The sequence below is a fragment of the Pongo abelii genome, chromosome 3, assembly GCF_028885655.2.
Source record: "Pongo abelii isolate AG06213 chromosome 3, NHGRI_mPonAbe1-v2.0_pri, whole genome shotgun sequence".
Lineage (NCBI taxonomy): Eukaryota > Metazoa > Chordata > Mammalia > Primates > Hominidae > Pongo > Pongo abelii.
Window position 1 is genome coordinate 98,069,122 of NC_071988.2, and position 288,358 is coordinate 98,357,479.

General features: G+C 40.9%; 5 protein-coding genes, 4 long non-coding RNA genes, 1 other non-coding gene and 3 pseudogenes across 32 annotated transcripts in view; 5 read left to right on the forward strand and 8 right to left on the reverse strand.

The window, feature by feature from the left end:
- Window positions 1-8,015: 8,015 nt before the first annotated feature.
- On the reverse strand, window positions 8,016-10,732 carry LOC129059012 (uncharacterized). Its single transcript, XR_008524571.2, has 2 exons — window positions 10,537-10,732; window positions 8,016-9,699 (listed from the first exon to the last, which is right to left on the reverse strand). It is a non-coding gene; the product is annotated as an uncharacterized LOC129059012 (long non-coding RNA).
- LOC129059011 (uncharacterized) lies at window positions 10,726-11,442 on the forward strand. The gene is made up of 2 exons (XR_008524570.1): window positions 10,726-11,079; window positions 11,178-11,442. It is a non-coding gene; the product is annotated as an uncharacterized LOC129059011 (long non-coding RNA).
- A 937-nt stretch (window positions 11,443-12,379) lies between these two features.
- Window positions 12,380-15,331, forward strand: LOC100431987 (large ribosomal subunit protein uL24-like; annotated as a pseudogene).
- A 2,712-nt stretch (window positions 15,332-18,043) lies between these two features.
- SOWAHB (sosondowah ankyrin repeat domain family member B) lies at window positions 18,044-22,673 on the reverse strand. The gene has a single exon (XM_024246300.3). The coding sequence runs from the start codon at window positions 21,739-21,741 to the stop codon at window positions 19,360-19,362; it is 2,382 nt and encodes a 793-aa protein (XP_024102068.2). The 5' UTR covers window positions 21,742-22,673; the 3' UTR covers window positions 18,044-19,359.
- Window positions 22,674-56,749: 34,076 nt separating this feature from the next.
- LOC134761287 (uncharacterized) lies at window positions 56,750-62,745 on the forward strand. The gene is made up of 2 exons (XR_010139732.1): window positions 56,750-57,776; window positions 60,590-62,745. It is a non-coding gene; the product is annotated as an uncharacterized LOC134761287 (long non-coding RNA).
- Window positions 62,746-69,947: 7,202 nt separating this feature from the next.
- Window positions 69,948-167,856, forward strand: SEPTIN11 (septin 11). Of its 19 annotated transcripts, none has more exons than XM_009240113.4 (11): window positions 70,810-70,988; window positions 116,902-117,059; window positions 117,547-117,661; window positions 126,726-126,921; window positions 132,877-133,063; window positions 136,003-136,164; window positions 140,114-140,210; window positions 141,448-141,616; window positions 149,612-149,744; window positions 151,789-151,976; window positions 167,559-167,856. In XM_009240113.4, the coding sequence occupies exons 2-11, from the start codon at window positions 117,003-117,005 to the stop codon at window positions 167,590-167,592; spliced, it is 1,338 nt and encodes a 445-aa protein (XP_009238388.1). In that variant the 5' UTR covers window positions 70,810-70,988; window positions 116,902-117,002; the 3' UTR covers window positions 167,593-167,856.
- Window positions 79,890-80,232, reverse strand: LOC100458037 (thioredoxin-like). The gene has a single exon (XM_054554100.2). It carries the CDS (start codon window positions 80,230-80,232, stop codon window positions 79,918-79,920), a length of 315 nt encoding a protein of 104 aa, XP_054410075.1. The 3' UTR covers window positions 79,890-79,917.
- Window positions 105,045-124,483, reverse strand: LOC129059013 (uncharacterized). Of its 2 annotated transcripts, XR_008524573.2 has the most exons (5): window positions 124,224-124,483; window positions 121,805-121,962; window positions 119,772-120,322; window positions 108,830-109,035; window positions 105,045-106,929 (listed from the first exon to the last, which is right to left on the reverse strand). It is a non-coding gene; the product is annotated as an uncharacterized LOC129059013 (long non-coding RNA). The 2 variants fall into 2 exon arrangements; XR_008524572.2 differs by lacking the exon at window positions 119,772-120,322 and having other exon boundaries at window positions 105,049-106,929.
- A 266-nt stretch (window positions 167,857-168,122) lies between the features above and the next one.
- Window positions 168,123-199,875, reverse strand: CCNI (cyclin I). Of its 3 annotated transcripts, none has more exons than XM_024245797.3 (7): window positions 196,445-199,875; window positions 187,249-187,405; window positions 179,534-179,662; window positions 177,275-177,349; window positions 176,989-177,129; window positions 176,166-176,396; window positions 168,123-169,635 (listed from the first exon to the last, which is right to left on the reverse strand). In XM_024245797.3, exons 2-7 carry the CDS (start codon window positions 187,360-187,362, stop codon window positions 169,192-169,194), a joined length of 1,134 nt encoding a protein of 377 aa, XP_024101565.2. In that variant the 5' UTR covers window positions 187,363-187,405; window positions 196,445-199,875; the 3' UTR covers window positions 168,123-169,191. The 3 variants fall into 3 exon arrangements, with proteins under 3 accessions (XP_024101565.2, XP_054410074.1, XP_024101566.2); XM_054554099.2 differs by lacking the exon at window positions 196,445-199,875 and adding an exon at window positions 193,341-193,433; XM_024245798.3 differs by lacking the exon at window positions 187,249-187,405.
- A 2,698-nt stretch (window positions 199,876-202,573) lies between these two features.
- Window positions 202,574-204,321, reverse strand: LOC100433129 (ribosomal protein uL30-like; annotated as a pseudogene).
- Window positions 204,322-239,178: 34,857 nt separating this feature from the next.
- On the reverse strand, window positions 239,179-240,389 carry LOC100433510 (ubiquitin domain-containing protein UBFD1-like; annotated as a pseudogene).
- Window positions 240,390-280,340: 39,951 nt separating this feature from the next.
- LOC112133211 (U6 spliceosomal RNA) lies at window positions 280,341-280,448 on the reverse strand. Its single transcript, XR_002914896.1, has one exon. It is a non-coding gene; the product is annotated as a U6 spliceosomal RNA (small nuclear RNA).
- A 6,738-nt stretch (window positions 280,449-287,186) lies between these two features.
- Window positions 287,187-288,358, forward strand: part of CCNG2 (cyclin G2) — a 10,128-nt gene continuing 8,956 nt past the window's right edge. Inside the window, exon 1 of one of the 2 annotated variants that reach the window (XM_002814903.6) lies at window positions 287,187-287,509. The gene's annotated coding sequence lies outside the window, so the exon portion shown is untranslated. Of the gene's footprint in view, window positions 287,510-287,681 lie in introns of those variants that run through there. The other variant, XM_024246295.3, reaches the window with a different exon arrangement.

Genomic DNA, 288,358 nt, shown 5'->3' on the forward strand with positions numbered 1-288,358 from the left:
ACCATTCTCATCATTATCATATCAAGGGTACATACTATCAAGATGACTTTTCATTCCTATGGAAAAAAAATTAATAAATAAATAAAAGATGACTTTTCACTGCTGATATGGACCTTAATCATTTGGCTGAGGTAGCGTCTGTCAAGTTTCTCTACTGTAAAGTTACTCTTTACCTCCTTTTCCATACTGTACTCTTTGAATGGAAGTTACTGTGTATAGCCCACACTTAAGGAGCAAAGAATTATGTTCCATCTTAAGGGTGGAGCATCTACATAATTAATTTGAATTATTCTGCAGAGAAGATTGGTCTCTTCTCTTCATTTATTAATTTATTTAATTAGTTATTTATAGTGACATGGGCTCCTGGATATTTATTTTATGCTTTGAGTTATAATCCAACGTTATTTTATTTTGTTGCTCAGATTCTTCCAGTTTTGCCCATTGATTTAACATAATTTTTAATCCATTAAAAAATTAATATTAGGCTGGGTGCATGGCTCACACCTGTAATCCTAGTGCTTCCGGAGGCTGAGGCAGGAGAATCACTTGAGCCCAAGAGTTCGAAGTTATAGTGAGCTCTAATCATGCCATTGCACTCCAGCCTGGGCAACAGAGTGAGACCCTATCTTAAAAAAAATTATAATCTGAGATATGAAAACTATTTTTTTTTGAGACAGAGTCCTGCTCTGTTGCCCAGGTTGGAGTGCAGTGGCACAATCTCGGCTCACTGCAACCTCCAACTCCTGGGTTCAAGCAATTCTCCTGGCTCAGCCTCCCAAGTAGCTGGGATTACAGGCGCATGCCACCGTACCCAGCTAATTTTTTGTACTTTTTAGTAGAGACGGAGTTTCAATGTGTTAGCTAGGATGGTGTTGATCTCCTGACCTTGTGATCTGCCCACCTCGGCCTCCCAAAGTGCTGGGATTACAGGCATAAGCCACCGCCCCCGGCTGAAAACTATTAATAGAAACATTTCTCCTTCTGTATACAAGTTTAAAATATCTATCTGTGATTATGTGAAATTTATTTTATATCAAATTGTTAAAAATAGGTAGAAGATTCCCACGGTCCAAAGTTGAAAAGAAGCAGAGGGGTGTATGGTGAAAAGTAGCCTCCCCATCCTGATCACATTCAACTTGTTACTCTCCCTGGGAAATATCAATGTTAGCAGTTTACTGTATTTACTTTTAAGAGATTTTTTTCATATACAAGAAAATACATATACTTTCCCTTTTTTCTTCCCCTTGCTTTTATATAAATAGTATACATATCATGACAAACCTGGCTTGTTTGTCCATGTCGTGAGAGATTGTTCCATATCAATATTTGAAACTTCCTCATTCTTCTTTATGGCCAGAAGGTATTTTATTGTATTGGTCTCTTATTGATTCTCAGTAACACTTATGTCTTTTCCAATTTTTTTTAATATTACAAGCAATGCTGGAATGAAAAGGCTTCTACTTAGCAATTTTGTACCCATGCGTATCTCTGTAGGATAAATTCCCAGAAGAGGAATTTCTTGGTGAAAAGGTTTTATGATAACCTGACTTCCAAGTAAATCAAGTATACATAATGATAAGTTTGAGGTGCTTGAAATTAGGCTTTCTCTACTTAGGCCAGGAGGAACTCCTAAGAACCCTTCAAGGACGATGCAGGTTGGAACTCCAGGCATAGCATTTTGGAACATAATATAAGCCCAGCAAGGAGTCGGGTAGATAGCGCAGGGTAGTAGAGTTCAGTGAATGGTCCCTAACATTTCTAACACTAGAAAATGATGAATTAATGGGTATCTGTTATGTTCCCTACTGGCTTTTATTATTATTATTATTATTATCATTATCATTATTTTATTTTATTTTTCCATAAGTTATTGGGGTACAGGTGGTATTTGGTTACATGAGTAAGTTCTTTAGTGGTGATTTGTGAGATCCTCATGCACACATCATTCAAGCAGTATACACTGCACCATATTTGTAGTCTTCTATTCCTCACCCCCCTCCCACTCTTCCCCCCAAGTCCCCAAAGTCCACTGTATCATTCTTATGCCTTTGTGTCCTCACAGCTTAGCTCCCACATATCAGTGAGAACATACAATGTTTTGTTTTCCATTCCTGAGTTACTTCACTTAGAATAATAGTCTCCAATCTCATCCAGGTCATTACAAATGCTGTTAATTCATTCCTTTTTATGGCTGCATAGTATTCCATTGTATATATATACCACAGGTTTTTTATCTACTCATTGATTGATGGGAATTTGAGTTGGTTCCACAATTTTGCAATTATGAATTGTGCTGCTATAAACATGCATGTGCAAGTATCTTTTTTGAATAATACCTTCTTTTCCTCTGGGTAGATACTCAGTAGTGGGATTGCTGGACCAAATGGTAGTTCTACTTTTAATTCTTTAAGGAATCTCCACACTGTTTTCCATAGCAGCTGTACTAGTTTACATTCCCACCAGCAGAGTAGAAGTGTTCCCTGATTGCCGCATCCACGCCAACATCTAGCATTTTTTAAGTTTTTGATTATGGACATTCTTGCAGGTGGTATTGCAATGTGGTTTTGGTTTGCATTTCCCTGATCATTAGTGATGTTGAGAATTTTTTCATATGTTTGTCGGCCATTTGCATATCTTCTTTTGATAACTGTCTATTCATGTCCTTAGCCCGCTTTTTGATGGGACTGTTTTTTTTTCTTACTGATTTGTTTGAGTTAGTTGTAGATTCTAGAAGATTAGTCCTTTGTCAGATGTATAGATTGTGAAGATTTTCTCTCACTATGTGGGTTGTTTGTTCACTCTGCTGACTGTTCCTTTTGCTGTGCAAAAGCTCTTTAGTTTAATTAGGTCCCAGCTATCTATCTTTGTTTTTATTGTATTTGCTTTTGGGTTTTTGGTCATGAAATCCTCGCCTACTGGCTTATTTCAATATCAACAGATGCACATTTAGCCTAGTCAATAAAGAATTTGTAAGATATTATTACCAAGTAAAATGTTTTTCAGGATCCTTATAAAGTGAATAATTGGTATGCATATAACTGGCATCCAATAAGCAATGCTTTCTAATCTTTAAATAGGCCAAAAAAATTTTTTAATACTCATCAATATTTAATAATAACATCAGTGTGATGGTTAATGCTGAGTGTCAACTTGATTGGACTGAAGGATGCAAAGTATTGTTCCTAGGTCTGTGAGAGTGTCTGTGAGGGTGTTGCCAAAGGAGATTAACATTTGAATCAGTGGACTGGGAGAGGCAGACACATCCTCAGTCTGGGTGGGCACCATCTAATCGGCTGCCATTGTGCCTAGAATAAAGCAGGCAGAAGAAAGTGGAATGAGCAGACTCGCTGAGTCTTCCAACTTTTGTCTTTCTCCCATGCTGGATGCTTCCTGCCCTCAAACATCAGATTCCAAGTTCTTCAGCTTTGGGAGTCTTGGACTTACACCAGTGATTTGCCAGGGTCTCTTGGGCCTTTGGCCACAGACAGAAGGCTGCACTGTTGGCTTCCCTGCTTTTGAGGTTTTGGGACTTGGACTGGCTTCCTTGCTCCTTAGCTTGCAGACAGCCTGTTTTGGGACTTCACCTTGTGATTGTGTGAGTCAGTACTCCTTAATAAACTCCCCTTCATATATACATCTATCCTATTAGTTCTCTCCCTTTAGGAAACCCTAATAGACTCAGTATATTACCTTGAATTACATGACATGAGGCAGTCTTGTCTCTTGTAACTGGTTTCTATTTGTAACCTAAAGCCAACAGAGACTGTTTTTATATATAGAAATCCATGAAGAAAGTGGCATTGGAGATGTGCTTTTGGATAAGTCTGAGTGATTAAAGTGGATTTGTTGCTATGCCCTTGACATTTTACTCCCAAAGATTCTACCATTATACCTGGTTTCTGTACCAGCATTTCTGAAGTTTTATCCTTGGCACCTCCATTCTATTCCTGATCTCCTTTTCTTCCTGAACTCCTACTTTGCCTATGCTGCCTGTATCCTACTCCCTTAGTCACCTACCTCCAAGTATCCAATCACAACCCGTCATCTTGTTTTTCACTCTGCCAAATGAAAGGAAATCTTGTTTTCAGGCAGATGAAGGATTATTTGAAGGGATATGCCTAACAATTTATCATACGTTCCTTTCTTTTTAATAATATGACTCCATACATCATTAATGATAGACCAAGAAGACAAACCCAAATGAGACTGTCAGGAAAGTGGCTCTTCTACAAGTGCTCCCACACTTCATTAGTTAGTAACAAAACATCAGCCAGACCAGAAACAAAGGTCAAGAGAAGCTGATTTTTCCACTGTTGTTTATATGAATTAGTACATGAGATGGTTTTGCAATGTGTTCACAAGTCTTTGATACTCCTTTCAAGAGCTGGAGCTTCTTCTCTTCCACTTGAGTGTGGGTTGGATTAATGAGTCACAGAAGTGATTGCGTGTGACTTCCATGACTATATTATAGAAGATGCCATGGCTTCTTCCTTGCTCTTTTGCTTGGATTATTTCTGAGGGAAGCCAGCTGCCATGACACTAAATTGTGAGGACATTCAGTCAGCCCTCTAGAGGGGGACTGAGGCCTTTACCAAGAGCCATTTGGGTGAGCCATCCGAGAACCACCCTTCAGACCCAGGCAAGCCTTCAGATGACTGCAGCCATGACTGACATCTTGACTACAACCTCACGAGAGTCCCTGAGCCAAAACTGCTCAGCTAAGCTGTTTCTGACTTACACAAACTATGAGATGATAAGTGTTTCACTTTTGTTTTTTTTTCCTGAGACGGAGTCTTATTCTGTCCCCCAGCCTGGAGTGCAGTGGTGCAATCTCAGCTCACTGCAACCTGCACCTCCCTGATTCAAGCAATTCTCCTGCCTCAGCCTCCTGAGTAGCTGAGATTACAGGCGGGTGCCACCACGCCCAGCTGATTTTTGTATTTTTAGTAGAGACGGGGTTTCACAATGTTGGCCAGGCTGGTCTCGAACTCCTGACCTCATGATCCACCCACCTTGGCCTCCCAAAGTGCTGGGATTACAGGCGTGAGCCACTGTGCCCAGCCCTGTTTCACTTTTTTATTAAACTGCTAAGCTTTGAGGTAATTTGTTACACGGCAATAAATAACTAGAAATTACAATATTATATTTATGGTGTGTGGCAGTAAGGACTTTAAAAAAATGTAAGACAGTTTCACTAGCAACAAACAAATATGCAACTCAATGTAAAAGCTGCTCTGCATACCCATTAAAATGAGCAAATAACATAAAACCCACTCTTAGTATGGCTTTCAGGAGACATGCCTGCTGGTGGCACTTTAACATGATTCAATTTTTCTGAAGTACAAGTTGGTAAATGTAACAGAAGCTATAAAACTGCAGCTGGGAAAATAGCCAAGAAATAAAAGAACCTCGTAATTATTTTTACAAGATATCTATATCTTCTTGCTGCTATTGTAATTTGAGAAAAAAAGATATCAGTACTACAGTATTTGTAATAGTGAGAAATGACTCAACGTCAAAGAATAAAGAAATAGCTAAACAAACTACAATATATTAATCACAGTAGACCTTCTGGCTATAAAAAATGTGAAAAAGGAAAATTATTTTAATATATGGGATATGCTGTTAAATAAAATAGTAGAAGCTAAAATAAAATATGCATGCTGATTAGACTTATGCAATCAAAAGTTAAAAGGGAATATATGGGATTGGAAATGGTTAACATCTATTACTCATTAGGTTATATCTTCTGAGAATATGTTTGAATTGCTAAAAAAAAAAATTTATTGAAAAGTAAAACTAGCACCAATTTTCATCTTCAGACAATACTTTAACTAAAAGATCTGTATGACCAGGAAAAAAATGTATATTTTAGATTTCTCTGTTTCCTTCCCTAGCCTTATGTTAAATAAAGTAGTTCTAATATAGTCTCCCCTTAGCGTTAAGAAGAGTAAAAGTACTGGTAGATCTAGCCCCTTTTATAGTGCAGTCAAGCATAGTAAACATTCCTAAATCATAACTGGCCCACACCTGTCTCAGTGTCTCCTTTGCCCCATAAACAAACAGAAAAGCTACAGGTGAGAGATGGTTGGTCACAGCTGGGAGTTCCCTCTTGTCTTCCTGCTATGGGTGGGAACAGGCAACCAGTTTCCTGGAGGAGGAGCCACCTGCCTGAAAAGTCATGCACCCAGAACACTGGGCAAAGAAACTGGTTAAAAACAAAAGAAAATTTATGGCTTCAAGTCAAATGAATGCTAATAATAATTTTTAAAATAATTTAAAACTTAACTCATTTAGGACCTTGCCCATAGACTGCAGAGAAGGGAAATGGCATTGAAGCAAAAGCCTGGTCTACAAATAATTTCTCAACTGCTCCACTTTTAGTCATCTAAAGACCTAAACTTTATCCGGAACTCAGTATGGAATTCCAGTTCAAAAGGAAAAAAATAGTGATATATCAAACAATAAAATAGGTTGGCAATTATGTACAATATGGTTTTGGTTTTGTTATAAGTTTCGAAAGTGTATATATACAACAAAATATTATTAGTGATTGCTCAAGGTAGCGAAATTAGTGACAGATTTTTTCTTCTTTCTCTTTATCTGTGTTACTGATTTTTCTTTACAATGAACATGTATTATTTGTATAAATATAAAATTCTTCAAGATGCAAAAATAGATGTAAAATTTATAAAAACACAATCTTTATCAGCTGACTTTAGTTTTGTGCATCTAAAATGCAATAAGCACAAAGCACTTAAGAATCTTTCATTGTTTTTTGAGACACATAAATTACTTATGTTTAGTGCTGAATATATTTCATTGTAGTTTTTAAATTTTCTTAACAACTGTTCATCATGTAGAACATGTGAGAAATTCCTTTCAACTAGAATAATTTGTTCATCAAAATAATCCATTTCCTAAACCTACCAGATAATGGCAGTATTTATGTGGTATCTTCTCACAACACAAAATATTTATTTACTTCTCCCCATATTAGCTTTCTATTTCCTTTTAGGAACACCAACAGTCCATAACTTCCATCATAAGCCAGTATCTAAATGCTGTGGCTTTCAATTTATAAGGAATAAGGATTATCTCTTACTCAATTCAAGTGAATAAAGACATAAGGAGTTTTGAACCGGAGGAAGTACCTCACAAAAGCCTCCAAAACTGAATTTGAGTCAGAAATGTACCACAATAACAGGGAAAACAATGAGGGCAGCCTGAAGAGCCCTGCCTGTGTCCAGAATGCTGAGATCACCAGGTGATACTACTCCACCTGCTCTGCCATTCTGCTTCTCCAGGTGGCCTTGAGGAAGCTTTTAGTAGGAAAACACCTAGACCCAAGAGACCACAAGAAGGTGTGACACATGCAAGGATATAAGGTTATGGTCAGGCGACACCTAATACAACTTCTGCATGCAGGTGTTTTTGTCTTTGCCCCGTGTCCGGGGGATTAATCCTTTTCCCTTCTCAAAGAATCCCAGGCTGTTCGCAGGATTAGGAATTTTAGTGGTCTCAGAGTTAGCGACCACATGCAGATGCTTTCCTTTACTAAAAATTTGAGAGACATCTTAAATAAACACATCTTATGGTATAAGAATATAGCTACAATTCAATCCTTTATTATCTGTGCTACAGTATATGTGTGTGTTTGGAGGCAGGGGGTGCGTGGGTGGGTAGAATGGAGTGATATAAAATAACAATAACACTTTATATGGTTTGGCTCTGTGTCCCCACACAAATTTCATCTCGAATTGTAATCCCCATGTGTCGGAGGAGGGGGCTTGATGGGAGGTGACTGAATCATAAGGGTGGACTTCCCGGTTGCTGTTTTCATGATAGTGAGTTCTCACCATGATGGTTTAAAAGTGTGTGGCACTTCCTCTCTCTCCCTCTCTCCTGCTCTGCCATGGTTAAGATGTGCTTGCTTCCCCTTTGCCTTCCACCATGATTTTAAGTTTCCTGAGGCCTCCCAGCCATGCTTCCTATACAGCCTGAAGAACTGTGAATCAGTTAAATATCTTTTATTCATAAATTACCCGGTCTCAGGTAGTTCTTTATAGCAGTATGAGAACGGACTAATACAACACTGACGATTAAAACCTCAAATAATTCAAAGATTCTAACAAGTAGCAAGTAAACTTGAGTTTCAACCTCTTTGTCAGTTCCTGATTGAATTTTACAATTAGCTAATAAGAACAAAGATCAGAAGAGAAAATGCTTGTGTAAGATCATCCATATTAGATACACTGCTCCTGAAAGATATGTGTAAACCTAAAATTTGAAAAGTAGTTCTAGGACTCAGCTTTCCCAAGAATTTATGACGGATATGAGGAATCTTGCCCAAGAAATCCAGGGAAATATGGTGGCATGTCACTTGGTTCACAATATTTGTGTCCCTGAAGTGTTTCCCTAGTTGACACCAAAGGACAAGAATTCACTAGAAGCTAATTGTATTTTGGGACATAAATAGCAAAAACTTTCAAATCCTGTAAGATTAATAATTGTAGTTTTCGAAAAAGCAATGGTACAGAAATACCTGTTAGTAGTTGCTAGATTTGGGAGTGTTCACTGTTCTAAAAAGAAGAGGAGACAAGGAAAGGAAAAAAGGAAGGAAAGAAAGAAAAAGAGAGTACATGGAAGAACTAGACTGTTTCAAAACAGTCCTGGCTTTGGCCCCAATAGGCATTTGAAAAATATTTCTCCTTACTTGTCTTGGTATTTTCTTTTTAAATTGAGAACTAATTTACATACAGTAAGGCCTTTACAAAACACACAAGTCTTAAAAGTAGAAAAGAGAGGGCATCATCAGGCTGCACAGACCAGATGCTGAAGTGCTGAGCAGGAAATGGCAGTAGTGGCCACAGCAACCAGGGCAGCATGAGCAGCACTGGGCTCCTGCAGCCTACCCCAAGGGAGGTGCATTCCTGCCAGCCTCCAGTGGCCTTCACCATGGGCTGGCACCCGCTGTGCACCAGTCCACCCATCCAAGCTGTCACCAAGGAGCTCTTCCTGGGCAAAATTGAGAAGGAAGCACAACAAAGGTTCTTGCCCACAGCTCTCCCTCTCCCTCTGCCTACTGACCCCCACCGGTGCTTCCTTGTGTGGCCCTGCACGTTGTGTGCCTGTCCTCTTGGGAACTGTGGGCAACAAATTATCTTTTCAGTAGTACAATACTTGTTTCCTGACCTGTTGGCCTTATTATACCTCAAATTTTATGTCAACCCACAATATTTAGACCAGCATGAACGACAAGACACTTTGGACACTTAAGAGTGAACAAATGAAGAATATACGAACGTGCACCTTTTCCCAATGTTCTTAACAAGTTTTGTATGTTAAAGTATAAGAGTTTCTTTCAAGTGATGGGGAAGGCTAGTGGCTGTTGAGTGGGATCCACTGAAGGCAAAGACTTCACTGTGATGATGGAGACCTGCATCGGGTTTCCTGTAGGTCAGGATTCAGTACCAGGCCATGGTATCATCAAATTTTTGTTCTAACAAGGACTGGATGTGGTCTGCCTCATATCCCACAGACACCATGAGTTCTGTCTTTCAGGAGTCCTGGTGATCAGAGAGTAGCTCCCAGTATGGCCTTCGTGTCTCCTCCTGACCAGTGTTGATCCATAGGTGTTCCATGATGTAGTCTAGTATAGGTCTCTCCCTGTGGTCAGAAATAGGTTTATGAAGCTCTCTGGAAATGAAGAGCGAAGAGTGGGATCTTATACAATTGTTCACACAGTATCAGCTTCCTCAGCGCCACAAAGTCTGCCCGATAAATGGCAGGCCCTGGTTACTGTGGTGTAAAGAATGACTTTCCAGCTCCACATGTCCACTGGGGCCCATCATATGTTTGGCCATGGAAGAGTTCAGGACCGCATAAGAGGGACTCCCACCGAAGGTGCCCAGCTTCTGGCCTACAGTGAACCCGGTATCAAATCCAAAGTCTGTTATTTTTATGTTGTGATGGACCACAAGGAAATTCTTGGGCTTCAGGTCCCTATGGATATCCCCCTTCTGTTGGTGGTACTAGAGGGCTGATATTATCTGCTGGAATTTGCTTCAGGCCTCTTCCGCCTTCATGCAACCCAACTCTAGGATGTAGTCGACCAGCTCTGCTCTGCTGGCATACTCCATGGCTAAGAACAAAGTGTCTGTGGTGTCGAAAGAGCTTGATGACCTTGGGGTGACCCCATGGAATAGACTCTAGAGGGAGGAGGAGTTCTGCTGCCCAGTGAGAAGGTACTTGGTGAACTTCATTCACCCTGGTGAAGCTGTCCTGGCTGATGATCTCGAGGAGCCTATAATGATCAGTCAGGGTCTCCTCATCAGCAGAGATGGTCGTAAGTCCCTGCCACATGGTAACCTTCTAGCTACAAATCCTAACTAGTAATGCTAACCAAGAATGCTACCTATAAAAACTGTGCTAACTGTGAAAACGAAAGAGCATAGCTGGAGTTGCTCTGCAGACTTTTGTGTGTGACCTATGGGTCACTCCAGTGCCAGTGACTATGTGCCCAGCCAACTTCACCTGGTCTGTAGCTGGGTGCTGGATAATGGCACCAGGAACCACCTCTGCTGACCTCTTGGCTCTGTTTACTTCCCTCTGTGTTGGTGTCATTCTTAGGTGGGCTTTCCCTTCAAGGTGACAAGATGGCACCAACCACTCCAGCAACCTAACAGAAATAGAGCTTCTCTTCCTCCAGGATTCCAACCCAGAGGTCTGACCTTTGGCACCCTATTGGTTACTTGCCCAGACCTCAGCCAATCACTATGGCTGAAGAGAATGGGCTCTGCTGATTGGCCAGGTCGAGGTCATGTGGCCTCTATCTCCAAGGGAACTTGGGAGCTGCTCACCTGCTTCCAGTGGGAGAGGGTGTGACACCTAAGAGAGCAGGTTCAGGGACGAACCTCAGTCCTGTTCATTTCCTGGATATGCCTGCTCATGTCCTCCCACTCCACTGTCTTCTGTGTACACGAGAACCCATGGCAGCACTTTTTCCCCTCTCCTGCCACCTCCTTCACAGGCCCCATTTCAGGCATAACACAAAGGAACAGGGCTTCCTGCTTGAAGGTAGGATTTGGGGTTCACTCCCAGCTTCAAGGCCTGCTGCTGTGTCCTGTTGTAATCAGCCAGTCAGTGATCACCTACCATGTGCCAAACCCTTCTAGGTGCTGATCCAGGAATCAACAGGACTGATGACATTGCTGTCCTCAAGGAGCTGACACTGCAGCGTGAGTGGACAAATTCAGAGGACAAATTCCGATCAGCGTTCCCTCTTCCAGCACACATTCACTGAAGTCCTACTGCATGCTCCAGACATGGAAGCACGGCAGGGAGTGAGGCAGACAGGGGTCTCCATTCTTATGGGATGATAGTCTAGCAGGGGAGACAGAGAAAACAAAAGTAAAACATAAACAAAGCTAATTAACCTGAGCCCAGGTCGTCAATCTGTTGAATTCAGCAAATTGTATTCCAGTGATTCAATATGGAAACAGAGGCCCTAGCTAAGTGGTGGCTCATTCTTGGAGACGCAGCTCAGATGTCACCTTCTTTATGAGGCCCTGCTGGATCCTTACCACTCCCCCAGGCCGTTTTGCCTTACTTGGGACCCCTCAGTGCTGTGATCACACTTTGAAATCCTCTCTAGCCTGTGAGTTGTGTGAGGACGCTGAGGTAGATGCAGAAAGGGGCTCAGAATGTGATGATGAGTAAAGTCTGAATAAATGAAAGTATCAATCCCCACCCCACCCCACCCCCCAAAAAAAAGTAGAAAATAGGAGTCAAGCTTGGTAGCTAGAGATCAGGAAGTGTTATTTTCACATCATGAAGGAAGAATAGTCAGATCAATACTTTTTAATCCAACTCAGTGACTTCATCGTGACCAAATTTAGCAGAAATTTGATAAAGTTTGCTACATGGTTCCATTTAGATTTTTCCAATTCATGAGTGATAGTAGCATTACACACACACACACACACACACACACACACACACACCTCACCTCCCCATAAGCCTGATTCCTTCAGAGCTCTGTCTGAGTTTCAGTTCCGGGCAACATCAGAGCTTCTAATTTGACTGGTATTAGTTTATGTGACTTCAACTGGACATAATTCTGTGTAATGACTTAATAGCTAATGATTGTTACACACAAGAGATAGTTAAATAGTCTTTTTCATTTGAAATGAGAAACCCAGATATCTTTCTTGTGTAGAAGCATAATGAAAATTATTTAGCTTTATCAATAAGTTTTTATCAGCACCTTTTTAATCAACTAGATTTCTTGCTTTCTGCATAGATGGAAATTTAAGTGAACTGTATACTTTTAATGGTGTTAAAAATAATAATACCAAATGTTTACTGAGGATCTACTATGTGCCAGGCATTTTCTGTGAACTTTGGACAGGTATAAATTCATTTTATCCTCTCAGAAAATCCATTTTCTATTGCTATTATTTCCATCTTACAAATGACAAAACTAAGAAGTTTAAGGTCTTGTCCAAATCAGGACAGGAGCCAGGCAACCTAGCTTCATTGCCATGAGCTTAAGTACTTACATTATCCAACCTTTCATTAAACATTTTAAATTTGTTTTGATGTTGACAAACCCAAGTGCACACAGCAGCACTGCTATGCAAAACAGCTTGTGCAGAGATTGAATTTACACTCTGGATTCACTGCCACCATGAACTAGATGGTCATGACAGGAATGAAGTAATTTAGTTACAAAACCAGGCCAGACATGATGGCTCACCCCTGTAATCCAACACTTTAGGAGGTCGAGGCAGGCGGATCTCTTGAGGCCAGCAGTTCGAAACCAGTCTGGTGAACATGGCAAAACCCCATCTCTACTAAAAATACAAAAATTAGGCTGGGCACTATGGCTCATGCCTGTAATCCCAGCACTTTGAGAGGCCGAGGTGGGCGGATCACCTGAGGTCAGGAGTTTGAGATCAGCCTGGCCAACATGGTGAAACCCCGTATCTGCTAAAAATACTAAAATTAGGGCTGGGTGTGGTGGCTCACGCCTGTAATCCTAGCACTTTGGGAGGTTGAGGTGGGTGGATCACCAGAGGTCAGGAGTTGGAGACCAGCCTGGCCAACATGGTGAAACCCTGTCTCTACTAAAAATACAAAAAAATTAGCTGGGCCTGTAATCCCAGCTATTCGGAAGGCTGAGGCAGGAGAATCATTTGAACCTGGGAGGCGGAGGTTGCAGTGAGCCTGGGCAACAAAAGCAAAACTCCATCTCAAAAAACAAAAAACAAAAACAAACAAACAAACCTAAAATTAGTTGGATGTGGTGGCACACGCCTGTAATCCCAGCTAATCCAGAGACTGAGACAGGGGAATAGCTTGAACCTGGGTGGTGGAGGTTGCAGTGAGCCAAGATTGCACTCCAGCCTGGGCGACAGAGCAAGACTCTGTCTCCAAAAAAAAAAAAACATAGCCAGGTGTGGTGGCTCACGCCTGTAATCCCAGTTATTAAGGGGGCTGAGGCACAAGAATTGCTTGAACCCGGAAGGTGGAGGTTGCAGTGAGTTGAGATCATGCCACTGCACTCCAGCCTGGGCAACAGAGCGAGACTTTGCCAAAAAAAAAAAAAAAAAAATTGACAAAACCAGGGTATTTTGAGGATGAGAGGAAATGGAGAAACCCTTTTACATCTTACCTAATACTTAATTCTTATCAACTAAATCAGCCCCACCAACAAAGTTTTTTTTCCTCACTGTATACATCCAATCCAATGGATAACACCTTATCCAGTTTATTGAGTCAACATTCCTGATATTCCCAATATGAAACTAAGCTATTACAATAGTTTCACTGATCTCTGCTTCTAGTTTATCTCCTTTATTGCAGCAAGAAGAATCTTTATTTCACCCCAGCTTATATGTCACTCTCCTGCATTAAACCTTCAATGGCTTCCTATTGCCTGGATCAGTGGCTCTCAGATTTATACAGGAACTTAATGTGGTGATAGTTGCATAAGTGTGATTATACTAAAAATCATTGAACTGTACGTTTAAAATTGTAAAGTTATTTTTTAAAATGTATAGGGGGAGCTGGGCATGAAGGCTCATATCTGTAATTCCAGCACTTTGGGAGGCTGAGGCTGGAGGATTGCTTAAGCTCGGGAGTTCATGACCAGCCTGGGCAACACAGTGAGACCTCATCTCTACAAAAAAATAAAACAAATTAGCTGGGTGTGGTGGTGTGCGCCTATAGTTCCAGCTACTCCAGAAGCTGAGGTGGGAGGATGGCTTGAGTCCGGGAGGTCAAGACTGCAGTGAGCTGAGATTGCATCACTGCACTCCAGCCTGGGTGACAGCGGGAGACCCTGTCTCAACAACAACAAAAAAGATGTACGGGGTGCCAGGTGTGGTGGCTCACACATGTAATCGCAGTGCTTTGGGAGGCTGAGACCAGGAGTTTGAGACCCAGCCTGGGCAACATAGCCTGAGTAACAGAGAGACCTTGTCCCCCACCCAAAAAAAAAAAAAAAAAAGCTGAGTTTGATGGTGTATACCTATAGTCCCAGCTACTAAAGAGGCTAAGGTGGGAGGATCTCTTGAGCCCAGGAGTTTGAAGTTACAGTGAGCTATGATGGCAACACTGCAGTCTAGCCTGGGTGACCAAGTGAGACCTTGCCTCAAAAAAAACCCAAAAATATATAGAGGAATCAAGGCATCTGGAATTCATAGCATGCTATGTGTAACAGACTGAAATGTTGAACTATAAGCAATTTTACTATCATAAAATAAGACTACAGTATATATACTTAATATTTGCAGTATATTTATTACATTAGAATTCACTACTTTATGACTACAACAAAAAGTGTCGAGCATTTTTTGCATCCATCACTGAAGCGAGAGTGGCCAAAGTGAAATTCAATGCTTTTGTGACTTCCGACCGAAGCAAGAACTGCAGAAGGCATTCCAATGCACTTTCACACATTTTCAAGAAGATTATGTCTTCCCCTCTTTCCAAAGAGCTAAGACAGGAGTATGATGTTTGATCCATGACAATCCGGAAGGATGATGAAGTTCAGACTGTGCAAGGACATTATAAAGGTCAGCAAATTGGCAACGTACTCAAAGTTTACAGGAAGAAAGATGTCATCTACATTGAATGGGTGCAACAGCAAAAGGCTAATGGTACATTTGTCCATGTAGGCATTCACCCCAGCGAAGTGGTTATCACTAGGCTAAAAGTGGACAAAGACCATAAAAAGATCCATGAACAGAAAGCCAAATCTTGCGAAGTAGGAAAGAAAAAGGGCAAATACAAGAAAGAAACAATTGAGAAGATACAGGAATAAATGAATATATATACAAACTTTCATACAACTGCTAAAATGAAAAAAGAGTGTTGAGCTAAGTTTATCAACAATTTCTAATGTTTGGTTTTAAAATGAAATTGCTGTTTGTTAAATTACTTTGTTGCTTACCATTATGTGCTCGCAAATAAGCATTAACAACACTGAAGACCTAAGAAAAATATGAAAGAGGAACTTTAAGCACATTTAATCTAATACTTTGATATATTTTTTGTCTTCAAATTAAGACTTCAGGAAAACAGTTGGATTTGGAATAACGCTAAGTTTTTCTGGGAGGAGTTTTCACAATCCTTGGCTTCCTAGAAAATGCCTGTATTTCCTGAGGCCCAAAAGACCCTTCTTTCAACCTAGTCCTAAATGACCTTTCCAGCTTCATCTCTTTCTGCACTGCCTCACTTCTGCCACACTATGTGGCTCAGTATCCCCAAACCACTCTGTGGTTTTGGTCAAGTCCCTTCCCTCTCCTGGGATATTCTTCCAGAACTCTTTTCTGCACTTCACCCTTCAAAGCTCATCTAACTTCCTTTTTCCCTCCTGACTTCCCCAATCCAGAAAATTATAATCAGAGCAGGAAATAGGTATATTCTACTAAATGTATTTCCAGCATAACCAAAGAGACTGGCACATGAAAAATGCTTCACAAACGTCACCTTCTCTGAATTCTCAGAGTCTTGACACACACACATATCTGTGCACTTACCTCACTGTGCTAGAAGCAATTTTCAGTGACCCAACCCTCACATCTCCTTCCCCAGTAGACTATGAGCTCTTGAAGGCAGGAATTATGTCTTTACCACATAGCAGATACTCCATAAATATCTGGAAATCTAGAGGAATTGAAAACATATTCACTAATCTCCAGATGCTCAAAATCTTCAGGAATATTGAGACATACAATTTACTTGAATACTATGTGGCAAAAATTGTAAATGAGGTATGTATACAGTATTATAAGAATTCTGATGAAGGAGCTATACAGCTTCCAGCTTGGAGGTGTTTGTCCCGGAGTCTTCATATAGGCTGTGACATTTGAGCTATCCTTTGAGGAATAAGATTACCAGGAAAATAGCAAAAAGGGTTTTCTAAGTAAAAGAAATTCAGCACAAGACAGAAACTGAGAGGTTAGGGCCACCAGCATCCCAATGGGTCTGATGTAGCTGAAGTTTGGGGTTCATGGCAGGGAGTGGCTGGCAGAAAGCTGGGAAAGTATGCTAGTCCTGGCAGCCCTCCTGGCCTGGACTTTACAACATGAGTAAGAGGGTGTCAGGATCAGATCTTTGTTTTAATCAGCTCTCTACACCCTCTTCTCCCCTGACTCCTCCCCAACATAGCATATTGACCATGTAAAAGAGTTGATCAGATGCAGGTATGAGGGACATGATGAATCATCATAAGAATCAACTTGAGACAGGATTGTGCTCTAACCAGTGAACAATCAGCCAACACTAGTGCTATGTAAATCACACACTGAAGCAGAAGTCAAGAATGTGGTAGAACTAACACAGCTGGTTTCTTGGGAAAGTTAGTATCATTCAATTAAAAGATTCCTGGCCTCTATGAAGCCCTCCCTGATATTCCCAGGCCGAAAGGATCTCTCTCTGTTTCTCTTTCTCTCTCTCTCTCTCTGTGTCTTTCTCTTTTTCTCCCTTTCCCTCTCCCTCTCTTTCTCTCTCCTGAAACAAGTGCTCTCTCCAGAGCGTGTATTTTGTACTTAGGACAATTTTGAAAATTTTTTCTTGCATTGCTGTTGTTTGTCCTCATTTCTGGTACCATCTTTCTTTTCTCTTTGCCTCATTTTACAAGCTTATTTTCTGATATAATGCAGCTTTAAAAGACATCATGGGAGCAAGATAAGGTACAGGTCAGACACAGTGGCTCACGCCTGTAATCCCAGCACTTTGGGAATACTGAAACATACAACTTATCACTTTAGGTCAGGAGTTCGAGACCAGCCTGGCCAACATGGTGAAACCCCGTCTCTACTAAAAATACAAAAATTAGCCAGGAGTGGTGGTGGTTGCCTATAATCCCAGCTACATGGGAGGCTGAGGCAGAAGAATTGCTTGAACCTGGGAGGCGAAGGTTGCAGTGAGCCAGGATCACACCACTGCATTCCAGTCTGGGCAACTTCCAGCCTCAACTTTTTTTGAGACTCTGTCTCAAAAAAAAAAGGGGTATAAAGCAATCAATAATAAATATTGTCAGATTTTAAATTTCAAGACAGGAGGGGTCATCTCCTACTCACCTTTATAAATCCCACAGCACTACATAAAACACATCTGTTGAATAAATTGATATAGTAATAACAATATGATAAAGTAAAAACATTCATTGGATTTTTTAGAAAGTTGACATTTTTTCCATGAAATATCACTAGCTTACTAGTAGTTTACACTTTTTACTAGTTTACTAGAGTATTTGCATAGATGTCTATTGTATTCTTTTAATTTTTTATCTCTTCAAACTATGTCCCATCTGTGGCTGCCATTTTTCTTGCTTTGATTTGACAAAGTTTCATCTCTTATATAGGTATTTTGGGAAAAAAGCTCTTAGATTTATTTATTATGCTTATTTTTATAGTAGAAGAGATATATTTATTTCAGCAAAATTATAAAGTAAAAAATCAAAGAAACAATAATATTTGGCACTCGCTGAGACACAATTTTGTAAAGAAGAAAACAGTAATCAGCATAAGTATAATAAATTATAAGGATCTATTGATCTTTTAATGGGGGCAAATAACCAGAAGAAACACAAAAAGACTTAAAATACAGCATCATTGTCACATCTCATGAAAACACTCCCATAAAAAATTAACAATTTCCACTTGAACATGTATTTCAGCCCTCTTTGAACTTATTCTGAAATCTTGATGCTCTACTGACATTTATAGACTAGCCTTTCTCTCACTCCATGAACTCACAAGTTATCGGTCCCTTGAAAAGCAATTAAAAAGGAGCACTTCATGTTAGATATAGAGTACTTAAAGGCTAATATTTAATCTTAATTGGCAACAAGTTTAGTGCAAATAAAATTATATTTAGCAGCTTAGATAGTCCTGGTAAGGATGCATTCTCTTAACCCTTACTGTTTCCCCAGAGTGAAATCATTTCTCTCTTTTTATGAGTACAAACGTTGGCCATTCAAACCTACTGAAAACTAGTAATGATAATTCTGTTTGTTACACAGGGAATTTCCATGAAAGATGGTTTCAGTCACTATGCAAATGAGCCACATGGTTTTTACATTTGGAAAGTTCCCTTCGGGTTGATACAAAAAAGCAGGGCCTGAATGACAGTCATTCCTCTTGGGAATGGAGTCCAAGTCATAACTGGATCTTACCCAACTGCTTCTCTGATCAGTGAGAAGACTCAAAGGAGGCATTAATCATTTTACCCATTAACCACCATGCATGGAATTCAAAAGAAGACTTGAGAACAGGGCAGAGGAATCTCTCAAATCGAACTCTGCTCTCCAGTAATAATTTTATTTCACTGATTTAAATGCCAAAAAAAGAAAAATAAAGCCATCTGACTTCAAACCTGGTGCTTCCCACTGTCAGCCAAGATTTATTCTTCAAATGAACAGAAGCCAGAGAGCTACTAGCCAGAGAGGATTTTGCATGTGCTTCATCAATTCCTCGAATTGCTTCTCTTTTTGTTAGACATCTGTTCCCTCTCTAGCCAAGGCCTGGGATTCCTGCTTCAGGAAACAATATGGCTTACTGTGCCCAGCTCCATGGTGGCAAGGGAAGAGGAAGAATGCCTCCTAGATATCAAGCACCTGGCCCTGCCTCTTGTCTAGGTTTCTCCAGTCAAGGACTTCAGCTTTCAAAAAGCTTGGATGACCCTCTTGAGGTCCAGGATGTAGTGACATAAGATCCAGGGAGGTCAACACCATCTCACTCGACCATCCTCTTTACCAACTCTCAGCAGCTTTTCTATTCCCTCTGAATTCTCTCACTGAGCAGGGTGAGGGAGTGCTGCCTGTGTGTTGGACAGAGAACCACCTCAGTCACTATACTCTTCTCTTTCCCTTGGACTGTGGAATTTCTCATACTGGTTGGCCAATTTCCACTTGTTGTGCTGACTTTTGAGTAGTGCAGCGAAGGAAGTTTTTCGGGTGACACTTCTAGATATTTCCTTGCTCTTGGCCTTTCTGGTGGGGGAAGAACTTCCAACTAAGGGATAGACAGGGAAAATGGGCTTGCCCCGAGGGGCTCCCAACAGCTGCCATATTTCCCCAGAGGTATTACTGGTTAGATACTGCCATGGCTTCTTCCCACTGCTGTCCCTGACATTTACCCGAGAAGCCAACCTTTGGACTAGCAATTTGATGACCCCCTGGTGGCCGTGAATGGCTGCAAGGTGCAGCGGGGTATATCCACAACTGGACCTCACGTTTACATCAAGGACAATCCCTGCCTTCTTCGCTCCAGACACCAAGTCCTGAAGGGCCCTGAGGTCACCATGTTTGGCTATCCAGTGCAAGGCAGTGTACCCAGTCAAAAAGTCTTTGTGCAAGGCCAGTTGAGGGTCCTCCCAGAACAAAGTCCACACCTGAATCCAGGAGCCACTGGCAAGCTTCACAATCCACTCATGCTCCCTGGCATCTAGTGGAACCAGGGATGATTTGTGCTCAGAAGTTCTGTGGGGGGCCAAGGCTGCAGGCCCCTCCCCACTGGGGACCCACAAGCTGTGTCGCCAACCCCGCTCGGCCACAACAGCCTTAACCTCTGCAAGTTTTAGTGATAAACCTGCATCAACCCTTGGGCTGGGTGCTGTTCCTGCCTTGGAGGGCTTCCTGGATCGAGGTGGGCGCCGACTTCTTTTCAGCAAGCCCTCATCAAGGTACTCCTCATCAGAGGAGGACAATTTGGCTCTCCCTGCCAGAGAGCTCCTCCTGAGGGACCTCCTTAACTTAGGAACTGGCCAAGGCAAAGGCTTCAGGGGGTGGCCTGCAAGGCCATTAGCCCCTGCAGGGACCTGCTGCGAGATGTGACCATCCCCTCTGTTTCTGAGGCCCTGAGGGCTCCGGCTGGGGCTGCCCTCCTTCCGAGATACAGAAAGGCACCCAGCTAGATTCCTGAGCTTCCCCCTATCTGGGGTTCCCAAGACAACTTGCAGCCCCTCTTCAGAAGCCCCCGGGGAGTCTTTGGGCCCACTGCTGCTCTCCTCACTGCCATCACTCTCCTGATCCACAAAGTCATCCAGATCTTGGAGGGACAACTGACAACGAATGCTGCGAAAGACAGTCAATGAAGGGTTCCCCGCCCAGGATTCCCAGGACTCATCCGGAACAACAGGAAAGAGAGAGTGCGAGCAAAGACGGGGGTCTGGCGGCTCTGAATTAGGCTCCGTGGAGCCGGGTTCCAACGGCAGCTGGAGGAAGTTGTCTGGCAGCACCGACCAGGCGCGGATAGGGCCCTGATGACGGGCCTCGGGCACCTGCCGGTGCCTGGCCACCCACTCTCGAGTGCGCTGCTGCTGCTGCTGCAGGGTCGAATAATGCAGGGAGCTGGGGGTCAGCAGCTCCGGCCGGTCTCCGCGGGGAGCCGGGCCGGGCAGGAGAGCAGGCGGGGAAGCCCTGCTCGTCGCAGCCTCGACGGTGGTGGGAGGCGAGTGAGCCATTGCAGGCACAGGCGCCGGCTCAGCCAGGGCGCCTTCTTCCCGCTCCCTGGAAGCCCCGCGGTCATCCTGGGCAGGCAGAACCCGTGCCGGCTTCTCCTCGGCAGTGGCGGAGTGCGGGCGTGCGCCGAGCTCTCCTGGCAGCACAGCCAGGTTGTTCTGGAGGCATTCCCAGCAGCAGCGGCCCTGCGTCTTCGCTGCCGCGCACCTCGCTCTAGCCTGGGCCCCTGCAGCTGCAGCTGCGGGCACCGGCGCCCTCTGTCCGGGACTGCCCTTCGATCCGCCGCCCTTCCCGGGCGCCCCACGGGAGCCGCTGGCCGGGAGTCCATTGCAAGCTGCGTCGGCGGCTCTGGCTGCTGCACCTGCTGGCTCCTCCTCCGGCTCCTTCTCGCGCCGCCGCCGCCTGGGCTGCTGCTGGGGTGGCTCCCCCCGGCGCGCGCCTCGCGGGGAGCAGGGCGCAGCTCCCTCTGCACTGGGGGCAGCCGCGGGCGGCTCGCGGGGTCGCTGCAGCCCCTCCTCCCCCAAAAGGTCCCTGTACCTCCTCTTGAGCACTACGTACTTGGTGCCGTCGGGGTCCTGGCGCACTGCGGCGACGGAGTTGACGAAGCCCTTGAAGAGCTCGCGGCGGTGCTGGTGCTGGCTGGGGGACGCGTCGGGGTCTCGGAGAAAGCTCTTGAAGTGGCTCAGCAAGGCAGCGTTGGTCACGCGGCCCCCAGCCTGGCACAGAAAGTCCAGTAGTGCCTCCTGGCTCAGCTCTCGGGCCATCGCTGCCCTGTCCTCCGCCCCCGAGGTGTCTGCGTCTCGCCCTCCCGGGGCTCTCCCCTGCCAGAGGAAACCCTGGCCGGGCGAGTGTCACCTGCGCCCGGGGCGGCACTAGCCGCCCCCATCAGCCGCGGAGGCCAGCGCTGCCCGCAGCCCGTGAGCGCGCCAGGAGGGCCGTGGGTCCCCTGCGGGTGGCCCCAAGGCTGAGTCCCCGCGGCAGTCTGGGTGAGAGAGGGTGGCTCCGAGGCCGCCTCTGCGCGACTCTAGCCTCTCGCAACGAGTCCTCACAGCGAAAGTTCCCGGGATAGGGCCGAGTCGGTTTCACCTGCGCCCTGGCGGCACCTCCTCCCTGGCTCTGGGGGAAGGGCCAGGCCCGCCTCCTCGTGTCCCTCCGCCCCCTGAGGTCTCCCCCACCCCCCGCCACCCATCCCAGAAGAGTCAGGCCGGAGAGCCAACCGGTAGGTGAGGTTGGCGGCGAACCGAGCCGGCAGCGAACTGCTCTGCGGCCGGGGAAGTGGAAGGCAGGTAGGCGACCGGCCGTTCCTCTAAGTCTCCGCCACGCAGGAAACAAAAGCAATAGAAGGTCCGTTCCTGTCCTCCGGTGCTTTGATGAGTTCAGGCTGAAGCCGATGGGGGAGGAGGAGAAGCAGCAAGTTAACAGGCAATCTGAGTTATCTTTCTTTATTAACGCTGTAAGGGAGTACTTCAGATTTCTCCAGGCTGTATTGAGGTCCGCAAAACTCACTTTGCATCCAAACTAAATTTTTCTTAATATAGAAATACTTTCTGGGCCGCTTCTCCGGCGCCCCCTCCAAGGGGTCCAAATACATCCAAGTCTATACCGAAAAGAGAAATCACTCTGAAAATTACTACTGGGCAATATTGGTTTGGGCCTTTTTCCTTCATACTTGTCTCACATTAAGATGCTGGAAAAAAAAAAAATCACTTTGATAGCTTCTTGCCCCCGGTGGCTAAAATGAACTAGGAATTACGTCTCGCCAGTTAAGGTATTGGATGTGTAGCATTAGTTTGCTTTTATTTACTCTAAAATTTATGAACAGCAGAGATTTGTACAGTGTTTTGTATTGGCTTGGTGAAGTCCTTCCTTTCAGAATGTAAGGTTCAAAATGCAGACTAGAGCTGTCTTCAACAGCACCTTTTCCCCCTAACAGCTGGGATCCCTCTTCCTTTTTCTCTCTCCACATGTTGACCCTTTTGTCTTTGATGTGAGATCCTGGACCCTCACTATTCCTTATCAGTCCTGTTGATATGCCTAAAATAGTTTTCACTGTCGTCATCTCTTTACCTGTTTCAGTTCCAAGCCTTCTCTCATTCTTTTCTTTAACTTGGCCTTCCCATTTCTTTCTGTTACAGGACATACTTGTTTACCTTCAGCCTCTTCTGACAGGAAATATGTCTGTTCTCAGATCCTCTCATGTCCACTGTATTTCCCATTCAAAAACCTCGATTTTCTCCTTCCCTGTAATTTGCCTCTCTTTTTTCATGGACTCTTCTCATCTTTTCACTTTTCCTTTTGCTCTTCTATTTCTGATTATTCATAGTTCCTATACTTCTAGCCAAGAGAGAGTATTGAAAGTATGTGTGTTGGCCCTACAATTGTTGACAAAGACATGTTTTAGCATGGACCAATCTTAGTGACTGCCCTATAGACCACATTAACTGAGCTTGATTTTAAATCCCCAAAAATACCCTAGTACTTTTCCAGGAATGAATCTTTGGTTTTACATTATCTAGGTCAGAAAAAAAGAACTGGAAACATTTTTGTCTATTTTTGGCATTTTCTGGGATCCAAACCCAATACTGGGTTGAGAGAGGGATAGTGGTTTTCACTGATGTCTCTACATAACATCAAGCCTTTAGGATAGTTTTTAAAATTAAGATTTTGTATTAAATTTCAGCTTTCTTTTGAATTTATTCGCTGGTATAGAGTCTTGTTGGGACTGAGTAAGGTGAGTCCATACCTAAGGCAGGAGGAAGACCAAATGAAAGACTCAAGTGGGCATTTTAGAATGGCAAGTGGAAAGAATCCCTCTTTGCTACTTTTTAAAACATCTGGTTACAAAATAAGGGGCTAACTGCAAAAGAGAGCCATAATATGGACGGAGGTTTTGACTCAAAGGAAATAAAAAGACTAGAGTGAAAGAAAGTGGAGGGCCAGGTGAGGGGAGATTATAAAGCATCTGGTTGTTGAAATCAGATTACTTTTAGTTGAGGGTAGAATTAATAGGATTGGAGCCAACAAGAAGAAAAAAATATCTGATTGCTTTAGATTTCTGGATTCCCAGGTACTTTGGTGTCCAGACCTTCTCCTCTCTCTCTCTCTTGTCCCAGGATAAACAGATGGTTAATTAGAAAGCTCTTTACATTATCTCAAGGAGCATTTTCCTGCCTCCCACATATAGAGTTCATTATTTCCAAAAATATTTATGAAGCTCCTACATTACCCCGACACTGTTGGAAATGGGTATAAAGAAGAAAGTGTACTTGAGAACTCACTATTTCTCTCAATTTAGTAAGGAGCAACAAGAGAAATGGCATGAACCTGAGTGCTAAGTGATTTAACAGAGACATGCACCACACACTGGTGAACTTGAGGGGAGGTACATAAAGGAAGAACTCAGGCTCAGCTTGGGGGATCAGGACAATTTTCCAGTAAGCTAACTTTGGGGCTGGGCGCAGTGGCTCACAGCTGTAATCCCAGCACTTTGGGAGGCTGAGGCGGGCAGATCACGAGGTCAGGAGATCGAGAACATTCTGGCTAACATGGTGAAACCCCATCTCTACTAAAAATACAAAAAAATTAGCCAGGCGTGGTGGCGGGCGCCTGTAGTCCCAGCTACTCGGGAGGCTGAGGCAGGAGAATGGTGTGAACCCAGGAGGCGGAGCTTGCAGTGAGCCGAGATCACGCCACTGCACTCCAGCCTGGGTGACAGAGCGAGACTCTGTCTCAAAAAAAAAAAAGCAAAGAAAAGAGCTAACTCTGAGTAAAAAGGTGAGAATAGGCTTTAAGGCAGAAAAAACATTGGTGCAAAGGCAAAGATCTGGCTTAGCATCGCTATTTGGGGAATGAACTGCCAATAGATCTGCTTGGCCTGTTTGGCTTTAAGGAAGACGATGTGTGTGGATGTGCTGGAAAGGGAAAAAGTAGATGGGAATCAGAAGATGAAGGGCTTTGGGGGCAGGGGCGGCTCGGGAGAATTTTCCCAAGGGTAGCAACCTGACCAGATTTGTACTTTAGAAAGATCTCCTGGAAGTAAGTGTTGGTTTGGAATCATGACCAATATTAATAAATAAAAAGAGTACATTGTAGAACAATGTTGTATGTAACCAAACCTAAGAACCATTGATTGTATGACACATTGTGATTTTAGAGATGTTAAAATATGAAAAAGGGTTCCTCCTAAAATAGAATACCGCACAGAGAAATGTGGCATGTGTAATAAGATCCTATTTTTAGAAAAAAACTATGTGTATATGTATTTGGAGGTAAAATTTAACGACTGGATATGGGGTGACTTTAATTTTTTTAAATAGCCTTATAAATTATTTTACAATGAGAATATATTACTTTTTAGTTTGAAAAAGACACTATAGAAAAAAATCCCATAAATAAATATCAACAAAGAAAGAGACAATATCAAGTGTTCAGGCTGGAGGAGGAAGGTGAGGCTGCCCACAGGAAGAATAGTCCAGAAGTTACTGAGATGATCTAAGAAAGTGATGAAAAAGGTCTGAGCTCATCAGTGGCCAAGAAAGGGAGACAAACAGATGTATTGGAGAAGTGTTCAGTAGATACATGCAATAGGATTTGGAGCCAGAGTAGTCTGGGGATGAGAGACCAGGTTGGCTTACTCCCATGTGTCTAGCTTGAGTGCCTGGATATAGTGCCACCTGACCAACCACTGTGTGTTTTTCTCCATTAGGGAACAGCATACCCTGGGGGGTTAGAAACAGGGAAGGCAGGCACTGAACTGTTCCAGGTTGAGGGTTGGCAGGTCGGGGCATACAAATTAAGCTTGTGGAAGAGTGTAGTGGTATGAATGGATAGTGAAGGAAGTCAGCTCAGGGGGTTAGTGGGTGACTTACCCATGGACAATTGTTACCATCCGCCTCAGTAGAAAATATAAAAGCAGTCATTGTTGGAAATGGGAAAGATGATCAATTCAGTTTGGACATATTAAGTTTGAGGTGCCTATGGGCCATAAAGATAGAAATATCTAGGAGGCAGTTGGTAATATAGGTTCGAGGCTCAAGGATGTGTGGCATTAGCATCTATAAATAATGGTCATTTAAACCACAGGCAATAACAAAATTGTTTAGAAAGAGATATATAGGCAGTGGGAAGAAATGAGGGTAGAGGGTGAATCCACATTTACCAAAGAGAGAGGAAAAGAAACCTGTCAGGGAGACTTAGAAGGAGCAGCTGGAGGGGAAGAGGAGCACCAAGGAAGGAGGAGGAACAGCTTTCTATGCCAAGATGCCAAGTTAGATAAGATGTGAAATATGACCATAGCCTGTTAGGTCACTGGGGCCCAATCTGGAGCAGTTTCACAACAGTGGTAGGGACAGGAACCAGGTCATAGAGTGAGTGGGGTAGAGAGTGGGATGAAAAAAGCCTTGAGCATGAAAGGAAGGAGAAAAGAGACTTCTAGACAAGGAGAATATCAGATCATGTAATGTAAGATTTGTTTTGTATAGTTGTTAGAAGAGATATGAGCATGTCTGTATGCTGAGGGAAAAGAGCCAGGAGAGGATAAGTTGAGACCTAGAGGAGAGAGTAAATAATTGATGAAACAGGGCTTGGGGTGGGGTTGGAGTCCAGAGTTCAGGTAGAGGGATTCCCTGGGATAGGAGAGAGGAGAGCCATTTTTCCCATTAAGGATTGAGAGAGGAAAAATGGCTATTGTATTCATTAGCATAGGCTAACCTGCTATAAAAATAAACCTTAACTCGTAATGACTCAAAAATAAAGTTTATTTCTCACTTACATCATTTTTAGGGCAGTTTTTAAAGACAGGCAGGCAGCTACTTCCCATGCGGTTATTTAAGGAACAAAGCTGATGGCAGCTCTGCTTTGGTTTTAACACATGGTTTTCATATCATCAAACAGCTTGCCAGAAGGGGAAAGATCACGGTGATGTGCACGTGAAACAGTTTTACAGACCAGGCATGGAAGTGGTAGACAATACTAATGCTCAAATTCCAGTGGCAAAAAATTTCATCACATGATACACCTAACTGCAAAGGAGGTTGAGAAATGTAGCAGAGCTGTGTGTCCAGGAGGAAGGGAGGAATAGATTCTGGTTAACAGCAGTTCATCTTGGCCATAGCTGTAGATATACATTCACTTTATTTGCACATGGGAAACAGAAAGCTGAAAGGTTTTATGCATGAAGATCTCCATTTTCCTCATGGTATAGAAAAGGATGCCATTCACTGAGTATGAATATGTACGAGAGAGAAAGAAGCATGAATAAAGTTCATGTATCAGTTAGGGCAATTGGGAGAAGCATATAGGATTGCCATTTGGCCAAAGGAACCAACTTATTTTGAAAGTTTATGGTGTCACCAGATCAAACCACTGTGTTATTTTCTCCATGAGGGCACGTACCCTGGGTGTTTAGAAACAGGAAAGGCAGGTGCTAGACTGTTCCAGGGTTGAGGGTTGGCAGGTGGGGGCATGAAAATTAAGATTTTGGAAGAAGGAAGTGGTATGGATGAATAGTGAATGAAGTCAGCTCAGAAGGGGCCTAAGAGATAGGGAGAAAAGGTTTGAAGAAGTCTTGGTGGGGTTGAAAAGCAGGCACAAGGGGAGTAAGTGAATATGAGAGCTAGAGGGTTAGGACATTGTGAGCAGAACATCAATTATTCCCAGGTCTTGAGGCTTGAGGTTTCCAAAGTGGAATAGTTTGGGAGTGATGACAAGGTTCAGAGTGTGACCACATGAATGAAGCATAGTGGAGGGGAGAGGCATATTGAAGATGACAATACCATAGAATGGTGAGACCAGGTGTTGAATGAGTCTTATACAGGGATACAGAGTTATCTAGGATGGAGAGGACAACAAAAATTGTCTAAGTCCTTAGTACTGTGGCATGAGGAACATTGATGGCATTCTGCCAGGAGTATTTGCTCTGCTTCTCATCCACACATAGTGATGAGGAGCAAATAGTGTAATAATGTAGTGATTTACACATGTGGGTCATGTTCCAGACCACACTTCTTTATCAGATTATCAGAACAAGTATGGGAAGTGTGTAGAACAGAGATCATTACTGTTACGGATGAAATGTTTGTGATCCTCTAAATTCACATGTTGTACATCCTAACCCCCAATGTGATGGTATCAGGGGATGGGGCCTTTGGGAAGTAATTAGCTTATGAAGGTGGAGCCCTTATGAATAGGATTTGTACCCTTATAAAAAGAACCCACAGAGTTCCCCGACCCCTTTCTGCCATGTGAAGGCACAGTGACAAGACAGCTGTCTATGAGCCAAGAAGTGGGCCTTCCCTAGACATCAAATCTGCCAACATCTCGATCTTGTTCTTCTCAGCCTCCAGAACTATGAGGGATAAATGTTTGTTGTTTAAGCCACCAAATCTATGGTATTATGTTAAAGCAGCCTGAACAAACTAACTCAATTATCTTGCAGAAAGCAGCTCTCCTTGCTATTAATAAGTCTGTATTTCTTGTGGGATGTTCTGATGAGCTTATTCTTTGCCTTCCATCCAAACCTCTACTGTGGATGTGGAATGATATCACCACTCAGGAAGGTGGAACTGCCCAATATTAATCATCCAGGTCAGTGGGTAGATCCCCAGGTGATATAGTTTGGATGTTTGTCCCCTTGAAGTCTAATGTTGAAATTTGATCCCCAATGTTGGAGGTGGGGCCTCTGGGAGGTGTGTGTGTCATAGGGGTAGATTCCTAATGAATGGCTTGGTGCCTTTCTCATGGTAATGAGAAAGTTCTTGCTCTGTTGGTTCACACCAGAAATGATTGTTAAAAAGAGCCTGGCATCACCTTCCCTCTCTCTTGCTTCCTTTCTCACCATGTGACACACTGGCTCCCTTTGCCTTCTGCCATGAGTAAAGGCTCCTGAGGCCTCACCAGAAGCTGAGCAGATGCTGGCACCATGTGTCTTGTACAGCCTGCAGAACCATGAACCTAATAAACCTTTTTTCTTTATAAATTATCCAGTCTCAGGTATTCCTTTATAACAACGCAAAATGGACTAACACACCAGGTGAAACCGTAGCAAAGGTAGGATGTAGAAATGCAGGAGAGAAAACCAGGTGGCTTGCCAACCCTCTGTCCTCACTGTCCTTTGTTCAGGTTTGGATTTCCACAAGTCTAGACATTCTGACATAGCAAGGGAAATGCATTTTCATGCTGAACTACAAGCTGAAGTTGGGGATTCTAATTTATGTGCCAGACAATCTAATTATATGGTGCTTCCTGCATTTACTTCCCTTCTCTTATTTGAACCTTAATTTATTTATTCATCAAATATTAATTGAGGGCCCACCAGGTATATGCACTTTTCTGAGGCTGGGAACACAGTGGTAAACCAAACAGATAAAATCACTGCTCTCAGAAAGTTTACATTCTAGTAAGAAAGAAACAGACAATAGACAGAAAATAAACAAGAAAATATCAGTAGCAATAAGTGCTCAGATGCAAAAGCCAGCTGATATGATAGAGGCTGACTAGAGAGCTATTCTAGCAAGGATGGGCAGGGAAGGCCTTTATTAGAACATAACAATAAGCAGAGACCACAACGATGAGAAGAATGCAGCCAAGTGAAGACAGGGAGGAGGGAGCAGGATGGAATGAGCCTTCCAGACAGAGGGAACTGCTGAGGTTACATCAGAAATGGGCATGGTTTCACCTCTGATTCTTGTGATAAAGATAGATAAAGATAGATAGATAGATAGATAGATAGATAGATAGATAGGTAGATAGATAGATAGATAGATAGATAGATAGATAGATAGATAGATAGATAGATAGAAAAAGAAAGGATCTTGGTGTGTTTGAGGAACAGAAAGCAATCCAGCCTCAAATCTGGAGCATGATGAGCAAGGGGAGTGTGGGGTGAGGTCAGACAGTAAGCAGGATCTGGGTCTTGCAGGGCCTAACGGGGTTAGAGTTTCAATCTAAGTGTGATGGGAAGCCATTAGAAGTTTATAACCAAGAGAGTGACACATAATTTATGTAGTAAACAGACCATCTGGCTGCTGTGTGGAGAGTAGATTGTAGGGGATATTAAAGTAGGAACAGAAAATCCAGCTGAGAAACTACCACAGAAGGGGAGGTAAGAGATGGCAGTGGCTTGGAATATTAAGGCATCAGATGTGGAGAAAGATTGAGATTCGCAAAATGTTCCAGAGGTAGAACTAAGAGAGTTTGCTGATGGATTGATTTCTTATGCTGTTCTTACATTGCTATAAAGAAATACCTGAAACTGGATAATTTATAAGAAAAAGAAGTTTAATTGGCTCACAGTTCTGTAGGCTTTACAGGAAGCATGGTGCTGGCATCTGCTTGGCTTCTAGGGAGGCCCCAGGAAGCTTCCTATCATGGTGGAAGGCTAAAGGGGAGCAGGCACCTCACGTGGTGAAAGCAGGAACAAGACAGAGGGAGGGTGAGGGGGGTCCACACAACCTTTAAATGACCAGATCTCGTGAGAACTTACTCACTATCATGAAGACAGCACCAAGCCATGAGAGATCCATCCCATGATCCAATCACCTCCCACCGGCCCCCACCTCCAGCACTGGGGATTGCAATTCAACCTGAGATTTGGGCGGGGACAGATATCCAAATTATATCAATTGGATATAAGTTTACCAAGATTGAGAATATTGCAGGAATAACTGGTTTGGGAGCAGGAAGTCAAGCATCCCATTTTGGAAATGTTATATTTGAATGACCATTAGATATCTAAGTAATAATCTAGAGCAAGCAATTGGACATATAAGTCTGGAGCTCAGGAGTAGGTCAGAGCTAGAGGTATAAATTTGAATCTTTGGCCTTGAGGTGGTATTTTAAAGCTATGGGATTAGATGAATGTATCTATGGAGGAAATCTAGAAAGAGAAGAAAAAATTCCTATGTCCAGCTCCAACATGAGGGGTCCATCTTTAGTAGTATCTTGCATAAATATTATAAGCTGTCTCAACCATACTATGGCAATGAGAGAAACTGTAAAATCCATGCTTTGTCCCCTTAAAGCCAGTTTGCTGATTGTGGCTCCAGCAGACATTAGTGTGAGTAACCTTATAACCCAAGAATAAGGTTAATTTTAAGGTCTGGAGTAAAAGACTTTCCTCCCTCTTGTGGAAAGTCTTCCTCTGTTGCCAACTTTAGAACATATGGGTTTAAATTTTTTAAAGGCATCAGCAGGTTTTCTATATGTATCCTGATTTTACATGTGGGAAAACCAAGTTTCAAAGTTTAATGGTGTCTTAGCCCATTCAGGCTGCTATAACAAAATACCATAAACTGGGTGGCTTTTAAACAATATGAATTCCTTTCTCACATTTCTGGAGACTGGGAAGTCCAAGATCAAGGTTGCAGCAGATTTGGTGTCTGCTGATGACCTACCCTCTGGCTCATAAATAGTACCTTCTGTGAGTCTTCAGTTGGTAGAAGGGAAAACTCTGGTCTCTTCAGCCCCTTATAAGGGCCCTAATCCCACTCATGAGGACTCCACTCTCATGACCCAATTACCTCAAAAAGGCACAAATTCCTAATACCATTACATTGGGATATTCGAATCAAGTTGACTTCAAATCTATTTCCATTCTTCTTTCAGCATTCTGTACTAATTCTTGTGTTCTTCCTGAGTAACTCTATTTGCTCAGATTCAATCGCTGCTTACATTCTTATGATTCCCAAATATATATGTATACTTCACCTAGAAAAAGCACAGACTTTCAAGCAATTTGTCTCATCTCGGCTCTGTTCCTATCTCCTTAAATTTGGCCAATTTCAAACCTCTCTGGGCCTCAGTCTGTTCATTTGTACAATGGGGGAATTAGATTAGTTGATTCTGAAGTCCTTTCCAGTGCTCACATTCTGATTTTAAATTTGCTGCCTCTTCTAATAATGTTAATAGTAATAATGACATTTATTGCATATGCAGTGCCAGACATTGAGCCAAGTGCTTTACAGGTGTTAATATACTTAGTACTCCTAATAGCATCCTATGAGATAGGAGCTATTATTATTTTTATTTTATAGTTGAGGAGACCAAGATCCAGATAATGTAATTTCCCGCTATTTTGTAATGAATAAGTAAGTGGCAGAGGCAGGATTCAAACCCAGAGGGTTTTAGTCTGGAGTCAGCATCACTTAGTTCCAGCTCTGTACTTGTTTCACTTCAAAGACCCGGAACCCTCTTCTGCCTTCTCACCTTAGCCTGACTTGACTTCTGCCCCTCATGCGCAGGTCCTGACTTCTTGTGTTACCTCTTTCCTGTCTATCTTTATCCTCTTTCTCCCCTATCTCTCCTGGCTATTCTTTCCTTCCTACACAAAAGAAAAGAAAAGCAAAACCAAAAAAGAGTGCCTCCCTCAGTCACTGCCTTAGCCCAGCCTCATTCTGTGCAGATGTCCAGATGTCACCTCCTCCCAGGGATCTTTGCTGAACTCCTTGGCTAGGTCAGCTTTCCATCTCCACGTACCTCCAGGCATTTCCACTGGGAGAAAGTTAGGTTTGAGATGCCCATTAGGCATTAAATAGAGATGACCAGTGGCTGAACTGTGTTGCCCTCTCATCCAGAACAGGGGCTCATGATGGTGGGACTGCGTTTGGTTCACCACTAGCAAAGACTGTTGTGAAGAGGACTTGGAATAACAAAATGTATTTGTTTCCTGGAGCTGCTGTAATGCAGTATCACAAACTGTGTTCCTTAAAATAATGGGAATTTATTTTCTCACAGTTCTAGAGTCCAGACATTGGAAATGGAAGTGTTGGCAGGGCTGTTCTCCCTCTGGAGGCCCCAGGAGAGATCCTTTTCCTCTTCCAGCTTCTGATAGCTGTCTTCATTCCTCAGCTTCCTTGGCTGGTGGCCACATCACTCCAATCTCTTGCTCCATCTTCATGTGGCCTTCTTCTCTTCTCCTAGATTAAAGATAAACTAAAAATAAGATCCTTAATTTAATTATATCTGCAAACCTTTACCTTTTCACAAATAAGATAGCATTCACAGTTCTAGTGATTTAGACATGGACACATCTTTTGGGGTCCATCATTTCAACTCACTATACAAGAAAACTGAAAGAAGTTCAGGGATGTCCTTCTCCAACCCCTCCCCTTCTCCCTTGAGTCTGGCTAAATTAAATTTCCTTCAAGATTCAGCTCAGCTGTCACGAAATCAAGGGAGTCATCCTTGACCCATACCCCCAGTCTCAGCACATGTTCCTCCTATAATAATAATAGCTGTTGCATATTCAACACTGTTTTAAGGGCTTTATGTGTATGAACTCATTAATTCTTGCTACAAACCTATGGGTAACCTCATTACTATCCTTATTTTACTGAATCCTAATAATCTGTTGTGTTGTCTCTGTCCCCTACTAGACCTCCTCCAGGGCAGAAACCAACCATTTATTTATCTCTGTGCCCCTAGCACTCACCGCGGTACATCCAGGCTCTCTAGAAAGGTGGATGGGTTGAATAAATGACTGAATAAGAGATAGTTTGGTAATAGACTGGGGACAGTTTTGAGTATCAAATTAAGACATTTAGATTTCATCTCTGAGATCACAGGAGGCCAACAGAGTTTTAAAGCCAAGAAGTGATAGAAGGGACCCCTCTTTCAAATATATCCTCTCCTTGGGCGAAATCACATCAAATATTGTTTTAATTACATATAGTTCTACCTGGGCCTTTCTCCCATGCTTTAGCCTCATATTTCTTGCTTCTTACTGGGTCTTTCTTGGCCCTAAATCAGCATGTCCAGACTAGCCCTCATTATCTTTCCATTCTACCAAAGTCATTCTTCCTATATTACAGAGCTCACAGGTGTTCAACTAGACCATGTGAATTTATCCCAAGCACTCACCTCACCTGCCCTGCCAACTCTATCTTCTGAACTTTATCTCAGATCCATTCCCTTGGCCACTGCCGCATTTTGGGCTCTTGCGTCTTTCACCTGGACTATTGCCGTAGCCTCCTTATCAAACTTGCTGCTTTAGTCTTCTCCAACTCCAGTCCATCCTCTATCGTACTGCTCATCTTATAACCCTAAAAGCCAGATCAGATAATATTACTCTCTTGTTAAAACAACAAGCAAACAAACCTCAAAACAACTTTGCAATGGTTATTCATTGCTTACAGGACGAAGATCTTCAAGATGTAGCTATGTCTTAATTCATCTGGGCTGCTATAACAAAATATGATAAACTGGGCAGCTTCAAAGCAATGGAAATTTAATTCTCACAGCTCTGGAGACTGGGAAGTCCAAGATTAAAATGCCAGCAGATTCAGTGACTGGTGAGGGCCCATTTTCTGGTTCATAGATTGTGTCTTCTAGCTATGTCTTTACATGATAGAGGGGGCAAGGCAGTTCTCTGGGTTCTCTGAGTGCATAAATTCCATTCATGAGGGCTCTGCCCCATGACCTCCTAATTCTATCCCATTGGTGATTAGGTTACAGAATGTGAATTTTGGGGGAATACAAACATTCAAACCATAGCAAGCTACAACCTAGTTTTTCTCCCTATTCATGAATCATTTGCCTCCTTGGTGAAGATTAATTTGGTTAAAAGTAGATAATATAATCTGTAAATCCACTTAACAAGCATACAAATAGCAATAAAATTACAATATATACTGAAATCATTTCTTACAAAGAAACCATAGATTAAAGATAATGCTGAACTCCAAGCCCAAGCAAACAATACTGCAAGCCCAAGGGATTAGCACATACACCTAGTATGTGCCTTCAGCAACGTTAAACTTAAAACAATAACTGCCTAGCCATATCTGAAAATAATTGATCTGCAAACTTTAAATTATGGAAAATGACATTTATAATAGAAATTTACATGATCCCTCTTTAATGATAAGCTCCTCCTTAAGCATATACAGTCATGTGTTCCTTAACAGGGTTATGTTCTCAGAAATGTGTCAGGAGATTTTGTTTTTTTGCAAACATCATAGAGTATATTTACACAAACCTAGATGGTATAGCTTACTACACACCTAGGATATGTGGTATAGCTTATTGCTCCTAGGCTGCAAGCCTTTATATCATGTTACTACACTGAATAGTAAGACATAAAATAGTAACACAACAGTAAGTATATGTGTGATAGAAATTTTTCTGCTCCATTATAAGTTTATGGGACCACCATCATATATGCAGTCTGTTGCTGACTGTATCATCGTTATGCAGCAATGACTGCTGATATACATATAGACAAATTTCATTTATGTTTCCTATACACATAGCCCAAAAATAATTTTATATAATATTTTAATAATTTTGTGCATGCAACAGATTTGACTGTGACTTGCCCAAGTTTAATATATATTAACACATATATACATATATGTTAATATATTTTAAATGTATGCATACATTTAATTATATATTAAATTAAATGTATGTACTATATTAAATTAAATGCATGTACTATATATTCATATTTTATATATTTACAGCCATATGATATTCATGTTCAATATTATATTCAATATAATGAACATATATATAAAAAAAGTGAAACAGCCCATCAATCTCTCTCTCTCTCTCTCTATATATATATATATCTTACTTAATTTTAAGTAAGAAGATGAGACTTTTTTAAGACTAAATAATGCCAGGTTGGGATATTTTAAATATATACATACATTTAATTATATATTAAATTAAATGTATATATTAAATTAAATGTATGTACTAAATTAAATTAAATGTATGTACTATATACTCATATTTTGTATATTTATAGCCACATAATATTCATGTTCAATATTATATTTAATATAATGAATATATATATTAAAAAAGTGAAACAGCCCATCAATCTCTCTTTCTCTCTCTCTTTCTATATATATCTTATTTAATTTTAAGTAAGGAGATGAGACTTTTTTAAGACTAAATAATGCCAGGTTGGGAGAGACGTAGCTACAGGTTACTGGGAGAGAACCAGACCTTCCACCCATTAGAAGTTGAGCATTCCTTATCCAAAAATCTGAAATCTAAAATCCTCCAAAATCCAAAGCTTTTAAGCACAGACCTCATACCACAAGTGGAAAATTCCATATCTGACCTCATGTGACAAGTTGCAGTCAAAACTTTGTTGCATGCACAAAATTAGTTAAAATATTATATAAAATTACCTTCAGGCTATGTGTTTCAGAAACATAAATGAAATTTATGTTTAGACTTGGGTCCCATCCTCAAGATATTGCATTATGTATATGCATATATTTCAATATTCAAAAAAAATTTCAAAATCCGAAACACTTCTGATCCAAGTGTTTTATATAGGGATACTCAACTTACAGCAGTCATTCACCATTCCTCCCTACCCCCTGCCACCAGTAATCTACTTTCCTTTATTATGGATTTTCCTATTCTGCACATTATGTATAAATAGGAATCATAAACTATATGGTCATTTGTGATCGGCTTCCTTCATGTTTTCTTTAAGTTTCAACTATGTTGTAGGATGGATCAGTAGTTCATTTCTTTTTATTGTCAAATAATATTCCATTGTGTAGATATACCATATTTTGTTTATCCATTCATTTATCAATAGACTGATGGGGTGTTTCACTTTTTGGCTACAATGAATAATGCTACTAGGAGCATTCACGTAGAAGTTTTTGTGTGAACATATGTTTTCATTTCTCTTGGTTATACACCTAGAAGTAGAGTTGCTGTGTCATTTGTTATCTCTATATTTAACCTTTTGCAGAGTTGCTGTACTGTTTTCCATATTAGTAGCACCATTTTACATTCCCACCAGTAGTGGATTCAAGAGCACCATATCTTATATTTTCACTCATGAAGAAACCAAAACTCTCCTCTAGGCTCAATTTTATAAAACCTGGGAAAGGATTTTACTTCGCCTGGCCTAGGTCCAATGCAGACCTGTTTTCTCATCTCTGTAGCTAGAGAAGGGTCGCCTAAGAAGATGGCCATCTAACACATGGGTGTGGGAAGGAGTTTCCCTGGAAAAGTGATATACTGGGCAGACAAGAATAGATGTCTGCCGCAGAAGCCTAAAAGTTAAGGATAGCACCACCCCTTAAGGATAACTGTAAATGTGTAGGAGCAATTGTAAATGTGATACAATGACTGGGAGGGTGCTACTGGCATTTAGATAGTGTCTTGGACCTGGAGGTATAAATGTCCTGAAATATGCAAGACAGTTCCCATTCAATAAAGATTCGTCCTGGCCAAAGGCCAATAGTGCTCCAGTTGATAAACTCAGTCCTATAATGATAAACTCCCCATTTTCCAGTTGGCAACATGTCTATCCAAAATAAAGATTTTATTTCCTAGTCTCCCTTTGCAGCCAGATGTGGCAGTGTGATTAAGTTCTGGCCAATGGAATGTAAGCAGAAGTGTTGTGTGCAGCTTTTCACAAGGATCCCTGGAGAGAGAGGTTATACCCTTCTTTTCACCTTTCTTCCCCCAACCCCCCAACCACTAGCTGGAATGCAGATATGATGGCTGGTGCTGGAATAGTCATCTAGATTATGAATAAAAACTCTACTTTGAGAAATAGTGGAACAACAAGATGGGAGGAATCCGGATATATGATGATTGCAGTCATCCCAACTTTGGGCTGTCCATGGTTAGGTGTGAAACAAACTTCTATTTTAATAAGGCACAATTTGTCTTCTGTCACTCTTAGCTGAACCAAATCCTAACAAATCTAACCATATACTATGTGCCAGGCACCTTCTCAACTGTCTTACTTGTATTCTCATTTACTATTCATACTTTCCCTGTACCCCCTCTATAAACCACAATGCATACAGGTCTGCCTGCTTGCAAGCTACAGTACTCTTGACGCAAATACGTATTGCAACAAATAACATTTATTGAGCCCTTACTATATGCCAAGTACTGTCCCATGAAAGCACTTTACATGCATTAACTCAATGATTTCCCATCAAACCAATAAGATAAGTACCCTTACCCCTGCCTCATTTTGAGATGAAAACATTGAGGCTCAGAAAAGTTAAATAACTAGCCTGAGTTCACCTAGATTATACATGGGAGACACTCTGCCTTCAGAGCCCCTTTCTGTAACTATGCTGCCCAGTTAGTAACAAATTAACAAAACCCAGAACAAACTGATAATGGTAAAACTAAAGTGACTGTAATTTACAATGAATAAGCAAGAAGAACTGAAATCAGAACCTAAACTACCTCAGTATAACAGTGACGATGATGATGATGATGATGATACATGATAAGAAAGTGGCCTTTTTGAAATTTGGAGAAAAACCAACTATCTGCATATGTGCATTGGCCAAGCATTTTTCTGGCTGCCGGACTTTTTTAGTAGAGTGCAAAATCAGAATTCTAATCCTTAAATATGTGCCAATGGTAGTATATAGAGATCAAACTTCAATAACTTACTAATAAATACCCGTTAGCTACATGTAAAAAGGAAGGTCTGTGGAATCACACATCGTTCACATATATGAATAAAGATGTGCATTTGTTGAAATTAATGTACAGTCTGTCAGGAGGGCCTATGGACCTTACTTTGAGAATCATATTTATAAAATGCTGTATGTGAAATGAAGAATCTTGTGTTAAAGCCATATCCCTCTGTTTCTATTTATATATGAGATATATATCATAAACATATTAGGGTTCTCTAGAAGGACAGAACTAATAGGACACACACACACACACACACACACACACACACACACACATATATATATAAAGGGGATTTTATTAAGTATAAACTTACACAATCCCAAGGTCCCACAGTAGGTCGTCTGCAAGCTTAAGGAGAAGGGAGAGCCAGTCTGAGTCTCAAAACTGAAGAACTTGAGAGTTGGATGTTCAAGGGCAGGAAGCATCCAGCATGGGAGAAAGATGTAGGCTGGGAGGCAAGGCCCATCTCGGCTTTTCACATTTTTCTGCCTGCTTTATATTCGCTGGAAGCTGATTAGATGGTGCCCACCAGACTAAGGATGGATCTGCCTTCCCCAGTCCACTGACTCAAATGTGAATCTCCTTTGGCAACACCCTCACAGACATACCCAGGATTAATACTTTGTATCTTTCAATCCAATCAAGTTGACATTCAGTATTAACCATCACAATACCAGTCTGAAGGTTAGGGCATTAAATGTTCTGAGATGATTAAATTCAATGAACATTGATTGTATACCCACTACTTGTGACTGCGTGGCATCAGGGATAAAATGATGATTAAAAGTGATCCTTGCCCTCCAGAAACTTGTAATCTACTAGAGGAGACATGAACAAGACAAGTATAACCCAAGGGCAGATGTGCCATAATAGAGATATGTTCTAAGGGAAGAGTGAGGAGAGTGGTTATTGGTGTCTCTGGATATTGGGGAAGGCTTGAACTATCATTAGGATTCTGCCAAATGGAGAAGAGAAACCAGACTGAGAGACAAACAGCAACAAAACACAAATCTGCCCGGGTGTGGTGGCTCACCCCTGTAATCCCAGCACTTCGGGAGGCTGAGGCGGACGGATCACCTGAGGTCAGGAGTTCAAGACCAGCCTGGCCAACACGGCAAAACCCCATCTCTACTGAAAATACAAAAATTAGCTGGGCATGGTGGCGATGCCTGTAATCCTAGCTACTTGGGAGGCTGAGGCAGGGAGAATTGCTTGAACCCGGGAGGTGGAGGTTGCAGTGAGCCAAGATCATGCCATTGCACTCCAGCCTAGGTGACACAGTGAGCCTCTGTCTCAAAAAACAAACAAACCAGAAAAAGGGACAAAGTTACGGAAAAAGTGTAACAGGCTTAAGGAGTGCCAAGTAGTTGAGGGCAATTTATTTACAGGCATATCTCAGAGATATTGCACATTCAGTTCCAGGACACTGCACTAAAGCAAGTCACACAAATTTTTTGGTTTTCCAGTGCTTATAAATGTTATGTTTACAGTATACTCTAGTCTATTAAGTGTGTGATAGCATTATGTCTAAAAAAAAAATTTACATACCTTGACTAAAAAATGCTTGCTACAAAGATACTAATGATCATATGAGCTTTCAGAGAGTCAAGATCTTTTTGCTGGTGGAGGTTCTTTCCTCAGTGTTGAAGGCTTCTGACTGATCAAGGTGGTGGTTGCTGAAGGCTGAGTTGGCTGTGGCAATTTCTTAAAATAAGACAACAATGAGATTTGCCACATTGATTGCCTCTTCCTTTCACAGAAGATTTCTCTATAGCATGTGATGCTGTTTGATAGCATTTTACCCAGAGTAGAATGTCTTTCAAAATTGGAGTTGATCCTCTCAAAGTCTACCACTGCTTTATCAACTAAGTTCATGTAATATTCTAGATCCTTTGTTGTCATTTCACCAATGTTCACAGCATCTTCATCAGGAGTAGATTCCATGTCAAGAAACCACTTTCTTTACTTATCTATAAGAAAAAACTCCTTATCTGGTCAAGTTTTATCATGAGATTGCAAAAATTCAGTCACATCTTCAGGCTCTACTTCTGGTTCTCTTGTATTTCATCACATATGCAGTTACTTCCTTCACTAAAGTCTTCAACTTCTCAAAGTTATCCATGAGGGTTGGAATCAACTTCTTCCAAACTTCTGGTCATGCTGATATTTTGATTTCCTCCTATGAATCACAAATGTTCTTAATGGCATCTAGAATGATGAATTCTTTCCAAAGGTTTTCAGTTTACTCTGCCCAGATCCATCAGAGGAATTACTATCTATGGCAGCTATAGCCTTCCTGCTTCCTTCCTTCCTTCCTTCCTTCCCTCCTTCCCTCCTTTCTTCCTTTCTTTCTTCCGGGTCTGGCTCTATTGCCTAGGCTGGAGTACCGTGGCTCACTGCTTAGCTCACTGCAACTTCTGACTCCTGCGCTCAAGACATCATTCCACCTCAGCCTCCTGAGTAGCTGGGACTACAGGTGCATGTCACCACGCCTGGCTAATTGTTGTATTTTTTGTAGAGATGAGGTTTTGCCTTGTTGCCCAGGTTGGTCTTGAACTACTAAGCTCGAGTGATCTGCCCACCATGTCCTCCCAAAGTGCTGGAATGTGAACCACTGCTCCGGCCATTAAATATATTTCTTAAATAATAAACCCTTAAAGTCAAAATTACTCTTTGATCCATGGGCTTTGGAATGGATGTTGTGTTAATAGGCATGAAAACAACATTAAGCTCCTTGTGCATCTCCATTAGAGCTCTTGGTTGACCAGGTGCACTGCCAATTAACAATAATATTTTGAAAGGGATCTTTTTTTCTAAGTGCTAAGTCTCAACAGGGTACTCAAAATATTCAGTAAAGCATGCTGTAAATAGATGTGCTGTCACCTAGGCTTTGTTGTTCTATTTATAGAGGACAGGCAGAGTAGATTTAGCATACTTCTTAAGGGCCCTAGGATTTTTGGAATGGTAAATGAACATTGGCTTCAACTTCAAATCACCAGCTACATTAGCTCCTAACAAGAGTCAGCTTGTTCTTTGAAGCTTTGAAGCCAGGCATTGACTCCTCTCTAGCTATGAAAGTCCTAGATGGCATCTTCTTCCAACAGAAGGCTGTTTCATCTACATTGAAAAATTAGTTTTCTAGTGTAGCCACTTTCAATTATCTGAAGTAGATCTTCTGGATAACCTGCTACAGCTTCTATATCAGCACTTGCTGCTTCACCTTACATTTTCATGTTATGAAGACAACTTCTTTCCTTCAGCCTCATGAACCAACCTGTGTTAGCTTCAAACTTTTCTTCTGCAGCTTCCTCACCTATCACAGCCTTCATAGAATTGAAGAGAGTTAGGGCTGTGTTCTGGATTAGGTTTTGACTTAAGGAAATGTTACGGTTGCTTTTATCTTCTATCCAGACCAATAGAACCTTCTCCATACCAGCAGTAAGATTGTTTTTATTTCTACCATTTGTGTGTTCACTGGAGTAGCACTTTGAATTTTCTTCAATAACTTTTCATTTGCATTCACAACTTGGATGTTTGACACAAGAGGCCCAGCTGTCAGCTTGGCTTGCTTGCTCTTTCTCTCTCTTTCTCCTTTCTGCCTTTTATTTCTTGCTTTATACAGACAGAATTTCACTCTGTCACTCAGGCTGGAGTGCACTATCATAGATAGCTCACTACAGCCTCAAACTCCTGGGCTCAAGGGATCCTCCCACCTTAGCCTCCTGAATAGCTGGGACTATAGGCGTGTGCCACCACCTCCAGATGATGTTTTATTTTTTTTTTTACAGAGACAAGGTCTCACTTTGTGGCTCAGGCTGGTTTTGAACTCCTGGCTTCAAGCAATCCTGCCACCTCAACCTCCCAAAGTGCTGAGGTTACAGGCATGATCCACTGTACCTTAGCTTTCTACATGCCTTTCCCACTAAGCTTAGTCATTTCTGGCTTTTGATTTAAAGTGAGACATGAGACTCTTCCTTTCTCTTGAACACTTAGAGGCCATTGTAGGGTTATTACTTGGCCTGATTTTAATACTGTTGTATCTCAGGGAATAGGGAGGTCTGAGAAGAGAAAGGGAGATGGAGAAACAGCTGGTTGGTGGAACAGTCAGAACACACACAACATTTATCAATTTCACCATCGTATATGGTTGTGGTTTGTGGTACCCTAAGACAATTACAATAGTAACATCAAAGATCACTGGGCTGGGCACGGTGGCTCACGCCTGTAATCCCAGCACTTTGCAAGGCCAAGGTGGGTGGATCACCTGAGGTCAGGAGTTTGAGACCAGCCTGGTCAACATGGTGAAACCCCATCTCTACTAAAAATACAAAAATTAGCCAGGCGTGGTGGCGAGCACCTGTAATCCCAGCTCCTCACGAGGCTGAGGCACAAGAATCGCTTGAACCCAGGAGGCAGAAGTTGCAGTGGGCTGAGATCATGTCATTGTACTCCAGCCTGGGCAACAGAGTAAGACTCTGTCTCAAAAACAAACAAAACAAAACAAAACAAAACCCAAAGATCACTGATAACGGATCACCATTACAGATATAATAATAATGAAAAAGTTTGAGAAATTGTGAGAATTACCAAAATATGACACAGAGACACAAACGAGCACAAGCTATTGGAAAAATAGCACCAATAGACTTGTTTGGTGCATGATTGCCTGCCACAAACCTTCAATTTGTGGAATATGCAATATCTGTGAAGTGTGATAAAGCAAAGCCCAATAAAATGAGGTATGGGCCAGGCGTGACATCTCATGCCTCTAATTCCAGCACTCTGGGAGGCTGAGGCAGGAAGATTGCTTAAGCCCAGGAGTTTGAGACCAGCCTGGGCAACATAGGAAGACCTCATCTCTATAAAAAATTAACATTTAAAAATTAGCCATATGTGTTGTCTCACACCTGTGGGCCCAGCTACTCGAGGCGGAGATAGGAGGATCACTTGAGCCTGGGAGTTTGAGGCTGTAGTGAGCTGTGATCATACCGTGGCACTCCAGCCAGGGTGACAGAGTGAGACCCTGTCTCAGAAAAAAAAAAAAAAAAAGCATGGCTGAACTTTAAATTACATGCATGTACTTCTATTATAATGTTATGTACATTATTAAAGCAAACATATAGAAATTATACAAGGAAATAAGGGAAAAAAACAATTGTAAAGATATTGCTAATCATAATGGATTCTCCCACTATACCCAGCTAATATAACAAGCCTTAGTGGGGTGTCTTTGTTTGTTTGTTTGTTTTTAGACTGTCACCCAGGCTAGAGTGCAGTGGCGTGATCTCGGTTCTCTGCAATCTCCACCTTCCGGGTTCAAGCAATTCTCCTGCCTCATCCTCCCAAGTAGCTGGGATTACAGGCATGCGCCACCATGCCCAGCTAATTTTTGTATTTTTAGTAGAGACAGGGTTTCACCATGTTGGCCAGGCTGGTCTCGAACTCCTGACCTCAAGTGATCCACCCCCCTTGGCCTCCAAAAGTACTGGGATTACAGGCGTGAGCCATTGTGCCCAGCCCCTTAGTGGGATTTTGCTATGGCCTAGTGATATTGTAGCTGTTGTAATGTTGTAGCACAACTGGTTACTCATGTGTTTGTGGTGATACTGGTGGAAAAAAAAAAAAAAAAAAACCTGTGCTGCCAGTTGTATAAAAGTCTAGCACATACAATTATGTATAGCACATATGCCTGTTATTGATAATAATACTTGATCATGTTACTGTTCTGTGTATTTATTATACTATTTAGCATTATTTTAGAGTGTATTTCTTCTACTTATATGTAAAAAATGTTTACTGTAAACAGCCTCTGGCAGGTCCTTCAAGAGATATTCCAGAAGAAGGCATGGTTATTATAGGAGGTAATAGCTCCATGCATGTTATTGCCACCAAAGACCTTCCAGTGGGATGAGATGTGGAGGTGGAAGACAGAGATACTGATCATCCTGACACCATGTGTAGGCGTAGGCTAATGTGTGTTTGTGTCTTAGTTTTTAACAGAAACATTTAAAAAGTTAAAAAAATTTAATAGAAAAAACATATAGAATAAGGATATAAAGAAAATGATTTTTGTACAGATGTATAATTTGTATTTTAATCTAAGTATTATTACAAGTCAAAAAGTTTTTAAAAATGTAAAAGTTTATAAAGTCAAAAAGTTACAGTAAGTAAGGTTAATATATTATTGAAGAAATAAAAAATTTAAAAATAAATTTAGTGTAGCCTAAGTGTATAGCATTTATAAAGTCTACCATAGTATACAGTATACAGTAATATCCTGACCATAGTATACAGTATACAGTAATATCCTGGGCCTTCACGTTCACTCATCACTCACTCACTGACTCACTCAGAGCAACTTCCAGTCCTGCAAGCTCCATTTATGGCAAGTGCCCTATACAGATGTGCCATTCATCTTTGATACAGTGTTTTATTGTACCTTTTCTATGCCTAGATATGTTTAGATACACAAATATTTGCCATTGTGTTACAGTCACTTACAGCATTCAGTACAGTCACATGCAGTACAGGTTTGTAGCCTAGGAGCAACAGGCTATACCATATGACTTAAGTGTTTAGTAGGCCACACATACCATCTAGGTTTGCATAGGTACACTATACTCTGTGATGTTCACACAATGACAAAAATCTCCTAACAATGCATTTCTCAGAATTACCCCTGTTGTTAAGCAATGTGTGACTATAATACTACTATACTGCCAGTGTATCACCTTGAGAACAAGTGACATATGACTGTATACTTGATCTTTGTCTCTGGTTCCTCCTAAAACCTTTGGAATTTCCGGAGTGATAGGAGTTTGTTATCATAATAAGCTCCTTTTAACCATACCTGAATTTACACTAAGGAGGTGACTCAAGATAGACTTTTATATAGTTTCAAGGGAGGGGCTGGTTATGTCAGGAAGACTTGGCACATAATTAGAAGGTTGGAGCTTTCAGTCCGGTCCCTCCATATCTGGGAAGGGGAGAGGGACTGGAGACTGAGACCAATCACAATGGATTAATCAATCAATGGTTTAAACACTGGTCAGTGGTTTACTCAATCGTGCCTACATAATGAAATCTTGAAGAAAACTCTAAGGAGATTCAAAGAACTTCCTGGTTGGTAAACAGACAATATAAGCAGGGGTTGGGGACATGGCACGCCCCCACTCCATGGGACGAAAGCTGCTGCCTCCTCTCCCACAGACCTTGCCCTGTGCATCTCTTCCATTTGATTGTTTCTAAGCTGTATCTTTTATAATAAAATGGTAGTTGTAGGTATAGCACTTTCCTGAGTTCTATGAATCCTTCTAACAAATTATCAAACCTGGAGGGAAGTTGTGAGAATCCCTGAATCTGTAGCCAAGCCAGTTGGGAAGATGTGTGGGTAACTGCTGGGACTGCATCTGGCATCTGAAGTGGGGATAATCTTGTGAGATTGAGTCCTTTACCCTCTGGGGTCTGCACTACCTCTGGGTAGTTAGTTTTAGAATTGAATGGAACTGCTGGACATCCAGTTGGTGTTGGAGAATTGCGGGAGTGTATAGGGGAAGTACTTAGCATTTGCAAAGTGGGCCATTATCTAAAACATTTGAGACACTGCAGGAAAGTACTCAGTACAGAAACACTAGACCTTGAATATAGATAGAGGGTAGCAATTGTGCTACTTTGAGGCATTTCTTCAAGTGAGAGATAAAAATATTGACATTTCTAGACTGGAGTCATACATACAAATGTTTTCTTGGCGTACTTTTCAAAAGACGCTTTCTCTTCTTAGTAACCTTATCAAAGATAATGAGGCCTGTTTACCCAAAATTATTTGGCGGCAAATCTGTCTGAAGGCTCTCTTTTAGCCATATGGCATATATATCTCCATCAGGAGAAAGTTTGCAAGGATCTTGAAACAAACAGCTGCTGCTATCTAAGTAAGTGTGAATGCTGGTATGAATGTGACACGTTATATTTCCTTCAATAGATATTTTTATTACATTGATTCTTTTGAAAGAGTTCATTATTTCCATACTTTCTCTGCACCTTCCTTTCTCTTTGGCCTCCTCCTTTTTTACCCTCCATCCCCAGATAGGAAAAGGACATGCTTAGAAATTCACATACACAATGGCAGAAATACTCAAGACTTTAAAGGAATGAGAAATAGTCCATTATGAAAAAAAAACTACATCATTTCAAGAAGATGGGAATAAAAGATACTATTACCTGATGTTTAGGGTAATGAGTAGGGAAAAGAGAGACTATACTTTTAGATTTGGACAAGGACAAAACTCAAGGTAATTCATGTGGCATATATAACCTAGATATTTGTAAAATGAGTATAAATAAAGAGTGTTTTTAAACAACTGCAAAAATAATGAAGAAATGAGCTAGTCAATGTGTGTGGATACAGGGTCTTCCTTGTGAGGAATAATATTGTTTAGGATATTGTGACTTTTATCTTACTAAGTCAGAATCCCCACATATAACATTAATTTACAAGTTAAATTTTTAATAAAAGACTTCTTTCACTCGTAGATGCAAGCAGTGAAAGCGGTATTTTTAGTATTTCAAATGAGAATATTTACTGTACTTCATTGAATTAGTTCATTAAATCATGGTAAAAACTGTATAATGATTTTTTCTTCATTTTAAGAGACTGCAATTATAGTCTTATGATAGGTATTTATAGATTGCCTCTTGTGCTGTAGAAAACATCTTATGTCACCTACTTAATATTTTAAAATGACATGAATCTCTCTGTTCATAACACCTTCAGGAAGTTGTGAACATGAATAACAGTGTGCAGATAATTTTTAGTTTGCTAATTGAATAACACTTTAATTCATCCAAAGTGGTTCCTAGAGACTATAACAATAAGTAGTTCATTTATTTTTAATTGCTAATTTAATTTCAGCTGTAACACTTTCATTTAGGGGATGACTTCATAGTAGAAAGTATTTGGCAGCAAGAAGAGAAATAATCAAATATGTAACAATCTTCGAGATTCCGTGAGGCACAGGGCTTATGACACTATTTATAAGAAATGAGGCCATTCTGTAACTAACTTTCAAATGTAACATATATTACATTCATAATAAAATAAATATGTATCTTTTATTTTCCTAACGGGTTAAATGTATTTACCTAAAGGGCTGTGCATTGTAGTTGAAGGGGCATGGTATGGAAGTTTAGGGGTTTGATTCTATGCCCTGGTGTGAAAGCATCTAGCTCTGTGATCTCAGCCTTACAAGTTAGTGTAGCATTTCTGGATTTCAGTTTCCTATCCTAGGGAACAAACTCGAGAATCCCTAATGCACTCCCCAGCTCCAAATTTCTGTGATTCATTCCATAATCTTCAGAGATACCTACAATGTTAACATGTTTTAATGGTTGTAATGAGCAAGGGATTGTAGTCACACCAGACGGATCTCCAGTTCTGCCATTTATTCATTGTAACCTTTGGCAGATAATTTTTCTGAATTCCTGTTTATTCAACTTTAAAACAGTGTTAATGATAGGAGAGCAGACACCGTTGATGTCCTGCTGCATAGCCGCTCGCTCCGCTGCAGCTGCAGGGGACAGCTCCATACCCTGTCAATGGTTCACCACTGGGCCTGCTGGAGTCTCCTTCACTGCCCCTGGGCTGTACAAGAACTTGTACAGCTCAGAAGTACCAAAGATGTAATGCCCTCAGGTGAAACCCTCCAGCAGTGAGAGACAGAAACTTTCTGACCCTCAATGGGACAATTCAGAGGCACAGTTCACACAGTTCTTCAGTGGGTCCTCAGTGGGATTGAGGCACATAGCAGTAATCTGCTCATTAATTCACCCTGTGTTTGTGAATTAATCTCTCACTCCACTGTCTCATTTTTCCCACTACATCACTGTGCTTCCTGGGATCACCTCCCAAATAAACTACTTGTATACAATTTCTTTCTCAGGTTTTGTTTTTGGGAAACCCCATTTGACAACTGCTGTGATGATTAATTGAGAACATAAAGCACCTACTAGGTCCTATAATAAGGCCTCAACAAATATGATTATTATATCTGACAAATGAAACAGAATTTCATGGTTCTAGGTAATATTTAGGTTGTATTTCTATAGTTAAGTGATGCTTACATCCTGCTAAAGCATATTTCATAATGTTCTGAGGTATATCAGATGCAAAGAAAATTTTGTAAGTGGGGAAACTTTAGGTATGATTAAAATTTTGGTATAAAAAAAATTTGCTAAGATGTTTCTTTTTTTTAAGTTCCTCCTTTCTCCTTTTTATTGTTTCATACTGAAGTCATAATTCTATTCCTATATGAAACATTAATTGAGTACTATTTATTGAAGAAATAAGTAGAAGAGTATTAGTAATATGAGACAACCTGTGCCGGGCACAGTGGCTCACGCCTGTAATCCCAGCAGTTTGGGAGGCCGAGGCAGGTGGATCACTTGTGGCCAGGAGCTCAAGAACAGCCTGGCCAACATGGTGAAAACCCATTTCTACTAAGAATTATGAAAAAAATTAGCCAGTCATGGTGGCGCATGCCTGTAATCCCAGCTACTCGGGAGGCTGAGGCATGAGAATCGCTTGAACCTGGGAGGTGAAGGTTGCAGTGAGCCAAGATCAAGCCACTGCACTCTAGCTCTGTGACAGAGTGAGATTCTGTCTCAAAAAACAAACAAACAAACAAACAAACAAACTAAGACTACTGCTCAATGATTCTACAATTGTTCAATCATGAATGGGTCATTTATTTGACATTATCTAATATGATAATTCTAAAAGAAGAATATTATATACTTTGTATTTCTTTCAGTGCTGGGATTGAATTCTTTTAATCATTTCTTAATCTATACCTTTCCTAGATAAATGCATTTTAAAAGTATGTTGTTGTTTGTTAATATGTCACTACTCAGTTTAAAATGCATTCTTGGCTTGTAAGAAATTCCATATATAAGCACACAGCTTATTTGAAAGATCTATGAAAATGATTAAATGGAGCAGAATGAATCTTACAGCAAGCAGCAGTTGGTATCTCAATACTATCTCTTCTTAACTGCACATCCTAACAGAAAAGACCACTCTAGCATTTTATTTATGGACGTAGCCTTAACCCCTCAGCTTGCTCCCAAACCAGAAAAGCATCTCTTGGTGGTGCGAGGTACGTGCAAAAGGAATCATTTTTCTTGATGAAAGTGTGATGGCCTTGGGATCCAATGTATTGGTGGTGGAAAGAAATATTGTTGGTTCTTTCTGGAAAATAACTCTATGTGTCAAGAGTGTTAAAATATGTATACCTTTCATTCAGTAATATCACTTTCAGGAACATTTCTTTAAAAAATAATTAGAATGGCCAGGCACAGTGGGTCATGCCTATAATCTCAGCACTTTTAGAGGCCAAGGCGGGCAGATCACTTGAGGTTAGGAGTTTGAGACCAGCCTGGCCAACATAGTGAAACTCGTCTCTAATAAAAATACACAAAAATTAGCCAGGCCTGGTGGCACGCACCTATAGTCCCAGTTACTCAGGAGGCTGAGGCAGGAGATCTCGCTTGAACCCAGTAGATGGAGTCTGCAATTAGCCGAGATCGCGCCACTGCACTCCAGTGTGGGCAACAGAGTGAGACTCTGTCTCAAAAATAAATAAATAAATAAAAATAAAAATTTAGATATATACGTGTAAAAATGTTTATTATGTTATTTATAATAGCAGGAGGGAAGAATGAAATGGAAGAAAGAAGAAAGAAAAGAGGAAAGGAAGGGAGAGAAGGAGGAAGGAGAGAGAAAAAAGAAGAAAAATAAAAAATAAAATTAGAATCAATCTAATATTCAGTAAGCAGGGAATAATTCATTAAGTTTTGATGCCCTCATATGATGGACAATTTTGCAGCCATAAAGATGATTTTATTTATCTATAGTTATGGTTGACATTTTTCATGCATAAAACCTTCTATTGCTCAAGAAAAAAGTTAAGTACTCCCTATGGAAACCATAGACAAATGATATCAACAAGAAATTTACAAAGAAAGAAAAAAAATGGTCAGTAAACATTTAAAAAACTTAATCACTAATTGTCAAATTTAAATTTTTTAACCTATAAACTATCATTTTTTACTGTGAAATGGCAAAGATTTTTTAAAAGTATATCCAATGCTGCCAAGAGGGCAGAGTCCTTCCTGTAAAACAGCAATATGTATCAAAAGCTTTAAAATGTACATATGTTCCTACCTAGTGTATTGCTTTGAAAAAAATTCACAGGCTAATTAAAATTTCTTGGCTGGGCACAGTGGCTCATGCCTGTAATTCCAACACTTTGCCTAACCAAGCTGCACTTGGGGAGGCCGAGGTGGAAGGACTGCTTCAGGCCAGGAGTTTGGGGCCAGACTGGGCAACATAGTGGGACCTCATCTCTGCAAAAAATAAAAATAAAAATTAGCACATCCTGTGTTCCTAGCTACTCAGGAGGCTGAGGCAGGAGGATCTCTTGAGTCCAGGAGTTTGAGGTTGGAGTGAGCTGTGATCATGCCAGTGGGTACTCCAGCCTGGGCAATAGAACAAGGCCCTATCTCTTAGAAAAAATTCTGAAAATTTTCTATGAAGCAATGTTTCTATCCTAAGTTAGATATTGAAGGATAAAAAGTACGTGTGGTGCATATTGCTATGTGAAGGAAGCCAGTTTTAAAGGTTTCATAACGTATAATTTCATTTCTATCACATCCTGGAGAGTGCAAAACTACAGAATCTGTAAGGAGATCAATGATTGCAAGCGGTTTAGAGAGGATTGAATAGTAATATGGGGGAATTTTGGGGTTATAAAACTGCTCTGTATATATCATAATTGATCATATAAGTAATGGATCATGGCATGATGCATTTGTCAAAACCCATAGAACTTTACAGCACAAAGTGTGAACTTTAATGTATGCAAATTAAAAAATAAAGTAGGGAGTTGGGGATCACAGGATGGAATACAGACTATGATAAAAGCATCTACTATATTGCAAATGTATGAAATAACCTCACTGAAGAGGATGGGAGGAAAGGGTGCTGACTTAAGTACCTTTGGAAATGAATGGAGTCTATACATTAAAGGCAAAAAAACCTGATAAAGTTGTTTCTCATTGAGTATATGCTAACAATTCTGAAATTACTACAAATACATACTAAAATGGAAGAATTAAGAAAATGTATGGTGGATGGCAAGAGCCAGGTTTCTCACTATTGGACTCAGAGGTTACAGACAAGAAGAAGGCTAGAATGATCTATGTAGTAATGGATTTGAGTTGGGGACATCAGTATGAACTCATAGATACAAATGGTGGTAGAGCCATCCCTTGATATCCAGAGGGGATTGGTTCCTGAACCCCTGCCCCACCCCAAGGATATGAAAATTCACAGAATGCTCAAGTCCCTGATATAAAATGCCATAGTATTTGCATATAACTCATGCACATTCTTCTGTATACTTTAAATCATCCCGAGATTACTTATCATACCTAATACAATGTAAATGCTATGTAAACAGTTGTCATGCTGTATTGTTTAGAGAATAATGACAAGAAAAATGTCTGTACATGTTCAGCACAGACACATCATTCTTTTATTTTTCTCCTTTCTGAACATTTTCTTTTTCTTTTTTTTTTTTGTTTTGTTTTCTGTTTTTTGTTTTGTTTTGAGATAGGGTCTCATTCTGTTGCCCAGACTGGAATGCAGTGGTGTGATTATGGCTCACTGCAGCCTCAACTGCCTGGGCTCAAGCAATTCCCTCACCTCAACCTCCCAAGTAGCTGGAACAATAGACATGTGCCACCGTGCCCAACTAATTAAAACAAAAAAAAAGTATTTGTAGAGATGAGGTCATGCTGTGTTGCCCAGGCTGGTCTTGAGCTCCTGGGCTCAAGGGATCCTCCTGCCTCTGCCTCCCAAAGCGATAGGATTACAGGCATGAGTCACTGCACCCAACTTCTTTCTGAATATTTTTGATCTGTGGTTGGTTGAATCAACACATGTGGAACTCACAGATATGAAAGATTGATGTGCATAGAAATATTTATAGATAAATGCATATACACAGGTTAGTATACACATATATTTTCTTCTCTGACAGCTGAGAAGGTCTAGAAGCAACCACATCCCCGTAGCAATGAGCACACTTAGTGCCTAGATCTTGTTTCTAATACCAATCTCCAGTAAAAGTAACCAGAGACCCTTAGAGAAATGGCAGACTCTAGGACTGGGACAGGGGATGTACAGAATAAACCTGGAGCGTTTTGCAGTGCTAGAAAGTAAGGAAGTGCTCAAAACAAGTAAACAAGCAAACTGCCAGTGATGGGGGTATGTCAAAGGGACAACAGAGCCAACTGAAAGAGCTCTAGGGGCCAAAGGTGGAAGAATTTGAGCAACAAAATAAATAAAGTGGTATTGGATCATAGCCCAAAGCAGGAAATAAATATCCATGAGTCTATACTGATATAAGTAAATGATTGAACAATTGTTAATAAATAAGTGGGAAGAATGGACAAATCTCCCATGATGCAGGAGAATACCAAATAATTTTTATACATGCTCCACTCTTAAAAAGGTGGAGCATAATTCCCATTCATTTAGTGTGGGCTGCTCATTGTGACTTCCTTCCAGAGAGCACTGTATGGAAATGAGGAAACTTTACAGTGGAGAAACCTGACACACATTAGTTGAGCCAGGTCATCAAAGTTAATATCCACAGTGATGAGTCGTGTTGATAGTATATACCCTTGATATGATGTGATGACAATGGCACATTGCCTCTGTGATCTTCCTACCGCACACCCATAAACTTAGTCTAATCATGAGGAAACATCAGACAAATCCAAACTGAGAGACATTCTACAAAATATCTGGCCAGTACTCTTCAAGGAGCCCAAGGAGACGTCACAACTAATCATTACGGGCTCCCCTGTATATGGCATCCTGGAACAGGAAAAGGACATTAGGCTAAAAATGAAGGAAATCTGAATAGTTATTGGTTAATAATAATATATCAATACTGGTTCACTAATTGTAATAAGTGTACCATACTAATTTTAGATGTTAATAATAGGGGAAATTGAGGTGGGTTACATGGGAACTGTATATGCCATCTTCAAAACTTTTCTGTAAATCTAACATTTTTAAGTACAAAAAAGGTTATTAAAAATGATAGTCAATTTTAGGCCGAGCGCAGGGGCTCACAACTGTAATCCCAGCACTTTGGGAGGCTGAGGAGGGTAGATCATTTGAGGTCAGGAGTTCGAGACCAGCCTGGCCAACATGGTGAAACCCCATTTCTACTAAAAATACAAAAATTAGCCGGGTATGGTGGCACACATTTGTAATCCCAACTGCTTGGGAGGCTGAGGCAGGAGAATCACTTGAACCCGGGAGACGGAGGTTGCAGTGAGCTGAGATCGTGCCACTGGACTCCAGCCTGGGAGACAGAGTGAGACTCCATCTCAAAAAAAAAAAAAAAAAGATAGTCAAGTTTAAAAAAGATTTGAAACAGGAAAAATAGAAAAAGGACCTGTGGCTTATGGACAACCGAAATCTGCAGTATAAATCCCCTTCGAAGTAGAATTTACTACTCGGCTGCTGGGAGTGCAGTGAGCACAGTCTCAGTTGTCAGCTTTTACAGGGTCTGCCTCAACTGTAGAGAGACGCTCCTCACCAAGTCACAGCTTTCAGAAGTAGCCCACATCCAATGACTGAGCCAGGGTGCAATGGTGTGGCCATTTCTGCCAGAAGGGGACAACTGATGGGCATTATTTGCTCCAGAGCTCCCCACTGGGTTGGCTCAAGCTTTATTGGGTCCGCATCATGGTTCATGTTTTCTGTCTGCCCAGTCCTGCTTCATCCCCCTTCCTTTCACGGGTTTGATGCCTAATACAGGTTTTTTACCCCAACCTCAATTTTTGCATCTGCTTCTAGAGAACCCGACCTGCAACATGGCTTGTTAGAGAGCTCTCTCCTGCTACCCACCGGACCCTAACACATGAAAGATAGTGGGAGAAAAGGAAGAGAAAACTGGCTCTTGCACGGCAATGAAAGAAGGAGTTCTAAGGATGGCAGATAGAGGTAGTTATAGATGAATGGATGGTGGGGAGGATATCCTTTGTGGAACATCAAAGTGGAGAGTTCTCTGAACTGCCATCCTGGACTGGCTTGCTCAGGGTTTTGGTCCACTGTAGCCTTAACATAGAACCTTGGCAGCTGGAAATTTGAACTGTTTAATTTCAGCTGCTGGCCTTTTACCAAGGTTGGGGTCCTGTCCTCTACATCTGCTCCATGGAACCATATAGCAGGTAGCTGATTCTGGGCCCCCGTTTTAACAGAAGAGTTTTACTTAGTTTTGAAGATAATTTCCCTCTGAGCCTTACTTGAGCCCAATTTATGCTTAAATATTGAAACATTTACCAAATATCTTCTCTGTCATCATTTAAATAAGCCTACAGGCAACAATTTATAACCTTATTTCATAAACATATTCTATTAGGTTAGTGCAAAAGTAATGGCAAAACCACAATTACTTTTGCACCAACCTAACAATACAAATAGCATCCTGGTAGTACTCACAGTGGCTTTTGCCTATTGCAATGGACTGAATGCTTGTGACCCATCTCCCAAATTCATATATTTACATGCTAATTTCAATGTGATGGTATTTGGAGGTGGGGCCTTTGGAGCATGATTAGATCATGAGGATGGAGCCCTTATAAGAGGCCAGAGAGCTGGCTATCTTTCTTTCAGCCATGGGAACATACATGGAGAAGTTGGCAGTCTGCTGCCTAGAAGAGGACCCTTACCAGAGCCCAACCATAGTGGTACCTTGATCTCAAACTTCCAGCCTCTGGAACTGTGAGAAGTAAATTTCCATTGTCTATAAGCCACCAGTTTATGGTATTTTGTTACAGAAGCCTAAGGTAAGACTCTTACCCCTTTTGGAAATTAACTACGTTTGTGCCTTGGGATTTTGGTGGGATCAGTCAAGGTGCATGTGTACATACACATGTACATACACACACTCACGAGCCAAAAGGTGGGCACACAATCCAAGCCAGGCCAACCAGACTTTGCCACAGAGTGTCAGAAAGCTGGGAAGTAAAGCTGACTCCTGCTGAAGGGGTGGTTCTTCTCTCTGTGGCCTGATTGTTCAACCCTTCCTGTGTAAGCTCCCCAGACCCTTGTAATGAATATCTGTTTTACTGGCTTTACTGGCTTTATCTGGTTTTACTGGCTTTAGCCAGTGTCTATGTCTGCCACTTGACTTCAAAACAAAACAATAAAATGACCCAAATCGGTATATTTCTACTTTATAATCTTCACACCTAGCAGTCCACACAAATAAAAAGAATTTCTACAACACTCCCGAAATGTAGAGGGAATTATTTATTACAAAGTAAATGTAGAGGGAATTCTTACAAAGTAAATGTAGAGGGAATTATTACAAAGTAAATGTAGAGGGAATTATTACAAAGTACTGAGGGAACTTAGGGGGAAGGAGCCAAAAAATGAAGATTTGTCTCAAATTCCTGTGACATCCACCAGTCCCATTTCCAGGAATTTCTTCTAAGGAAATAAACAAGCAGTGAAAGATGTATGTGCTAGGTCATTGGCCACAGAGTTATTTATAAAAATAAAATATAGAAATAATCTAGATATTATGGGTAGTAGCAGTCATTAAAAATGTAATGAAGGCTTGTTGCATTAATACGAAAAGATGTTCTGATATACTTTTAAGTAAAAAGGTGATTATAAAACAACCTAACACTTTTGTTTTTACAAATACATTTCTATATATGTAAGTATGCATACAAAAAATCTAGAAGTGAATATATAAAAATATTGGTAGTTGCTATCTGAATGGTGAGTTTATGAGTGATTTTTATTTTTCTCATTATATTTCTCAGAAATTTCCAAATTCTTTGCAAAGAGGTCTTAGTAATATGTAATCAGAAATAATCAATGAATCAAGTAATGTTCTTGAAGGATTTTTAATAATGTGAAATGTAAAAATGTTATATTGTAAAAAAGGATAAAGTGCTATTTTTAGCATCATCTTTTAATTATATAAAAATATACAGTGTTTTAGAAGAAAATACACCAGTTTATTAATGTGTTTTTCTCTGAGAGGTTGGCTTATTAAAGATTCTAAGATTTTTATAAATAAACAGTGTACCTACATATATATGTATATATATATATATAAAAAATTTACCTAAACATCAACAAATTGAAAGAAATAATATTTAAATCCAGATACCAATATGAACCCTGTTATTGCATAGGACCAAAGAATGAATTGATAATACATTAAAATTCAACCTCTTTCTATTAGGAAACTTCATCTGATTGAGGAAGATGATGATAAGAAGAATCAGAGAGAATGGTGATCAGATCCAGTTTGGGATCCAATGTGGGGTTAACCCTAAAAAGAACTGATGAACTTGGCCTCTTTTTTTCTCCCCAACCCTTCTGCTAGGGCCAGTATGATTCATGTCCAGTTATCCTTCTAGCTCCCTTAATTATTATTATCATTAATTTGCTCCTACTGAAACTAGAATATCATCGGACAACAGTAGCCATGTCAAACCTTTATAAGGGTGCCAACCCTTCCGTTTTTCTCAGTTGACTTATTGGGTAGAAATAACAGTTTACTGAATGTCTACCATCTGCACAGCTTTGTAAGAAAAATGAAAAATTATAAAATATGGTTAGGCAAAAAAATTAAACAATAGTTTAACAGTGACATAACAATTCAAAGTCATTCCAGGATAGTACACCACCACACCAGAGGCAGGATGACAGTAGCAAGTGTATGGGTTTAAGAGGCAGATCAGCCTCTACCACTGTTTTGTTGTTGTGTGACTTTGACATATGTTATAGACCCAATGAGTATCGGTTTTCTCATCTGTAAACTGGAGATAATAATAACTACCTGCAGTGTTCGGCCTCCATGATAGTTTCTAGTGATCTTGCCTTCTGGTATTCACACTTCCCGTAGTCATCTCCTGCACTGAATAGAGCTAATATGACAACCAATAGGATATTGTAGGAATGATAGAGTATAATTTTCTAGGGTGAGGTCATGAGAGACCTTGTGGTTTCCACCTTGCTCTTTGCTCTGTCTTGGATCACTGGTTTTGGGAATGTCAGCTGCCATATCATAAGGACACTCACTTAGCCTTATGGTGAAAACTACATGGTGAAGAACTGGGTCCTCTCACCAACATCCAGTGCCAACTTGCCATGCATGTGAGTGAGCCATCTTGGAAGCAGATCTTTAGCCCCTTCCACACCTTCAGATGACTGCAGCCCTAGCCAGCATCATGACTGCCATGCCGCAAACCCTGAGCCAGAACCACCTAGGTAAGCCACTTCTGATTTCCTGACCCACAGAAACTGAGATAATCACTGGTGATTGTTTTAAGGCACTACACTTTGGGGGGTAATTTGTTATGCAGCAATAGCTAGCTAATGCTCTAGATTATGATGTATTAGTGTTTTTTATTTGCTTTATCTGCTGCTCCAACATCAGACAATTGAGAGTGCAGGGTCTGGGACAGCATCTTTGGGAAAGAGAAGGGATGCTGAGAGTTATAGACAGAGGTGCAATTTGTATATGAGGGGGCATAAGGATAGCCCTGGTGGGAAGATTTGGTTTTCTCTGGAAGCAGGAAGCATAATATAGCTGCTAGAGGAAATGACAAGTAATAGAGAAAACAAAAACAGGGTTAGACAGCATGAATGTATAGTGATCTGAGCTGCAGGGTTCTTGTCTTTCTCCATCAATTCTCTGTGATCTAGGGGTAAAAGGATTAAAATAAACAGCAACTGGGGAAAGACCGAGTGAAAAGTTCAATGGCCAAGAGCATTGGCAGGGAGGACTGATGCCCATGGTTGTAACATGTGAATTTCTTCTACCTGAACACTGATTTATACTGTGAAATTACCAATATTTGGTACAAAAAAATGTCAATTTCATATAGTTCAACCCATATTCATTCTAAAGAGTGAATCTACATCTTCCTGGAGGAGTTTGGGTGGTTGAGATCACTGATGAGGAAGAAGCAGTTTTCTTAAGAAAGCCCATCTTGAGAAAAACCCCTACCGATTAAAGAGGATTTTCCCAATGCCTGGAACAAGTAAACTTTTTTTTTTTTTTTTGAGATAGAGTCTTGCTCCATAGCCAGGTGGGAGTGCAGTGGCATGATCTCAGCTCAGTGCAACCTCCGCCTCCGGGGTTCAAGCGATTCCCCTGCCTCAACCTCCCGAGTAGCTGGGACTACAGGCGTGCACCACCATGCCCAGCTAATTTTTTGTATTTTAGTAGAGACGGGGTTTCACCATGTTGGCCAGGATGGTCTCGATCTCCTGACCTCAGGTGATCCACCTGCCTCAGCCTCCCAAAGTGCTGGGATTACAGGCATGAGCCACCGTGCCTGGCCCACATAAACTCTTAAAAATTCTAAAAATAGATATACATGCACGTAATTTAAAAAGGAAGATACAGAAACATAAAACAAGATAAGTCTCCATCGCACTAATTGTTTTCAGCCGCAAGCAATAGAAACCTCACACCTGACTGGTAGGGAAATGTATTCATTCTCTTACCAGAGATGGGAGATGGGGTTCAGAGTTAGTTGATTTAGCAGCTTCACCGTATTATCAAGGACACAGATTCTTTCTGTTTTTCTACTCTGCTATCTACTGCCTGGGCTTCAGCCTAAGGCTAATTTATTTCACAGTTGTCAAATGGAAACAGTTGGGCTTCATCCTTCCTTATTTGTGTCTAATAGGAGAGAGGACTTTCTGTGAATTTCTCCTTAGAGTGAGAAAGCAAATTCTAGAAGCTTCCAGCAAACCTCTCCTCTGCTCTCCTCTCATTCACTGGACAGAATTGGGTCACATATCTCTTCTTTAACAAATCACTGTCAGGGGAAAGGAATCATACCTGTAACAATCAGAGCCATCCCTGGCTAAAAAGTCCATTTTCCAAATGCATTTGTGTAGAATGGATGTGGTTGACTCACTTACAATGTTCATCACCTTGACCCACACCTGCCCCACGTGCTCTTTCACAAAAGCAAACACTATTCTCAACCTCTAGTGCATCCTTCTGAAGATGCATGTTCATTTAGATGCATTCTCTTCCCTTTTTACAGAAATGGTAGTGCAGCATACACGTTGTCTTACACATTGTTTTTTTTTTTTTCATAGTATGCACTATTGGTAAATGTTTAATGAATAAATGCTAAGTTCAGAAACATATATTTTGTAAGCCAGATGACTTTTATCCTAATTATGCATTTTCTTGTTTGCCTTTTGTACTCCACTAGCATTAAGGTTTTTTAAGTTCCAGCAATTTCAGTTTTGCTAAGGGGAAAATAGGGAAGAGTCTTTGTATGGACTGGGGCCAGGGTATTAAAGGGGATCAGCAGATCCTGGGTGCCAATGTAGTAGTGGCAGCAGACAGAAGAGAATCCCAAGGGGTATGTAAAATAATATAATAACAACAATAATACTGCCTCCTAAGTACCAGATTGTGCTAAACATATATTCAGTAAGAACCAAGTTGGGGCCGGGCGCAGTGGCTCACACCTGTAAACCCAGCACTTTGCGAGGCCGAGGTGGGCGGATCATGAGGTCAGGAGATCAAGACCATCCTGCCTAACACAGTGAAACCCTGTCTCTACTAAAAATACAAAAAATTAGCTGGGCATGGTGGCGGGCGCCTAGTCCCAGCTACTCGGGAGGCTGAGGCAGGAGAATGGCATGAACCCGGGAGGTGGAGCTGGCAGTGAGCTGAGATCACGCCACTGCACTCCAGCCTGGGCAACAGAGTGAGACTCTGTCTCAAAAAAAAAAAAAAAAAAAAAGAACCAAGTTAGGTATCCTTGGTCGGCTGTCTCTTCACAACTAATGATTCTCCTTCAAATGCTAGACCTTATGATTTGTAGTGTTTTAACAATGGAGGTGATTCTCTTAGCCTTTGTGAGTGAAATTCCAAGAGCTATATTAAGAAAGATATGAGTGCTAAGGAGGCAACATAGCTTGTTGATGAGAGATGTGGGTGGTGTAGGGTAACAAACTTGGGCTTGAATCCTAGCTGTACCACTTATTAATTTCACAGTGTAATTAGACATTGGATAATGTGGATGATTTTGTTTTGTTTTTTGTAGAGATGGGTCCTTGCTATGTTGCCCAGGCTGGTCTCAAACACCTGGCCTCAAGCCATCCTCCTGCCTTGACCTCCCAAAGTGGATAATATTCTTATTGTCTCTGTGCTTCAGTATCCTCATCATAAAATGGAGAAATGCCAGAGGATTGCTGTGATGATTAAATGAGAGATGCATACAAAATACTTTGCATGGTGCCTGACACAAAAAAGCATTCAACAAATCTAAGCAAAGGTTTGATGGCATGTGATAACTTCTAGAGAAACAGGTCCACTCTTACAGGTTTTGATATCACAAAAACAATATTGGTACAGCAATTTAAGATTTTTTTATTGATGTTTAACTTGTATACAACAATACATACCCATTTTAAGTGTACAGACAAATGAATTTTGACAAATTCATTCACTCATCTAATCATCACTATAACCATGATACAGAACATTTTTATTACTCCAAAAGCCCATCCTGTGCTCTTTTCAAGTCCATCCTCCTTATCTGATACCCCAAGCCACCACTGTTTTGCTTTCTGTAACTACAGTTTTGTGTTTTTAGAATTTCATGTATGTTGAATCATACCATTTGTAATTTTGGGGTCTGACTTCTTTCACTCAGGATAATGTATTTGAGATTTATCTACATTTTGCATGTATCCATGGTTTATTTTATACCAAAGTCGTGTTCTATTATGTAAATATAGGTACCACAATTTGTTTATCAGTTAACCTGTTGTTGAACTCTTGGGCTGTTTCATTTTTTGGCTACTATGCATAAAGCTGCTATGAATACTTTTTTGTGGACTCATTATTTCTGTTGTGTAACTATTTTTTAGTGTAAATGTAGAGTCATATGGTAAATATATGTTTAACTATATAAGAAACTGCCAATCTGTTTTCCAAAGTGCTTGTACATTTTGCATTTTCACCAACTGCAATGGTTTGGATGTGGTCTGTCCCTACTGGAATGCATGTTGAAATTTCATCCCCAATGTGGTGCTGTTGGGAGGTAGGTTAGTGGAAGGTGTTTGGGTGAGGGAGATGGATCTCTCAAGAATAGATTAATGCCCTCCTACAGAGGTGAGGTAGTTCTTGCTCTAAGAGAATGGATTAGTTCCCATGATAGCAAGTTATTAAAAATGAGTTTGGCTTCCTTGGCTTCTCTCTCTTGCATCCTCTCTCACAATGTGATCTTTGCACACACTCTCTCTGCTTTCTGTCATGAGTTGAAGCAACATGAGGCCTTCACCAGATGCAGCTGCCCAATCTTGACTCTTCTAGCCACCACAATCATAAGCCCAATAAACCTTTTTTAAAGTAAAATACCCAGCCTCAGGTATTCTACTATAGCAACACTAAACAAAGACAGCAACAAGGCATCAGAGTTCCAGTACTCCACATCTTCCCGAACAACTGGAATCATCAGTCTAATTTTCACCATTCTACTAGGAGGCATACAATTGTACTTTAATTTGCATTTCTCTGATGACTAATGATGTTGACCACCATTTCACATGCATTTGGCCAAACATGTATCTTCTTTTATTATGTGTATGTTCACATATTTTGTCATTATTATTTTTTTGCAAATAGTGCAGGTATTTTTCCCCAGTCTGTGGCTTACCTTTTTAGTTTCTTAATGGTGTATTTTGAGGAGCAAAAATTTGAATTTTGATAATATCCAGTTGGTTAGTGCTTTGTGTGTCTCCTCTACAAAACTGTTGCCTAACCCACAGTCATGAAGAGTTTTTCTTTGTTTTCTTCTAAACTAAGCTTTACTGTTTACATTTAGGTTTATGATCCATTGGATTCAATCTTGTGTATAGGTGAAATAAGGTTTGAAGTTCTTTTCTTCTATATGGATATCCAATGGTCCCAGCATGATTAGTTGAAAAGACTATCCTTTCCCATAGAATTATCTTGGCACTTGTGCCAACAATCAATTGACCATATGTGTCTATATGTAGACTTTCCATATGCTCTTCCATTGGACTATATGATTGTACATTGGCCGATTCCATGTCTTGATTATTGTAGCTTTTTAGTTAAGTATTGAAATTGTACAGTGTAAGCTATCCAACTTTATTCTTTTTCAAAATTGTTTTGGCTAGCTAGCATAGGTCTTTTGTGTTTTCACATACATTTTACAATCAGATTGTTAATTTCTATTTTTAAAAAAGCTTGCTTGGATTTCAATTGGGATTATATTGAATCTGTAGATCAATTTGGGGAGAATTACATGTTAACAATATTGAGTCTTTCAATCCATGATCATGGTATATTTCTCCATTACTTTAGGCTTTCTTTAATTTCTCTCAACAGAGTTTTATAGGTTTTTAGAGTACAGATCTTACATGTATTTTGATAAACTTATCCCTATTTTGTTTTTGATATTGTTGTATAATAATTGTTTATATGGTTATTTCATTATCATAATGATCCTGAGGTAAATATGAGCTTAATTTATTAGTTAAAAAATGCAGCTCAAAGAGATCAAAAGGTTGGCTTAATATCATATGATTGGCTAATCCCATTTCTGGAAATGTATCTTGCAGATATACTTTCACATGTTCAAAATGACTAGTACAAGGTTATTATTGCGCATGGTTTATCATGATAAAAGATTGAAAAAACCTTGAGTTTATCCATGAGACTTTATCAGTGATACAGCCTTAGAAACAGTAGGCAGCTGTATAAATGAAGAAGATAACTATGTATCTATATAAAAGGAACTGCAAAATATATTAAGTAAAAAAAAGATACAGAATGTTATACATAGTATATTTTTTCTTTCATGTACAATATGGGGTAAGGTAGGAAATAAGGATACATATTTATATCTGTTGCAAGTTGCTTAGAAAAACTCTGGAAAGATACATGAGACAATAATAAATTATTTACCTCTTGTTAGGAGGCATGAGGACTGGATAGATGGTGAACAGAGTGGAAACTTCATTCTGCATCATTTTATGTTTTTTAAAAAACTGTGTAAGTATATTACCTCTGAGACTGCTGATTTCCTCTCAGTGTCCATTTTTCATTTCTTCCTTTTACAAGTAGGATGTCCCCCCTGAGTTTTTGGAGGGCATATTCTAGCCTCCCCTGCAGCTAAGTACGTTCCTGTGACTGAGTTTTTGCCAGTGGAATGTGAACACAGGTGACTTATGTTATTTCCATGTCACTTCCTTAAATGGAAACTAGTATTTTCTACTTTCTTTTCTTCACCCTTTCCATGGGGTAGAATGTGGATATGGTGCTGGTGAGACTGTTTTGATCAGAGTAGATAAGGTAACAATTGGAAATAAACATATAGGCTGGGTGCAGTGGCTCACGTCTGTAATCCCAGCACTTTGGGAGGCCGAGGCAGGCAGATCACCTGAGGTCAGGAGTTCGAGACCAGTCTGGCCAACATGGTGAAATCTCATCTCTACTAAAAATACACAAAAATTAGCTGTGCACGGTGGCTTGCACCTGTAGTCCCAGCTATTTGGGAGCCCGGGGCAGGAGAATCACTTGAACCCAGGAGGTCGCGTTTACAATGAGCTGAGATCGCGCCACTGCACTCCAGCCTGGGTGACAGGGCAAGACTGTCTCAAAAACAAACAAACAAAAAAACCATCTATTTTTCTTTAACCAATGACCCTTGGGATATTCCCATTACAGCAGCTTCGCCTATACCCATATACATCAACTTAAAAATTTTGCATAGCTCATGATGTTTGGCAGTGTAGGAACATGAAGGCAAGTGTCCTAACTCCGAAGCCCATGTTTTCTCTACTGATGAGTAGGAAGGCAGCCTTGCAATGGCTAGTTCGTTATCTTCCTAAATCGTGGAATGATGACTCATGAAGCATAATCTGCCAAAATTCATGATACCAGCCAACCTACAGCCACTTCTGCTGATTCAGATGGGACTAAATAAAACAGACAGAAGTAAGGTGAAATACAATGCTGATGACTTTTGAAATCTCAGCCTGGAAAGAGAGAATTAGTGGCAAAGCAAATTGAACTTGGGAAAATTAACAAAATGAACATAATCCAATAGGTATTGGTACATGAGGTAGCAAGGAAATTATGACTGAAATATTATAAGTCAAGGAAATTTTACCTCATTCAAAAGGAACAAGTCTACAGTAAGGGAGATGAGGGTGCAGAGTAACCCCTGCATCAGAGAGTTATTCAGCTGGTAGAAATGGACAGTGGTAGAATGGTAGATAGCAAATAGGATGAGACAAAAGGTGAGAAGGTGTAAGTGACATGGCTGTCAGAATATACAAGTGCATATGATTCTCTTCTAATTCAGTGGCAGTATATAGTATTCAGAGGGACATCCACCACATACATTTTCTAGGCTCATGAAAAAGAATAATAGCTGTCACCACAATGACTGGCCACAGGGAGAAAGGAATGATCTGAGAAGGAACGATGCCAGAGGCAGGGGAAACTGACCCAGCTCCAGGGCTGGCTGCCAAACAGAGTGGCCAGCAAGCCAAGTCATCTTACTCTAAGGAGCATGTCACTTCACAGGACGTACTTATTGCAATCAGATTTTTTAAAGAGCGTGCTTTAAAGAGTACCGCAGCCTATAGGAATGGAAATGTCCCTGCAGGCTTAGATAATTTTTGCCTTTAAAAAGAATACCAAGACTTTTTTTAAATTTATTTTTTGTTTTTCAAATAATACTTGCCACAAGACGGTGAATAAGAAAGGATGGAAGCTACTGCTTGGTGCTGATGACATAATGCTATCAGATGACAAAGAAAAGGTAAAACTCAAGTTTTAACTTATTTGTTTACTCTCCCAAAGAGACTAATGTTTTAATGAAAAAAGGTAGAATAAACATGATTTAAAGGCTACTAAAATCCAGCATGGTAAGCAAGCAATCAATTGCTTTAAATGAGTTTCTAGGCCTAAATGAATTACCCATGCAAGAGATTTCATAAGTGATCGTAAAGGTAAGTACTCACTTTCCAGAAGCCAGAGAAAAATAAGAAATGTCAAAAGACTGAAGAAGGGCAAATATTGTCTTGATTTTCAAAGAGAATAAAAAGTGGTAGGGGCAAAGAAAAGTCAGAGAGTTATCGGTAAATTTAACATTGCCTAACGATTTTCTAGAATGATTTTTAAATGCATTTTTTTAACAAAGAAAAGAAGAGATAATCACTGGAGCCTATGTGAGTTTATAAATGACGGTTTCAATGTTTTTGCCTGTCCATGTTTATCAGAATCTCAGTGGATCCTGTATCTTGTAAACTTGCTGAGTTCATTTATTACTTCTAGTGATTTTTTAGTGGATTCCTTAGGATTTTCTGTATATTTGTGTTATCTGTGAATAGAGAGTTTTACATTTTCCTCTCAAATGTAGATGTGTTTTACAATGTTTTAATGAACATTTTTACATATTGTGTTGCAGAAGGAGTTCAGGATCAGTCAGTTCAGGACAGTCAGTTAAACCGTCCAAAATTAAAGTGGCAATAGCTAACTTATCCCCTGTTTTGTGTGTGTGCTTTTGTTTGTTGTTGTTGTTGTTTTGAGACTCAGTCTTGCTCTATTGCCCAGGCTGGAGTGCAGCAGTGCGATCTCGGCTCACTGTAACCTCTGCCTCCCCGGTTCAAGTGATTCTCGTGCTTCAGCCTCCCAAGTAGCTGGGATTACAGGCACCTGCCACCACGCCCGGCTAACTTTTGTATTTTTAGTAGAGATGGGGTTTCACCATGTTGGCCAGGCTGGTCTTGAACTTCTGACCTCAAGTGATCCGCCCACCTTGGCCTCCCAAAGTGCTGGGATTACAGCCGTGAGACACTGTGCCCAGCCTCCTGTTTTTCTCGTATCCCTTTATAATTAATCATTTTTATGGTAGTCAAGAGTGATCTGGTCTTTGGGTTCTTTCATTGTAAACCACAGAAACAAATCCTAGATAACTTAAGCCAGAAAATAAAAAAATAAATTATAGACCCCATAAACTGTAACAATTTGCCAAAAAGTAAAAAATAATTTATGGCCTGCATAAACTGTAACAATTTGTATTGTCTTTGTGTCACTTGATTCAAGATTCAAATGTAACAGCATCTAATTGGCCAGGCTTAGATCACATACTTTCTTAAGAGTGTATGTACTGTGCTGATGAAAGGAAGGGTGTTATGGAAAGTCTCTTCAGGAGCCTCTTATTGAAAATAAATTAAATTAATTTTTTTGGACATGAGATCTTGCTATGTTGCCCAGGTTGGAATACAGTGACTGTTCACAGGCTCGAACATAACGCACTACAGCCTTAAACTCCTGGCTTTAAGTGATCTTCCTGCCTCAGCCTCTTGAGTAACTGGGACTATACCATGCTACCACAGCCGGCGAGGAACCTCTTTTTTTTGTTTTGTTTTGAGATGGAGTCTGGCTGTGTCAACCAGGCTGAAGTGTACTGGTGTGATCTCGGCTCACTGCAACCTCCACCTTGTGAGTTCAAGCTATTCTCCTGCCTCAGCCTCCCAAGTAGTTGGGATTACAGGCATGCACCAGCACATCCCACTAATTTTTGTATTTTTAGTAGAGATGGGGTTTCGCCATGTTGGCCAGGCTGGTCTCCAACTCTTGACCTCAGGTGATCTGCCCGCCTTGGCCTCCCAAAGTGCTGAGATTAACAAGGCATGAACCAGTACACCTGGCCCAGAACCTCTTTTTTAAGAGGCATTTACTTTTCACCAAGTTGAAACATTCATTGGAAAAGCTCTCCAAATAAATTGGGGTTCAATTAAAAAGGGAATAGACCCTACATTACTAACAATGTCAAATATTCACTATAGCTGTTTTCTAAAATGCAAATTTTCTTTGCTTAAAGACCTCCTTGACTCTTCATTATGTTAGTATGGCAATAAAAATTATTCATTTCCTAGTCTTTACCCTCATCTCCAACTCAAAATTTATTGAATATACCAGACCATGTGACAGAAGCTAATAGACAAAAAAGCACTCTTACCTTGAGACATTCATAGTCTAGTGACAGAAGCGTGATAGTACGACCACTTCCTGATTGCTTAATATGTCTAAAGCAGAGTTTACTGGCAATAATAGCTGGGGTGGCCATAAGTCCTTGTTTTTCCTATTGTCGTGGCATCGTTACTATCAGCACAAACCCCCTTTTTCCAGTCTCAAAAGTTTCTCAGTTTGGACAGAAATTGTAGGTCATTCTAATAATAATAATACAGTATTTTCTCAGTTAACTCTCAAAACAATTCTGTGAAGGAATGAGATGTTACATTCCTACTGGATAATGTGAGTATAGTTTTATAAAAAGACTATTTGCAAAGGTATGTGCAAAATGAAGGGAAACCATAGGGGTTTACTCTGGGTCACCCTAGGGAGGGATACTGGCTGCTTCCCTTGGTTGAGGGATGCAGCCAGCCTGCAATGGTACCATAGCAAAGGAGCCGGGGGGAATAAATAACCATACTCCTTCCTCTTTGTTCCATCGCTGTTGCTTCCCAGTGCCTTCACTCAACTGGAAGCTAGAGGGAAAGAAAGTCTCTTGAGTTAAGGCTCCAAAGGACAGACAGCAGGTTGGAGAGTGGATCTGGCTAACACAACATGTCCTCCACCAGGACTCACTGTTACTACCCTATTTTACAGTAGAAAAAAAAATGAGATGAAGAAAGTTTAACTTATTTGATATAACAAAGCTAATAAGTGATCATCTGTAGCTGAAGTGCCAGGTTCTCCCCACTTTGCCACTCTCTCACTAAGGCTCCAACATTCTAGCAATGCCAGAATACCTACCCTTCCCATAGCATCCTCACATCCCAAATGAGATGTTGGAATATGTAACGTTAAGTTTTGCTGATTAGAATAAACTAACCTACCCACCAAGGTAAGGCATTCACATTCTTACAATCTAAGCAGATGAGTTTACAGCATATACATTCACAAAATAAATAAGTAAAAAATAAAAATTTGATAAACAAATTCTAGTCTGTTCTGGTCAAGATAACACACAGTTCCTTTGCAACTGCCCTTACATCTGGTTGGCGGTGTGTGGAGCCCTCTCTTCCCAGGCCTTACATGAGGCCTCTGGTCCATGGGCAGTGCTGCTTCTGTCTGATCCTCCTTATGGAGAAAGAACAAAATGTCCATGTACCAGAGCTGCAGAAGAACGTATTTGTCTTCCCCCTCCCTTTGCACAGCACCCATCTGTGTGTAATCTTATTATTATGTATTTTTTGAGACAGGGTCTCACTCCGTCACCCAGACTGGAGTGCAGTGGCGCGATCTCGGCTCACTGCAACCTCCGCCTCCAAAGTTCAAGCGACTCTCCCACCTCAGCCTCTATAGTAGCTGGGACTACAGGCAAGCGCCACCATGCCTGGCTAATTTTTGCATTTTTTTAGAGCCAAGGTTTCACCATGTTGGCCCACCTCAGACTCCCAAAGTGCTGGGATTACAGGCGTGAGCCACCGCGCCCGGCCCATTTATGTGTAATCTTAATTCAACACTTACTGAGCGCCTACTGTATGTTTGGCATAAAATGGTGGTCCCTAATTTCAAAAGATTTGGAGTCTAGACGGCAGAAATTGAAGAGGTTGGTGCTCTGCACGTCTGAGTCCGCCCACAGACTGAACAAATAAGCTCTGCGTCGGCGCCCCTCACCTTTCTTTCACGGCCGGACTTTTCTCTGGCGGTTCCACAGCTGTCCTGACAGTGGAATTCAGACGGGGTGACCAAGCCCCTCGCCCACCTACCGGCGCAACCCAGCATCAGTTCCACGGCAGCCGGACCCGCGCCCGGGGACGACTGACCCTTAGCCCAAGGCTGCGGGGGCGTCGGAGTCTTGAGGAGCAAGTGAGGCAGGGCCAGCGGGACAGGAAGACTCAAGGCCCCAGGGGATCTGGTCGTTTGAAGACTCAGGTCAGACTCTGAGGCGCCCCAGTCTAAAGAGACGGTTTGTCTTTTCCCTAATTCAGGAGGCCAGGCTGTCCCTGGGGGCGTCGTACCGAGGGCAGATCACAGCCCTACCCTCCTCACCACACTTTCCCTGTGCTTCCACCCAGCTGGTTCCCCGCCCTGTCCATCGCTGTCCTCAATCGCTTGTTGTCGTGGGCCCCCCTCTCCGGCCCACGAGGGGCCGCAGGGATCCACAGCTCATCTGACACACCTCGCTGCCCCGCACGCACCGGGACGCCGCCATTCCGCCGGCCCCTCAGACACGCAGTAGCACCCCAACATCTGCTGGGAAAAAAATCTTCCCCACGGCGGAGGAGTTCCCAGTCCCACGCGCCCAGAGTCGCACCCACTCGAGCCACCCGCCTGTTGCCGTCGCCGCGCCCTCCAGCCGCAGCCCCAGCGCGCATTCCTACGGGTCGCCGGGTCTGTCGCCAGCGATCGAATGAAGTCGGCTGATCCCCCACGTGTGGCCGCTCCAGTGACACCCAGGGGAGGCCTCGGTCCTTACGCTCTAGAGCAACCAATGGCTGCCTTAATTCTTCAGCGGGGGCGTTCTTTTTCTTCCTCCCAAGCAGGCGGCGGTCGGGTCGGCCGAAGGCAGCAGCGACTACTACGGCTCTTCCTCTCCAATGGGATCCCCTGTCCGCCCGCGCGCCACAGTGACAGCTTCCAGATGCCTGTCTTTAGTCTCCCTTCTCAAGGGGAGCGGTGGGCGACCGAGGTGCGGCCTGGAGGGCCCCCACGTGGGAAGGGAAGACTTGCGGAAGGGCAATTCTTCCAGTGCGGAGACGTGGAGGCCAGCCCAGCCGCACTTCGGTCGCCCACCGCTCCGCCTGGTGGTCCGCAGCCCCTTCCAGGCCGGCTTCTCCGGGTGGGGCGTGCTAGTCCGGGGCTAACTTTCCTCTACGTGCTGTCCCTGCGACCCGTCTTCCCCCGGCCGCCCTTCCTTCTCCCGGCGGCCGCTGGAGCTGCCCGCTTCGTGGAGCCCGTGGCGAGCCCCGGGGCTGGGAGATCGCGCCCAGGCTTTTACTCAGATTCCAGCACCTGATGGAGCGGGGGGTGGCGGCCAGCACACAGGCTGTCGGCATCTCATGGCAGCGGAGAGGGTCGTTTGGGGGCGGAGGGGAGAGCTCTGCGGCCGGGGCCAGTGGAGCCCGGCTCGGAGCCCGCCCACCATCCTCCCGCCCACCACCGCGGCCGGGCGCGCAGGCTGACACCCCTTCCTGGGGAAGCGAATGGTCCCTTCCAGGCGGGTGGCCATGTTGCTCTAATAAAGCGGGAGGGGCGGCGGCGTGGGGGGAGCAGATGCCGCTGGCTGCTAGCGGGACGCCGGCGAGCAGAGCGCAGCCGCGAGGGAGGCGCGAGGGAGGCGAGCCAGAGCCCGAGCACTAGCAGCAGCCGGAGTCGGCGGAGAGCACCTGGACGCAGCCGGAGCCGGTGCCGCAGCTGCGATGGCCGTGGCCGTGGGGAGACCGTCTGTGAGTGCTGGGGCCTCGCCTGCTGCTCCTCGGGCGCCGGGTGGTCTCTGCTCTGGGGCGGGTGCGGTGGGGACCACAGGGGAGCCGGGCGGGTGCTCGGCCCCGCGGCGGCGGCGACGGCTGTGGGTGTGTGCACGAATTTGGGCGCGCGTCTGGGGTCGGGGTTAGGAGCCCAGGGGCTCAGTTACGTGATGCAACAGTGGATCGCCTCGTCGCGCCCCTCTTCTGGGGATGCGAAAGAAAAAGGATCCCTCTCCTGTTCCCTTTAAAATGATTCTTTGAGGCGCGGCGTATCTCAGCCGCTTCCCTCTGCCCGCGCACCTCTTCCCTGGTGACAGCCAGAAGGGCGCCGGGTTCGGGGCTTTCCTCCCGTCTCCCCCGCGCCGAGGGGGCGCTCAGGGCATGGGAATTGCGAGCTGAAGCGCTGCGTGTGGCACAGCTGTAGAAGCAGGTCAGAGGGGTGGGATTTCCGTGGTGGCCTCCCCAGCGCATTGTGAGATCCCGGACACCCTCGGGCATCCACCCGGGTGAGCGGGCCCTGCCCAGGATGTGGACAAAGCCCCAGATAACACACACAAAGTTTTCTGGAGGCTCCCTTGTGGTGTGGGTGGAAGGACTGAAATGTTCTGCGGCTGAAAGGCCGGGGGCGGCGGGCCGAGGAGGCTGGGACGCGAGGAAGAGGAAGGGCGGGCGGGTGCGTGAAGAATCGAGTGCCCCACGGCGGGAGGGAGGAGAGTAGGAGGGAGGAGATACCTTTGCCCCGAGTGTGTGGGCCAAGGCGCCGCGCCTACTGGGGTGCAAGACTCGGTCGGCGCGACTCCGAGGGTGCGGTTCAGTGGCCGCTCCGCATCCCCAAGTGAAAGGCGGAGGAAGGGGCGGCGGCGGCCTTTCCTTTTTTTTTTGAAAGGAGCCGAGCTGGGTGGGAAAGGCGGAGTCCTCCTGTTTTCCCTTTCCCCTTTTCTTCGTCGATGTTCACAGTCCACTCGCCTTACTGGCTTTGGGGGCACCTCGGGCGAGGTCTTTCCCTGTCTATCACCTTCTCTTCCCTTTTTCTTCTTCCCTTTCCCACAACTGTGCAGCTGCAGGTGGTGGCTCGGGAGATTTTGTAGTTACAGACGAAAGACTTACTGGGATACTGGAAGCTCGGAAATCCCAGAAATGCAAGGCTGTGCTCTCAGGCTCCCGGCTCTTCCCCCTCTCCCCGCCTAACTCCTCCCCCGATACGCGCGCCTTTTGCACCCTACCCCCTCGGGAGAAGTTCATGGGTCCCTTTGCGGATTCTAATTCGGTTTGGTGGTTCGGCTGCCCGCGGTGCTTTCAAAGACGTTTTCTGCAGTCAGAAAACACAGCGGTCATATCGAATCATAACTGTCTTCTAGGCCTTTTCAACTCTACGATTTAATGACATGGCTCTTTTAAGAATTCTGGTCTTCTTTTGCACATAAATTGTACTCTTGATAATTAGTGGTCACATGTAGGTTATTGTTACTGAGGGAATTTGCATAGTCTCTGGGCTAGTCGTTTTATTTTTGGTGAGAAAATTGAGGTCTATAGAGGTCAAATTTATCTGGTTAAATTACTCCTCCCCCTGCCCCCCATTATACTTATTAGCAGGCATAGATTCAGAGAACTAAAATAACAATATGTGCTTTAGTTAAATTGGCAAACGTTTAGGATTGCAAATATTCAGTGGGGGTGTTTGGCTTTTTCAGTAACACCTATTATTGCTGGTGCATTCTTGAGGGATGGAGGAGGTGGAAGAAATAATTAGCTGCACATTTTCTATAAATTAGTTCATATATGTCAGTTAAATAGGAACAGTATGTGGATTTAAGGTTTAGTTGTGTGGCCATAATCACATCCAACACTAAGTCGGCCAACCATATGTGAGCTTAATCCCACAGAATTCTCATGTTAGACCTCCCTCTTCAGATAATAGAGGAGATTTTTTTTAAGTATACATGCACAGAGGAGGTGACTTCTTTCTGCGCACTCTCTGTTGTTACTGGAATTAAAATTAAATTACAATCTAAAGACAGAAGACTTATCTTTTGGAAACCTAATGTATGAGTGATTAGGAATTGACTATAAAGTTAGAAAGTCTACAGAAAGTGTGTGATCACATTTCACAGATAATTGTTGAATCCTTTCACTTTGTTCATTGGGTTATTGTCTTAAGTGTGGTCTCTGCAGTTATGGCTTTAAAACAAAGTCAATGAATGGGGAAGATTCTTCAGACACAGCTCCATGAAATCTACACTGTATCTTTAAAGTTAAGAGTTCTCTGGCCCTCCCATTTCTTACCTAGTCTGTGATTTCACCAAAAGAAAGGAAGGGTGCGCTGAGGGAAAAGAACCACTCCAAAGTTAATTTATGTGTGAATGGAGTTTCTCTAGGTATTTAGTTAGATTTTTTAAAAAGTTATTTATGACATATATCTCCTTTCGCGATAACTACCTCTCCCTGCCAGACTGAAGAAAAATGCAACCTGAATAACTTACCCTAAATTTTCGATATTCTTGAATGGGAACATCTGAGTGTGATATCCCAGGTAAATATGACATTTTAGTGGGCAAAAATGCTTACATGTCAAATGCACTATTTTCTATCCTATGAAATGGTTATATTCTGTTACAAACCATTCAAACCTCAAGGCTAAATTCAGATAAGTTTCTTAAGTGGATTTGTTGTTGACTGCAAAACAAAGCTTCAATTTAGTGTGATACTGTTTATTTCAGTTTTAATTTTGATCCCTAGCTTCTCCATTTCCCCACTGATGGTTTTTGGGCTTAGCCCTAAGAAGACCCTGAAGCACATCTGCTGTTTGCCTAGTATAACTGATGATTAGCAAGAACATTTTACTCCCAAGGGATGTGTCTGCATTTTGGACGAATTAGCATTTTTGCGTCCAAATCCCGGGGCAGCTATTATCTTTATTTTAAACAGAACATGGCAATTTACTCTACTTGGGAATCAGGCTTTATGTAGCTGATGGACTCTCTTAAGCTGTGGTGTTCATCAGTTTAAAAACTCTAGGAGTTGAAAGGAACGTTAGAGGTCATTTGGGTTAGCCTGCTCCCCAGTGCAGAAATATTTCCTATTTTATCCCTAACAAAAAATATGTGTTTAAACTTCACTGGTGGTGGAGATTTCCCTATGATATCCTTCAAGAAATGCACTTAATTGCTGTTTTATCTGTTGAGCTGAAGGAAATGGAAAACCAAGTTTCCATTTGCTCATTTAACACCATTTATTAAGCACCTGCTATGTGTCAGGTACTTGTTCTAGGTATTGGGGATATAGCAGTGGACAAGTTTTCTTCTTACCAGGAGCTTTATTGTTTGAGAGATTTGGTGTATTAAAGTGACAGACTTCAGTGTAAATGTGTAGATCATTTAGAGAGAAAAGGAATTATTATGCCTATTGCTGACTCAGCAAATATGATTCAGGTGAAGGATCATATCTGTCTGGGGATAATTATAGGCAATTCCTAAAGACGAGGGCAGGGAGCGTGGGAAGTGGAGGAGTACTGCCGATAAAATGTTATTTTCCCTTGTTATAAAATTGCCATTTTTGTGACTTGAAAATGTGGTCCCAGATGGATGGCTGTGGTCGGTGTGCCTGGAGAAACATGAATAGAGCCAAGAAAGGTCCAGGGGAGGGCCACCTAAACAGTAAAGGGACTGTCATCTCAGGTCAGTTTTCAAAAATTAGAACTTTTTAGTCAGTGATATAAATTATACATACTGAGGCTCTATAAGCAGTTATTAAGGAATGCAAGAAGTTTCTGAGGTACAATAATCTCTCCTTTTAAAATCTTTTGAAAATTATAGATTAATTTTATCTTTTAAATTATCGTCTTTAAAAATGATGTGTCTACATTACAGTGAAAAGGAGACCCAAGGAATTGATTAAAAGAATAAAACTGCCCATAACCCACTATCCCGATATAATAATAGTTCTTAGGTGGTTAGTCTGTTTCATCACTTTTTTGAGCAGACATAACCCATCTTGTATAAACTGCCACCTAGAAACCAAACTGTGTGCCTGAATGAGTCATGTGTGACCATTTGAATACTCTTAGAATGAAGGAAGTGGATGCTTAGTGTTTGGGCATGGGCCATCCTATGTCTGCGAAAGGAACAAATGATTGTGGGACTCTGCTGTTTCCTTGATTTGGATGGCCTACTTGATTGATTGCCAAAAGACCAAGTGTTTATACTCTACCCAATGATGACGTCACACTGAGCATGATCATCAGATTTAGACTGTGGTGCAAGCCACGGAGTTTTCTGTGCCTGTGTTTCTCTTTATAGGACTCTCAACTTGGTTGGGGATAGATGCCGCTCTTGGATTTTATCATTTTATTGGGATCCATCTTTCATAGTCTTAGCTAGACGTGTCTCAAATGGGGTCAGCAAAGCTGAACCATTATTTAAATGAAACCCAACACATCTAAAGCTTCTATACTTTTTCCCAAGGAGATCTACTTTACAATATAATTGATACCCTCCCCCGCCCCCTTTTTAAAAATCTGGATTGACAGAAAACTCCCAACTAAACAATACTTCCCCTGACCCACTCCTGCCTGCTGGCAGCCCATCAGTGCAGCAGCTGTTGAACATAAAAACAATACTTGGGCTAAGGTAATAGAGACAGACTTCTAAAAGGAATTTGCTGGGTGATCTAAAATGAAATTCACATTGTTCCAGGCTTGACCTGAGATAGAAATCAGGAGTCTGTTCCCTGATATGACAAAGCCAAGGCACCAGAGCCACCTCTTTTTAGGATCAATGCCAATGAGTGTGAGCACATCGCTCAAGCCAAATGGCACAGGAAGTCCAGTTGTGTGGACACATTCTGCCCACCTGCTGAACTGTGACTGGGTAGGATGGAGTGTGAAACATTGAGAGAGAGTCAGGCTGAGGTGGTGAGGTGGGAAAGAGACTATATTCTAAAAGGACCATTTTTCTGACAAGTGGGAGCTTTGTTTGTTCTTGTCTGTGTGTGATTTCTTTTTTTTTTTTTTTGCATTTTTATTGTACAAAAAGGAAATGAAAATGTATATAGCATAACATTAAAATTTACCTACTTGTTTTTGATAAGTAACATTCCTTTGGGAAGAATTGATTTTTTTTTTCTCTTATAGAAGTTGAGGCACAATAATGTAGATAGGTTAGAGATTGAAAAACAAAATAATCCTCAACACCCTAACACATCAGTACTCATTCTTGCCTTTCCAACCCACCTGTTTTATCAGACATTTCTTGTGTATCTTCTATATGCAGGTGCTGAAATTATGTTGGTGAGTACTTGACTGCAGTCCTTGCTGCTCTCATGAAATCTCTCTAGGCTGAGTAAGCAATAGGATTTAGCAAGGAAAGGGGGATGGGGAGGTGGTTGTGGAAGTGTTCCAAGCCCAGGAAACAGCATGTGCCAAGCTCTGGAAGTGAGGGAGAGACTCTTAAAGAAATCCAATGTAGCCGGAACGTCAGCATTAGGGTTGGGTAGGGAGAGTGGACAGACAAGAGGCTGAGGAGGTGGGAAGAGACTCAGTTGTGCGGTGCATTCTTTATAGGCATGTATTTACTGTGTAGCTCTTTAAATGCTTTATATTCCATCCACCCTTTGCCCACAACTTAAGATATCTCAGATCCTTGAAATTGGTTGAAGGAAGACAAAGAAAATCTGCAGACTACTAATTCTTCAGGATTCAGTAGGAGAGATGAGAAAAGATCAGGGGAGTTGATTCCTTTCATGCCCAAATTGAACCTTTAAAGAATAGAGGAAATGAAGACTGACAGAGGACACAGAGAAGGAGAGTCCAGTGACAACATATATGACAACGACAATGCTAGATCTTCCTCTGCCCAGTTTTGTGCATTGAGCCTTTCCTCAGGATTCAGAACTAGAAGTTATTATTTTCTTAGACCTAAGCAACTGAGTCCTGAAGAGTGTGGTGGGGCTGGGGGGAAGATGGTAGGACTCTTTCCACATTGGACTTCAAGTGGCAGTCAGTGTTCTCCAAAAAGGAAATTAAAAACTCATTGGATTTTAGGAAAACAGGAGAAAAGTCTGTTAAAAGCCAGGGTTTCCTTAAGACTTCATGCTGTTTTCATTCATCTCATCTCTTTGAGTACTGTCTTCATACCAGTATAAATTTTGTGAATCTCATTAAGGTACTCATTAAATTTACTCTGACCTGCTGTTGGGGGGCAAAAGGCTTGACCAAAAACTTCTGTGCACAGGAAGCTTGTTCAGCATCTTGATTTTCAAATTTATTCAATTCAGATTACTGTCAAGAAAATTATCTCACTTTATACTCACAAAATACCTGAGGAGTAATATAGAGAAGGAAAATGAGGCAGGAAGAAGTTGTCAGTTAATCTGCTACAGCAAATTTGTGAGAGAGCTAGGCTTTGGAACCAAAGGCTTTTAGACCAACACGCATACAGACCTCCCATCTGATTCAGTCAGTTAAGCTAAATTATGTTGCAGTAACAAATTGGCCCCATGTTTTGGTAGCTTACATAGCAAGGGTTTATTTCTCATGCAACTTTCTTGTCTGTTCCACCCTCGGAGGTCTGCTGCATACTGCGTTGCCTCCAGGACCCAGGCTGAGGGAGTATCCTCTATCTGGGCATTGCCAGCCTGGTGGCAGAGAACAAAGAGACATGCTGAACCCTGGCTTCTCAAGAGCTGGCTTCTCAAGCTCTTAGATGGGTCACTTCCATGCAGATTGTATTGGCCAAAGTAAATGGTCATTCCTAAATTCAAAAGGATGAGGATAGAGAATCCTCCTGTAAAGAGTGGCTCTGAAAGACACTGGGTCAGGCTTCAGTGCCATGGGCTGGGAAAGTAAATCCCCCTCTAGGGAGGGCAGTGAATATTTTGAATAATTACAGTTGGCTGGATTCCTAGTCAAGGAATCTACTATGAAGCCGAGTCTTTATTTTTAAAATTGTATCCCTGTCTGTAAGGATTTTTCTCCCTCTATTTGGCCTGCTTTGATTCTAGCTGGGCATAGTAGAATGATGTGTGTGTGTGTTGTGTGTGTGTGTGTGTGTGTGTGAGAGAGAGAGAGACAGAGACAGAGACAGAGAGAGATAAGAGTTAGGCAGCCACAATGAATTGAAGTCAGAGTGTGAATTCTCCTACTCACTGGTGATGAGCTTCCAGGGACGTCACTATCAAGTAAGTGATGGGTGGTAACCTTCTGAAAGGCCTTCTGTGCTGCTCTCTGGTGGCCTCAGCTGTGGAAGTGTACTCTCTGGGAAATGGTTCTGAGGCCATTAGGACTTCCAGCTGCTTGACAGAATGATTTCCCTTGGGACCTCGGCCCTTGGACCTTTCCCAGCCATCTGTCCCTAAATGCAGATGAATCAGATGGCACCCTTCTTTCCCTTGCTCTGTTTTTCTCTCTACTGAGAGGCCATGGTGTATAGCGTTTGGGTGAAAAATGTGGGCTCTGGAGCCAGGTTGCTCCGGTTCTAGAGTATCAGTTTTACCATTTAACAAGCTTTGTGTCCTTAGGCAAGTTACTTCCCTCATCTGTAAAACAGTAACAGTACTTCCCTCAAAGAGTTACAGATTAAGCCAGTTAGTACACACATAGTGCTTACACTGCTGCCTGGAACATTCATCCTCAATAAAAGTTGGTTATCTCAGGAAAATGGTGCTGAAATAGTAATGGCTTTATACTGAAGACTGGGCTCAAACCAGGACTGCCACCCCACCCCACCCCAGTGGGAACTGAGCAATTGCCCCTTCTCTTGCACACCTGAACCACACAGGCTTCCCATTTTCTAATCATAGCACACCTTAGAGGCACGGCTCAAACACACCCTCCATGAAGCCTCCACCCACGAATCACCAAAATTTTGGCGATTTTTATTTATTTGAATTGCTGGCAACACTTATGTGTCATCCACATAGTGCTCTGGAGTCCCCACCCCACCTTTCCTTAAGTTACCTTTTTAAAAAAAAGTGACTGTAAAATATAATTGTGAACATAAAAACACAAAACAAAAAAACCTTATTACCTACCATAAGCAGTATGTTCCACTAGCCCTTGACCACATTCTTGCATTCTTAGTCTAGATAGCCAGACTTAAGGGAAAGAACTATATGTCCTGTACCCCCCACCAATAAACATTTGACTCAATAAGTGAAAATTCACCCTTCAGATAAATTGGATAAGACGTATTGTCTAAGACGTGTGCCTACCTGGCTGTTGCTGTGTCAACCTCCGGTAGGTGTAGACCTCGCAACTCCACTTTCTGCCCCAGGCTTCTCTGCCATCGCCACTTGGGTTCTGCTTAGCTATTCTGACCTGTGTGCACTTCTGGACATCCAAAGGAGTTGCCATCCCAGGGGGCAACCCCCTTGAGATGGTGGATCTACATGGTTCCTCAATTGAACTGGCTCCTTAGAAGTTCCCCTCTGGGCCCCAGCCTCAGCCCTCAGGGATGATTACTCTACAATCCCCTTAGGGTGGCCGTCCCTCTTCCCCTGTTTCACTTTTCCCTGTCCCCCATGCTCTTCCCCTGGGTCACTTCCCAGGACTCACATGCATGCAAGTCCCTGTCTCAAGTCCTTGCATTTTGGGGAAACCTAGATGAAAACACCTTGTTTACTAGTGTGGGGCTCGTCTTTTCCTTATACAAATAAGGGAGTATGAATGTTAATTTTGTAATATACTAAGCTACTTTGGATGTTTTAAAAAATACTCAGAACAAACTGACTTTTTACCAGGTTTTCACTACTATTTGTAAGACGAGGTTTTTTGTTGTTGTTGTTGTTAGAATTAATGTTTTATTGTCACCCAGATAGCAATTAGGTTTATAATCTTCATACTTTATATTTTTTGTAAATTAAAAAAATTAAGTTTTAAATAGTCAGTGGCTGGTTATATTTTCAGAAAACATGGTTAGACTAATTCATTAATGGTGGCTTCAAGCTTTTTCTTATTGGCCCCAGAAAATTCACCCACCTTTTGTCCCTTGTTAAAAAACTGGAATGTTGGCATGCATTTGACTTCCCACTCTAAAGCAACATCCTGACAGTCATCCACATCTACTTCAAGGAATACCACGTTGGAATACTTTTCAGAGAGGGAATGAAAGAAAGACTTGATCATTTTGCAAGGCCCACACCATGTGGCTGAGAAGTCAACTACAAGTTTATTGCCTGCGGTGTCCAAGGCTTCCTGAAAAGCAACCTTGCTCTTGATCTGTTTTACCATTCTTGGCTGTTGGGGTCTGATGAGCAGCTGTAAGGACCGATGGAAATGGATCCAAAGCACTGGACTGAGCTTGGACAAGACAAGGTTTTTTTTTTTTTTAAATAATAATAATTATTATTTTTAATGGATATGGGGTCTTGCTATGTTGCTCAGGTTTGTCTCAAACCCCTGGCCTCAAGTGATCCTCCTGTCTAGGCCTCCCAAAATGCTGAGGTTACAGTTGTGAGCCACGGGCACCTGGCCAGATTAAAAAAGTAGACTCAAAAAAAAAATTTGTATCACATCACCTAGACTTTTCTATAATTTTCATTTCTGATTCTTTGGGATGGAACTCATAATCTCTCAGGGTGGCACTACTTGCTTTTGAATCTATAGTGCCTATTTTGTTTTGTAATGGGTTTAATTTACCCATTTCAAGTCAATTGCATTTTTATATTCTAGGATCCAGATCCAGAGTGAATGGGGGAAATTATGGTTTTGATACATGAACTATGAACTTAGGACAAAGCTTAAAACTCTTTTGAAAAAAAAAAATCAGAAAGTTTTGGGCTTATATTGTCTGCATAAATTGGAAAAATGGGGTAGTAAGAAACAACTTTAATTAGCTAACATTGAACAGTTTTAAGGATGGGGATTAACGTGGTATTTCCCTAAGATTGTTTATTTTATTTTATTTTAAATTTTTTATTTTTGTGGGTACATAGTAGGTGTATGTATTTATGGGTGACATTAGGTATTTTGATGCAGGTGTGCAATGTGTAATAATCACATCAGGGTAAATGGGGTGTGCATCACCTTAAGCATTTATCCTTTGTGTTTCCAACAATATAATTGTACTCTTTTAGTTATTTTTAAATGTACCCCAAGAGTTTTTAAGAGAATTGTTCAAATGATCACTGCACTTCGTGTAAGCCATTCTCAGAGGCAGTTTCTGAGAATGTCATGGAAACTGCGTAAACCAAGCTGATTCATTTTTAGATTCTCCTCACGTTCGTCACCCTTGCTCTCATTCTTTGAGGTGTTTGGTTTGACTTACGTGGGTAGGCAGTCTAAGACTAATATTTTGGCCTGATAAAATAATTTGATTGTTTGTTACATGCCTCTTTGTTTTCAAAGCCTTTTCCAATCCTTAGTCAACCTCTTAACCACTAGGAATGTTGGATTGTCTAAAGTTGAAGCACAGTTTTCTCTCTGAGCCCTCTAAAGAAATCTTTTAGTTGTTGATAATCAAATTTGCTCCTTCAGAAACTAGAATTCCGAGGTATTCTATGAACTTAAGGTAGATAAGATGAGGTCTCAGGTATCAAAATCACTAATAATTAATTTGCTGCCACTAGCTGCTGCTCCAAAGCTGACATTTAAGCTATGTGAAGAGGACCAAGTCTAAATTGGATTTTATAACCCAGTCAAAGCTGGGGGTGATGAAGACTCTCATTGACTTTATGTAATGGAGATTTATATAGGGATATTGGAGAGTTGGGGATACTGCTGAATATTTTTAAATCTCCTCTTTCTTGAAAAACTTATGCTTTTATTCCTCAGTGGCTTTTCCTATTTCCTGTTCTATAAGTCAACAAATATTGAGCCCCAGCCAACACCATGCATGAGTGACGATGTCAAAACCATATCCTTCTACTCTCCCACCAAACCAAATAAGAACCAAAATTTGTCTTTGGAAAATGGATCTCTTTGTCACTAAGGTTCAAAATTTTGGAATAAGGTTTGAATTCAGGGGCGAGTTATCAGGATGTGTTTTGTCATTCCAACCTCCTGTCTCAAGTCATTCATGACTGTGCAGCATCAACCAGTCAGATATTTGAGGACCTTCTGTGTTTCTTGTCCTGTGCTCCATGTTGTTGGAAAGCCTACAAAGTAGCTGGGGTGAAAAGGCTAAGACTCAGATAATGCTCAACCTCCATGACTGGGAGGATCTTGTCAGGCTCTTTTAACTAGTATTCAGCCCAACACTTTTTCTTAGTAAACATGAGGAACTTGGCTTAGCATTGAGAAATAATAAGGCCCATTTTATTTCCCTTCTCTTTCCCTTTTATAATGTAATTCGAGGACCCTTGAAAGGTAACCTCCAGCTTTGTTTCTTCCCAGGCTATCTTTCGAAATTTATTTTTTTAGTTTAAGGCAAGGATAAAAAGGGCACACCAAAGGGAATTGGGAAGTTTTATTAGAATCGGGATAGAGTGTCTTCAGGCTCACTGACAGATTAATTTGTGCCCTCTATTTCTGCTACAAAACATTCTGACTGCCCGCACCATTCCACATGCTTTTGACTGGTAGACTAGTACAGATGCTCCTCAGTTTACAGTGGGGTTATGTCCTGATAACCACATTATATTGAAAATATCTAAGTTTAAAATGCATTTAATACACCTCGTCTACTGAACATCAGAACTTGGCCTAGCCTACCTTAAATATGCTTAGAACACTTACATTAGCCTGCGGTTGTGCAAAATCATCTAACACAAGCCTGTTTTATAATAAAGTGTTGACTATCTCAGGTAATTTACCAAATACTGTATGGAAAGTGAAAAATAGAATGGTTGTATAGGCATTTGAAGTATGGTTTTTACTGAATGCGTATCACTTTTGTACCATTGGAAGTCAAAATCGTAAGTTGAACCATTGTAAGTGGGAACTGTCCGTGTTCTGTTTGAGAGCTGCACATGCATTTCTGCACCTGCCAACAGAGTTTTATGCTTACTGGGTCAGTAGTTTGTTTTCAAACCTACTTACACTAGTTGTAATCATCATCATCGCCTAATTTAATGTTTTGTGAATCTATGAAATATAAGTGCAAAAATTGAATTGCTTCTAAATGAGATGCTTTGGAAAGTTTTAGTAAAGGTAAAAAATTTTGCTGAAATAAAACTGCCGTGAATTAAATATACATAAGATAATTACAAAAAGTTGGAGACAAAAATTGTAAGAATCTAAAAAGAGCCTGTATTCAGATTGCGTTGAAAACACTTTTAAGTTCTGTCTCCACATTAAATAAACAAACTGGAAATTATAGATGATGCCTGTGGGTTTGTGCTGGAAAGACACCCTTATTGAAATTCCTCTGACTTATTATGATGAAAAAGCCTTGGCCTTTTGTCAAAAAATTGTGAATGAATGTATGTTTAGATGTTTTAAGGTGAATTTAAATGTTGTGGCTACAACTAGCATTTTAAAAATCTCAATCTTTAAATGCCTTTTAAGATAAAATGTCCAATTCCTGCTTCTAATAGTCCTAGCTTAAGGGACTTGTACTTAACAAAACATTTCCGTATTCTAACACATATACCCCCGGTTTAGGATCATTGTGTGTATGGAATTATCCCCACATGGGGAAACAGGAGAAAAGGCTGAGAATTACTGGTTTGTCCTGTGTTGAGGTACACATGTCTCACTTGGCATTACCTATATTTAATTCCTTTCACACCCTGACGTAACTGGTTATCAGTTTTTTGTGTGTTTGTTTTTTTCCTGATACCAGCTTTAGAGATAAAAGGACATTGGAAATATTGCCTGTTTAATCAGTTTCTCTTATGTTAGTCCAGAATAAGGGTAAATATGATTTTGGAAGCAAAATAATCTCATTTGGAAAGGCAAAGTTATTTTAGTGATCTTTTAATGTATTTCTTTAAGGTATACACACAGTCACACACACACACACACACACACACACACACACACAAACACACACTCACATACCCCACATGAGATAATGGATAACTTAAAGATGTACTTGATCTGTCCGGGAAGGAGAAATTCTCTCATTATGTGTAGATAAAAGCTGGGACCACTTAGTTCCTGGATTTTTGCATTCATTCAAGTGACTTGGCTTTTTGGCCCAAGTGGTGCATTCCAGCTATCCTTTGCTAATCTTACATTAGCAATTTGATTTAATTTTTAATCCCAACCATGAAAAAATTATGTGTTAAAAAAGCAAGTAGAAAGTTGTTTTTCTATTCCAATAAAGGGAGTGGGAGGAGAAAACTTAACAAATTTGAAGTTGAAATGTGTGATTTCTTAAACTAGAGTCATTTCAGGGTTTTTTTGGTCTTTAAATATACTTTTGGAATGTTTTCACTTGCACATTGGCTTTGCCACTAAACCCATTGCACACACTGCAGTGGTTTCCTAATTGAAATTGTGCAATTCCACATATTTTTCCTGTGATTACGTTTCAGTGGGTAAAAGCTGATCTTCACAACAACTTTGTGAGGTGGGTTGGTTGGATATTATTTCTGACACAACACCTTCACCTCCTTTTTGATTGATCAGGACTCAGACTTGCCCAAGGTAAACAGTGATGATCTTAAGGCCAAGTCTTCTGACTGTTGTTTACACCTTCTTCTACCATGTGGAGATACCACACTAGGCTTCAGAACACTGCTGTCAGTTTGGAACTTCCATGATGATGGAAAATGTTCCACTATTGCATAGTTGCCATCACAGTAGTCAAATGTGGCTTTTAAACACTTGAAATGTGGCTGGGATAGCTGTACAACTAAAATTTTTATTTTGTTTAATTTTAATTAATTTACACTTAAACAGCCACATGTGGCAAGTGGCTACCATACTGTATAGTGCAGCTTAGGAATGTAGTCTAGAAGTATTTATAGTCTGATCTTTCTCTTTTTTCCAAGAAAAACTTTATTTATTTATTTTTTATTATACTTTAAGTTCTAGGGTACATGTGCACAACATGCAGGTTTGTTACATACGTATACATGTGCCATGTTGGTGTGCTGCACCTATTAACTTGTCATTTACATTAGGTATATCTCCTAATGCTATCCCTCTCCCCTCCCCCCACCCCACAACAGGCCCCGGTGTGTGATGTTCCCCTTCCTGTGTCCAAGTGTTCTCATTGTTCAATTCCCACCTGTGAGTGAGAACATGCAGTGTTTGGTTTTTTGTCCTTGTGATAGTTTGCTGAGAATGATGGTTTCCAGCTTCATCCATGTCCCTACAAAGGACATGAACTCATCCTTTTTTGTGGCTGCATAGTATTCCATGGTGTATATGTGCCACATTAAGAAAAACTTTTTTTAATTAACAAAAATTCCAGACATACACAAGAGTAGTATAATGAACCCTTCCATCCCATCGCCTAGCCCAGTCATCAATTCTTGGCCAATCATTTTTTTTTTTTTTTTTTTTTTTTGCATCTCTCCCTCCCATTTAAATTCATGGCCAATCTTGTATCGTCTATTTACCATTCTCTTTAGCCTCCTCGCTCCCTTCTCTAACCTCTTCCCTCACCTCTCCCCAAATTATTTTGAAGCAAATAACAGGCACTGTCTGATCTCATTTTGTTTTAAGAGCCAAGCTGTGACCTGGGGAAGGAGGGGCAGTGAAAGCCATCAAGGAGAGATACTCGAGGATCTTCAAACATATCTGTGATTTAAAAAGAAACGATGAAGTATATGGATGGTAAAAGTTACGGTTTAACAAAGATAGGTCATGAGTATTCAGATACGTGATACTCTGTATGCATGAGCTATTTCATCACCATCATCATCATCAAAAAGCCAAGTTGGAACTCAGATGGAAGTTACTGTGCCAGGCCTCGCTTACCTGTGCTTATCTTGAACTTTGGGTTTATGCATAATTTAAAACACTTAAACATTATTTCTGTGCAATATTTATCATTGAGCTTTATTGAATGCCAGCAGCGCTGTAGAGTCATGGGACGTTTAAAAGGTCAAAAGAAAGCTGAGGATCATTTTAGTCTAGTCTCCTCAGAAAGCTTAGCTCCTGAGAGAAGTAGCTTGATTTGAGCTCAGATCAAGTGGCCCAGTGCTTCCCGTCATTTACCACACTTGCCAGAATGACTGATTCACTGGGTTAAAACTTGGCATTGCTAAGTCATTCTTACCTAGCTTTTAGAATGACAGATTCTTGTGACCTCTTTGAGAGCAGAGATATGCCTAAGTCTGCTTGCTTGGCATTGTAGATACTCTTGTTAGAGAGAAATGTTTTCATCATTAATAGTATAAAAGAGTCATTTATCAGGCCACACACGGTGGCTCACGCCTGTAATCCCAGCACTTTGGGAGGCCAAGGCAGGCGGATCACCTGAGGTCGGGAGTTCAAGACCAGCCTGGTCAACATGGTGAAACCCCATCTCTACTAAAAATATAAAAATTAGCCAGGCGTGGTGGCATGCACCTGTAGTCCGGGCTACTCGGGAGGCTAAGGATGGAGAATCGCTTGAACCTGGGAGGCAGAGGCTGCAGTGAGCTGAGATTGTGCCACTGCACTCCAGCCTGGGCAACAGAGCCAGACTCCATCTCAAAAAAAAAAAAAAAAAAAGGAGTCATTTATCAAATTTTGTCTTTTGGGCTTAGAATTTATGCCTATTACTGGTGGTATAATATTATATATTATTGCCTATATAATACATATTATATATAATTTATTATAGGAAATACTTGTTTTCATATTTCTATTTCTAAAATAAACTTGTGTAGCAAGCACATTTTAGTCATATGAACAGACACATTGAAGGAAATAATGCTTGCACCAATGATATTTAAAAGTGCAGTTTTCCTCACAACATAAAGCAAGGGTTGTTGCTATGCTTTTATAGTTTAATTTAGGAGCCAATAGTGATTTTCTCTCATGACAGAGTGCAGAATATGTATATTCTAAATTTGGAACCCTATACACGGGATCTTAGGATTTAAAGGGAATGGTTTTGTGATGGTAAAAGGATCTTGTATCATCGGAAATGTTCTCAGGGCTTGGCTCAGCTGTCTATTGATGGAAAAAGATAATGTGCTTTAGAAAAAGAGCTATATTGAAATTTTCACCAACTTTCTGATGAACAACTGCAAGCTTTCAGCTATAAGAGGCTGCCATTTCTTTTACATGGTTTTGTCTCCAGCAGAGTCTGCCCTTTGTGTTCCCTTAGGCTTTGTTAACTATGTTCCTGGGAGAGAAGGAAAGTCTGTGTTTCATCTCATCATCTGTGTTGCAGTTTAGTCCAGTTTGCTTTATTCCATGGTGAGTGGAGAGAGTAAGTAGTTGGATGGCGCCCTACATTTTAATGTTACCACAACTAAAGATTTATGCTAGTTTTGCAAAGAATTCTCTCATGAAATGAGTTTTATCTCCACTTGACAAGAGACAGTTGAATCCACAGTAGGGCTAAGAAGATTTAGGAAGAGATTTGGTCAAATTAGTTAGCCTGTGCTTTTTATGCAGGATAGAGACAGGAAACTGTTAAGGCTTGTAAAATGACTATGACCTGATTAGGCAAATATAGCAACTATTTTCAGCAAAGAGGCCACAAGATGAGTATAGCTGACTTTTTTTTTTTTAATGTATAAAGTTTGGAGATTTTCCAGTGATTTTCTAATAGACCAAATTGAAATCTAACAATAATACATCTTGAAAAAAATTAAAAAGTCATGTAATCAGCCAGGCATGGTGGCTCACACCTGTAATTCCCAGCACTTTGGGAGGCCAAGGAAGATAGATCGCTTGAGCCCAGGAGTTTGAGACCAGCCCCGGCAACATAGTGAAACCCCATTTCAACAGAAAAAATAAAACAATTAGCTGGGAGGTGGTGGCGCTCACCTGTTGTCCCAGCTACTCCAGTGGCTGAGGTGGGAGGATCGTTTGAGTCTGGGAGTTTCAGGCTGCAGTGAGCCGAGATTGTGCCACTGTACTCCAGCCTGGGAGACAGAGGGAGCCCCGTCTCAAAAAAAAATTAGGTAGTCTGGATCTCAGTTAATGGTTACGCTTTATTGTAGTTAGAAGAGTGCTTAACTTGGCCTGTAATCCCAGCACTTTGGGAGGCCGAGGTGGGCAGATCACTTGAGGTCAGGATTTTGAGACCAGCCTGGCCAACATGGCAAAACTGTGTCTCTACTAAAAATACAAAAATTAGCCAGGCGTGGTGGCTCACACCTGGAATCCCAGCTACTTGGGAGGCTGAGGCACGAGAATTGCTTGAGTCCAGGAGGCAGAGGTTTCAGTGGGCCAAGATCATGCCACTTTACTGCAGCCTGGGTGACAGAGTGAGACTCCATCACAAAAAAGAAAAGAAAAAAAAATGCTTAACCTGATGTAGCTATAACATTAATAAGAAATAGAAATTTATCTAACTTTCTCTTTAGTTAATGGCCAATGGTTTATTATACACAGTTTTGGTAAGCTTCAATTAGGTTCTGTGTTGAATTATTGATGGCATGGTAAGATGATAGTAAGGGAGGCAAATGTGTAAGCCATCTATGAATGAGCTTCATTATTTAGCTCATTTCTTTGAGGGAGAAAAAGTACCAAAAAGGCAACCCACATTCTTCAGTTAAACTGCTGGAAAAACACATGCCACCTCTTGGCACTGACTAGGAAATGGGGGCCTGCTGGTGCCATAGTCTTCAGTTTTTCAAAGGAAGATGGACATTTGGAATTTGATGTGAAATTTCCACATCTGACAATGTTGGCAACTAAGTGTTTTAAAAATACTGTGTGGGTCACATAAACACATTTGCCGGTTGAGTCTGCCAATTTGCAATCTGATTTCCATTGGAAATAAATTTATTTGTTTTTCTTGTATTTGAATAAAGGAACCATTAATAGTTTTTTTTTTTTTTTTTTTGGTATGCCTTTTAGAATGATTTAACATTTGAACAATTTAAGCTTTTTGTGTGTGCAGAAAATGTGCCTGCTTTTAAAATACAAGTGAAGCAAGTGCTTGAACTCTGATATTAAAACGTATAGATTGGTTGAGGACAACATCAAAATTTTTGAATTGTTTCTGTAACAGGATCTCTCCAATACAGGCCCAGCCATAAGAGAGCAAATTTGGAGAACCAAAAGTTGATGTATGGTGTGAGCAGGCCCACAGCTGAGGGAGTGGGAGGAATTCTAGAGTGTGTGGTAGCTAAGCAAATGTGGCTCTGCAAAAACATGTGCTATATATAGTGAATGGGGTTGGATTTTCTATTTTTGGTTGAGTTCCAATGACAGTTAATGGCTGTTCCTATAGGTCATGAAATTATTTATGAATTTGGCAGTGGGACGATATAAAATGCAAGTTGATATAGGTAGAATAAAATCTGTTACCAAATTTCAATAAATTATTAGTGCTAGAGCCAGAAGGGCTTCAAAGTTCACCTAATTAAGGACCTTCGTTTAAGATGAGGAAACTGAGGCCTGGGGAATTGAGGCTTAAATTTCCCATTAATCCTTATTGAGGCCTAAGGACTTAAGTTGAGGCTTAAATTTCCTGTTAATCCTTCCCTCTACAGCTGAAACCCAGCATCCTCCCTTCTTTTTGGTCTTCCTGCCTATATAAAAATGCATCTTCTAGGAACTATTAGTGACAATTAAAGTCTTAGAAAAACAAAAAAGGTAGATGTTTTGTAAGCAGACTATTTAGAAAACATCTTTCTAAAAGGTTGATTTAGGCTGTCTTTCTAATTATTGGAACATTTTTATTGATAAAAGTTCTGTTGTTTTTGTTATGAGTTTTGAGACTCTTCTTTTCAGAAGCCTACTCTTTCATAACCTTTTTAAGAAGCAAAAAGCCAGTGAGATCATTAACAGTAAAGGAAAAAGATGTGGCAAAATTGCTCTTGATTTTACAGAATGTCCTAGTAGTGGGTTGAACCACACGAAAGTTGATATCCAGCCATTTCTCAACTACAAAAATAGTAGCTTCATGTGATTCAAGATGGTAGCTTGAGCAAAATGGTAATAAGGAGTATTGATGTATCTTCCTATTCTTAAAGAAATCCATGGCATTTTACATGGTCATTGAACACTCCACCCCTCTCAATTTATTCTACTCAAACACTGTTATGCTGGAGCATTTTTATTGAGAAATGTGGAGTTGGAAGTTAAAGGTTCCATGTGTACATTTGGAATAGTCTTCTTCCCACATGTTATGTTTGGCTTGAAACATAGTCTTCTTGCCTTGAAGAAAAGACTCCCTAGCTAAAGTCAGATGCTGGATTTGTCTCTAGTTTTTCAGGCCAATAGAAGCAAGTTGGCAGCGGGAGCTCTTTTCATGCTCAGTCTTGGTCATGAGCACAATAGTTTCATATGTAGCTCTTAATATTACAACTTGCATTGAGGATCTGGGACTCTCGAAAACATTGTCTTGTTGTAATCGTATCCTAATTCTGATTTGGGAGACAGGGTGAATGAGCCTCCAGAGACCAGTATTGAACTTTAGACCTCTTCTTCTGCTGGTTTTCTGAATCGAATCCACTGAATATTTGTTTGGCCAAACCGATTTTTAAAAGAAGTGGCATTTTAGCATTTTGGAGATTACAAAAAAAGTACAAAATATGAGACATTTGAACTTCACTTTGAAAGTTACGGAGAAATTTGAGAAAATGTTGGGAACTCTGAATCATATTTCAGGCCCCTAACCAAATAAAGTAAATCTTTAACTTTGGGCATCAAGGGAATTAATAAATGTATCCATGCGAATTTTTCTTAAGAAATTAGAAAAGAGACGTCCATACACAATCCAGTCGATAGGAGTAGGGTAAACTCTACCGACTTCATGGTTCATAAAGATTAGAGTGTATCACAGCTGAATAAACACAACCAAGGAGCCATCACAAACAGCAACATAGTAATGGGATTTTTCTCTACTACTTTAAACCAGAGGGTTAGTTAAAAATTCACTTCTGACATTTCTAGCCCTTTTCTGACTATTAGTTAAAAATTCAGATGCTTTACTCCAGTTCTTAAAAAGCATTTCATAATACTTTTGTATGAACTGTAGAACTAAAGGGCCCTTTTCTTGGGGTTTCCAAAAGAAAAAAGGTATTGGAGAGACTAAATCTATTTTTTCTCTCTTATTTCTGCAAAAATGCCCTTCCATACTTCTGTTCCCTTTAGAATAAATAGCGGCTCAACTCCCAGCATGACATGCATGCCCTTCTGAGACTTCATGCCTCTCTTCCTACAATCTCCATTAGGCTACCTGCTGGGCCCTGTGTGTGTCCCCTTCGCTTACCTCTCTGCTTTTGCATTTCACCTAAATGCCTTTCTCTTTGGCCTGTTTCCAGTCTCTCTACCTAGTCATCCTTCAGGACTCTCAACCAGGTGGAGTTAGGAGGACTAGTTTTCTGAATTCCCATTTTTCTTAGGCTTCTGTAATCAGCAGATACCGTGTTGTACCATAATAGTTTTCACGCCTTATTAATTTTTGTATTAAACACAGCATAGAGTAGTGGCTAGCACAAAGGAGTTATTCGGTAAATGCTTCAAAAGCAATTGTGCAGTTACAGGCTCAGGTCTCTTGCTATGTAGAGCGACTTAGTCAGAAAACATTACTGTGGCAAAACATCCTAAAAGGAGATCGCAGAACAAAGAATTTAACAATCTCCTAAATTTTCTCCAGGAATTCTTACAGTTATCAGTGTTTAGTGGTTGAGCATCTGACAACAGGAAGCTTTGAAGGGCTGAGAAATAAAGACATGCAATGAATTGGCTTAAGATTTTAATTTTCATTTCACCTGTTTTCTAGTCTCAGTCCAATTTTTCTCAGCCCTGGATTGCTCAGACCATACTAGTTGGATTGGACAGAGTGTAATATAATTTACTCCTATCAATCAGAAAATACTACAGTGACTGGTGAGGCAGCCTTAGCAAATGATATAGGTATTTCTCTTTGGTGCTGTATTCAGGGCCTTCCCCTGGGCTTTTCTTAGTAATTGAAATTATGTGTACAGGATTGACTCCTGAAGCTGTTTTTTATGGAAATTAGTGGGCGTCTTTCAGTATTTTCATTTTCATTGCTTATTAGCTTCCAGAAAACTACCAACATGCTTGATAAAAGTTCTAGAAATAATGTGAGAGGTGATTATTCATTAGATATCTTTGTCCCTTGGAAGTGGGGAAACAGGATTCATTGGAACAATAAGTATTTACGTTTTAAAAGTTTATATATGATATCTGTATGTATATCTTATATAAACATAAATATCTAGCAGAATTGATGTTGAATTAATAGAGAATAGCATTTTAAATATTTTCTACTATGGAATTGTTTAATGTGGGAAAGACTATACAAGGTGCTTCATGGTTTCAGTATAGTTCCAATCAGTTGAAACCATTAAAAACCTATGATATATTAATATATCAAACCTATGAGATGTTAATATTATATGCATTTTACAAGTAAAGATAGAGGCTCAGAAGTAACTTGCCCCAAAGTCATTCCCCTAAAACGTGGCAGAGCTGGAGTCTTTACTTCTGACTCCCAGCCAATGTTTATCACAGTATTCTATGCTGCTTTATTTTTTATATTAATTATGGAGAGGTTTTTTTTTTTTAGCCTTTCACCTAAAATATTGAGCTTTGAGTACTAAATTTAAGAATAGCACATGGACTTCATGCAGACATCAATGTATACTGGTGAAAGGAAACACTAATTTTTAACATTTAAATCTTTCTGCGTATTGTGATCAGAATATTGAGGAGGTTGTTTTAGCTAAGTACTTTTTAATTGTGACCTTTGAATCTTGTCTTAAGCACAACACTTACGAAGATGCCAAGACTTTATGAGCTTCTTAGAAGGGTAGTATTCACTTGAGAAAGCAGGAAAAAGGAAACCACTTTAAAATAAAAACAACTTTGGAGCTATTCATTTGATACACTGTTCATCTTTAAAGAACGTGGTGAAGGTCTAGGTATAAAATGCCAAATGGTTGTCACAGCTGCCCCATACAGCTCTGCATTGTCTTCTTAAAAACAGACCTTTTAAAATATGAGGATGTAAGCTATTTTTTTTTTAAGTAATTGTTAACTAAAGATGGCCGGTGGGTCCACAAGATACCACAAGCTCCAGGTTGTTACGATCCCCAACTACCATGACTTAGTGAAGTTGGACATCTTTTTATATGGTTATTGACCATTTATGTTTATTTCTCTGCAAATAACCTATTGACATCCCTACCTTCCTCCACAAACCCCCCCCACCCCCCATCACCGCGCCAATTGGGCTATTTTATCTTGTTGAGGTTCGTCCTTTATTGTATGTGCAAATATCTTCTCCTAGCCAGTCATGTATCTGTACTTTTGTTTTTGCTGTCTTGTTATACAGAAGTTCTAACTGTGCCATCTTTTCTCTTCGGTTTGTACTTTTGGTGTGTTGTTTTAGAAATCTAGATCACTCTTCACTGAAATTCACTTAATTATATTTAACTACTGTTTTGTCTTTTGCTTGGTGGTTTAAAAGGGGCAAGAACATAGCAACTGCTAAGAAACACAGTTCATTCACCCAGTGGGAGAAGTCCTGAACTAATAAATTAGAAGCAACTCAAAGAAAGCAAACAGCTTGGAACCCAAGGCATGAAAAGGAAGAGCGCTCAGGAATCCAGCCTTTTTAGTTGGGGCAGGCAATTAATGCTCTGTGATTTGAAGAAATGTTTATGAGATAATTAACACCTAACTTGTAATTAGCAGTCGAGTACAAACTGAGCTAGATGAAAAACAAGCAAGGGAGCCCTTAAGTTAGTGATAGGGTCGTTAACTAAGGTTGTTAATGTTTGCTGTTTTGGGGGAGATATCCCATTTTAGTACTCCTTTCACTTAGGTTATTTTCTGATTTATAGATTAAAATTCTCATCAAAACAATAATAAGTAATAATACTGGGCACTCATTCTGCTAGGCAGTGTGTCTAAGGACTTCATATACATGATCTCATTCTGTCAACAGACTTATGAGTAGATGCCATAATTATGCCATTTTACAGATGAGAAAACAGGCTCAGAAAGGCTAATTAACTCTCCCAAAGTCCACAACTGGCAAGTAAATGGTGCCAGGATTGAAGTCAATTCTTTCTTCTCTCACAGGTGCCCAAATGTGATGTTACACATTTTTAAAAATAAAAAGTAGATGAGAAAAAACTGAGTGGTGAGTAGTTGAAGTCAGTGATGGGGCCTGTTATGCTTTAAATCATTATCTGTTGGCATGCCCTGGGAGAGTTAGTTGCTCTTAAAGTTTCTGCAGGACTTTATCACTCAAAGCCTGTGGCGGGGAAAACAAAAAAGTCAAAGCTTCATCTCTCCTGGGGTCCCTGCTTTTCTACATTCGCTTTGCTGCTGCCTGCCAGGGTGACAGAGGGATCTGCCTCTCTTTTCCAGCCCCAGCCTTGTTCCACAGCATCCCTTCAGTCAGTCAGGTCCAGAGAAACCCACCTGTCACTCTGCTGCAAGGGAACTGGCTGTAGCTTGCGGTGCATGTGTGCATGATACAGCATACGTGTGTGTGGAGCAGCCACACAGCGCAGCATGAGGGAGGCAGCTCAACTGCTGATGCCCAGAGGAGGGCCCTCTCCCAGGGCTCCTCATCAGCCATTCAGCTCTCCACACAGCTCAGCATGGATTTCCTCAGGCCATCCCAAACATAACCTTCCATTTTGGTGAAAATTTGTCTACTACTTTTTGTATGACACAAATCGAGCAAACAGCACAGAAACCAAAATCTATTTATTTGGAAATATTCTGAAGCGATTCACTGGTATAATTTCATCATGTTAAAGCGGGTTAGAACCCAGGCCCTGTTACTTACTTGCTCTGAGAACTTGGGTGAATTTCTTTGTGTCTCTGTGACTTTGTTTCCACATCTGTGAGGATGTACACTTTAATGCATTTTTTATGCACCTTAGACCAATGCCTGGCATATAAATAACACCTTCTGAATGTTAGCTAGTTTTAGAGATGTAAAGCACTAAGCCACTATTTCCAGAGTGGTGGTCCTGATACTATTTCAATACACTTCACCAACATTTTATATTCGTATCACTAATAGTTTTGGTGATTTCACATCACTTTTACCTCTCCTCATAAATCAAGGCATTTTGTGGTCTCTAGAGAAGTAGGGTTCATTTGAGCCCCAGAATACAGCTTCTGGCTTTGGATCTATGCTTTTCCAGCAATCTTTCGATCACTCATGTGTTGTCCCCTCATTTGAGCCTAAAGAATTGGTTTCTCTCCCCTCTCGTATTGGTGGTGTTCATAAGTTCTACCCACTAGCAGTTGAAATCGGGATAAAAACATCCCAGATGTCCTGTGTTGACGCTTCCTAATTCCTTTTCCTGTTGTCGTCTTTCTTTCTTAAAATTATCCCCCTTTGCCATGGTACTGGTCCGCTATTTAAAGGTCAGTGACTCATGTTGTGCCTCAACACTCTGCCAATCCCTGTACCGGATGCTGGGGAGGCAAAGTGAATACCACTTCAGGTTTTTGTTGCTGGAGATTTCATAGAGTGTTAGAGCAGGAAGGGCTTACAAAGAAACAACCTCATCTAGCCCTTTTATTTTACAGAGAAAGAAGCCAAGACCCAGGAGAGTAAGTGACCTACTTAAGACCCCTAGGCTCAGAACTAGAGCCAAATCCCCTGACACTTGCCCACACTACAAACCCAAGGACAGTAGAACTCAGGCGTTCTAGATAGGTCATTTGTAGACAAATTCTTCAGTCGTTTCCCACTGCCAAGTGGAGAAAACCCGAACTCCCCTTCTAGTCACCGATCTTGTGTTTAGGGCCCTGGACATTGGTTTATTTATGGTGAAAAGAATCTCACTGTTGGAGCTGGGCTGCAGATGGAATGAATCAAGTTTAACTTAGGTCCTCAATGCAGTTGGATATTTTATGGTGAGCCACCCTTTGTAAGAAATATGAGCGCTTGGGTGGGTGTGGTGGCTCACGCCTGTAATCCCAACACTTTGGGAGGCCGAGGCAGGCAGATCACTTGAGGCCAGGAGTTCAAGACCAGGTTGGCCAACATGATAAGACCCCATCTCTACTAAAAATACAAAAATTAGTCAGGCGTGGTGACACATGCCTGTAATCCCAGCCACTCAGAAGGCTGAGGCATGAGAATTGCTTGAACCTAGAGGTTGCAGTGAGCAGAGATTGCGCCACTGCACTCCAGCCTGGGTGACAGAGCAAGACTCTGTCTCAAAAAAAAAAAAAAAAAGAAGAAAAAAGGAAAAAAAAAAAAAAAAGAAATTAAGCCCTTTTAAAAGGCTTATGGAACACAGCTTGGGTTACTCTTGGTGCCTCTTGTGCGTGTATCTCTAGGACTAAAGAATAACTGATGCCTTGCGGACAACATAGAACATGGTTGGAAGACCCTCTCTCTACCATCCCAAAGTGTTTACTATGACTATGTCAGCTTGGGGCATTTTTGGTTAGTTGGTATACTTTTTACAAACATGAAGTACTTCCCGTAGCCATTCCCATAGGTTTTTGTTGCAACTTCAATCCACTTCTATTATTATTACTTCAAGTTTTAAATATATTTACTTATTCACTTAAAATAACAATAATAAACTTATTACATGTTAACATAAATAACATTGTTTTATGAAAAATAACTACATTTTTCAAGTCAAAAAATTAGGTGAGATGCATTGTTTCACATTTTGCAAATCTCTTTAATGTCTGACTTTAATGGACAGCTGGGTCGTCAGATCTGTATTTCATTTACTCTGATACAATGTATTCTTTTGGTTGAAGTACCTGAAGATCCAACCTCACATAGGTATGTGGTTGGAAAAGGAGGAACTTGTATACCCCTAAAAGGTTCTTGGGGAGGACCCAAGGATTCTCTTACCAAATTTTGAGAACCACTTTCTTTAAAGTAACTCTTCTACTCTCTGTATCTTCTACCTTCAGTCTTCTCTAAAGAGGAGTTCTGAATTTCCTACAGATAACTTGGAGAAGGAAGTAAGCACTTTTGTTATTTTGAAGTTAGGACTCTTAGTGACTGTGTCCTGATAGTAATGTGTAAGGTAACACTATAAAGAAAAACAGGAAAAGAGTTTAAGGCAAATTCAGGATAGTGTTTACCTCCAGTACAGAGGGAGAGTGATGCCATCTCACAGGATACTGTGGGGCTTCAAAGCTTTTGTTAATTTGTTGTTTTTTGGTCTGGGTGTTGGGTATGTGACTGTTTGTTCTATTTTCTTTACATGGTAAGGACATGTTGTAAAAGATTATGAGGTATCTACTTATATACTTAAAGAAACCTCTGGTTTTTAGTACTTGAGGAAACAGTAAATACTATATTTTGTATTCAACATTCTCTGCTTTTTTGGGGCTGGTATCTCTTGCATCTTTTTAGGTCCAGTTTTTTAAAATACCCCTTTTGATACCTGGCTCACCCATGGAATTATTTTTCACTTCCTATACTTGTGTTAACATAAGATCTAAGGCTTGTGATTCCCTAATTGCTGCATGAATACACAGAACTGGAGACTCACAAGCTCAACTTTGGGACTAGAGTGATGAGATTTCTTGGTGTCTGAATGTTTGACTGTCAGACGACAATGGCTTTCAACCGTTCTAAGCCTTCGATGTCACATTGATCCTGGCCCTCAAAGACTCGTTGGTTGTTTGCTTTCCACTAGATAATAGGCTGATTTTGCGGTATCTGAACAATCATAAAGTTGCACTTCTTGGAAAGGGTAACCCGCTATTTGACTTACATTGGGAGCCATCCCACTCTGTTGTATCTTCTTGCTTGGTGTCAGCATTTTAGACTTTTGTTTTGATGACCCAATATCTCTAGTGAGCTTTTATTTGAAGTCTGATACCCACTCTGACGTAGGCTCTGGCAGCCTTTAATCTTTCACCCCATTGCAAATGTTAGAATCCCATAATTTAACAACTAGAGTTTATGTACCTTTCCTCAATGACCCTTCTCCACCCATCTATGTTACAGATGATGACACTGAAAACCAGAGAAGTGGTGGTCCCTGTCACTTATAGCCAACCTAGCTGAAATAGGATTGGAAGCCCTGATGGATGTTTAGCTATGGAATTTAATGGTTAAAGTAGTTTTTTATGTTTTTTTCCTTATTTGCCTTAAGGTAGATAAGCCCAGCTACACAATATAACATGGAATGAGGTAGAGAAAGAAGAGTATAGTGTTCTAAAGAAAGCATTTTTGGTGGGAGTAAAAATCTCAAGAGAGAGAGAATATGGCAGTAAATAATATGTGACTTTGAATTTTTTAAAGTTTGATTTTAGAATGCTCTCCCCTTTGTTACACTTACAAAAATATTACTGCTTAAGTAGATGACATCTGAATATGGTTTCCAAGGCCTGAGTAAACTGTTTGTAATTACCTCATGGATTGTTAGGAAATCAACAAAACAGGTATTTTATGTTGCTGCCATGGTGGCTAGTAGTTGAGCATTTGTTCCAAATTGCAAGTTGCAAGAAGTGCATGTAAAGGAATGTGAGTGTAATTAAAATGCCTTCAGAAATGGGGGTCTAAGTAAATATTGTATTTATTAAGTGAAACAGCACAAGTGAAATTACCAACTAATGCCTAGCTCAGGGTAGGCTTTAGAATAATGAATATTAGTTTTCCTGAGGGTAAAAATATTGCTAGTTTTTAAACTTATTTTTAAATATAAGCTCAGAAGTGGATAATGGAGTTTCATCAGTAAATCAATATTTTTTTCATTAGTCTAATTTTAATATCCAGGTAATGAGCATTTTTAGCCTTTCTAAAAAGGGTGAGGGAGTGAATCTGGGGATGTCCTCTTATCCCAAAAGGTTCTTCTTCTTCTTTTTTTTTTTTTTAAGGATGATTAAGTTGATAAAATGGCTTACCAGTTCCTTGCCCATACTAGGTAGAGATACAGAAAATATTTCTTCTCTAGCCCATACTACCGAAAGGTTATTTGTTTGTTTTCGGTAATACAGGCATATGTGTGTTTGCTCCTCAGTGGTCTATAAGAAGCTAAGGAGGAAGTGGTGGGAATATCTGATATATTAGTCATGTGGTTTTAATCAGTCAGGACTGCTAACTGCATCCTTTCTTGTTTTTCTTTGCAACTTCTACTAAGCTTTGGTTGATTTTTCTCTGCAACTAATTCTTACAGCTTTGCCAGAGAAAAGTAAGAAAGGAGATTTGATAATCCTTGCCCTTAGAAGAGTGTGAGAGAGAGTAAGAGTGATTGCTGTAGGCTGCCTAACCTTAATCTGCACTCTCTGGGTTAGACTTACTCTGCTTCTTTTCTGTGAGAAATATAAGAAATCCACTCCAGCAGTTGGTGGTGGAGGTCTCTTCTTGGATTCTTCCTTCTCTTGTTTCCTTCTGTTCCCACTTTCCGTAGCTCCCACGTTGCTTTCCTTGTGTGCTCTTACTTGGTGGAATAGGGCCTGTGCACCGTGACAACCTACCTCTCCAGCGATTTCTCACCTTGGAAGTTGGTGACTTCTGTAGTGTGATGTGCTTGGGTGGGCCACGCATGTCCCTTGATGGCCAACACACACATCACTCTCTGGTTTATAGAAGGTTGACCAGAGGTAACTTTTCTAGACTCCCAGGCTCTACTAATGTAGTGGCCTGGGCTTTGGAGGCAGCCTGCTTGGCTTTGACTCCTGGCCCTACCACTTACTTACTTGCTGCACGACCCTGAGCAGCTTAATCTCTTAGAGCTTCACTGACCTCCACTGTAAAATGGGAATAATAATGGTGCACACCTCAGAGGCAATTGTGAGAAGTAAATGAGACCTATGTAAAATACTCAGCATAGTGCCTGCCATATATGTATAAAATAAGAGCTTTATACTTGTGAACTTTAGCAGAATAGTTTATTTCCTGAGAGAAAACACCCCTACAATGTTTGACCTCTTCACTACCATGTTTCTCCCTCCCCACAGTTGATTGTGACTAAGTGTTGGGAAGGGTTCATACTGAAGCATGTGGCTGGAGTATTGACATCCCTTTTCTCCGTTTTCCATGGGCCCTCTTAAACTTCACTTCCTCCGTCAAACATACCATGGGCATTTCAGCCCATAGTGAATGCTCCCTCCTGTGAATTCTCTATCACTGCACTGCTGCTCCATGGCTATTGTTTTTGGTTGGGGAAGTCAGGTTGTATAGACTTTGTGAGAAATAAGTTGCTGCATTCATTCATCCTAAACGTATGGCCCTGGCTACTTGTGATGTTGTGGTACATAAAGTTCAAAGTAAGATGAATAAGACAGGGTTCCTGTCCTCAAAATATGTACATTCTTTTGGGGGCCTGACCAAGTGAAAAACTAAGTGTACTGCTAGATGCAAGATGTGACCAAGGACCCAAATACAGTGGACCTTTATAAAATAAGAAGCAATGGTGTCTAATTCAAGGAACCAGGGAAGGCTTAGTGAAGAAATTGGCATTTTGCCTGGAATTTTGAGGATGAGTAGGATTTGACAAGTGGAGTTGAAGGTGGAGGCATGCTCTGTGCAGAGGCTGGTATGCTTTGAAAAGAGTCAGTTGTCCAGTTTAGTGTATGGGCGGTGGTGGACTTGGAATCTGGCAAAACTGGGTTGAATGCTGGTTCTGCCATGAATTGAACTTTAGTTTCCTTCTCTGTAAAATGGAGCCAATAGTATCTACTTCACAAGTTATAAGGATTAAATGGGAAGGTTTTTAAAAGGGCAAACAAAGGGCCGGGCATGGTGGCTCACATCTGTAATCCCAGCACTTTGGGAGGTCAAAGCAGGTGGATCACCTGAAGTCAGGAGTTCAAGAACAGCCTGGCCAACATGGTGAAACCCTGTCTCTACTAAAAAAATACAAAAATTAGCCAAGTGTGCTGGTGGGCGCCTGTAATCCCAGCTACTTGGGAGGCTGAGGCTGGAGAATTGCTTAAACCTGGGAGAAAGAGGTTGCAGTGAGCCAAGATTGTGCCACTGTACTCCAGCCTGGGAGAGAGAGAAACTCCATCTCAAAAAAAAAAAAAAAAAAAAGTAAGGGCAAACAAGCACCCAATAAACATCATTTTCCTGATGGCTGGAGTGGGAGGAGGGACATATTGAGAAGCTTGAAGGGTAGACCAAGCATCAAGCATGGTGACCTTTGAGTGCCTTGTTTGTTTTTGCTAAACCATACTTAGTATTGTGGTCTTTTCATAAATGTTTGATAAAATTGTTTTTTGATTGATTGATCTAGGGAAATGGCAGACCCCTCTTTTTTTGTTCTGTGGATAAAAAAGTGGTAGAGCCTGTTGCCTTTTTTCCTTCTCTGGGTATTTTAACCTTCATCATATAGGTACTCCCAGCAACTTTAAACTGATACTTTGAAAAGATAGTGATCTACTTTTCCACCTTGATCCTGGAACATGAGGTGAAGTATGAGGTACCTTTATTGGTGCTCTGTTCTCCATGGGGACCAAAGCTTCACAAGTTTGTCTGTCCAAATACATCAGGTTTTACAGTGATTGTTTCTTGGGTGTTCATGCATGTGACTTGTGGCTGTCACACTGTCTTCTGAATTATTAATATCTGGGCTAAAGGGTGGATAGGAAGTGGAACTGAGGAGGAATCGTGGGGAATTGCTGCCAAGCCTTGTTTCCTTATATCGGTGGCTGCAGCTGCCACATTGCGCTAAACCCACTACCGGTAATAAGCAACCTAAGTGTGTACATTTGGTGCAGTTGTGGCAAAAAAGGCTTAACTCTGTGTAGCCATGATTACAGTGAGATACGTGGTCTGACCCTCTCTATGTGGGAAGGGATTTGAGGCTTGGATTTTTCTCAAATTGAAATGGGAAAGTAGTTCTTGTTTTTGCCAGTGTAATCATCACTTATTTCCCTTAGCTTGCCATTCATTTTATCTATGTGAATAATAATTACTCAAATGGACCATTAGGCTTTGGGAGTGTTTAATGGCAGCCACCTGGATCAGTGCCTAAGATTTTTGCTAATTCTGGTTTGTCTTTCACCCTGAGTCCCATTTAACTTCAGTTTTTCCTTCCTACAGATCATATGGATTACAGCAAGGATCTCTTGCCAAGCTATAATCTTTCAAGTTCTGATTTTAGCTTAATGCTTCCCTGTAATCTTGCTATCAAGACTGTCAGAAACATATTCCCATTCACATATCCCATACTCTTAATCTATCAATCTAGGAGCATTGATGTGGAATTGGACCCCATCTTGGTGAGAAGTCTGGGCTGCTGACCCAAACCTTTTGTGCTTTGTGGTAACATGAGTAAAAATGTAACCTGTGCTCTTGCACACATTTTATCATCTCTTTTTGAGAGCTGATGGGATTTATAACAGATTGTAGTGTGCAGTCGTGTTTTCCCTGTGTTCTACTTGGGCCCTACTTGATTATTCAGACATATCAACATGATGATAATGATAATGAAAATGCCTCTTTAAGAGACATTTTCAGTGGACAATGGAGGGGGTGGAGAGGACTGTGGGAACATTCTTGGGAGCCGCAGCATGTGAAAAGGTTTTGCATTAACTGATCAAGACAAGAAAGCCAGCATATAAAATCTTCTATCAATAGGAGAACTTTGAGAAAAGAGGAAAATTGTAATACGGCCTCTTGGGTCTGCTTTCCTAAGCACAACAGTATGTGTGAGAAAAACTCTAAACCAACTTTTTCTTACACCTAGATGGATGCTTCCACAATGTGCAGTTAACTTTCTGTAAGGCAGAAAGTTGTCTCTGCTAGTGGGAGTATTTATTGATTTATTAGGGGTTATTTGGTCCTATTTTTTGAGAAGGAGAACAGAGTAAGGAAGGAGTAAGAAAGCTTTAGCTTGATTAGAATGGCTGAAATTGTAGCCGTAACAAATAGAGTCTGTTTATTAGCTTCTCTGCAAGATATGCATTTTTTTTTTTTAATGCTCTGCAGAAGTTTGCATCAAATAGCTTACCATTTGGATGGTTGCCCCAGCTGGTAATCTGGGTTAAAACCTTGGCTGAGGCAATTCTATACTCATGATCCCTTGGTCTGCTGGTCTGGTGGGAAGATATGTTTGTAAGTACACTAGGGAGTGGGAAACAGAAAAGTCTTTCATGACGTGGCTGCTCAGTGATTGTTTCTAGATCTCTCCCCCAAGTGACACTCAAATACTTAGTAGCACATCCTGGGCATAATGCTGCCCGTTTAAGGACTATTTCCAGTAAACTGAAAAAGAATCAGTTTTAAAGTCTTACATCCTCTACTCTTAGTTTTCCTAGTTCATTGATTTCCATGCCCTTTGGGCCTCTTTCCTTTTCTTGCTGCCTTCCTTGATAGATTCTACTTCTTTCTTTCCATCCATCTCCATTCCTTTTCTGCAACTATTCAAATCTTTTTTTTTTTTTTTTTTTTTTTTAATTGAGATGGAGTCTTGCTGTTGCCCAGGCTGGAGTGCAGTGGTGCGATCTCGGCTCACTGTAACCTCCGCCTCCTGGGTTGAAGCAATTCTCCCACCTCAGCCTCCTTAGTAGCTGGGATTACAGGTGGGTGCCACCATGCCTGGCTAATTTTTGTATTTTTAGTAGATATGGGGTTTTGCCATGTTGGCCAGGCTGGTCTCAAACTCCTGGCCTCTAGTGATTGCCTGCCTCAGCCTTCCAAAGTGTTGGGATTACAGGCGTAAGCCACCACACGCTTGGCCCAGATCTTATTTCATCTTACCATGACCTAGGACAAAACTGACCTGCTTTAAGAAAGTTTTACATTTTTGCTCTGGTCCACATTCATCTCCATTGTCTAACCCTGTAATCTTTGTAGTATATTTCATCATGAAACATTTCAAAATCATCTTCCATTTTACCTCAATAACTTATCTCCCTAATAAGACTCAAATTCCTTAAGAATCTTTTGCATTTCCTAGAATTCTTGTTACAAACGCAACACCTAAATATTTGCAGTTTACTTTCGTTATTGGAAGGCTTCCTCCAAAGGCAAAGGGACTCTAGCTAGTCTGTGGTTAGCTGCCCTTATCAGATTCAGTGTAAAAGGTTTGCCTTGGTAGCCTGAGAGTGATCTAGTTTACTATGCTTTTACTATTATCTATCTTTTTTCTCCTGGAGACAGTTGTGTGGTTTTTTGTTTGTTTGTTTTTTGTTTTTGTTTTTTTTTTAGCTGGGGAAATGCCAATATTCATTATTATATCTTATCCTAAAGTTACACAGGAGAAATAGGGATGTTGAAATAATGTATACTTTGGTAGGCAGAATCCGAAAATGGCCCCAAGATCCCAGCCCCCTGGTGTACACGCTCTGCATAATCCCCAGAACTTGTGAATATCACTTCCACAGGTAGGTTATGGCACAGCTGTCGTTTAGAAATGGAGATTGACCTGGGTGGACCTTACTTCATTAAGCAATCCCTTAAAAGGGACCAGACTGTTCCTGAAGAAGGATATTTGACATGTGAGAGGGACACAGGGAGATTTTTCATTGCTGACTCTGAAGACAGAGGTGACCTCGTGGCTTGGAACCGTCAATGACTTTTTGGAGCTGAGTGCAGCCTCTGACAGCGAGTAAGGAGAGAAGGCCCTCAGTCCTACGGCTGCAAGGAATTGAGTCTGCCCACATCTGGAATGAGCTTGGAAGAGGGTATTTCCCCAGAGCCTTGAGAGGACAACCTCCTTAGCTTGGCCCACACTTTGATTTCAGCCTTGTGATAACCCAGGCAGAAAGTCCAGCTACACCATGCCCAAACTTGTGACCTACGAAACTGACTGCTAATAAATGGATGTTGTTTGAAGCCACTAAATTTGTGATAATTTGTTACATGGCAGTAGAAAACTAGCACATGCCCCACATTTATGTAAACAACCTCTATTCCATCCTGATAGTGTTTTATCCAGGGTTGAGATTAAGACACAGTAGAACTCTTAGAGGCCAGGCATGGTGGCTCATGCCCATAATCCCAGCACTTTGGGAGGCCGAGGCAGGCAGATCACAAGGTCAGGAGTTCAAAACCAGCCTGGCCAACGTGGTGAAACCCCGTCTCTACTAAAAATACAAAAATTAGCTGGGCGTGGTGGCAGGTGCCTGTAATCCCAGCTACTCGGAGGCTGAGGCAGGAGAATTGCTTGAACCCAGGAGGTGGAGGTTGCATTGAGCCGAGATCACGCTATTGCACTCCAGCATGGGTGACAGAAGAAGACTCCATTTCAGGGGGAAAAAAAAGAAGAAAAGGACTCTTAGGAAGACTTGAGGATTTTGGCCATAATTGTTTAGTAATATTTGTAGAGAAAGACCAGATGTTGATTGGTATGTTTATTTCCTCAATATGTATCATGGTTTTGGTCATTTCTGGTATAATTCCTCAATTTTCGGGTGCTGGAAATGTGTCACTGGACTCAGATGTTCTAGGTCAGCCTGGATTAGGAACTGAACATGCTTTGGGAGGAGAAAGCAGCCAGGTTGTGACTGGGGGAAACAGCCCTGGTGCTTTTGTTCATGACTTGCTTGGAACTGGATTGGATTTTTTTTTTTTTCTTCTCTCACAGAGACTGCCATCACATGGCCATTACTGTAACTGAAAATCCCCTGCCTTTTCAGAAAGGCACAGAAATATATGGTATCTTTCAGAAAGGAAGTGGCTAATTTATATCCGGTGATAGAAATGGTGGCATCGGGAAGGAAGCGTCCCATCCATATTTCATTATTTGCTGATGAATGCATTCAGTGAATAGAAATAGATGAACTGAGCCACAATATTTCTCAAACAGGAAATACTGAGGAATAGATGTGTGAATATGAGTAGCACAGGACATAAAAAGTTGAGAAAAAAACTTCCAACTGCTTTGAGCCTCTTAATTCTCTTTGACCTCCTATTCATCACTGTTTTGAAGATATTCCATAGGATAAAGACAGGGCAGGAGGGACAAAAATGACCCAAATAAACAACAGTGAGACAAGTGGGTGGTTTTATGCTCTGCAAGAGACATGATATGTCTTAAATGGAACTGGGTTGTTTGGGACCCATTGGACAGCGAGAGGGTTTTGAAATGGTTTGTGACCTCTTCCCCACTTCCCCACTTGCTTTGCTCATTAGTGTTCCTAGGTGGCTGCTGGGTGAAGGGCTTCTCATCATCTCTGATGTGGGCCAGTGCGAGAGAGCAGCTGCAACATCTGTTTCTAATCGGGTCGTGCCTTTATAAATACTTCTTGCCTGTTTGTCACATTGCTTCCCACCCACCCTGTCTTCCTTGGACTACTGCAGAATCTGTAAGCGTCCCTGGAATGCACACGTGGACCTTGTCATTCCCAAACAGACTTTCTGCTGGTCAGCATTTTGTAATGTTCGGCTGTTACAGGCATTAGTCACTTGGGCTCAGAGAGAGACTGTGGTCTTTGGAAACTTAAGAAAATGTCTTTTTTGTTGTTGTTAATTCTTGGCATCCAGTTAGATTTAACTTCTCAAGAGTTTATACAGACTTTTAGAAAAACATTCTGTCTCTCAGAAAAAAGTGCTCTCGCTTTGTACAATTTTTGGATTTTCACACTTGGTGGTTGTTTGCTGAAATGCCGTTTTGCTAGTGATTCTCCTCCTCCCCCTATCTGGGGTTGTAAGCAGCCTCTGGTGCTCTGTTCACTTCAGATACCTGTTTCTGGGGACTGCTTTTCAACAGAGTTTTTCCTAAGGGCATATGAGAAATTTAATTTCTGATGGAATGAAGGTGAAACTCTAGTCCCAGGTAAACCCGGGTAGGCTGTAGAGACAGAAAAGGGGCTGCAGGTCTAGATGGAAGAATGAGAACGAATGCAGCATGGTATTTCCAGGCCTTTTAGATTCGGCTTCATCCACAACCAATGTGAGCTCTTATCTGCAGAGCGGGCCTAAGTGTAATGGAGGGAAGGTGGGCCAGGCACCAAGGTCCTGGGTTCTCCCGCGCCTCACTCCGTCTCCACCTGGCCCATGCGTAAAGAACACTAGTCAAGTAGCCATTGTACCTGTTTCCTTATCTGAAAATGAGAAGGTTGGAGAGTATGACTTCTGTTGAAACAATAACGCACTTACAAATTTTGGTGAAGTTGAATGAGGGCAGCATTAAGAGAAATATCAAAGTTAGTCATTGGATTTCAGGGCTTAGGGATGGAAACCAGCTGCTAGTAGACTGGTTGTAGTTATGTCCAAAGGGCAGAGTGAGAAAAATTTGGCCAAAAAGAGTGTGGTGGGTGACCAGTAAATGTTAGAGGTATACATCAGGGCACAGAGGAGAAAAGCTAACATGATACTGATGACTTCAAGTCTTCACTGTCCAATTCAGAGGATAGGGGAGGGTTTAAGCTGATTAAACAGTGGGCTTTTTTTCTCCTGCAAGAGGGTGGAGATCTATAACTGTGCAGATTTTATCAGATGCATGCTAATACATGTTATTCTGGGGGACTCTCTTAAACCTTGAAGTACACGTTGCTGCTATTTGGTGTGAAAAAAATAGGAGGACTTATTTGAATTGAGAATGGGGATAGGCTGAGTTCCACCGAGATGTTGGCTTAGAGATGCCTGGGCCATGCTGTACAGTAGGAAGCCCAGCAGAGGAGAGTGGGCTGTGGGTCATGACAAGGGAGTTGTTAGCTTATGGTTGGCTATTAAAGTCATGGGCAAGTCATGGGCATTTTACACGAAAAGTGTGTAAAATGAGCTGACAAAAGATAAATATGTTAATTAATTCTTTACAACAGCCCTGTGAGAGAATGTGTCTTCAGACTGACAAAACTGAGGCAAAGTTAAATACCTCACACAGCTAAACTATGACAGAGGTGCTCTCGTCTTGACTTCACATGTCGGGCACCTTCCACTACACTTTTCCACTTTTCTGATTCCTCCTGTCACTTTCAACATGACTTGGTTCTACTATTAGAAAAATTAAGTTCTCCTATTTTACTCTGTTAACCTACCTATTAGCTACAATAAATACTGTGGGCTTACCTCTTCAAAAAAGATCTTTATTAATTTAGTATTATTGTTATTGATGTTCCTGGATTTTAAAAATCTTACATATTTTCTATTATAAAAGTACAGCTTTTTTTCTTTTGTAATAATTCAAATGTTACAGAAACAAAACAATTAAAAGGTAACGTTTCCCTAAAATCTTACCAGCCCCAAAGAAAACCCCCAGATGGCATTAATTTTGTAAGGATCTGGAAAAGCAAAATGTGTTCCTCTACTGGGAGTCTTTTGGAGAAAGTTACTTGAAAATAGCACTTGGAATTGGGACAATTATTCAGTATTAATCAAGTGCTTTTTTGGTTATATGATGTATTTTCCAGAGTGGCTCCCTGGGTTTGGCATTCTGAGCTTATCTACCTGGCTTTGTGACCTAGGGGCTGGCCCCTGGATGCTCCTCTTTAGTCTCAGCTTCCAGCTGGGCTGCACTGAGAAGTTGTTCTTTCCTTATATTACCATATGGTTTTTCTCTTAACAGTTCCTCACTGCCGCCTGGCGCTCTCTGTTCTGCTGCTTGTGTGAGACAATTTCCTTGGGGGTTTTCTTGGCTCTAGGCATGGGATTTCATAGTATAGATGACAAGCAGAGTAGCAAATGTTGTTCAAATCATCTTTAAAGAATGCAATTCTCATTGGTAATGAGATGGTCCAGACATTTTATATTATGAAAGTTACCCCAGCAATGCTTAGCTTTGAAAGCATCCCGATGCTGGCTTCATAGCTGTGGTTTGGGTCAAAACTTTGCATTCCAGTGTTTTCCCTTTTGCATGAGAACTAAGGGCGTTTCCCATCTTCCCATTAACCTTCTTTTTTTAAAAAGAGAATATGAAACCAATTCAATACTTTCTAGAATGCAGTCAGATAAGAGTGTGTATCTAACAGAAATGATTAATCAGGGTACTTGAATAAAACTTACTTTGCGGACAGTTCGTGAGGCCAGAATTTCTCCAGATACTGGGAAGTGGCTGGTGGTCAATCAAAGATTTTGTGTGCGAGACAGCATGTTCTTTTCTTTACCTCTCTTCAGCTCAGAGGCATCTGTACTACTGAAATAGGACCTCAGAAAAAGACATGACCTAAGATGAAGGGGTATGTACTTCTTCTCTTTTCCAAGTGGGTATTCTGTAAGGAGAAAAGACAGAGCTCAAAGGAGTGTACCGTACATGTCTCCTCTGCCCTCTGCTGCCCCATGGTTTCATCTCAGCTCTCTTTAAAATTGGACATCTGTTCCCTTGAAACCTGAGTCCTAATATTTCTACCTTCTCCCATCAGGTACTGCTGCTCAGAAAGACTATTTGTTTTCATCTGAATACATGAAACCTGCACATCAGCTGTACATAGGGGCCGCCGATTAAATTAATATTCAACAGTGCTTTGGACTAATACATATTTTTACATACTATAGGCTGGTGAATTCACTCAAAGAATGAGTAGTTAATCACATGAGTTATAAGGCTACACAGCATCCTGTCCTTTGGATAGCTTTATGGTTATGTATTTGTGACTATTTGATTGACATCTGTGTCTCCCATTACCCTGTACGCTCCATGAGTTGGGGAGGCTTTGTTTTTTCATCATGGTATCCTTAGCATTTAACACAGTGTTCTACCCACATTGGTACTCAATGAATATTTGCTGAATGAATGAAAGCATGAATAAAGATTTACTTTTCTTTTTGAGAACAGATAACTAACTTATACAGAGAAGTTATTTCCTAGGTTTTTTGTTTGTTTTTTATTTTTGAGATAAAGTATATCACTCCGTCACCCAGGCTGGAGTACAGTGGCACAATCCTGGCTCATTGCAGCCTCTAACTCCTGAGCTCAAGCGATCCTCCTGCCTCAGCCTCCCAAGTAGCTGGGATTATGGGCGTGAGCCATTGCGCCCAGCCCTAGGTTTTGTTTTGAGGATATAAATCCACTTTTCAAAAATCTCGTGGATGACTGGAGATGTAGCCAAACAAAAAGAAATTGCTTTTAAGCAGGGCATTTGTAAATAGTGGGTACATAACTTTCTTAGCTAATTCATATGTATTGTAGTTAAGCAGAAATTAAAAGTTGAGGTGGAAAACACAGGGGTTATGCACACAGATTTCCATTTGGTTTGGAGTTTCCCAGCATAACTGATAGAAACTCCCTTTCATGGGTCAATTAAAACTTGAGCCGTCTTGATCTGGCCAGAGCAAATATGCTACCAGGAATTTTTCACCCTGTGTTGGCTTTCCTTAAGCAAAATGACAGAATTGAATTTATGCATCTCTAACATCCAGATTCAAGAAACCTTAGAATTAGAAAAAACAAAGAACCAGAGACTTTGTTTGGAGGTAATTTGGTTAAATCTCCTCACTTTACAGAGGAGGAAACATAAGCCCGAGGATTAAGTGACTTGGATCAGTATACTTTATTTATCCATAATCTGAGGCGTTGAGAAAAATGTAATCACCATGTCTTGTTAATAAAAATTTCCAGCTCTCCACCTGAATACATAAATGTTATCTCTTAAATTAAAAAAAAATAAATTTTAAAGAGAAAAATCTTTCTAAACTTAAATTGTAATACCTGATTTTAAAGGTAAAAATTAAATATTGCTTTCAAATGGAAACATAATTTTAATTTGTTTGGATTAAACAATTCAAATATCACCTTGGTAACATGCTCTCTTGCTTCCGCCTGCTGATAAGAATCAGAGGCTATGGCCTGCCTAACCACATCTACTGAAACACTTCATTTTTAAAAGTAAAGAAAAGGGATATCACTTCAGTTTAAGTATGGTGAATAAAATCCATCTGGGCACACCGAGCTTGTTAATTTCAGTAGACCCAGGGCTGGATTAAAATAGTCATGTACTGCTTTACAAACTCTCAGTCAACAATGGACCGCATATACAACCGTGGTTCTGTAAGATTATAAAACTGCACTTTTACTGTACCATTTCTATGTTTAGATATACAAATATTTACCATTGTGTTATAGTTGCCTACAGTATTCAGTACAGTAATATTCTGTACAGGTTTATAGCCAAGGAGCAATAGGCTATCCCATATATCCTAAGTGTCTAGTAGGCTATACCATCTAGGTTTGTGTAAGTGTATCTGGAGTTTGTTCCTGCCAGTGGGTTTGTGGTCTTGCTGGCTTCAAGAATGAAGCCGCAGACCTTCATGGTGAGTGTTACAGCTCTTAAAGGTGGCATGGACCCAAAGAGTGAGCAGCGGCAAGATCTATTGTGAAGAGCAAAAGAACAAAGCTTCCACAGCATGGAAGGGAACCTGAGTGGGTTGCCGCTGCTGGCTTGGGTGGCCAGCTTTTATTCCCTTCTTTGTCTCCGCCATGTTCTGTTTCTGTTGTATCAGAGTGCCCTTTTTTCAATCCTCCCCGCGATTGGCTACTTTTAGACTCCTCCTGATTGGTGCATTTTACAGAGCACTGATTGGTGCATTTTACAATCCTTTTGCTACAGAGCGCTGATTGGTGCATTTTACAATTTCCTTGGTAGCTACAGAGTGCTGATTGGTGTGTTTTACAATCCTCTTGTAAGACAGAAAAGTTCTCCAAGTCTCCACTCGACCCAGGAAGTCCAGCTGGCTTCACCTCTCACAAGTACACTCTAGGATGGAGTCCCCAATCCCCAGGCTGCCGACTGAGACCCAGTCTGTGGCCTGTCTGGAACTGGGCTGCCCAGCAGGAGGCGAGTGATGGGCTAGTCAGCATTACCGCCCGAGTTCTGCCTCCTTCAGATCAGCTTCAGGCATTAGATTATTATAGGAGCCTGAGCCCTGTTGTGAACTGCGCATGGGAGAGATCTAGGTTGTGCGTTCCTTATGAGAATCTAATGCCTAAAGATCTGAGGTAGAGCGGTTTCATCCCCAAACCAACCCTGTCCATGGAAAAATGGTCTTCCACAAACTGGTCCCTGGTGCCACAAAGGTTGGGGACCGCTGCTCTAGAATGTTCACACAAGAACAAAATCACCTACTGGCATGTTTCTCAGAATGTTTCCTCATCGCAGTGGTGCATGACTGCAGAAGCAAAAGTGATGGGGAATCCGGAATGCGTCCCAGCTGGGGAGGATGTGGATTCTGCTAACTGCTGATTCTGCAAACAGGAATGTGATTCTGTGGCTTTTCCTCCAGCTTTGTAAATGAGTTTTCTCTTTAGGAATGGATTTTCTTCATGCTAGAATCATCATTCTCGTTTTTTATTTCTTTCTGTTCACTTTATTTTTATTGTGATTTTACCTTCTTCATATGTCTGAGAGCCCTGCTGGTCAGCAGCTTCTCCTGGAATGCCTAGCAGCAGTAATAGAACTTCTGATTAATTTCAGATTTTTAAATGATAGTTGCCTCTTCCTCCCAACTACTGTAGGTAAAGGAAGTCTAAGTTTCAGAAGACCTGTTAAGTGCTAGGCACTCTCATCCATACCTCTTTATCTCCTCCCAACAACCCTGCCAAGGAGATATGTATGAGAGAGCCTAGCACCTCTTCCTGTTTTTACTGAGGGCAGAATAGAGACTAAAGCAAGTAGAAAGCAAAGCTGGGATTCAAACCCATGTCTGTCTGACTCTAAGCCTTTTGCTGCCCTTCTCTGGTGAAGCAAGATTTGGAATTGTGGGACATATTTTACAGCAGTGCTCAGAATGTAGGTGGTGGCACACATTCTTACATAATTTGTTTTATAATTATCTCAATAATGAATTCAGCTGGGAATTTTCTGAAAAACTACCAGTTATACACTTCAGGTATACATTCATAAGAAAGTGACCTTTTGGGCATAGATAACATTTATCCAGAAGGGTTCTGCAAGCTGGGCTTTTGTTTCACTGATAGATTTGGGGAACTTTAGCTTTCCTAAAAGGTACCCCCTGAATTTCCCTAGACAAAAACTACTTCTCCTCCATGCCTTCCCATAGTTGATGCCATGGTATTGATGACTTTTATGCTTCATAGTCCTACATTTACATCTGTCCTAGCTCTACTACTACATTGTAAAACCTCTTAAGGGTCGGAACTGCAGTGTTCTTCAATGAATTATAAAAATAACTTATTTTAGCTTTCTTAGTGCTTTGAGCAGTGAATATTTTTGAATGAACAAATAAATAATTGTATCTAAGAGGATATGTTCTAAAAAGAGAAAAGTGAAATTGTCCAGTGAAAAACAAGTTTATTTTATACCATAAAGGTTAGTCATAATCCATTTCAAGATGGAGTGGGCTGTAGAAATTACCTAATTACAAATTCTCACTAGGTAGATTAGCAAATGCAGGGCTAAATCAATTAAGGTCTTATAGTTACTTACTTAGTGGTTCTGCGTTGGCACTTTCTTTTCAAAAATGGTTAAAACTAAGCATTATATTATGGGTTTCATGTGCCATCACTACAAAAATCATATTTGGTCTTAGCATTGCCAGGATCAGTGAAAGTATACTTGGAGCTACTTTGCCAGTTCTAATTCTCAATTTCCACCTCTTATGGTTGCCAAAGAATCATGGTTTCAGAGTATTTTTTTCCTTCTATTTTAATGTATTAGATTTTTATAACAGCTGAAATAATTGTACTGTCTGGGGCTACCTGGGAACTTAATATTCAGTTCATGAGATAAATTTCAGTTTCATGAGATAGCAATGACTATGTTTGACAACTCTGGAACCTGACTTCCTGGGTTCCAATTTCAGCACCTTGACTTTACTAGTTGGGAAACCTTGGGCAAGTTACTAAACGGTGCCTCTGTTTTCTCATCTGTAAATTGAGTTTGGGTAATAATGTAACTAATTTGTAGAATTGTTAGGAGAGAGAAATTAGGGCTTTTCTGGAGCATTGGAAGGGATAAATGTTAGCTGTTATTATCATGATGGAATTCCAAATAGCTTGAGTTGCTTTTCAATCAGTATTTTCCTTTTATTGGTCAGAAGAATGTTTGGTGAAATTTTCCCCAAGATTTCATAATAAAGACAATGATGGAGGTATAATTTTATTGGGATCTGGAAGATTTGGATATGTAAACACTGGCTGTAAGGCCCTTTCACATAGAGGAAATAATGTGAGTAAATTCTGATGGGAAGAAACCTGGGTTTGTCCCAAGAACAGTGGTCATTTAATTTAACTGCAGTGTAAGGTGCTCCCTGAGGAGAAGTGGGAGATTCAGTAGGAATGGAGATTTGGGGTTAGCCCATGGGGCCCTGAAATGACAGGCCAAGGAGTTTGGATGGGGGACCTTGAGTACCGAGATCCCCTTGCTGGCAGGGTGGAGGGAGGAAGTATTAGAGAGGGTGAGATCAAGTCAGGGAGGCCAGTTGGGAGGCTGTTGAATTAGTAGGAATAGAAATGTGGAGGATGTAGTATTGATAAGACTTCAGAGTTGATGGTGGGAGGGGAGCTGGTCTCAAGCATGGCTAAGTACTGTTAACAGAAATAGGGAACTCTGGAGAAGGGACGAGTTTGGGATAGAGGAATATGATTTTAGTTTCATGAACATCAAGTTTGAAGTACAGATGGGACAACCCAAGAGAAGTGTTCCTCTGATAGAAATTCAGAACTGGACGCCAAGCCAGAGTTCAATATTAGAGATAAATTCAGAGAGTCGTTTCCAGATGTGTTAGTGTTAACGACATGGAATATATGCAGTTCCCTGAAACTGGGCCTGGAGCCTCAAAAAAGACCCCTCAATCCTTGGCTTGTGGTAGCTAAGGGAAGAGCTATAAAATGCTGGACTGGAGGGATGCGGTTCAGCTGCTGTGCTGGAGGCACTGGGTAAGGTGCTCAGAGCTGCCCCTGTGCATGTCCTCCAGTGCTGTTCTCTCCAGTTTTTAAGCCTGTTCATAAACCAGAGGAGGAACTTCTTTTTCCCTTTCCCCCATCACATACTGATGGGCAGTGACTCTCAGGTTTCCTTTAATACTGAGCAGAGAATTAGGCTCAAATTATGAAATGTAAAAACTGTATTATAAAATTTACATATTCTATATTACAGTGTTAGAGGACAGACTCTAGAGATACAACTTTAAATTTCAAAAATGTCAAGACCAAACTGTTTTATAACCCTTCATTTTGTATGTGGTTTTCAATGGGTATAAAAATACTTAGTGGGTGTGTGGGTGGCTTCTCATGTTTTGGAAACGGTGAGAATATGAGATGCTGAGCTTTGGGTTCTGGGATGAGAGCTATAATTACTAACTCTGATTCTTTCCCAGGATTGGTTCATAGGTGGATATCTGGTATCTAAAAACCCAGTGATACAGAATCCAGAGCAATAAACCATTCTCCCCTCCCCCTGAAATTAAAATAATTATGTGGCGGTGGAGAGAGGGAATGTGGGATGATGGTTCTGCCCTGCGTTGTCTCTTTCATACCGTTCACGAACGGTTGAAGTCAGTGATGCAGCAGAAATGAAGGCTGGTGCCATGGCTTCTTCTAGCCTGATACACAACAGCTACCGCACAGCTCGGTGGAAAGAGTTCTAAAAATAACCCAGGACTCATTTCAAACCCTCCTCCCCCAAGTCTTGGCGGATGTGGTAAACACTTTAAAAACACCTGCTGTCTGAACCTTTGAGGTATCTAAAGAGGAAGGGGCAGGTACAAGGATTGGGGCTGGAAGAAGTACAGTATTGTTGGAAGGCTTGCCCAGCTACAAGGACTGCTGCCCACTGGGGCCTGCCCTTGAAGCTGTTTGGTGAGCTGCCTACCATGCCATCCTGTTCAAGGATAAGTGCCTACTCTTGAGTCTCATATTCACTGTTGGCAGGTTTCAAGGAAACTATTCATAGACTAGACATCTGTTGTCTGTCCCATTGACCTCAAATCTGCAGCTGCCACCATGGTATTCAGGCAGTGTGGTGGCTTTTAGTCTTAATTCACAGAATCAGAATTTTAGAGCTGATACGGACTTTAGACATTTTATTATTAATAAAACCATTGAAGTCCTTTAAAATCACTGCATTTCTGGAGTCACATTTCTGTGCCTATATAGTGACCACAAACATTTGGAATGGGGTCTTAGTCCTTGCTTATTAAAAGAAATCACCCTCTTGATTATGTAACATAAAAATAGGATGATGAAAACCAGTCTTTTGAAAACATTGACTAAGTGATCCTGTACAAAGCTTTTTTTTTTTTTTTTTTTTTTTAAATAAAATGGAACTTCGAAGCTGGGAGTGGTGGTGCATGCCTGTAGTCACAGCTACTTGGGAGGCTGAAGCTGGAGGATCACTTGAGCCCAGGAGTTTGAAGCTGCAGTGAGCTATGATCACACCACTGCACTCCAGCCTGAGTGACAGTGCAACCCTGTCTCTTAAAAAAAAAAAAAAAAAAAAAAATGGCAGGGTGTGGTGGCTCATGCCTGTAATCCCAGCACTTTGGGAGGCCGAGGCGGGTGGATCACGAGGTCAGGAGTTCGAGACCAGCCTGGCTAACATAGTGAAACCCTGTCTCTACTAAACATACAAAAATTAGCTGGGCGTGGTGGCGCGTGCCTATAATCCCAGCTACTCGGGAGGCTGAGGCACTAGAATCGCTTGAACCTAGGAGGCAGAGGTTGCAGTGAGCTGAGATCGTGCCACTACACTCCAACCTGGTGACAGAGTGAGACTCATCTCAAAAAATAAATAATAAAAATGAAAATAAATAAATAATAAAAATAAAAATGGAGCTTCGAGGATCATTTTCTCACCTGGACTCCAGTATTTTGAATATAAAGTTCATTGACAACACAGCCAGAACACTAGGAGTCCTGTCTCCAAGGAGAAGACTTTCAGTGTCTAATTTCTGAAATTGCAAACCATAACCATGATATTATAACTGAGGGACTGTAGCTGATCGCTGCATCTTGAGAAAAAAAGGTTTCACAGATTATATCCAACACCCACGGGATGCATTTCAAAGTTGTGGGGGCAGCCAGTACCATTTTATATAACAGCATAAATCACTCAATGATTTTACTTTAGCTTCCAGCCATATCCTGTGTGATTTTAAAATGTATGATAACTACCTTACCCCAGTCTACATCGATAAACTCTGCAAAAGTCCAGCAGTTACAGAGCCTGTGCTAGGAGCTACAGAGTGGAGAGGGGGAAGAAGACTCAAGAAACCTGTAAAACTAATGGAGGAGAGGAAACCAGCTGATGTGCTGAGAAGTTTTAAATATGTTGCATTTATGGTAGGTAGAGCATTGTCATCATTGTAAGGAGTATGAATCCGCCACTGTGAGCTTTTCAAAGTTCTTTTATGTATCTGGAAGAGTGTTAAATATTTTTTCACTATGAGTTGACAGTAAATTGAAAGTTTTTCTTGAGTAATGAAAGTGATCAAAATGACTGGAGGTTTTTGTGTTTTTTTGGTCACTTAATGCATATCTGAAATAGTCACCTCTAGAAGCTCAAATTTCCCTGGACCAGTACACTTGTAACAAGGAATGAGATGCTCAGGGAGATGATCTGCTTTGGGAGACTATGATTTTTGTGGGAAGAGCTTGGCTTTGGAGTTGTTAGTGCCCTCAGCTGTGTAGAAGCCAAGGCGGCTGTCGGGGGGTCTCCTTTTTCCATGTATGTCAAGGGAAGAAGAAGAAAGAATGTAATGTTTGTGATATGTGATTTCCAGGTGGCATGGTTCATGGACACTCAAATCTTTCTCCCCTGAAATTGCAGAATGAAGAGCTGCGAAACTTGTCTTTGTCTGGCCATGTGGGATTTGACAGCCTCCCTGACCAGCTGGTCAACAAGTCTACTTCACAAGGATTCTGTTTCAACATCCTTTGTGTTGGTAAGTTATTCATCACCCACACAGCAAGAAATTTGATCCTTAGATATTGACAGGTAACTGTTGGAGTGACATGCTTCAGTGAAATAAGAATGACATGTTTATTCTCTTTTTTTCATCAGTAAAACAAGGCAAAATATCTGCCTTATACATGTCACAAGTTATAAAGATTGAGAGCTGTATTTAGGTAAATGCGTTGTATGTTATGTTACTCAAATTACTATTAGTATTTCTGTCACACAGTCAAGCAACTGATCATTGCAATATTGTTAAGATCCCTTAAACATTTTACTTTGGACTAGGCCTCTGTCTTGGTATTTTTCTTCACCCCTCTAGCCATATCTTTTTTTTTTTTTTTTTTTTTTTGAGGAGTCTTGCCCTGTTGCCCAGGCTGGAGTGCAGTGGGGCGATCTCGGCTCACTGCAACCTCTGCCTCCCGGGTTCAAGCAATTCTCCTGCCTCAGCCTCCTGAGTAGCTGGGATTACAGGTGCCCGCCACCATGCCCAGCTAATTTTTTGTATGCCATATCCTTTTTGGACTAAGAAGAGGAAGGTAGAAAGGAAGGGGGATAAAGAAAATCAAAATATAAATTTCCTGTTAGTTTGAAGGAGAAGTGTGCATGGAACAGATGGCTGTTCCTCTCTCTCCCCATCACTCCTGATGAATGGCAGGTGAAACAGCAGTGAAGTGGTTTGGGCTGTGTTGATCTGTTGGCATTGTCCTCTGGGCATTTCCCTCTGAGACATCACTTTGAGACAGATCAAAGAATTCTGTATGTAGCCAAGTGGACTGTCTTTTCCCTAAGCTTGGCAGAATGTGTCAGACTTACTTTTCTTGTCCAAGTAAAGCAAAGAGAATTTAGAAAAGGTGTGTGTTCAGTGTGAGAACCACCATTTGCCTATTTGTCAGTTATGGAAGTTGGGGGGAGTGCAGATATTTTTCTTTTTTAAAAACTTCTTGAACTCCTTGATGACTCTACTGCATGTAGCCTCTGCGCTGGGCATTCATTAGTAGAAAGCCACAATTGGCAGGCACGCTACACCAACTTGCTCCCTGGCATTATATCTTAAGCACTGGATAAGAGAAAGACTGGAGAGAACACAGCCAACTCTCATCTCATGCTTTCCCCTTTTCCCTACATGAAGCCTTTTAAAATTCAGCAGGAGACCTCCCGAATGGCAGCTAGTTCTACAGAGTGGCATGAATGGGTTGTCCTTTCTCTCATGATAAATGTTCATTGCAGAGCAGGGCAGTTCTTCATTAGCATAGCAATTTGTTGGCGATTTGTTGGTTTTCTATTGAAAAGTATGCTAAATTGTAATCCCAGGCCAATTACTATTCTGGCTTCTCTTCAGTGCCTCCCCAGCCCTGTCTCCAAAATCAGCTCTAAGAACATGTCTGAGAGTTCTGTCCTGGCTCCTGCAGGGGACGGTAGGGGAAAGCCTTCCGGTGGGATCGTGGTTTAACTGGGTATATGGTGTGCAGTGGGGTGTGCTGGCTCAGGGGCTGACTCCTTGTGTTAAATAAGACAGTTCAGATGCTGAATTCCTCAGATACCAAATCGATGCTGCCCTGTTAGACGTGTAAAGCAGCCCTATTTGGAGTCTCCTAGGTGGGTTACAATACCTGTGATTCTTAGATATTTGTCAGGTTCTATTCTTAAACATGTTTAAAATTAGTTTTTCAAACTAATGAACATAATATATATTTGTTGTTTAAAATGTTATAAAACACTTCCCTTTCATCTCCCACCCCCATTTCCATTTCACAGAGATAACACTGTGGGATCCTTCTAGAAACTTTTGACATCTTTCTGTATTAGGAAATTGCTTTTGGTGGCTTACAGTTCTGTAGGTAGGAGTCCAGTATGGGTCCACAGGGCTGCATTCCTTCCAGGAACCTTTAGGGACAGTGCGTGCCTTTTCCAGCTTCTGGAAGCTACCTGCATTCCTTGGCTCTTGGCTCCTTCCATCCATTCTCAAAGCCAGTCACGTTACATCGCTCTTTTAGTATTCTCGTGTCAGGAAATTTTCCACAGAGAATTGCAGAAATCCAGCTTAAACCCAGTTAAGACTCTCCCCCACCCTCCAACACACACTGAAAAGGTAATACCATGAATTGGGTAATTAAGAGCAGCTGGCTCCAGGGGTTCAGTGAGCTCCGTCAGGCCTCTGTCTCTGGTTCTTGATCCTGCTTCTGCTTGCTTCACATTCAGGCATTTTCCTCACGACAGCAGTCTGGCTCCATCAGCATCACCAGCTGAGTAACCTCAGGGGAAGGAACAAGGCATTCCTGACACGTCTCACCAAACAGTCAGGATTTCACTGATTGGCCAGGACTCAGTCACACGCTCAGCCTGCGGGGAAGATGGAGTCAGTTCACTCCAAAACATACGAGGTTCCCCATAGGCAAGAAGACAGGATCAGAAAGGAGATAGGGCTTGGGAGAGAGACACACTGGACAGATAAAAACAGCTTTCTCACAGTTATATAGGTGCTTTCTTGTTTTGCTTTTACACAAATGAGATCATGTTGTTCATCCTGTGCATTTTCCTTTTTTCACTCCACAAGAAATCCTGGATATCCTTCGTTGTCAGCATATCTAACTCTCCAGGTCGTTTTCCATAACCCTTTGGAGCCCCTTGTTTGGGGCTAGCGTGAGCTCTTTGGGAGATAGGAGTGTCAGCATTAAATATCATCCTCAGAGAGCTGAATATCAAATCCCTTTGCCATAGATATTTTATAGCATAATATCTTTATAAGAAAAAACTTACTATCAATCAATCGTCCATCTATTTTTAAAATAAGAGTCTATAAAAAGTAGATCAAAATATTTGGACAGCCACGTAGAGGAGGAGGTGTTATATTTAACTTAACAGCATCCATGGTAATTTTTCCTCCTTACTCCCTTCCTTTTACTGCCCATTTGTATTTTTTTGTACAGTATGCACATGTGTGATATTTATAGCGTGAATTTAGATTTTTGTGATAAATATGGGAGGGAATTAAGGATAAAAAAATAAAATTATGATCCCAGTAAGGAAAATTTTTACCAAAAATGTCTCAGAATTGTAATTTTATTTTGTGGCATGAGCCTGTAGGTTGAAAGAAAGCAGAGGAAATAAAACAGGGCAGAAAATTGTCCTGGCATGAACTAAGTCTAGTTTCAGAGATAATGAATTAAATGTATGCTGCTAGAACCCATCTCTATTGGTCCTGGGAAGGCATGTAATCGAGGAAGAATAGTTTTCATTTCACTGGGAAGAGAATTCTGATGTTAAATGAGATAACAGAACACCCAGGAGTTCATCATTCCCCTACTCTCTGTTTTGCTACAACACACCTAAATCACTCCTGAAGCTACATTTTAGTTTAAATAAAGCCTTTCATGTTTTACCCATGTTGTAATTCTCCAGAGAATCTAAATTAGATCTAAATTAGCATTTAGCCTTTTTTCATAATTTTAAATTTGTATGTCTTTCTCATCCATTTTCCAAAATGATACTAACTCTAAGAAAAAACCTCATCCACATTGATCCAGCTGTCTGTCCCTTCCTTGTGAACATACAAAGGTGAATAAGATACTGTAACATCTCTGCTTTTGAAGAAGAACCAGTTTGATAGTAGAGTCAAAGTAAATTCGTAATATATTTTGAAATAGAAAATTTGTCCACAATTCAACCTTAATTGTTTTGAGGGGATGAGAGAACAGGAATTGAAAACAGGTAAGTGTAAGGCCATCTTAGCCAAGGCTGTAGTGTCAACATAAATTGTGGAAATTTACAATCAAATCTTAAACATTTTTATCCTGTCTTGTTTTTCCAGGAAAGGATGTAAATGCTTATAGGGTCAAATGAATGAAGATAAAATTAACCCCAGAAAATAAAGGTGAAGCCAGAGATAGAGTCAGAACTCAAAGTGTGCCATCAGGCCTGCCTATAGCAATTAATTGATGAAGTATTACATTTTTCTCTCAGCTTAGTGGTCAGAGCATGGAGAAAATTTATTAATTCACTCATTCATTAGCAGATATTTAGTGAGCATGTGTTATATGCTAAACACAAGCAAAAAGTTTAACATATGACAGATTTATAGTATCTATAAAGTAAAAACAAAATGATTGCTCCAGATGAAACACAGCTTTACCTGGAAAAATTTCTCCATGGATTTTCAGAAAAGAGATTTGGTGTATGTAGTGGTCTGGGTTCCTGGGCATCCTCTAAGTCAGTGCAATTGTTTAATGAAATGCCAGGTGCCACATGCTGGCTCATCTTATGCCAGAGTATGTTTCATCAAAGGTGATTCTATGAGGAACAAGAACAATGCAACGTAGGTATGTAGCTTTCTGACTCTCTGATTCCATCCAAGAGTAAAATCTAGAATAATTAGGGAAGGCAGGCAGATCCCCATGCACAGTTACTTACTCAAGTAGCCAGTCTTGGCAATTAGAGTAAAAGATGCTGAATCACAGATCAACAATTTGTTCAATCTACAGTTACCTTCTAATTAATAATATAATCCCTCTGTTTTTCCCCCACCTTGTTCACCTTAGAGCTCGTAGGTTAAATAAGCCTGAGAATAGAATGGAAAAGGTAGGACTGCTTTCCCCTGTGATGTGGGCATCATGTTTACTAGCGTTGGCAGGAATAGGAAAAACAGAAGTCCCAGATAGGACTTTAATAGGGTCTCTAATTACTGTAACAATAGAGTGTTTAGGCAGATGAATTTATGATAAAATAAACAACAAACTCTGAAAAAATCTATCACAGTGGCATGTCTCTGTATAAATCATCACCATGATCATTTTGTTTTCAATTAACCGTTTTTGTTTTTTTTTTAAGATGGAGTCTCTCACTCTGTCGCCCAGGCTGGAGTGCAGTGGTGAAATCTCCACTGACTGCAGTCTCCGCCTCCCAGGTTCAAGGGATTCTTCTGCCTCAGCCTTCCAAGTAGCTGGGATTACAGGTGCCTGCCACCACACCTGGCTAATTTTTGTTTTTTTAGTAGAGACGGGGTTTCACCATGTTGGCCAGGATGGTCTCGAACTCCTGACCTCAGGTGATCTGCCTGCCTCAGCCTCCCAAAGTGTTGAGATTACAGGCGTGAGCCACCACGCCTGGCCCGCAATTAACTTTTAATAAATGTCTCCTTTGTGCCAGGCACTCCTAGGGAGTTTTTAAATACTTTAAAGTTAGTCATTGATTTTGCTGAAAATATTGTTTTGGTTGTTTGGTTTGAATTGGAACCTATGCCTAGTAGGCTTTTAGTTATTCAGTTAGAAAGAAATTTTTGTCTTATGGGTCCTGAAAAATATAGATGAGATTCCGCTTACAAAGATTAGAGAGAAGCCTCAAAAACTAATCCCAGTGCTTCAGGAGGCCAAGGCAGGAGAATTGCTTGAGCCCAGGAGTCTGAGACTAGCATGGGGAACACAGTGACACCCTGTCTGTTAAAGAAAAAAAGCTAATGCATTGAAAAACTTCCCTAGTTCTTCTAGAGTTCCTTTTATTCCAAAAGCTGTCATTTCCTCCTGAACTGCTTTTGGTGAATCACACTGCTGCTGGAGTTGCCGTGTCTAATTACAGCTCTTAAAAGCACAGACCATAGAAATGGAAAGCAAAGCACACCAAAGTTTAGAGGAACAGTGGTTTATTTCAACCCATTGATTAACCCTGTGCTGTAAGTAGGGCCTGGTATGCTAATTGTTTGTAATTTCCACCTTAATGTAAATGATAATTAAAATTACCATGCCTTTAAAAAGTATGCTGTTCCTGATTCACATGGGTGCTTAAGCAATTTTCAACCTAGTAAAATAAGATGATAATTTCAGTCTTGTCCAGGTAACCTAGAATCCTTGCCATGTAATTGAAGTCTTTATTGCTATTCTTAGGGAAGAAGATGAAAGTTAAGTAGGTCACTTTCTACTGACAGAGCCTTTCCCATAAAGGAGAAACTTTTATAGGGCAATCTGCTTTTGTGTCTTCTGTGTTCTAAAAATAGGTAAATCCTGAAAAGAAGTTGGCTCTGCTTGAGAATGTTACACTTGTAGCATGTACTTAAAATGACTCAAGTACCTTCAGTATTGACTACCAGTGAGAACCCTGTTTTATTTCTGTATCCGCTACACAGTAACTTTGTTTTGCTCAAAGTTAATTTGTGAAGCCGTGAATGGTGAGTGTGAACTTGTTAAACTCTTTCAGGTTAGGGAGCAGAGACTGGTTTTATATTGCTTTTATGGAGGGTTTTTTTTTGGTAAGACTATTCAGGAAAGTAAGGAAGACAGGAAACAGTCTCAACTGCTGCACAGCCAGACCCCATAGAGATCTGGAATGACATTCGGATGTTACAGAAGTGCAAACAGTGTCAGTGTCTGTTTTTATTCATTACTTCATCCCCACACCTATGCTTGTCACACAGTGAGCGCCCAAGCATTAATTTCATGATGGATTTCCAATACTCTACCCCATCTATCTGCTCTTTCCTGTATTCCCAGCCTGCATTCTGTCTGCAGCATGGCTTCTGTTTACTTACAGCCTTTGCTGACTCCTGGCTTCTGCTTACTTACCTCTCTTTGTATACTGTTTCTTTTTCATGCCATCACACTGTGTGGGGATTGCATCTATCTCATTCAAACGCCCAAAGAGAAAAACTGTGATTAGATAGGCCACTCTCCAATGTGGAGCCCCAGCTCATAGTGAAATGACTGAGCTTCTGTTGTTGCCTTGAGGTCAGGGACCTAGCCATGGTCTGGTTGTCTGTGGCCAACTAGCAGGGCCATGGATGTAAAGGATGGTCTTGCTTATAAGAGGAAAGCGGTTATGACAAACACTTAGAATGTTGTTCCCATAGTAATAAATTAGAGTCTGACTGGTATTATTCAGTCATGTTCTATACCAGATTCTAAGATGTGGGAGAACACCCTATCAGGCTAGTTTCTTGAATTCTCAGAACTTGGCACAGAACTTGTACATAGTAGGCACTGGAAAAATACTGGCTGAATGAAGGCTGACTAAAGAGGAAATTCTATGATCTTAGATGTTCAGGGACACACAGGAAAGGTTAAAGAGTAAGATGAATATACTTGACCAACTTTTATCCTATAAGTGAATCATCATAGTTAGAGACAAGCCATATAAGGCTTTTCTAATCAGAGAAAGCTCAAATCCAGAAAGACTTCATCTTCCTTCACTTTTGTATTATGTTGGAAAGCAATGAGTATACAATACAGAATTTATAACTAGTAAGTAGATTTTGTCATTATAGTGGGAGGGTTGCCCAGAGCTTTTCTTTTTTCCATAGAACACTACCATCCTTAAAGTCATTATAGCAATCCTTAGAAGAGGGAATGCTCCTAGGAACATATTGGGATTAGAAGTTGTTGAAAGGGCTGTTCTATATTGGCAAGTTTAAATTGAGCTGGAAATCTAATTGAGAAATTTTCCAGGTTAAGAAAGAAAAAAGGTATCCCTAGGGCTAATGTTTCTGGATTTCTACCCCCTTCTCTCCATCATCATATGCTCAGCCACCACCACCACGAACATAAGGCTGTTTTTTTCTCATTGTCAACTGTCTTTGACTCAACATAAGAATTAGAATTAAGAGAGAATTTGCTTGGTGTTATTTTTGAGGGTTGGGCTGCAGTTCTTCATAGCTTCACATTTGGGTGTCACCACGTGATTGGTACAGTGGTTCCAGATACCTGCCACTCTGCTTTGCACATGGGAGGCCTCAGTAAACACTTATTGAGTTGAATTATCAGTGTAAATAAGGTCATTTGACATCATTTACTTTCATTGTCACAAACTTCACACTGAAGCTGGGAAAACTATCTAAGAAGCCACAAATGTTTGGCTTCTTGACTCGAGCTGGATAAAGAAAAATAAAAACAATATGAAGGGATTAATATAACCATAACTGGAAAATGTTAGGCAGTCAGTTTTCTGTGTAATAGTAAAATCAGGCTGCTGTCTTGGTTGAGTGCAGGTGTTGGAACCATACAGACTTGAGTTAGAACCCTGGTTCCACCACTTAGCAATGACTTTAGGCAAGTTACTCATAAATCTTATCTAAGCCTAGTGTTGCATCTTGAACATAGAGGAAATAGTAGTACCTATTTCATGGGAGTAGTACTAGGGTTTAAATGAGATAATGTAGCCAGGCGTGGTGGCTCATGTCTGTAATCCCAGCACTTTAAGAGGCCGAGGCAGGTGGACCATTTGAGGTCAGGAGTTCAAGATCAGCTCAGCCAACATGGTGAAACCCCGTCTCTACTAAAAATACAAAAATTAGCCAGGCGTGGTGACATGGGCCTGTAATCCTAGCTTCTCAGGAGTCTGATCCGGAAGGATCACTTGAATCCAGGAGATGAAGGTTGCAGTGAGCCGAGATCGCGCCACTGCACTCCAGCCTGGGGGACAGAGCGAGACTCTGTCTCAAAAATAAATAAATAAATACATATATACATGCATACATAAAGGAGATAATGCACTAGAAGCTCCTGCCACCGGGGTTGGCACAAAGTGAGCACTCAGTGATGTTAGTTATTATTGTCATCACGAGTGTTATTTTGAATAATGTAATTCTTTTCTACGACGTGGTATCATATTGATGTTGAATTAACTGATCTTTTAGGTAATTCAGTGTAAATGGAATCACTTGTTTCAAGTAACAGAAATTCAACAGTATAGTCTTTCATCCCTTAAGTAATATAGTTTTATACTCTAACATTTAGGAGAGAAAGAGATAAAGTTCGTGTTCTTGTAATATACAAACTGAGCACAGGCAATCTTACAAGTACAATTTTTCTATTCAGAGGTAAAGAAGAATCTCTTGATCTGTAAATTTGAAATCTCTCTGCTAAATAGTTTCTGAAATTCATTGAGGCATTTTTAGGAAGGTATTCCATAGATTACACATAGAAAGAATGATCTCTTCACAGTGACATTTCTGGTGACAGTTTTTCTTTTTTAAACTTTATAATCATGACTAATAAAAAAATACTGATGAATTGAACTGATGTCTGAGAGACATTGACACATTCTCTGATTTTTCTTTTGTGGTTATGTAGGTGAGACAGGCATTGGCAAATCCACGTTAATGGACACTTTGTTCAACACCAAATTTGAAAGTGACCCAGCTACTCACAATGAACCAGGTGTTCGGTTAAAAGCCAGAAGTTATGAGCTTCAGGAAAGCAATGTACGGCTGAAGTTAACCATTGTTGACACCGTGGGATTTGGAGACCAGATAAATAAAGATGACAGGTACATCTTGGGATTTTGGGGGGACATAAATGGATGAGGAGATAGCAGGATCTATCCCAGGTAAATTTAAAGGCCAAATGTTTTGGGGGTTTTTTGGTTGTGGGGCTTGGTCCTCTATTGCCTAAAAGGTGTGATATTCTTGTCCTCTGAGAATTTTTCTGAGAATATTCTTCCTTGAGGTCAGAATCAGACATCAAAATTGATCCCAGCTAGTAGGATCAGAAAGGAGCTTTATTAGAGGGACTAAATTAGCTTACAACATCTTTCCACAAAGGCCATGAAACCAGGTTTGGGGCTTTCCTACCAGGAAAAGCAATCTAGAGAAACACCCAGCCAACCTACAGAACAGTTTTAGCAGAAACCCCAGCCATCCATCACTTCATACTGCTTGGGAAGCCAGGACACTAGAGGGGAGGTCTCTAGAAGCTCCACCAAATCTGCCCCAGGTAATCAAATGCCTTCACCATTGCTTGCTATATAATGATAAAATAGTACACTGAGTTTTTATAATGTACCCCATTTGTAAAGCCATGTAAGTTTGGGTCTTTACCATGAGTTGCCATTTGCCCTTATTTGAGGGAAGTTTTCAATTCTTAAAATTTCGTGGCATACAACCCATGTTAGTCTTAGTCTCAGGATTTTGTTCACATTCCTTCTCAAGAGCACCAATTCTTTTCATCAGTCTCAACCTCAGATGTCTTATGACTATTTTACATAGTACATTCATTCTCAAAAGAAGTTTGAAAAAGTAAAAATAAAACTGCCCCAGGCCCAAAGGTGATTGTAGAATGGGGCTTGCAGAAACATCTTTGAGCAGTTACAACATTATGGGCATAAGTGTCTACCTGCTTAGTGTGACCAACATGTAGACATGGACAACAAATCAGGAAGTTAGGGTGTGTTTGCTTACAGCTCAGACACTTCGCTTGTATCAGGATTTTTTTTCCATGTTCCTCAAAACTGTATATTATACACATGTGTTTTGTAAAGAGGAACTCGACTATTTTTATCTGGAAATGCGTATTGCCTAGATATATTTTAACTATGCCTGATATAAGTATGAGCACCACATTAATCACAGAGAAATGTTTAATTCATTCTTTAGCTGAGCACCAAGCTCTTTATTTTATCTATAAAGCACTTTGAATGCTCTTCAGTAGACATTGTCCCGTGATAACAGGAACAATTGTTAGATAGAGTGAGAAAGATTTTATTTTGCATCTGGCCAAAATGGACTATCTGTACATTGTGCTGGGGCAGGGAACAAGTTCGGCTCTGACACTGCAGCTGAGCAGTTGCTCTTAATATATGACCCTCAATGACAGGGAATGATGGAAAGGCCCCTGCCTGAAGGCTGTTTGTAATGCCAAGAGCAGTAAATGAAGAGAAAGGCCTGGTCATAAGGAAAGGGGCACAAGTGCATTGTGGGAGCTGGGAAGAGAGCCGGGGGTTCTAATCATTGCATACTCACAGAACATACCCAGAGCAAGGCCTGTTCTCCACCTCTCAGACTGGTGTAGATTTTCTCCCTGGCGTTAGGAAAAATCTTGCTCGTCCATTCCTTGATTGGAAGACAGTAACTGTACTTTTTCAGGATACCTCCCCCCAGGAATGAGAACCATCCTCCACATAGCTTCTTGCTGAGATTCCCTGTGCTCTTCCAGCTCACTGGGGTTGCCACAGTGCTGCCACTCAATTTTTGCCTCTCCCCTAAACTGGAACTTTCCCTTGGGCTGCTGGTGGCTTTTCACTCCCCAATCAGCACTCAGCAGCAAACAGCTAGGACAATGCATATCCTCATATTTGCAGCTGGAGCCCTCCTTAAGAAATTATCTGACTCATTTGGGTCAAATAATAGTTTCCAAGGAGATTTAGAAGAAAGGAAGTGTGATATTAACCTAACCTAGATACCAAATATTTTTTTTCTTCCTCTGAAATTTCTTGACAGCTATTGCATAACCTCTTTAAATGGCACTTAAAACTCTCTGTTACCCTGTGCCTCAGAAGGTATTGTTGACACTGTTGACTGTAAAGCCAAATGACTTGTTCACAAATCGTTATTTGGACAGGCTCTGCCTCCCTCAAGAAACTGGAAGTGGGATATTCATTTCTGCATCAATATGTAACCATATGGGAAGGGATGTGGTATTTCTCTATGCCCATGTTGATTTTTACCTACTTTGGGGATTAGGCAAGCTTTTCTGCCATAGATGCAAGACTTCAAGAATGTCCCAGTTTGTTTATGTAGGCTTTGGACATGTCAACGTTCCTGTATTATTATTATCTGCCTCAGACCAGGCTAGCTAGAAGGAGGCAGGAAGAGAGATCTGGTAAGCTTTCCTGTTATGTTTAAAAGCACATTTCACTCTTTGTTATTTAAGGGCTTCCTTGTTTTGGCTGTTTGTACTCTTCAGTGGAGAAAGAAAGGGGTCTGGGGAAGAAGGGAAAGCAAGTTTTGTTGTTCAATTGGAAATAGAATAATTAGTTTGCCCCACACTGGGGAGATGGGAGGTGAGCTGTCCATGGCATATCACTAGCTGTAATGATAGTTAGCCCTCAAAGGCAGAGATAATTGAAATCCCCTGAGACGGAATTTCAACCTCACCAAATCTTTGTCAGAGTTATAAAACAGTAGTGAGATGGACTGTTTGGCCTTTAAATTTTAAGTTTTTAGTCACACTTTTTGGTGGAGGCAGTCAAGGGATAAGGAAAATTGGCTAACAGACAGCAAGATAAGGGAAAAACATGGTACGTATTTGGTCATATATGAAGTGGAAAGTCAGTCCCTGAATGATGGCATTGGCCATTTTGCAAGAATGATCAGTGGGTAGGTTGGATGGGTGGTAAACATTGTCTAAGTATCTTTTTCCATCGGTTTTAGGGTTAGCCTCTGTCATTTTAGTGTGTGTGTATGTTTTATGGCTGGAGGTATATGGAAAAAAAAAATGAGTGCTGTGTAACAAGGAATATCTCCATGCCTTAAAAGAAAATTATGTGAAAACATAAGGGCTAGATTGGATTTGTCTTTCTGTCTTTCCTCTGATTGATACGGCCACAATCCAGGGAAGTTTTAATTGGCCAAAAAGAATATAAATAAGTGTTAGTAGGAATGGAGCTAGCAAAAGGCTAAGTTGGGATTAAGCTTCCTATCTTTCTCACTTTAGATGGAGAAGCGGAAAGGATTTGGAGGAAGAGGCAGATAATTCGTCTCATCTACAGGATGATGATGAGGAGTACAAAACCACTTGGCTGGCTTGAGTCTCATCAAGAAGAAATTATTTCATCAGCATAATTAAATCTTTGACATAGGGAATAGTGGTTTTGGTAAATTGTTGTCCAGGAATACATTTCTTTTTATTGGTTAATAATGGTATGGAAGGTAAAGTAGATGGGATTTCATATTTATTATGTGTATGACGTAAGAGAAGGAGGCTCCAGGTTGAATCCCAGGTTTCTGACTTGGCCAGTGGTGTGGGTGGTGGCCCACCATGCTAAGGAATACAGGGAAGTGAGGGTTTGAAGGCAGGGTGAATAATTCAGTTTTGGACATATTTAGTTGGAGAAGCAGTTGAAAATATAGGATAAGCAATTGTGGATGGGTCTGAAGCTCAGAGGAAAGATCTGGGTTGGAGGTAGAGATTTATGACTTGTCATCAGATAGATGGTGAGTGGAACACAGGAATGAGTGTGATTTTCTAGAGGGAATACATAGAGTGAAAAGAAGGGAGACTGAATCATTGGCCAGGACTCTCTAATAAGAACAGGTAGAAGGAAGCCTGAGATATTAGAGAACAAAAGATGTCTTGAATCCAGTGCGGAAAGCATTCCTCACTGCAAAATGAGTGTTGTTATGCTTCTCATTATCTTTGGAGGATCAGAATCAAAACCAGAGGCAAGAAGGGAAATTAATAGAAAGCAGAACCATATTTGGACTACTATTGAGAGGAGGAGGTGCTAAGAGCTAAAAATCAGACACTGGGGAGGCAGGGGAGCAATTGCTGTGAGCTGCTTCTCTTACCCTTTGAGATAAGAGGCTGCTGGGGAAGAGCCCTAATCCCCAAATCTGCCTCAGTGTCAGGAGACAGAAGGATCAGCCCCAGACTCAAAGGGCAAAGGGCATGGGTGGACCTCACTGGAGTGGCCTGCTCCACTTCCCTACTGGACGTGAGCTCCATAGCAGAACAGATACCAGCAGAGAACTGGGTGAATGTAAAGTTCCTTTTTTTTTCCTTAGGTTTTTGTAAAAAGTCAGGCTTGATTCTATAGTGGTGGTTGTTTATTATATAATTATGAAATAGTTATATCTGACTTTTATGTGCCAGCCCTTTACATGTATTGCGTGTATTGGCTCATTTATTTGTCACAATAGCTCTCTGATAGAACTACTATTTTGTCTCTGATTTACCTATGAGGAAATTGAGACACAGAGAGGTTTAGTGACTTGCTTAAGGCTGTACAGCTAGTAAGTTGTGCGGCTGTATTATGGTTTCAGGCTTGAATCCATGTTTCTAACCACCATCCTCTATAACTCTCTCATTAAATATTATTATTATTATGCAATATATGTCTATATTTCAAGATTAGAAAATATAGAAGAATCTTATTGCTCATTCATTCTTTTTATTGGAATTTTGCCTGTCATGATTTGGAACTTTATTATTGCTGAGGTACATCCTACCTTTTTTTTTTTTTAAAGCCTCTAGAGATTTTGTCTACTCTAATTGAACCAATATATTGTGATAAAATCACCAAAAAAAAATATCAAAAAGCTTTTTATGACTGCTTTCAGTGTTGCTCATAAGTTTGTTTGTTGTTATTGTTTATTTTGGGGATGTTTGTTTTTCTTAGGATGTCTGCTGTCATTTTTATTATAAAAGATTTGTGGTTCCCTTTCAAGGGTTTCAGTTTAACTTATGGGTATGGGATTTGGGTGTTGAAAGGTTTTTATTTTTCTTAAAACTTATATCTTCGGAAAGGCAATAAAGTTTGGGGAGAATTAACTCTTCGTATTCCTAATAGAACAGTCTGTTTGTTGCTAAAACGAACTTCTTCTGAGTAGTCCCTTTGGAGACCAGAAAGAATTAGTGGGTTTCCCACAATGACCTAATATACCACTTACTTCCTGGACATGTGGTTTATGGAGTGTGTATCCCCAATATGCTATTAGTCATTGTGTTTATGGTCACTTAATAGGATTACACATAATTATCCAAAACAGATTTGAATGATTTGGTGAGAAGAGAGGGTTACGACATTTACCTTTAAATCATGAAGATTTTGAGTTGAAAGGAATCTTGAAGATCATAATAGTCTAAGCGCCTCAGTTCCTAGATGAGTTATGGATTATGCACAGGGCTATGGGAGCACAGACAGCCCCTATCTCTGGAGGAATAGGGCAGATGACCAGGGAATAGCTCGCAGTAGGTGGTGATGTCATATCCTGAAACCACACACCAGTTTCATTTTGTGCACCAGTGGCAATCAGTAGGGAGAGGCTGTCACAGTCACTTTTCTCAGATGGATTTTTGAGGCCCAGTTTTGGCCCAGCAGGAAAGAATGCCACAGTCTCTTAGCAATATCTTCCACGGATACCCCTTGGGGGAGTGGCAGTCAGCTCCACATATGTACAGTCTCTGTTTTAGAGGATGAATGTTAGCCAGGAGAAGAGTATGAAAAAGACAGGTTCTCGCAGAGGGGCCAGCGTGAGCAAAGACACAGAGGAAATAAGGGCTTGACACGGGTGGGGGGCGGGCTGCTACAAATGGTTGGGCGTGGCTGGGACAGGAGAGGTAAGCCTGGAGCGCTGTTCAGGGATCAGGTGATGGAAGGCCTTGGATACCTAGGTAAGGACTTGGGCTTTAGCCCTTAGGAAAGAAGAAGCCATTGTGATGTTGAATGGAGGATTGTCCTGTGAAAGAGGTTTGAGACTAGAAACGTGCTGTTTCTGCATTCTAGCTATAAGCCGATAGTAGAATATATTGATGCCCAGTTCGAGGCCTACCTGCAAGAGGAATTGAAGATTAAACGTTCTCTCTTCAACTACCATGACACGAGGATCCATGCTTGCCTCTACTTTATTGCCCCTACTGGACATTCACTAAAGTCCCTGGATCTGGTCACCATGAAAAAGCTGGACAGTAAGGTACTTGCTGCCATTCCGATTATCATCCACTCTCCTTTTAGATCTTCTTTATCCTAATGCCCTAATTCGTTCTCTGCTTTCAATGTGATTTTTTTTTTCCTGGATTACAGGAACAGTGTTTGACAGCATGAGAAAAACGCTTCAAAACCTCTTGCCTGTTAGACAAAAATAAAATAAAACAAAACAAAACTAGCAAAAAAAAAAAAAAATCAAGTTGCTTTCCAGGAAGTATTTTTAATTCTTAAATGGGAGGTTGAAATATAACTTACAGGTTTGTTTACTTTCTTAAAAAAAAAAAAACTTTCTCTAAAAGGTGTTTAGAGGTTTGGTTTTAATTCAAAGTTTACAATGGAATGAAAGGTTAAATTTTTGTCTCTGTGATGATAATGATCCAGCTTCTTCGATTTTAAAACTGAACTGCACATGTGTGTTCAGGTAAAGCAAAGCCTTAATTTCAGTGTGATCCCTGAGCTTGCCACATTTATACCTTCTCTTTTTCACAACACGTGAAGGAAGAGACTGGTAAGTTTGATAAAATTTTGCACCTTACTATATATTAATTAGACTTTCCATTTTGAAATAAATAGAAGACAATACATTCTGAAATAAGGATGAAACAAATGGCAACAAGAACAACCACAAAACTAAGCCATGGATGGTATTTACTCTTAGATTCAAAACCCCTTTTGCATTCACAGAAAAGTCTTATCAGATGATAAAGCTCTTTAGAGGACTCTGCTGGGTGTTGTTACTATGATTTTATCTAAACAACACTGATAAAGATGTCGTCTCTCCAGAGGGACAAAACAGTGAGAGAATGCTCAGAAGATCAGCCTGTCCCCAAGGCCTCTGTCCGAACTGGCCTTTAGCGGGCTGGAGAGGCTGAAGCCAAGCCAGGCTCCTTTGGCTTCCAGCAGGCACAAACACAGTAGTTTACAGAAAAATCTTCTAATGTCCTGGAAGGATCACTGCAGCTCGAGTACTCTTTGCAGAATAAATGGAAACCCTCCTTCATCCCGTCTGATTCCTCAGCTCCCTGGGAGCTGCACCATTAGCCATGACAGTGGAGAGATTGTGGGCAGTGAGGGCCACGTCCGGGTCTGTCGTGTGCTTGGAAGCAGGGGCAGACATCCCTGTTCTCAAGAGTGCCCCGTTCTCCGCAGACATTCTGAAGGCAGTAAAGTGAGGAGGCTTCCTAACCGAGGGCTGCGTATGCAGACCCAGCCGGATAATATCCAACACTATTATTATGTTTAATAGAGTTCACTGAAAACGAAAAAGAAAAAGGCAAAATAGGCGCAACTAATAAAAGCAAACAGTCAACCATAAAGCAGGTTAAACTTTCAAAGAAGTGATATTGTTGGAGAGTTGGAGAGCTAGCTAGCATCTGAAAATGATAATATCAAAGTTTTATTTATACAAGTAAAGGGAAGGGTTAAGCAAACGTATGGTCATTTCAGAAAAGACTTCCAAGCTCCTGCTAGTGAGGAAAAAGAGGTTTTAAAACTAAATTGCTTGATTTCTCTATCTCCTCTGATCAATTTGGCCAAGAAAGAGTGAATCTCTGCCATTTTGTCTATGTTGACATTAATTAAATACTAAATGTGTATAAAAGATAGCCAATAAGAACAATAGGAAGTTTCTTGTTCCTCTGGTCCTGATCCAAACATTTCCCCCACCATCAATGATGTTTTTCTTAGTCTGCAACTTGCTGCAGGAAGCCCAAGCATGGTGAGCTTAGGAGCAGGTTGAGGAATAGGTTGAAGAATAGGTCTTTCTGTCAGCGTGTCATCTCATTCGGGTTTATCAGGATTTCTAATTTGGCCTTTGGATAAAAGGAGAAGCAAAGGCATGCAGATGTGACCTGAACACCTCCCGAAAGACTCTCTTTTCCCTGGCTAGGACAGCTTCCTTACCGAGTCTGTTTTCTCTCACCTGAGCTGGGTGAAGGTCATAGTGCTATATGTCGGATGTCAGTAACGTCTTATTGAAACCTGTATTTCTACAGGGATTAGGGGAAAGTTAATCTTGAAATTGAATTTAAGAAATGTGTCCTGTGCACAGGGCTGGGGGCAGCCGGGGAAAGAATGTCCACACGGGGTTTGGAAGTTGTGCTCTGGGGTATCCTTGGCTCCCTTTCTGGGCTTCCTGCCACTAATGTCAAATTCTGAGTTCTCCCCTGTTCTTTGTAACCGATGCTGTGAAAGTGAGCCTTGCCTTTGGCGCTCGATTTTATTCTGGCATGAAGGAGTAATTTGATGGAATTACTGATTTTCAAAAGAATTAGTTGGTGTGATTTTGAAAAATTTTACAGTGGGCAACACCATTTTTGTTTTGGTTAATACACAAGTTCTCCTCTCAGCAATTTTCAGGTCATCAGAAGAAAGAAAGGATGTTGGGCTGCATAGAACTGAATACTCCACTGCTCTTACAAAAACTTTGTTATTATACTGTTAGGGTGTGCAAACTCAAGAGCCTGAAGTAGATGTGAGGGGTCTAAAAGGAGTGGTTGGTCATTCAAAGAATAAGCTCCTTTGTTATCACTATTTGTCATAGAGGCCTAACACTTCCTTTACTCTGTAAAGAAAAATGAGGTAGCACAGGAGAGGAAATTACAAGTATACTTTCAGTGCAGGATGGGAGGAACTAAAAGTACTTGAATATGGAACTAAAAGTTTATCTCAGGTCTTCTTAATTTTTCACCTAGGTAGAAAGTCTGATTTTCATTATCATCTGTACCCCAAAAAAAAAAAAATTGTAGGTACATAGGAGGCATATATATTTATGGGGTACATGAGATGTTTTGTTATAAGCAGGAAACATCTTTATTTTTTACAGTAAGGTTTTGCAATTTTTATTCATTTGTTTGCTATGTTTTATTCACTTGTCTATTTTTCTTATGTTGGAATTGTGTAAAAATGGATGTGTCTGTTTTACAGGTGAACATCATTCCAATAATTGCAAAAGCTGACACCATTGCCAAGAATGAACTGCACAAATTCAAGAGTAAGATCATGAGTGAACTGGTCAGCAATGGGGTCCAGATATATCAGTTTCCCACTGATGAAGAAACGGTGGCAGAGATTAACGCGACAATGAGTGTAAGTCCTCAAGTCAAATGGGAACAAGTGATTTTTATGAACGCCTGTCTTAGTAGCAGCATTGTAGAGTGGCTGGAGCACTGGACTGACTAGGAACCTGATGACTTCAGGTGTAGTCCAGCTTTGCCGCCACTTCAAGTCATTTAACCAGTCTGCTCCTCAGTTTCTCCATCTGTCAAATGGGAGGTTTAGACAAGATGATCTCAAATTTCCTTCCCACTCTAACAGTTACGATTTCTACAGCAAATCTTGTGAGAAGGAAATGCCAGCCCAGTACCATTTCACAAAAAGCAGCTCAAAGGAAATAGATCTGTGCTTGTTTCCACCAATCTTGGCAGAAATACATTGGCTTATCCCAATTTTGCTTTGGTGACTGGATCCTGCCCTTCCCTCCTTTCTATTTTCCCTACACTTTTCCAATCATTAGGTAAACTGGCAGTTGAGGATACAATTTCCAAATCACAGAGAGGAACTAGTCAGGAGATAAATGATTAAAGCTACAGTGGTTCCCTGTGTGATTGTGATGTAATCCCTCCTGGTGAGTTTCCATCCTGCCAGTTGATGCTCAAGTCTGTTTCACTGCTCTTTTGTGTGTCTCACAGCCCATAGCTCAGCTGTGAGCTGCAATGACTCTGCGCATCTTTTTTTCCCTTTGGGAATGCATAACATCCATAAAAGCCACATGCTTTGCATATAGTGGAGGCCCAATGATGGTTGTTGGAATTCAAAGTAGTAAAGGCTCTAGAATTGTTGAAAGAATCTGGAAAGCAGATTCTTCCCAGGAAATAGGCATGATGGGGTGTGAAAGGAAGGTTGCCACAAGGGAAAATGGCTAGACTTGTGCAAAAGAATGAATGGACAAAAGATCACCAAGGGGTTTTGGTCCCATTACGAAGTGAGTGTTTAACTAGTAGAGCCACAGAGATGGAAGATACACCTTACTTCTTGGGAAGTAGTGAGTTCCCATCGCCAGTGGTTACTAGATAACAGACCCTGTTTCAGTCCACTTGGAAGAGATACTGTAGCAGGAATTATTAAGCAGGATTGAGCTGTATAATAAGCAAGATCTCTTCCACCTCTAAAATTCTCTGGTTGTGGGTATTGAGAGCTGCATAATAATAATAGCACCTGACATTTTTCACATTTCTGGAGCATTTACTATGCACCAGGAACTGTTCAAGACTTTCCATTTAATCCTCACAACAGTTGCATAGGTAGGTGCTGTTATTATTCCTACCACATATATGAGGAGACTGCAGCACAGCACCTAAGATTGCACGGCTGTGGGTAGTGGAGGTAGGATTGGAACCCAGGCTTTGGCTGTCAGGCTACACTCTCACCCTGTGTACTACCACCCGAACAGAGCAGTGTACCGTCAGCCTCGGCATCCACGGATTTCACCAACCATGGACCAAAGATATTTGGGAAAAAAAATGCAACAATAAAAACAATAATACAAAATATATATATGGCCAGGCACAGTGGCTCATACCTGTAATCCCAGCACTTTGGGAGGCCGAGGAGGGAGGATTACTTGAGGCCAGGGGCTCAAGACCAGCCTGGTCAACATAGCAAGAAAATAAAAAATAAATTCTACAAAAAAAATTTTTTTAAATAGAGTATAATAACTATTTATATAGTGTTTACATTGTCTTAGGTATTATAAGTAATTTAGAGATGATTTAAAGTATACAGGAGGATGTGCATAGGTTATTTGCAAATACTATACCATTTTATATCAGAGATTTGAGCACCTGCAGATTTCAGTGTCCATGGACAGTCCTAGAACCAGTACCCTGTGGATACTGCAGGAGGTCTGTACTTTCTTATAGCAAGGTCAAAATCTCAAACTGAGATGGCACTCCTTTATTCTGCTGTAGAACTGTAATTTGGGATGTCAGTGTGGGATTCAGGAAGTATCATGAATGACTGCTATGTAATTTTTCTTTATATTCCTATCCTTCTAGATACTTTTTCATTATTTTCTAGTCATGGAACTATATCTGTGTTAAACTTATTGGAAAGAAAATACCCAAGAATTTTTGCTCTCTTTCTCTCTTTATCAGATTAATAGAACTGAATCTCTGACATTCCAAATTAATCCTGCTCTTTAAAGAAATTTTCTTTTAGGCTCTTCATTACAAACAATTCTTGCTGATCAAATTCCACGTAATGTCTGAGGAAAACAGATTCCACTGGCAGTTGCTTTTGTTACATTTGAGTGGAGAAATTTCCTTGGTCATTACACCAAAATATTGACTGGAAAGGTCCTGTTGCTCCTCAACTTCAGGGGAAACAGTAGGGTTCAGGTCTGAAACTCAGACTTGTTTAAGAAAGAGAATGTGCTTTCTTTCCTTCTTAGGGTGTGAGATGAACTAGAACATTTCAATATCTTGAGCGTCTGACAAAATGCTACTTGGGCAACCTGAGCCAATGATTATGCCAAGTTCTCTGTAGGAGAGGAATTGACTTGAAAACTTTATCTTCTTTCTCAATGTATCTATAGTGGAAGAACACTGGATCAAGGAACTCTAAATAATAATTCTTGGAGCAGCTATTTCAAATCTTATTCTTACATGCTGATAGAAAAAAGATAGGATTATTATTTCCTCCCCCACTCAGAATGCAGTGATAACTACCAAATAAACTGATGTGAAAGAGTCAGTTGTCTTGGACACCATCTCTACTTCAGATAAATCTGGGTGCATAGCTTAAGCCAGTAATTTGGGCTAAAGTGTGTTTCTGACTTAGAATTTGTGCAGTAGTCAACTGTCTAAAGCAGTGTTGTTCAAATAGAACTATAATGTGAGACACACAAGTATTTTAAAATTTTCTAGTAGCTACCTTAAAAAAAGTAAAAAGAAATGTGAAATTAATTTTAAGGACTTAACCCAATATGTTACAAAATATAATTTCAACATGTAATCAATATAAAAATTATTAGATATTTTAGGCTGGGCACCGTGGCTCATGCCAGCACTTTTGGAGTAATCCCAGCACTTTTGGAGGCCAAAGCGGGTGGATCACAAGGTCAGGAGATCGAGACCATCCTGGCTAACACGATGAAACCCCGTCTCTACTAAAAATACAAAAATTAGCTGAGCATGGTGGCCAGCGCTTGTAGTCCCAGCTATCCGGGATGCTGAGGCGGGAGAATGGCGTGAACCCGGGAGGCAGAGCTTGCGGTGAGCCAAGATTGCGCCACTGCACTCCAGCCTGGGCAACAGAGTGAGACTCCATCTCAAAAAAAAAAAAAAAAAGATATTTTAATGGTAGGTCTTTGAGATCCAGTGTATATTTTACAATGACAGCATATCTCATCGTGGACTGAATTTTCACCAAAAATATTTTATCTGTATTTACATTTTATAAAATTCACAGCTAAAAAGTTAAATTTACATACCCAGGTTTCTCCTAACATACCTTAAAGATTTTCAGTATGAAATAAGTGCCAAAAAGATACTTTAATCTTTGTGTCTACCGTGGTCTTCTTTTTCAGAAGATTTGAGTTCGAAGCAAAGTGAAATGCAGTTTTACCAAAACAATAAAGTTGCATTTAATTGAAAAATATTTTACGTTGCTTCCATTTTAAATTTAGATGTAAACTAATTAAAAGTTAGATATTCAATTTCTTGTTCCTATAAGCTGTATTTCAAGTGCTCAACAGTCACATATAGTTAGTGGCTACTGCATCGGCTAGCAGAAGTCTTAAGCTTACTTTATAGTTGCAAAGACTCATACACTTTTCCCTTGAATCTAGCTCATGTCTCATACTCAGTGTTTGGTTATAAGGGGGGTGGGATATGTGACATCCACCTACCAAACTGCAGCCTGCTTTTCCCTTGCCACCAAGTAGAGGCCTGCAGAAGGAGGAAGAAGATAGAGACTGGTGGAAACCAGTCTGTCAGAGCAGGGGAAAGTAACTATTCTCTGTCCTTTTGCTTGGCAGGTCCATCTCCCATTTGCAGTGGTTGGCAGCACCGAAGAGGTGAAGATTGGCAACAAGATGGCAAAGGCCAGGCAGTACCCCTGGGGTGTGGTGCAGGGTATGTGCACAGCATGGGAGATGGAGTCTTCATATTTAGCCCCTATGTGAATGGCCGTGTTTGTTCATTTCCTGTCTTGTTTAGGGAGGCCCTCAACAGTGGGCTGGCAGCGGGAGGGAGTGATGGGGCCCCACACGTGACAATCGTGGAGGTGAGGAAGAAAGAAAAAGTATAATCAGCTAGGTAGACAATGGAGAGACATGGCTGCCAAGCCCTAGAGGTAGCCCCTCAAGGATGCTGGGTTGTGTAGGGAATTAATATAAAGTCCTGATTGAAAAATAGTTCTTCCCTAGGAGTTGGAGCTCGTTTCATCAGCCAAGTATTAAAAAGCAGCAGAAAGTTTCTTGCAAACAAGAGGGTACTTTTTTCTCCATCAACTATGCAAAAATGTCTTCTAATAAAATGTTATCTTAGTAAATCTGAGACTTAGGAGAATATTTGATCTATATTTGGCACTGTGGGACATGGCCAGAGTCTAACCTGAAAGCTTGTCAGGTGTGTCACTTTGAAGGACAAGGACTCTATGACCTACTCTTGTGTTCTAAAGGAGGTCGTCCAGTGCTATGGATTAAGCAGGATGGCTACAGAAAGTTCTTCATTGGTTTAAGATGTATCAGACCTCCTTTTCCTCTGTTTCGAATAAAGGCAATAGAACCGTGAGAAGAAACAGTACCTTTGAGATCCCTGGGAAAAATACAATTTTTCTTACTCTTACTAATTTCTCTACAATAAGAAAACTCCTTTCTTCCTAGTGTTGTTGATAAAATTAAATGAAGTGGTATGTAAAAGTGGCCCTGCACAGTTATAGACAGCATGGAGTGGTACAAATACATCTGGCTTTGGGCCAGATGTTCTGGCATTTGAATCTAGACTCTGCTACCTTTCTTTGGGAGGTCAGCTTGCTCACCAAGCTCCTGCGTCTGCAAAGAGTCATGACATCTAGTTGGCAGAGTTATTATGAAGGGTAAAGACAATATTTGTTTTCAAGCTCCTCCCTCTGTGCTCTGTGCTGAGTAGGCACTCAGCAGTCAGCGTTGTCATCAGTATTATGGTCAATGTTGTCAGAAATCTTGTCTTTGTCAGGAATGTAAGGTGAATCCAGTAAAGGATCTTCAGATGGTCTTGAGACCCCAGAGATTTCAGGAGTGATGGTAATAACATCTTGGAAGCATCACTGCAGATATTTCAGTGACATCATTGCTAATCCCACTTCCTCCATTTCCCCCATCTCTTGTAGTTGAGAATGAAAATCATTGCGATTTTGTGAAACTTCGAGAGATGCTGATCCGGGTGAACATGGAGGACTTGCGAGAGCAGACTCACACCCGCCACTATGAATTGTACCGACGCTGTAAGCTTGAAGAGATGGGGTTCAAGGACACTGACCCTGACAGCAAACCCTTCAGGTATGAAGGCATCTAGCAATCAGGTGTCTCCCAGACAGTGGCGAGAGTGGCATGTTGGTACATCACAGAAATGCTTGCTGGATTGAGATGGTGATGATGGAAGGATCTGGTGGGTGAAGATTAATACATATGTTGTCAGGCATTGCGATAATTGCTTTATTTGCATTATCTCAACTAACTTACCTAGTTGATGTCATTATTATCCACATTCTACAGATGAGGAAACAAAGGCACTGAAAGTGTAAACAAACTGCCCAAGGTCATCCAAGTAGTAAACAATGGTGTGATGTTGAGCTCTTGCCATCTGGGTCCTGAGTCCAGGTTTCTGCCACTTCTCTTGCAGAGGTACAGAGCCTGGTCCATATATTTACAAAGGTGCGGCTGCTGATTACAGTTTGCCCCATTCATTTTTGCCAAACACCTTTAACTTCCGAAGGCTCTTCCTTTGTCAAGCACTTTTGCTATTAGCTTTCAGTGGTTCGGTAAAATTCTTAACAACAAAGAATCAGGAGGAAAGGAGAATAGCTTTTAGGAGATCTGTGTATTTTCTCACATCACTGACGGATGGAGACGCAAAATGTGAAGGGGAGAAATGGATGTAGAATTAATACCCTAGCCGAAGCCCAGACCCCGTCAGAATCCAGTGGTAGGGTTAGGGTTGGCAAGGCTGGGGTGCTGTTGCCCACACCGTAGTGAGTCATGGGATGGTTCTGGGTAAAGGTGTGGGGTGAGGCTGCCAGGCCAGGTTCACCACCTCCTGGTCGAGGAGAGGATTGTCCAGATGGTGCCCAAGCAGTTTTCTTTTCTTTTCTTTTTCTTTTTTTTTGAGACGGAGCCTTGCTCTGTCACCAGGCTGGAGTGCCTCGGCCTCCCAAAGTGCTGTGATTACAGGCGTGAGCCACCGCGCCTGGCCCCCAAGCTGTTTCTTAATGGGGATTTGAATTCAGGTGGTGTGAAGTGTGTCTGGGCTCTGTGCCTTTACAAACTGAGGGCCATAGTTCCTTGAGGAAAAAAAACCCGTCTTTCTCCTCTTTGGCCTACAACACACTCTGATGTCTACAAGCTGGCTGACAATAGAACCAGAGGCAGCCTGTGCACAGCAGATTCTGTCCCCGTGGGTCTGTAGGAGGGAATTTATTTTCTTGCAATTGCTTTAGAGATAGTTTAGGAATGCCTGGGTTTGTCACCTGGCACTGGGCTACTGAGGAGTTCCATGAGCATGTGTGTATGCAGTGAGAACAAATGCAGAACCCGGACAAGGGGCTTACCAAGAAGTTAACTTCTAGCCAAGATTGCATCATTCACTTCTGCCCTGACAGCTTGCAAAACTGACCATCTCCAACCATGTGAAAGTCATGTTCTGAGGCGAGGTGTAGGACACTTTTTTGTGTACACAGGTTTAGCTAATTGAACCTTGAAATGCATTTACCAGAGAACAGTCCTTACAAAATCAAGTCCTCTTTATGGTTACTAAACCTGATGAAATTGTTTCTGTGTGGGAAAGGCCATCTTCAGTATTACATAAAATATTTGTTTTCATGCCAAGAGATATGGAACAAAAGGAACTGCCATAAAATTGAATTCATTTTCCCCTCACCTTCATTCAAATCCAGACAGTGTTGAAGAGCACTGGGCTAGGAGTCAGGAGTTTGGGTTCAGTTCTTGGTCCTGCTACGCTACAAGTTCTTAACCCATCTGGGCCTGAGTTTCTTCATCTGTGAAATGAGGAGCTGATCCAGATCAGGGAATAATTAGATCCAGTAAAAAAAAATTTTTTTCCATACTGGGTTAGATAGTAAATATTTTAGGTTCTGCAGACCAAACTGTCTCTGTCACAACTATTCAGTTCTGCCCTTGTCATCCGAAAGCAGCCATAGGCCATACTGTAAATGAATGGGCATGGCTGTGTTCCAGTAAAACTTCATTTACAAAAACAGATGGGGGGCCAGATTTGGTCCTCAGGCTGTAGTTTCCCAACCCCTAGACGAGATCGTAACTTGGAGCCTGTGAACTGCATGCAAAAGTTAGAATGCATGTGACTGCTTCTTGAGTTTGTTAGAGGTTATTTACCTCCCAAAGTGTTTTACTTCTCAAAATGTTCAGAGCCATTTGGCATAGTTGTGTTTCTTTCAACTCAGGAATCTGTGGAATTTGAAGAGTCTGTGATGCTACCCTTAGCTATCTACACCACCAGGAAGGGCCCAGTGGCCTAAGTTTGCCTACTGGGACAGGCAAGACCAAGTCCTTCCACCATCTTGACTGGGTTCCTTAGGATCCCTGGGAGCCTAAGGATTGTGAGGATTTCCTGCTGCTGCAGACGCACAGCCTGCTAAGTTGTCTGTGTGTCCGGCATTTTAATTAAGGCATTTCCTGCAAGCCCAGAGTAACTGCCCACCAGGAGGAGGTGGAGCTGGGTAGGCCCAGCAGGGCTTCTGCAAGGGACAGCTGCTGGGCAAGCCCACTGCTTTGTTCTCTCTGTTTCAGGGGCTTCAGGATTGGTGAGGGACATCACGGAGGCTGCGTGATACTTAGAGAGCATGCTTTATCCATATCTCCCCTCCCCACTTGGATCCATTTCCCCTGGCCTGAGTTTTACTTTTTGATGATGAAAAGGGAAAATGTATATACACACACACACACACACACACACACTGTATATATATAATAATATATATTAATTATATATAATGTATTACTAATATATGATATAATTATATAATAATATATAATATATACACATATAATATATATACACACACATATATATTACCAAGGCCTTTACTTTTTTCCATATATAAGAAAATTAGAAAAAAGTGGACCTTCTAAAAATAAATACCTTCCAACATCTCGATAACTGGGACCAGGTTTTCCATTTCAACTGGAAACAATTTCTCCTCTTAGACCACTCATTCAAACTCTGATGTCCCTCCTGGTTTAGGGAAGATTACTTGGTACCAAAAGTTGGCTTTGAATCACATGTCTTGGTAAATAGTGATACGAAATGAATTTGATTTTCCTTTTCTTGGAAACCACTACTTTTAAAAGGGCTCGGCCTTTCCCTTTGAAGAATTTCGGGCACCCTCAGCACTTCCTGTGCACCTGAGAGGGAGGAATGGAGTGAGGTGACTCTGTTTGGAGGATGACAGAGTTAAGGAAAAGCAGAAGCCACAGTTGATTGAAGTGATTTTCCAGAATTTCATCTGTAAAGTCACCATTTCTGGATGTGCTTGGAAGATGGATCTTCCATGTGAATTTAGGCTGAGCTTGGAGGAGTATAAATCAAGGGCTTAAGGTTTTATTATATTCTCAAAGCACAGGATTTCTGCATGGGTGTGCAGTGAAGTTCATCCTTCCCAGTGAGCACCCTCATTCACCATTTGTCCTCTGGGCCCCACTTGTGTTTACAGTACATGTTTGTAAAACAGAGAATGACCTCTAACGCCAAGTCTAGTAAGAGGCAGTGCCACTGTGTATGTTACACAGTGTGAGGCAAAAGGAGGAGCAGTGCGTGCACACAGACGCTGTATTCAAGCCTTGGCAGCACACCACGGCAGTAAAGCTAGCGGAGCCCGTCCCTGGGTTGCCTTTAAACCTGCCTGCATTCACACTTGCGTCTTCATTGTCTTGTGGCAGAATATGTATATAACCAGGCATTCATCTGCTCTTTCCCAAGCTCATCTTTATCCGCCCCCTGTACATGCCCGGCTGCTGCCCTGAAGCCTTGAAACTCATGCTTCTACCACCCAGAGCACCCATGCTTCCCTGGACCCAGGCCTCTCCTTCCTCCAGACCCCAGCCCCTTTCTGGCTGGCATTATAGGGTAGAAGAGGAGACGTCACGTGTTTCCCATGAGCCACTCCCTGCTTCCTTTCTCCTGAAAGGCCACAGCGCTTTTCCTAACAGTACCTGCCCAAGCTGCTCCCATCTCACCTCGGAACACCACCGTCTCCTTGCTTCACCCCCGTTCAGCTCACACCAAGCACTCAGTTACCACCATTTTCTCAGAGGCCAATGAGGTCCAGGCCCCAGAGACTCACTTGTTTTTAGGAGTGCCTGGGCCTCTGTACACCAGCCATGCAGTGCAGGAGATGGAGTTCTTATCTGAGCAAGGCAGCCTGGGCTCAGTCCTGGTTCTGTTACTTCTTTGTGGTGTGACCTGGTCAAATTACCTGTGTGTCCAAGTTTCTCCATCTATAAAGTGGGAGGTGATAGTAATGGCTACCTTATTGGGTTGTTGTAAGGATTAAATGAATTCACATGTGTATTGCTCCACTTCACAAAAGCTGGTGGAGATGATCATACTCTGGCCTGCCCTCCACTAGGTGCTTTTTGATAAGAACAGAGAGAGAATCGTGCTGTGTGAATCACCAGAATGAAGGATGAACTGAAGTGTCTGTGTTCGTTCTCTCTTCCTTTGACTTCCACAAGCAAAACCTGCTTCTCCCAAGGGCTGTTAAGAGGAAATTACAAGATAAAATCCTCAATTTCAAATCAATCTAAAATCTTGTGAAAAAGGTACACATTTCTCACTTAGAAAAGGGTATTAATAACTGTAATTAAAAATTAGGTTTGAAGAACTAAAAGTTGCAAAAGATACCACTAAAGGGATGGGTGCAGTGGCTCACACCTGAAATCCCAGCACTCCGGGAGGCTGAGGTAGGAGGATCACCTGAGCTCAGGAATTTAAGACCAGCCTGGGCAACATAGGGAGACTTCATCTCAACAAAAAATTTTTAAAAAAATTAGCTGGGCATGGTGGCACATGCTTGTGTTCGGACCCAACTACTCAAAAAGCTGAAGTGGGAAGATCGCTTGAGCCCAGGAGTTCGAGCGTATAGTGAGCTATGATCCTGCTCCTGCACTCCAGCCTGGTGAGACAGTAGGAGCCTGTCTCAAAAAAAAAAAAAAGACATAAAATCACTTTGGATATCTTTACTGAATATGAGCCAGTTCCTTCTGAACTGGTCTTCAATGACTGGAAATATTAGTGAGGGCTTGTGGTATCTCTAGTGGACAACTCAACTGGCAGAGGGTCTGGAAATCTGATTCCGTGGATGCTATGGTTCTAAGTTATTTGTAAGTAACTAATTACAGTTATGATTCCTTGGGGTAAGGTTTTATGGCTTCTGTCTTATGTTCCTGATCATTGTTTCCAATGTCAGAGTTCAAAAGCTGGCTCACATTCTAAGACACGATGATATAAGAAGTAGCATTTGTTGAGCCCATTTGCCTGCTCTGGCCCAGGGTGTCAAAACTGCTTCCAGACTCATGTCTGAAGCTAATCTTGCCAATGGCAAAGTTGCTCCTTAGGCTTTCTCTGGGACTAGGCTTTCCAATTTTGGACTGCAAGCTTCACTTAAAAAGCATTTTCCATCACGATCCAGCATACACATTTTGTGTAGTAATGCCTACTCTTAAACTTTTTAACATACTGGTTAAGACCCACAATTGAGTTGTGATTCATAGTTTCATAAGATGGCTTGTGGTTGGGACTGGATAAGGCAGAGTCATTTAGTGAGTTCTCAGCATTTAGGGTAGCATTACCCAGAGCACATTCTATCAGTGAACTGCCTAAATTTTCCATGATCCGACAAATTTGGAGGATTCTAAGACAATCAAGTTAAACAGATTGTTTTACTGAAGGGCTTCTCGGAGCATTTAAGACAAGCGGTAGTTAGCAAACTAGTTACATCAAATCACATGGGAAGCATTTAAAACTAGCAAACTAGTTGCATCAAATGACCTGGGAAGCATTTAAAACTAGACCATTTTGCCTTACTAGACATCCTGAATCAGCCTCTCCAGGACTGAACTTAGGACTCTGTATTTAGGAAAGTGTATGCAGCAAAATGTGCCCAGTGCCCCTGCTGTGTGGCCAGGGTTGGAGATCCACCATGCACTGTGAATCTGCTAAAAGGATAGCAGGGGCACCATTCTCCCTTCCGTCTTTTGACGTTGGAGCCCCTCTTTCGGAGATCCTTTCTTGAAATTGGTGGTCTCTGGAATACACTTTGGGTAGTGTTTCTATCAAAGTTTCCATTGTTTGTTAGAAAGAAGAGGGAGATATATTCATTATTCTAAAATCAACAGAATACAGAAAACAGAAACTGAGTTTTCTGTAAAATTTCATAGGAGGGACGAGTCATCCTCTACCTTTGGCAATTCTGACCTAAATAATCGTGATGAAGAGTTTATTATAAGCTAATATGCAAAATTTCATGAATTATTTTATAGTTTTGTTATCAGTATACTTCTCTTTATCTCCATTGCTATAGATCTTAAACTTGAAGTCCAACTATTGCTATTAATATTAGCTAACACTAACATTGACCAAACATGTTTTTATCTCGTAAGATAATGTGAAAGCGAAATGCACCTCTGGAAACTCAAAACACTTGATTATTCATAAACAGGTGCTATTGATAGTGGCAAGGGCAAGAGAACTTACTTTTAATAAACTAATAACCGTGTTAATTATTGAAGTATAAACCAGCATAATTAATGCGTTTTCTTTTTTTGAGATGGAGTCTTGCTCTGTTGCCCAGGCTGGAGTGCAATGGCATGGTCTCAGCTCACTGCAACCTCCAATTCCTGGGTTCAAGTGATCCTCCTGCCCCAGCCTCCCAAGTAGCTGGGATTACAGGTGCTCATCACCACACCCAGCTAATTTTTGTATTTTTAGTAGAGATGGAGTTTCACCATATTGGCCAGGCTGGTCTCGAACTCTTGACCTCAGGTGATCCTCCTGCCTCGGCCTCCCAAAGTGCTGGGATTACAGGTGTGAACCACCATGCTTGGCCTAATACATTTTCTAATACTAAACTAGTTGTGTGGTTCATTATAGATGTGTGTATCTACATGCATGTATGCTCCTATCACCTGAATTTCCTTTTTCTTCATGTAAATGGACAGATGTAAATGATATGTGGTGGTCTGCATGGTGCCAGGGGTCATCCAGAGTGGCTATCCAGTTTGTAGTCTACACTTTGGATGAATTTGGTCCATGGGAAAGGCAGATATACTGCAGATGGTTAATATACAACAATTGTTGTAGGGAAACTACAAGACAAAGAGAGAAATAGCTCCTTATAAAATATCAGCAAATGTTTCTGTGTGTATGTGGGGGTTGCAGTGGGGGTGTATTTTCTTAGGCTGTGTTACCAAAGTGATTTCTCTGTAAATATATTTGTTTTGACTTAGAGATAAAGCTGAGCTGTAACATTCAATGTAGAATATTGGGCTCTAACTTCCAAGACAGTCAGGAGGAGGATAGAATTGAAAATAAAAATTAAACTTCTCCCTGCTCTATTTACAACTGGGTAATATAACTTGAAAAGTAGCAATTTTCTACAGTACCTTTAAAGGTAATGTTGTCTCTTTAGTTTACTTGCTGGGTCTATTTTCCACATTGGGGGCTGGAGGGAGATGAGAGGGGAGGGTACCATTTACTGGGCACTGACTATATGTTCGATGTTTTATTCCCTTCCCCTCATTTCATTCTCAGGGTCATATCCCTAGAAGGTAAGTGTCACTGTATCCACATCTTAGACCTTGGAGGCTGAGGGAGGCTGTGCTTTTCTAAGAACAGCCGGTTACTTAGTATGACCCAAATTCAAACCCGGATCTGTGGGACTCCGGTGCCTCTTCATTTCTCCCCCTATAGCAGGCCTTCTCCATCTTCTCAAATTCTATACCACCTCCACCTCCTCAGCCCAGGTTTTCCTTGTATGAATATATGTAAGATAAAACTTGGCTAGTCAGAGACACACCTTTAGTGCTGTGTCGTGCTTACTGGCTGATTTCTAGTTCTTGATGCACTTGTCTTTCCAACCACAGCATAACTAAAAGCAAAACAGTGTCATTCTACTTATGCTTTGATCTGGCAAGCAGCAGCTTTATCTATGTTTTGAAAGTAGATAGATAGAAATTATGTGAACTGAAATTTCTTAGTATACAATTTCATGATGCTGTCCTTCGTTTGTGGATTTTCAATAGTCTTCAGGAGACATATGAAGCAAAAAGGAATGAATTCCTGGGAGAACTGCAGAAGAAAGAAGAAGAAATGAGACAAATGTTTGTTATGAGAGTGAAGGAGAAAGAAGCTGAACTTAAGGAGGCAGAGAAAGAGGTAAGCCATCTGTCCTGCTTCAAGGGAAAGATTTGTAAGAGAGAGATTTTCTAAATACATCACACTTTAGAGGACTTCATGATGGTCCAAGTACTTTCTACATGCATTTTGTCACGAGTGACCTGCCAACCTGGCCAGGAAAATGGGTCAGATATTCTCATCCCTGTCTTACAGATGACAAACAGGTTATAAAAGTTAAAACTATTTTTGCAGTCACATACCTAGTTAGCAGCAAAACCGAGACTAAAACTAGATCTTAGGTCTCCAGATCTGATCACATGGCCTGTGTAGCTCTGTGTTTCTTCAATTTACAAGTCTTAAAACATGAGATTTGGGATTCTGGGACTATTATTATCATCTTAGTCTATCGGCCAACTCAGCTAGACTTTGGCAGTGTCTGGGAGACAACGATCTGACACAAAGCCTGCACTCCACATCTGCGCCCGTGCTTCTGCCCTCACGGGGCTCGCACTCCCTGCTTCAGCCTTACCTTAGTCCCCTCCCCTGGCCAGATTAACTGCTTCCTAGAAGTTAACATAGATTTATACTATAACACTCATCCCATTGTATTTGAGTGTGTGTGTGTGTGTGTATGTGCGCTTGTGTGCATAATGTCTATTTCTGCTGGTCAATAATGGGTATCTGAAGTGTTTGACCAATGTCTGTATATGTTTCTAAGTGAAATCATTTAAATAAATTTCCTCATTTTCTTGTTTTAATTTATTTTGTCTAAACACTACTGAAATTTAGAGGCTATTTAAATAGCTAAGCACTCAAGATGGTTTTGCTGCAGAGAAAGTTGAGCCTTATTTGCTGTTGGCTTCAAGAACCAAGGGGATGCTGGGTAAAAAATCTAAAATTGTCTAGAATTCCTTCCTTTCCTTTTCTTTTTCATTTTCTTTCTTCTTCCTTTGCTTTTCTTCTTCCCCTTCCTTCCCTCAAGGGCCAGAAATTTCCCAACACATTATTTAAGTAGCTAATACATAATGCATATATATATATATATACACACACACATATATATACGCACACACATATATACACATATATACATACACATATATGTGTATATATATACAAACACATACATATATGTATATATATACAAACACATACATATATGTAGTCATTGTATATATTTCTAAGTAAATGTTTTTTATACATTTTAAAAAAGGACCAGAGGTAAAGAACCACTTTTACCACTAGGGTGAGTTTTTTGTTAGGATCATAATTAATTTTGGCCAGGTGCAGTGGTTCACGCCTGTAATTCCAGACCTTGGGATACCAAGGTGGGAGGATCACGAGGTCAGGAGTTCGAGACCAGCCTGGGCAATATGGTGAAACCCCGTCTCTACTAAAGATACAAAAATTAGCTGGGCGTGGTGGCGCATGCCTGTAATCCCAGCTACTCGAGAGGCTGAAGCAGGAGAATTGCTTGAACCCAGCAGACAGAAGTTGCAGCGAGCTGAGATTGCGTCACTGCTCTCCAGCCTGGGCAACAGAGCGAAGGAATTTTTAGTCCGAAGGAGTTCAAGTGTCACAGGAGTCTGGGACTTTGAGGGATGCTCTTCAGCATCCCAGCTCAGCTCCTCCAGGAAGTCAGCAAAATGGTACTTTACACCTGTATTAAAGCCAGTGCAGCCACATGACACATGTTTGTTTGTTTGTTTTCTTTTTTTTTGAGACGGAGTCTCTGTCACCCAGGCTGGAGTGCAGTGGTACGATCTCAGCTCACTGCAACCTCCGCCTCCCAGGTTCAAGCAATTCTCTGCCTCAGCCTCCCGAGTAGCAGGGATTACAGGCACCTGCCACCACGCCTGGCTAATTTTTGTATTTTTAGTAGAGATGGGGTTTCACCATCTTGGCCAGGCTGGTCTTGAACTCCTGACCTCGTGATCCACCCGCCTTGGCCTCCCAAAGTGCTGAGATTACAGGCGTGAGCCACTGTGCCTGGCCATGTTTTGTTTTTTGAACAGATCCAAAGAACTTTACGTCAAAAGGATTTTCATTCCGTTCAACAAGCCTGTTTTCTTTTTCTCTCCAGCTTCACGAGAAGTTTGACCTTCTAAAGCGGACACACCAAGAAGAAAAGAAGAAAGTGGAAGACAAGAAGAAGGAGCTTGAGGAGGAGGTGAACAACTTCCAGAAGAAGAAAGCAGCGGCTCAGTTACTACAGTCCCAGGCCCAGCAATCTGGGGCCCAGCAAACCAAGAAAGACAAGGATAAGAAAAAGTAAGCAGGTGTCACCCCCCTGTATTGGGGACCTCTAACAATTTATTCCTCTTGCATGTCTCTACTTTTCCCATTTACGGACTGGAAACTGGTCCTTTACCAGAAAGATAAAAGCAAGTATTTTCTCTACAGTGCAGGGAAGATGATGAAGGTTTTTAAAATTTTTTAAAAGGTACACAAAGATTAATTTATAAAACTTGACCACATTGACCAAGCAGTCAGGCCTGGAGGAACCTGTTGTCTCCAGTAGCATCTTCCACACCAACACTAGGAGTCTCAAAGAAGACAGGTTGATGTCTCTTCAGCACCCTCTGAAGACAATTCTCATGACTCTTGATAGAGAGCATCCTAAAATCACAATTGTTAAAATTATTTTCCTATTCTGTGTTGTAAGACTTCGTAAGCCAGTCACTGAAAGTCTCATTCCCAAAATGAAACATTTGGAAGAGCTGCTAGTGGCCACTAGTTTCCTCTAAATTCAATATGATGAATTGTTTTATTGTGAAATGGGATCCAAATGCCTATCCAGTTGACACCTCTGCCAACCTCAAGCCAAACCTAAACCCACTCATAAAAGGTTTTTTTAAATAGGGTCTTAATGTCATGTGCCAAAGGGTCAGATTCTGCTCTTGAGTTGGTCACTTCCTATGATACTCCAGTAGCAGCTGCCTGAAACCAGTGGGAGATTTAGGCCTGCCTTGACATTCTCCTGTGATTTGAAGCTCTCCTTTGAATCATTGTAAAGCCTAGTTTTATGTCAATAGCTATCAGTTTTGACAGGAAGCACGATGGTAAGAATACCACTAAGGAAAACCTTTGTGGTGTCTCAATGACAAATATGCAGATGCTGCCCTCCTTTGTCTAATGTACGGTGCTTTAGGGCAGCTATTTAATATAAAGCAACTCAGAACTTGTTTCAGGAAGTCTTGCTCTTTTGCCTTACATGCCAAGGTTCTAGGGAAAAAGCTGACCATAAGTAAACAAAAACATTGATGCTCAAGCACATAAAGAATTACATTCTTTAAACATGGAGTACATAGGATCAAGTCTCTGCACAATAATTGAGATGTGTTATAGGGAAAAGTGAGCACAGTGCTATTGTCCACTTAGTCTTCGTGAATGTGCAGTAGGCTCACCCCTAAGGAATCTCATGTTGCCTGCAGTAAAAATAAAAATGGACTGCTACAATGACATACTGAGAGAGTTTTAAATCCTGCTTTACAAACTTTGACATTCTGAGCTCTGAGACAGCAGAAAATGTATCACCAGAGCAAGGGAGGAGGCAAATGTTCTGAACAATAATAGAAGTGGTTGTGATTTTATTTGGAGTTGGCACAGATCCAAGTGACCAAAGGAGTTCAAGGCCCAGAATTTAGTTATGCTGGATTAATTCTGAGAGTAACAACCACATAGATTATAATCTAAGAAAACCCTTTGTAGCTATGCGTGTCGGGAGAGCATCTAACACTAATGGTGATGTTCCCCATGCAGAGACTCAGAGATTACAGTGACTCTTCCAGTGAAGACAGATGAAAGCCATTTGGCATTGTACCTTTGTTAATCCAAACTAAACTAACCAAGGATATGGGGTGTGTGTGTGTGTGTGTGTGTGTGTGTGTGTGTGTGTGTGTACACATACATCTATAGGTATGAATGAGACAAAAACTGCTGACTTATAGCTTAGGAAACACAAAGTCAAGTTTTTCTTTTCACCCTGAAGCACTCAGTGCATAAAGGTTCAAGTTTTAAAGCTAAGAATGTTTCTAAAAGACCAGCAGTGTTAAAAGAGTATTTCGTGTATGCTAGACGTGCCTTTAAGCAATAAAAATTCCAAGAGTTGATCATTATTGTGCCTCCATTTTAGAAAAGTTTATTTAGTAACAAACTTCCCAGTGTAGGGAGGTTTTTCCTTGCCCTTTTGAACATGTTAGGTTATTTCCTTCGTATCCTGGGGCCTTACCAATGTGTAATGCTTTCAAAGTTTCTATGAAGCCTGTGTGGATTCTATTTTAGCTTATTTATATATTCTCATTTATTTTGAAGGATATTATACTTAATTTGGTTCAGAGTAGTCACCAGGTTTTGCACCTGACAATGGCACATATTTTTTGTATAACTTTTTCTAGGTCCTTACCCTTTTCCACACTTTACATTTGTACAGTGAAAGCAACTGCCATTGGAGGCCTGAAGTGTCCAAGTAAGAAAAAAGAAAAAAATCACACCTGTTACTGCCAGTGGCAGTGGAGTGTTTTGGTTAGAGGGACTGCAGAAAGACAGTGGCCAGGCTAGACAGAGCAGCACTTTGAAAAAAGCTGGGAAGATGCCTCCTAGCATAGCTGGAGCAGATGTGGGAGTTGCCATTCAGGAACTGACTTTGTTATAGGTAGAAAATGAAAAGGCAGATGCTTACTTATTTACCTGCTATGCTTCCACCTCCAAGCCTAACTTAGTTTTTCTAATAGTTTTAAATTCTCTTTTTTCTATTCTAATGACACGCTCCTTTTTTAATGTAGGTAAGGCTTTATACTTCTCCTTGACCTGTAGTGGCATGAGAGTGTATAACATTTCCTAAGATGACAGGCAAAGTAGAACTAACCCTGGCACTGCCATTAGCTGGACCCCACCTTCTGCCATCTCTGGCCACCAAGTCACTTTCCTTGTTTGCGGCTATACCACAGTGGTGGGACTGCCCAGGGGTAAGTTGGTCAGTGGACAGTGTTCCTCTTTTCTGAAAACTGTCTGCACAATTGCCAGCAGGCATTTGCTGGTTAAGATGCATCTATCCCAAAAGACAGTTTTAAAATTCATCATTTTAAAACCATACTTGACATCTAATAACTACAGTTTACCCAACCATCCACTCATCTTTTAAAAAAAAATTGTTTTGATTCTTGCTAAGGAATAAGGTTGCATGTTTTGCACTTGCCTAAAATTAGACATGTGGACCGTGGGTTTGGCATTGCTTTGTACCTAAAAGAAGGGGGGAAAGCTCCTGGCATTGCTGTAGCTGTAACCATTACAGTGATCATCCTTTTTTTCCCCTACCCAACTAGATTAATAGCATGTCCTCCATTCACTATGTAATTTCAATCCCTAAACTGCTTTAGACCTTTTCTTCAAGTCAATTGTACAAAGGCATTTATTGTATATTTATTCTCTGACTCCTTCAGCAGCTCAGAAGTGGAAAATGAAGCTCCTATTCAGTACTAATGGGACACCCAAACCTAATAGATAATGGTTTTGTGTTATCTGAGAAAACAAAAGTCAAACAGTAAATCCTCCCACTAGACATGCAGTGGTTTCAAGAAGTCACTTGTGAATTCTAAATTACATACAAATGGAAACTAACCGTATGTCTTTAATTCAGTATTAAATTTTGCTTTTGCTTGTCATGTAGAGTAGCCTTCTCAAATTTTTGGTTTTAATTTCTGTCAATTCCATAATCATTGCATGAGCATTCACCATCACTGAATGCTGGTGCTGTCGCTCCTAATTTTCCTTTCTTTTTAATTTATTATTATTTCTAACTTTTTTGTTTTGTTTTTTAACTTGCAGTGCAAGCTTCACATAAAGCCTGGCAAGCCAAGGATGTTCCCGCATTCACCTGCTTTTGCAGTAATATCGTATCTCTGCCATGTGTGTTCTTTAGTTTTATTTTATTTTATTTTTTTACCCTTCCTCAAACACCAGTAACTATTATTAACTCGTTTTGCTGAATGTTGTTGGGTGGTAGAAAATGATAGAACAAGCAAATAACCGCAAATGCTCTGTGCAGCTGGACTCTGTTTCTGGAAAGTAAATGATTTGCTTTTTATGCCTGTTCTGAATGGCAGCACGAAGCAGGCCTGTTACTTGTATGTCGCTTTGGACAGAGGAAAGGGGGGTAAAATGCTACCTGTACGTCTGACATGAAAACTTCTCACCGCCTCAGCAGCTGAACTAAAAACCTGAATAGCCATGACAAGAGTTTGCATTTTCTTGATGATTCATCTCCATGAGTGCACAATCCCTGAACTCACTGTCTTTTCTCCACACTTGTCCCAAGCCAAGGTAGATTTGTACGTAGACAGACTGCTGAGCAAGCATTATATTTTATTTTTATACTTGCATGACATTTTCATTTTAATCAATAACATTATTTGGCCTGAGCTTGTGGGTCTGTTCAGACTGTCTCCTCTCATGGTTTGAAACTGTATCTGAATGCCTGCCTTCAATCCTGGCCAAGTTGGAGTAGACTGGTATGAGAAAACTATGATTATGTTCACATTTACTGGTGCATCCTTGATCTTCTCACAGATAGAGGTCTTAAAGGTTGGATCATATAACATTGCTTAGCAGAAGAATCTTCTACTAAGGATGATGGGCTTTCTACAGCCTGCTTACCACTAACAGTAAGGAATCTTTCACAAACACACCTCAGTTTGTTCCCAGTGGGCTTAAAGGGAGCACCTAATGACTGATTCCAGGATACTTGTACTTCTAATAAAATTTTTCACGAATCATGAGAAAATTTCCACAGATACTTCCCTTAGAAAATTTGCTATAAACTCTGTATCATTGGTAGCACAAATTTGAGGGAGGCCTTGTCAATTTTAAGATGGAAATAGGAAGGACCACAACATGACCCGTAAGTCAAGAAGGTAGACATTTCATATCCAGCTTCCTTGCTTAGTCTCCTTTCAGTATTTGGCAATAAAAGAAAGAAGAAATAGAACAGCTGAAGTCTCAAATCATTGTCTGGAATTTTCCTCACCTTGGCTAGCTCCACCGGCTCTTTGTCTAAGGCCCTTGCCTCATCAGGGATTAGAACTGGCCCATATTGCCAGAACCTGTACTAAATGCCTAATTTGTATGGAAGAGTGCATATTTAATCTCTTTTCTATACTGCTCCTTTCTGATGCTTATCCTTTCATCTGTGTGGTTGTTTTTTTCCCTCTACTAACAGGATCCTCCCAGCTTTCTCTATGCATGTAGAAAGGACAACATTTCTCATGAACCCACTGCCCCTCTGCATTTTCCTCACGGTTAGAGATTAAGTAAATAGGATAGAATATGCTTCATCTCCCCTGACACACACTTTCTTTTTTGAATGAACAAGTCTCTATTTTGATTTCAGCAAAGATTTTTTCTCCTTCTCTTTGTCCTCAACCATACTTAGAGGAAAGAAGGAATGGTCTTCCATGAACTGATATGCTTAACTAAGCAAAGTAAGGAAATTAGTTTCGTGGAAGCCTAAACAAAGCTGGAATAGAAACTACACACTAGACACAGCAGCAGTCATAGTCTTCACAGGTTTAGGAGCTACTGGACCAACATTCTTGTTTTTGCTTTTGTTTTTTTAAATAATTCTAGTCTGGAGCTAACTGGAGCAGCCAAATAGTAGCTGGCATGTTGATTCAAACCATGGGCTGAATTTGCTCATAGGCTGTGCATCAGACAAAAGCTTGAATATTTGTGTTGTATGCTTGTTCCAACCACCGCTTGTGTGAGCATTTTTGTGGCTTGTACAGAAAGTACACTTTTAAATTGTCTCTTGCATCACTAAAATTTTTTTAAAATGAGCATAACAACGAAAGGCATCCAGCTGACTTTTTGATTCCAAGATTATTGATTGGATTGACTTTTTTGCATTAAATTTTTCCCAGCAAAATAAATCATATGGCGAGTCAGGGAATAAAAAGTCGAAAGAAACAAATAGAAGCTTTTTTTTTTTTTAATGTATTGCTTCTGAACTTTTTTCTGCCACTGCTCCCCAGCCCTGTTTAGTTTGTTATTGCTGCTCTTCTTTTTTCTTTCTGTATCTATGCCTTTTTTCACAGTAGTCCTTGGCTCTGCACGGAATAAATGATACCCTCAAATCTAATTGGATGTGCTTTCGCCTTTGCATGTAAGTACGGTAGTAAGAAACCTTTGAGATCTTTCTGACTTTTCAAAATTAGAGAAAGCAAATGGGATGGATGGATTTTTTTTTTTTTCTTTTCAAGGGGGGCAGGAACGTAATGGTTTGAGTAGCCTTTGTTTAACAAAAAAACAACTAAATATATTTAAAAGGCCACATTTATATTTTTTTCACAAGAACCACATAATAAATTCCACTTCTTGACCTGAATTTGGAAATCCGAAATTACTAATCCAGGCCAGGTGTGGTGGCTCATACCTGTAATCCCAGCACTTTGAGAGGCTGAGGTGGGCAGATCACTTGAGGCCTGGAGTTCAAGACCAGCTTGGCAAACACGGTGAAACCCCGTCTCTACAAAAAATACAAAAATTAGCCAGGCGTGGTGGCACATGCCTGTAGTCCCAGCTATTTGGGAGGCTAAGGCAGTAGAATTGCTTGAACTTGGGAGATGGAAGTTGCAGTGAGCCAAGATTGCGCCACTGCACTCCAACCTGGGTGATGGAGTGAGACTCTCCAAAAAAAAAAAAAAAAAGAAATTATTAATCCCTGCCTGTGCTCTACCTAGCCTCATGGGCATCATTGGATAGCTCAGAGGGCCCTTGATTCTGGCAAGGCAAATAAAGCCAGAATGAGAAATTACCATCTTCTACTAGAGAAAACCAAGAGAAAAATTTTTATGCTAGGATGCCTTTATGACCACTTAATTTTTTAATCTTAGTTTAATGGTCTCTCCCTGGTGCTAACTGCTGACAGTGGCCACCTCTTTTTTGGGGGTTGAGGGACCTACATAACTAGCTGGCCTTCCCCCATATCTTTTGTTCAAACATAATGACCATCTTTTTGCTTCTTCTTTAGATCTCCATAACACATGTACTGTAGAATGTGATGGAAAAGCATTGATGAGAATTTATTGGCAGTTCAGACTGTGTTTTCCCAACTTAAGCTCTTTATTAATTGGTTAAGGCTTTCTCCAAAAAGGGCATTTCAACAATGGGAATTATTTAATGTAACAGTGGGCACAGATTACTTATCTTCCTTCTCTGCTTTGTGACTCACCAGCAGTAACACACACAATCCACATCTTGTGCACCTCAAATGAACAGACTTGGTTTCCTTGCTTTCTTGACATTTCCATGACCGTTTCACATACAAACTGTTGGGTGAGGTTTTTCAGCTATTACCGACCCACGTCCTGCTGTCTCTGTGTGGTCCTACAAAAACTGTCCATTCCCACCCCTTTGCTTTGCCATTTGCAAGTGTCTGGAATTGTCAGGTCTCAGCTTTGAAAAGTCCTGGTTCCACTGACAGGACACATTCTTTAGTGGGAATTAAGACCTACAAAGTCTAGTTTGTATGTAGGTATGAAGGGAATTTTTTAAATAAATTGAAAAGCTGTGAACAGCATTAGAACTTTGTCTATTTCTTAATTTTAAAATATGCTGATATGCCTTAAACTGTAGTTGTAGATCCTTGTCATTCTGCTGTTTGAAAATAACCAATGTGTTTTCTAAAACTGTCGTGTAATCTACTTTCATTGTTAATGCAGAATTGTCATATATGTAAGCTGCATGTTAGACATTTGTCTTTTTTAAAGTAATTGTATTGATGTGAAGCATATCATTTTTTCAAATATGAAAGTAATCACTTAGCAACATGCTTGGTAATTTGGCATCTGTTAAGGTAGGAGAGTGGTGAACAGGTAATCTATGCATATATCACTAGTGCCAAGACATAAAGTGGGGGAAAATATATTTTTACCCAAACATTATTTGTGTGCCCTTTTTTGTGAGTTCTTTTTAGTCACTGCTTGGTTTGCATATGTACACGTGCTTACTGGATAAAAGAAATAGGGATAAGAGTCTCATGCTTTCCTGCCTCGTGTGGTAGACTTCAAATGGCTGCCGTCTGGGTTACACCAGTTTCTCAAAGATACGTGCCATGTGGTGTCCTGTACTTCACATATCATGTTATCACCCTTTTTCCCCCATGCCTGTCCCTGTCCACCCTGCCAATTCATGTGCCTTGGTGCCCAGCTGAGGCATCGTCTTCTTCACTGGCCTCCTATTCCCTGCTGCTGCTCACCCTCCCGTCGAGCTTGAGGAAGTCACCCCGTTAACTGACACACTGCTGTTCTTTCACAGCTTGTTGTAGAGAAGCTCCTTTTTTTTCTTAAGCCATTAATCAAATTTGAATCTGAACCTTTCTTTTTTCTCTTCTGTAGCTTCTTCTTTATGTAACCATCCTGTTGACAAGCCCTACTCTCTCCTAATGGACATAGAGCATTAGAAGAGCAGGAGCTGTCTGTTCACACGTGTTGGGGAAGAGTTACCTCATTTCCACCATCGCCTCCTGTTCTTTTAAAGTCTGGGTCAAATATTGCACTGCTGTTTGTATTTGTCAATGTCTGCCCATAGTGGATACTGAAGTGACTTACCACTACCAAAAAATAGTCATATTCAATAATATTAATTAAAAAGGAAAAAGGAAATTGAGTGAAACAGAAAATGTGAGCCAAGACCCAAGGTCTTGTGCTGGGATCCCCTTGCTTAGAACTGTCATGTTCTTGAAGCTGCTGATCCAAGAACTGATGGACTGAAGACAGCGTGTACCCTAACCTGAGGGGGCCACCACACCCAGGGCCAACAAACTTGATCTCATGGTAACTCCTCTCCTTTCTGTCCCATGAGCCACAATCTGAACAGCCTGATCAGGATCCTCAACCGTCAGGTCATAAGATCCGAGCAACATTTTCCTTCCTTTTGTTAGTCTTATGGGTTGTTTTGGTGTTTGGGGTTTTTTAAAAAAAAAAAAAAAAAAAAAAAAAAAAAAAAAATTTGATATTGCATGAACAGAGATGGCTGCAATTTTTTTTCTTTGGAGTGTTCTATTGATACAATGTTTTTATTTTTCAGCTGACCATCTGCCTCTTGAGAGAGAGAGAAGTGGGCATCCTTCCTTTAAATTCAGGAACCACTGTTGTTTTATTTGACTTTTTCTGTTACTTGCATCCCTTATATAAGTTGTTTTGGATTTGGGATTATGTTTTGGGGGAGAAAAATTCCAGTTAGTTCTGTTTTTTGTATTGGTTATTCAGCTTACTTTTGGTATCAAAATTATGCCAGTTTTAAGCTCACTTGAGTGAAGTTTAAGTCACAAGATTCTGTTTAATATGCTTTCCTCGTTTTGGAAATAACCAAAAACTTCCCTTTTTTGTTACGGGATTTTGACCTACAAATCCTAATCATGTTTAAAATGTGCCGGTGTTGGGTAGATGACTTTTCTGCCTCTGGGGTTCAGTTTATATTTAAAGATACCTTAAAATAACTTACTGGCCCATCCCTGCCTTTTTATTTGTTGTGAAGCTCTGTACCTTGTGTCCACAGTTTTTTACCAGGACCCATATGTTTTGGACCATGGGAAATGAACCCTAAACAAGTACATATCTCTTCTCCCAGATAACAGCATCATTAACAATGGTTCTGATTCACACTGTCTTCTCAGAGTTACCTAGGTGGATTTCTCTACAATATCTGCAAAACAACCTGCTGAGAATCAAAGCATTCAGACTTGATCACTTAAAATAACATCCATATCCAAACACATACTTCTGCCAGTTGAGTGAGCCTGTGATTTCTAATGCTGACCTGTTTGTGATGAGTCAGATTCAGGGCTAGATTACTTTAGTTAGCAGTCACTTCTTGGGGGCAGTTTTCATAGTGAAGGGACAATTTTCAAATCATATGTATTATAAAGCATGGACATATATTTCGTTATCTTTCAATTTCATTACTTGTTTGTAGATAGGCTTATTTCCATCTTTACTTTTCAGCTCCATAGTAGGTAGATCATAAAAATACTGTTGGTGGCATGAGTTGCATTTAATTAAGATCCTCAGGAGTGTTCCCCTCTGAATAAGAATGGTAACATATGGTTCCTTTAGACAGTGAAATGAAGCAGCAGCAGTCCCTGCCTCTTGAATCACTTGATTCCTGGAAAGACATTATTTAGAGCAATTGGATGAACAAATTGGCAAGCAGCTTTCCTTTACTTAGAAAGAAACTAAGTAAATGTAAGTAAAGTCAGATACGTGTGAGCCATTAAATGATCAAAATGTCAGCATCAAAAGCCATCCCCTTCATTCTACACTATAATCTGTAAGGACAGAAATCTGCTAGTAATGTGACCAGTGGAGTGGGAAAGGAATAGCGGCTCCTTACCAGCTGATGCCAGAGCATGACATCAGTTTTGCAAGTTAAACATGTAGTTCCTGTTGTGTGAGACTACTGTCATCACTACATATAAGTGACTTTATTCTTAAACTCCCTATTTTGATATTTTAACTTTATTCTATCATTTTAAAAACAAATTCTGCATCAGATTGTAAATATTTTTTGAGCAGTATTTAAAAATCAAATTAGGCGTATTTAAGTAAGAAATGTGTGTCTGTTGTTGCTATTTCCTTTTTTGTTTTTCTGTTTTAGCTCCCAGAGTAGAGGAAGTTAATATTAACCATCTTAATGGGAGGAGTTAGGGAACAGAGGGTATTATCAGTAGGTTAGCCTCAGTCCAGTTACCTAGGGGAACCTGATCATGTACACCTCTGGCCAACCAAGTGCCTTGCCATCTCAATTCCCCTAAGATAGATTGCCATTGATTTGGCATTTTACAATAGGCAGTTCTTTTTCTCTAGTGTTGATAAAACTGGTAGATTTTCTCCTGGCTGACCAAGTAGGGGATGTGAAACCATCTTGGGTATAATTACTAGCAATAAAAATTACTGGCTTGTCTCAAACAAGATTGTGGAAAAGCAAAGCAGGGAGAAGTGAGCCATCTAAACCTATTTCCATTGGTAATAGGCTTTTTGTTCTTCATCAATCTTAAACAAATATTAGTTCTTTTCAGATACAGACTCTGCCTTAATACAAGCATAGTCTAGATGGTCTCCTTGAGATTAGCCCAGCACACGTGTAAAGGAGAGATCCAGCTTTCTCAATTGTTATGCACTGAGCTGGACAGATAGAAACAGGTCCTCACCCCCAATAATTGACCGAACTTCTTTTCCCGTCAACAGTGCTTATCAAGTTCCTTCTTATTTGGTTATTTATTTGTTTATTTATTTATTTTTGGCCTGCTATTGGCCCAGATTATGGGTAAACAGGTCTGGTATCAAACAAATACGTGGCTGAGTGCGATGGCTCACACCTGTAATCCCAGCATTTGGGAGGCTGAGGCTGGTGGATTGTTTGATGTCAGGAGTTTGAAAACAGCCTGACCAACATGGTAAAACCCTGTGTCTACTAAAAATACAAAAATTAGCTAGGCATGGTGGCGTGTGCCTGTAATTCCAGCTACTCAGGAGACAGGCAGGAGAATCGCGTGAACACAGGATGCGGAGGTTGCAGTAAGGCAAGACCGCCCCAGTGCACTCCAGCCTGGGCGACAAAGCACAACTCCGTCTCAAAAAAAATAATAAAAAACACAAAAGACTATTAAAGTTTTTTTAAGCCACCTTTAAAACCTTTTGTTTCACAACTGACTTATCTTCCCACCTGGAGACTGACAGTGATGGCAGTGTGGCTCACTTCAGAGTTCCTAGTGCTTGAATTTTTAAGACCATGGTATCTAGTTTTTGCGAAGGATGCCATCTGTCTTTCAGGTCAATCTCCAGCAAGCAACTGGCATACCCAGGGCTGGTGAAGGGATTGCTTGTATTAATTTTGTTTTTCTTTGGTGGAATCTCACTCTGTTGTTTAGGCTGAAGTACAGTGGCATAATCACAGCTCACTGCAGCCTTGACTTCCTTGGTTCAAGCAATCCTCCCACCTCAGCCTCCTGAGTAAGTAGGACTATAGACATCAGCAACTATGCCTGGCTAATTTTTTTATTTTTTGTAGGGATGGGGTCTCATGTTGCCCAAGCTGGTCTCAAACTCCCGGCCGCAAGCATTCCTCCTACCTCAGCTGCCCGCAATACTGAGATTATAGGCATGAGCTACTGTGCCCAGGTTGCATGTGCTAATTTGAGAAGACTAATTGGGAGCCTAGGTGTCTACTCATCTCCCTTTCCTACCTTGCTATTCCTGATTAACAGCTATATATAAATGAGACCTATTGGTTGTCAGTGGAACATCACGTGAGGTACAAAAGATTTCACATCTGCCTCAAATCAGTTACTTGTAGGGATGTGAGATGAACAGCCTTTCAGTCCATTGTGGAAAGTTTCTTCCAAAGTTATGGCACCTAGACCAGGGGAGGCAAAGGCTATTATAACAAGATATTTTTGGTCCCTGTCTCACAAAAGAACAAATAAATGTGTGTGTTTGAGGGTGGGGAACGGGGAGCAGAATAACATTCTATAAAGAGCTGGGCTTGGACAGGTGCATTGGCTCAACATCTGTAATCCCAGCACTTTGGAAGGCAGAAGTGGAAGGATCACTTGAGGCCTGGAGTTTGAAACCAGCCTAGGAAACATAGTGAGACCCTATCTTTAAAAAAATTTTTAAAGTTAGCCAGGCATGGTGGTGTGTGCCTGTAATCCTAGCTACTCAGGAGGCTGAGGTGAGAGGATTGCTTGAGCCCAGGAGTTCAAGGCTGCAGTGAGCTAGGATCGTGCCACTACACTCTACCCTGAGCAACAGACCTAGACCCTGTCTCTTATATAAACAAAAGAGCTGGGCTTAACTGTGAACAATGTGTTTAGAACTCTGGAGAGTTGCAGTTCTAGCTTTCCTTGTCTTTTTTTCTTATTCACTCATCCATCTTCCCCCAACCCCTCCTTCCCTCTTTCCAAATACTTTATTTTGTATACTGCACCAGGCCTACATTAGGTACTGGGGATTTAGCCATGCACTATGAATTGAACTTGTATAACTCATATAAGCACAGCAACGTTAAGAGTGAAAGAAAAGGCAAGCCTTTTCTATGCTAAATCGTTTGCTGAAGATAGATCATATCCTGAAAAGCAAAAAGGATTCTGCTACCCACCAGTCACTTTGTAGTGGCTGCTTGCCTAAAGTTGGCCTTCATTCTGGAGTGTCCTATTGCCTAACAAAATAAGCTATTTCCAAGAAATGAGAGACCAGTTCACTAGGCCTAGGGCTATTCAAACTGCTTTTCTACTACCTTACTGTTGTGTAACACAATAAGGTCAACAGTTTTGGCATTTGATCTGCTATGAAGGCTATACTTCTAGAGTTAAGAGAAAGGCAGAGGTTCTCATTTCATCCTTAACTCGAGGCTCTTAGGAACTAAAAAAGTGAGCTCTTCTCAAATTTCTCCATCTGATAAGACATTCTTGGTTATCTTATTACGCCTTTTAAAGTAAAACTGGCACAAGGGAGAGTTATGTCTGACATTGGTCTTACATACGAGTACATCATAAAAGCCACTAAATATGGTGAGGGAAAACTTGCTATTTCTTGATGCAAGCTGTGCTAAGTAAGTGTGCTCTTCATCTTTTCTCTCCTAATGATTGGCCAAATCCAATTCATACTGAAAGCAGCAAGGTTTTGGGACTTGGCTATATTCAAGCCTTCCCAATTGTATTTCTAGGCTACTTTGCAGAACCACACAACTCACTAATTGGGATTTGTAAGACTGGTTCTGGTTTTTCTTGGTCTGAAACGTGGTATCCAGTCAGCATCTGCCCCTTAACCCTGGCTGATCTTGCCAAAGTTCTCTCAGTCTCTCACACACACAGGTCTCCTGTACCTTGAGTAATATGAACTTCTAACTAAGCCAACACAGTTGGCTCAGCAACCAGATGAGTGTTCAACTGCTCACTAACATACAGTAAACTCAATTTCTCCCAGAAATTTAAAAAGATGCTGTATTTTTCTAAAAGCACCATCTAGTGGCCAAAGCTTATAGCATTATTTGGTAACGGGTATAGGAGACATTCTCAACATAAAGACTGAAAGAATTTTCGAGGCTTTAGAAGTAACATTTACATGTTAGACAAAACTTCATGATGTCAAATAGAAAGGGTAAACGTTTGAGATGAGTTAGAAGTTGAACCCTGTTAAACTGGGGATGCATTCTGCCAGGTTGTTTGTGAGAACCTGTGACATAGTATCTTCGCTTTCCAGCTGAAAATGTGCAAACTACTTTAGATAAAGATAAGCTCCTCATCATGTTGGCTGTGCATCAGTAGCTTAACCACATTTTCTCAAGTGAAAAGCCACCATGCTGCTTTGGGCACTAATGCTCAAGCATAACTTGCTTCAGGAAATCTAGGAGTAAATTTAATAGCTTGAAAATTCAGGTTTGTAAAGAGTACAGAGGACACACACACAAGTGGCTGGGTCTAACAACACAGGAGAAAATACATAGTATTTCTTGGGGGGCACAAACACCAGTGTCTTAATTCTCTCAACAAGAACATAGGTTCAGATTCTCATCAACTTGGCTGAGTGAAGAGCTGCATTCTACCTTCCTTCACAGCCAAAGGCGACGTCAGGAACATTTATGACAAACTGGTCATATTTGACCTTTTACTGACATTTGGGAGCACTCTGCATTCCCAGCTTTCCCTTCTCCCTCCAAACTAATACATCGTCTGTCTGTAGAGAAAACTTCTAGTTTGCTATATAACTAACTTTATATTCATCTCGTAGAGAATGAAGTAAAATATTTAGCTTCTAGTCTGATCTTCAAGGGCTAGAACATGTTCTTTAGGTTTGTTTTTTTGTTTTTTTTTGGTTGAATGGAGGATTAGAGAATAACTACCATCCCCATCAGGTATATTCCCTTGCCTTTCCAGAGGCTTCACGGAGTGACAGGTTTTTTAACCACCAGGAGGCACAAAACAATTATGTGCAGAATGCTTAAGTTTCTGGATCTTGAGTTTGTGATGTGATGCCAAAGTTTAACACAAGTAACTTGGGATAGGCTGAAAATAGTTTCAGGTAAAAAGGGAACTAATTGAACAACAGGAACTTTCTTATTTTTTGATAGTCTTCCTCTGTTGCCCAGGCTGGAGTGCAATGGCACAATCTCGGCTCACCGCCTCCTGGGTTCAAGCGATTCTTCTGCCTCAACCTCCCGAGTAGCTGGGATTACACACCTGGTTAATTTTTGTATTTTTTAGTAGAGATGGGGTTTCAGCATGTTGGTCAGGCTGGTCTTGAACTCCTGACCTCGTGATCCGCCTGCCTCAACCTTCCAAAGTGCTGGGATTACATACGTGAGCCACCGCACCCGACCGGAACATTAATGAAAAGTTCTACACTGTTCAAGAATACTAGGCTCTTTCTGTCACAAGCCACAGTTCTCTAAGGGCCCACAGTAAGTCGTGAGGAAGTGGGCTCAGGCCTCTGAAACGGTGGCCAAGGTTAAACTGCTTTTGAGGGCCAGGTGTCCAAAGTACTATCACTGAACTGAACGATGGGTTAAATAAGCTCTGACGCATGAAGGCTAGCAACCCACTATCCCACTCGATTCAGCGTCCCGTGAGAATGCTGTGTTCCAAACTAACTTACCAGCAATTTGTAAATGTTGAAAACCTTAAGACCAAAAAGTGAAAATCCTATTGTCCTCTTAACATTCTGCTCAATTTGCAGCTACTGGACTACAAATGAAATACTGACTCTAAACTCAGTTTTATCCCTAGCTTTCTACATAACACAACTATGTCCTCATCTGTTAAATAGGAGGAAGTTTCATAGTATCTGTGTCATTTTGCAGATACTGTGAACATATGCAGTTGTCAACTTCTTAGAGCTCCCACAATTCAGATGAAGTAAACAGACGAAGATCAGGATAGGACATTTTTGAAATGTCTGTGAAGCCAGTCCTTTGCTGTCTTCCCTCCCACTCCCTGTACTGACATGTGAGTAAATGCTTCCCATTTAACTGGATTTTAAGGTCATAAAACAGGTAGTCAACCCTACCACAAGAATTTTTTACAAATCAGATGATGACCTGAAAATACTCGTTCTGCTAAATCTGAACATTAAAAAATGGCTAAAAATGACATTTTAAAGATATGGGTCTGAGCCTACTCTCACAAGCAGTCACATTAAGATGTAAATTTACTATTTGGAGGATTCACAGTGCACCAGTGAAAAAATACCACGAAAGAAAAATTCTTATGTCTAAAACCTATATCCCTCAATCACATTCAGATCCTCTTATTTTCAGTAAGTGTATTCTTGGTCTTTCTATTGTTTTCTCTAGTTGAAATAACAGTGCCTAGCCAATCAGGAACCTGTACCTCTTCACAACCAGAAAAAAGTCACAAAACAAAAGTTAAGGACAACTTTTTATTGCTACCAGAGGCTTTTATCATCAGTACACAGTTCTGACTGCAATACCTTTTTCAGACTGCAAAGGGAGCTCAGGATCCAGAAGTCATTAAAAGAAACATAGGCTGGGGAGGCAGGGGGAGTAAGTTCTATTAGAAAATCCTAATAGCTTAACAAAACTAGGGTACTAAATTCAGTTATAACATGTTACAGACTCAAATCATAGAGCTGCCCCAACATCTAGACAGTCTCTCCTACTGATTATAAATGAGTGAAAACTATCAGTTAGAAAAATCTAATTTGTTACATACATGTTTCTTTGGTGAGCACCTGGATATATTTATCACAAATTCTTTTATACAAATGTCAAAAATGCTTTCAATAAATCTAAGTGTCCTAATTACATGCCACTTTTAAGCATCACTTTAAGGTAAACAAAAATGAAAACCATAATTTTAAATTAAAATTTGAAATGAGACACAAAAATCAACCTGGTAATATGAGAACTTTTTCTATTGCTGTCTCTGATTAATATGGGACAATTCCAAAGTACCCTTTTCAGACTAATTGGAACTTGAGTCATGGCTGTCACATTGAAATAATTTGTTCATTCAACTGCAGTTAAAATCAATATAGATCAACATGCATAAAGTTCAGTAACTATTAAATGGAGAAGCAAGCAAAAGCAACAGGAAAATTAAATCAGGATGCTGAGGGGGAAGAGGATTGCTGGCCATGAATTTTAACTGAATTTTTGACGGGGCAAGCTACGTTACATTATGGCAGAAAAAAAGTGCAACTGACATACTACAAACAGATTTTTTAAGTTTAAACAAAGTTTGGATCTTTTGGATTTTTTTTTTTTTTTTTTTTTTTTTTTGGTCTTTATGTGCTTAAATAACGCTGCATTATAATTAGCCACACAAATAATGAGAGTTTTATTTTTTTTTTCTGGCTCACTCCAAATCAGCCTGTTAAGGTATATTTCCTTCTACAGCCTTTCCTGATTTTGCATGTTCTCATTCCCAAAGTAGTCTACCTTAGTTTACACTCAAAGGTAGCACTTGTTAAAACTACATGACAGAAACAGGCTGCAAAGGTGGACAAGGGGAAGTATGTCCCTCTTGTCTTGATAAATCAGTGCCACACACAGAACCCACATTTTCTGAGACATTATCTTCATTATAGAGCCGTTTGATTCCATCATAGAAGTCATCCACTTCCATTTCCTCTACTTTGCGTTTAGTAGAGGTCTGCTTGCACCCACTGGCAGCTGGGAGATGATGGTAAAAGGCTGCTGTACCTCTGACTGGCACTTCTGGCTTGCTGTTGTCCTTGGAGAAGTCTGGGCCTGGGACAGAGGAGGGATGTAATCTGAACACTCCTTTGTCACAGGTCACCAGGGTGTGCTTGAGGGGACGGTAGACATAAACGGAATTTAGAGGCAGGGAAGACTGCAGAGTAGAAAGGTGATGTGCCACAAGCTCCCGACAATGGATCAACTGGGAGCTATCCATCTGGGCCAGGAAAAAAAAACAAACACACAGTTGATCATTAACATAGGCTGCTCTGTTATCTCTGGTGGCCATTTTTCCTCCCTGTGCTTTCCATCCCCGCTGAGTCTTTTCTCTCCCCACATCTTCTACCTCCAACTCATCTATTTATCCAGCTACCCATCCATCATCATCATCTTAGAAATTAGGTCCAAATCTGTATTTCTAATATAATTATCTTTGGAACTTGAGTTTTGTATTTGCAGTGTATGCTGAACGTTTATATGAGAACAGAAACTACTTCTTTGTATCCAACGTCTGCTTTTTTTTTTTTTTTTTTCTCAGTCTATTCCCCCTGTCTAGAAGGCCCTTCATCCTACTCTCTTGGCCTCTTGTAATTTTTTTCAGTGGAGTCCAAAGTACTCATAAACACATTCATTAAGAATGTAAGAAGCCAAAGGATAAAAAAAAATCTTTTTTTAATCAGGGATGAGAACGGAAGCTAAGAATTTTAAAATAGTAAATGAAAAATTTAGAAATATGTATTTTGTAGAAAATAGTAGACTTAGCACTAAGATGAAATGTTTTTGGTAAAGTTTTTAATTTGGGAGTTTTGCTGATTCCTTCTTACCCTTCAGGACAATTCACAGATTATCAATCCTTTCTGGAGTTACCCCTGACTCCCTCAACACCCCAAACACCCTAAATGCCACGGTCATCTGTTTCTATATCAACCTTTTAACATATTTATGGCCAGGCGTGGTGGCTCATGCCTGTAATCCTAGCACTTTGGGAGGCCAAGGCAGGTGGATCGCTTGAAGCCAGAAGTTCAGACCAGCCTGGCCAACATGGCGAAACTCCTTCTCTACTAAAAATACAAAACATTAGCTGGACATGGTGGTAGATGCCTGTAATCCCAGCTACTCAGGAGGCTGAGGCATGAGAATAGCTTGAGCCCAGGAAGTGGAGGTTGCAGTGAGGTGAGATCAAGCCACTGCATTCCAGCCAGGCCAACAGACAGAGCAAGACTCTGTCTCAAAAAAAAAAAAAGACACTAAAATCTTTTAACGTATTTACCACATTTCATTGTAATAATCTATTTAACCATTTAGCCTTTCCATTATAGACTACAAGACCGAAGGTGTGACATTGTATTATATTCATCTTTTTATCCCTAAGTTTCTGGCACAATGACTGTACATGGAAGGCCTTTAAATTATTACCTGTAGTAAAGTGTCTCTTCCTCACTTTCAATTACAGCATTGTCAAAATAACCTTAGTTAGCATCATATATTCCTTCCCTGCTCTCTCCAGCCGCACCCCAATGCCTACCAGAAATAAGCTAAACTCCTTAGTTTAGTATTAATAAGAATCTCCATAATCGGATCCCACCTTCTTTTCTAGCCTTATTTCCTAGCATACCCTCAACTTGTGGTCTACACTCTTGCTCAACAGTCCTGCTCTTATATGATGATGCACTAATCTTCCCCTTTCTTACTTTACCCTTAATCATCTTATTTCTACCTGTTGAAATTGTACTGCCCATTCCTTCCAGGACTGGCTAAACACCATCACCTTCAGGAAGCCTATCTTGACCATTTAACTATCAGGGATCACTTTTTTCCAGTTTTGGGTATTCCGGACATTTCTGGACCAAGTCTTACTTATCCTCATATAACATGCAGCACTCACCATGACTGTTTGCAATACCACAGAGAAAATAGGGGAAAATAACGCACTCTACAAGAACACATTTGGTCACAAAATTATTTTTATCTCTAAATACATTCATTATTTGTTACTGAAAAATACCAGATGAAAGAATGGTAAAAGGTTGATGTTAGTCATTGTATAATACAAATGCAAAATAACTGAAACTGTTCGAAATACACAAGAAAATGGCAGATTTTAGCATCTACCATATTGTTCACTGATTTTTTTCCCCTAGTTTGAAAGGCATTAGATAACACACTATGGGTAAGACACTATTAACTAGTATTAGAATTTGTTCTCCCTCCCTTAAAAGAAAAAAAGTTACGTAACACTTAAGATAGTCCCTGAACTATCAAGCTTACATTTAGGCTAGGTCTTATTATATATCCCAGGGATGTAGAACAAGCTGAAACATGCTAAAAACATTGGAAGAAAGCACAGAGAAAGGATGGCGCTTCTGCCAATATTTTAGGAAGCCTAAAAAAAAAAAAATGAAAGAAACTGGGAGCGAAAAAGGGGCTACAGTGTAGAAATTATTTCTAAAAAATAAGTACAGTCATCCCACAGTATCCATGGGGGATTAGTTCCAGGATCCCCCAAAAGATAACAAAACCCAACATGCTCAAGTCTCTTATATAAAATAATGTAGTATTTGCATATAACCCACTCACAACCTGTATACTTTAATCATCCCTAGATTACTTATAATACCTAACAGAATGCCTACACATCACTTCATCTGTGTAGATTCAATGTAGTACTCAGCGTGCCACAAATTCAAGGTTTTTTTGGAACTCTGTGAAATTTCTTCCCGAATATTTTCAGTTCACGGTTGGCTGAATCCAGATGCCAAACCCATGGATATGGAGAGCTAACTGTACCTCGTTTAATGAAATGTTCTTTAGCAAATGAATGATATTTATTGGCCTAGAAAGGTAAAGGTACCACAAATATTCTAATGCCTTGGTCACTGGGCATAATAAATGCCATGGCAGAATCAATACTATGGCAGAATCCTAAAAAGACATGTATTTAAGTAAGAGGAAGACTATGTCCCTATAATCTTTCTGTGTGAAAAAACGAAGTAAATAGTTATATTTTAGAGGTGGGAGACTGACAAGAAATGATAGAGCTAGAATAGACCTTAGAAATTATTCAAAACAAAACCATCCATATGAATGCCACTTCCACCCAAGTCCCAAGTAAGTCTTTTCTCCAAAATAACATCAAAATAAATTCCTTCTAATCTAGTACAATCTGAATTTGTTCTATAAGACACCAAAATAATTTGTTCTTTCTTGAGATCCAGTGGAAGAAACAAAACAAGCACATATACTGGAACTACCAAAACTCTCGACACCAGACAAGTACTCTAATGGAGTTGATAAAAAGGACTTAAATGAACTCTAATTATAAGGTGTCAAGAGAATATGTATTTTTTTTATAACAATAAATGACATAAATGGTAGGTCCAGATGGATCCAGGTTTGGTGAACAGCATGAAGCACTGAGGAACCTGCTGGAATAGTCTGACCACAGCCACCTTCAAAAAGAACCAGGAGACTGGTGGGGAGGGGTCTGCTTCTTCTTTTTTTTTTTTAATTTGCTTCTTTTTACTTTTAGGGGGTGCATGTACAGGTTTATTACCTAGATATATATTGCATGATGCCGAGGTTTGGAGTACAAGTGATCCTGTCAACCAGGTAGTGAGCACAGTACCCAACAGTTTTTCAACCCTTGCTCCTCCCTCCCTCCCTCCCCCTTCTAGTAGTCCCCAGTTTCTACTGTTGCCATCTTTATGTCCGCGTGTACCCAATGTTTAGCTCCCACTTTTAAGTGAGAACATGTGGTTTTGGTTTACTGTTCCTGCGTTAATTCACTTAGGATAATGGCCTCCAGCTGCATCCATGTTGCTGCAAAGGACATGATTTTGTTCTGTTTTATGGCTGCACCTACTCTAGTTTTAAACTAGAACATGTACTTTGACTACTGCTCAGCTAGGAACTACAAAGACCACCACACTAATCTAGGTAGAGTTAACAGCCTGAGTTTATCAGGGTGGACCACATCAGTCAGAAAGAGGAGGACGTGAGCACAACCACACAACACAGCAAGGGTAGACAGAAGAAGGCTAAGGAGAGAAAGAGGTTTAGCGATCCCAGAATGGTGACCAACAGGTGGCGCAAGAGCTTAAGGGGGTGTAGTTGTGGGAGGTTAACAGGGACAAAAGGAAGATTGCCTTTCAAACCTGGGAACACTCACCATACTTTGTCTAAGTGGGGGCTCAGGCAGAACTAGTGAGAGTGGCCTCCTCACAGCATGGTATGTCTGTGATGGACTCTCCTCAAACCAAGACACTGGGAATCATGTCACAAATAATTTTGGCATGATCTCATCAATCTGATGCAAGAATTTCCTATGCTAAAAACAGAAAACTAGGAAGAAGTCTGATATTGTGGCCTTGTCACACATCTAAACACAAAGATATTAGACCTGGTGTTCCCCACCTGAACACAGCAAACTTAGCAAAAACAGAAATGAGTCCTAAAGAACTAGGAGCCATCCATGTTTGGACCACATGGGTTGGTGTTAGAGGAGAACTGCTAGAACAAGTCCCAAAAGTCTCTACCAAGATTTATGACCTTCCTTTTCTTCACTAACTTCCCCACTGCAATTATATACTACATGGGGCAAATCTCTTAAAAAGAAAAAAAATTCACTGTATTTCGTTTTCAAACTACATCCAAACACTACCTACATAATATAATCGAAACCTACGCTACATAGGTAGATTTCTAGCTATGGAAGGGAAAACGCTATGTTGAGTGGGGACCTGCCCTTAAACACAAGTATAGCTCCATTTTTCTATTCTATATTCTGGGATTGTGTGTGTACAAGATTTTCTTTGGGGAAGAGGGACTGGGAAAGGGTTCCACTTCTAAAACAAATTATGAAAACCACTGAACTAGAATTTTTAAGGTTTGTGTGGTATGAAAAAAAGCACTGGTTCTTTTAAATCACTACTAAGTAGCTCTACGCAGCTCTAAGAAAGTCTCCAGTTCCCTACACCAGAACTATAAAATAAAGGAGTTGAATGAAATAATTTCTCCAAAGATTCTCAAATCCCAGGTTTGTAATACTCCTTCAGCTAAGAAAAAAAAAGTTTCAGTGAATACTTTCTTCCTCTAGCACCAGAAAACTTACAAAAGATTTTCCGTGTTTTTCACTAGGAAAACATGATCTCAAAGCTACAGAATACACATGCTATTTACAACATTATTATTTATGCTTCAAAATCTGTCCTCTGACACTAACACTTTAGAGCAATCTTTTTCTGTACTATCTTGAATAAGCACAGAGAACAAGTCAGAAGGCGTTTAGAGAGATGTCATTTGTTCCAATAAAAATACTGTAATGTAGGAGGTTTTCTATTAAGCCTATTCCTCTACTTCACAGTCTAATGTGAGTGATTAATATTCAACTTTTCTTTCTAACACTCCAGGGTGAGCAAAGTAAATTTTCTGTGTCATATTATTCATTTAAATGGTGGTTTATCATAATTTCTAAAAATTCTAAGTAGCAACTACCTCCTAGGATTTATTCTCATTACAGCATTTAATTATTTCAATCTAAGACAATTAAGATATCCCTTCAAAACAAGAAACAGCCCATGTCACACTACATAGGTAGATCTCTAGCTAACATACTGCTCTGATCATCAACCTTTTTATGAAAAGACTGAGCTCCCCTCTGCTCACAAACTAGAGCCTAAAATTCTAGCACTGACATACTTGTTTAAAAAAAAAAATTTTTTTGCCTGCTTTTCTTCAGACATACTTCTTAAAATGTTTGCTATAAGATCAATCATAACTTTCTTAGAAAAACACCAAATTCAACTATTATGTTTTTCTTTTATAATAATCTAAATTTTTAGCTCAATAACTGCAGTTCTTTGCTACAATTAGTTTATTGCAAAATGTTAAGCTTAGAATTTCACAATCTTCTAAGTAAAATCCATTAAAACAAATTAGAATAACTACTGTTAAATAAGAATAAATAGCCATATAAAGGGAAAGTAGGTTCATGAGTCTTTTATGGATTCAGCTGGCAGGAGAATGGTTTGCCACAGATCTAAACTCGGTAAGTTCTATTTGGTGACATGAATAGAACCAGTAAGCCTTCTCTCAAAGTAGCTGCTAACATACAGCACTCTCACCAACTTTCCATTTGAATGAGAATTTTCTCCACTGAACCTTTACATTATACTTAGGTAGTTGATAATTTATCAACCTATGCATTTTATAATAATCTGTAGATACAAGTTACAAACTAATCTTAGGTAATAATGGAACTGCCACAGGGCAAAACCTCTTTCAGGAAAGTGGCTTCTATCTGCCAGTTTGGTATAAATACTTCACTTACTAGCCAACAATAAATTATTTGCTTGTCTAAAAAGCAACTTATTCTAATTTTTGTTCCTGACATCCGTTATAAAATGAGTGAAGTAAAGAAGTACTACATTAAAACCTACAGATGTAGCTAGGAAGTTTCTTTACAAAAAACTAAAGGACAATATGGTATTGACAATCTTATGAACATTTTAGAATTCTAAAAATAAGTAAGAGAAATGGTTAAAAGGAATCTTAAAAATACTATATAAGTTTTATATGAAGAAAAGAGATCATCTAGCCCGTAAATTTAAAATATATACTTTACTCTTGTCTACTCTTAAGAACGGTTTGCCATTACAACATGAGAAATGTCTTTTAGTTTGGTAACTCTATGTATTCCAATAATAGAAAAACTTAAAAAGAACACTATTTAATTAGACTGACACCTACCTGTGCTTTCTGAAGCAGTTCAATTGTAAGAGAAAGCCAATCAGGAATGAGTTTCTCCATTTCCAGACTAACCATGGCCAGAGCAAGCATGGATCCTCTGAATTGCAGAAATTGGTTGCAGGCCATACAGTGAAGTAGTTGCTTGGTAAGGACTGCCAAATGTTGAGATGGGCTCAATTTGGGCAAACTGAAAAGTAACTGAGGCCTAGTTGACACTGCAATGGCATGGAACTGAAAATCACAAGAACATCATTTTAACTTTATTTAAATATCTAGGAAATTACATATAGAAATTGATGCAACCTATTCAATTTTTTTTTTTTTTTTTTTTTTTTTTTTCTTGAGACAGAGTCTCACTCTGTTGCCCAAGCTGGAGTGCAGTAGCGTGATCTCGACTCACTACAACCTCCACTTCCTAGATTCAAGCGATTCTCCTGCCTGCCTCAGCATCCCGAGTAGCTGGGATTACAGGCGCCTGCCACCATGCCCGGCTAATTTTTGTATTTTTAGTAAAGACAGGGTTTCACCATGTTGGCAAGGCTGGTCTCAAATTCCTGACCTCAAGTGATCCGCCTGCCTCAGCCTCCCAAAGTGCTGGGATTACAGGCATGAGCCACCGTGCCCAGTCTAACCTATTCAATTTCTAAGTTTGCGATTTAAGCTTCAGTCATATGACATATATACTAATTTATAATTTTTCCTTGGATATCAAGTTTTCTTTTTCCTATTTCCAGTACAAAATAAATGAGTAGGCAATCTATTTTTTAATTTACCAAAAACTACACACTCAAATAAGAAACTAAAAGACTTCAGGTATATTTACAATATGAAGAAAATCCAACGGTGTGGCTGTGTGAAGATCCCAGTTCAACTTATCCAGAATAATTCTCTCCATTCTCAAAATTTCAGATGAGGAACATCCACAGAAACTGTCTCTTGCCAATACCTTTAGTACTGGAATTCTCTATCCAAAGCAAAGGGGAACAGGGACAGGGAGAAAAGGGCAGAAAGAAACTCATTTATGATTTTTGTTTTAGCAAACAAAGCAAGTTAATAAATGTGGAGAGAAATTTTCACAGAAGAAACATTATCTTGAAAGGATTTATTACCTCATCTTCCTCAACAGTCTTGGCAGCTAGGAAAAAACAGCTGATTGCAATACAACTCAAGTATTTTGGATGAGCCTAAAATTTTGAAGAGGGAAAAAGCAACTTTAGTGATTTTTCAAAAATAGTTTAACTTTTTGTAACTGTTTTAAAAACCTAGATATGCAGATGAAACAGGTATACACAAAATACTATGGAATTCAATTAATGTGACTGCCACTCATTACTTTTTAGATCAGAGCTAACTTTAAGAACAGGAAAGGAAGTTTATTAAAAAGCTTTAGAACAGTAATGAAAGGAAGGAAAGTACACTTGCAAGATCAAGTGTGTCTAGGGCTAACTTTTTTTTTTTTTTTTTTCTGAGATGGAGTCTTGGCCTGTCGCCCAGGCTGGAGTGCAGTGGCATGATCTCAGCTCACTGCAAGCTCCGCCTCCTGGGTTCATGCCATTCTCCTGCCTCAGCCTCCCAAGTAGCTGGGACTGGGACTACAAGTGCCCACCACCACACCCAGCTAATTTTTTTTGTATTTTTTGTAGAGACGGGGGTTTCACCGTGTTAGCCAGGATGGTCTCATCTCCTGACCTCGTGATCCGCCCACCTCGGCCTCCTAAAGTGCTGGGATTACAGGCGTCAGCCACCGTGCCCGGCCTGAGAGCTAACTTTTAACATTACAATCCTAGCCATATGATATTCTACAAAAATATCAATTCCATTGCTCAAAGTTCAACCAAAGCCAATTAACCAAAGTTCATTTCTATCCAGCAGAAAAAAAGCTTGATTTAGAAGTTTTTAATAAATAATATTCCCCAAATTAAGAAATTTTTTGTGTATGTAAACATTTTTTAAAGCTAACTGCTTGCAATCTGGGAAATCTGAAAAATGCCTACTTTTATCTCAGCAACAAGTCCACATCACTCCTCCCTCCCTCTCTACTACATCTAACCTACTTTTCACAGCTAATTCCACAGAAAGATGAGTTTAAGGTTAGTGTCCTTTCTTGGACAGTACATTTTTCAAAAATTATTAGTGAACACATTGTTGTAGTTTCTATCATGAGTTTCTTGCTGTGTTTATTAAACATCTGAAACAAAGTTGGGGAAATTTCTGGAACAATTAGAGAATCTTGCCAAATATCTCATTTTTTTCATATTTCTTATTTATTGGGTCCTGTCATGTTTAGTCTCTTAAGAGTAGAAGTTTGAAACTGAGCAGCTATTCAGTCTTACACTCCGTAATTATTTGGCTTCTATTTTGTATACCTAATAAAGCATTTAATTGACAGTTTCCCCAGTTTACAGATTCTTTTGCATACTAATGCCTACAGTTTAAATACTATGCTACTTTTTCATGCCTTGCCATTAAATAAATGCTCATTTCCTGCTTTAAATATGTTGAGGGCCTACTTACTAACTTGACACAGCCAATGACATAGCAATGGGGACAATATAAAACCTAATTATTTGTATGCTGTCATTCAACAAAAATATACCAAAGTTGTTTTATGACATCTTGTTATATACCGAAGTAAGCCTGTAGAAAGCACTTCATGTTTTTCAGAAAGCCACACGGTATGGATATTCAATAAGTAGTGACAGAGAAAAACGTGCAATAGGCTTATACTTTATTCTAGTCTGATTCCTTGTCCACCTCTGTACACCAATATGTTAGAAAATGACTAAGTATTCTGCTGATGCTATATGGTTTGTGCTAAAATCAAGAGATAAAAAATTTCATAGGCTAAAAAGTTATGAATACTTGTAACAAAAAGAAAATTACAGAATACTATTAGGAACACTTCCAAAAACACTTCTGCTTTTTAAACAATAGTAGAAAGCCGGGAGTGGTGGCTCATGCCTGTAATACCAGCACTTTGGGAGGCCAAGGCAGGCTGATGACTTGACATCGGGAGTTCAAGACCAGCCTGGCCAACATGGCAAAACCCTGTCTCTACTAAAAATACAAAAATTAGACTGGCATGGTGGCACGTGTCTGCAGTCCCAACTATTTGGGAGGCTGAGGCACAAAAATTGCTTGAACCCAGGAGGCAGACACACTCCAGCCAGGGCAACAGAGCGAAACTATCAAAAAATAAAAATAAACAATAGCAGAAGACATCACCATGTCTTCTTATGGGTACATACATCATTCTCCAGCAAAGTTCTCCACTTCTTTCTACCTTACAGAATGTTTACTAATAGCCTCTAGTTTAGCATACGTACACTCAAATGAGGTTATATGTAAGTCTACCTTAAAACACTTACCTTTACGGTAGCTAAAAACCTGTCCAAAAGACTGCTAGCCAGAGCAAATGTTTCTGGGTAAAGGTTGAATTGGTACTTGAGTTTGGCCAGCCATTGAATTACTTCATCTCTCTGGGATGGAGAAACATTCTATAAGGGAACAATTTTAAAAACAGAAGACAAAGTTTGAGCTATCATCAAGCGATGTTTAGAATTCTCTCTCATAAAAGGTTAGGTAATACTACAAAATATGTTTAAAAATGTTAAGGTTATTCAAAATCTATCAGACTTGAGATACATGAAAATAAAACTTTATGTATTGGTTATCACATTTAATATCAATATCCAATATTCTCCTACTCTTTATTAAAATTTTCACTATGTCATCTCACCAAATATCCATAGTTGAATTAAATTTAGGTGCTCAGAGAATATAACATTTTAAAGTTTAAGTAACACTATTATCAACTGATAGTAATTTGGAGTTAAGTTCCCCCACCTCTTAAGATTAAGAAAATATAGTGAATTTCTCCCGCAGCAAGTAGCCATTAACTTATCTTAGGAAATATAAATGAACTATGATAATGGAAATGATAGCCCATTTAAAAAACTAAAATCAATAGTAATAAGTAAAAGATACCAGGGACAACAGATGAATTATACATTTAGAGATGATGAAAAAATAATGAACAGGAAATTAATCTGAAGTAAATTACTATTTCGAAAAATTTCCACAAACACAAAACATTATTGTTTTATTGTTGTTGTAAGCCTATTGAGTATAGGCTTAATTTTTAGCAGGGACACACTTTAATAGTGATTAGAAAACTTTTACTCTTGAGTTTTGGAGTCACCATTAAAAAAATAAAACGGTTGTTTATTTTGGGAACATTCAGTATTCTTACAGCTCTTTCAAACTGTAGTTTCAAACAGTTTGAAAGAGCTGTAAGGAGAATACTCAAATAATATGTAGGAAGATTAAAACAACAATGTTTTGTGTTTGTGGAAATCTTTCAAAATAGTCATTTACTTCAGGTTGATTTCCTTCTGTTCAATATTTTTTTTCATCATCTCTAAATGTATAATTCATCTGTTGCCCCTGGTAACTTTCACTTATTAATATTGATTTCAGTTTTTTAAATGGGCTATCATTCTGTTATCATAGTTCATTTGTATTTCCTAAGTTAACCATAGTAAGCCTACAATGGTATGGAACACTAGAAGTTATTCCTCGTATCTAGCTGTAATTCTGTATCTAGGCTACTTTAAGATCTAGTTCTGGACTAAGGATCCATAAAAATCCCTGAAAACCAAGTAAAGCCAATCACAAGACTTCTGGATGAAGAGTTAAGCATTCAAGAGAAATTAAATTCCTATCAAGATGAGCTTTTATCCAAAATGCCACAACAAATAAGAAAAAGTAATGTTAACTAAGCCAGCCAAACACATCAACAACAAGGAAATAAATTCCCAGGACAGGTAGGTGATATTATATGATGAAACTGGGGAGGCTTTTAGGGAGACGAAAGGAACGATGACTTACAGTAGCTATGAAAACAAGAACACCATTAACTCCAACCTTCAGTTAGAGATACAATGTGGGGTATGGGAGAAAAAAAAAATCCCTGAATGACAGATTACATTAAATAATGACATTATTTGGTGTTTGGCATTAAACAATAACAGAAACATATGATTGTAAGAAGAATCACAAAGGTAACATAAAAAAAGAGAATACAGTTACATGGAGATTATCATATAGTTATAACTAAATGACATAACTTATGTAAAGCATATATATGGAATGCAAACATACTCAAATATTAGTTCTCCTTTCCCACCTCTAAACTACCCAATTCTCTAATAATGTCAGAAAAACAAATTTACAAAATATTATCTATGAAGTTAAACACTGTTAACAATTAGTCATGTAAGAAATCATGACAATATCTTTGAACTTTAATATTCCATATACTTTTTGAGACAGGGTCTTGCTCTGTCACCCAGGCTGGAGTACAGTGGCACAACCATGGCACACTGCAGCCTCGACCTCCCAGGCCCAAGTGATCCTCCCACCTCAGCACCCCGAAGTAGCTAGGACCAGAGGTACGTGCCACCATGCCCGGCAACTTTTTTTTTTTTTTTTTTTTTTTTTTTTTTTTTTTTTGAGATGGAGTCTCGCTCTGTCACCCAGGCTAGAGTGCAGTGGCTCAATCTCAGTTCACTGCAGCCTCCGCCTCCTAGGTTCAAGCAATTCTCCCTGCCTCAGCCTCCCAAGTAGCTGGGATTACAGGCTTGTGCCATCACACCTGGCTAATTTTTGTATTTTTAGTAGAGATGGGGTTTCGCCATGTTGGCCAGGCTGGTCTCAAACTCCTGACCTCAAGTGATCTACCCATCTCAGCCTCCCAAAGTGCTGGGATTACAGACATGAGCCACTGTGCCCGGCCTAATTTTACTTTTTGTAGAGATGAGGTCTCACTATGTTACCCAGGCTGGTCTTCAACTCCCAGGCACAAGCAATCCTCCTGCCTCGGCCTCCCAAAGTGTTGGGATTACAGGTGTAAGCCACTATGTTTGGCCCATATACCAGATAGTAAAATTTAACAACAGGGCCAAGAAAAATATTCCTGCATAGCCAATGTTATCATCACTAGCCAAAACCAGCAATAATTTTTTTAAAATCCAAAAGATAACAGTTTAAGAAGACTCAATTTAACTGAAGTAATACTGAGTCCAAGGTCACTTTTTCAAATCAATTCAAACATGTACTAAACAGTAATATTATCATGACAGCATTACAAATAGTAAGTTCTGTGCCTAATTCATTTCATTCCTATTCCTCTAAAATAAAGAATGAGAGAGAAAAAGAAAAAGCCCAAAACAGTATTTCCTGACTCCATCAGGTGAACTGTTTCTCATATGGACTGCTTAAATAGGATTAGAAGGATTCAGTAGTTGAACAAATAATCCTAAAGAGAATTTATAATGGATTGATCAAACATGGTAAAATATAGACTGCTATTAATATATATTCTGTATATATATTATATTCCACATGCTGCTAGTCTCCTCCTTATAATATACAACCTCCCCAACTTTAAACTCTAAAAGGTTCACCATTACCTAAAAGATTAAGTACAATTCCCCAGCATGGCATACAAATCTATGACCTACCTCTTTTTTTTTGTTTTTGTTTTTTGTTTTTGAGACAGTCTTGCTCTGTCACCCAGGCTGGAGTGCAGTGGCGCGATCTTGGCTCGCTGCAAGCTCCGCCTCCCAGGTTCACACCATTCTCCTGCCTCAGCCTCCTGAGTAGCTGGGACTACAGGCACCCGCCACCACGCCCAGCTAATTTTTTGTATTTTTAGTAGAGACGGGGTTTCACCATGTTAGCCAGGATGGTCTCGATCTCCTGACCTTGTGATCTACCCGCCTCAGCCTCCCAAAGTGTTGAGATTACAGGTGTAAGCCACCATGCCCGACTATGACCTACCTCTCTAACCTCAGACGTCTTCCATCACTTTCTGTCTTAAACTTCATGCTGTAAGAGTAGTAACTTCTACTGATGATCCTTCCTTGCCCCTGCTATTTTACGTTACTGCTCCTTTGTTCATATTGCTCCTTCTGACTGGAACGCACTCGCTTCTCTATCTCACCTGCCTTCTTATGTATCTCTTGAGAGCTATTTTGATGTTACTCCCCATCAGATACTTTTCCTGATAATTCAAGTCGGGCTGAGTACCTTCCTATGTTCCCACAGCATCTCATTACACCCGTTACGTTCAACATTTTTTTAAAAATTAAATTTCTGGGCATGGCTCACAATTGTAATCCCAGTACTGTAGGGGTCCAAGGCAGGAAAACTGCTTGAGCCCAGGAGTTTGAAACTAGCCTGGGTAACACAGTGAGACTTCATCTCCACAAATAAAAAAATTAGTTAGGCATGGTGGTGCGTGCCTGTGATCTCAGCTCCTTGGGAGGCTGAGGTGGGAGGATCACTTGAGCCTGGGAAATAGAGGCTGCAGTGAACTGTGATGGAGCCACTGCACCCCAGCCTGGGTGACAGAGCAAGACCCTGTCTCAGAAAAAAAAAATAAAATAAAATTTTTGCTTTTGGCTTTGATGAAGTAGGAAGCAGCAAACCTAAACTCCACTTGAGAATGACTAGAAAAGCTGTTAACCTGTTTTTAAGATTCCTTAGAGTTCTAAAATTCTACTGAAAATCATCTGTATATAAACAATTTGTGGCAGGGTTTTATCTTTGTAACTCAAAAGCACTTTGGCAAAATAAATTGAGAACACCTGAAAGTATGTGCCACTTTGACCAGTTTCAGTGTTTTCCCCAAATTCATGTAACAAAATTATCATGAACTTGAAAGTACTATTACATAATATAAAAGAAGTTATCTGCAAGCGCCAAGAACACAGTAAGGTACCTGAATGAATCATAAAGAAATGATAATCACCATTCACTTAAATGCTTACTTTGAGTCTATTATATGCAAGTAAACAAAAATGACACAACCATACCCCTCAGGGAAACTCACAGTCAAATCACCAGAAAATTATAATACTTTGTGCTGTCATAAGGGAAGCAGAGTGTGGCAGAAACACATAGAAGGTGACTGACAGGTGCATAATATTCTTGCCTGACCACACTATCCTAAATTAGGGAATAGGGGATGCAAATTAAACAAGAATTATGTGAGAGACTGACTTCAAAATATAGTTGGGGCAGGGGGGGAAGTTAGAAGGAAACTGGAGGAAAAAGGCATAAGAGAAAGCTTAAAAATATCTTACTTTTCCATTTTTACCAACACTTCAAAACAAAATTAGAAAAGTCAGAGCAACAGTGGAAAGGGAGGTAAAAAAATGCCAGTCCCTTAGAAGAAAATAAGAGTTAGAACTAGAATAGAGAAGGGGCTGGGTGCGGTGGCTCATGCCTGTAATTCCAGCACTCTGGGAGGCCGGATCACAAGGTCGGGAGATCGAGACCATCCTGGCTAACACGGTGAAACCCCCGTCTCTACTAAAAAATACAAAAAATTAGCCGGGCCTTGTGGCGGGCGCCTGTAGTCCCAGCTACTCAGGAGGCTCAGGCAGGAGAATAGCATGAAACTGGGAGGCGGAGCTTACAGTGAGCCGAGATCGCGCCAGTGCATTCCAGCCTGGGCAGCAGAGCAAGACTGTCTCCAAAAAAAAAAAAAAAATAGAATAGAGAAGTGTCCCTGGGGGTTACCCTGGCAAGCAACTCAAGCCCCTATAGCCTTTTACCCTTATTCTTAACTCCTATCCCCACCAGACCAAGGCCACCCAAATTTTACAAGTATTAAATATGGCTTCTACTTGGCATTACTAAAGGCAAATCCTTAAGAAGTGGATCTCTCTCAGAAGTTCTGATACTATTCTGTTCTCTGGTATTACCACACCAGTATTTGTTAAATCACCTACAGAAACAGGCCAGATTTGGGCGTGGTTGCTCACGCCTATAATCCCAGCACTTTTGGGTTGCTGAGGCAGGCAGATCATCTGAGGTGAGGAGTTCGAGACCAGCTTGGCCAACATGGTGAAACCCTGTCTCTACTAAAAATACAAAAATTAGCCAGCTGTGGTGGCGGGTGCCTGTAATTCCAGCTACTTGGGAAGCTGAGGCAAGAGAATCACTTGAGCCCGGGAGGCCGAGGTTACAGTGAGCCGAGATCATGCCACTGCACTCCAGCCTGGGCAACAAGAGAAAAAAAAACTCCTTCTCAAAAAAAAAAAAAAAAAAAAAGTCAGATTATTTGGTAATATAGCAATATACTACAATCTAGGTAGAATATCACCTTCAAAGACCAGGCTGTAAAAATATATTATTGTTGGTTACATGCTGACTCAAGGAGATAGCAGGAGGAGGAAGGAATCGTCCTACAAGCAGCTATAGAAAAGTTTTGAGGCTCACTAGAATGTCACAACATAAGGGCAGGAATTTATTTTCTCCTGTTGTATCCCCAATACCTAGAATAGTGCCTAGAGTATAGCAGATACTCAGCAGACATTTGCTAAATGACTTGAATTCCCAACTAATCTAAAAATCACACATGCGTGCGCGCACACGCACACACACACACACAAAATATCACAGGAAGAGGACTACCTTAGGAAAAGGACTGAATTATAATTTTTTTTTTTGTTTGTTTTTTTTGAGACGGAGTCTCACTTACCCTGTCGTCCAGGCTGAAGTGCAGTGACGTGATCCCGGCTCACTGCAACCTCTGCCTCCTGGGTTCAAACAATTCTCATACCTCAGCCTCCCAAGTAGCTGGGTCACAGGAATGACTCACCACACCCAGCTAATTTTTGTATTTTTAGTAGAGATGGGGTTTCGCCATGTTGACCATGGCTGGTCTTGAACGCCTGACCTCAGGTGATCTGCCCACCTCAGCCTCCCAAAGTGCTGGGATTACAGGAGAGCCACTGCGTCCAGCCCAAATTATCATTCTATTACTTATTAAAGTCTTGAGCAAACTGGGACTACCGCCTACTTTTTCAAAGGATTAAATGAGATATTAAATGAGATAGCATATATATAAACACTCCTCATTCAAGTTAACTAATCAGTTTGCAAAATGACAAGTAACAGTAAATGAAGAATGTATTTCTTTAGCTTGTGGGAAAGAATGATATAAGTAGGAAAAATTAGAATTGAATTAAAAAGGCATATATACTTTCAAAATCAATAAGCAAAGGATAGCTTAAAACAACACATGAGGAACTTACATATTTGCCATTCATTCACTCATGCATATTGAAAGAACATTTGACCACTATTCTATTTTCCAAACACCATGTTAGATATTAAGGATAAAAGACATATAAGACATCTTATACAATAAACTTTTGGAGTGGATAAAGTTCACAGTTATTTGTGAAAATAATTATATATGACAGAAGTATAAAATTTCTAAAAGAAAAACTATGCAGCTAACAGTTGTTAAGAGACCAACTGGCTATCTTCTAAAAAGCTTCCAACATTGGTATTACCTTAGTAGCTCACATGAACTCCTTACCACTATTGATGAAAGAGTAGGTTTTTAGTTGACTAAAGACAATGGTATGAAGATGTTCAGCCTCTGTGGCTAACTATAAACTGTATATCTAAAGAAGGTTACTACTGTTAGTATAGATTATGACGAAAGAAAACAAACCTAACTATTTTCCTAAAGCTGTAACTCAGGTAACAACAAAACAGGTCAACAAACAAAAACAGTTAACTCTTGTTTCAGAAAGAAAAGGTTGGAGCAGGAGCTTTTAAAAAAGAAGAGGCCAGGCATGGTGGCTCACGCCTATAATCCTAGCACTTTGGGAGGCCAAGGCTGGTGGACTGCTTGAGCTCAGGACTTCCAGACTAGGCTGGGCAACATGGTGAAACCCCATCTCTACCAAAAATACAAAAAATTAGCCAGGCATGGTAGCATGCGCCTGTAGTCCCAGCTACTCAGGAGGCTGAGGTGAGAGGATCGCTTGAGCCCGGGAGGCAGGGGTTGCAGTGAGCTGAGATCATGCCACAGCACTCCAGACTGGATGACAGTGACACCCTGTTACATAAAAAAGAAACAGGGAGATGTCTCTCAAATACAGCACATCCTTAAATGGCACACATTCCTCCAATGTAGTGTCAAGATATTATTACGTATGGCAGTGGTATGTTTATTTCTAATAAAATTCATCTGTCTTAAGAGAAAAATCATTACCTGATTTGAAGGCATTTTCCGCACATTCACTTTCCACATCTGCGCTTCCCTAGTGATTGCCTTTTCCAACAGGAAAGACAATCTCTGGTTTTCCAAAGGCCCTGGAAACTTCATGATATCCTTTGGATCTGCCTGCTACCCAGCTTGATGTAGCTACCTACAAAATCAAATAAGTTTTAAAATTAGTTATAGAATAAGTGTAGTATTATATAAAGTACTAATTAAGCAACTCATAAAACAAAATAAGAATGCTATGAGGCAGTATAGGATTTTATAGCTCTTTAAAATATCATATTAAAATACCAAAATAATCCGTTATCTAAAACATTCACACTTGAAATCTGAAATTCAGTTATAAAGAGAATAAAAACAAGGCCATGTAATTGATGGAACCTTTGGACTCTGATAAAAACATGTTATTACTGTTTCAAATTGTCAAAACTTTGTCACTGGCTTTTTTACCAGGAATTCATAGAAGGAGTTATTCCAAACATTCCTCTTAAAAACCTAATCAGATAAGGGCCACTAACATTTTTCCTTCATTAAAAAGAAAATATATTACATTAAATCCTGCCCATTCCCACTTCTTCAGTATGAAACCATCCCCTCCAGTATGAAATCATCTTAAATTGTGCTTCCAATTCAGTATCCATTAGCTACACATGTGGATATTTAAATATGAGCTGAATAAAATTTAAAAATTGGCCAGGCATGGTGGCTCACGCCTGTAATCCCATCACTTTGGGAGGCCGAGACGGGTGATCAATAGGTCAGGAGTTGGAGACCAGCCTGGCCAACATGGTAAAACCCTGTCACTACTAAAAATATAAAAATTAGCTGGGCATGGTGGCAGGCACCTGTAATCCCAGCTACTCGGGAGGCTGAAGCAGGAGAATCATTTGAACCTGGGAGGCAGAGGTTGCAGTGAGCTGAGATCACACCATTGCACTCCAGCCTGGGCAACAGGGTGACACTCCGTCTCAAAAACAAACCAACCAAAAAAAAATTTATTTCTTCAGTCACAATAGCCTTACTTCAATAACCAGATGTGGCTAGTGGATACTATATCAGACAGTGCAGAAAAGGAACATTCCTATTAATGCAGTAAGTTCTACTGAACAGTGCTCACCTAGAAAGCTCCACAGTACATTGACTAGCACTCTAAAATGAGCAGCATGTCTAAATAGCAAGTTTAGCAGTGCAAGACAACATAGAGTCCAAGAGAAATGTCTCTAGGTTTTATGTTTATATGTATTTGGAAAGAGTCTCACTCTGTTGCCCAGGTTAGAGTACAGTGGTGTAGTGGCTCACTGCAGCCTCGAATTCCCAGGTTCAGGTGATCCTCCTGCCTCAGCCTCCCAGATAGCTGGGACTACAGATGCACATCACCAAGCCCAGGTAATTTTGTGGTTTTTTTTTTTGTAGAGATGCAGTTTTGCTATGTTGCCCAGCCTCAAACAATCCTCCTGGCTTGGCCTCCCAAAGCACTGGGGTTACAGGGGTGAGCCACTGTGCAGGCTTCTAGGTTTAAAAAAAAAAAAAAAAAAAAAAGCAGCAAACTACAGACTTGAGGTTTGACTGTGTGTAGAAAATTGGATTAAGAAACTGCTAAAGAATGTGAAAATGTGGCCGGGCACGGTAACTCACACCTGTAATCCTAGCACTTTGGGAGGTGGAGGCAGGCAGATCATGAGGTCAAGAGTTCCAGACCAGCCTGACAAAACATGGCGAAACCCCGTCTCTACTAAAAATACAAAACTTAGCCAGGCATGGTGGCAGGCACCTGTAATCCCAGTTACTTGGAAACCTGAGGCACCCAGGAGACGGAGGGTGCAATGAGCCAAGATTGCTCCACTGCACTCCAGCCTGAAGACAGAGCAAGACTCCGTCTCAAAAAAAAAAACAAAAAACAAAAAACAAAAAAGAATGTGAAAAGGCTTAGTTGGATTTATTGAAAGGTAAGCAACTAAAAAGGTAATTAACTTCAGAAAAAAGAGTTTAAGAAAGTAAATAATATATCACAATATTTATACAGCAATAATAATGAAAATACTGGATAGGGATCGCAATATGATAAAACTACATTGGGAGGATGTGGAGACATAACCATGGATATTGGAAGAGGGTAAAATAAAAGCCACATCTTTACATTTCATAGTAGGAAATCCATAAATATCTCAAATTGAAATGTCAAAAAACAGCAGTAGAGCAAGTTGTTTGAAAATGTGATGCTAGATAATGGGACAAGGAGGAAAGAGTTAGGAGTAGTTAACCTCTGCGGAGTAAGAAAAGGGTGAGAAAGGCCTAGCATAGGAGAATGCTGTTTTTCATTACAAATTTCACTAACAATTTGACTTTCTCAACTATGTACCTGTAAACTATGTACCTGTATTACATACTTTAGATTCATGGGCTCTAAGAATTTTTTTAAATATCCAGAATTAACATGTAAAAAGTTCCAATTTTTTTAAAAATAAAAAATTTGGAAAAACAAAAAATAGCAAACCACTTCTTTAATTTCCACATTCTATCCCAACTCTAGCTACTATCTTCTTTCCTAGGTACCACTCCACATATGCTACCTACTTGCTTCTCAACTTACTAGAGACTAATTCTGGTTAACTCAATTATGATTTTGTTAATTTTTGTGTCTTTAAACGCCTGAGTTTTTGCAAATCTTCTATAATTAGCATAAAATATCTTCATACTAAGACGACAAAGGGTAAATAGAGAGGAAAAAGAACTAATACTAATCCAAAAAGACCTATCTCAAAGGTAATTTCTTCTAAAAACTCTTGATTCTTTAATCATGTCATAAAGCAGCTTTCTGTTAACTCCCCGACTACGTTATAAATTCCTGGCCAGGCGCAGTGGCTCTGGCCTGTAATCCTTGCACTTTGGAAGGCTGAGGAGGATAGATTGCTTGAGTCAAGGAGTTTGACGCCAGCCTGGGCAACGTGGTAAAACTCCATCTCTATAAAACATACAAAAATTAGGCAGGCGTGGTGGCGCGTGCCTGTGGTCCAAGCTACTCAGGAGGCTGAGGTTGCAGTGAGCCAAAATCATGCCACTGCACTCCAGCCCCAGCACAGAATGAGACCTTGTCTCTAAATAAAGAAATCCCTATGCAGTCACATCTGTCAATATCATTTTATATATATATTTTTTTATTATACTTTAAGTTCTAGGGTACATGTGCACAACGTGCAGGTTTGTTACATATGTATACATGTGTCATGTTGGTGTGCTGCACCCATTAACTCATCATTTACATTAGGTATATCTCCTAATGCTATCCCCCCCCCTCCCCCCACCCCACAACAGGCCCTGGTGTGTGATGTTCCCCTTCCTGTGTCCAAGTGTCCTCATTTTTTTATTACTCACTGTGTCCACAGCACAGTACTTCGATGGAACAGAGACCCAACCAATTGTTCCAGTTTCAACCACTGGGGCCCCAAACAAAAACATACAACCAAAAACAAAACTCTACCCCAACCTGTACCAACCCACTGTGTGTGGGGTTTTGGTACCTTCTTTTTTTTGATGCATCCTTGTTCAGAAGTTTAACCTACCAAAATCTAATCTCTTCCACACCAATCTTTCCAATCTTTGAAGGGTGCTATCATGCTCACCAATTCATCTTTTTCATAGCTGAAAACTTCGATAGCTCCTTACGGTATTTTGCCTCTTCTAAATTAGCTTTAGTTTTACCATAAATACAGTCTAAAATCATTGGCTTTTTTTTTTTTTTTTTTTTTTTTTTTTTTTTTTTGAGACAAGAGTCTCGCTCTGTTGCCCAGGCTGGAGTGTAGCGGCACGATCTCGGCTCACTGCAACCTCCACCTCCTGGGTTCAAGTGATTCTCCTCCCTTAGCCTCCTGAGTAGCTGGGGTTACAGGCACGCACCAACACACATGGCTAGTTTTTGTATTTTTAGTAGAGGCAGGTTTTTACCATGTTGGCCAGGCTGGTCTTGAACTCCTGACCTCAAGTGATCTGCCTGCCTTGGCCTCCCAAAGTGCTGGGATTACAGGCATGAGCCACCACTTGTGGCCCTCATTAGCTTTTTTTTTTTTTTTTTTTTTTTGAAGACCACACCTCGGTATCAATTCAGATATAATTTACGGTCAACAAAAACTCTTAAGAGACTTTCTCAGGTTCCTTGTTAAACCAGTTCTACCCCTACCTACCCCAACCCATTGTGTGTGGGGTTTGGGTACTTTCCTCTTTTTTTTTTTTGACACATCCTTGTTCACAACCTTAAAAATATTCTTTATAAAAAAGAAAAAACAAAAAAAAAGAAAAAAGGTCATCTTGTTATATTCTATCCCTGTTGCATACTGCTGAGATGTTCTGAGATTCCAATTTTGTTGCCTTGGTGCCTTTCTCAGATCTTCAACAATTTGGTAAGCAAGCTCACTATAATTTCTTCTAATGCAGACAGAAGTATTAACATTAGAAATGGAATGTAGGCCAGGTGCTGTGGCTCATTCCTGTAATTCCAACACTTTGGGAGGCCAAGGCAGCAGGATCACTGGAGCCCAGTAGTTCAAGACCAGCCTGGGCAACACAGTGAAAATCTTTCTCTATATAAAAGAAATGGAATGTAAACTAGATGACCATCTGTCAAGAGATATTTAGAAGAAACAGCTATTTGGGTCAAGATTAGACTTCATAGGTTCTAAGGTTTCTTCCAAACTCCTATTAAAAACCTTAAAACTTTAATAATTCTTTCACGCCATTAGCTACAACCAAATGGATCCACCAGCCTTCACAAGCTATCCCAACAACCAACTGTCACTAGTGACTCAAGTTCCTTCACTAGGTTTCAAGATTATTTTTAGGGGGTTTAGATGGGTACAGAGAGAGACACGTGAAGTAGAATCATGTAAAAAGAAGTATATCAAGTTCAATGGATTCCTGTTTTCCAATCGCCTACAATTAAAGCCCTCAGTATGACTTTCAAATATTTATATTGTAATAACTTTTTTTAAAACAAAGGTATCTGGTCAAAGAAGAGTCACACGGGAAATTAGACAATACTTTGAGATAAGTGAAAATGAAGATATAACACCAAAACTTACCAGATACAATTAAAGCAGTGCTTAGAAATAAATTAATACCTGAAAATGCCTCTACTAAAAAAGGATATCTCAAATCAAGAGCCTAATCTTCCACCTTAAGATAATGGAAAAAGAAGAGTAAAATGTTCCTAAAGCAAGACAGAATCAAGGAAATACTAAATATTAGAATGGAAATTAATGAAGTAGAGAATACAAAAACAGCAGTGAAAAGTCAATGAAACCAGAAGCTGATTCTTTGAAAAGATCAAAACGGACAAACCTTTAGCCAGCTAGACTGACCACGAAAATACAGAGCACAAACTACTAAAATCAAGACTAAAAAGAAGACACTACCTACCTTACAGAAATAAAAAGAATTATAAAGGAATTTATGAACAACTGTGTGCAACTAAATTGGAAATTTTAGATGAAATGGTCCAGTTCCCAGAAATACAAAATACCAAAACTTAGGAAGTAAAAAGCTGCACTGGTGAGATGATTCCAAAAAAACAAAAACAGAAAAAAAGAAATAAAGAAAAAAGCTGAGTATTTGTAAAACCAAAGATTTAAACAGTTAATTTTTTAAAGCCCTGCCAAAGAAAAATCCATGCCCAGATGGCTTCACTGGTTAATTCTACCAACCATTTTCAGAAAAACTAATAGCAATCTTTACAAATTCTTCCCAACTTATTCTTTGAAGCCAGTTATTACCCTGCTACCAAAACCAGACAGGCATCACTACAAAACTACAGATTAGTATTTCTTCTGAATATAAATGCAACATTTCTCAACAAAATACTAGCAAACTGAATCCAGCAGTATAAGAAAAGGATTATATACCATAACCAAGTGGGATTTGTTCCAGGAATGCAAGCTTGTTTTAAGATTCAGAAATCAATGCAATACAGCATTATCAATAGGAAAAAAAAGAATCACTCTTTGCTCACTCTAGAGAAAGCTAACAAAGAAAAAGAGGTAAAATTTCCTTAAACTTTTAAAAACAGGACAGAAGGCAGGGCATGGTGGCACCTGCTTGTGATCCCAGAACTTTGTGAGGCAGGAGACGAGCACTTGAGGCCAGGAGTTTGAGACCAGCCTGGACAACACAGCAAGATCCCTGTCTCCACCTAAAAAAAAAAAAAAAAAAAAAATTTAAATTAGCCAGGCATGATGTCACACACCTGCCTGTAGTCTCAGCTACTCAGGAGACTCAGGTGGGAGGATTACGTAAGCCCAGGAGCTTGAGGCTGCAGTCAGCTATGATTACACCACCTCACTCCAGCCTGGGTAACAAAGTGAGACCCAATCTCTCTCAAAAAAAAAAAAAAAAAAAGGAAAAAGAAACTGCAATACCTGACCCTCAACTAGATCCTGTACTGGAAGGAGACAAATGGTGTAAAGGTCATTATTGGGTCAAATGAGATAATTGGGACGGTAGATTACACAAGTCAATGTATCGAATGCTAAATTTACCAAAACTGAAAATTTTGCTGTGATTCTGTAAGAGAATATTACTATTCTTGTGAAATATTTAGCAGTATAGGGTCATAATGTATGTTCTACATAAAGAGAGAACAAAAGACAAGACTAGTAAGACATACTATGATACAGAAAGCATGGGCTTGGCTTTTCTTTTACTGACAGTGCACAAGCCTATTTTCTAATGGGTAAAACACATTTTGAGTTGGATTAACAAATTCTAAGAAAATGCAAACATTTAAAATACAATTTTACTGTTTTAACAGAACTATATAGTTATGTTTTGTTACTGTATGCCTATTGTTGGTTACATCCAACTTTGCACGCCTTTTTAGAAAAGCAGGAAATAACAACAGACTGTATTTTAGTTGGCATATTCCACACACATCAAACTTTATGCCAGTTTCACATTTCTCCTCCCATTCTCTCAATTGCTGCTGCTTCTCCTTTCTCCACGGTTATCAAATAGCTTAATGTCTGAGGTAATAGTTTGTAAAAGGCTTATTGTACAGCATAACTATTACAGACATACATACAGGGCCCCGTGCTCCTCTGAGGAAAAGTGCTGCACAGTGCTGGGTATACAATGTAAACAACTTCACTAATATGTATTATTGTATTTGCTATCATCATCATACCAATTCCATTAATAATCCTGTACTAGTGCTGACTTCTGAATCTTAGTTCCTCTTCTGAAAGGAGGGATTAATGTGGCCATACAAGAAACTGAAGTTCTACTATTCCCTCCTTGACTTTATGCACTAGAAACAATGAATTAAAGATATTTGCAATTCCAAGTGTATGCTCTTTCCCAATCTCCATGGCTGTACAAGCACTGCTGTTTCAACTTGAAATGTCCTCTAGCTCATACTTCCCTTCCTAAAGTAGCCATCAGTCTGTAAGACTCTCTGGATTTGTACAGTTGTGCCCTGCCTTCCAACATCTGTACTTGGACATAATTCTACCTTTACATTTAGTTGCTTTGAGACTATTGGTAAACTTGCCTTTCCTAATAATGAATTCTTCGATGTTAATCTCCAGAGTTGAGCATATGCCTAATAGCTTCACTTGTAAACAGCTTAACAAGTAAAAGCACTGAGTGCTTACTATTTGACTACCTATTGTTTAAAGCGCTATGCCATATTAACTCATGTAATGTTCCCACAATTTGATGAAACTGTGAAAAGCCTTTTTCTAGTTTATTTTTCTTACTACACCCCATTTCAGCCATAAAGCCCATTTTAAAGACGAAGAAACATACACAGGAAGATGAATATTCATTTTTAATGTATTACACAATCAAAATAAAACACGGACACACTCAGCTTCCAATCTTGACCAACACACATGCTAAGCTCCATTCCTACTACGATGTCACATTACCACATAAACTACCTGTAACTGCAGATCATCTTTACTGAACTTCCCTAACACATGCTGACTGTATTAGTCGGCCCTTCATCGGTATCAAGAAATTTCTAGTACAGGGGCTCAGAATCTGTCGGAGATTCTCTGGTATCAGATTAGCCAATCTAAATCTATTCCGTCCATTATTTCTTAATCTATTTGTCCAATCCTTTCTATTTCATCTGCCACAAATGACCTGGAAAAGCTAGCAGCAGATAACACTGTTATTTCAACAAACTCATTTTCAGGACAGAGACCACACAGCGTAGAATCAGACTTAATTCTGGCTACTGGGTTTCAGCCGCGTTGCCTAAGGAGAAAGTTACTTTAATCTTGTGGAGTCTCAGTTTTCCTCGTCTGTAAAATGAAGCTCCTACTACCAGCCTTGGGGGGATTAAGTGAATTGCAAGCCACTTAGGAGAATGCCTGGCAGATAATAAGCCTCATCAAGTGTTGTTATTTAACGTCATTACTGTAATGCTCTGCTGCTCTAAGTCGAGTGGCTCCCCACTAACAGAATAAAACATAAACATTTTAGTTCAAACCCCTTCAGAGTCTGAATCCATCCTACCTCCCGAAACACCTTCCACTGTTTTGATACCCAATTGTCAACTTCTGCCAAAAGGATCTGTAACGGAGCCCCCTAGCTCCAGTGGAGGCCCCTTTGTCCTCCTTTCAAATTCCAGTTATTTAATCTAGCCTTTAGGGCACAACTCAAATCTCACCTCCCCGGGATTCCCCCCACCCACCCGCCCCAAGCCCTGGGTAACGTTGCCTTCCCCCGAATTTCACAGCACCGGAGGTTCACCCCATTCATTTGGCATTCAGTCGGCTGTGCAAAGTTAGTAATCCTCCTGGTGTCCCCGCAGAATCGTTCAACCTGAGGGTGGGGGTGTGTCCCCTTCTTTGTGTATTAACACAGGCTCGTAGAGCCTCCAACACGCACTATAGAGTAGCTAATTTGCCGCTGCCACCAAAAAAGTTACTCGCTGACAGAAAAATTGGCCCGAAAAGGAACACAGTAGTGTCGTTTTCAAGTGGGCAGGTGCCGGGTCGGTTTGGGCCGGAAAGGACGAAGAGGGCGACCCCGAGGTTCCCCGGGCTGGGGGATGCGGGAGGGTGGGTCTCCGGAGAGCAGCGCGCGGCCACAGGCGCTGCCACGGGGGCGACGCGGGGGGAGCAGCGGGGCCCCAGCGCGTCGACGCCGGCCGCGAAGACGCGTCGAGCCCCCCGCCCCCGCCCCTCACCTTCTCCTCCTCTTCCTCCTCCTCCTCCTCCTCCTCCCCGGCAGAGCTGTAGGCCTCACAGTGGTGACGCGGGGTCATCCGGGGGCCCGTTACCACCTCATTCTCATAGGCGCGCGGAGGCGGTGCGCGCGGGACGACTGGGCCAACTGAGGAGGGAGGAAGGGGAAGCGGGTCGGGGGGCGCGGGCGCTGGCGCTCGAGCAGGACGCACGGCTGCGGCCGCTGGGTCGGTCAGCGAATTAGTTCCATGATGACCCCCGGCCTGAGGCCGCCGCCGCTCGAGCCCGGGTGGGGAGGGGGCTCCCTCTCGCCATAGGGCGGCGGGGGCCGGGGAGAGGCGGGGGGTGAGACCGGCTCTGCCCCTGCCCGGGGAAAGCGCCTCCGAGGGGAAATGGTGAAAGGGGGGAGGAGGGAAAAGAAAAAAAAAAAAAAAGAAAGGGGAAAGGGGGGAAAAATAAGAAAAAGCGAGACAGATGCGCTACCGCGTCCGCTCGCGGGGAAGGCTGGGGAGGGAGGGGAAGGGAGGAAGAAGTGCCGGCTTCCTCGGCTCCGCCCTCGCGGACCGATTCCTAGACTCTCCCACTCCTTGTAAACTACGCGGAATTGGTCTTTCACCCTTTGTTTTCCTGCCCGTCGCCTTCCCGGTCCAACGAAAGTACAGAGGAGTGCGGCCGAAAGGAGACGGGCTGGGGAAGTTGTTGGCACTAGGATGGAAGGAGGGAGGACATTTTCTGGGGGCTAAGAAAAGCCGAAGGTCCGTGGACTCATTTTCCTTGAAGGAGCGGAAGGGTTGCTTGCAGACCGCACGGTGACGTCAGCGTCTCCGAGCCCCTACTGAGGGGGCGTGCGGTGGCCGGAGAGTGCGCTGCGCATGCGCCTGGGGAAGAAAGAAGCGGCCGAGCGCGGCGCTTGGGGGAGGGGATTTCACGATCCGCTCCTGTGGTCCAGCTTTAGGACAGCTTGGTTTTATCTAGCCCTACTCGTCCCCAAGCTCTTAGAAGGATTCACTGGGAAGGACCTACTGATCTCTTGGGTGGAGATCTTGCAGATTTGTTGACCTAGCAAAATATTATGTGTTCTCTTACCGTTGACATGTAAATACAATTGAGGTTTTTCTCGCTGCCACATCGTGTGGGTGGAGGGAGATTCTAAAGGGTTTTAGAAATCGGAAAATGAGAATCAAATCATGGGTGCTTAAGGCCTCAGTGAAACACTGTAAATTGTACTGCTGACGGCGAGGAACCTGCTTGGCAATGCGCCAAGGGGATTTTACCCACTCAACCAACACGTCTGAGTATTTAATAGGTTTTATTACCAGGTGCCTGACGAATGTGTGGTGACATAAATGGGTTTTATTTGGGGTTCTGTTAGTACAAACGGTAACTTTTTGCTATTTTGATTGTTTTAATTATTTAAAAATAGGTAGTATTACAGAGTTTTGAAAGAGGAAGAGCTAGATCTCAACCATTTATAGAAGTCTGCTTTGTTTTTTCCATTTCTGTCTTTTATATGGTTATTTTAACTGTCAGTGAAAAAATATGTGTTGAGTTTATTTAGTGGCCAGACTCAGCAAACTGGAAGTAGCCAAGACAGACATAGCTCCTGCCTTCATGGAGTTTACAGTCCAAACAGAGGATAACCATTGAGCTAATTATCACTATGTAAAATTACCAAGTTTGTTTACTTGTGCATGTATCCCCTCCCTAGAATATAAGGTTGCAAACGGCAGGGATCTTGCATGTTTTGTTTCACCCTGTATCCCTGTGTATAAAAGCCTCTCAATATTTGACCAAGTAAGCAATTCTGGTATCAAAACCATTAAGATGGAAAATCGCTGGCTGTTATGGAAACACTTGCCTTTCGCCTGGTTTGGGATATCAGAGAAGGTTTTTCTGAAGAAGTGACATTTAAGATGAGGCTTGAAACCACTGGGCAAAGAATGATACAAGCAGAGGAAGTTATGTGAAAAGTCTCCGAAGCTGAGACGTTCTAAAAATCTCTGAAAGCTAGTGTGGCTGGCCCTCAGACAACTGAGGCAGGATGTGGAAGCAGAGGACAGATGCCATAGAACAGAAGAAGGAATGGGAAGTTCCATGGGAAGCCCTAGGAGGATTTTAAGTGGGTTATATCCTTTTTTTTTTTTTTCTTCACTTCGTGTAGCCTATTATTATATGGTCTTCATTCAAAAAAGCCACCATTTTTCTGCATGTTACTCTTGAGAGTGTAGCATTTCTGCATAATACTATTGAGAGTGTAAAATAATTCCACTGTTAGACCATGAAATTGCTTCTGATTTTCACTCCAATAAGAATAATGCAAATTCCACTCCTAAATATATACCCAAGAGAAAGGAAAATATTTGTCCATGCAAGAACTTTTTTACAAACATTAGCATTATTCATAATAGCCAAAGATGAAACAACCTAAATGTTCATCAGCTGACACATGTATAAATCAAATGTGATACATCTATATACAATCGAATTTTTATTTGTAAGAGATGGGGTCTGGCTCCGTGACGCAGATTGGGGTGCCATGAGACTTGCTATGTTGTCCAGGCTGGTCGCAAACTCCTGGCCTCTAGCAATTCTCCCTCTTCAGCCTGCAAGTGATGGGATTATAGGCATGTGCCATCACACCCACCTATACAATGGAATCTTGTTAGGCCATAAAAAGAATATACTAATACATGCTATAACATGCATAACCTTTGAAAGCAGTATGCTAAATGAAAGAAGCCAGTCACAAAAGACCACATATTATATGATTCCACTTATATGAATGTCCAGAATAGGCAAATATATAGAGACAGAAAGTAAGGAAGTGGTTGCTTAGGGCTAGGGGCAGGCATGGGATTAGGGGATGATAGGTAAATGATATGGGGGTTTCTTTTTTTCTTTCTTTTTTTTTTTGGAAAGAGGGTCTTGCTCTGTCACCCAGGCTGCAGGCTGGAGTGCAATGGCATGAACATGGCTCACTGTAGCCTTGACCTCCAGGATCAAGCAATCCTCCTGCCTCAGCCTTCTGTGTAGCTGGAACCACAGGTGCATGCCTCCATGCCCAACTAATTTTTTGAAGGTTTCTATTTGAGGTGAGAAAAATGGTCTGAGATTGATTGTGTTGATGGTTGCGCAACTCTGAATATTCAGGTTGACATTGTCCAAGATATTTGAGACCAGAAGTATTTTGAATTTTAGACTTTTTTTTCAGTTTTGGAAATGTTTGCATTAAATTATATACTTACTGGTTGAGCAACCTAGTCTGAAAATCCAAAATGCGCATTTCCTTTGAGTGTCATGTTGGCACTCAAAAAGCTTTGGATTTTGGAGCATTTCAGTTTTTTGTATCAGGGATATGCAACCTGTACTAAAAACCATTGAATTGTACACTTTAAATGTGTTACTTCTATGGTGTTTGAATTATAATAAAGCTGCTACCGAAAAAATGAAAAACAAAAATAATTCAATTAACATCTTCATAACCTCTTTGTGGCTATTCCTAGGTCCAAAAATATTATGTTTTTATGGCTTTTACTGAATACCAATTGCCAGTTGCAAGGCAGAAGATTAAACCAATTAAAATGTTACTAGGAGTCTTTAAGAGCTCCCATTTAATTATATACTTATCCTTATTAAAACTATCTTACTGCCTATGAGATTGCCAGTGACAATTTAATCTACATTACTATAAATATAATTACAAGTAATTAATAGGTGGGTAAGTAACTAGTTGCAGTTGTCTGAACAAAAAGTATGGATATTTTCTTTCTTTTTTTTTTTTCTTTGAGACAAGGTCTCGCCCTGTCACCTAGGTTGGAGTGCAGTGGTGCGATCTCAGCTCACTGCAGCCTCAACTTCCTAGGCTCAAGCGATCCTTCCACCTCAGACTTCTAACTAGCTGGGAATACAGGTATGCACCACCATGCCCAGCTAACTTTTTTATTTTTTGTAGAGACGGGGTTTTGTCATGTTGCCCAGGCTGATCTTGAATGCCAGAGCTCAAGCAATCCAGCTACCTCAGCCTCCCAAAGTGCTGGGATGACTTGCATGAGCCACTGTGCACAGCCAATATGGACATTCTTGTTCTTCAGTATCCATTTGTAAGACCATACTTTAATTCACTTTTTTTTTTTTTGAGACAGAGTCTCTCTCTTGTCGCCCAGGCTGGAGTGCAATGGTGCAGTCTCAGTTCACTGCAACCTCCATCTCCTGGGTTTAAGCGATTCTTCTGTCTCAGCCTCCTGAATAGCTGAGATTACAGGCATGCCACCATGCCTGGGTCATTTTTGTATTTTTAGTAGAGACGGTTTCACCATGTTGGCCAGGCTGGTCTCGAACTCCTAACCTCAGGTAATCCACCTGCCTCGGCCTTCCAAAGTGCTGGGATTACAGGCTTGAGCCACTGCGCCTGGCCATATTTTTTTTAATAACTAATAATTGCTTTTACAATTAATTGTAGTTGTAAAAAATCGAAAGTTTATGAAATTCCCTGAGAAAATAAATAAGACATATAAAGAGAACATATTATCTGTGTATTGGTAAATAACTTCTATTTAGTAATTCTAAATAGTAAAGTTAGACTACCATTCTACACGGCATTTCTAGGTGTGGTAGTTCGTGCCTGTAATCGCTTTGGGAGGCCAAGCTGGGAGGATCATTAAGCCCAGGAGTTTGCACCAGCCTGGGCAATACAGAAAGACCCTGTATCTGAAAAAAAAGGAGAGAGAGAATAATATAACTAATACGTGTTGATCACTCACTATGTAGCAAACATTATACTAAGCATTTTTATTGCATTCTTTTGTGTTTATCCCCACAGCACTCCTCTATAGTAGGTATTTTTGTTGTTCCTATTTTACCAAAGATAAAGAGGTAAAGTAGATCCCAATATTGGTCACATAGCTTAGAGGGGCACAGCCAGGATTCAAACCCAGGTTGGCTATCTCCAAAGCAAGGTATGTTTTCAATCACTACTCTTAATGCCTCTCCGTTGGAAGTTTCTGGCTTGCAGTAAATTTTAGGACAAAAATAGTCACCTTGTGGTGATTTTCGGCTTGTGTTTAATCTTAAATATTTTAAAAAATCTAATAGGCAGTTATTTGTGTGTCTAAAGAGTAGATTTTTACTGGAAAAGGATTTCAGACTTGTTTTATTTCATGACTAGAATATTAAATCTTGAAATTAAACTATAGCTTGCTTCAGATCACAGAGCAGAATAAGGAAGCACATGAGAAACAGCTATCAGAATAAAGACAGTGAGCGGGTGTGATGCCTCATGCCCGTAAGCCCAGCACTTTGGGAGGCTGAGGTGGGCAGATCACTTGAGGCCAGAAGTTTGAGACCAGCCTGGCCAACATGGTGAAACCCCATCTCTACTAAAAATACAAAAAGCTAGCCAGGCATGGTGATGTGTGCCTGTAATCGCAGCTACTCTGGAGGCTGAGTCAGGAGAATCGTTTGAATCTGGGAGGCGGAGGTTGCAATGAGCTGAGATAGCGCCACTGCACTACAGCATTGGCGACAGAGTGACATCCTGTCTCAAAAAAAAAAAAAAAAAGGAAGTATAAAGACTGTTCTGTAATGCAAAATAGTGTAAAGTGAGACCTCTTCAGAAGTCTAGGAAAATGGAAGAGAATCAAATTGACGGCCAGGAAGTGGTTCACTATCATTAAATATTTCTAGAAATACTGCCTACATTTTTAGGAGTAAAGAAAGCAAGGCTGTTTCATGTTTAATGACAGAAGGTTCTATTTTCCTTTGTCCTAAATGAAATTTTTAGATAATGTTTCCACAAGAAAATTTATGAAGGTACTATCTTGTAGGAGAGATATTAAAGCCTACAGGAACAAAGGAAATTATTTACTGTCATAATCACTTAGCATCTGCCCACACTTTAGGATTCTTTTAACAACTTCTAAACTATTTTTCATTTATCTATACAGAGATAGAATGTAAGAGGAGTAAATGTCCCAAACCAACTTGGCATCAAGATATTAAGAGAAAAGAAAGTCCCCATTCACCAAATAATATAAGGACCTCCTCCTTAATATTAAGTGGGGAAAGTGCTCAGAGGGAATAAGTCAAGGAAGCCTCAAGCTGCTTTTTTTTTTTTTTTTTTAAAGAGACAAGTGAACATTTATTTTTGTGCCTTTCTTACGTGTATTTCAAGTCTTTTTCAAAACAAGGCCCCAGGAATCTCCAGATTCAATTGTGTCCCTGGGCTTGGTCGACTGCTGCAGGAGTCTTAGGGAACCTTGTACAAATGCTAGAGTTACTCATTTACCAACATTAAACCTTAGGATAGAAGACGCAACAAAAGCAGGACTCCTTCTTCCGTGGAATATGCTGATTTCAGATGAGGCGGCAGCCAATGTAGAAAACGCTGAAATTTTTCCTTGGAACTGGACTGTGATGAGAGGTGCTTGCCGTGAACATAAGCTACTGTCTTTTCTTTTTTTTGGGGGGCGGGACAGAGTTTCACTCTTGTTGCCCAGGCTGCAGTGCAATGGCATGATCTCAGCTCACCACAACCTCTGCCTCCCGGGTTCAAGCGATTCTCTTGCCTCAGCCTCCCGAGCAGCTAGGATTACAGGCATGTGCCACCATGCCTGGCTAATTTTTGTATTTTTAGTAGAGACAGGGTTTCTCCATGTTGGTCAGGCCGGTCTTGAACTCCCGACCTCAGGTGATCCTCCTGCCTCAGCCTCCCAAAGTGCTGGGATTACAGGCGTGAACCACTGCTCCGGCCACCTACTGTCTCTGACCCTTCCTTTCCAGTGTTTGAAGATAAGGCAGGAAGTAATCTTCTCTGAAGATACTTGATAAAAATTTCCAAAAAAACAAAAACACATGCATCCACTTCATTGACAAAAATTTACTGCCATTTGGCACCTGGGTCTAGTTCAGCTGGTGGATGAGCTGATTGATGCATTCACCCTGATAGCCAGCTGTGCCCATCTCCTTGAGGAAGCCCACTCTATTTTTGGTAGCATGACGGGCCACTGAGTGGTGGAAAGGGCACAAGAACCATGAGCTCTCCTGGAAATGCTTCCCTGGGAAGGCAATTTCATGAATGAGGTCTTCCAAGCAAATGACACCAAACGTCCCCAGGTGCTCCTCACTGTGTTTTCTGTCAGAGAGACGGTCTTATTCTTGACCTTGGCTTGTCCACGTTTCAAAATTCAAAATTCCTGGACAGACTTCAGATTTGGAAATCCCTAGGTCACATAAGGTTCCACTATACGCAGCATTTTTAGGTTCTTGGGGGATAGCTTTTACAAAGACACCATTAAAAATTTTCTTTAGGGGAAGTCTTGCAATGGATCTCTGCACCAGTAAACTCACGCCATCAATCCTTTTGATGCACACAACAAAGGCCAAGGAATGTTTATCTGGCAATTCCAAGCCATGAGGTTTCACTTCTAGTTGTCTGAGACGCACATTGTCATGTTTCTGCTGCCAGGAATCATGTTGGAATGATTCCAGTCAGTTAAACCTGAGCTCTTTTCCTTTGCTCCTTCTTTGCCAAAAGTGCCTGCTTTGCCTGGGTGGCTTTGAGGGCTTGATAAGCCTTCACTGTTTTCAGGAGATTTTCTGGAACCAAAGGGATTTTTCTTTGCCCTTGCGCCACCATCTTTCTAGTGTAGCAGCTACTGATCTGGCACAACCCCACCACATGGGGAAGACAGCACTCACTCTGTTTACTTGACCATAGAGACATCAGTTCCAGCTCACGCTGGAGGACCCAGAGAGCCAGCCTGCACTTAGCAGCAGTGAGCCACTGAGGTCCGGCTAACCCTGATTCCTGCCAAAAGTTGCAGCGCTTCCAAGCTTTTTAGAGCCTGTGTCATTTGCAAAACCCAGCCCTTTTCTTTTTTTTTTTTTTTTTAATTCTAATAATAAGTAATATTTATTTAAGAAATAATTTTTTTAAATTTCATCCCCATGTTTCCAATAAAGTTTTTTTTTCTTTTATTATTATTATTATTATTATTATTATACTTTAGGTTTTATGGTACATGTGCGCAATGTGCAGGTAAGTTACATATGTATACATGTGCCCTGCTGGTGCGCTGCACCCACCAACTCGTCATCTAGCATTAGGTATATCTCCCAATGCTATCCCTCCCCCCTCCCCCCACCCCACAACAGTCTCCAGAGTGTGATGTTCCCCTTCCTGTGTCCATGTGTTCTCATTGTTCAATTCCCACCTATGAGTGAGAATATGCGGTGTTTGGTTTTTTGTTCTTGCGATAGTTTACTGAGAATGATGATTTCCAATTTCATCCATGTCCCTACAAAGGACGTGAACTCATCATTTTTTATGGCTGCATAGTATTCCATGGTGTATATGTGCCACATTTTCTTAATCCAGTCTATCATTGTTGGACATTTGGGTTGGTTCCAAGTCTTTGCTATTGTGAATAATGCCGCAATAAACATACGTGTGCATGTGTCTTTATAGCAGCATGATTTATAGTCCTTTGGGTATATACCCAGTAATGGGATGGCTGGGTCGAATGGAATTTCTAGTTCTAGATCCCTGAGGAATCGCCACACTGACTTCCACAAGGGTTGAACAAGTTTACAGTCCCACCAACAGTGTAAAAGTGTTCCTATTTCTCCACATCCTCTCCAGCACCTGTTGTTTCCTGACTTTTTAATGATTGCCATTCTAACTGGTGTGAGATGGTATCTCATTGTGGTTTTGATTTGCATTTCTCTGATGGCCAGTGATGGTGAGCATTTTTTCATGTGTTTTTTGGCTGCATAAATGTCTTCTTTTGAGAAGTGTCTGTTCATGTCCTTCGCCCACTTTTTGATGGGGTTGTTTGTTTTTTTCTTGTAAATTTGTTGGAGTTCATTGTAGATTCTGGATATTAGCCCTTTGTCAGATGAGTAGGTTGCGAAAATTTTCTCCCATTTTGTAGGTTGCCTGTTCACTCTGATGGTAGTTTCTTTTGCTGTGCAGAAGCTCTTGAGTTTAATTAGATCCCATTTGTCAATTTTGGCTTTTGTTGCCATTGCTTTTGGTGTTTTAGACATGAAGTCCTTGCCCATGCCTATGTCCTGAATGGTAATGCCTAGGTTTTCTTCTAGGGTTTTTATGGTTTTAGGTCTAACATTTAAGTCTTTAATCCATCTTGAATTGATTTTTGTATAAGGTGTAAGGAAGGGATCCAGTTTCAGCTTTCTACATATGGCTAGCCAGTTTTCCCAGCACCATTTATTAAATAGGGAATCCTTTCCCCATTTCTTGTTTTTGTCAGGTTTGTCAAAGATCAGATACTTGTAGATATGTGGCATTATTTCTGACGGCTCTGTTCTGTTCCATTGATCTATATCTCTGTTTTGGTACCAGTACCATGCTGTTTTGGTTACTGTAGCCTTGTAGTATAGTTTGAAGTCAGGTAGTGTGATGCCTCCAGCTTTGTTCTTTTGGCTTAGGATTGACTTGGCGATGCGGGCTCTTTTTTGGTTCCATATGAACTTTAAAGTAGTTTTTTCCAATTCTGTGAAGAAAGTCATTGGTAGCTTGATGGGGATGGCATTGAATCTGTAAATTACCTTGGGAAGGATGGCCATTTTCATGATATTGATTCTTCCTACCCATGAGCATGGAATGTTCTTCCATTTGTTTGTATCCTCTTTTATTTCCTTGAGCAGTGGTTTGTAGTTCTCCTTGAAGAGGTCTTTCACATCCCTTGTAAGTTGGATTCCTAGGTATTTTATTCTCTTTGAAGCCATTGTGAATGGGAGTTCACTCATGATTTGGCTCTCTGTTTGTCTGTTATTGATGTATAAGAATGCTTGTGATTTTTGCACATTGATTTTGTATCCTGAGACTTTGCTGAAGTTGCTTATCAGCTTAAGGAGATTTTGGGCTGAGACAATGGGGTTTTCTAGATATACTATCATGTCATCTGCAAACAGGGACAATTTGACTTCCTCTTTTCCTAATTGAATACCCTTGATTTCCTTCTCCTGCCTAATTGCCCTGGCCAGAACTTCCAACACTATGTTGAATAGAAGTGGTGAGAGAGGGCATCCCTGTCTTGTGCCACTTTTCAAAGGGAATGCTTCCAGTTTTTGCCCATTCAGTATGATATTGGCTGTGGGTTTGTCATAAATAGCTCTTATTATTTTGAGATACGTCCCATCAATTCCTAATTTATTGAGAGTTTTTAGCATGAAGGGTTGTTGAATTTTGTCAAAGGCCTTTTCTGCATCTATTGAGATAATCATGTGGTTTTTGTCTTTGGTTCTGTTTATATGCTGGATTACATTTATTGATTTGCGTATATTGAACCAGCCTTGCATCCCAGGGATGAAGCCCACTTGATCATGGTGGATAAGCTTTTTCATGTGCTGCTGGATTCTGTTTGCCAGTATTTTATTGAGGATTTTTGCATCAATGTTCATCAAGGATATTGGTCTAAAATTCTCTTTTTTTGTTGTGTCTCTGCCAGGCTTTGGTATCAGGATGATGCTGGCCTCATAAAATGAGTTAGGGAGGATTCCCTCTTTTTCTATTGATTGGAATAGTTTCAGAAGGAATGGTACCAGCTCCTCCTTGTACCTCCGGTAGAATTCGGCTGTGAATCCATCTGGACCTGGACTTTTTTTGGTTGGTAAGCTATTGATTATTGCCACAGTTTCAGCTCCTGTTATTGGTCTATTCAGAGATTCAACTTCTTCCTGGTTTAGTCTTGGGAGGGTGTATGTGTTGAGGAATTTATCCATTTCTTCTAGATTTTCTAGTTTATTTGCATAGAGGTGTTTGTAATATTCTCTGATGGTAGTTTGTATTTCTGTGGGATCGGTGGTGATATCCCCTTTATCATTTTTTATTGCATCTATTTGATTCTTCTCTCTTTTTTTCTTTATTAATCTTGCTAGCGGTCTATCAATTTTGTTGATCCTTTCAAAAAACCAGCTTCTGGATTCATTTATTTTTTGAAGGGTTTTTTATGTCTCTATTTCCTTCAGTTCTGCTCTGATTTTAGTTATTTCTTGCCTTCTGCTAGCTTTTGAATGTGTTTGCTCTTGCTTTTCTAGTTCTTTTAATTGTGATGTTAGGGTGTCAATTTTGGATCTTTCCTGCTTTCTCTTGTGGGCATTTAGTGCTATAAATTTCCCTCTACACACTGCTTTGAATGCATCCCAGAGATTCTGGTATGTTGTGTCTTTGTTCTCATTGGTTTCAAAGAACATCTTTATTTCTGCCTTCATTTCGTTATGTACCCAGTAGTCATTCAGGAGCAGGTTGTTCAGTTTCCACGTAGTTGAGCGGTTTTGAGTGAGATTCTTAATCCTGAGTTCTAGCTTGATTGCACTGTGATCTGAGAGACAGTTTGTTACAATTTCTGTTCTTTTACATTTATTGAGGAGAGCTTTACTTCCAAGTATATGGTCAATTTTGGAATAGGTGTGGTGTGGTGCTGAAAAAAATGTATATTCTGTTGATTTGGGGTGGAGAGTTCTGTAGATGTCTATTAGGTCCGCTTGGTGCAGAACTGAGTTCAATTCCTGGGTATCCTTGTTGACTTTCTGTCTCGTTGATCTGTCTAATGTTGATAGTGGGGTGTTAAAGTCTCCCATTATTAATGTGTGGGAGTCTAAGTCTCTTTGTAGGTCACTCAGGACTTGCTTTATGAATCTGGGTGCTCCTGTATTGGGTGCATATATATTTAGGATAGTTAGCTCTTCTTGTTGAATTAATCCCTTTACCATTATGTAATGGCCTTCTTTGTCTCTTTTGATCTTTGTTGGTTTAAAGTCTGTTTTATCAGAGACTAGGATTGCAACCCCTGCCTTTTTTTGTTTTCCGTTTGCTTGGTAGATCTTCCTCCATCCTTTTATTTTGAGCCTATGTGTGTCTCTGCACGTGAGATGGGTTTCCTGAATACAGCACACTGATGGGTCTTGAGTCTTTATCCAGTTTGCCAGTCTGTGTCTTTTAATTGGAGCATTTAGTCCATTTACATTTAAAGTTAATATTGTTATGTGTGAATTTGATCCTGTCATTATGATGTTAGCTGGATATTTTGCTCGTTAGTTGATGCAGTCTCTTCCTAGTCTCGATGTTCTTTACATTTCGGTATGATTTTGCAGTGGCTGGTACCGGTTGTGCCTTTCCATGTTTAGCGCTTCCTTCAGGAGCTCTTTTAGGGCAGGCCTGGTGGTGACAAAATCTCTCAGTATTTGCTTGTCTGTAAAGTATTTTATTTCTCCTTCACTTATGAAGCTTAGTTTGGCAGGATATGAAATTCTGGGTTGAAAATTCTTTTCTTTAAGAATGTTGAATATTGGCCCCCACTCTCTTCTGGCTTGTAGGGTTTCTGCCGAGAGATCTGCTGTTAGTCTGATGGGCTTCCCTTTGATGGTAACCCGACCTTTCTCTCTGGCTGCCCTTAACATTTTTTCCTTCATTTCAACTTTGGTGAATCTGACAATTATGTGTCTTGGAGTTGCTCTTCTCGAGGAGTATCTTTGTGGCGTTCTCTGTATTTCCTGAATCTGAATGTTGGCCTGCCTTGCTAGATTGGGGAAGTTCTCCTGGATAATATCCTGCAGAGTGTTTTCCAACTTGTTTCCATTCTCCCCGTCACTTTCAGGTACACCAATCAGACGTAGATTTGGTCTTTTCACATAGTCCCACATCTCTTGGAGGCTTTGCTCGTTTCTTTTTATTCTTTTTTCTCTAAACTTCCCTTCTCGCTTCATTTCATTCATTTCATCTTCCAGGGCTGATACCCTTTCTTCCATTTGATCGCATCGGCTCCTGAGGCTTCTGCATTCTTCACGTAGTTCTCGAGCCTTGGTTTTCAGCTCCATCAGCTCCTTTAAGCACTTCTCTGTATTGGTTATTCTAGTTATACATTCTTCTAAATTTTTTTCAAAGTTTTCAACTTCTTTGCCTTTGGTTTGAATATCCTCCCGTAGCTCCGAGTAATTTGATCGTCTGAAGCCTTCTTCTCTCAGCTCGTCAAAGTCATTCTCCGTCCAGCTTTGTTCCGTTGCTGGTGAGGAACTGCGTTCCTTTGGAGGAGGAGAGGTACTCTGGTTTTTAGAGTTTCCAGTTTTTCTGCTCTGTTTTTTCCCCATCTTTGTGGTTTTATCTACTTTTGGTCTTTGATGATGGTGATGTACAGATGGGTTTTTGGTGTGGATGTCCTTTCTGTTAGTTTTCCTTCTAACAGACAGAACCCTCAGCTGCAGGTCTGTTGGAGTACCTGGCCGGCCGTGTGAGGTGTCAGTCTGCCCCTGCTAGGGAGTGCTTCCCAGTTAGGCTGCTCGGGGGTCAGGGGTCAGGGACCCACTTGAGGAGGCAGTCAGCCCGTTCTCAGATCTCCAGCTGCCTGCTGGGAGAACCACTGCTCTCCTCACAGCTGTCAGACAGGGACATTTAAGTCTGCAGAGGTTACTGCTGTCTTTTTGTTTGTCTGTGTCCTGCCCCCAGAGGTGGAGCCTACAGAGGCAGGCAGGCCTCCTTGAGCTGTGGTGGGCTCCACCCAGTTCAAGCTTCCAGGCTGCTTTGTTTACCTAAGCGAGCCTGGGCAATGGCGGGCGCCCCTCCCCCAGCCTGGCTGCCGACTTGCTGTTTGATCTCAGACTGCTGTGCTAGCAATCAGCGAGACTCCGTGGGCGTAGGACCCTCTGAGCCAGGTACGGGCTATACTCTCCTGGGGCACCGTTTCCTAAGCCCGTCGGAAAAGCACAGTATTCGGGTGGGAGTGGCCCGATTTTCCAGGTGCCGACTGTCACCCCTGGAAGGGGAACTCCCTGACCCCTTGTGCTTCCCGAGTGAGGCAATGCCTCGCCCCTGCTTCGGCTGGCGCACGGTGCACTCACCCACTGACCTGCGCCCACTGTCTGGCCCTCCCTAGTGAGATGAACACGGTACCTCAGATGGAAATGCAGAAATCACCCGTCTTCTGCGTCGCTCGCGCTGGGAGCTGTAGACCGGAGCTCTTCCTATTCGGCCATCTTGGCTCCTCCCCCCCTTTTCTTGTAAGTTAGTTTCATCACACTGGCGGTTTGGCTGTGGACAATAAAGTGCTTCCCACAATGCACCTACAGCTTCCGCTCTAGTGATGGCGCCGCACTTCCGGCGCGGCTCTGCTGCCGCCTCAAGCTGCTTTCTAAACATGGGCCAACACACAATATAAACTAGCTTTAGGTTTCTCATATTTAGGGAGTGATTTAGGAAAGTCTCACCAGAAGGGATCATTGGTTTCATGCTTCATTAAGAGGAGCCACAGAGATCAAACAGCAACCACCTATTTGAAAGTTGTATCTCAAAAGACTTCAGTAGAAACATTTGCCAAGGGAAAGAGTCAAAGTCTGTAAAACATTTGAAGAGATTAATTCTGATCCAAATAGGAGTGACCAATGGCCCAAGACTCAGTCTCAAGAGGTCCTAAGAACATGTGCCTAGGGTGGTAGCTTGGATTTATACAATTTAGGGAGATAGAAGACATCAATACATGTATGATGTACATTTGTCTGTCCAGAAAGGTGGGACAACTGGAAATAAAGAGGGTGGGGGGTGAGGGGATTCCACGTAATAAGTGAATTCAAGGATTTTTTTTGCTTTCTCTGTCTTTCTTTTTCTTCCTTCCTTTCTTTTTTTCTTTTTTTGAGACAGTCTCACTCTATCACCCAGGCTGGAGTGCAGTGGCATGATGACAGCCCAGCTGCAACCTCCACCTCCCAGGCTTAAGTGATTTTCAGTTTTCCTGCCTCAGCCTCCTCAGCAGCTGGGATTACAGGCGTGTGCCATCACGCCCAGCTAATTTTCATGTTTTTTTAGTAGAGACAGGGTTTCACCATGTTGGCCAGGCTGGTCTCAAACTCTTGGCATGGGTTGCTTCAGCCTCCCAAAGTGCTGGGATTAAAAGCTTGAGCCACCACACAGCCAATTCAAGGATTTTTGAATTGGCAATTAGTTGAAAGAGTTAAATTGTTGTCTAAAAACCTAGAATCAGTTGAAATGAATGTCTGGGTTAAGATAAGGGGTTGTGGACACCAAGGTTCCCATTATGGGGCAAAGCCTACAGGCAGCAGGCTTCAGAAAGAACAGTCTGCAAGTGTTTTTTATCAGATTTTAGAAAGTGCGAGACGTCTGTTGATTTTCTCCTGGATTAGGAAAAAGTCCTGGAAAGGAAAGGGGATTCTCTAGAGAATGTAGATTTTCCCCACAAGAGACAGCTTTGCTGGGCTGTTTCTAGATATGGCAAAGAAACATGTTTGGGATTAAAATATTTTGATTTCTCTCTTTGTCTGTCATGTGATGTTATGCCAGTTAGGTTGGAAAGCAATCCATGTTATCTGGTGTTAAATAAAACCCCTCTAATGAAACTTTATGGTTTATAGGGCGTGACTCCCCAGGCCCCTTACATAGGAATTTGGGCAAGAGAAGAAAAAGGTCAGAGTTTAGTTCTCACATTTTATTTACTTATTTTTAGTTGGGAGAAAAATACATCATTAAAACAAAGTATCATTTTACTCTTTTCCAGAACTGTTTTGAATTGTCAAAGGATAAAGTTACAGCAAATTTAAAGACCTCAACTGGCTTTATTGCAATTCTAGAATCAGGCAACACTTATTTTATTTTTTATTATTTATTCCATAAAATACAATTTAACTGTCCCAGTGAGCTGAGTAGAAGAGGTTGGCTTTATAGGCAGAAAAGGACTGAAGCAGAAACAAAGAAAGAACTGGTCATTTCAAAGTCGCTTTCCTTGTAAAGCAGGGACAGAGAAAACAATAGAAAAATGACTGATTGGTTAACATCAAGTTATTTGGGGTTAAGGATTACAACAGAGGGAATTTTCTTGGGAGTGGTGGAATGCACACACTGTAATCCCAGCTACTTGGGAGGCTGAGGCAGGAGGATTCCTTGAGTTCAGGAGATCAAGGTCAGTCTGGGTAAGGTAATGAAATTCATCTCTTAAAAAATAAATATGAAAATAAAAAACTAAACCAGGGAGGACTTTATTATCATGCAGATTAAAACTGGCCTGTTTGGGAGATTAGCTGTTAACTCTCTCTCCTGATTTCTCAGATAACAACTTAGTTTGGTGACATGAAACTTCAGCATGGGTGACTGTTTTGATTTTTAGTCTAGTCCATTGGGGCCTAGTGCAGGAGCTTAGTCCAAAACAATGGCCTCCTGTAATTTTTATTTAACAGAGGCAGGAACCACCAAATTTAGCATGTAATCAGACTATCAACACACACTTTTCAAGCACTTGCGGGGGAAGATGTGTAGAGACGCGTAAAAATCCTCCAAGTTTTATTTTAGTCTCCTCACACATATGTTTACTATAACACTTATTTCTTCTCAGTAAAGGAAAAGAATTATGTTTTGGGAGTCAATTTAAATTATCCACAATGAAGCCAGAAGCAGTGGCTCATGCCTGTAATCCCAGCACTTTGGGAGGCCAAAGCAGGAGGATTGTTTGAGCTCAGGTGTTGGAGACCAACCTGGGCAACATGGTGAAACCTTGTCTCTACCAAAAATACAAAAACTTAGCTGGGTGTGGTGGTGTGTGCCTGTAGTCCCAGCTACTCGGGGGGCTGAGGTGGCTGAGGTGGGAGGATCACTTGAACCTGGGAGGTAAAGGTTGCAGTGAGCAGAGATCTCGCCACTGCACTCTAACATGGGTGACAGAGTGAGACTCGTCTCAAAGTAAATAAATAAATAAATAATCCACAATCAGGGTTTCTAAGACTTCATTCTTGAAAAACTAAGCTGCCTTTTTTTTTTTATACTTTAAGTTTTAGGGTACATGTGCACAATGTGCAGGTTTGTCACATATGTATACACGTGCCATGTTGGTGTGCTGCACCCATTACCTTGTCATTTAACATTAGGTATATCTCCTAACGCTATCCCTCCCCCCTCCCCCCACCCCACAACAGGCCCAGTGTGTGATGTTCCCCTTCCTGTGTCCATGTGTTCTCATTGTTCAATTCCCACCTATGAGTGATAACATGTGGTGTTTGGTTTTTTGTCCTTGCAATAGTTTGCTGAGAATGATGGTTTCCAGCTTCATCTATGTCCCTACAAAGGACATGAACTCATCATTTTTTATGGCTGCATAGTATTCCATGGTGTATATGTGCCACATTTTCTTAATCCAGTCTATCATTGTTGGACATTTGGGTTGGTTCCAAGTCTTTGCTATTGTGAATAGTGCCGCAGTAAACATACGTGTGCATGTGTCTTTATAGCAACATGATTTATAATCCTTTGGGTATATACCCAGTAATGGGATGGCTGGGTCAAATGGTATTTCTAGTTCTAGATCCCTGAGGAATCGCCGCACTGTCTTCCACAATGGTTGAACTAGTTTACAGTCCCACCAACCGTGTAAAAGTGTTCCTATTTCTCCATATCCTCTCCAGCACCTGTTGTTTCCTGACTTTTTAATGATCACCATTGTAACTGGTGTGAGATGGTATCTCATTGTGGTTTTGATTTGCATTTCTGTGATGGCCAGTGATGATGAGCAATTTTTCATGTGTCTTTTGGCTGCATAAATGTCTTCTTTTGAGAAGTGTCTGTTCATATCCTTTGTGCACTTGTTGATGGGGTTGTTTGTTTTTTTCTTGTAAATTTGTTTGAGTTCATTGTAGATTCTGGATATTAGCCCTTTGACAGATGAGTAGATTACAAAAGTTTTCTCTCATTCTGTAAGTTGCCTGTTCACTCTGATGGTAGTTTCTTTTGCTGTGCAGAAACTCTTTAGTTTAATGAGATCCCATTTGTCAATTTTGGTTTTTGTTGCCATTGCTTTTGGTGTTTTAGACATGAAGTCCTTGTCCATGCCTATGTCCTGAATGGTATTGCCTAGGTTTTCTTCTAGGGTTTTTATGGTTTTAGGTCTAATATTTAAGTCTTTAATCCTATTAGGAAAAGAGGAAGTCAAATTGTCTCTGTTTGCAGATGACATGATTGTATATCTAGAAAACCCCATCATCTCAGCCCCAAATCTCCTTAAGCTGATAAGCAACTTCAGCAAAGTCTCAGCATACAAAATCAATGTGCAAAAATCACAAGCATTCTTATACACCAATAACAGACAAACAGAGAGCCAAATCATGAGTGAACTCCCATTCACAATTGCTTCAAAGAGAATAAAATACCTAGGAATCCAACTTATAAGGGATGTGAAGGACCTCTTCAAGGAGAACTACAAACCACTGCTCAATGAAATAAAAGAGGATACAAATAAATGGAAGAACATTCCATGCTCATGGGTAGGAAGAATCAATATTGTGACAATGGCCATACTGCCCAAGGTAATTTATAGATTCAATGCCATCCCCATCAAGCTACCAATGACTTTCTTCACAGAATTGGAAAAAACTACTTTCAAGTTCATATGGAACCAAAAAAGAGCCCGCATTGCCAAGTCAATCCTAAGCCAAAAGAACAAAGCTGGAGGCATCACGCTACCTGACTTCAAACTATACTACAAGGCTAGAGTAACCAAAACAGCATGGTACTGGTACCAAAACAGAGATATAGACCAAAGGAACAGAACAGGGCCCTCAGAAATAATGCCACATATCTACAAGTATCTGATCTTTGACAAACCTGACAAAAACAAGAAATGGGGAAAGGATTCCCTATTTAATAAATGGTGCTGGGAAAACTGGCTAGCCATATGTAGAAAGCTGAAACTGGATCCCTTCCTTACACCTTATGCAAAAATTGATTCAAGATGGACTAAGCTGCCTTTATTATGAGATAGTGATTTAACAAATATTTGAGTCCCATTTGCATGCTGGGTTAGGCACTAAAAGAGATTCTAAGGTGAATGAAATATAGACCTGCTAATAAGAAACGTAATTATTCATTCTTTAATTCAGCAACATTTGCTAGCCGTGTGACCTTGAGGCAAGTTCCTCAGCTTTTTTGTTGTTGTTTTGTTTGTTTGTTTGTTTGTTTTTTGTTTTTTGAGACAGGGTCTCGCTCTGTCATCCAGCCTGGAATGCAGTCTCAACCTCCTGGGTTCAAGTGATCTTCCCACCTCAGCCTCCGGAGTAGCTGGGACTATAGTTGTGTGCCACCATGCCCAGATAATTTTTGTATTTTTGGTAGAGACGGAGTTTCACCATGTTGCCCAAGCTAATCTCAAACTCCTGGGCTCAAGGGATCCACCCACCTTGATCTCCCAAAATGTTAGGATTACAGGCCTACTATGGCCTACTGAGTAGGCCTACGCATGGCCTACTCAGCTTTCTATAACTTGACCTGTTTCCTCATCTGTAAAATGGAGGTAATAATGTATCTCCTAGAGTCTTTATGACAATTAAATGGGATAATATTTGCAAAAGGCTTAGAACAATGTATGACACGTAGGAAACCCTCATTTTTAGCTTAACTATTGTAAGAGGTCTTTATGTGCTAGGCTTGAGTATGTGAGGTATTAATGATTTGCTGTGTAACAAACTACCTCAAAATATAGCTGCTTAAAACAACAAATATGTATTATCTCACACAGTTTCTGAGGCTCAAGAGCTCTAGCTGGGTGGTTCTGGCTCAGCATCTTTCATGAGGTTACTGTTAGTGATGGCAAATCCACACAGGTCTGCAGCAACCTCAATTCTTGCCTCCTCGGAAGAAAGAATTTGACTGAGAGGCATAAGACAAAGGTAGAGACTGAGGCAAGTTTTAGAGCAGGAGTGAAAGTTTATTAAAAATCAGGCTGGGCGCGGTGGCTCATGCCTGTAATACCAGCACTTTGGGAGGCCAAGGCGGGCATATCACCTAAGGTGGGGAGTTCGAGACCAGCCTGACCAACATGGAGAAACCCCGTCTCTACTAAAAAAAAAACAAAAAACAAAATTAGCCGGATGTGGTGGTGCATGCCTGTAATCCTAGCTACTCAGGAGGCCGAGGCAGGAGAATCGCTTGAACCCGGGAGGTGGAGGTTGCGGTGAGCCGAGATTGTGCCTTGCACTCCAGCCTGGGCAACAAGAGCAAAGCTCTGTCTCAAAAAAAAAAAAAAAAAGTTTATTAAAAATCTTTAGAATAGGAATGAAAGGAAGTACACTTGGAAGAGGCTCAAGGGGGTGACTTGAGAGATGAAAGGTGCGGTTTGACTTTTTGACTTAGGGCTTTGTATGTTGGCATGCTTCTGGGGTCTTGTGCCCCTTCTCCCCTGATTCTTCCTTGGGGTGGGCTGTCTGCATGCACAGTGGCCTGCTAGAGCTAGGGAGGGGAGCATGCTCAGTGTGTTCACTGGCGTATGCATGCTCGCTTGAAGTGTTCTTCCCTTACCAGTCAAATGTTTATAGAAGGTCATGTATCAGTTAAACTGCCATTTTGCTTCTTAATGTGCATGCTTGAGCCCACTTGCCCAATTCCTGAGATCTTATTGGGAAGCTGATAATCACAAGTTTCTGGTGTTTCTGTTTATTGGGAGACTTTCTTTTCCTGGCACTGGCTGCAACCAATTATTATTTTAGAGAGACAGTTTAATAACGGCCTGACCATCACCTGATGGTTGCCTCACATTCCTGTTGTGGGAGCCTCTCTCCTGCTCTGCTCATGTCTGACTAGCTATCTACTGTAACATTTCAATGAGCTTGTTGACTGGGGCTGAAGTCATGGAGGGGCTGGAGAATCTGCCACCCAGTTCAGTGGCTGTTGGCAGAGGCTTCAGTTCCTTGCCACTAGGTCTCTCCATAGGGCTGTCCAAGATCAGGCAGCTGGCTTCACATATAACAAGTGATGGTAAGGGAGGGCAGAGAGAGACAAGATAGAAGCTGCAACTGCTGCCATATTCTATTCAGTAGAAGCAACTCACCAAGTCCAGGCTATACTGAATGGGAGAGGAATTAAACTTGAAGAGTATCAAATAATTCATGGACCTATTTTTAAAACTGCCACAGGTATGGAAAGAAAAGTAAGGGTTATCTAAGTAGACAAGAACAGATACGATAGGCAAAGGGTGTAGCGGAAACAAAGGAGTAGAGATAATAAGAGAATTACATGGAATGCACTCTAGCATGGCTAGAGAATTAAGGTGATTACTTCTTCCCATTTTATTTTATTACCATTATTATCATTACTATTTGGAGACAAGGTCTTGCTCTGTTGCCTGCGCTTGAGTGCAGTGGTGTGATTTTGGCTCACTGCAGCCTCAACTTCCGGGCTCAAGCAGGAGCCCAGCTAATGTCTTTTGTAGAGACAGTCTCACTATGTTGCCCTGGCTGGTCTCAAACTCCTGGTCTCAAGCAGTCCTCCCACCTCAGCCTCCCAAAGTGCTGGGACTACAGGTGTATACCACCACACTCAGCCTCACTTATTCCCATGTTATTTCTTTGCTTGTTTGTTTGTTTTTTGTGATGGAGTCTCGCTTTTGTTGCCCAGGCTGGAGTGAAATGGCACGATCTTGGCTCGCTGCAACCTCCGCCTCCCGGATTCGAGCTATTCTGCCTCAGCCTCCCAAGTAGCTGGGATTACAGGCATGTACCACCATGCCCAGCTAATTTTGTATTTTTAGTAGAGATGGGGTTTCACCATGTTGGCCAGGCTGGTCTCGAACTCCTGACCTCAGGTGATGCACCCACCTCGGCCTCCCAAAATAAAGTAATTTTCCCAATATATACAATTAGTAGATGGCAGATCCAGGGCCTGAATCCATATTTCTGATTATAGAATCTTTGATTTTATCTCTCTATATTGGGGTTCTCCTGAGAAACATAGCCAACAGGGAGTGTGGGTGTGCATGTGTGTGTAGAGAGAGAGAAAGAGAGATTTATTTTAAGGAATTGGCTCACACAATTGTGGAGACTTGGTAAATCCAAGATCTGCAGTCTAGGCTGGAGACCCAGGGAAGAGTGGCAGTTTCGAGGCCATAATCAGTCTGCTAGCTGAATTCCTTCTTGCTCAAGGGAGATCAGTGTTTGTTCTATTAAGATCTTCAGCTGATTGGATGACACCTACTCTTATAAAAGGTAACATGCTTTACTCAAATTACACTGATTTAAATGTTAATCTCATCCATTAAAAAAATAATAAAATAAAAAACATCTACTCAGAAACTCCAGAATGATGTTTTACCAAGTATCTGAGCACTGTGGCTCAGACAAGTTCACACATGAAATTAATTGTCTTACTACCTTATACAACAATGACAATTTACAGTTCAGACTGCAAAGGTCCTTGAATGCCATTTTGTTGGATTTATGAAAATTAACCAGTGGCTCTCTAAGAGACTTGACCTTCATCATCTGATACTGGCAGCAGGAATGAGGTGGGGTGGGTGACCTATATAATAGTTTAATTTCTTTAGGGAATGTGTGTTGGAATATTTACCTATCATGCTTGATTTTCAACTTTGTTTTGACACATGACAAATTGGATGTTTTTTTCCTTTCAATACTTTTCCTTTTGGTCCACATATTTTTAGTAATTAATCATTTTTTATACATTTTATATATCTCTTTTTTCTTTTTTTGGGGTGGAGAGACAGGGTTGCTCTCTGTCACCCAGGCTGGAGTGCAGTGGCATAATCTTGGCTCACTGCAATCTTGACCTCCTAGTCTCAAATGATCCTTCCACCTCAGCTTCCCAAGTAGCTGGGACTATAGGAACATGCTAATTTTTGTAGAGATGGGGTCTCGCCATGCTGCCCAGGCTGGTCTTGAACTCTTGGCCTCAAATGATCCTCCTGTTTTGGCCCCCCAAAATATTGGGATTACAGATATGAGCCACCTCACCCAGCCATTTCATGTATTTCAATATGATGACTTAGATTTCAAAAATATTTTTCTTTGGCCAGGTGTGGTGGCTCACGCCTGTAATCTCAGCACTTTGGTAGGCCAAGGCAGGTGGATCACCTGAGGTCAGGAGTTAGAAACCAGCGTGGCCAGCATGGCGAAACCCCATCTCTACTAAAAATTCAAAATTAGCTGGGTGTGATGGTGGGCGCCTGTAGTCCCAGCTACTTGGGAGGCTGAGGTAGGAGAATCGCTTGAACCCCAGAGGTGGAGGATGTAGTGAGCCGAGATCGTGCCACTGCACTCCAGCCTGGGTGACAGAGCAAGACTCCATCTCAAAAATATATATGCATATATATATATACTTTTTTTTCTTTATTGTAAATTCTCTCCTATTTTGTCTTTCTTAACTTTAACTTTTTCTTTCTCTTTGAGGCCTTATTTCAAGGCTTACTTTTAGATATCCCTCCTACCAAAGTGCAATGTGAATTTAGTAAAGACGACAGAAATGTAGGTGAGAACTAAAGGACCCAGTTTATAGACCATCTGGACTAGGAGATTCAAAAGGTATAAATATTGTTCAAGCTTCATTTCTTTGCAGGCAGTGCATAAAAGAAAAGCTATTTCAACCTTGATGCTAGAGAGATTTCTCTCTGTAGCTAACATAGAACAGGAAACCTTAATATTTTTCTTGGCGCCTCAGAATTTAAAGTCACATTGGTCCCAGACTGTTGTTTTGGACCACTTGAAACTGCAGGAGAAAACACGTAATTGGGAGTGGGCTGGAGAATGTTATGAGGCCACCCAAAAGTGATCTGGATTATAAATCTATGCATACACCCTATTAGGAGAGAATAGGAAGCAGAATCTAGAAAACCAGTAGAGCAAAAGCTCTGATAAGCGAGAAGAAAAAGCAGAACCGGACTTGCAGAGTAAATGGGGACTGAGACCTCATAATACAGTGCAAAACAGAGTAAAAGGATTGGGAGCTAGTTTTATGGACATATCCATATTCTGGTCAGTTGTTTTGTGGAAACTGCAAAAGGGAGGGTGAGCATCAGATGGTTAGTTAAAATCGGCAGTGTAGCCATTGTTTTGAAAGGGCTGGTTTCTGTTTTGCCTGTAGGGAAGGAAGCCTGATGGTGGTTAGCAAGGGAGAGGGTATAAGGAGTGGGATCTCCCATTGCATCATGGCCCTGGGAATGTAGTTTTAAGGTTTCTCTGTGGTCCTCTTGGCCAAGAGGGGGTCTTTTCAGTCACTTGGGGAGCTCTCCCAGAGCAGATTTTGAAAGTTTATTCATCTTTTTGTCTTTAATAAAATTAAACCATCTTGGAAAAATAGTTTTTCCTATTTTACCTTGAAAGATTGCCAGGTGTGGGCATTCTGTGAATTCTCTAAGTAACACATTCCAAAGGAATTTTCTTCTCCATTTAATTGTGTTCTGGAAGCTATTATTAATAGGTTACTCATTTGAACTGTATGACAGCAGGAAGTAAGACTCAAAGATCTAACCACACTAAATAACTCTTTAGATTAACCCATGTAGAAAATGATCAGCTAATTTTGACTTAAATCTTGCTTATACTAATGACCACTTGCATTTTGAAGAAAAAAATTAATCATATTCCCAAATCCACTACTCTAAAGTATGAGATAATTTCTATTCCAGAATCTTTTTGTTTTTGTTTTTAAGACAGAGTTTTGCTCAGTTCCCCAGGCTGGAGTGCAATGGCGTGATCTCTGCTCACTGCAACCTCTGCCTCCTGGGTTCAAGTGATTCTCATGCCTTAGCCTCCCGAGCAGCTGGGACTACAGATGTGAGCTTTTTTTTTGTATTTTTAGTAGAGATGGGGTTTTGCCCATGTTGCACAGGCTGGTCTCAAACTCCTAGCCTCAAGTGATCTGCCTGCCTCAGCCTCCCAAAGTGCTGGGATGATTACAGGCATGAGCCGCCACCCTCAGCCTGTTCTATTCCAGAATCTAAAGTGTCTTCTGAACACTTGAGGATAAGGTAAGGTAAAGAGAAAAAAATAACGGTGGAGAAATATGGTGAGAGGAACCAATCTTTATGGGGCAGAAACTTCAATATTCTATGAGATCTTTCCCTCCTCCCCAAATATCAAATATTCTCCATCATGCCTCTTAGAGAGGGCTCCCGGTGAATTTTTATAGGTTCACTGAAACTTGGCCTCTTGACCACTATCAGGAGTTTACAATATACAGGCCAGGTGTGGTGGCTTATGCCTATAATCACAACACTTTGGGAGGCCAAGGTGGGTGGATCACTTGAGGTCAGGAGTTTGAGGCCAACATGGCAAAACTTTGTCTCTACTAAAAATACAAAAAATAGTTGGGTGTGGTGGTGTGTACCTGTAATCCCAGCTACTTGGGAGGCTGCGACAGGAGGTGGAGATTGCAGTGAGCTGAGATTGTGCCACTGCAATCCAGCCTGGGTGATAGAGCGAGACTCCATACCCCCCTGCCAAAAAAAAGAATTTACAATATACATATAAATAGGCAATAAATATTAAAAGGCTGATATGAATGCCAAGTCAGTTTTTTTTCACCCAGAGAATTGCTGAGTAGAACATGGACCAGAATACATTTGACAGCTACTCCCACATGCATTATAATACACACACCATATTCCTTACTGTAGAAAGTTACAGTTAAGGTTATAGGAACTGAATCTTGTCCATATGAAAAAACAAAGACTATGTTAGTAATAGTATTGCTTTTATATTTATGTATAGTATATTTTTATTTGCCTTTGCCTTTAAATATATTACTATTTTGGTTCTTAAAATTGCTCAAAAACCCAGGTAGTTATTCACCAAGTTCTCGTTAGTCACCGAATTAAATTGCATTTATAATAATGAGAATGTCAAATAGTACATACAGAATTTTATAAGTTTGATATACATTTTAAACAAAAGAGCCAAGATAAAATGTAATTTTCTAAACAGATAAGGCGAGGATACTTTATCATAATGTTAAAATTATCCCTAATGTTAGGAGTTAAAGGCTAACATTAGGAAATCTTTTCAAAAGATTCTTTTGAGTAGAGGGGCTTTTTTTGTATTGAGTCAACCAATTTACATTAAACAATTCAGTAAAGTTTACTGTAACCAATACACAGTATATCCTCATATTCCACAGCAGCTTCAGAGTAGTAGTACGACAATAGGAGTTTCTGGCTCTGAGCCCCAACCTGTGTAAATACTGGCACCCCAGTTCGCCAATCTTCCCAGCACTCAAGATTCCTCCTTCTCTTGGCAGGTCTCAAAAGAGTCAACTTGATCTTTTTGACAGCCATGAAGAGAACTCCATCTCTTTGTTCTGTGCCTGGTCACTTTGGCACAGCTGTCTTGCTGACACTCTTCAGATATGCGCTGACCTTGGCATGCCACTAGGGGGTCGCTGCCTCATAGTATATACTTACCAATCATCACACTCCCCCATTGCTGATGCTAGACTGAGTCCCTTCAGGTCAGTGTTTCTGTTGTTCTAGGTAATGGAGGAGTGGAGTGAAGTGGGATCCTGTCTCTGCTTGTGTTATAATCCTTTAATGGGTTTCTAAAGAGGGTCACCTTGCTTTATATTTTTATGGAGAGCTCAGTGTTAAATTTTATGTTGACACATTTTCTTGCAGTTCTTAGCTCTTATGCTCTTGTCAACTTCCGTGGTACTGGGTCAGGTAATATTTGATGTGACATGACTTCAACAACCCCTGAAAGGGGCTGGACACTTTAACTCAAAACTATTCAGAGCGAGTTCCCTGCCCACTTCAGGTCATCCCAAAGAAACCAAGCTGACCATGAAACCAGGAGATAATGTTACAAACACACTACTCACTACTGTGTGTTCCAAGGCATTCTCCTCTTTCTCGCTTTCTCTCCCTTTCCTCTCTCTCATCCTACTCCAATTTGCTCTACTTTCTAGACTGCAGCAAAGGCCCTTTGTTACATGTAACTTTTACTTTTTAAGATAAATTTATTTTCTGTCAACAAAGAAGTATAAATATAAAATTCTATTAAATAAATAATAGAGAGTCTTCATTTAATACGGTTAGTTAAGAAAGAGATAAGGGAAAAGCATTGTGCCTGAAGACAATATTTGAAATTGGTCTTTATTACTTGGTTGTCTAAGTTTCATTTTTCCTATCAGAAACAGTTTTTTATTTAGTTAGATCCACCAGCTTGTTTCTTCAGCATTAACCGGGTTTTAATGATCTGCTTCTTACAAACATTCAATTGCATTTTTCTCAAGCCTCTTTTCTGGGTAGGTCCCACAGAGAAGCAGCAGGGAGGAATTATATCCCAGGATGAAGCATCCTCACCAGAGTAACATCATTCCATGTTGTATTTGCCAATAAGTTGATGACATTAGGCCTTTTCAGTAGAGTCCCCATTTCTTTTTCTTCCAGACATTAGATATTTTTCAAAGTGAATTTTAAGTACCTTTTTTTTAAGATCTAGACTGCAATACATTTTTCTCCAATTAAACACAACATAATACGGTGTGTGGTTCAGACTGATGCTAGTATCAGTTGATTTTGCAAGCCCCATTTACTAGTAAAAGCTGGAATTGTGTGACCCCATCTTGTTCAATAAACAAGTATCCAAATATTTATTGAGCACCAACTCAATATAGGGCCTTGTGGTAGCAAGCTGACCACAAAACCAGGAGATAGTGTTACAAACACAGTATTCCTATTGTGCAGTGGTCACAATTTTAAGGTAAAATTGGGAACAGCTATGAAAATATTTTGTGTAACAGAATGAAAAATTTCTTGCCAGGCAGGGTGGCTCACGACTGTAATCCCAGCACTTAGGGAGGCCAAGGCGGGTGAATCACCTGAGATCAGGAGTTCAAGACCAGCCTGGCCAACATGGTGAAACCCCATCTCTACTAAAAATACAAAAATTAGCCGGGTGTGGTGGTGTGCGCCTATAGTCCCAGCTACTCGGGAGGCTGAGCAGAAGAATGTCTTGAACCCAGGAGGCAGAGGTTGCAGTGAGCTGAGATTGTGCTACTGCACTCCAGCCTGGGAGACAGAGTGAGACTCCATCTCAAAAAAAAAAAATTGAAAATTTCTGCATATGTCTGGATTGAAATTACCCATGAAGTCATATAGGACTTAATTCAGAGGACATTTTTTATCTATTCCAATGTTGGGTTAGGTTTGTGCCTTAATACTCTTCAGCATTTAACTACACCAGATGCAAAGGAAGTAAATGCCCAAACCTCATAGCCAAGTGTACCATTTTCCAGTATTTTGATGTGAAATTATTCTGACATAGTAGAGTTGAATGCCTCCTACTGTTTTTCTGATAGCTCTGCTATTGACTGGATGTTTGTGTCCCCCAAAATTCATATGTTGAAGCCTAATCCCCAGTGTGATGGTATTTGGAGGTGGGAACTTTAGGAGGTACTTAGGTCAAGAGGATAGAGTCCTTGTGAATGGGATTAGTGCTCTTACAAGAAAAGATGTGAGAGAGATGATCTCTCAGCCATGTGAACATACGGCAAAAGGCACCTGTCTACAAGCCAAGAAAAGACCCTCACCAGATATCTGCTGGTGCTTTGATCTTGAACTTCTCAGTCTCCAGAACTGTAAGAAATAAATGTTGCGTAAGCTACCCATTATGTTGTAATTTTGTTAACAGCAGCCCAAACTGACTAAGACAAACAAGGATCTTAGCCTTTTGGTTTGATTATGTTTCATGTTTTTGGAGATCCCCAAGTGATTTCTTCCTCAAGGGAAAATTCAGAACGCTATCATCACCAAGATACTCTGTCTTGTCAATTATTTTCTGCATTTATCAATTTCCCCTTACATTTACTCTGCTTATAATTGTACCTCACCTTATGGCAGGTTTTTTTGTTTTTATTTTGTTTTGTTTTTGAGACAAGGTCTCACTCTGTTGCCCAGGGTGGAAGGCAGTGCTGTGATCTTGCTCACAGAAGCCTAGACCTCCCAGGCTCAAGTGATCCACCTGCCACAGCCTCCCAAGTAGCTGGGACTACAGGTGTGTACCACCATGCCTGGCTAATTTTTTTTTTTTAATATTTGTAGAGATGGATTTCACTATGTTATCCAGGCTGATTTCAAACTCCTGGCCTCAAGCAATCCTCTGGCTTTGGCCTCCCAAAGTGCTGGGATTGCAGCTGTGAGCCACCATGTCCTGTGACTTTTCCTAAGCATTGTTAGCTCTCGTCTTTACTCTAAGATCCTATTCAGATCTAGTGGATCTATCTCACCTCCCAAGACTCTGTTTATTGCCCTTGATCTAGGTTTACTGTGCATTGATATACGTATTATCTCTCTAAACATCTTCTGTGCACTTCTCTTACTTATGTCAGGTTCCAATGTGTGTGGAGAGAATCATCTAAAAGGTCTGCATTATACTGGCCTGGAGGCATGAGGTGTTAATTAGGGTACTGGCTATGTTGTTGGAACAAGAAACAAAAATACGAAGATTCCCAAATGGCTCTATAACATAGAGAATTTAGCTCCTTCCCCCTTGTTGCTTTCCCATGCTTAGGAAGTTGGCTTCATTTTTGTGTCTGAAAATGGCTCAACCACCACATCCTCATTCCAACCCACTTAAAGGGAAAAGAGTGAATGAAGCACCTGGCCCAGAAATTGCATATATTACTTCTGCTTACATTCCATTTTCTTTTTTTTCTTCTTTCTTTTGTGGGGGCAGGACAGGGGGACAGGGTCTTACTCTGTTACCCAGGCTGGAGTGCAGTACTTGATCTTGGTTCACTGCAACCTCCACCGTCCAGGCTCAAGTGATCCTCCCACCTCAGCCTCCTGAGTTGCTGGGACTGCAGGTGTGCACCACCACACCCAGCTAATTTTTTGTATTTTTGTAGAGATGGGGTTTCACCATGTTGCCCAGGCTGGTCTCAAATTCCTGGGGTCAAACAATCCACCCACTTCAGCCTCCCAAAGTGCTAGAACTACAGGCGTGAGCCACTGCACCCAGCCACATTCCATTTTTAATGCAATCTTTAGCTATATTTGGCTCCAACCTTAGTATAGAAAGAGATAAAGGTATTGAGAGGACAATTAGCAAACTCTGTCTACCACATACTGTAATTTGTTGTTGTTTTTTCTTTGGAGACAGAGTCTCACTCTATCACCCAGGCTGGAGTGCAATGGCATGATCTCGGCTCACTGCAACCTCCATCGCCTGGGTTCAAGCGAATCTCCTGCCTCAGCTTCCTGAGTGACTAGGATTACAGGCGTGTGCCACCATGCCTGGCTAATTTTTGTATTTTTGGTAGGGACAAGGTTTCACCATATTGGCCAGGCTGGTCTTGAACTTCTGGCCTCCAGTGATCTGCCCACCTCAGCCTCCCAAAGTGCTGGGACTACAGGTGTGAGCCATTGCACCAGGCCCACATGCTGTAAAGTCATCTGGGTCCCTTAAAAATAATTTTTTAGAGGCCAGGCGTGGTAGCTCATGCCAGTAATATTAGCACTTTCGGAGGCCAAGGCAGTCAGATCGCTTGAGCCCAGGATTTAGAGACCAGCCTGCACAACATGGCGAAACCCCATCTCTGTAGAAAATACAAAAATTAGCCGTGTGGTGGCACGTGTCTGTAGTCCAGGCAAGCTACTGGGGAGGCTGAGGTGGGAGGATTGCTAGAGCCCAGGAGGTCGAGGCTGTAGTGAGCTGAGATTGCACCCACTGCACTCCAGCCTGAGTGCCAGAGTGAGACCCTGTCTCAAAAATAATAATAATAATTTTTAAAAGGCAGTAACTAGCAGTTGGTGCTTTGCCTATTCAGTTCTTGCATCCTAGTTCTCTGGAAGTTCCCACTAGTATTCAGAGCAGGGGGATGGAGGTAGTAAGAAAAATAAGACTTTTTGATCTGATCTCTCTTTATGCTGTGATCCCTATGCCATTTGTCCCTGCCAAAAATTTAACCTGTGCATCGACTGTCACAAATACCCAGATTTTGACTTTTTGATCACCTTATCTTGAATGTACATTTACGCTATAATACATTAAAGATATAACTAATCCTAGTAAGACTAGGAAGCTGAATGTACCCCTTTCTTAGGTAGCTAAAATCTCAATACTTTTGAGTGCCCTTCACTTTACTCTTTGTACACAGGGAGTCTTCTTGTTTAGGAACCTCATCACCCTAGCTGCATGCCTTGCCCATCTCAGCAGCTTGTTCCTTTAATGCCGCCAGTCTGAGCTTCAGCATGCTACTTGCATTCCACAGGAAGCCCTGTAGTCTTGAGCATATTCCACAGGATGTGTGCTTCCTTCCTTAACTACTCTGAAACCTGTGGCTGATAAGTACACCATTGTCTTAATGGAGATCTCTGTTGATAAGAACCAAAACTTCCTCAACACAGCTCTATGGGTGTAGGCAGGAAGGGTATTTATTGAAGCAATTCAGGGGCATATCTGATAGTCTAATTTCAGAATATAGAATCCTATTGCATAGGAAGTAGTCATCCAAGAGCTACCCTTTTTGGGATCAGATGATCTCTCATCTCTGCTTCCCTAGATATGTCCATTTGTTCCTTCTCCATCTCATTCTTTTTTTTTAATGCTTTTTGTGAAAACTGTCATGTATCTCATTCTTTCTGATCTTTGCAAGCTTCTCAAGGTTTGCTCTCCCATAACTCTGACCCAAGGCTTTGATTTGCCATGATGTCATGTTTGTCCCAACGTACCCACACATCAGAACTTCTCTGCACAATAGGAACAGCCTCCATCTTTTTATTTTGGTACAGTTTCTCAAAGGAGAACATTGAATTGGCTCACGCTGAATCAGGTGTCTACCCCTGGTCCAATCAGTTGTGACCAGGATTTTGGGTCATCTGAGACAAGTATGACCACTGTGACTGCAGGTAGAGGACAGATTCTCTTAGAATGATTTGTGGGTGGGAAGAAGATGGTTGATGTATCTAGTACATATGTAATATTTTTTCTTTCTTTCTTTTTTTTTTTTTTGAGACAGCCTTGCTCTGTGGCCCAGGCTGATGTGCAGTCATGCGATCTCAGCTCACTGCAACCTCCACCTCCTGGTTTCAAGCTATTCTCCTGCCTCAGCCTCCTGAATAGCTGGGACTACAGTTGCATGCCACCACACCTGGCTACTTTTTGTGGTTTTAGTAGACAGGTTTTCAAGATGTTGCCCAGGCTGGTCTTGAACTCCTGGACTCAAGTAATCCACCCTCCTCGGCCTCCCAAAGTGCTGAGATTACAGGTGTGAGCCACCTTGCCTGGTCCTCTCTCTCTTTTTTTTTTCTTTTTGACACAGTCTTGCTCTGTGGCCCAGGCTGGAGTGCAGTGGCATGATCTTGGCTTACTTCAACCTTCACCTCCCAGGTTCAAGCAATTCTCCCAAGTAGCTGGGACTACAGGTGTGCACCACCATGCCTGGCTAATTTTTGTATTTTTAGTAGAGCCGGTTTCGTCATGTTGCCCGGGCTGGTCTTAAACTCCTGACTCAAGTGATCCACCTACCTCAGCCTCCCAAAGTGCTGGGATCACAGGCGTGAGCCACCATACCCAATCTCTTTTTCGTATTTTTAACCTCAGACCAAATTTGGGATGAGTGAAGTCAGTCCTGCAATAGTATGACACTTACACTTCTAGTAAGTTACAAAATACCATCTAATCAAATACCTTAATTTGTACTAGGAGTGGTTCTCCAAAGGGCACTACAGGTCAGCTGTTCCCATGACCATATAACTTGTCACCTCTTCCATGCACTCATGCTTGAGAATTGGTGGCTGTAGACCCTCCTGCACTGGTATCAGTTTCTGGAAATATGCTGCATTTAGACCTCATTATTTTAGGTGTAGCCTCTTCACATCTCCTTTTGAAATTTTCCAAGGTTTCCACCATGTTTCTTTAAATTCCATGATCTGTGGATATCATTTAGAAATATAAAAATATGAATTACAAACTCACCTGCAGCAGGAATAGATTGAGGTTTTTGTGGTGCTTGAAGCTTATACAGCTTGGGAGATTTTTTAAAGAAAAAATAATTTTAAATTATGGAGACAAAATTAGGTATGAAACTGATTCATGAGAAAAACACAACAAATATCTTTTAAATGCATGGCTTTTTAATTTCATTGGGCATAAAAATAACATGACAATGTTATTAAAATACAGATTTCTGGGCCCACCCCAGAACTACTGAAACAGAATTTATGAAGTCCTGGAATCTGCATTTTAGCACACAACCCCAGGAAGGCTGAATACCACATTTTGAGATAAACTAAGTAATCACTGCAGTGAATAAGACTTTAACAATATCTCTTCTCTTTTTTGAGGGTATATTTGCTTGGTGTATATGTATATACAATTATCACTGTATGAAAGAAGAAATATAAATTGTGTATACAGAGTTTATGTGTTTATGTAAATAGTGGAATTTGTCATAAAGTTATATTTTTACTTAGCTGTTTTATAACTAGAAAGAATAAGCCACTAAACAGAAAATCAGAAACCTCAAAAGATAGTTATGAATTTCCTAATATTTCACAGGATATTTTCATTACTTGGAAGAAAACAATGCTCTGTGGATGTCATTTTTCCTTAAGAAATAAACAGATGAATACTAAATGCAACTTAAGTAAAAAGGATAATGAGCTTACTGGTGAGAAAATTACTCCAAATACTGCAATTTCTCTCTCTCTCTCCCCCCCGCCCCCCCCCACCACATACATATATACATGCACATATATATGTGTGTATATATATATATATATATTTTTTTTTTTTTTTTTTTTGAGACAGAGTTTCACTCTTGTTGCCCAGGCTGGAGTGCCATGGCGCAGTCTTGGCTTACTGCAACCTCTGCCTCCCGGGTTCAAGCAATTCTCCTGCCTCAGCTTCCCGAGTAGATGGGATTACAGGTGCCCACCACCTGTAATCCCAAAGTGCTGGGATTATAGGTGTGAGCCACCGCACGGCACTGCAATTACTATATTCTATGACATATAGTGTATCTGTTTTACAAAGTGCTTATGATACTTGTGTCATGCATATATATATATGTCAAAAATTTTTTGACAAATTCATTTTAATCAAATTAGCTTTTATTTAGTGATTAGTGAATGGAGCCCCATCCCTTGTAAAATTAGAAAGGTGCTCTGATTAGCCGAGCACAGGAAGTAGGCTTTATAGGTAGAAGAAAGCTAAAGAAAGCAGAAACAGGCAGGGCGCGGTGGCTCACGCCTGTAATCACAGCACTTTGGGAGGCCGAGGTGGGCGGGTCTCCTGAGGTCAGGAGTTCAAGACTAGCCTGACCAACATGGAGAAACCCAGTCTCTATTAAAAATGCAGAATTAGCCGGGTGTGGTGGTACATGCCTGTAATCCCAGCTACTTGGAAGACTGAGGCAGGAGAATCGCTTGAACGCGGGAGGCTGAAGCTGCAGTGAGCTGAGATTGTGCCATTGCACTCCAGCCTGGGCAACAAAAGCGAGACTCCGTCTCAAAGAAAGAAAAGAAAGCAGAAACAAAGAACAAAAAGAGAATTGGTTGTTACAGAGCTACTTTCCTTACAGGGTTAAAACAAAGGAGACTTCCTTATGCTGGCTCAGGTAAACTGGGCCCCTTCTAATTGGTTGCTGTGAATTGAATATCCTGTTGTTTATTTTTAGTGTTTTTAAATTTTTTTATTCAAACAGATTTTGACAGATCTATAAAAAAAAAACTGGCCTTGTTTAAAGAACCTTTGTTAATCTTATGAGTTAAGAATGCATTTTTCTTTGAGCAATTTAATGGTTTTATCACATAATTGATTGCTACTATGCATAAAGTTTAAAACACACATATCTCTTTTTTTTTCTTTCTTTTTTGAGACAGTCTTTCTCTGTCACCCAGGCTGTAGTGCAGTGGCACGATCTCAGCTCACTGCAATCTCTGCCTCCCAGGTTCAAGAGATTCTCCTGCTTCAGCCTCCCAAGTAGCTGGGATTACAGGTGCCTGCCACCACCCCCGGCTAATTTTTGTATTTTTTAGTAGAAACGGGGCTTCACCATGTTGGCCAGGCTGGTGTTGAACTCCTGACCTCAGGTGATCCACCTACCTTGGCCTCTCAAAGTGCTGGGATTATAGGTGGGAGCCACCGTGCCCGGCCTAAAACACACATATCTGAAGAGATGACCTGCATATTAATTTGCAATAGAAAAAGAAATAACTTAATGGAGTTTACTGAATTAAATCACTGAACTAATTTGACAGCTTAAACTATAGTAGTGAAGCAAAATCTCTATGGAATTCATATTTACATATTAAAACATTCCTGAGTTAAGGGGAAAAAAATAACTTGGCTTTATAGCTTCAGGGAAGTACTGCTAAGTAAATTTAGGGGACTTCCAGTGGTAGAGTAAAAGGGGGAAAACCATAGAATTATCACCCTTTTCTGCTAACTGGAGCTCAAACAAACTCTTGGGACATAAGCTGCATAATTCTTTCCCAAAGACTGGTTCCTCTTGAGTGACCTTCTGAGGGTCCAGGTCTTCCTGGACCTTGAAAATAAAGGGTAGAGTTTTCACCTCAGGTTGGGAATCGGAAATCAGATTTTAAGGCGTGAGGGAGGTGTAAGTCAGCCAAGGACACAGAGTTCTTCAGAACCAAGCTTTCCTGGGACATGAATCATATTTATTTTAGGCATAAAATTTTCTAGCTCCAAATGAGGGAAAATTTCTTTCTTGCTTTATAAAGAATGTCACTCTCTGCCAGGATGTTAGGAAGCTACTGAGTAGACCCAGTCCTAAGGCTCTGTGGCCCATTTGCAGGGTTCTCTTTCTTAACCTTCTGTCAACGGTCTGCCTGGCCCTATGCCAAGCCCAGCTTCTCAGTCCTGCGGTTGTGTGTAAAGGCAAAAGCATGTCTGGGGTGTAGGCTGCATTCTCCAGTGAGTTTGTTTACCTGCTCCAGGTAAGTCAATATGTCCCAAGAGAATCCTCAGGACTCAGAAAGCATATCGTGCCAGGTGATTGCAGCCCTGCTGTAGGCCTGCCTCATTAGACAAAACCATAGCCCTTTGCTTCCTGAAAACGTTCCTGCATGGATTTTAAAGCTGTAACACGACCTTATTAATTTTAGTTGCAAACTTGAGCACATACAGATGGTCTATTTAAACCACAATAAACCTATGCTACACTGTAGGGTTGTGTTCATTTATGCAGTTGCATTTTACCATAGTGTTGTAAAGTTAAATTCCAGGCTATCAAACAAAAATTTCCAAATGTGAGAAATGTGAGATTCTTTTTTGCCTTTCTTTTTTTTTAATTTTTTCTTTTCTTTTCTTTTTTTTTTTTGAGGCAAGATCTTGCTCTGTCAGCCAGGCTGGAGTGAAGTGGTTCACAACTCACTGCAGCCTCAACCTCCTAGGCTCAGCCTGTCCTCCCACCTCAACCTCCTGAGTAGATGGGACTACAGGTGCACACCACTGTCAGGTGTTCCAACCAGAGCGACTCCATCTGGAGTGAGGACTATGAAAATGAGGCTGGGACTTGCTGGGCTGCATACCCAGCAAGTTAGGTATTCCTAGCCTCTAGATGTTTACAGTTAAGGGAACAGATTGATAATGTTTACTAAACAGACCCAGACTTGGGAGTGTCCTGATATCCCGATATCTTGAAAACAGAAGCATTTTTTTTTCTTTCTGAATTTTTAATGGAGATAGGGTTTCACCGTGTTGCCCAGGCTGGTCTCAAACTCCTGAGATCAAGTGATCTCCCACCTCAGCCTCCCAAAGTGCTGGGATTACAAGCATGATCCACTGAGCCTGGCCAGTTTGTCTGTTTTTTTTTTTTTTTTTTTTTCATGCTATGAAATTATTTGTATATTGTAGGTACTCAATAAGTATTGAATTAATTATTTAATTAATACTTAAAAGTTAATCTGATTGAAGTTGCTTGTATTCAAAGAATCTCAAATAATTCAAGTATGTGCAACATAATCCATTTTGTTTCAAAAAATTATTTGTGCTTATAAAAAAGGCTGGAAGTATATTTTAAAAAACATTAGAAGTGATTATCACTGAAGATTGATGTTATTGGTGATTTGAATTTCTTTGTTGGGGAAGTTAAATTGTTCCTCTTTGCAGATGAAATGATTTTATACTGAAAAAACCCTAAAGACTCCACCAAAAAAAAAAAAACTGTTAGATCTAATAAACAAATTCAGTAAAATTACAGGATACAAAATCATCATAGAAAAGTTGGTAGCATTTCTATACACCAATAGCAAACTGTCTGAAAAACAAGTTAAGAAAACAATCCCATCCACAATAGCTACAAAAATTGAAATACTTAGGAATAAATTTAACCAAGAAGGTGAAAGATCCCTACACTAAAAACTATACAGCACTGATGAAAGAAATTGAAGAAGACACAAATAAATGGAACGATACCCTGTGTTCATAGATTGCAAAAATTAAGATTGTTAAAATGTCCATACTACCCAAAATTAACTATAGATTCATGCAATCCCTATCAAAATGCCAATGACATTCTTCACAGAAATAGAAAATACAATCCTAAAATTTGTATAGAACCACAAAAGGCACCAAATAGCCAAAGCAATCTTGAGCAAAAAGAGTAAAGCTGAAGGCACCAGACTTCAAGATTTCAAAATAAGCTGCAAAATTATAGTAACCAATACAGCATAAAAACAGACGTATAGAACAATGAAACAAAATAGAGACCCCAGAAGTAAATCCATGCATTTATGGCCAACTGATTTTCGACCAAGGCACCAAGAGCACACAATGGAAAGGAGAGTCTTTTAAAAAAATTGTGTTGGGAAAACTGGATATCTGCATGCAGAAAAATGAAATTAGACCCTTATCTCCTATCATATACAAAAATCAACTCAAAATGTATTAATAACTTAGATGTAAGATCGGAAACAATGAAACTACTAGAAGAAAACATTAGAGGAAACTCCATGACTTTGGTCTGTGCAAGAATGTTTTGGATATTACCACAAAAGCAAAGGCAACAAGAGCAAAAATAGATGGATAGAATTACATGGAACAAAAAGCTTCTGTACAGCAAATGAAACAACAGAGTGAAGAGACAACTTACCGAATGGATGAAAATATTTGCAAACTCTATCTCTGATAAGGGATTAATATCCAAAATATATATACAAGGAACTCAAACAATTCAATAGTGAAAAAAAAGGAAGTAACCCTATTAAAAATGGGCAAAAGATGTAGAAGACATACAAGTTGCCAATAGGTATATGAAAAATGCTCAGCATCAATAATCATCAGGGAAATGCAATCAAAACCACAATGGGATATCACCTGACACTTGTTAGCATGACTATTATCAAAAAGACAAAAGATAAGTGTTGGCAAAACCATACAAAAGAATGAAATCATGTCCTTTGCAGCAGCATGGATGCAGCTGGAGGCCATTATCCTAAGTGAATTAATGCAGGAACAGAAAACCAAATACTGCATGTTCTCACTTATAAATGGGAGCTAAACACTGAGTACACACAGACACAAAGATGGGAACAGTAAACACTGCGGATTCCAAAAGTGGGGGGGAAGAGAAGGGGAGAAGGTATTATGTTCACTACTTGGGTGACAGGATCATTAGGCATCCAAACCTCAGCATCATGCAATATACCCATGTAAAAAAACTGCACATGTCTGCACATGTACCATGTACCCATGAATTAAAAAAATGTTGGCCAGAATATAGAGAAAAGAGAACACTTATGCACTGTTGGTGGGAATGTAAACCAGGACAACCGCTATGGAATGCAGTATGGATGTTCTTCAAAAAAGTACAAGTAGAACTATGCTATGATCCAGCAACCTCACTATTGGGAATCTACTCAAAGGAAAGGAAATCATTATATAGAAGAGACATCTGCATCCCCATGTTTATTTCAGCATTATCCACAATAGCCAAGACATAGAATCAACCTAGTTGTCCATCAGTGGATGAATGGATAAAGAAAATCTGGTATATGTACACAATGGAATATTATTTAGTCATACAGAAGAGCAAAGTCCTGTCATTTGTGACAGCATGGATGAGCCTGGAAAACATGTTAAGTGAAATAAGCCAGGCACAGAAGGATAAATACTGCATAATCTCACTCATATGTGGAATCTAAAAAACCTAATGGTTACCAGAGGCTTGAGCAGTTAGGAGGAGGGAGGGGATGGGGAGATGTTGTATAATTACAGTTAGAAAGTTGAGACCAGGCGTGGTGGCTCACACCTGTAATCCCAGCACTTTGGGAGGCATGCTGATTGCTTGAGTCCAGGAGTTTGAGACCAGCCTGGCCAACATGGCAAAACCCCAGCTCTACAAAAAATACAAAAATTAGCCAGGCATGGTGGTGCATGCCTGTAGTCCCAGCTACTCAGGAGGCTGAGGTGGGAGGATCACTTGAACCTGGGAGGTGGAGGTTGTAGTGAGTGGAGATTCCAGCCTGGTCAACAGAGCAAGACTCTTTCTCAAAAAAAAAAAAAAAAAAAAGTCTAGAATATGCAAATAAACAGAGACAGTATAATCAAATATATATAGCAACAAATAGTAGATAAGTGATTGTCTGGATCAAGGGTTGGGAAGGAGAGAAATTGAAAATAACTGCTAATAGTTATGGAGTTTCTTTCTTGGGTGATGAAAATGCTCTAAAATGGATTGTGGTGATGGTCATCCAACTCAGTGACATACTAAAAACCGCTGGATTATACACTTTAAATGGGTGAATTATATGTGAATTGTATCTCAATAAAGATGCCATTTTCTGTTTTTTTATTTCAACTTTTATTTTGATACAGGGGGTCCATGTGCAGATTTGTCACATGGAAACATTGCATGATGCTGAGGTTTGGAGTGTGACTCCAGTCACCCTGGTAGTGAGCATAGTATCCAATAGGTAGTTTTTTTAATTTTTTTTTTTCTTCTTTTTGAGATGGAGTCTTGTTCTATTACCCAGGCTGGAGGGCAGTCGCACAATCTCGGCTCACTGCAACCTCTGCTTCCCAGGTTCAAGTGATTCTTGTGCCTTAGTCGCCCGAATAGCTGGGTTTATGGGCGTGTGCCACCACGCCTGGCTGATTTTTTTTATTTTTAGTAGAGATGGGGTTTCACCATGTTGGCCAGGTTGGTCTCGAACTCCTAGGCTCAAGCAATCCACCCACCTCAGACTCCCAAAGTGCTGGGGTTACAAGGGTGAGCCACCACCCCTGGCCTCCAATAGGTAGTTTTAAACCCATTCCTGCTTCCTCCGCCCTCTGGTAGTTCACAGTGCCTATTGGTTCCACATTTATGTCCATATGTGTGCTCAATGTTTAGCTTCCACTTCTAAGTGAGAACATGCAGTATTTGGTTTTTTGTTCCTGTATTAATTTAAATAAAGCTTCTTTTAAAAAGCAAATAAATTTTCTTCTTTGGTTATAATACTTCTGGAATTTTCTATGGTATCATTCTTGTAATCAGATAGAAATAAATACCTTTAGGCCAGGCACGGTGGCTCACATCTGTAGTCCCAGCACTTTGGGAGGCCGAGGCAGGCGGATCACCAGGTCAGGAGTTTGAGATTAGCCTGGCCAACATGGTGAAACCCCGTCTCTACTAAAAATACAAAAATTAGCTGGGCATGGTGGCGGGCACCTGTAATCCCAGCTACTCGAGAGGCTCAGGCAGGAGAATTGCTTGAATCCGGGAGGTGGAGCTTGCAGTGACCCAAGATCACGCCATTGTACTCCAGCCGGGGCGACAGAGCGAGACTCCATCATGGAAAAAAAAAAAAGAAATAAGTCCCTTTATTTTTAATTATTTATTTATTTATTTTGAGATAGGCTTACTCTGTTACATGCCGGAGTGCAGCTCCACAGAAGCCTCGACCTCCCAGGCTCAAGTGATCCTCCCACCTGTCTCCTATGTAGCTAGGACTACAGGCATGTACTACTATGCCCAGCTAATTTTTAATTTTTTTGTAACTTTCTCAAATTTAAATTGAAAAACATTGTTTTTAAAATTTTTTGTAATTTTTAAAAACTTAATTTTGTAAAATTTAATGTTTTTTTTTTTTTTTTTGAGACAGAATCTCACTCTGTTGCCCAGGCTGGAGTGCAGTGGCATGATCTCCGCTCAGTGCAAGCTCCACCTCCCGGGTTCATGTGATTCTCCTGCCTCAGCCTCCCGAGTAGCTGGGACTACAGGTGCCCACCACCATGCCCGGCTATTTTTTTTTTTTTTTGTATTTTTAGTAGAGATGGGGTTTCAACATGTTAGCCAGGATGGTCTCGATCTGCCGACCTCGTGATCCGCCTGCCTTGGCCTCCCAAAGTGCTGGGATTACAGGCATGAGCCACTGCGCCTGGCCAAAATTTAATTTTTAAATTTTCTGTAGGTCTCAGTATGTTGCCGAGGCTGGTGTCAAACTCCTGGGTTCAAGCAAGCCTCTTGCCTTGGCCTCCCCAAAGTGCTGGGATTACAGGTGCGAGCCAACAGGCCCAGCAAGAGTATCTTTATTTTTAAAGTACTGACTAGTACCAACCAGACCTAATAAAGCTCAGCATTCTTTTTCATCTCTTGGCTCCCCACCCCTTTTCTCACAGTGGCATTGCCAAACCTTTTCTACTCTTCTTAAGAATTTGTGCTGGATTAATTCCCCATCCTTGTCTACTCTGCTCTGTGCCCTAGGTATCTGATCATACAGATTGCTACAACCTGGCTCCCTTGCCCTCTAGCTTCCAGATGGGTTCAGCTATTGGCTTTAGCTGAAATCCTGAGGGTGAGAGGAGAGTGAGGTCACATTATTTATTCCTGTAGCTCCCTCCCTGTCAGCTTCCTACAAATTGGCTATATCCCTTTATCTAAAGGCCACAGATCCTGTCTTCAAAGCTTTCCCTGGGTCCCAGTGACTGCTTCCTCCTCTTGCTTCTTTGGGCTTAGGGATGGTACCAGTTACCTACTATTACTTGTTCTGGGGTAATTCATTATTTCTTATATTCTTCCTCATCCTTGCTCAAAATTCTATACAAAATCTGTTCAAATTCAATTGTTCCACATCTTTTCTGTCGGGTTCACCACCAAGACAGCCTTCAACTCCATCTTCTTCCATTCACTGTCAGCAAATGACCTTGCCTCATTCTTTATTTTTACATGAAAAGTTGAGGCCTTCCTCAAATGGCTGTACAACATCAGTTCACTAAAAGTAGTCTACATAGGGCCAGGTGCAGTGGCTCACACCTGTAATCCCAGCATTTTGGAAGGCAGAGGCAGGCAAATCACTTGAGGTCAGGAGTTCCAGACCAGCCTGGCCAACATGGTGAAATCCCATCTCTACTAAAAAATACAAAAATTAGCCGAGCATGATGGTGGGCGCCTGTAATCCCAACTATAGGGATTACGAGGCGAGGAGGCCGAGGCAGGAGAATCGCTTGAACCCTGCAGGCGGAGGTTGCAGCGAGTCGAGATTGCGCCACTGCACTCTAACCTGGGTGACAGAGGGAGACTCCGTCTCAAAAAAAAGTAGTCTACATAATGGCCTGCTCTCTCTTCTTGATCTCTCAGAGCACAGGACACAGCTCGTTCATGGCAGGGCACTACCCTGATTTCCTCTGACCTCTAAGGACATCTTTCCCTCATTAGCTCTTCTCCCCTCTTGCATACCTTAACTATGGATGCTGCTGAAGTCTCGAACCTTGGTTTGCCCTCATGACAAATTTTTTTTTTAAACAAAGGTTTATCAGTTTTTACCACTTTATTACTTTTATTCAGATAATTTTTCAAACACATACTTGCTGTCCTAATCATTTAATTCAACTCCAGTCCTTTATGTCTTCGACCAGATGCTACATATTTTACATGGATTTCTAGTTGTCTCTTCAAACCCAGTATCACTTCATCCTTCCTCTCATTTTCCCTCCAGTTAGATTTTCTCTCATTATGTATTTTTCTTTTTTGGAATTCAGATTTATTGATTTCCATCGTATTGACTTTAAAAATGGCATGAAGCTGACTGCAAGAAAGGGAACTGGTCATTTTAAGTTAAAATTAAGCGAATGGTGAAAGTACATCACCTCTGCCTTCAGTCACCACCTCGCCTTAGATTGAGTATAGATTTTTTTGTGAACAAAGTTCTAGAACTGTGAAATCCAGGGATGCTACAGGCCTCTCCCCGCAATGTCCTTCACTTTGGGTCAGTCTCCTGGGCCAGCGGTGAAAGTGCTTTCAAAAATACTGCCATTTCCCCAGCACAGTGCCTTTGATTGCATCCACATATTGAGTTGGAACCCAGTACACCCAGTAGTCAGTAGTAAGAGGCTTTGGTGGGGCCCAACTGAAACGTCATCATGTGGTAGTCTTCATGTCCTTCCATAGGTTCACTGACCACATTTTTTATGGAGCCCATGTGCAATTTCTCAGTCCACTCTTTAGTGCCAATCCACAGCTGGTGTTGTTCTAACTTCAAGGTGAATCTCACTTTTCCTCCGGACTTATTGTACATGCTGGACAGGGGTACCTTTGGTAGGTGCTCCTGGGCCCCCTTAACAGATGGCATCACATCTTCGGGTTTTCCTTTATTCAACACTTTCCTGTGTTGTTTCTGCCTGCAGAGAGGCTTCTTCTTGTTGTCTTCGGCCTTTGCATCCTGCTGCGCGGCACCTTTGGGTGTGTTTACTGCTAAAACATCATTGATGGTGGAGCCAACCACCATGATCTTGGCCCCACTGGTCACTTTTATTTCTCTCAATGTCTTATCCTCAGGGACGAGTCCCTTATACATGACTTTCTGTATGGCAGGCGGGAGACCTGTAATCAGTGGATCTTCTGTTTCAGTTCGGAGCCTATGCTGTCCAGGTGGAACTTCACGTCGTGCTTGGTCTTGTTCCAGATGATCTTCAGGTCCACCAGCTCCCTGTCTGCGCTGCCGCCCGTGTCTTCGCTGTTACTGACGGAAGCCTGGGACACGGAGTCTCCAGGGGCCTGGGCTAGGGCCGGCTGAAGGCTGCAGGCTGCAGGCTGCAGGCTGCCTCGCGCGGTGCCAGAGTCCTCGGCCACCGTTCCTGTCCCGGCTCCCGCCGCGGCTTCGGCCTCCAAGCGGTTGAGGGGCCGTGCCAGCGCCTCGGTCGCCACGGTCTTAGCCTCGGTGTCCATGCCAGGTTCCTCCATGCCATCCTGGGCCCCGGCCGCTGCCATGATGATTGTGTACCAGATTTTCTCCCATTATGTATTTTTTCCAATGGTAACTATGTTCTCTTTGGCTCAAGAGTTTAAAACATTGAAATTTTGTTTTTGTTTTTTTTGAGACAGGGTCTCCCTCTGTCATCCGGGCCTGAGTACAGTGGCGTAATCACAGCTCACTGCAGCCTCGAACTCCTGGGCTCAAGTGATCCTCTTGCCTCAGCCTCCCAAAATGCTGGGTTTACAGATATTAGTCACCATGCCCAACCGACATTATTTTTTTAATGCTTCTATTTTCTGTGCTCCTCCACTCCAATTACTTATTGAATTCCACATTTTTTCTTAAACTTATTTCTGAGTTCTTTCTTTTCTTTCTCACTGTTCTTATCAATGTTTTGTTTATTTGTTTGTTTGTTTTTACCATAGGCCAAGATTATTTTCATAGTCAATTTGTCTTCAAATTCCAGGCTCTGCCTAGTCCTACACGAGAATTAATTTTTCTAGAATATTGCTAATATCATGCAGTTGTAGAATATGGCTCCAATTAATTATAATTACGATGTCAACAACTAATTTTCATAGAATACTTGCCATATGTTGGGTGCTATACAATTTTTATATGGATTAATTATTTTAATCATAAGAATCCTATAAATATACAATTATACATACATTTGGAAGAATTTTAGAACATTTAGAAAACTCCCAGAATCACCTAGCTACTGGTGGTACTAGGATGCAAACTGAGCTTGAAAAGAAAAGTCGTGCTCTTAATCTTTTTCCTATGCCATATAAATTCCTCAACCTGACTTCCGAAGTGCTCTACAAACTGCTCCCCTGCACCATATAGTCCAATCTCAGCTTATGTTTCTCTCTACATCAAACAGAGGGAGAGTTTCCTAATGCACCATAAACACACCATACTCATTCCAGTTCTTACCCTTTCCTTTTGCACTTGTAAATTTTTTCTCCTGTCATCTGATCAAATTCTCTTCTTGAGTTAAGGAATGGCTCCAGAATAGAATAAAGCCTTCATAAAATGCTATAGTTTTTTTTTTTTTTTTTTCTCAGAGCCTATAAGACCACTTACTGTCTGCCCCATTCATTTTCACATTCACTCATGAAGCGCTTTGGATTTTTATTTAACTGTTACATCTAAAATTGGTGTGTATTCGTCCCAGAAGAAAATATTGAACATTTTTATTTGTCAGGCCCTATGTAAGGGCTGAGAATACAAAGATGGGTACAATTCAGTCTCTGAGCTTACAGAGTTTAATTCAAGGGGAAAGCAAAGGTGTAAACTAAAATAATATACTCTGATAAGTGGTAATATTGGAAGGTGACATTGCAGTGATACTTCACTTCAATAATTTTATGACTGCAAATGTACTGAGGATAAGGGAGCCAGGTTTCTCATTGACAGAGAAACAAGTTACAATTAAAGAAAGAGAGAAAACCCTGGGAGTAATGTCACTCCAATAGCAAAGAGCCCACTAGTGCCCAGTTGTTGGTTTAGAAACCAGCAGTTTTGCTTCACTTTATGATGGGATACATCCTGAGAAATGCATCATTAAGTGATTTCATTGTTGTGTGAACATCAAAGAGTGCACTTACACAAACCTTGATAGTATAGCCTACTGCACACCTAGGCTATATTGTATAGCTTGTTGCTTCTGGGCTGCAAACCTGTGCAGCATGTTACTGTACTGAATACTGTAGGCAATCGTAACATAATGGTAAGTACCTATGTATCTAAACATATAAAATGTACAGTAAAACTATGGTATTATAACCTTGTGGGACCACCATCCTATATGTGGTCTGTCATTAACAGAAACATCATGTGGCATGTGATTGTACTTAATTGATCAGTCCTCTTGTGTGTAACCAGTTCCCCTAACTGCCACCAGCCTCTCACCCTGAAAATTCCTTCCTTACCCTGCTTGGGCTATGATTCCCTACTGTGGGCCACCATATTAGTCTATTCTCACAGTACTATAAACAACTACCTGAGACTTGGTAATTTATGAAGAAAAGAGGTTTAAGTGAATCAGTTCCGCAGGCTTAACAGGAGGCATGACTGGGATGCCTCAGGAAACCTACAATCATGGTAGAACATGAAGAGGAAGCAAGCAGCACCTACGTCACAAGGCAGCAGGAGAGAGAACGAAGTGCCACACACTTGAACCATCAGATCTCATGAGAACTCACTATCATGTGAACAGCATGGGGGAAATCCACCCTCATGGTCCAATCACCTCCCACCAGGACCCTCCCTCAACACATGGGATTACAATTTGATGTGGGATTTGGGTGGAGACAGAGAGCCAAACCATATCATTCACTTCTTAACACACACACACACACTTTCCTCCAGTCGCTTCTTTACACACACACACACACACACACACTCTTTCCTCCAGCAGCTGGGGTTTCTTCAGCCTTAGCTGAATCACACCCCAGCAGGGGCCCCCAGTGAGGTTTTGGCATCCCTTATGGGTTTCCTACTCACACTATGGGGACACACACCTTGCTGGGCCCCAGTCTAATAGGTTTTGGATTGAATTACTTGGGAAGTGAACAACTAAATAGAAGGGAACAAGGGAAGGAAAGAAGAGCATTTCTAATTTTACAAATATATTATCGGTCACATTCCCTTTTTGTATTATACTTGAACCTTTGTCTTTAATTCAGATTTTTCCTGCGAGAGATTCCCAGAAATTGAATTACTGGGTCAAATGTTATAAACCAAATAATTTTTTAATTTTTATTCCTGCCGGCAATATAACATCACTGTCTATTTTATTCTAAACAGCTTTGAATGTTATATCTAATTTTAAAGGCATTTTTGTTAATTTGTCTTCTTTTTTATAAATTATTTTTGGCCTTTTACATTTTGGGATTTTAATATTTTTAGGTGGATATGTTAATGATATTAACACTTAGCCATATTTATTGCAAAAAAGATTAATTTTTAAGCCATAACTAGCTTCTTTCGGTCATCCTGCATTTCTACTTACCTTTCTTTGCTGCCAATAAATTTTCAGGTAGGTGCACACTAAAGGGAATATTACTCTAAGAAAACGTGAAATTGGGAAAACAAGTGGCCTGTTATAAAGCCATTTAAATATATAGTATAATTTTTAAAAATTAGTTATTTGTAGATCACTATTATCCTTTTTGTTTGATAGATTTAATTTTCTCGATTATTTTTTACTTTATATAATTCGAGGCTTTGGTGGTAATGTTATAGTACCAGTGAAATGAATTTTTCATCATTATAAAGTTTCTTTTATCTTTCATATATTATTCTAACCTTACAGTCTACTTTAATATAGAGATGCCAGTTTTCTTTTGGTTGGTATTTGCAAGATATAACATTCTTTAACCTTTTATTTTCAACCTTTCAGTATCCTTATGCTTTAGGTGGGTCTTTTGTTATAAGAATCAGGGCTGGGCGCCGTGGCTCATGCCTGTAATCCCAGCATTTTGGGAGGCTGAGGCGGGTGGATCACCTGAGGTCAGGAGTTTGAGACCAGGCTGGCCAACATGGTGAAACCTTGTCTCTACTAAAAATACAAAAAAATTAGCTGGGCCTGGTGGCGCGTGCCTGTAATCCCAGCTATTTGGGAGGCTGAGGCAGGAGAATTGCTTGAACCCAGGAGGTGGAGGTTTCAGTGAGCTGAGATTGCACCATTGTACTCCAGCCTGGGCAACAAGAGTGATACTCATCTTGAAAAAAAAAAAAAAAAAAGAAAAACAATCAGGATCCCGGCAGGAAATAAATGGGCAATTGTATTAGTCCGTTTTCACACTGCTGATAAAGAGATACCTGAGACTGAGAAAAAAAAGAGGTTTGATTGGACTTAACAGTTCCACATAGCTGGGGAGGCCTCAGAATCATGACGGGAGGCAAAAGGCACTTCTTACATGGGGGCGGCAAGAGAAAATGAGGAAGATGTAAACGCAAAAACCCCTGATAAAACTGTCGGATCTTGTGAGACTTATTCACTACCATGAGAACAGTATGGGGGAACCTGCCCCCATGATTCAAATTATCTCCCACCAAGTCCCTCCCACAACACGTGGGAATTATGGGAGTACAATTCAAGATGAGATTTGGGTGGGGACACAGAGCCAAGCCATATCAGCAATGCACACAAGATGTTAAATGAAAAGAGTTTAATGAAGGAATTCTTTAGAGAGCTATGGACAGCATTAAGGGAACCAATAAAAGATTTTGAAATGCCCAGCCATTAGTAACCAGGAAAAGCCTTTATACATGTAGCCCTGAAGGGTCAAAGAGGAGAGAGTATTACTGGAACCTAGCAAAAGCTGTTGCTGGGAGAGGGGCCCCTGGCAAGAGGTGTGGTCTTACGTAGATATAACCACTGAAAAACTCTGGCCCAGCTGGGAGGGAAATTAGAAGAATTAATACCTTGGCTTCTGTTTCCTCCCACCATGTGATCTTCTGCCACCATCTGCTATTGGCCAAACCCAACCAGAAGTTAAAGGACAAAGGAGCTCAGGTGAGCAGAGTACAGAGTGGGACACAAAGCCAGACAGAAGGGTGGAGAAGAGCCAGCACACATGGAGGCAGCTGATGGCTGGGTTTTATTGTTGTTATCCAGTCTAATCATTTACAAATTTTTAAATGGAGCATTTAGTCCATTTGCTTACATTTATTGAGATTACTAGTATATTTCTACCATCTTTTTGGGTATCATACTTCATCTGTTTTTCTTCTCCTGTCATGACTGCTTTTTGATTATTTGAGAAATTTTTCTCATTCCATTTCATTTCTATTATTTTAATGGTTACTTTAGAAATTTATTATATACTATCTTTAACTTCCTCCTAAACAACAGGAAGATCTTCGGAACATGTTTATTCTCATTATCCCTCCTCTGACATATGCAAACATTTTTCTTGGGTATTTTTAACCCAATAAGATATTATTTGTTGTTGTTTTATATAGTCACTGGTAGATTTGCTAACTTTATTTTCTCATTATTTATCCTTGCATCTTAGACTTTTCATCTTTCATCTCTTTCCCTCTTTCAGTCTTTTGCAATGTCCTCTATTGAGATGTATTAGTGATAAACTCTTTCCACCTTTCGTTTCTTTCTTTTTTTTTTTGAGACAGAGTCTCACTCTGTCACCCAGGCTGGAGTGCAATGGCACAATCTCTGCTCACTGTGACCTCTGCCTCCCATGCTCAAGTGATTCTCCTGCCTCAGCCTCCCAAGTAGCTAGGATTACAGGCGCTTACCACCATGCCTGGCTAATTTTTGTATTTTTAGTAGAGACGGGGTTTTACCATGTTGGCCAGGCTTGTTTTGAACTCCTGACCTCAAATGATCTGCCTGCCTCCCAAAGTGCTGGGATTACAGATGTGAGCCACCACACCTGGCCTGCCTTTTCTTGTTTCTAAAAATGTCTTAATTTTACCCTTATTATTGAATGACATTTTTTTTTGCCACGTATATAACTCTAGGTTGACATCTTCAGAGATATTATTCTATGGTCTTTGGGCTTTCATACATTTTTGGGGTAGGGTGGGGGGAGAAGGGTCTTGCTCTGCCACCCAGGCTGGTGTGCAGTGGCACAGTCTCAGCTCACTGGAGCCTCGACCTCCTGGGCTTAAGTGATTCTCTCAACTCAGCCTCCTGAGTAGCTGGGACTACAGGTGTGCACCACCATGCCTGGCTAATTTTTGTATTTTTTTTTTTTTTTAGCGTCAGGATCTCACCATGTTGCTCAGGCCGGTCTCAAACTCCTGAGCTCAAGTGATCTGCCTGCCTTCACCTCCCAAAGTGCTGAGATTACAGGTATGAGCCACTGCACCCAGCCCATGCATTTCTTGAGAAGTCCGCTATCAGCCTAATTGTCGTTCCTTGGAAGGACAGATTTTAAAATATTTTCTTTGTTTCTGGAATGTTGCGGTTTCACATGATATGCGTAGGTGTGGATTTCTTCTTATATATCCTGATGTAAATTGGGAATTCATGGATTATTCTTAAACTATTGATTGGTACTTTTCCATTGGTTCATAAAAATTATCAGATCTTATCTCTTAAAATATTGCTTCTGACTCACTTGTACTCTCTCCTCTTTGGAACTTTGAATAAGTATATATGGGAGCTTTCTTTCTATTCTCCGTTTTGTTTAACCCCTTTCATATCTTCCATCATTTTGACTATGCTGCGTTCTATATAATTTCCTCAGGTCTACCTTCCAGTTCATGGGTTTTTTGTTTTGTTTTGTTTTGTTATTTTTGAGACAGAGTATTGCTGTCACCCAGGTTGGAGTGCAGTGGCATGATCTTGGCTCACTGCAACCTCTGCCTCCCAGGTTCAGGCGATTCTCAAGCCTGAGCCTCCCGAGTAGCTGGGATTACAGGTGCCCACCACCACACCCAACAGGTGCCCACCACCACACCCAGCTAATTTTTGTATTTTTAGTAGAGATGGGGTTTCACTGTGTTGGCCAGGCTGGTCTCAAACTCTCAACCTCAGGTGATTCATCCACCTCAGCCTCCCAAAGTGTTGGGATTACAGGCGTAAGCCACTGTGCCTGGCCTCAATTCATATTTTTAAACACTTCTTTTTATTCCTTTACATTGTTATGGGCTGAATGTTTGTGTTTTTGTCTCCCCACTCCCAAATTAATATGTTGAAATCCTAACCCCCAATATGATGATATTAGGAATGTCTACGGAAGGCATGCAAACTAACTTCTCTAATTTCTCATGGTTTATTCACAAGAGTGGTCACCCCCCACTTTTTACAAGTCAGCGGCACTTATTAGGTACTATCTTACCTATGTTGTATCCTGCCTGCTTCCAAAGGGCATTTCAGGATGCTTAGAGGGAATACACTTCATCAACATGAACCATCCTGTTCTGTTGAAGTTTTGGGTCTCATTGCTCATCACTGTGAAGGAGCAAAAAGCCAGGGTTGATCAACTGGACCAAGTTGGTGTTCTACACCATCAACCTGCCCAGTGAAGCAGATGGAGACCTGGTGTCTTCAAGTAGCAGCATCCAGCATTTGGGTGAATCAATTCTGGGAATTCACTTTGTTTATCCTATTTCACTGAGTCATTTTTTTAAAGAGGCAGTTGGTAAGCGAAATAAATCTTTCTATAAATGGAAGAAACATTGGGAGGAATTTTCAAATTCATAATTATGAAGACTTCTTTACAGATTTACCCAAAGACTTTCTTCCTAACTTTAAAATTTTTAAATTACATGTGAAGTACCTGGGTTTAAGCTATTCTCCTGCCTCAGCCTCCCAAGTAGCTGGGATTATAGGTGTGTTCCACACCCGGCTAATTTTTGTATTTTTAGTAGAGACGAGGTTTCACCGTGTTGGCCAGGCCAGTCTCGAACTCCTGACCTCAGGTGATCTGCCCGTCTTGGCCTCCCAAAGTGCTGGGGATACAGTCATGAGCCACCATGCCCGGCCTCTGGAGGCCTTTTCTTTGTGGTTCTGGAAAGTGTGGAGGAGAGCAAGTCCAGCTCTAGGCACCTCCACACATCTCTTTCTGTGTTCTTCCCTGTATTAGTCAGCAGAGGCTCTGCTGTGTTGCAGCAGTGATCAAATTAAAACCTCACTCAACTAACTCATGCAAAGTCTGCTATAGGGACAGCAGCTTTCCAGGGAAGCTCCCTTCCAAGTGGTAATGGAGGGATACAGGTTGCGTCCATCTTAACAGCTACTGTACATGGAACACTGGCTTTCAGGGACACTGAAGCAGGGGATGAACTCACACATGCTCTTAACTGCCATAGGCTGGAAATGACACACATCACTTTTACTCCCAGCTCACTGGCTAGAGCTCATCACATGGCCCCAGCTTAACTTCAAAGGAGGTGCTAGGGCATCTTCCTTTGTGTCCAGGGAGAAGAGGAAAACCTCTTATGATGAGCACTAGTAAGTTTCTACCATATTCCCACTCCTCTAATGTTCACCCATGCACCCATGCAGTGATGACCCCAAGGTCTTCAGCTTGTTTATGACTATCTCTGTACCCATTCTTGAGGACTAACCCTAGCAGTAATGAGACAAGATAATTCCCTTGACCTTGATCCCCTTCATGGGTGGGAACTTGAGTGGCTCGTTTCACTCAGCCCACTGTTGGCCACTCCTCATGAGAGGGGGTGTACAAGCAAGCGAGTGCAGGAACCAGAGGGAGCAAATGCTGGAACTGGCTGATCACTCCTCTCTGGCAGGAGCAGGCTCTGTGTGGGCCCTGCAGCAGCATCCAAGCCCCTGCCCTGGGTTCTTGTCCAGCATCCAGGAAGAATGAGGTCACACAAACAGATTGAAGGGTAGTGTATGTGGAAGATTTTATTGGGCGATAAAATTGGCTCTCAGCAGGATGGGGAATTGGAAAGGGGATGGTGTGGGACCTTTCCCTGAGGCCGCACTGTGTGAAGTTAGCTGCCTTTATCAGTAGCCTCCCATGCTCAGTTGCTGCTTCTCTGATCATGGCTCAGCCGCTTATACCCCTGACCTTCAGCAGCTTGTGTTGCTCTGCCAGCTGAAGTCTTTTTATGGGCACAGGATAGGGGTGTAGCAGGCCAAACAGGCAACATTTGGGTGGAAAAATGGGGTCAGCTGTTTTTACTTAGGACTGCAGCATTCCAGGCTTAAGGGTGGGGTTTAGCCAGGAGCCCAGCCATTCTGTATCAGTAAGTTCTCTGAGACAAGTTAGAGACTAAGAAAGGAGAGGGTTTGGAGAGTGAGGATGACATACGGAAGGGATCTAAGTCTTTCAGTTGGTAAGATTCCCATGCTAGAGAAGGAAGAAGCCAGCAGGAACCAACTTTCCTTTCCCCAAACCTATTTACCATCTGGCCTGCAGTGGTATGATAGATGGTGAAACTGCCTTTGCAAAATTATAACTGAGGAAATTATGACAGTGAAAGAAATCAGACCTAACCAACTCTATCTTGCTTCTAACCCTTAAGCTGTCCTTATTCATTCCTGGGTGGGCGTAGGCCGAACTAACTTTGGGAAGGAATTCAGTTCATGGTTTGACTCCAAAACAAAATTGATAACAGCCCTTTGTGGAAAAGATCTCTTCTTGCCTGGGATCCAGTCTGCCTTTGCAGGAATAACAAATTAGCTACAAGTTTAGAAATTACAATTTAGGGGTCATGCAGCCTCTGGCTCCAAGAGTCTGAATCTCCCCAAATTGCTCCTGGGGATAATATCACTATTTTAAAACCTAAGATCAATGCTTGAGATATTTTGCAGACCCTGCACTTGATGGATCAGCTGACACCACCCAGTTCGGTAATCTGGCCCAACCAGTTCTGCCATCATACCCAGGAACAAAAGACATTAAGAAAACCTAACTTTGACCCACTATGATTCCATCTCCGACCTGACTAATCAGCACTCCCCACTTCCCAAGCCCCTACCTGCCAAATTATCTTTAGAAACTCTGATCCCCAAATGCTCAGGGAGACTGATTTGAGTAATAATAAAAACAGCCAGCTCTGCATGAATTACTCTTTTACGATTGCAATTCTCCTGTCTTGATAAGTTGGCTCTGTCTAGGCAATGGGCAGGGTAAACCATTGGGCATTTACAGTGGGGTAGTGGAACTCCCCATCTGATCTTGCCACTGTGTAATGAGGAGGTCTTGGGGATATGAGCCCAAGGTGGTTTGGGTACAGTTTACTTTTATACATTTTAGGGAGACATGAAACGTCAATCAATATGTGTAAGATGTATATTGGTTCAGTCCAGAAAGGTAATGAGGATGGTGGAGGAGTTCTTGCCCATGAGCATCAATTTCCTTTTCCCCCCCCAAGCTTTACAGAGGTAAAACTGACAAAAAAAAGTACAGATATTTAAGGCATGTAATGATTTGATATGCATACATGTTGTGAAATAATTACCACAAAGTAATTGACATATCCATAAGCTTACATAATTACCTTTTTATTTTAAGGGTGAGGACACAAGATTGATTCTCAGCAAATTTCAAGTATGTAATGTATTACTGTTAACTGTAGTCATCATGCTGTATATTAGGTCTCCAGAATTACTCATCCTGCAGAACTGAAACTTTGTACCCTTTAACGAACACTTCCCTGTTTCCCCAACCCTTCAGATGAGTGGTGACCACTCATCTACTCTCTTATTTCAATAAATGCAACTTTTTAGCTTCCACATGTAAGTGATGTGAAAAGAAAATAAATCTCGGACTTATCATTAAGCCAGAGGGAAAAGTCAAGCTGGGAACTGCATCAGGCAAACCTGCCTCCCATTTTATTACTAAGTAAGATAGCTACAAAGATAAAAAGCTAAATACTTCCCTCACAATTTCCCCACAAGGAGATTACCTGTGGGCCACCAGGTCTTTACCCTAAAACAGTTCTGTTGAATTTCACCTTGGCAATGTAAATTGATGGCTTATCTTCACAGGAGCAAGAAAAAGGACAGAACTCAAAGGCATCCCTCTGCTCACCTGAGATAAATGCCTGTCTGATTTGCCTCCTCTGTCCCATTGTTTATGTAAAAATCCGTATTCACTGAGCCAGACTAAGGCTTAAATGACAATTCCTCTACCCCCTCTCACACGTAAGTTGTGTATTCACTGAAAGGCTCATCAAAATCCCAAAAGAATGCAACCGTTTGTTTCCTGTCTACCTATAACTTAGAACCCCTCCCCACTTCAAGTTGTCCTACTTTTCCAGACTGAATGAATATACATCTTACACATATTGATTGATGTTTCATGTCTCCCTAAAATGTATAAAAGTAAACTGTACCCAAACCACCTTGGGCTCATGTCCCCAGGACCTCCTGAGGCTGTGTGACAGGTGTGTCCTTAACCTTGGCAAAATAAGCTTCCTAAATTGATTGAGACAGGTCTTAGATACTTTTGGGTTAACAGTGATATCATACGACGTTTATCTTTTTGTGATTGACTTGTTTCTTTCAGCAGAACGTCCTCTAGGTTCATTCATGTTGCTGCAAATGGCAGGATTCCCTTCTCTTCTAAGGCTGGAAAATATTCCACTTGTGTGTATTCCAACATGTATTCATTTGCATTCATATATAAGTATATATATTCATTCATCTGTTGATAGACACTTAGGTTGACTCTGTGTCTTGGCTATTATGAATAATGCTTCAGTGAACATGGGATTGCTGGTATCTCTTCAAGATAGTGATTTAATTTCTTTTGCATATATACCCAGAAGTAGAACTGCTCAATCATATGGTAGTCACATTTTCAGTTTCTTGAGGAACCTCCATAGTCTAGAATAGCTGTACTAATTTACATTCCTGCCAACAGTGTTCAAGGGTTCCCTTTTCTCCACATCCTTGCCAATAAATGTTATCTTTTGAGCCTCAATATCTGAAGAGGGGAATCTGATTTCTAGCTAGTCCCTGAGAGAATAAACAACAATGTAGGGAATTTTTGGAAATAGGGAAGATGTATCTTTTGTTTGTTTGTTTGTTTTTGAGATGGAGTCTCGCACTGTTGCCCAGGCTGTAGTGCAATGGCACGATCTCCGCTAACTGCAACCTCCGCCTCCCAGGTTCAAGCAATTCTCCTGCCTCAGTCTCCCGAGTAGCTGGGATTACAGGCACCTGCCACCACGCCCGGCTACTTTTTTGTATTTTTAGTAGAAACGGGGTTTCACTACGTTGGCTGGGCTGGTCTTGAACTCCTGACTTTGTGATCCGCTCCCCTTGGCCTCCCAAAGTGCTGGGATTACAGGCATGAGCCACCGTGCCTGGCTAGGAAGATTTATCTTTAGAGGTCTATGAATATTCTGTTTATTTGCTTCCAGAGTATCTCATACCTATTTATCTCCACCTCCCCCATGCCAGCTTTTCCTCCCACATCACATATGTAGTTATTTACACTCAGAGTGCAAATACAAACACATATGCAGAGTCAACTTCAGAAACTCTCTTTCTAAATTGTTTTACTTTTTCCGCCAAGTCCAAACTTCCTCAGCTCTGATGGAGCCAGATGATTATTCATGAGGTAAATACCTGGTATAATTCATGGTTATGAAAGCATTTATTGATTCATAGCTTAATTTATATGTAATTGATGAGCAAATGTTTTTTGTTAGGCTATTAATTTCATTACGAGTGTTTGGGCTTATATATCCTATGCAAAAAGATCTTTGTGCTTTTCTCGTTGGTCTCTATTCCCCAATTTTCTGATTTCATACCTTCAGTATACCATAATATTTTGAGCAACCTATCCCTCTCCCTCCAAAAAATAGGGCTCCTTGGACATAATCCAGCTCCCCACTCTGTGGACATGTGTGGTTCCCTGAAGATTATAGACAGAGAGAAAGTGGTTGCCACACAGTTTCTCTAAGTCTAGGAGAAAGTATGATGAAATCCACAGTGTTAAAGAGGCATTCAGAGGGCTCTGTGCTCTCTCACTGAAGCAATACAGTTACTGTGGTAGTAACCTTATGAGACTCCAACCTCAGTTCCCTTCTGCCTTTCCTCTATGTATATCTATACTGAATGAGGCCAATTTTTTCATGTGCATTAAGGCAGATATGCAAAAATGAGCTCATCTTAGGCTCCTCTTCCCTATCCACAGCAGGGTGTGCCAAGCCCAATATCTCAGTATTCTAAGATTCCAGAAACGTGTTCTGTAAACATCAGAACTTCCAGACTTCTATCTTCAGCAGGAAGGTGCTCCGCCTCCTGGGCTCAAGAGATTCTCCTGCCTCAGCTTCCCAAGCCTAGGATTACAGGCATGTGCCACCACGCCTGGCGAATTTTGGTATTTTTAGTAGAGACGGGGTTTCATCATGTTTGTCAGGCTGGTCCTGAACTCCTGACCTCAGGCGATCCACTGGCCTCGGCCTCCCAAAGTGCTGGGATTATAGTTGTGAGCCATAGTGCCTAGCCAAAATTTTTTTTAATTAGCTAGGTGTTGTGGTGCATGCCTGTATTACCAGCTACTCAGGAAGCTGAGGCAGGAGGATCCCTTCAGCACAGGAGAGTAAAGGCTGCAATGAAGTTTTTTCTTTTATCTTCTCTCTCTCTCTTTTTTTTTTTTTTTTTTTTTTTTTGAGACAGAGTCTCGCTCTGTCGCCCAGGCTGGAGCGCAGTGGCGTAATCTCAGCTCACTGCAACCTCCACTTCCTGGGTTCAAGCAATTCTCCTACCTCAGCCTCCCAAGTAGCTGGGATTACAGGCACTCCATGCCTGGCTAATTTTGTATTTTTAGTAGATGGGGTTTCACCATGTTGGCCAGGCTGGTCTTGAACTCATGACCTCAGATGATTACCCCACCTCAGCCTCCCAAAGTGCTGGGATTATAGGCATAAGCCAACATGCCCGGCCAAAAACATTGAACATAAAAAGTATGAAAGATGTAGTTATTCTGAAGTAAAACAGACCACTTAAGGATTTATTATTCCCCTTTCCCAACACTGTAGGACCTTTGAGAGGTCCAGTGACTTCACTTGGGCCCCCAATAAGAGAGGTGTAAGGCTAGGATCTCTGGGTTCTCAAGCTACTTTTTTGACCACAAGATCACACTTCCTTCCTCTTTTACAACTGGTATGCAGAAAAGAATATATTATAGAAGCAGCTGGTGTGGTAACACAGAGTATGATGGAAAACATCACGTTATTTAGCAAGAGTACAAAATAAAATCTGAATTTACATGGCTCTTTTAAGAAATTGTTTTGTGGATTTGATAAGTAGCTCTCAATATGTAATTTAAATAAATGAAACAATTTATTACAAACCTACCATATGTTAGGCATGGTGGTAAGTACTGGAGATACAAAGAATATGCAAAATGAAGTTCCCACTATCATGTATTGAAAAGAAGAACAAACCACAGTGTGTTAGACATTATTATTGCCTAGCCCAGATCCCCCTTATAGCCTGGGCCATTCATCCTTCAGCTGCTCAAGTGCCTGGGCCAACAGCTTATAGCTGTGACTTTCTCCAGAGGCTTGACTTTGGCTAAATGGACCCACCTCACTGGAGGCTCCTGAGACATTACACCCCACTCCTCTCCAAGGGTGACCAAGGACCAACTTGTTTCTACTCTCCAACACTCTTCCCTCCCACCCCAGACTTTTCCTGTTGCTCAGCTCCTTTTTATCTGGCTCTTCCCTTTCCTTACAGATTTTTTCTAAAGAGCATTCGCTCAAAATACAAACACTAGAACCCCTTCCTGAGGCTCTGCTTCTACAAAACCCAACCTAAGACAAGAAGTGTTGCTGTAAGTCACAGATAAGTCTCCTAGACACATTGTCTAGGGAAGGATCTATAACAGGTCTGTAAAAGTTTTTATATACCCCAATATTTCCTACTGAGACAGGATGTTTCCTTGATCTCCTTGACCCCCTTTGTGGGCAGGAACTAGAGTGGCTTATTTCACTCAGCCTGCAGTCCATGAATGTCTAAGTGTTAACAGCTCAGTGAAGGGTCAGGGTGACAGCCTCCTGCACCTGCCATTTTTGACACCCGAGTTCTTGTTCGGTGTCCAGGAAGAATCAGGTCACACAAACTGTGTGAAGGATGGTGAATGTGGAAGACTTTATTGAGCAGTGGAAGTGGCTCTCAGTGGAAGGGGAGCTGGAATGGGGATGGTGTGGGAAGAAGGTGATCTTTCCCTGAAGCCCAGCTGTCTCTGGCTGGGCTCCCCTCTGAAATCACACCATCTGAAGCTAGCCACATTTATCCGTAGTCTCTAACGCTCAGTTGCTGCTTCTCTGCTCACCTCTCAGCAGCTTGTATCCCTGCAGGTCAGCTGCTTGTGTTGCTCTTTTCTTCTTTTTTTCCTGCCAGCTGGTCTGGTTTTATGGGCACAGGGTAGGGGATGGGGTGGGCGGAAAAGGCAGTCAATTGGGTGGAGAAATGGGGTCAGCTGCTTCCACTTAGGGCTGAGGTTCCAGGCTTGAGGGTGGAGTTTAGCTGGAAGCCCAGCTCTTCTGTATCAGAGTCAGCTGCTTTCACTTAGGGCCAAGGTTCCAGGCTTGAGGGTGGGGTTTAGCTGGGAGCCCAGCCCTTTTGTATCAGGGTCAGCTGTTTTCACCTAGGGCTGAGGTTCCAGGCTTGAGGGTGGGGTTTAGCCAGGAACTCAGCCGTTCTGTATCACTATTATCTAAAGGACATTTAACATGATTGAGCTATCTCACACCTTCTCTATCTTTTCCTCTAAAGACTGAGCAATCCAGTTTTTAAAACTTTTTTTCTTTTTAATTTTTATGGGTATATAGTAGGTTTATATATTTATGGGGTACATTAGATACTTTGATACAGGCATGCAATGCAGCATAATCACATCATGGTAAATGGGGTATCCATACCCTCAAGTGCTTATCCTTTGTGTTACAAACAATCCAATTACACTTTTAGTTATTTTAAAATATCCAATTAAATTATTATTGACTATAGTCACTATGTTGTGCTATCAAATACTAGGTCTTATTCTTTTTTTTTTTTCTGAGATGGAGTCTCACTCTGTCACCCAGGCTGGAGTGCAGTGGCGGCATTTTGGCTCACTGCAAGCTCCGCCTCCTGGGTTCACGCCATTCTCCTGCCTCAGCTTCCCAACTAGCTGGGACTACAGGCGCCCGCCACCATGCCCAGCTAATTTTTTGTATTTTTAGTAGAGACGGGGTTTCACCATGTTAGCCAGGATGGTCTCGATTTCTTGACCTCACGATCCGCCCACCTCGGCCTCCCAGTGCTGGGATTACAGGCTTGAGCCACCGGGCCTGACCCAGGTCTTATTCTTGCTATTTTCTTGTACTCATTACCCATCCGCACTCCCTACCCACCCCAACTAACCCTTCCCAGCCTCTAGAAACCATCCTTCTACTGTCTAGCTCCATGAGTTAAATTGTTATAATTTTTAGCTCCCACAAATAAGTGAGAACATGTAAAATTTGTCTTTCTGCGCCTGGCTTATTTCACTTAATATAATGATCCCCAGTTCCATCTATGTTGCTGCAAATGACAGGATCTCATTATTTTTTATGGCTGAATAGTACTCCATTGTGTACCACATTTTTCTTTATTCATTTGTCTGTTGATGGACACTTAGGTTGCTTCCAAATCTCGGCTATGGTGAATAGTACTGCACTAAACATGAGAGTACAGATATTTCTTTGATATCCTGATTTCCTTTCTTTTGGGTATATACCTAGCAGAGGAATTGCTGGATTGTAGGGTAGCTCTATTTTTCATTTTTTGAGAAACCTCCACACTGTTCTCTATAGTGACTGTACTAATTAATATTCCCACCAACAGTGTGCAATGGTTCGTTCCCTTTTCTCCATATCCTTGCTAGCATTTGTTATTGCCTGTCTTTTGTATATAAGCCATTTTATCTGACGATCAATGATGTTGAGCACCTTTTTGCATACCCGTTTGCCATTTGTATGTCTTCTTTTGAGAGATGTCTATTCAGATCTTTTGCCTTTTTTGCATTTTTTTTTTTTTTGAGATGGAGTGTTGCTCTGTCGCCAGGCTGGAGTGCAGTGGCAGGATCTCGGCTCGCTGCAAACTCTGCCTCCCGGGTTCAAGCAATTCTCCTACCTCAGCCTCCCGAGTAGCTGGGACTACAGGCACATGCCACCATGCCCGGCTAATTGTTGTATTTTTAGTAGAGACAGGGTTTCACCACGTTGGCCAGGACGGTCTCCATCTCTTGACCTTGTGATCTGCCTGCCTTGGCCTCCCAAAGTGCTGGGATTACAGGTGTGAGCCACTATGCCTGGCCCTTTTGCCCATTTTAAAATAACATTATTAGGTTTTTTTTCCTATAGAGTTGTTTGAGCTCCTTATGCATTCTGGTTATTAATCTCTTGTCAGATGAGTAGTTTGCAGATATTTTCTTCCATTCTGTTTGTTGTCTCTTCACTTTGTTGATTGTTTCCACTTCTGTGCAGAAGCTTTTTAACTTGCTGTGATACCATTTGTCCATTTTTGCTTTGGTTGCCTATGCTTATGGGGTATTACTCAAGAACTATACGCCCACACCAATGTATTGGAGAGTTTCCCCAATGTTTTTTCTTAGTAGTTTCATAGTTTGAGGTCCTAGATTTAAGTCTTTAATCTATTTTGATTTGATTTTTGTATATGGTAAGAGATAGGGGTCTAGTTTTATTCTTCTGCATATAGGTATCCAGTTTTCCCAGCACCATTTATTGAAGAGACTGTCCTTTCCCTAATCTATGTCCTTGGCACCTTCATGGAAAATGAGTTTACTGTAGGTGTATGAATTTGTTTCTGGGTTCTCTGTTCTGTTCCATTGGTCTATGTATCTGTTTGTATGCCAGTACCATGCTGTTTTGGTTACTATAGCTCTGTAGTATAATTTGAAGTCAGGTTATGTGATTCTTCCAGTTTTGTTCTTTTTGCTCAGGATAGCTTTGGCTATTTTTTTTATTTTTTTGTGATTCCTTATAAACTTTAGGATTATTTTTCCTATTTCTGTGAAGAATGCCATTGGTATTTTGATAGAGACTGCATTGACTGTATATATTGCTTTGGGTAGTATGGACATTTTAACAATATTGATTCTCTTAATCCATGAAAATGGAATATCTTTCCTTTTTTTTGGCATTCTCATCAATTTATTTCATCAGTGTTTTATAGTTTTCATTATAGAGATCTTTCACTTATTTGGTTTACCTCCTAGGTATTTAATTTTATGTGTGGCTATTGTAAATTGGATTACTTTTTTCATTTCTTTTTCAGATTGTTCATTGTTGGCATATAAAAATGTTATTGCTTTTTATATGTTGATTTTGTATCCTGCACCTTTACTGAATTTATTAGTTCTAATAGTTTTTTTTGGTGGAGTCTCTAGGTTTTTCCAAATATAAGATCATATCCTCTGCAAAGAAGGATAATTTGATTTCTTCCTTTTCAATTTGGATGCCCTTTATTTCTTTTTCTTGACTGGTTGCTTTAGCTAGGACTTGCAGTACTTGAACAATCTAGGTTTGCAATGTGACCTTTTAGTTAATATTTCTTGGAGGAATGGATATTCTTCAGGGAATGGATTATCAGAATAGAATGGTAAATATATAAGTAACTACATGAATGATATGTGTGACAGCACTTTCCTACAATTGTGTGGTCATTGAAAGCCATTTTACTCAAAAAACATCTCCCCATGGTCCCTACAGAATTATAGAATAAAAACTATATATAGGTGGAATCCCAGCACTTTGGGAGGCTGAGACAGGTGGATCACCTGAAGTCAGGAGTTCGAGACCAGCCTGGCCAACATGGTGAAACCTCATGTCTACTAAAAATACAAAAATTAGCTGGGTGTGGTGGCAGGTGCCTGTAATCCCAGCTACTTGGGAGGCTGAGACAGGAGAATCACTTGAACTGGGGAGGCGAAGGTTGCAGTGAGCTGAGATCTCACCATTGCACTCCCACCTGGGTGACAGAGTGAAACTCCATCTCAAACAAACAAACAAACAAAAACTCTATAGAACGAAACTGATAGCCTTATAGTATAGGCAATCATACTTAGTAAAGCTCTAAAAAGGTGTTGTGTGATTCAGCTATTATGTTCCTTATTCATGCATCTCAACCAATGAGTTTGTGACTGCATGATAAAGAACAATATCAATGCAAATTTTCTTACTGGTGGCTCCTCCTCCTGGCCATTCTCTTTAGTCTCGCAGGCTGGTCTCTTCCGAAGCTATCATATTCTCCCCTTTAACTCTCTTTTTTAGCTAAGGCATAAATATTCAATTACCATCTTAAATGTTTATATGAGATTAAATGATTAGAGACAAAATTAAAATATTAGAGCCATCTCCTAAATGTGCCTTTCCTCCCAAACTGCAAGAGAGATGATTGCTTATTTATAGATAAAGACAGGGCAGTAATTAAGAATCAATGGAGGTTACAAGTTAGCAGAATAATAACTAACCCTTAGTATGGCCAGCTGCTATTTTAAGAGCTTTGCCTTATTGTTTAATGTTCACAGTAACCATATGAATAACTAATATTATCAACCCCTTATTACAGATGAGGAAACTGAGGCACAAAAAAGAGCTTAAGCAGGTTTCCCAAAATCTTCCAACTACTGACTGAAGGATTTAAACCTGGGAAGTCTGGTTACGACTCGTTACAGAGTCCATAGCCTAACCACTAACACATACTACCTTTTTGTGTGGGAAATAAAAAAGACTTAAAACTTAAGATCTTCTGAGTACAGATTTTACAGCTGACAGAGTGAGCTAGAGGGACTGACAGAATAATTTATAATCTCATCTTAGTTACTGTACTATAATTACAGACAGAATTTTAGATTAAGTAGGTCAGTTTCTAGGATGATTTATAACCTCTTCAATGAAAAGGGAGTTGAAAGTATGAGTAATACATATTAAAATAACATGTAAATACCAATGTTTCCTTTTTAAGAAACAGTTCTTACTGGATGTTTGTATATTTGCGTCTTAAGAAAACACAAACCGCAAATTTTAGAAAACTCTCATCTTTGAAAGTTCCCAGAGAGCTTATTAAAAATGGAATTTGTTCATTGCCTAGAGTATTGGAAGGTGTTGCACAAATGCAGACTCTAGGATTTTGCATGTCTTGCATCTGGTTTATAATGTTATTTATTATGCAAATAACACAGTATGACGGCTACAATGTGAAAATACAGAGACAGTAGTTGCCAAGCAGGTCTGGAAAACGTAAGACTGCCAGTTTGGTATAAAAACAGAAGGAAAGGCCAAGTGCTTTATTTTATAGGAAAAGATTTGCATTGTCAGTAGTTTAGGGATTGACAACCTGTCTTAATGTTATCTTTTTTTTTTTAAGTTGGCTGCTACCATTAGAACCACTTCTTGAAAATAAAAAATTATGTCTAGTAAACATTTATCTTATTTAGAATGGTCAAAAATATCAGACCATTAAAGCTGTAATACAAGTTTCTTTTCTAGCTGTTTTAATGGAGAGAAAGACTATGACATATAACAAATTTTGCCTGAGTGAAAGGAAAGAAACAGGTCTGGAATATGGGGTATTGTGTGGGGTATGGCAGACCTTGGTGGGGTGACAAAAGTGGGCTCTGAGAAGCATAAAGCAATGGGCAGTGAGAGATCTGAAAAGGAAGAGATTTATCCAAACAGATTTTGATATTATTGCCAGGCAACAGCAAGCTAAATTTTTGCCTGCTTGCCTGCCCGCCTGCCCACCCACCCGCCTGCCCACCTGCCTGCCTAAGGGGTAGATCTGGAATTTTTTTTTCCAAGGCCATGAGAGAGAGCCTCATCTATTTGGGATCACTTAAGAATTGTTTTGCCTAATGTGGGAAGACAAATTGTTCATGGTTTGCAGTGGACATCCCTTGGCATCAGCCAAGTAATAAGGACCCCCCCACCCACTCAACTACCCGCACCTGGTGATCCATGGTGCTAAGACTAACTCCTCCCCAACCCCACACTACCACATCATCATTTCCATTTTGTATAAGATGGTTCCTTGACTTTTTCTCCTAGCTGCAGTTCATTGTACCAAGAGTGACTATTGACCTACGCTGGACCAATCTGAGCACTTTCTCTACAAATTTGGTATTAAGGTGGATAAGGAGTAGAGGCAAGGATGAAGAAAGAGAAGGAGGGAGATTGATTCAATTTCCTTATGAGACAGACCAGTAATCTACACACTTGTGAGTTGTGTGTGGCCTTATTCTGCCAAGCAGACGGGGAAACAGAGTAAGTTGGGGTGCGTGGACAGAAGAATGTGATGGTTACATAGAAACACAAATGGGAGGCACAGAGGAAATCAGGCCCACATGTCCCTTATGCTTCCATCAGATACCCCTGCAGTCATATCATAAATTCTCCTTGTTTGCTTCACTTAATTCAAGTGGATTTGGTTTTTGTAACTAAGAGGCTCCCAACTAGATACACCATTTTCTCCTCTTTATCACCCTAATGCTATGAAGTTCAATTCCTTTTCTCTTTTTGAAAGAGGAGGAAAAATCGACAAATTCTTCAGCTATACAGTTCCCTTGGGCTTGTGGCCTCCATATGGATTATGGAACATAAAAACCATGTCAACTTTGTTATCTCCCATCGCGCCTGATGTTTGGAGCCATTATCGGTACATATGCTTAAATTGAAAAATAACAGTTTAAAACCGAGATAGTGATGTGAAAGCACCTGGCAGGTTGCCTTTCCCAGTAAATATGATTTAGATGCCATTGGATACAAAGAACAGAGGCTCACTCAAGTTTTTGTTTTGTTTTGTTTTTTGATAGTGGGTTTTTAGAAAGATATACATAGACAAAAAGAATCTCAGCTACAAGCTAAGGCCTGACATTGCAGTTCTAAGCCCTAATTTTTCTTTTTTTTCTTTTTTTTTTTTTCGAGACGATGTCACCCAGGCTGGAGTGCACTGGCCCAATCACAGCTCACTGCAGCCTCCAATCCTGGGCTCAAGCAATCCTCCCACCTCAGCTTCCTCAGTAGTTGAGACTACAGGTGCATGCCACTATGCCCAGCTCAATGTATATGTATATGTATATGTGTATATATGTGTGTGTGTGTATGTGTAGTGCGCGTGTGTGTGTGTATGTGTATATATATATATATATATATATATATATATATATATATATATAAAAAAGCTGGTCTCAAACTCCTGACTTCAACTTCAAGCCATCCTCCTGCCTCTGATTTCTCTAGATAATATCTGTTTTGGAAGAGCTCTTGCATTAATGTCCTCATAATATCCTGGTTTATATGAGCCATTATATTGAATGTCTTCAGTCCAAAGTCATGGCTAGGAGCTGATGAGGATGGTGGGTGTCATGGAGGGTCCGTGTGGTCTCATGATAGATCATGACAGCTGAGAGCTGCCTCCCCAGGAGGGACCATCAACATGAGTGTCTTGTTTAATATAACATTCAATAAATCCTCCTTTCTTCCTTTCTTTCCTTTCTTATTTTCCTTTTTGTATCCAGCATAGTGATCTGGGGAAATCTCTTTCTAGAACAGGAGAGAAAGTTCCAATCTTTCACATTTATGTGGTCCTGACACACATGCAAATTTTTCAGAAGACCACTGTGGCCTGGTATTTTTTCATTTGTTGTGTGCAGCAGTTTTGAGTGGTCTGTGTGAGTTTGGGGAGATCCTTTCTGGAGTCTGTGAGGTCAAAATTATTTTTACTATAATACTAAGATGGTATGATATTTTGCTGTTTAACTTCATTGACCTTTGTACTAATGGTGTAAAGAAATGGTGGTTAAAATTGCTGGCAGCCAGGCATGGTGGCTCACACCTGTAATCCCAGCACTTTGGGAGGCCGAGGTGGGAGGATCACTTGAGCCCAGTAGTTTGGGACCAGCCTGGGCAAGACAATGAGACTGACCCTGTCTCTCAAAAAAAAAAAAAAAAAAAAAAAAAAATCTGACATCTGAGTACGACTCAAGGCAGTGACACCAGACCATACTAGAAGTCATTGTATTTTGTCACTAGTGCAGTAGCAGTAAAAACAAAGTTTTAAGAATGTGCTTGGCAAGGCACCATGACTAATGTCCGTAATCCCAGCACTTTGGAAGGCCAAGGTGGGCAGATCACCTGAGGTAAAGCGTTCAAGACCAGCCTGGCCAACATGGCAAAACCCTGTCTCTACTAAAAATACAAAAATCAGCTGAGTGTGGTGGCATGTGCTGGTAATACCAGCTACTCGGGAGGCTGAGGCAGGAGAATTGCTTGAACCCTAGAGGTGGAGGTCGCAGTGAGCTGAGATCACGCCACTGCACTCCAGCCTGGGCAACAGAGGGAGAGTCTGTCTCACACACAAAAATAGAATGTCCTTGATTTCTAAGCAGAAGAAAGGTCCTATAAGAATAAAATAAATAAATAAATAAATAATTGTAAGCCACAGCAAAAACATTTTTTTTTTCTTCTTGAGACAGAGTCTTGCAGTCTTGCTCTGTCACCCAGGCTGGAGTGCAGTGTGATTTCAATTCACTGCAACCTCCAACTCCCAGGTTCAAGCGATTATTGCACCTGAGCCTCCCGAGTAGCTGGGATTATAGGCACACACCACCATGCCTGGCTAATTTTTGTACTTTTAGTATAGACAGGATTTCACCACATTGGCCAGGCTGGTCTCAAACTCCTGACCTCAGGTGATCTGCTCGCCTAAGGCAAAAAGATTGTTTTTTAAGTAGAAAGAAAGAGAAAAGAAAGCAATATCCATGATGGTGCCATAAAATTATTGATTTTATAAATCTCGACCTTGGTTACACATTTAAAAATATTCTATGTAAAAAAAGGGGAAGTCTGGGGAGGCTGGGGGGGGAGTGGATCACCTGAGGTCAGGAGTTCGAGACCAGCCTGGCCAACATGATAAAACCCCGTCTCTACTAAAAATACAAAAAATTAGCTGGGCTTGGTTGTGCATGCCTGTAATCCCAGCTACTCAGGAGGCTGAGGCAGGAGAAATGCTTGAATCTGGGAGGCAGAGGTTGCAGTGAGCTGAGATCATGCCACTACACTCCAGCCTGGGCAATAAGAGCAAAACTCTATCTAAAAAAAAAAAAAAAAAAGGAAGTCTGCATAATGTGTGTCTGCTACATAAGGTCATACAATAGCTGTCTCCAGAAAAAGTGCTTTTACAATTGTTTGAGACACAAGCTGAACTAGCTGCTGCTTTCATGGAATATTATTTTTATTTGGGAGAATGGCTGGCAGAAAAATTGGCTGTTGAGACTTGAGTATTTGGCAGACATCATCTCAAAAGTACATGAAGTGAGCCTGTCACTTCAAGGAAAAAAACTTGAAATAATACAGTATTTATTGCCAATGTTAAAATTTGAGTGAAAATCAGAATTTTAGAAAATTTGTACCCACCACTAAGAGCTTGATAGTTTGTCAATACTTTTAACACTTTGCTGTTGAGATCAGTGGTGATATTAGTGGATATAATTTTTTATATTATCTAATGAAGTATGTCAACGTTTGGAAGATCTGTACAGCTCAGTGAACCAACATATTGCAGATGACTTTGTAAAGTCCTATGTTGTAAAACAATGCATGAGTAAAAAGAGCCACTCAAAATGCAATGCAAGATAGACCAGTGGATCTCATTGTAACAGGGTTATTAAAGTTCACTGCATGGTTTCAGATTCCACATTATAATTAACCTTTAAGTAACTACTACTTTTTGAGTTTTAATTTGTCAAAGAAACATTTCCACAATTATCTGAAAAGGCCACTAAAAATACACATTCTTCCCTTTTCTTTCTTTTTTTTTTTTTTCTGGTGTAAAGATATATATATTTAGGCCGGGCACGGTGGCTCACACTGTAATCCCAGCACTTTGGGAGGCCGAGGTGGGCGGATCACCTGAGGTCAGGAGTTCGAGACCAGCCTGGCCAACATGGTGAAACCACGTCTCTACTAAAAATACAAAAATTAGCCAGGTGTGGTGGTAGGCATCTGTAATCTCAGCTACTCAGGAGACTGAGGCAGGAGAATCGCTTGAACCCAGGAGGTGGAGGTTGCAGTGAGCCGAGATCGCGCCATTGCACTCTAGCCTGGGGGACAAGAGTGAGACTTCGTTTCAAAAAAAAAAAGAAGAAGATATATATATTTAGAATTAGCCAGCCATAATCAGTTTAGATGATCCCAATTCTGTTGGCAACATCCAAAGCACTGCGATCAGGAGCCAGTTGAATACATGCCTTCTTCTCGCCATCAGGCATGATCAAGGTGTTGACTTTGGCCACATCAGTGTCATAGAGCTTCTTTATAGACTGTTTGAGGTGATGCTTGTGAGCTTTCATTGTGGTTCATCCACAGTGAACACAAGTGTGTTGTTGTCCTCTAGCTTCTTCATGGTGGAGTCAGTGGTCAGTGGGAACTTGATGATGGCAGAGTGGTCAAGCTTGTATCTCCTGGGGGTGCTCTTCCAAGGATATTTGGGCTGCCTCCAGAGTCGCAGTGATTTGGGCTGTCAGAAGGAGGATGATGTGCGGATCTTCTTTTTTTGTGGCTGTGGATGCCTCTCAGCGCCGCCTTCTTGGCCTTCAAAGCCTTTGCTTTGGCTTTGGCTTTAGGAGGGGCAGGAGTTTCCTTCACCTTCAGTGACATCTTGTGAAAAGGGCCACTCCTCCGTTTTCTAACACTATCTGTGTGGGGCCAGATTTTCTTCATATGTTGAAATAAAAACACATATCACAACAGCATAAATGCAGAAGTAGATATGAGAATCCAGTTATCTTTTTTCATTTTTTGAGATAAGGCCTCACTCTGTCACCCAGGCTGGAGGGCAGGGGTGTGAACATGGCTCACTGCAGCCTTGACCTCCTGGGCTCAAGTGATCCTCCCACATCAGCCTCCTGAGTAGCTGGGACTACAGGTGCATGCCACCATGCCTGACTAATTAAAAATAATTTCTTTGTAGACACAGGGATCTCACTATGTTGCCCAGTTGTCTTGTATTATTCCAGATATTAAAAAGACTTACCAAAATGTAAAACAATGTTTCTCTTCTAATTTTTTTCTTGGAAAATATAGTTACGTTTTATAAAAATATGTTATTTATGTTAACTAGTAGTGGGGTTATTATTATTTTAATAAAACTAATTTTTAAAATTTTAAGAATTTCTCAGTTCTGATTTTAAATGCTGTAATATATACTATTTACATAATCTAAAGTTCTTTGAGTTCCTCAGTGGCATTTAAGAGGTGAGGCACTGGTGTGCTGGAGCTGGCTGGTCCTGCTCACGAAAGCCAATCATATGCATCTCTTTCCAATTCTGCATTCAATGACATCATATTGGTGCCTTGAAATTGGCCACAGGGATGTATTTACAAAACGGAAAACAGCAAATGATACGAATTGGAGCTTTTTAAAAAAGTTGCTTATTAAACATAGACCAGTATGCCATTCTGTAAAAGAATCCTGAAATCAAAATATTGGTGAAACACTGGTCTATTGGCTACCTCTATTTCTCTCCTCTGTCCCCTACCCACAGGGAATCTTCCTGAATCATTCTTTCATTTGTTCAATAAATATTCGTTGAATGTCTCTATTTTCTAGGCATTATGCTGGGAAATGGAGATGAGAAGATGAATAATTTAGGAATGTATTTGTCATCATAGAGTTCTTTGTTTAGCAGGGACGTGTGATAATGGTTGTGCTAGAAGTTGTTAATGGTAGTAAAATAGGAGAGAAATTTCCAACCTAGACCAGGGCATGGGGACAGAGGAGGGAATCCTAGGAGGGTGTCTGTATCAGTTAGCATCCAATCAGGAGATAGAAACCACACTAAGAGAATTTAAAAGAAGAAATTGTTAACCAGGTACAAAGTTGTTAACTAGGTAACCAAAAAGACAAAAGGAAAACACTAAGTTATTATTGGAAGTAGCAATTGCAGGAAGCAGCTGCCACACTGAGGCTGGTGGAATAAAGACACTGGAATTACTAAAATTTAGAAGCTTGAGTACAGTCCCATGGAGCTGAAATTCAGATATCAGAAGATGAGGCACTGCTCAACTGGTACTGTTGTCTCTGAGGTGGGACAAAATGAGGATGGTTCTGCAACTACAGGAAAAACTGCAAACTGAGTTAAGCTGCTGCTACGAGAGAAAATAATGTGTCTACTAGTGTGAAGAAATAATGCTAGGGTAAGGCTCACAGGCATAAAAAGCAGGGAGAGAGAAAACATGTAAGAAGTCCCTTCACCCTCCTCCCCGCCTTCAGTATCCTTCTAGAACACACCAATAGCAGTACCTAACAGGAAGCCAGCTGGCAAAGCAGAAATGTGGTTTGAAGAGTTCCTAAACCAGCATTATTAAGCAGAGTTCAGAAGGGTGCATTTGCAGCTGAAAGATAATGGCTTGGTAACTAACACAGTCTATCTCTTGGCAACTCAGCATCCATATTTACCCAACTATATGTATTCAATCTTCTAACCACCAACAAAAAGAACTCTACATTTCCACCCAAGATTCAACTATCCTATATATGAATGAAGACATTTTTACCTTCTCCCAAAATGAAAAGATACAAAGTGCTAATACTCGTTGAATCAATTTCTGGGATACAGTCATACCACTCATCTCTTTAGCATGTCAGTTACTCCTCAAATTCAGTCATAGTCTCATCTGAATGTTCTTCTGCTAAAGACTAATTTGCACAGTTAACCTCTAGACAAACTTGTATAAAATAATAAGGGAAAGAAGGAGAGAGAGGGAAATAGTTTCTCTCTCTCTTTCTAGACACACACACACACACACACACACACACACACACACACACACACACACACACAGATACATACACAGTAAGCAAGGATGAAAATATACAAAGCTTTTTTATAACTGACCACAAGACCATAGCTGATATTTATCATTTCTCTTTTCCTTTCTATGTTTCATTTGTCCTCAGGTAGCACCTCAGCTTATTGGAGTTCTTTGCTTAGTAGTGTGATCCAAACTTTCAATACTGGAGCATATGAATATTCAGTTGTCCCTAACAGTTTTCAAATTGCTGTAGTTTTACATTAACTTTAATTATTGTACATGGAAATACTAAGAGGTTCCTCAGAGAATCCCAGACATAGTTTCTCCCTGGTCCCAGGCACAGTCCGCTGGACCCTCATTGTGTAGCAGCAACACAATTCTTCCTCAGTAATTTGGAGGCAATCATCCCAGCCAAAAAGGGCCAGGTGTCAGTCTCAACTTTCAATTCAGTGCGGACATTGTTGTGTTTCCTGGCAAAAATATTCTGCCATTGGGAACCAAGACCTCCAGAAAACCAACAGAAATGAAAATTGTAAGTATGAAAGGCAAAACTTCTATGAGTGGTCATGAGGTGGAATATTTGAAGATATCTATTTCCACTACCCCCTTGATTCTTGGACCATTGTATTTTGGTTATAGAAGAGATGGCATCACCTATTGGTTGCTAATTCAAAGCATATTTCAATCTAAAAGAACTCCATTCCTTAACTGGCATTGCAAGAGTTCAAGAGGCAATTCCACCATTCAATTAAGCCAACTGCTTCTGGATGGTTGGGGTCTATGGTAAGATCAGGAAATTCCATGGGAATAAGCCCATTGCTGCACTTCTTTGGCTGTGAAATGAATTCTTTGATTAGGAGCAATGTTGGAATGCCATGAGGGTAAATAAAGCATTCTGAAAGTCCTCAAATGGTTATATTTGCAAAAGCACCACAAACAAGGTAAGCAAATTCATATCCAAAACACATGTCTCCTCTATAACACAGGGATCCACTATATAATACATGCCTCCTCTATAATACAGAGATCCACTGTCATCAGTCTGTGCTTGGTAGCTGGCTGGCCTTCTAGGGAATAGTGCTATACTGAGGGCTCAGTGCTGTTATTCTCTGCTGTTGGTCCTTTAAGCACTCATCAGTAACAGTAGCCAGGTCAGCCTGTGTTGTTAAGCCTGTGAATGACCTCCACTCTTGATACTGTGACCACTTTATACATTCGCTCATTCAGTGAGCTGTATGATGGCTGGTGAAAGACGCGGAGTGATATATAAGAATATGACACTTTTTCTACATTATTATTGAGAGCTTCCTCTATAGAGGATGCTCTTTGGAGGGCATTCGCATGAAATATAAGTATCTTCATGCTGTATCTATTATGAGAGACATATCCACACACTTCTTTCCCAGGCCTCTTCTTACCAATATTCAAATCCTATTCTTATCAAGTCCCTGAACATCCAGCCAAGCTCTAAGAAACTGCCCATGAATCAGAGTAGTCCATACTTATAGCTGTTTCTGAGTTTAGACAAAGTGGATAACGAAGTGTATTTTTTGAAGTTCTGGGCTTGGGTGTATTTTACATTACCACCATCCAGAGACACTCCTGAGTGGAACTGTGCTACTGCACTGTCCACTCCAGTTTGCCCCAGAACACTCTTACCATCTGTAAATACAGCCTGAACTTTCTCCTCATTCAACTGGTAATAAGAAACTCCCTAATGAGGCCACAGGCATGGGTTGAAGGAGAAGGGCCAGTAGTTGATGTTGAAGGAGTGAAGCCATCTACTTAGGTAACTTAGTTGGGTCTTCTGGATGTGTGTGAGGTCAATCTCTTTTATACTATTTCTACTTGGTGGTAGATTGCTTCTGTGCACACTCAACTTTATGCAGCCAACTTTTATGGCTAGGAAGAGCACGCAATTCATAATGGAAAACTCAGGCTACATGTAAGGCATTCAGTACCAGTGTTGAGCTAGAGCTGTTTCTGGAAAGGAGAATGGTTATCTTGAGAAGAGTCATAGACTGGCTTCAAAACCCTGAGTTCTACATTATGATTCTCCAGTTGTTGTTTGGCAGAGACTTCATACAGCATCCTACTTGCCACAGACATGCCAAGTATCATTGCACCTACTGGGTTATAAAGAAGAGCAATTTACACTTCAGTCTATACTTGTTCTGGTCCCCCTCAGAACTGGCAGCTTTATTGATTTAATAAGATTACTTGTAAATGGGAATTGAAGTAGCTCACTTGAATGTAGGCTATGTTACCTCTAAAATCCAAATGGGTCTACCTAACACCACAAACAAGGTAAGCAAATTCATATCCAAAACACGTATCTATTCTAGTGGGGACACTAAATATCCCACTAAATTTCTTTAGTGGGGGACTGCGCAAGGTGCAGCAACTTATCTTTCACTTTGGTGGCATTATTTTGAGATGTTCCACACTATGTAACCCCCAGGAATTTCACCTAGGTAATGGGATTCTGAATTTTCATGGGGGTTTATTTCCTATTCTCTAGTTTACATGGATCTTATTAAATCATCTGAAATACTTGCCACTTCCTGTTCAGGTCCTGATCAGATCCAATCAACATAATGGTATCAATGCAGTGGACTAGTGTGATTTTATTTGGACTGTCAAGATTATCATAATCTCTGCAGATTATATTATGGCAGAACACAGGAGAGTTGACATAGTTCTCAGGCTACTTCAGGTAAAAACAAACTGTTGCTGGTGGTCCTTGCAAACTAGTATGGAAATAAAAATATTTGCAAGTCAATAATGGCATACAAAGTGCCAGCGGCTCTTGATTTGTTCCAGAAATGAGACGACATCTAAACATCAACTGCAGTTGGAGTCACCTAATTAAGTTTTTGATAACATGTGATTATTCTCCAGGATCCCTCCAAGCTCTGTATAGGCTGAACAGGCAAATTGAATGGGGATGTGAGAGGTATCACTACCCTTGCTTTTTGTCACATCTTTAATGGTGAAGCTAATCTCTGAAGTTCCATCAGGGATAAGGTATTACTTGTGGTTTCCAACACTGGTAAGGGCAGGAATTTCCAGGGGCTTCCACTTGACCTATTTTTACCATAATGTTCCTCAATGGGTAAAGATTCAACGGAACCACTGCAGAACATACATCAGAATTCTCCTGCCTCTGAGTTATCCCACCTGAGTAAGGAGAGAGCTGCCTTATGTATCCACCCACTCAGTTACTGGCTGAGGGCTGTTCTCACATATAGGAGGAATAGACTCTGGAGGCCAGAGAGAAACTGAACAGGGCACCTGCAGCATCTGCTACAGTTATTTGGATGGCGCAGTTTCTGAGTTCTATTTTTAATGCATTGAAAAGTTAATGACATCTAGCAGGCTGTTGGATTAGTGAGTCTGAAATTGAGGAAAGATAGTTCTAGCTCTTCCTGTATATTCCCATGGCCCTGTGCTTAGCCCTGTCATAGCATTTACTATGTTTTACTTGAATGACCTACTTATGTGCTTGCCTTTTGACTAGAATGGAAAGAGGCAGTATCTTTTTTGTTGTTGTTTTTTTGAAGCGCCCATTCTGGGGCCTGCCACACAATAGTTGCTCATGAAGTGAAGTGAGTGTTTTTCTCCTCACCAATATTCTTGCGCTGTTTTAGAAAACTCTTCCAGAAATGGTACAGTAACAGCTGATATATAACCAAGAGAGCATCAGCTGCATTTGGACACTGGCCCTGTGCCTAGCTACCTTTGGGCAGTGGGGAAAATACTCTTCCCAGGGAAAGTTGGAGTGGTTGGAATCCGTAATTAATGTATAGTGTGTATGCTAATATTATATGTCCTATACTAGGATACAATGCAATGTAATGCATTTAATTGATTGTCTTGCACCCTAAAAGAATGCTAAGTCATTTATTGACACCACGTGCAATTCCTGAAACTCAAAAATTGACTGATAGTATTCATACAGAGTTTACATTGTTTCCTGAGAATAAAAACAATGAATTATTAACACTAAGGCAAAATAGGCCAGGCACGGTAGCTCACGCCTGTAATCCCAGTACTTTGGGAGGCTGAGGTGGGCAGATCACCTGAGGCTGGGAGTTTGAGACCAGCCTGGGCAACAAGGGGAAACCCCATCTCTACTAAAAATACAAAAAATTAGCTGGGCATGGTGGTGGGTGCCTGTATTCCCAGTTACTAGGGAGGCTGAGGTAGGAGAATTGCTTGAACCCAGGAGGTAGAGGTTGTAGTGAGCTGAGACCATGCCACTGCACTCTTGCCTGGGTGACAGAGTGAAACTCTGTCTCCAGGAAAAAAAAAAAAGAAAGAAAACCCAGTAAGGCAAAGTATCTGGATCATACTGTTTCTTATAAATAGGAAATTGATTATCACAACAAACCCGTATATGAAAGAAAATGCAGTTTGGTCTGAAATAGAATTTCAGTGCATATTTTAGAGTCATTAAAACCTAATGATCAAGTTCCTTCAGTTGCATTAACAAATAAACAGGTGTTTGATTCCCAGTACTTGTGCAACTGGTTGGGATAAGATCAGAAGTTACTATAGTTCAGTGGCTTCTGAGAACATACGTATCACTCTACACTTATAAAGAAATAAAACAATAACTGCTTGGTTTACATTATTATTGCTCAATATGCTACATACTATAATTCACCAAAAAAATTTATACTTTTCAATTGAGTATCACCTGAGGTTTTCATTTTGTTTTGTTTCATTTTGTCTTAAATGGAATCACAGGAAGGTTAGCATAATTTGGAGCCAGAATTGCCCACACAGCTGTCAGGTTTCCTGGGCACATTGCAGATCTGAATTTGGGTCATAAACAGCTTGGAGATTTCTGACCTCAAGGGCTGTAGGGGAAATTGAATTAAGCCTGTGAGAGGTAGCACATAGCTTTCCTCCATGGTGACCCACTTTGTTCACCTCTCAGAACAAAAAAGGAAAAGACAGCTGGGTGGCAACAGCCAAAGCCATCTGTTGTAGAAATGGGCACAGAGTTCAGATTTGCAAGGACAGGGCGATATAAAAACAAAAGCAAAGAGAAAGAAATAGGTCATTACTGAAATGTCCTTGTAAGAAATAAACAGGCAATGTTAATTCTTATCCAAACATTTTATGAATGTACTATTCATCAGATTTTATTGATGCTGATCCTTGGGCTTGGCAACAACATTCTTGGTATGCAAAATTTATTTATATAGTTTGTATCCAGGTTGGTTCATCCAATTACCTAATAAGGACAAGGTTTAGTTTTCATATTGGCCAGTTAGCTCTGTACAGAGAAAAGCTCTGCTCCTTTGCTCTAGCTTGTATGCTATCCAATTCAGGTCTCTTCTAAGCACGGATTATTGATCATGTGAATAGTTTGGAACAAACTGTTAAATTATTGGAAGAACAACTTAAAGCAATGTTTTCTTTTATATGGGTAAGAAGACAAGTGACAATAAGAAATGCTAGTTACCCTTACCAAGGCCTTATCACAAACTATGTTGCACTTAAGCTCTCTCTCTCTATATTGTCTCATTTAATCCTTATAAAACTGCCATTTTTCAGGTAAGGAAATGGGCTTTGAAAAACTAAGTAGCTTGCCATATAAGTCATATAGAGATAAAATAGTAAAGCTGAAATTTGAACCCAAGATAATAATTTATATTTGCTTAGTATTTTATGGTTTACTAATTGTGTTTACGTACATTCTTTCACTTAATCTTCCCAGACAGTCTTGTGAGATAGTCAGTAGTTATAATCTTATTTTTACAAATGCGGGAGAGGGGGCTTTCAGGGGTCACTCAGCTAGCAGATGTCAGGGCCAGTACAAAAAGCCAAGTGTGCTGATTCCAGGTTTCAAGATCTTTTAACTATTAGACAGCTGAGGTCTGGGATATGTGTATTTATTGTGAAGTTAAAGTCTGTATAGTACAAAATGAAATGTAGATTTCATAATTATCCAGATTATTCAGGCTCTACAGGGTCCAGACACTTCATTTTTGTTTAATGAAATTAACAACATAACTGGAGAGGGGGAGTGGGTGGGAGGGGGTGAATAATGAGAAATTACTTTTAATGGGCACAATGTATACTACTTAGGTGATGGATACCCCAAAAGCCCTGATTTCATTATACAATCTATGCATGTAACAAAATTACACTTGTATCCCATACATATATACAAATTTTAAAAAAGACACACACACAAAAAAACTTCATATTTTACCCACTCTAGAAGTTGTGTAGTTAAGTGATTAAAATTACATGGAATGTATTTTCTTTTTTCTATTTTAATGTTTATATTTTAGCTATACAATAAGTTCTTATTTAATGTCATTGATAGATTCTTGGAAACTTCAATTTTAAGGGAAATGATGTATAATAAAAATTTTACCACAGGCTAATTGATATAAAAAAGAGTTAAGCTTCTACAGCATATTTCTTGTCACAAAAAAAATCACCAAACTTCTAAATAAAGATCTCAAACACTTCTAATATTAAACATTAAAATAAATGTGAGCTATTTAAAAAAAGAAATTAAGAATATAAATAAAATGTTACCAGTGAAACCTATGGAATATTATAAACAAATTTTTCTAGAGATGGGGGGTCTCACTATTTTGCCTAGGCTGGTCTTGAACTCCTGGCCCCAAGTGATCCTCCTGCCTCCGTCTTCCAAAGGGCTGGGATTATGGGCATGAGTCATCACAACTGGCCAGACTATAGTATTTTTATACAATGGAATTATATGGCAATAAAATTTCCTATAGCTATAGGCAAACATGGATGAAGCTCAAACACAAAGTTGGAAAAAAAAGTCACAGAAAAATAAAATATACTCAGTGTGATTTCACTTATATAAACTTGAAAAACTAAACAATATATTATTTAGGGATACAGATAATCTATTTTTAAAAGGAAGGGAATGATTAACTGAATATTTGGTACTAGGGTTACTTTCGGAGAGAGAGAGTAGGGGATGTGATCCAGGAAGAGCATCTAGAGGTTTCAGATTATATTCTATTGATTAATTTGGGTAGTGGATACACGATTACTTGTTTTATTGATGGTATTTATTTGTTTATATTTTTAGAGAGAGGGTCCTGCTTTGTTGCCCAGGCCAGAGTGCAGTGGCTAGAACATAACTTACTACAGCCTTCAACTCCTGCCTCAGCCTCCTGAGTAGCTAGGACTACAGGTATGCACCACCATGCTTGGCAAATTGAAAAAAAGTTTTGTAGAGATGAGGTGTCTCTATGTTGCTCAGGCTGGTCTTGAACTCCTGGCTTCAAGTGAACCTCCCTCCTTGGCCTCCCAGAGTACTGGGATTACAGGTGTGAGGTACCATGCCCAGCCTTTATTGATGGTCTTTACATTGAACATATGTATACTCTCCTGTTTGTGTATTTTACAATGCAATTAAATATATATATATCAGATATAAATATATATAGATATAAATATATCTATATATATCAGAAAAGAGACCAGAAGAATGTACATTACCACAATAACATTAGTTGTATTAGATTGTTTGGTTACAGGTGATTTTGTTTTTCTTTTTCCACATTTTCTGTAATGTGCTGTTATTACTTTCATGATTAAAATAAGTAACCCTGGCCAGGAGCGGTGGCTCACGCCTGTAATCCCAGCACTTTGGGAGGCCGAGGCGGGGGCATCACGAGGTCAGGAGGAGATTGAGACCATCCTGGCTAACATGGTGAAACCCCGTCTCTACTAAAAATACAAAAAAAATTAGCTGGACATGGTGGTGGGTGCCTGTAGTCCCAGCTACTCGGGAGACTGAGGCAGGGGAATGGCATAAACCCGGGAGGTAGAGGTTGCAGTGAGCTGAGATCGCGCCACTGCACTCCAGACTGGGCGACAGAGCGAGACTCCATCTCAAAAAAGCAAAAAAGTATGAAAGATGTAGTTACTCTGAAGTAAAACAGACCACTTAAGGATTTATTATTCTATGTGGAATAATATGTGGAAAATAAATGTGGAAAAAGAAAAACAAAATCACCTGTAACTAAACAATCTAATACAACTAATGCTGTTGTGGTAATGCACACTCTTCTGGTCTCTACTCCGGAGGCTGAGGATAGAGAATCACTTGAACCTAGGAGGGGGAGGTTGCAGTGAGCTGAGATCGCGCCATTGCACTCCAGCCTGGGCGACAAGAGCGAAGATCTGCTTCAAAAAAAAAAAAAAAGAAGAAATAAAGTAAAATAAGTAACCCTTACAGGGAAATGGCAATAATCTCACTTAGCCTAAATAAGTCAAAAATATAACTTGAAGTAGTTTTAGTTAGGATAATGGGTTTCACAAATATACCAGAAGCACCAGTGTCAAAAGGACATCCTGAAGGTGGAAGTTCTACCCACATGTACTCTTGAGTTGCTTAAGTGTTGTTAATCTGTTCTTGTGCAGAGCTGCTCATTCTTAAAAATGTATGTAACATTCTGAGTTGAAAGGAGAAGACAGTCACACAGTGAAATCTCTCCCTCCTGAGATAACTATTCTCTCCCTGTTTTGCTGCTATCCTTTCTACACACTGATATTGTTGCAAAACTTGCATAACAGTATTGTGATTTGTCAATTCTGTTCTCTCCCATTAGGCTCTGAGCTCTCTGAGGGTAGGGTCTAAACCCTAGTCATTTTGCATCTACTGTTTCCTTCACTGTGCCTGGAATAGATTAGCTGCCCAGACAACTTTTATTAAACTGAACAAAAGAAGCAATGAAGATTTTAAAATGCTGCATTTATAAGACACATGGCTACAGAAACCTGAATATTCTTGGAAGCTAATCTTAATGCAGAATGAGTCAATATGTTTCTGTCCTGTTTAAATACAAGATCTCGAGATAGTATACTATTTATGTCCATCATAAAAACTTAACAAACATTGCACAACACAATAAGCACAATAAATTGGTAACTTCTGGCACATTTCTAAAGAAGTTTCTTTTCTATGTACTCTTTTTGTCCACCCCTTACCATCTCTACCTCCTAGAATCCAGCACAGGCTATAAACCTCAAACCTACTATTTTTAGCAGTGAGTTATCAGAGGGCCTTGACTTCCTCTTAGAATGATGGTACGCAGCTGAGCTAATAATGGTAGGGTCATCAGAGTATTTGCTGATTGCCATCTTCTGTTATAAAGACTTTAAAAACACTTCCTTGTCATAAGGTGGAAAAGAACCCACATGTCTGCAAAATAGTCCTTATCAGGAGAAATAGGAACATAGCACAATTTCTTTCTGGCCCCTAAACATTTGCAAACTACTGACATGACACACTCACATGATGTCTCAAATGTTTAGACATCTCCCCCCAGGCAGAGAAGAAGTAGCCTCATTTTTCTTCCCCTGCCGGCTTTCTTGAGATTTGAGTGGTGGGACTGTGTTGAAACAACTGGCTGGCTTTTTTAAAGAAACATGTTAATTCAAAACTCTAGAGTAAGGGTAGTTGATCCTGGTAGGCCTGATCTGTCTGGACAGTTTCTTTTCAGATTAGTTTGACAGAGATAAGTCTAAGATTTCTCAAAAGCATATTTGCTTTCTATTGAAGGAAAACAAAAAACAAAGGAAACACACACACACGCACACACGTATGTAGGTGACCAGTGATTAAATTTCATAATAAAACACCCAATCCAAATTGCCTGTGCTTAAACTAACCTAATCTACTGATGCAGCCATTTTGAGTGAACTTAATAGGAAACATAGCTAAATAGATCTTCTTCCTGGTATTCGAGAAGAAGGAAAATAAAACAATTCGGATATAGGCTTGATCTATGTAACATAGTCACTAGGCTTGATTTATGTAACATAGTAACTATGTCACTGTAAAACAGGGGTTAAGCTTGATCTATGTAACATAGTAACTATGTCACCATAAAATAGTGGTTAAGAGTGTGGATGCTAGAGTCAGATTGTCTAGGTTTGAACACTGATTCCACCACTGTCTAGCTGTGGGATCAAGTTACATAAACTCCCTGGGACTCTATTTCTGGGTCTGTGTGATGGTACTTACCACTTGTGTGTGTTACAGGCATTAAAGTTATGTCAGGACATATAAATCACTGAATACGGTGCTTGACAACTTCATTATTGATTACTACATGTAGATTATTATAAAGCTAACGAAATTTAGCTTCAGGGGCCCTCATTTGCACAGACTCTCTCCAAGTTCTCAGGAGTGGCCCTAGCAGAGTGTTCATGTGATGGTTAATTTTATGTCAACTTGACTGAACTAAGGGATGCCCAGGTAGCTGGTAAAACACATTTTGGGGTGTATCTGTGAAAGCATTTCCAGAAGAGAAGGGTATTTGGATCAGCCGACTAGTAAAGAAGACCACACTCACCAACGTGGGTAGCCATTATCCACTATGCTGAAGGCCTGAATAGAACAAAATGGCGGAGGAGAAGGGTGAATTTGCCCTTGCCGTTTGAGCTGGGACATTCATCTTCTCCTGCCTTGGATATCAGTGCTCCTGATTCTCAGGCCTTTGGACTTGGACTGGGACTTAACACTATTGGTTTCCCTGGTTCTCAGGCCTTTGGGTCTTGTATTGGAACTACACCACCTGGTTTCATGGGCCTCCAGCTTGCAGACAGCAGATTGTGGGATTTCTCAGCCTCCATAATTGCATAAGCCAATCCCTCATTATAAATCTCCTTCTATATACAGTCATGCATTGCTTAATGATGAAGATAAGTTTTGAGAAATGCATCATTAGACAATTTTATTATTGTGTAAACTTCATAGAGTGTACTTACACAAATTTTGGTACTATAGCTTACTACACACCTAAGCTATATGGCATAACCTACTGTTCCTAGGCTACAAATCTTTGCAGCATGTTACTGTGCCAAATACTGTAGATAACTCTAATGCAGTGGTAAATATTTGTGTATTTAAACATATCTAAACAGATAAAAGCTACAGTAAACATACAATGTTATAATATTATGGAACCACTGTTGTATATATGATGTGTTACTGATTGAAACATCATTTTGCTGTGCATGACTATATCTATATATATCCTATTGGCTTTGTTTCTCTGGAGAACCCTGACTGATATAGTTCACATATATATTTTTTTGAGTTTTGTGAAAGTAAGTGATTTTAATTACAATCAGTTAAGGCCGCTATCTTTCTCCATGTCAAATTTCACTGTATCATTTTCCCTTGAATTTAGAGGTGCTTGAATGTCTACCAGCATTTTGGGGATCTAAGGGGAAGTTGAGTTGAGAACATATCATTTAACTAAAATTTAAAAACACATTTTGGATTGTTCCAATAAAACAATGAGCAATTATAAAAACCTAATTTGGATATAAAAGAAAGGTGCTCTGTTTTGTTATCTAAAAGTGCTTTTATTGAAGAACTAAGAGAAAATTTACATAAAAAGTTAACGGGATATGAAATAAAAGTGATAAAAATGCATGATGATATTTGCTTCTTGTTCAGATACCAAGAAGCAAACTAGTATAACACTTTTTCCAAATCATTCTAAAACCAGTGCTTCCTTAGAGGGAAAAGAGAAATTTTTAGAAGTAATGGATAAACTCTTGGATTGTTTGATACTCTATTAAGAGGAAGGAATCATAAAATCATATAAAATATAGAAATTTCTTGCTGATTTGATAGAAAATACTGACATTGACAAAGATGACATAAACCTCAAAATATGCTTCTGCAATGAAGAAACAGATGAGAAGCTAAATAATTAGTCTATCCGTTTTCACTGGTATCCTGGATTTTTTATAGCTTGTACGCAGAAAAAGCTTGGTAAAGATTTTCCCAAATCTGATATCAACCATAACATATACTATGGTATTAATAATGAATTATAAAACTGAAATAAACATTTTAAAACAGCAACAATTTTTTAAAAACAAAATTTGATTAGACATGTTAAAGGAAAAACTAAATTTAAAAAAAGTTCTCTTTAGAAAATTATATTAATATATTATTATCATATGAAGAGGTGATCAGAGCGTATACAGCCAAAAATATTGGTAAAAAGTTGTATAGCCATATGTCAGGCAGTTTATTAACAAAAAATATTATGGGATTTTTCCAGATTTTTTATGTTTGTGAATGTAAAAGACTATTTTCCAGAGATAGTCATCACAGTATCTCCTATCCCACATGCTCTTGTTATAAGGTGATTGACACATCTCTCATTGAGAAGTGGAATCTATGTTCCCTCTCTTTGAACCTGAGTAGATGTGACTGTAGCTGAAAGGATGTTGTAGTTGACAGAATAAAGGTCGCTCAAAAATGTCCACATCCTATTCCTCACCACCTGTGAATATGTTATGTAATATAGCAAGATGGAATTAAGGTTGCAAATCTGCTGACCTTTTTTTTCTTTTCTTTTTCTTTTTTTTGAGACAAGGTCTTTCTCCGTCACCCAGCCTAGAGTGCAGTGGCGTGAACACAGCTCATTGCAACCTTGACCTGAACTCAAGTGATACTCCCACCTCAGCCTCCCAAGCTGAGACTACAGGTGCATGACACCATGCCTGGCTAATTTTTAAAATTTTTGTAGAGAAAACGTCTTGCCATGTTGCCCAGGCTGGTCTAGAACCCCTGGGCTCAGGCAATCCTCCCACCTCGGCCTCCCAAAGTGCAGGGATTACAGACATGAGCCACCATGCCCAAACTTTTCTTTTCCTTAAACATACGGAACACTTCACAAATTTGCCTGTCATACTTGCATGGGGGCCATGCTAATCTTCTCTGTAACATTCCAATTTTAATATATGTGGCCAGATGTGGTGGCTCATGCCTGTAATCTCAGTACTTTGGGAGGCTGAAGCGGGCAGATCACCTGAAGTCAGGAGTTCAAGACCAGCCTGGCCAAGAGGGCAAAACCTCGTCTCTGCCAAAAATACAAAAATTGGCTGGGCGTGGTGGTGCACACCTATAATCCCAGCTACTTGGGAAGCTGAGGCAGGAGAATCCCTTGAACCCAGGAGGCAAAGGTTGCAGTGAGCCGAGATCGTGCCACTGCACTCCAGCCTGGGTGACAGAGTAAGACTCCATCTCAAAACAAACAAACAAACAACAAACAATCCCCCACACACAAAAAAACAAACAACAACAAAAAATTTTAATATATGTGATGCTGAAGCAAGCACCAGCTGACCTTGAGATGGTGAGACTATACTGGACTATTCAGGTGGGCCCAATATAATCACTAAGGTCCTTATAGTTGGAAGTGGGAGGCAGAAGAGTCAGAGTCAAGAGAGATCTGGAGATGCCATGATGCTGGCTTTAAAGATGGAGTAAGGGCCACAAGCCAAGGAACGCAGGTGGCCTCTAGATGCTGGAAAAGGCAAGAAGATGAATACTCTCTAGAGCCTTCAGAAGGACTGCAGCCCTGCTGACACCTTGATTTTAGCCCAGTGACACCCATTTCAAACTTCTCACCTCCAGAACTATAATATGATAAACATTTGTTGTTTTAAATCCCTAAATCTGTGGTAATTTCCTAGACCATCAGTGTGAAATTAATATAGATGCTATCTGACTGCCAAGGCTGGTTTGTAAAAGGAAACACAGTGTTCACCTGATTTTCTTCAGGCCCTGCCACCACGCCATGAGGAAATGGAAAGACCACGTGGAGTGGTCACATATAAATGTTCCAGCCATCAGCCTCAGCTGAGGTCCCAGCCCACAGTCAGCATCAACTCCAGACACGTGAGTGGCAACAAGATGATGCCAGCTGCAGTTACCATCTGATTACAACTTCATAAGAAACCCTGAGCAAGGGCTGCCCAGCTGAGTTCAACCAACACCCAGACCTGTGGGTGATGATAATAAAATTATTGTTGTTTTGAGTCACTAAGTTTTGGGGTGATTCATTGTACAGCAGTAGATAGCTGGAGCAGTGAGTATGTAACAACTGTTTAAAATTTACTCTTTGTCTTGAATTGTCTCGTTTTAAATAAGTATTCACTTTCATATCTAATTTTGTATTTGTAAATTCTACTTTTTTTCCTAGAGAGAGCCCCTCCAAATAGTAAAGCTTCAAACGTACTACCTTAAATCTGGTTCTACTTCTGCACGTAGCCACAATTTCTTATTCCGAATGTGGTTGAAAACATAAAAATATATGTAATTAAACAGACCTGAGGATCTTTGATATAAAGCAGTCTTTCTATTTTTCTGAGATGGAGTCTCGCTCTGTCACCAGGCTGGAGTGCAGTGGTGTGATCTCGGCTCACTGCAACCTCCACTTCCTGGGTTCAAGTGATTCTCCTATCTCAGCCTCCCAAGTAGCTGGGACTACAGGTGTGCACCACCACACCCAGCTAATTTTTGTATTTTTAGTAGAGACAGGGTTTCAACAGCAGTCTTTCTTTTTAAAGTTAAAAAAAACCTTTCATTTTGAAAACACTTTAAAGTGTTAACAGAAGCAAATTTTAAGCTTATACCACTTATCCATATCACTTTAAACATCAATTGCCTTTTCATTTGAGATAAAAAAAGAGATCATGACTCTCACAGACAGTAAAACTTCTTTTGGAAATAAGATGATATATTCAACCTACACTACTCTTTGCTGACAGTGTCAACTTCATATGGCACTGTGATGTCAAGAAAAGACAGGAAATCTCTGAGTTAGGTCACGGTTCTTGAAACAAACCACGAAAGAAAAATGTGTTACATAAAGAATCATGTACAATGTTCCAGAATGTAGCCTGAGCCACTTAAAATATATTTTAAGATGATTCTGAGATGATTAGTTCTGATTTCAGGCATTGCCGAATTCTCAGTTCACTCTCCTTTGCCAGCCTTTTCACATCATGTCAAAGCTACTTCACTTATTTCAGTTGATTCTTCGTGTAAAAGAGAGAGCACTGGATAACAAAGTACTGAGTCGGGCTTCAGAGTCAACCGAGCATTTAGTTCTCAAGTTCTCAGGTTGTAGAGATAGTTCCTACAAGGCTAACTCTCTTGCAGGCTAGTAGTACTGGGAGGGACTAAACTGGCTGGCTGGAAAAACTGGTCCTCTTGCTGTAGTCATTCAGATGGTGTCTATAGTGTGGATAATTTCCACAATTTCAAAGCCAACCCTATATAGATAAACATTATGAATGTTTATGAATATGGCCAACCCTTGCATAAACACTCTTCCAAAAAAACAGGGCATGCTTCTAGCATTAACAACAAAAGCAGCAAAATATATAGTAAATGGATTGTAAAATGTTGATTTCAAATTTGAGATGATCTTGTTTGTGGGAAAATCAGAAAGGAGAATATATGAGATGCCTCACTGACTTTTTCTGCTGATTGCTTGAAGAAAGAGATTAATCATCTGCTACATAAATCATCTCATTCTTCCAGGTTCTGATTTAAAAATGAGCTCTTGGTTGAAAAATCTGCATCACTCCAAGATGGCACCCTATGCTATTATGCTATACCTTCCCTGTTCCTCTTCCTCGGAGAGGCATTCCTGTCTCCATTGCAGGTTCTGTGAAGCAGGGCGTATCTAAGCAGGAAGTTTGGGGCTGCAAACCACTTTTTTTTTTTTTTTTTGAGACAGGGTTTTGCTCTGTTGCCCAGGCCGGAGTGCAGTGACATGATCATGGCTCACTGTAGCATAGACCTCCCAGGCTCAAGCAATCTTCTTGCCTCAGGCTCACATGTAGCTGGGACTACAGGTGCATGCCACCATGCCCAGATAATGTTTAAAATTTTTTGTAGAGATGAAGTCTCGCTATGTTGCCCAGGCTGGTCTTGAACTCCTAGGCTCAAGTGATCCTCCCACCTCAGCCTCCCAAAGTGCTGGGATTCCAGGTGTGAACCACTGTGCTCAGCCTAATGACAGAAAACAGCCCAGGCAGGGACCCAGCAATAGCGAGTAGATGGGGAGGGGGAGTATGGCCTCATGTCAGCTTTACATATCCTTATCCTCAGGCTCTTTCCTTTCAGGGCTGCTTTCCACCAGACTTCTTTGATGAGGTTAGAGATGATCCCTTCCTTTCCCTTCATGAAGTCACAACATGGTGCAGCCTAGAAATATACAGCTAGTTGCTTTCACAAATGTTTGTATTCAGTCATCACATATGAAGCAGACACAACTACCTCTGGCTTTTTGTTTTCCTCAGGTTAGAAAGCTGAGGCTCAAGACTATGGGAATTATTCAAGGTATTCAAGGCATAATCTCTAATGAGTAGGAAAGCTGAGACACAAAGCCAGTTTGATCCATGGCCAGTGATTTTGACCTACACCTCAGACATACCAGGGTATATTCTGGGGCCTTGTTTTATTTATGTATTTTTGTATCCCTGGTGCCTAGCAGCATGCCTGGCACTCAGTGTGTATTCACTAACTTTTGATTGAATAAAAAGCTAGGATTTATTGTCAAAAACCATATCTTTGAGGAGAAAGATATTTGGAAAGTTGTAGCAATTTTGATGCCTTATGAAGTTCAGGGAACTCTAAGTCATTTAGGGAAGCACTGCAACTGTCCCATGAGAGTGCCCTATTTTCAAGGTAGAAGCTTAAGTGTGAGCAGGTTTGCAGGACACTTGTCAGGAGTCAGGGATTCACTGAATGTAGTCATTGTTTCTGTGTGGGCACTCCCTGCTTATTACCCATTCTGTGAGCACCTTTTAGTTTCAGTCTCACATGTCACTGAGGACAATGGGCTGCACATTAGGCCTTCATGGGGTTATTGGTGACAGTATCACCCAACCCCACTGTACCCCTACCATGTGCTGTAGAAAACCAAGTATCTTAAATTGTCTGGAAGTTCTTGGGGGCTGCCAGGTTTATGATTTCCTTATTTTGTACGTGTGCGTGATACAGGAAATTTGCCTTCCAGAAAGCTCGGGAAAGGCTAATGGGTAAAGCCTGATTAGCCTAAGGGGAATAACGTCTTTTTTCGTAAATAACACTTTCAGCTCCGGCAAGGTAAGCCAATGTGATAAGGACAAATAGAATGGGGAGAATTTTTTTTAAAAGATATATTAACAAACAAAAAATTCTGCAAGTAAACAGAGAAAACCTACATAATCCCCCAGCCCATTTCCCAAGAATATCATCATCCTTAAAATAAGGTGTTTAAAAAAGAGGATGCTGTGTTAATAACTACTGGATCTGTATTTTTAATGATTGCTTTCCTTTAATCTTAAAGAGATAAGTGGACTAACGTGGATAAAGGGCTCCATCTTGGACAACCTGATCAGTCTTTTCTTCTGTGCTGAGCAGGGCCTGCCAAGAGCAGGAAATTCAACGCCATTTACAAAGCTTTCTTGTCTTACTCTCGGAGAAAGCCATCACTGTTCACATCATTCAAGAGGCTGGCTGTAAAAGGACACATAAAATACCAGTTATGAAATATAGAGTACACATTTAGTACAGCTTCATATCATTTAGTGATCTAAGCAGCAAGATGATTATGTCAAATAAAAGTTATCACTTATTTATGTTTAAAAGATCAGATAAGCATTGGATAAAATTATGTAGCCTAAGCAAAGGACAATTTCTAAATCTTCTCCTTTTTGTTTTATATAGTCTGTTATTTTTAAAGTCTTCTACCACATAAATTTGCATTTCTTCTTTCACATCACTTATGAAATAATGTATGTTCCTTTTTTACCTTTGCCTTCTTACTTGAAAAAAACATCCCCAGTCTCCTTCATGCTTTGATCACAAACTCTCATTTCTCTGATGGTGGATAGTTGGTCGAGCTGCTTTCTGTCTGTGGGCCCTGTCCACTCAGCCTTTTGATGCTCTGTACAATGAGCTGTCATCTCTGTAATTTTAATCTTAGCTCTAGTCTCCAAGTTAGTTTCATGTTCCTATTATGTTTATCAGCATAGATTTCCAGCAAGATGATTATGTCAAATAAAAGTTATCACTTAGTGTTTAAAAGATAAAACAAGCATTGGATAAAGTTATGTAGCCTGTAAATCATTTAAAACTAGTGTGCTAATTTTATCTTATTTTCCAAAACCCTCACCAAGCTCACACCTCTCTGAAATAAGTGTTAGCTTTTTGGGCTCCCTTCCCCCAGTTGCTCTGTGCTCCAAACAGATGCCTGTGTTTAGTCCGAGCTAATATGCAAACGGACCTACTTTTAAAATTCCTTAGCTGCTCTGCAAAGAAGAGCGCTGCCAAAGCTATGTTGTGTGCCTTCCCATATTTCACAAGTAACAAAATAATGCACAGAAAACATACAGAAGAACAGAAAAGAGAAATCTATTCCCAGGGACTATCTGATTATGTAGATCAGAACTCACGAATAGGGTATTTTCTAATTTAGGAGGGAGAGAGTAAACAAATAAATGTTGCAGGGCAGTCAACCACATCCCCCATTGATATTCCGTGTGAAAGTGTCTCTGGCTTAAGGCACCTGGTTGGTTTGCTTTTTGTCCCGTCCTGGGAGGGGTGTCGCCTATAACAACGCTAATTGTAATGAACAATAAATGATAATTTATGGGTTACCAAGGACCAAGCAGCTCTGGGAGTCTTCATTAAAACAACAGCACTACAACCTCTGGAGGTACGCCGTAATTATTAGATGTTTACGTAGTCTCATCAGCGTGTTAACTTTTTATTAAAAAGCCCCTCCTTCAGTCCCTCCTGAATTTTTTTAAATTATGGAAAAATTCCAAGACACACAGAAGTAGAAAGAATACTGTAATGAAGCCTCGAGTACCCATCACCCAGCTTCGACCCTCAACTTTTTGCCTATCTTGTTTCACCTCTCTTCTCCATTTTTTTTCTCTTGGATTGGAAAATTTTAAAACAAATACCCAAACTTGTAGCATTTATTGAATATTTTAGTAAACGCCCCGACAATGTTATAATAATTTGGTGGGTTATTGCAAAGTGGAACGGCAAGACAAAATAAAGAAGGAATGTAGAAAACTCTCCCGTGGCTGAAAAGGCTGTCACAAAGGTTAGCTGTTAGGAGAAGCGCCGCGAGCGTGACATTCCCCCGAGAAGGGCGGAGGCAGCCAGGCGAGAAGGCACAGCCCCGTAGGGCAGGTAACTGAATACGTTCCCCGCTGCCCACCCAGGCATGCGCAATCCAGACCCTGGAGTTGCTAAGGCCCCAAGGCAGAGAGAGGCTCAGGCTACGGAGAAAGCCAATCAGAGGGCTCCAAGACTGATAAATTAACCAATCCAGATTCGAGGGTGAATCAGGTCCTCAGCTTACCCCTCGCCCCACCCGCATCCAATCAGAGAGCCGGCTATTTTGGGCGGACTTTTCAAAACAGCGAAAACAAAACAAATCGGGGACCTTTAAAAGGCGTAATGAGACCAGAAACGGTCTCCTTCCGCCCCTCTGTCTTCCCCCGTTCCCCAACCCAGATCAATCGCGGAATAAGCCCGACGCCCAGATTCCGCCCGACGCCCTATCGCCGGGCGGGAGGACTGGCTCGGCAAAGCCAAGGAGAGCTAGGGAGGCCGCAAGAGAGGCCGGAGACGGCGGCTTAGGGGCGGGACTCTTTTTTAAAGTCCGTGGAGGAAGTGCAGGATCCCTCCGCGGGGAGTCACGTGCCCCGCCCCCTTGGGGGCGTCGAAACTCTTAACAAAAACAAGGGGCTTGGGGAGGCCTCGGCTGAGGCGGCGGGGTGCGGCGGTGGGCTGGTTTTCGGCTTCCGGCGTTGCGCCCCGGCGGAGGGTGGGCGCGCGGGGAGCGGGATGGAGCCGGGGCTGTGAGGCCGAGGCGGCGGTGCCTGGGAGGAAGGGTCGGATGCCGGGCCGGGGGCACCGCTGAGGCGGTGGGTCCCCGACCTGCGAGACAGGTTTGGAAGCCCCCGCTGCGCCCAGTCCCTGCGGACCGCGAGGCCGCGGGCGGGTGGAGGCGCGTCTCCGGCACGGTGAGTGGGCCCGCCCAGGGCCGCCGTGGGTTTCTTTGTTCGTGGTGGGGACTGCGGGCTTTGGGGAGGTTGGTACCATCCGAGTGCCTCGGTGCTACCTGCCCCTCATCCGTGGGAGCGACCAGGGTGCTGCCCTCAGCCCCAGCCCCAGCCCCGGGGGGAGCTGGCGCCCGCGATGGACAGATAGATGCTGGTGGGGTGGACGGAGGGAGCGACTAGACTAAGGGTAGTCTCCACCTCGGTGTCCCCCGCCCCCGCTCGTGTTGTCACGGGGACTTGCTGGGGTGGTGCTTCTCGAATTGACAGCCCCGGGGCTCTGCAGAGTTGCGGGGCCCCGGCATCAGTGGGTGGACGGGTGTTGTCCGTATGGGCGCGGGGCGGGCTGGACTGGACTTCTGTCTCCGGACCGCAGCCGGGTGTGCCGCGCCACCCCACGGCTCCTGGGACAAGGGTGTCCGCGTCTCGGGTAAATCCGGAATCGGCGCTGCCGCAGCGGACGGGAAAAGCTGGGGGCGGGACTCTCCGAGAGGGGCTTCTGCAGCTGGGCGCCCCGGGCGGGCGGGGCTCGGGAGTCTCCTCCCTCCGCTTCTTTGTTCAGTCGCGAGAATCTCCCTCCCCTCCCCCCTTTTGTGCAACGCCCCATCCCCGGGACCCGCTGCAGTCGCTGGCCACACTGCAGTCCCCTGGGCAGAAGGCCCTCCCTGGCGCGACTTCAGGTGGGGCAGACCGAGGGGACGCCGGCACCCGCGGACAGTTTCCTGTTTGTGAAACGCCAACAGGCCAGGGCTGGCCGGTCTTACCCAGCGCTGGCCGGCGGACCTGACCACGGCTCCTCCCCCTGCCACACCT

Bases quoted from the DNA above. Each gene is read 5' to 3' on its own strand.
- SEPTIN11 (XM_063723225.1), top strand. From the start codon at position 116,877: ATGTATGATAACTACCTTACCCCAGTCTACATCGATAAACTCTGCAAA. The intron at 140,211-141,447 runs GTATGTGCACAG...CATCTCTTGTAG, and splicing joins CCCCTGGGGTGTGGTGCAGG to TTGAGAATGAAAATCATTGC. The intron at 151,977-167,558 runs GTAAGCAGGTGT...GTCATTTTGCAG, and splicing joins AAAGACAAGGATAAGAAAAA to ATACTGTGAACATATGCAGT.
- CCNI (XM_024245797.3), bottom strand. From the start codon at position 187,362: ATGAAGTTTCCAGGGCCTTTGGAAAACCAGAGATTGTCTTTCCTGTTG. The intron at 176,397-176,988 runs GTAAATATACCT...TGTGATTTTCAG, and splicing joins CGTTGGATTTTCTTCATATT to TTCCATGCCATTGCAGTGTC. The intron at 169,636-176,165 runs GTAGGTGTCAGT...TTCCTGGCCCAG, and splicing joins AACTGCTTCAGAAAGCACAG to ATGGATAGCTCCCAGTTGAT.
- SOWAHB (XM_024246300.3), bottom strand. From the start codon at position 21,741: ATGGCCCGAGAGCTGAGCCAGGAGGCACTACTGGACTTTCTGTGCCAG.
- LOC100458037 (XM_054554100.2), bottom strand. From the start codon at position 80,232: ATGGTAAAACAGATCAAGAGCAAGGTTGCTTTTCAGGAAGCCTTGGAC.